The sequence below is a fragment of the Melopsittacus undulatus genome, chromosome 2 (assembly GCF_012275295.1).
Source record: "Melopsittacus undulatus isolate bMelUnd1 chromosome 2, bMelUnd1.mat.Z, whole genome shotgun sequence".
Taxonomy (NCBI): Eukaryota; Metazoa; Chordata; class Aves; order Psittaciformes; family Psittaculidae; genus Melopsittacus; species Melopsittacus undulatus.
Genome location: NC_047528.1, coordinates 21,629,950 through 21,873,742, shown reverse-complemented (window position 1 = coordinate 21,873,742; position 243,793 = coordinate 21,629,950). Strand labels below are relative to the sequence as shown.

At 37.7% G+C, this 243,793-nt stretch overlaps 2 protein-coding genes across 2 annotated transcripts; one reads left to right on the top strand and one right to left on the bottom strand.

Annotated features, from left to right (window-relative positions):
• Positions 1-1,520: 1,520 nt before the first annotated feature.
• On the top strand, positions 1,521-3,393 carry ZAR1L (zygote arrest 1 like). Its single transcript, XM_031047760.2, has 4 exons — positions 1,521-2,099; positions 2,365-2,457; positions 2,597-2,671; positions 3,080-3,393. The coding sequence occupies exons 1-4, from the start codon at positions 1,521-1,523 to the stop codon at positions 3,221-3,223; spliced, it is 891 nt and encodes a 296-aa protein (XP_030903620.2). The 3' UTR covers positions 3,224-3,393.
• Positions 3,394-5,768: 2,375 nt separating this feature from the next.
• On the bottom strand, positions 5,769-168,245 carry FRY (FRY microtubule binding protein). Its single transcript, XM_005147610.3, has 61 exons — positions 168,035-168,245; positions 139,829-140,028; positions 124,728-124,781; positions 116,755-116,894; positions 115,694-115,784; positions 115,231-115,310; positions 115,028-115,108; positions 113,172-113,340; positions 110,513-110,605; positions 110,320-110,418; positions 107,127-107,228; positions 102,843-102,946; positions 102,242-102,350; positions 101,228-101,314; positions 99,317-99,488; positions 97,480-97,612; positions 94,384-94,491; positions 89,888-90,143; positions 88,603-88,785; positions 87,641-87,727; positions 85,652-85,911; positions 85,172-85,361; positions 84,292-84,416; positions 84,054-84,111; positions 79,477-79,568; positions 79,101-79,273; positions 76,128-76,288; positions 75,304-75,414; positions 73,150-73,304; positions 71,802-71,901; positions 71,325-71,496; positions 69,304-69,560; positions 67,686-67,832; positions 63,833-64,001; positions 62,752-62,842; positions 61,505-61,587; positions 58,309-58,459; positions 57,638-57,741; positions 55,426-55,611; positions 53,089-53,287; positions 52,335-52,456; positions 51,282-51,469; positions 50,264-50,358; positions 48,617-49,218; positions 46,825-46,922; positions 46,563-46,733; positions 41,328-41,468; positions 40,423-40,602; positions 39,197-39,358; positions 38,285-38,359; positions 37,077-37,247; positions 31,302-31,502; positions 30,612-30,773; positions 27,564-27,727; positions 26,185-26,374; positions 19,677-19,826; positions 18,752-18,850; positions 18,198-18,281; positions 10,071-10,181; positions 7,813-8,006; positions 5,769-7,235 (listed from the first exon to the last, which is right to left on the bottom strand). Exons 1-61 carry the CDS (start codon positions 168,102-168,104, stop codon positions 6,977-6,979), a joined length of 9,021 nt encoding a protein of 3,006 aa, XP_005147667.2. The 5' UTR covers positions 168,105-168,245; the 3' UTR covers positions 5,769-6,976.
• Between the last annotated feature and the right edge of the window lie 75,548 nt (positions 168,246-243,793).

Genomic DNA, 243,793 nt, shown 5'->3' with positions numbered 1-243,793 from the left:
GGTGGATCAAGCTGCTAAGATTGAAGTGGCTCAGAGGGACTTAGATTGGCAACATAAGGGTGAATTATTTTTAGCCCGATGGGCCCAACACCTCAGGCTATCAAAGCAGAGATGCGACATGGCACCCCAGATAGAATTTGAACTCATTTCTGGAATAACCTTATAGACACTTGGGTCAAAGAGCACAGCACTGAGTGGGTATATGACATCCCCTACCATGCGCCATCCTCTGGGAAAATCAAATTGGTACAGTGGACTGCCAGAAGCTACACTGAGAGCAATGGGTCGTGGGACCTACAAACATTGGGATACACATTTAGTAAAAGCCACCTGGCTAGTCAACACTAGGAAATCCACCAACAGGGCCCGCCCAGCCCAATTAGAAGTTTTACATAGTGTAGAAGGGGATAAAGTTCCTGTGGTGCACACAAAGAATTTACTGGGAAAAACAGTCTGGGTTATTCCTGTTTCAGATAAAGGCAAACCCATTTGTGGAATTGCTTTTGCTCAGGGATCTGGTTGTACATGGTGGGTAATGCAGGAAGATGGGGAAGTCTGGTGTTGTACCTCAAGAGAATTTAAATTTGGGTGAAAACAGCCAATGAACTCAATTATATGCTGTTGTCTGCTACGTAGCACTTCTATAACCGATCAGCTAGATGTCCATCTCTGCCACTCTGGGCTTTTAAAAGAAAATATGTGCTGTCATGATCATCAGCAGAGAATAAAGTCATGGGAAAAGCCGGCAGCAGCAGCAGATTAAGTATCTGCATTTGCTCAGTTGTCAGTGGAGCTTATCTGGGCTTTGTTAGCTTCCCAACCTCCCCTCCCCAACTGCCCCCCTTTCTTTTCTTCTTCTAAGACCATAAAGTGAAGGAGTTGGGAGCAAGCAGATTTTCCCTCCCCATGAAAGCTATGGTTGTCCCAGCTGTGACTGAATTACATCTGTTCATCTTTTCAGGGTCTCCCAGAAATGCACTACTTTTTGAGCACTGAATACTTAATCAGTTCTCTGAAGATCTTCACCAGTGTACAGCTACGTAAACAACCAAGGCTTTACTCAGCCCTGGACTTGTTCTTGCAGTGTTCAATGCAGTCATGTAGCCCCATGGCTGTTTCCCACCTGAAATTGGAGATGAAGGCCTCCATCAGCAACACAAGCCAGCCTGTGTGCGCAGTGCACAGCTGCAGGGCAGCTGGGCACAGCCCTCGGCCTGACAGAGACATTGATGAGGTGATGATGGCACATCCCACCCATGATGGTGGCACAGGGCCCTCCCATCATGGCCTGCATGCCCAGGCTTCCACACTCTGTTCCTGGAGGACCATCAATTCCTATCTGTACCCAGCTCTACTGGGCAGGGATGAGAAAAGGTCTGCAACCCTCCCTTTGTCATCAGCCCTCCACCGGGCTGGGGCCAATTTCCCCATCAATTAGCATCAATTAGCATCAACTCTCAAGATAAGATAAAAGGCAGGGCAGGGGAAGAACAAGGGCTGACTTTTCTGTGGTTATGAGCATGGAGGGCTTTGTCTATTCCCCCTTCAGCCCATTCTCCAGCTTCAGGCACAGCCTCATACCGAACCGCAATGGGGATCCGGCAGTGAAGCAGCCCAGCTGGAAGCAAGGCAAGAGCGGCGGCATCAGCCCTTTCCTTGGAGGGCCCCTCACCCCCGTGCCCTCCGACTACCTGGACAGCTGCCGCCGGGCCCAGCTCCAGGCCCTGCTGTCGCAGATGAGCCCGGGGATGGCGCCGCCGCTGAGCCGGACCAGCACCCGGGAGGCGGGCGTGCAGGTGACCATGCGGGTCGATGCCGCGGTGCAGTGTTCGTTGGGGCCGCGCACGCTGCCCGCCGGCCGCCCGCTGAGCCCCGGGGCCCGCGGCGCCCTGGGGCACCTCGGCCTCTACTCGCCCGTGACGGACAGGCACTTCTTCACGCTGCCGAGGATCGCCGCACCCCAGGAGAAGGAGGCAGCGGCCGAGACGACCCCCGAGGCGCAGGCGGTGGAGCATGACAGCAGGCATCAGGAGGAGGGGCAGACAGAGGCCGCGGTGCCGAGAACGGAGGCGGTGTTCCGCCGACGGGCTGCCTTCCAGGTGCGCAGAGGGGCTTCGAGGCCCGCTCCGGGCAGGAGTCGGGGAGCGAGCCGTGAAGCAGGGTGGAGGGAAACCTACCCCTAGGGAAAAGGCACAGCGGCCCTCAGCTTGGCTTCCCTCTGAGGTCGCGCATCACTGGCAGGGCTGGTACTCCCCAGCAGTCTCTACAGCAGGGAGCCTTCTGGCTGTGAGAAGAGGTGGTGTAGCGAGAGAGCGGGATGGGTGTTCTTGTGGTGTTGGCTGCTCATGAACTTTCCCTCTGCAGTTTTTGGAGCAGAAGTATGGCTATTTCCACTGCAAAGAATGCAACACCAGATGGGAGAGTGCTTATGTGTGGTGCATTTCTGGAAGCAACAAGGTAGGTAACCAGTCATTTCTTGCCCCTGAGACATGTAACAATGTCACCAAATCTGTGACAAATTGGATGCTTTGGCACAAATTTGGGTACTGAAAACCCTGAGTAAGTCTCTGTAGTAATCAAGGATTTTTTTTTTTAGGTGTACTTCAAGCAGCTATGTCGCAAATGCCAAAAGGCCTTCAATCCCTATCGAGTGGAAGCAATCCAGTGCCAGGTGAGTTGCAGATGTCAGTATCCTGGTAAAACTGACAGACTGTCATAAACTCTAATAGTTTACAATTGCTGAGTTAGGTTCTGACTTTCTCTGGAAGAGAGCTTGCTTTTGTCAAAGTACTGGGAAATGGTATTTGGGAAAGGTATAAGGAGGTAGGATTCCCTCTCCTGCAGATGGCTTACATTAATGGTTTTCTGTTCAGACAGTACTATGCCTAGCTACATGAAGGATAGGGTTGTGTGCTTCTAGGTGAGAAGGTTCTTACAGTTTAACTGCGTAGAGTTCTTACCATGAGCTCTTTTAAGTGTATTAGCTCAAATGTGTTGCTATGATTAAGGAAAACAAAATACCACTAACATGAAGTGAGCACTTTTGATCTACTACTAAAAGAATGTCTTGTTTCCTAAGACCTGTTCAAAGACTCATTGTTCCTGCCCTCAGAAGAAAAGACATGTTGATCTCAGGAGACCTCATCGCCAAGAACTCTGTGGCCGCTGCAAAGGCAAGAGGTTGTCCTGTGATAGCACTTACAGCTTCAAATACATTGTCTGATTTTTGTGCTCTCCTTCTGTTTTGTGCTTTGCTCTTTGTCAGTCTCTTACAATGTTTTGTCTTTAGGCTTTTGACCTGGCATTGGATAATGGATAAAGACTTTTGTACTATTTATAAAATATAAAACTTCATTGTATATATGCTGTGAATAAAATTCAGTAGGAGTGTGCTATCCCTTAATTTCATCTTGCTGGGATGAAATAGGAAAGTATATCTGGAAGGAAACAGATTTCCTAAAGCAAGTAAGTATTGTGTATAGTCTGCCTAAAGTGGGACAGAGTTTTTCCTTCAGTCACTCGAACTAATGTGGAAGATGCAAACGTAAATATATCTGTGTCTCTTCCCACTGCCTCTGTATATAAAGGCAATTTTTTCAAAAACTGTATCCTAGAAGGTTATGCCTGTAACATACACTCTTCCCTTGTATATTCCACGTCCTCCAAGTGAGCAGGGAAAATACTTTTTGAGCTGGGCTGTCTGTGACCGTGTAACACATTTTCTAGGCTTAATGTGTTCTAAAAGAGGAAGAACAAGCCTAGTGCCCCCAGTTCAGTACGAGTTTGTTCCTCAGAAGTGTTCTTGTTATTTGATGTACCTTCAGCATAGGTGGCTTGAATGTAATTGGAGGGAGTAGCAACATGCTTTCATGGAGACAAAATGTGTTTGGGAGAATCCTAATTGAAGTCCCAGTGTTATAGAAGCACAGTGGGGTATTACTCCCCCATAGTTCATAATGTCCTAGGGCTTCTGTGAGGCTTTGTTGGGAAGATACGGATTTCTGCTCTGACTGAAGTTTAGGAATGACGCTCAGGCAGGTAAATGGCTACATAACAGCTTTTGTTTTATCTGTGAAGAGCTATAGACTAGGGTAGAAGGAGCCCCTGGAGGTCTTTATACTCAGTGGAGGAAAACTTTAATTAAGTTGCTTAATGGATCATACTCTACCTCCAAGACAGTAATGATGGATGTATACTGGGTAGTCTGTTTTGTTCAACATCTTTACCAGTTTATCTGGAAGAGGTGTGAGTGTAGACCTGTCAAGTTTGTAGGTGATATCAAACTGGGGGGACCAGCTGATACAGCTGAGGGCAATACTGCCCTTTGGAGAGATATCATCAGGGATGGTCCAACAGGAGCCTTGTCTTATTTGGTAGGGACAAGAGGAAATTCCTATCCCAGGTGGGGAGAACCCTTTGCAGTGACACAGACAGGGGACTGTTGGCAGGGGGACTTTCTTGACTATATGTAAAGAGCCATTGGAGCAGCAGAAGCGATTGTCCCACTATTCAGTACTTACTAGATCACGTCTAGATTTATTACTGTATCCAGTTTGGGGCTCTCCAAGTAAGGATTTTGATCAACTGAAAGGAGTTCAGTGGAGGCCACCAAGCTGGTCATCGGGCTGGAGCACTTGCTTTGTGAGATATTGAAAGAAATGCGTGTACTCAGTCTGAAGCAGCAAAGGGGCACCTAACAGTAGCTTGCCCAGTTATAGTAATTGAGGGAAGATGAAGCCAGGCACTTCAGTGTGGCTTGGAATAGCTGCCTGAGAGTCAACACACATAAAACTAGATGGGTGCAGACAGGATAAAGGAAAACCTTTTCCACCATGAGAACACTCAAGTACAACAGGTTGTCTAGGGAGGCTGTGCACTCTCTATCCTTGAATTTTTTCAAGACCCAAATGGATAAAGGCCTAAATAAGCTGGTCTGATCTCATGGTTGACCCTGCTTCAAAGGGAAGACTGGACTGTATGACCTTAGGTACCTTTCTACCTGACTTTTCCTGTGACTGTGAGCTGTAAAATACCATTCTGCTAAGTGGCAGACCAGGTCTCAGCTTTCACCAACCACTAAAACTTTTTGCAGACCACCCCCATTACAGTTCCAAATAGCCTTCAAAAGTGAAATATGCAACGGAATTTTCAAGATGATTTTAACCATTGCAGATTATTTTACTCAGAAAAATAGCTGTATGATTTGCCTTGCGTTTATTTTGACCTGCAACTGTGACTGTGCTGCAGAGCTGTATGGAATGCAAAACTAGGAACCCTGTAAAAAAAGTTGATTCCACCCTTTTGCATCAATACAAGTACTTTTCAAGTTTCACATACAATGGTGGAAGTGTTCTGAAAATGAAGAAGGGGTGCAAGAGAGAGGGCTTTATTGCATTCTCAGAGGTGAGGCTGACGTATCAGGCTGGACAGCTTTTCTTTGCATTTAGTGTAAGAAAAAAACCCACCCAAACCCAGCACTGGAAAGAACAGGACCATTACTGATGTTTTTAACAGAAACAAACCTTCACCTCTATTTTGGATTTTTTTTTTTTTGTTATGAAACTGCTTTAGCCAGTGTCCTCTTCCTGGGTGAGTTGCAACTACAGACTGACAATAAAGCCATAGCATTTCTCACTGGTATGTTTCAGTGTAATGAATGGTTTCACCATAAGTGTTGGAAAAGGTGTCTTGGGGCTGCTGATCATGGATACCATCTGCAGCAGTATAGATTCAGACAAGAACACAATCTTCACAAGAGGCACATACTCTGTTGTGATTATATATGACTTTTATATTTTAGTTAAATGGATGTACTGATCCAAATATCAACCAAAGTTACTTCACAAAAACCTTAAGTGTATTTACAGAGTGAATAAGTTACATAGTTGTCAGAATAAAAGTGTCTCAGATGTGCAACAGATTTACATGCATACATTTAACACTGGACAGCAGTTAAATGTAAGAAAAAAACCCATACAGGTATGACTTTTATATATACATTACAAATAAAATAAGATATCTCTTTAAAGAAACTTAACATGAGAACTTGCATTTCACGTTAATATTTTTATTTTTTATACTAAAAATTTATATTAAATAAAAATATGCATGCATAACAGTTCAAAAGATTTGACTCTGTGATGGGACTTTCTCCTACAAAATGGCAAGTTAAATTAGATCAAACATCCTTTAATAGTATAAATATATTCATAAAAGCAACCCTCTAGTAAAAAGCAGCCAAGGTCCTTTAAAAAAAACAACAAAAACAGAAAATCTACCAAGACCACTCATGATGCTTGGGGGGCCTAAGAACAGACCTTTGCAATATGATCCAGTACCTTCAGAGACAGTAGCCTAGTAACATTAGGAAATGTACTTCATAGCAGCTCGTTGTTTTAAGATACAGTAATCATATTCAAATTACAGTGTACATTAAACTGTAGTCCATTTACAATTTGTTTCATATACATAGGCTCTCAGCTTTTGACCAACAAGCTTGTAAGATTCTGTGGCCAGCTTCATTCTGCCCATCTTTCACTCTACCAAATAAGAGAAAAAAGGAAAACAATGTACAAGTTGTTTTTTTTTAACAAAAAAATATTATTTAGTGAAGGAAACATTGCACTTTTGCCAACCTAAAATTAATTTGCTATAAAGGAAGTATTGTTCAGTGTAGTAGGCTTTGGTATGCAATGGAAGTCACTTCTTCAGTAGTGAGTTGCAGTTGCTCAGTGAAATGCTAACTGATTTTTGTGCAACACAGAACAAAGGATGTTGTCCCAAATGCTCTATGCTACCTTTGTCCTTACAGTATTGCTACACATTTGAAGTTCAGCCCATCTCTTTTTAGAAGAAATCCTAAATGTAACAAGAGTGAGTACAGTTTGACCAAACCTTTGTAAGGCTGAGAAAACATTGAGCCACCTCACTCCAACAGGGCAGCACTCCCAGCTTGAAAGAGGACACAAGAGTCCTGTCAGAGACTTGTGCCGGAAACGCTGGAGTCTGGAAGAAAAGTATTGATGACCCGGTAACTCTGAGCTCTGCGGATCATGTCGCGGATCTCTATATTCAGTTCCATTAATTTGGTACAGATTTCAGTCAGGCTCTGGTTGGAGCCCACCAGTGCATAGGTGCCCGTCTGACCCAAGGTTTGGTGCCTGAAGTAAATGTTCAGTAGTGTCTGGACTTCATCATCAGAGCTACTTCCAAAGATATCATTGGGCCACAAAATCCTGTGATCAAACAGGAAGAGAATGTGTGTATATTAGCATAGCACAGCACAGCTGGATGCTAGGTGATAGAGATCTCTAAAAGGAGAACTGACTCACACATGCTTATAAGCCAAAACCAACTCACTGGTTTATGCTACTCATTTGTTAGTCTGTTATCAAGCACTGAAATCACATAAAAGCACAACTCTTACTATCTAAAACCAAAAAGCTTAAGAAAACTCATTCAAATAAGTGGAACTGGGCTGAATGTTAGCTGATGTCAATGACATTCACCTATAAGGAATTAGTTCTGTAAAAATATTCTTAAGAGCCTCACAGAAGTACTTTTGATCTACTCAGTGTAATTAAACACCTTAATTGTTGCAAGCATACATGTTTGTATTACTGATTTGATACTGTTACTTGTGGCACACTGCTGCAAAAGTTAGTAGTATCAATGCCCCCATGTACCTTCTTGAAACAGTCAATTAATTATGGTGACTCAGCACATTACATTTAGTGTAAAGTTAGGAAGGTAATAAATGCATACTTTTCTAATAACTCGAAAGCCTAATATGAGCCATGTAGCAAAACTTGCCTGCATTCTCTTATTTGTCGCACAGCTTTAACAAGTTCATTGTTTTTCAAGCACTCCAGCATGGACTGAATAGCTGCTTCTGTAGAATTGAATGTGGGCTCAGATTCCATCATCAGAGGTTCAGCTGCAATTGCAGCAGTAGCATCCTTAAGGTTTTTCTTCAACTCACTCAGTTCTCTTGACATATTTAACAGCTGTTGCAAGGAGAGAAATGAGAGATGGGTATTTTAATTCTCCATAGGCACCAAAGACAGTAGCTATTTCAAGCCTGTACTATATTGGATGTATGGAAAAGATCCTCTTTTAACACATGGGCATTTCTTGACCTCTGAGCTCTGTACAATATAGGGAAGACACAAACTACAGATTTTTAAGCTTTGTGCTTCCTTTAACACTATACTGTATTTTTGATTTGCTAAAATGCAAGAGTACATCTAAACAATCTTTTATTTTTCACCCCTGCTACTTTTTCATTCCATAGTGGAATGTTTAAGAAAACATAAGACTTCTCCTAGCAATGATGCTGTGTCATTTATTTACAAACACATGCAGCATCTGACATGATTAACAAATGGACAGGAATTGTATAATCCTCTGTAGACTTCAAAGTTCACATGACACAAGACTCACAAGGAAGTTAACAGTTAATTTCTAAAGTCTACCTTTTCATGCTCATACATCCTAAAAATAAGCTCTCTTACATAAACTAATGATGGAACTTCCTTTCAGTAATAGCTTATGGCTCCAGCAAAATATGTGAATTTCATGGTAAAACAGCTCTTTCCCATATTATTGTTTTGCAGTTTCACAGGCTGCATTATTTGTAAGATTTCTAACTGTGAAATACAGTTACTGAAATCGATTCTCTTATAAGGAACACAAAATATTTCTAAAATTTAAGACTATTTTAAGATGCCTCCTGTCCTGTGTTCTCTTAAAAGTGGACATCCTAGTTACAACGAGCCAGCCTTCAGAACAGTGCCTTAAGATAAAATAAATATCCAAGCTCTTTGTATTGCTACAGCATACCTGATAAACCAATTTTTATTTAGAGAGACTCTCTAAGCTATTGGAATGTCATAAAATATATTTATAGCTTCAAATTTGTTTTACAGCTACAAAGTACAATAACTTCTTCCCCTCATTAGTTTAAAATATATACACTTTAGCAGGAGAAACATACATATGGAATGGCAAGTTAAATCTTTCCTTAGATGATTCTCATTCAGCTTAAAGTAATCACCTCAAATATATTTCAAAGGATTTTATATTTTATGCAATTGCTGAAATAAACTTTACTAACAGTATTGTTCTTGTGATCTGTTTATTTTAGAGAAAGATACATAGATTTATCTAAAAACAAATGGCTACTCGGGTCAAAAGCAATAGTGTGCTGTGTGAAAAATACATAAAGAGGAAAGATTGTAAAAATCACAGTGTGAAAAAGATGACATTAAGGTATTTAGTTAATTATATATTTAAAATAGATTTAATATTCAATGTTTAATGTAAACATTAAACAGATTTCAATGTATTTATCTAGATAATAAGAACAGACAGTATGTTTGCAGTCAAACTATAAAGTAGTTCTATGCTACACATCTTTGCTCAGGTATGAGAGGATGCAAAACTATTTAATAGCTGTTTGTCAAAAACTGCTGCTGATGTTTCTAGTATAATGCACATGCAGTGGAGGCAGTTTATATGGCTGGAAATTACAATACATTATTCCAGCAAAACCATTAATTTTGCACCCAGATTAAGATTATATTTTGTTGTTTCCATGCTAACAAGTGCTCCTGGTTTAAGTGTCTCCACAAAGTTCAGAGAAAATCAGTCATGACGTAGGAAAAGGCTGTTTTCTGTATGTGTAATGAAGGTTCATTTTCCTAAAAATTAAGGCCTCATTTAAAATAAAAATAAAACACTTGAAGATGTTCACACAGAGTAAGTCCCCAGTACATGTAAAGTGTGTGAGTGAGGTCACATTTCACGTATCATACTAGTTTGTTACCATTGACCAAAATGACTTTTGAAGACTGAATGTATAAAAGATCACAGTCTCTGAAAGTACAATTACAAGAAATACAGTCTCTTGACTATATTTTAATGCAGATGCTGCTGTACTGAAGGATTTTGTCTGCAAACTTATATTCAGGGTGAAATGATGTAATCTTTGGTGTAAGTCCATAGAAAGAAATAAGAACATGAAAGTAAAGTGTTTTTTTCACTGTAAGACTTTTTAGTTTGTTACATACCTCTGGCATGGAACTGACTTCATGCACTTGTCCGATAAGTTTACAATAGGACTGAAAAAGCAACAGCAGCTGGAAGTGCAGTTTATATAATCTCTGACACAGTTCCAATTGCTAAGGAAAGATTTGTGGAAGAAAAATCATAAAGATCAGTGAGTTAGGCTAATTTTCAATAACTAATAAAACACATTGAGATAGTCCAGTTCTCAGAAAACATTGTTTTACTGGAGTATAATCAAATACTGTTTCAGAAAACAACATTCTTCTGCAGGTAACTCATATATGACATTGAAAATAAAAATTAGGATGGCTAGCTCTCATGTAACACACATCAGCATCAATCTAAAAGCAGTTTTATATAGGTTAGCTTCACTATCTCAAATTTGCAGCTGGAAAGCAGATGCAGAATATGGGGAAAATTACTTTGCTGCATGAAACAAAACTCTTTAAAATTTCAGAAATGGCCAAAGACTATTTCTTGAGAGGGTGGAAATCCAAGAGAGAAGCAATGAAGTAGTTGGCTAAGAGGTCAAAGTTTCTGCCTGCTTCTTTAAGGGAAGAGGGAGAGAGGCAATAAATCCATCCAGGAGCAGTCAGTAGGAAGTGCCAACTCTGTAACTTAAACCTCAGCTCGTGGATTTTCCATCACTTTAAGGAAACCATACAAATGATGGATGGATTTTAATGTGTAAGAGGACCTCTGGCTTCTACAATGTATTCTCTCAGATTAAGTATATACTGTTCTATGTATATTAAATTGTTTCTTCCAGTGAGATGCACAGTGCCACACAAAAGGTGTTGGGCACATTGAAGTAACATGTGATGGGCACATTGAAGTAACATGTGATGGGCACATCTGCCAGAGGACTCAGTATGTTTATGACCATGGTATTCATGTGCCTTTCAGGAGGGGAAATCTGATAGTTCCACAGCTGGATCATGATGGGGAATGGGAGGCATATTTGATCTTTGGCAAATTACAGAAGAAGTGAAACTTCTGCAAGTACAATTGCATGCCAAACATGACAGAGAAGGAGAAGCAGCAATTAATGTCTTTGCTTCCTTAAAGCACTTCATACATGCTTAGCTATCAGCATGTACTTCAGCTACTTGCTGAACCAAACAGCAAATGCCAGCATAAATACTTTGAAAGTACTTTAGAAACATGATGTTAATTTGAATGAAGTTCTTATTTACATATGGTTCAATATTTAAGTGCCAGGGTTTTTATTAATAAGTCAAAATTAGAACTGTAATGTTATGCATTTCCAGTTTCAAAATTTCTGTACCATCCATACAAGGCTGAGGTCAAGGAGATGTTCTTTGGCAAATTTCAGCTTTGTTTGTCAGGGAGGAGTGGACGCCAATCACCATCTACAAACAGTCATCCAAGGGCACTGATAAAATCAAGTAGAGGTCATTTCCTTCTGAAGGAGGTTTATAGAGGAGAATGGGATCAAGAGGAGAGTGCCAAGCCATGGGGTGTCAGCCTGGCAAGGTTTGTCTTGCTGAAGGCCTGGCAGACAGGGCTGCTTGCATGTCAGCCTTGCTCTGCCACAGCAGTGTAACTCAGCACTGTAAATTTGTCTGGTCTGAGCTCTGTGGTGATAAACTGTTTCTGGTTTCTAAGTTGGTGTGTTTTATGTTTGTTATTGGTGGTCAGGGTTGGAGTGTTCCTCCTGTCCCAAATGGAATCCCACACACCTGATATGACAGCAAAGACCCACAGGAAGTGAAGGAAGGCCCATAGTGGGGAAAAAAGGGAGGGAGTGGCTGTGCAACCTGCTAGGACAGAATAGACTCATGGGCAGGGGCAAAACCTATTGGTGGCCAGGAGAACAAAGAGGTAAGGCATGAAAGATGCTGCCTGTTAAATAAACCTGCCCAGTGGCCATTCTCTGTAACTGAGGCCACAGAGCACCACCACGCTTGCATTTGTGTGGCTGATCATTCTCCTCCCAAAATAAAGAGTGAATGTTTAGATACAACCTCCTGGAAATGGTTCTGGCTTCTGTCTTACTCCAACCATGCTCTCCATGTCAGGGGCTGGCTGGCACCCCAGGCAGGGAAGGTGCTAACTGTTCACCCCTAATACCAGCCTGGGGACATACGCTTGCTCTGTGGTCCTTTTTTAACTGGAACACAGCCCCAGGTTCTCCAACAGAGATTCAATTCACTCTATTCAAATTTTGGAGAACCAGCAACATTATGTAAGAGTTACATACGCATCTACTTGAAGCCGTCAAGGAGTTAAAAGTTAATTGAAAACCAAGACACAGCACAACATAAGATAAAAATCTTAAGATAGCTCGGCATGTAACACATGACTTTTTTTCAGTCCTTACAGAACAATAATTCAGTTTCACCCTTCTGGTTGCTAACCTGAGTGAAAACAAACTAAGGTCAAATCAAGTCAAGTTTGAATCAGTATTTAGTTGCTGTATCAAGCAATTCCATCTTTGTTCTTCCTAAGTATTAGAAACCAATAGTGGTGAAACTATTAAACAACATATAAACAAACCCAATTTAAACCATAACTATATGTCAGCTCTAAATTGTAGATTTTCATTAGGCCAAATTGAGAGTTATGGATTCTAAAATAACAAAAAAGTTATCTTTCACTCCAGCATATGACATACATTTAAATGCTTGACTTTAAAAAAAATTATGTAAATGACCACTTAAAACATATGGAGGTGTCAGAACTTTGGTGCAGTATTTTTAGATTTCACAAAACACACATTAGTAAATTATTTTAGTCACTGTATGTAGAACCACAAGTTCTACAGGAAAATTATAACGAAAAAGGAAAACATGCTTAGAAGTAAAACAGTATAACTGGGGTGTATTAGTCCATCTACAGATGGACAAAGAATATGAAAGAACTTCAACTTACTGCAAGAGATTCCATTTGCTACACAGCAAGCATGGCACAGGAGAAAAGGAAAGGAAAGAAAGTATAGTGTCAGTGAAATGCATGCAATAGGAAGCACAGCCCATCTTTAATAGCATAACTTGTCAGCAGTATTAGCAATGCTTGCCTCAACCTGGTAACTGGTTGGAAATATCACATACAACATGCACAGCATTCTTAATAAAATCAAACTTTAATTCTAATGGTAAATTCCAGTCTAAATACCCTCAGTTAGATCTTCAGATTTATTAGTTCTGATTTATCCCACTCAGTAAATGCTGTAACTAACAAACACAATGACATCTGCCCAGTTATAACCTGATGTCAGCGCATATGCACGTAGTGTTATAAAACATTTGGAATTCTTATTAAAATTATTTACCTTACCATCTGTACAAAGGCAACAAACACAGAAATGTGAAATAATGCTAACTTTGTATAGCCTGACAAAGTGTTCCATTCTGGTTTCTTTCCATGGGCCTTACTATTAAAAAATGTATGAAAAGTATTGTCCCAGTCCTGCCCTACTCTTCTGTAAAACCATGACAAACTATGCTTGAAGCTCTTGTGATATTTAATTTCATGCCTTTTACATTGTTTGAATAGTTCTCTTCTTCTATTTAGTACTCTTGAAAAAGCCCCTTTCTATCTTGGCTTCCATGCAGTTCACATAAATTAAGCTTTGCAAAGCTAAATTCAAGATAAGAGGACATGAGCAGACAGATCACTGTGCTCTAATAAATTCACAGGTGTGCTGGCTTGTGTTTTTCCAATCTTGTTTGTCTCTGTCTCAGCTCTTCTGAAGTTTAGTGTGCCACCAAGTTTCATTTGGACTTTCAAAAAGATTGTAATCCACATATAATTTCTATTTTGTCATGGAATTGACATTAAAGAAGGCGGGGGGATGGTGGGGGGCAGGAGGGGGAAGAGGGGAGAGAAGCAGCAAGTAAGTGAATTCCATGATTTTTTTTTCCAGAAAACACTGTCTTCTCTGTACTGCTTCCAAAACCATGGCAAGCAAAAAAAAAGGGTGGGAAAGGGGTTTCACATTACATGAAAAACCCTTCTTCACAGAAAGAAAAAATACTGGATACAAAATCTCCCTAAACTATACTGATGTTTAACTCCATATTGCTCTATAATTTCATGAGTGTAACTAATTTTCCTCTTTCTTTCAGCATAAAATGAAATATTCCTTTGAAGTTGAAAAGACACTAATTGTTCTTTTAGTCCCAAGCAGCAAGGGCTCAGGTAGAATGATTCTAGCCTTCACTCGTGTTCTCAATGTCTAGCTTAATTCCTATAGTAAATGAAGTACTGGTTTAGATTAGTTGATAGACACTACACCGTTAGTGGTCTGGGCAACTGAAAATACCAAATGTTTAGAGTATTTGGATCACTCACACAGTCCTTTAATCAGCTAGTAAATGCTGCACCTAAGGAGGATGCAGCAACACTCTGATTTAGTTTTTTTATCAAGACAGAGAATTACTATTCTGTACAATTAGCAGACAAGGAAGACAGCAAAGCACTAATTTTTAGATCATGGGTCTTCTTGCTTTTTCAAGGAATCATTTTTACATGCTGGAAAGAGATAAGAGTTACACAATTACTTCTTAAGACATTAACACTGATGACTACACAGTCTTCAGTTATTTACTGGCACAGAAGAGTCCTACTGTAACAAAATAACTGCTGTGTGCAAGGGGCTATTAATTATAAGTGCATTTTATTAAGGCATTCTATTTGATGTGACGTGCCAGAGGACAAAAGCTTTTCCCACAGTCTAGGAAAGTGGGTATATATAAAAATTTGTGTATATATCAGAGAGAAAAAGAGATCCAGCATATGCTGTGCATTCTTAAATATCCGTTGGACTTGAAGGACAGTAGAAACTATTCTGTTTGGGGAAATCTATAACACATATGTGTGCCTCCTTTAGGAAAGCTGCCTGCATGAGCCAATTTTACCTCCCTGTCAATCCATAGGTCTGTCAAATAGCTGTCAGATAATTGTTACTGATTATTAAGAATGTCTAACTTAACAATGAGACTCACTGTGTCTTGAGTTTTACTCTAACTCAACTCAATTCCAGATGACTATGGTCCCAAGAAGTACACCTCCAGTCTTACTGGCAGCCTAGAGTAATTGAACGTTTAGCCACAGGAAAAATCATAGCAACAGCTGCATTCTGACTTTTTAGGGCAAGTTTTTATGGTGTGCAGCATGTTGTAAATATCCATTAAGAGTCTGAGTTTGCAAAGCCCACATCCATTAGCTTGCAGTGGGCTTTGGGACAAGCAAGGTTTAAGGAAGGTGTATACTGACTTTGGACTTGCAGAGTAAACTGAATGGCTCACTGCGAGATAAATACTTACTTGAATTAGCAGTTTTAATTGACAAGGAAAAAAGGGACATCCTATGTATTTCTTTTCCAGAGAAAAAGACCCAAACAAAACTAGACTGACTAGATTCAATAAAAGCCTTGTTTTGTAAGATTGAAGAGTGTATCGATAACTGTACTCATCTGAGACTGTTACCCCTGGACAGACAGCACAATGTCTGTCACAATATGTCCAGTTAATCTTTTTTCTATCAACTGACTCCTATGTCCTTAAGACTCTGCTGTTCAATGTAGCAGCAAAGCTTACAAATCAGAGACACATCCAAATCATGTAATCTATTGCAAGAATAAGAGGATGTGGGAGGGGAAAGACATTCTGGGACATGAAGCTTTCACCCAATTTCAGAAAAGTTGCTAGCTCCAGCAGCTGACCTAGACAACTTCTATTTCAAGCTTCTTCAATGTCAGAACAAGCAACCTCTGCCTTTGCCCATTTTTAGTAACAGTAACAATAGTCAGCAAATCATGTGCAATTATTTTGAAATAAGATCTGATTAGAGAAACTGATGCCAAGTTAGATACCAGCATCAGCAGGCACTTGTGATGCAACCGCTTGTGCTAATGGTGAATTTGGTCTTATGTCTTGTCTGTAGAGGGGACTATTTTTACCTTGAGCTTTTTACCAAGCGGAGAGTTCTGAGAGCAAGGTGTTGCTTTTCTTCTCCTTATGATTATTTATGAACCTTTTCCAGAAGCAGACAGGTTTTGTGCTTAGCTAAGCATTGTTTTTTTTTTTAGGCCAGAAGTCTTCAGCAGGATTTCAGGCCCTAGTCTAACCCTCAATGAGTTTAAGCAGGATCCCTTGTGACTACCATGGTTTTTCCTACCATTATTAGATTCTTTAGCTTTCAGGCTGAAGAGAAAATGAGAGGAAAAATACTACTTGACAGTCTAGGAGTAATTTTTCCTTGTCCCTTCCTAATCAAATTCCTCAGTTTCCCTGGACATTTCCTCCCATTACACTTTTGTTGAATGAACAGACTGTTTCATAGGAAAGTGCTGCTTCAACTGAGAGATAAATGAGAAAGGGAAAAAAGGAAAGATCCCTATTGGTCAAAGACCTACCATCCTGTCAACTTCCAAGGAATAATGCATTTTGGGCTGAAGGAACAATGATGGGGAGAAACCAGGGACTTCTGAAGGAGTGGGAAACTTCTCTTTTCAGTCTGTTTGACAAGTAGTAAAAATACTAAACTTGGCTTCACAAAACACACATTTAATTCTGAAACAGAGAACACCTAGCTGAAGACAACACCACGTAAGTGGAACATGACATTTACTAACTTCTAGATGCATTTAGGCCAGCTATTTGAGCTCAATTCACATTTATTTCTTCTCTTCAGCACTCTTTCTCCTTTACTTTTTCAAAAAAGTATATGTAGATGATCAACATGCATGTTCCAACAGTTACACCTTCCTATGCATACTTTATCTCCCTCTCCAGATGTACTTGCAGGAGAGGTAGTAGCATATATTCCAGGTCTCTTTTTCAGATTTGGGAATAGTTCACTTGTAACTTCCCTGTACACAATTCCTATTACAGAATAGACAGTATCTTATTTAAATGCACTGGAAGCTGCCCATCACTTTTGCTGGTGCCAGTGACAGGTGGGGAAAATTGAACAGTTTCCCCACTGCCTGTGATTGCAGCCACAGGACTTATTAGCAAAATATATTTGCTAATAAGGTAAAGGAAGCCAAAATGCAGGAGTGGCAAGGGCTTGGGATTCTTGGGAAATAGCATAGAAAATAAAAATCAGGGAAGTTCAAAGATGGGAAGACAAATACATAGAAGTGGGAAGAGAGGTTCAGATAAAACTAGAAGAAATAAAGTGAACTGGGGGAGAAGACAAACTAACATAAGAATAAACCAAAGTATTTGACAAAAATGGTTACAATAGTCAGTTGTGTGCTCTGAAATTGTCACCATTATCTTTTATAAGTTAAAATATATGGAAAGAGGAGATGTCACTTTTTTCTGCATGTTGTTGCTGCTTCCTGATTTTGGCTATTTCTTTCCAGCCCCCTCTAGTCCCCATCCCTCCATTCTTTTATCTCCAAAAGGAAAAAAAAACAACTCTACAAAATAACATTTCTCAATTCATTCTACACTACTAAGCTACCATCTGTTTCTTATAGCTTAGTATATTAAATACTAGGAATGCCTGCTGATGGTGCTGATTTCCAAAAAGATTGATTTGTTAACTAGAATCAACACACTGAATATATATACTTAGGTGTATATATATGGGCACATGTACATGTAAAACTTGCTCAGAAGTGATATTTTGCCATAGCTATGAATACTTATCTACAGCATAAATTATCCCACTGGCCATTTTACAGTCTTTATTTCACAACTACTAACCTAAGCGCATTTCCACCAGGCAAATCTTGCTGTTGGGCAAGACTGAGTGTGTAACAGCTGTAGATAAAATGAGTGTAATGTGGAAATGCAGTACTCCAGAGGTGATTTTCACAGACTCTGTGCTGTGGGACACTGCTGCTGCAACATCCTTCTAAAACGGAGAGCATGCACAACCCAGACAGGGTTCTGTCTGCTTCCTGTCAGGTTCTCTGCTTCCTCATCTAGACTAGGAAGGCAGCAGTACTGGCTCTAAAAGCTTCCCATTTCCTGTGGCCAGGGCTGAGGCAACAATACCTTTGAGCCTTAAGTGTGAAAAGTGAATTACAACCAAGCCCAGCAGAGAGACAAGGAGGAAGTAGAGCAGGATCTTGTGGGTCTGAGAACAAGATCTATCAATCACACATGTTACTTTACAGGAGAGAAATATTAGTGCTCATTCATTACCTTCTCTTCTGAGTCCCCTGGCTGGCAGGTAATAACTCCATCTCGTGAGCCCCCAGCGAACGTTGCTTTGCAGTTTGCAAGCCACTGTTTTGAGAGAGAAATTAAAAAGAAGATATAAACACAACCTATGGTTTGATTTGAAGAAAAGTAAGCAAAATCTTAGTTCCACAGCATAGCATGTGAACAAATAAAAATCTGCAGTTGCATTTTTTATTTACACAGACTGTGGCAATTGGCTTTGACTGTAATTAAAGAAGTGTACTTCTGATTTCTGCTGGTATTTGAATTGCATAAACCAAGAAAATGAATTAATTACTGAGTAAGGGAGAGACCTGGAATATTAAAGATACCAACGTTTCTAAAATTAATGGATACAATATTTTTTTTAGTTCTGGTTCGTATGTTCAGGAAGAAACATTTCATGAATCTAGTACTGAAACATTTTTTTTATTGAACATCAGTTTAGCCAGATCTGAGTGTATCTGCAGTCTCCTGACATAGCACACAGACGTACAGAACAAATATACACATGTACAAAACATAATCCATCATACTGAGAGCGTTGCTTCTTTCCTGTTGTTGTATGTGTCCAGGTACTCCTGTAGTTCTAAAACACTGAACTTCAGCTTTTCAAGAAGGCCACAAGAGAGCAGCTGGAGAAATAAAATCAAAAGGTCTAGTAAATATCACTTTAAAAATATTAACAGAGCAGAAAGTATTGTGAAGATCTTGCAAAAGTACACTTAGATTTACAGATACTAATGCTGAAAAACATATTTACGCAAAATTATAAATAAACAGAATACCATACTGAAAACTCAATAGCAAAAGTTGCACCAATGTGGAGCTGAAATTGTGTTTCTGTGTTTAACACCTTTGCAGAGGACAACAAAATACTGCACAAAGCCTAACTAGTCATCTCCACAGAGGAACAGATCTTCCATGGTGACAGCAGTGGGCCCAAGAATACACTTTGCAAGTTCCTACCTCTGTAGTTCTGTGTGAGGCCAGATGTAGTTCTGTGTGTCCTGATGCTGTTGCATAAACATGGGCCAGAATGAAAACAGCAGGAAGGGTCATCTCATTCATTCCCTAATACTTATTTTTATCATCCAGCTCACATCACCGTTGACTAAAATGAAACCATTAAACAAATTACCCTAAAAATAGATTCTCCTTTTTTTTTTTTTGTTTGTGGAGCCAGCAGGGTCAAGCAGGCACCTGTTTTATATTGTTTTCTGGCACAAAGGCTTAACACATCATAACTGTTCTATGATTCCATATTGTGCATCTGCCAGTATCTACCTAATAAAATAATATGGAAAATACGTGGAAATACGGTTAAGAATAAGAGTTAAAATTAGAGATAGGAGGTGAGTATCGTTTTGACATATATACTCAGGAGTTGCTCAAAAGAAAGAGCCAGTAAAAGAACACACTGCAACACAGCACATGCCTTTTGAAAAGAAATATACTCACTGTTTCTGCATCTACAAAAAGGGTGGGACATTCTGAACATGATGTTAACATCTGAGAAGATCTCACAAACTTGGAGCCTATTCCTCGCAGGTTGTCTCCTAAGTAACTAGCTGCATCACAGGTTAGGAAGCAGAATCTTTTCTGAATATTCTGGAAATAGAAATACAACTTATTGTATCCTTCACTCAAGTAAAAGCTTCTTTCCTTTGCAAGCAAATGGCATGATATTTTTCTGTCCGCACAATATCACGGGCAAAAGAGACTGTTTCCCTATGGAAAACTGAACATTTGCTCAAGGATACTGAATAATAGTTATTATGCCAGAGACAGCATACAGCTGGGCAACTGCAAAACTAATTACACAATTCATAATAATCTACTGCTGAAATACATTCTTTCTTGTAAAGACTATTCAATCTTCATATAGCCTTTTATCCACAGGTAGCTTTTCTTTCTTGGCTGTACAGAGTTAATCAGCACATGACTTTTTCTGCCCATTCCGGGCATTGTTTTGTTAGTATTCCATGTCAAGTGGCTAATCAGATAAGATAATGGACATCCTAATGCCAAACAGCAGCATGGAAAAATCAGAAAAACCCTTTTGTTTTCCCCTGCGGGAAAAACCTTCTCACTAAAACTTGCTTGGGAGGACTCCAGGAATACTACATTGCATCCGGGAATTATTCTTCTCAGAAGATTTTTTTGGTGTTTTGAGTTGTAATCCAGTCAAGTCTTTAAGAAACATTCTAGTGCTGATAGTTTCTTTTCAGTGACTAATATATAGATTGACTAATAAATAAAACCAATATGTTAGTCTTGCAGGAACTGGAATAATGATAGTGATAAATACACAGTAGTTTTCACTGCCAAAATGTATCTCATTAAGTTCAACTGCTCAGCAGGTGGGAGTAACATGAAAATATAAAAAAAAATTAAAGTATGCAGCATTTTTGTATGATTCATTCCACATTACCATAGGCATTTTTCTGAGGTTAGGACCTACATTACCATAAGCATGCCTCAGTGAAGAGAAGTGCTTCCCAAATACTAATCTGGATGACAGACATATAAATAGCCTGTTACTGTTCCTACACTGGAGCACTGAAGTTAAGTACCTAAAATCAAGTAATAACTGAATTCAGGCTTTATTGATAATGTAAGCTGTTGGATTGCATGTTTTTTTTTTTTTTTTTAAAGCTACATAAGCCTTCACATTGTAGGTAGGGTAAACACTACCAATTTATAAAATAGTTAAAGAAAAACTTCCTCTACAGACCAATTTCGTAAGTGCTTATTTGTGAATCCCTCTCTAAAGGATCTGAACTGACCATGTGAACATACTTGAAATCAAATAGATTGATACTTTTACTAGATGTTTCTACCATCTTATTTAACAAAGAAACAAAGCACTATACGTGTCACTCAGCACATGGATCAGATTCTCTGCTGCATTGAGTCTGTAGCACAGGTAAGGGGCTTGTACTAATTATCATCAAAACAGGTAAGTTATTATTTTTATGAGCAACTAGCAGAATCATCTGAATCATAGGACTTGGTGACAGTTGGAGATTTATTACTATGATGCCTTCTGAAAAGAAAAATACAGGCCAAGTCTTAGTGAAACTATTGCTGACAACTCTTCTGGCAAAGGAAAGAGAGCTAGATTTGATCTTAACCCACAGAAAAGAACTAGCTGAGAATGTGAAAGTGGAATGAAATTTAGGAAAACAGATTATGGAACAGAGTCTAAGAGATGTTGGTCAAAAGGGACATCTGGAGAACATCTGATCCAACCTTCAACTCAAAGCAGGGCTGTTGGCAACATTAGATCAATTCAGCATGGTTTTGTCTAGCAGAGTCTTGGAAGCTCTATGGTTAGACATTCCTCAGGTTCTCTGGGTAACCTGCTTAGGTGCTGCAATGCCCTCCTGGGGAAGAGTAATTGAGCCCATGAATCTGAGGGAGTGAAGGAGACAGATTACAGAAGTAATACAACTGACTTCAATGACTTCAGAATTTGCAGAAAGGCACCCATAAGAAATAACTTCATGGGGAAAGGAATTAACAAGAGGTAGCCATTCTTTAGGGAAAAAAAAAGAAAAAAGAGGGAAGAAGCACATTCTGTACCACCGCAAGACAGACAATACGTTAAGACATACACCTGCCTACATCACAGACATTTCAGTCAGGCAAATACTCATGCAGAAAAGAAGAACAGAAAGTGAAACTGTGTTAAGTTACTAACTTAAGTTACTAACTGTGCTAAGTGACTACCAAAAATAGCAGAGCAATGTAGGCACGATATGCCAAATAAACCAGCGAAAGAAAGGAAGAATGTCAAGAAGAAAAGTAGAAATAATTAAGAGGAAGGACAAGGAATCACAATGGAGAGAAACACAAACAGATGCTACTGAAAAGACCAATGTGTTTAATGCCTTCTTTTGCCTTATTGTTCCAGAAAGAGCTTCTGTGTACAGGTAACTGAGACATCTATGAAAACTCTGGTGAGAAAATATCTTGCTAGTAAGGGCTTGGATATTTTTACATCTTTGCAGATTAGGAAAACATGTTATGACAGTTACAATACTGGCCACAGAGGTCTAGGAACCATAACAAGTATTTTTGAGAACTCACAGAACCCAAGGTGTTCTTATCTCAAAAAAACCCAAACCCAAACCCAAGAGCAAATGAATTAAAAACAAATTACAGGAAATGAGAGAACATATAAGAGATGAATAATAGGCAGTACAGATTTGGCCAGATAAAATCATATGAAACTTTAATTTTCATGAAGGGCTAGAATTTTCTATTAGGAGGAGAAGCAATTGATATGTTATACATTAATTCATTTACTGTCTTAGAAGTAAGGCAGAGAATCCTGGTCTAGAGGTAATTAGGTGCACAAAACCATATTATGAACTTAATTATCAGCAGCTCACTATCCTATTGCTAAGATAAATGGAGTAGAATTCCAGTTGGGACTTTGTCAGGCACTAACCAAGTCATTAATGAAAATACTGAATAATGGAATATGCTTCATGCTTATTAAGTACATGGATGGTTGAGCTGCAGGGGCTGCAAATTCTTTGGAAGCCTGGATTAGAAATCAGACTGGTCTTGATAAACTGGAGAAGTGGTACACAAAAAGAAAGACAAGGGTGTACACCTAGGATTAAACAGTCCACAGAGAACATTCAGGATGGAGAATAACCAGGGAGGCAAGCTTTTGCAGAACAGTATCGGCACACTAGACTGGGTTACAAGTGAAAAATGTGCAGTAGTCAGTAGAGAGACATTTTTCAACAGGAATATTTCTGTAAAATAGGTAATCCTTTATACTCAGTGCTGGTAAGAATTTAGGCTGAAATACAGAAACTCTCTTGCTTTTCAAGTAAACAGCCTACTAAAGAGAGCCCATGGCAATAGTGAGGTGGCTTATGAGAAGGCTGAAAGAAATGGGGTTAAATAAAAGAAGTTTGGGATAGTTGAAGTAATAGAAATGGTCTTTAAACTGCAAAGAGAGTAAGTACAACTGTGTATAGAGCAAGAAGCAATGGGCATAAAACACAGAAGGAGAAGTTTTCAAGCAATTAAGGAGAGCTTAAGCGTTGGACTACACTGCCTAGGAACATTGTGAAGTTCCACCTGAAGCTAAAGGTTAAGAACAGTCTAGAGAAAAAAAGTTAACAAGCATTTGGTGAGCACGAAAGTTACAGTTGATCCTGTCCTGGGCAAGATAAAGAACATAAACATCAGGTCCCTTCCAGCACACATCTACTCATGTGTTTTAACAGTTCTAGCTTATTTTATGAAAATAACTTCCTCAAAGCATTTCAGTCATGGTTTCATCAAAAGCTGACCAGCCCACTGTTTAGATTCAAGAAAACATACCCTTCCTTTACTGCTTTCCTTTTTAGATATTCATAAAAGCACCAATCAATCTATGGCTAAGAAGATAAGCCTTGAACAGTGTTTTAAAAGCATTAAAATATAAAAAAGCAAGAGATTGCACTTTGGTATGTATGTATATATATTACTTCACTAAATATATCTTGTAATTACATGGATTGTTAGTTCTACAGTAAGTTATCATTTCAGCTATGTCCTTTTGGGTGCAGATTAGAGTGGCTGTGATCTTTCAAGCAAAGTCTAAACACAGTATATATTTTATGAAATGGGACTAAAGCAAATAATAATGCCAACCACAGGCATATTATGAACAGCTGTATGCCTGCATATGGTCACTGTGTCACTGTAAATAATAACATATTATTCAATGTTTTCTTCTTAACCTCAGGTTTCCTCTTCTGGGAAGAGGACCTCTTGTAATGAAACAGCTTGGTTGTGGAAACTACTTGCTAGTTCTCAAATCTACTTGTCTTGGAACTGGCTGGTCTGCTGGCAGACATTTGATTTGATGAAATACAAAGAGGCAGCTGTAAAGATAATCCAGAGATCTCTGAGCTATGACCCGTTTACAGGAAAAGTACTTCAGTAATTTCAGGAATTATAAACAAGTTTAACGTGTTGCAGGCAAACATCCAAGATACCATTAGCTTGATACAGACTGAAATGTAGGTGCCCTGGAAAATGCACTTCTTTCACTTCACCAAGTATTAAGCTGACAAGCTCCTCCAAACAATGGTTTTGTTTCACAGTTAAATATTTTGGCAGTACTTTGTGTTGCAAGCCTAGCACATATTGGGCTTGTTTTGGAAACTTCCTGTTGGTGAGGGTCAAAAGCCTTTTAAGTTAGCGGATGAGTAGCAAAGTTTCATGGTGCAAACACAATATAATTCCAGACAAACTTGGGATCTTATGAGAAAAATCTGGGAAAATAATACTTCTATCTTTTAACCTGGAAGAGGAGAACAAAGAGACTTCTATAAAATAAAAATATGGCTGTGACTCCAGCTAGAAAATTCTCGTTTGCTAATACCATTAACACTTTTTAAAAATTATTTTTATTACTGCTATTCAGGTTTTACTGTTACTGACTTTTTTTTTTGAGAGCAGTATTATACTTTTTTCCTTTAAGTATCAACTGCAGAAAATGAGTAGGCCATCTTCTGAATATAGGACAAGCACAACAGCAAATGTAGTTTGTTCAAGTTAAACCAGGCATTTTACAGGTAATGTTCAGGTCCTGCATTAGAAGGCATTATATATCTGGTCTTCAGAAGTGTGGTACCAGTTCCCTTTCACCTCTTCAAAGGGAACAAAAAGGACAAATAACTCTCAGAACACTTGAACAGGGCTATTAACCTCTAGGACTGCAATAATGGCAGAAAAGTTGAAAATACATCACAAAGAAACACAGAACTAATTTTCAAAACTGAAATGTCATGCACTGAAGTCAACCCTGTTTGTTTTTTTTTTTTACTTCTAAATGGCTATTTACCATTTAAAAGGCACCCAAACATTACAGTGGTGTAATGTTTAAAGGAGGACACGGTGCGCAGCTAAAGATGTCATGAACTCTGGTGGTGCACAGAAGAAACAGGATCTTAGAATCATAGAATCAACTAGGTTGGAAAAGACCTCTAAGATCACCAAGTCCAACCATTATTCCAGTACTGCCAAGACTACCAATAAACCATGTCACTGAGGGCCTCATTTACTCAGTTTTCGAACACTTCCAGGTACAGTGATTGCACCACTTCCCAGGGCAGCCTGTTCCAATCCTTGATGGAGTGTGATGCTTCTTTCTTATAAAGATAGTCTTAAAGATATAAAAAGGTCTTGAGAGTGCATAATTATTAGTAGGGTATCTACTGCTAATAAAAAATGGTGTACTCTGAGATCATGGGTACTTAAACTCTGCATGAAGTTACCTGGCTGGAAGTTCACTGTTACAGCATGCTAAACATCCTGCAGCTGCCTCATATGAGACAGAAGAAGCAATTAAAAAAGGATTTAAAACTAATTACAGATAAGAATAGGCAGTCATTCTTTAGAACAGCTTCTATATTTGACTTTTTTTTCTTTTTGCAAGATTCTTATCTTTGTGAGCATGCAGTTTTAGAAAGGAAAAATGTATTTCTAATCTTCAGACTCAGTCTCTGGAACTTATGTTACATGATGGCAGCTGGATATTTGGAACACAATATTTAATAACGTTGACATTTACATGGGCATGGTCAGATTTCAATGGTTTCAGATGAAAGAACAGATACAATAGTTTGAGATGAAAAGGCTATTTCCTGTCTCTTGCAGTTAGTGTTTCAGGCTATTTGTAAAGTACTAAAGAAAATGCTTTTTAAAGTGGATCCATATTTTATAACATTACTTTCAGACCTGCAAGTATGAGATATGTCCTATTTTTTTATGATGAAACTGGTCCTAGAAAACAGTTCTGAATAAAAATCTAGTATGGCAATTCTTCAGCATGCAAAATTACAATGGTTATATACCTAGTAGTTCTTTCTGGTACTACTATCAAGAACCATCCTAATAGCCAGACATGGTCTAAACATTTTGATTGCGTACCTTAAACTTATTTTCTCACCTTAAACAGGGAAGAGAACACATGAAATGTATAAACTGCACAGGAACCATCAGAGTCGCACATGAGCTGATTGATATGACTACGCCAGGCTTCTTCTGCATCATCACATGCTGCTGGCTGAAATGCAGCAAGGATGGCAGAAAAAAATGGCGAGGGAGGAGGGGAGGCATTTTGATCAACATCTCCAAAACTGAAGGACAAAAAAAAAACAGACTGTGATGAAAGGAGAATACCAGGAAGGTGGCAGATAAAATAGGCTACAACAGAGAGACATAATCACAAATCAATTACAGCACTTTTCTAAAAATATTCATCAGCTTTCAAATGACTTTTGAAGGTTGGCAAAGTGTTGGCTACAGTAATAAAACCCTCCAAATACAAATCCTTATCTTCAAGCCATTATCATCTATCTTTCTCCAACTCAGAATACTTCAATTGTTTTACCGTATCATCATTTGGAAGAAGAAGGCTGAAACTTCACAGGAGAATAAAGCCCATGGAGAAAAATTCCTTTTTTAGGAAAAATTGGCTTAATAATGTACAGAAGTACTGAAAAGAATCTTGGCATGTACAAATATCATATACGCTGACTTGTTTGTCCCTGAGTGTAAAGGATTGGAGAATATCCATCCCTCTTCCATACTGTCCTTAGAACAGAGCATTATTTTGACACTCCATGATCAGTGAGACCGGCTGACCTCCGTTTTTAAAGGATACTAAGATATTTGATCTTGCATTATTACCCTTTGAGATGGAGAAATACTTCCTATAGCTCCCAAGAACAGGAACTGTGACTCTGAAATGTGTGGCACACACACAAAGACCAAGCTTCTTTAGTCATACTCATTCCTTTCCATAACCACCCGCTAATTGCAGTCTAACTCAGCATCCAAACTCTGAAAGATCTCCATGGAAAAATCTTGGGGCCTTGTTGCAACATATACTGGAGTCCAGCCACACTTACCAGCAGCCTCAAGAGTATACAGATGGGATTTTTGACAATATTATGACTTCCTTATGACCCATAAGAAATCAGACGGATGATCTGTTAAACAGCTAACTAAGCAGTATTTCCATTACTGTGAACCTTTAAAAACCCTATATTTTCTTTTGATTAAATATATTACATGTATAATGATTAACTGCATAGGTGTGTGTAAAAACCTTATCTTCTTTATCCTAGAAGGAAAATCTTACTGTTTTTTTTTAATTGTGTGATAATTATGCAGGTAATTAGGGCATTGTCATCTCACTGCTCTAAACTCATAATAATTTTATAACTTCTGTAGCCAAAATAGCCATTCCATTATCTGGCACATTGTTAACACTCTATTGTATAGTGTAAAAGAGCTTTTACAAATAATAGCATATACAAGTACCTAGCAAGAGCAAATTGTTCCAGCCTGTCAACTTTCTCTTCAGTCTCTGTCATATCCAGACTAAGGCTATCACTGCACTCAAATGCTCCAGGGAGTTCATTTGTAGACCCTGAAAGGTCATCCTCATGGACTGCTGTATCATGTTCTTCATGTACAGCTTCAACCTAGGGGAGTGAATGATGACGTCTTAGAAAACAAATTAATAAGTTAATTCCACTAATAAAGAATTTAATGAAAAAACCCCACCTGACAACATGTTAAATGACACAGATATAAACCCACAGATTAGAAATTGCATGAATCAAGTTACACTTCTTCAAAACCACTGTATTTGCTTAATTTGCTGTCTTGGATCAATATTATTTTTCAGGCATTTCTTCAACTTAATTTGTCTAGCAAAGAAGTTCACATTTCAATGCATGTGGCAACATAACAGGGAAGTGTTTTCTTCAGGAAAAACAATAGGGTTCTTGTTACTGTCAGGCTGCCCTTGTCACTTATCCCTTGATAGTGTCCAAGACTGCATTAAAGAGTCTCAAAAATATTGAAAAAATCCTCATTGCCTGGAACACTATATGCATGTTTAGAATTAAAAATTACTTTTAGCATGTAATTTATGTAATAACTTCCATTCAAGAGGAATCCCAAGCATTTTATAGGCCATTTAAAGGATTATGCTTCTATTATTTCCTTCCTTTTTCACCCACTAGCACCTAAAGCTCTTGATTTCTTTTCAAAACTTTCAAATTTCTCTTGCATTTTTAATCTGAACAAATTTTGTTTCAGTTTTAATCTTTTGGCTTTTTGGTAGGATTAGAGTACATTTCCAGAAATGGGTGAAAAATATATAAAATAGCATAATCTAAATATTCGTATCCCTCAAAGCATTACCATCACTGCCTTATAATCCCTTATAAATACTATCTTAATTATTGTGATTACTACCTTTAATAGAAAATAAATTTAACTAGTTTTGTGCTGTTAACAATAATACCTGGCTTTTGGCCCAGAAACACTTGAGAAGAAGACCATATTCTATGATTCTACTTAATCAGTTTGTTGCTTTCATTTACTAAATCTTTTTAAAAGTTGAGGTGATATTTTTGGTTTTGCTTACAATGCAAGAACTAAACTTTTTTCTACAGTGCAAAAGAAGTAACAAAAATTCTCCTCTGCATTGCTAACATACCATCAGCTCTCTAAAAATAACTCAGAGGAAAAGAGAAACAGGAAAGAGCTCAGATTTTGCTTTATCAAATTAAATAAAAATTATTTACGTGCAAGACTCAACTTTTTTTTTACTAAAAATTGGATTACTTCCTCCTTAAAATACATATAAAACCTGTAATTTTAACTTAGTTTATACTGTCTCCAATTAGGTTTGGGTAAAAATGCAGAAGTATGCATACTAGAAGAAAATATCCTTGAGGCAAAAAACAGTAAGAAGGCATTCTCTATAAACTTATAAATTCGAACATCTTTTTAACACTGGCCAATCCTTGTCAACTTGGGTTATGCATTTCACCAATATCAAAACTGATATTGGTGAAAAAAAATCAAAAACCTGAATTTGCCAGTCAATACCACAGGAAATTGCTGTGATTTTACATTCCTCACTGATTTACTTTTTCCAAAGCTTTTCATTTTCTGATGAACACTGGCACATGGGTATTTGAAACTTAAAGAATTTTTCACAGTAAAGATTCTAAAATCTCAGGCACATATGAAGCTCATGAACTACAATTTGCAATTCTTAGTGTGCATTATCAATAGCTACTGCAGCTGCATGCATGAGATTAGCTGCAGTCACCACCTGTTCTGACTGCAGCTTCCTGAACTGAAATTCTGCCAACTTCTGATTATGGTTGTTACATGGTAACTTGTCTAATAACAGTAGTTTTGACAAATGATAATGAGTTTACCTTTTCTGCAATGTCTATTTTGACAGGTTCCCCTTCTTTCCTACCCTTACTCACATTTCCTTTCTGTTCTTTCTTACTCCTCTGGAGGCTTCTGACACAAACAATTTGTTCAATATTCAGCACAGTTCCAATTTCCTTTTCTAGGACTCTTTCACCAGAAGTTTTCATTACTTCTGTTACATGCAGTGCTAGCAATACTGTATAATTTTTGTGTGTGGCTGTATTTGGAATGGACCAAGAGCAGGAACTGGAATGAAAGCTGTTGATTACACAAGACGTATTTTTTCCCCAGCCTCATTCTGCACCATCACTGCCCTTTCTACCAAAGTCACCCAATTCAGACATGACAGAGAAAGTTTTACTGGTAAAACAACAGTGTCATAAAGCCACTAACCCACGTGCACATCCCACCCCAGATTATATTTCTGGAGAGACATTGGGAGGAATAGGTTCACCTGATCTCCCGCAAACAAGGATTATCAAACAGGAAATTAAAGAAGCCATATCCACATTGATAAATCACTTACCAAGCTTACTCTATGTTCATTTTCTGATACAACTGTCTGAAATAAACTGTGCTGAACATGGTTATTGTATCCTTGCAAATCCTACCTCCCCACCCCCTCCCAGGATGGCTTAATTTTGCAGTCATGAATTCAAAATTTCTAAATGTCTGCCAAAAGACAACAACTGAATCCAGTGCACACAACTGCACAATAGGTTCCCACATACAAAAAAATCTCAGAGAATACACGCATACACCCACCACATGAGTTAGCATATCATTCATTTAAATCAGCATGAAGGAACAAAAGTCTATTCCCTTAAGGTTGTAACTTGCAGTCAGTTCATGAATGTGTCTTACAATGAGCTTGTAGTATCTTGGTGCACATGTAGTGCCATATACTTAAGAAACAATACATAAAATATTTTAATGAAGAAAGCATAAGTAGAAAGAGTATGAATGTGCACGAGCATATGAATGTATTGTACTATGCCAAACAGGAAGTCAGACTGTACTTGCTTTCTTAGATCAAACCCTTTATGAAAGTGTAGGTAAAACAAACTTGCAAAAGTGTTATTTAGAATACAGTCTAGTTGGAAAAGAAAGTAAAAACATATTCACCTTAGATCCCTCAGACACTTGGAGATTATTCATGTCAGGCAAAGACACATCAAAGCCGGACGTTCCTATATTAAAATGATGAGGGTCTGCTGACGTTGTGTCACACGATGTAGAAAGTGAGTCAATATGATTTGTATCCTCAGATGGGGAGAGAGTTATAATCTGTTTAAAACACAAAATAAGCACAGAAGAACTGAGTATTAGGTTATCCTACCACACACTGCAAAACAGTTACTGTTTAAAAGGGCAGTGATGGTGGCTCTCTTAGTTCACATGCAGACATATTATAACCCTTTCAGTGTTTCTCATAAAAATTGTATGCAAACGTCTCAGAGGTGAACAATGAAAACCTGACACAGTTTAACAAACTGGAGCTTTGTCCTATTTCTTTAAGTATTAGATAACATCAGAAAGATTTACTACTGGCCAATTGTGCAAAATTGTCACAGAGTAATTTGTGGGGAAAAAAGGACAAATAATCAGATCTGATGTTTCCTGTGTTTTGAATTTTGTATTAAAAGTCCTGTTTGCATTTGCATATAAGGGAAAATAAAGCAAAAACCAAACACGGCATTGAGTGCCACCCCCATTTTGGCTGATTACATTGTACCTGGGGGAGAGGAAACTAAAAGCCCAGGCTATTTAAAACCACAACCCTGTATTTTGTTAAATTGGAAGTTTGCAACTTACTAGGTCTGAGTTCTCCAGGATTTGGCTGGTGGTCAGGTCCTCCTCCTCTGATGACTCATCCGAATCCTCATGGTTCATTTTGTTGAGGCTGGGCGTGCTCCCTGAGAGCTGGCTTTCTTCCAGCAGCTGCATGTCACACTTGTCCAAGCTATCCAGGGACCGTCTGCGTACTCCCCAGTTGAAGTTGTCCATGCTCTCCCCCTGAAATCAGATATAGGGTCATCTTCCTTGATCTGAAGCTCATAATATACAAACCACTAATATCATTAGATCAAAGTTAGCTCAAGAAATATTTTTATGTAAAAATAAAATACAAACTTGATATAAACATTTTTTGTTTGTTCACCTGGAGATAAGAGCAGAAGCATGGAAATGACAAGTTAAATGAAAATTCAGTCTTTTCAGTATTAGATGTTTTTCATGCATTTGCTGATTTAAGAATCTGGTTTTGTAAGTCCACATATACACACACCTCAATACCAGCAGGGCAATGACAGGCAAATGAAAAGTTTAGACGCAATTTTAGAGGATTTTTCCATGATGTTTAAAAGTATTAGGAGTACATATCATAGTAATGGTTCAATAGCAAAACCTATGTTAAATATTTTAGGTTCTCTGCATTATATACATAATCATAATGATGAGTAGATTTGAATTAACCTTTCACAGAAGGGAATAGTTAAAGCAGCACACCTTTTAAAACTTTTATTCTAGGACCATATAGCTTAATTTTGTAACTTGAATTTATTTGAAATATTTGAAACTATACTTTGAGAAAAACCTAATTAGCATTGCCCAAGATTTCATGTTTTAAAAAGGAGACAGTCAAGTGGACCAAACATTTTACATTAACTTTCAGTTTTGATCCCATGCACAGTTACATAAAGCCAAGTGCATTAAGCAACTGGCATAACGTATTGTGAGGCTGGAGAACTGATACAAAGGTCACTTGATTTCTGTCATGTATAAAAATGACAATTAGTTTTCCACCATTTTTCCATTTGTTTATGTATTTTCCAGTGGACTGTATCCCTTTTCCCTAATTGTGCTAACTCTCTTGCTCCCTTCTTCAAGCTTAGTCAGGTTCCTCTCTGGCAAATGCAGGAATGTCTCCACAAATGCTCCTGTCATGGACCTGCAAAGGCCAAAGGGGCCTTACACAGTAAGAAGGGTCTACCCTAAAATATCCAGTTGCAGTTTTGGGTACTTTATCTAGGTGAAAGCCCTCAACTTACACCAATGTGGGAAGGAAAATTATGGAGAAAAATGTTTCTTTTTAGGTTCAGGGCTGACTGTTTTAAACAAGACTGTAGGATGCAACACTCTTACACAAGCAAACCAACTGCTGAAAATTCAAGTTGACAGTTATTTTTTAAATATGAATGTGACAAAAATACAGTCTGCCTAAAAAAATCATAAGCATTACTACCAAATCACTGATTATGCACATCTCCTGGGTTTATGCAGATTGAAATTATGTGCAATCATAGAGAAAAAGGTCTTAGTTCAGTAAAGTCCCTTAAGAAGATTTCTAATTTTAAACACTTGAGTAATCCCCTTTCAGGACCATTCAGATATTTAATGAATAGGGACCAAACTACATAAAGTGCTATTAACTCAATTGCAATCTTACCTTCTTACCCATCAACAAACTTGCAAATAGATTTTATTTTGCATCACTGCCCTTTAATGCAATGGAATGTGGAACATGATTAGATAGAGGAAAAAGTTCAGTTTCATGACACTAAGCTCACTGCTCATGAACAAATATGAGGAAAAAAAATAAGGAAAAAGACAATTCAGAAATGCAAGAACTCTAATCCACAGGAACATTCAGAACTGAGGAATACACTATATTCCAAGAGCAAATAAACATTAAACCGTTACGAAGCCAAACACATTACTGGAAGGACCCTGTTTTTGTCTCAGGACTGAGATCACAGAGTTGTAGTTTTGTGTGGGAAAAGAACAGAAGCCATCTCAGATATAAGAAGTTAGGTCTCTTTAAATAATAAAAATGACTGTTCAGTTCCCAATCATTTAATTTAACAACTTCTTTGCTTGTCCATCTTCCCCCACAGAGGCTGGAGGACACATGAAGCAATAAGACATCCTCCACAAACACTTCAGTTACTGAACTAACAAGTGACAAATTAACATTATAAGCAAGCAAGCAAGCAAAGGTGACTGTCATCGCTCCCTTATCCTCATGATGTCTTGTACAGCTTTTGGTAAACTTTCCAGCCCATGTCTATGGGCATGTTTCTTGTTGCAGTTTTATTCTGCTATGTCTTAAAGAAGGAAGCCAGGTAAAAAAAACAGAAAATTAAATGGGACACTTCCAGGGCATGCAGTTAGAATGGGGAGTGAATTAAAAGTGAGGGAAAATGGTAAAGAGAGATGAAATGCAGTATAATGCAAATACCCATAGTATTTGGATTAGCGTAAGCTTGCTACAGAGGCACCCAAACCATACTGAATTTAAACAAGAGTTTAAACTCCACCACATGTCTATGAAGGTGGAGTCATTGTTATTATAGTCTGTTAAGCAATCTTTCAGAATTAACAAGAAGGGAAGATGTACATGAGTGGTTGTACAAGGAGAGCAAAGCTATCTTCTGTCTGAAAAGCCACCAGTAAGAAACATCAATTCAACAGAAAACTGTCACGTATTTTAAATGTGTCTGGCCAGAAGTGAGCAGCTACCACATAAAACATTCCACAATTACCACCCTCTGGCAAAGGACCAGACGTGCCCTTGCAAGTCGCTTTAAACATTAAGACAACCCAGGGGAGAGATACAGAAAGGGCAGCAAAAAAGGGAGTAACCCTATGTAAGGGAGAGCAGCACTGCTCCTCCATAGAGCTGGTAAGAATCGTGCAAAACTTTGTTCACACAAGTTCTTATTCTTAATGTACTGTCAAAGCATACAAAGTTAATGGAGTCACACAAATATTGTAGGGTATTGGCAGAAGTACCAATACTTATTGGCAGAAGTACCACTAGCTTCATATGGCTGTGTCTTTTACAGCACGGGCATTTTTAGACAAAAAGATTTTTTAGGGGTTATGTTTGCATAATAACTGATGCACAAACTGCCAGAAACAAATATGCAAAATACTGGGTTTTCTGATTTTGGTTTCATTCATACAACTCATTACAGTTGTCTATTATTTCAGTTCTCTTTATACATCGATTAACTGCAAGTTTAGGTCCTGAACTGGCAACATCTGATGCACCTTTTCATTTTTTTTCATAAATGAATCCAACAAAGTTGGTAGGAGTATACAGCTGAAATAAATTAAGCTGCATGAATTAATTCATTTATTTGACTAAATTGCTGCTAGGCAATGATGTAAACTTTCTGAAGAGTTTTTCTGCCAGCTTTAGCAAGATGCTAAAAGGAGCCAATATACCAAAACTGAAAAGCTGGAAATTGTATATAATTTGCCCATGGAAACAAATGGCACAATCTTTACTATATTATAAACAATAATGTTCTTTTATTTCTAAGTATTATTTATGCACAAAGATACTAAAGGGAAAAATGGCTCAATTTGAAAAATGCTGGTACTAGTATTAAGATCTTTTAAAATTTGTGAAGACTGTTGAACACATCAAAACCAAACTCAAAATGAAGCAGAGGTTTTGAAAAAGACCTCAAAAATATTTCTAACACAAGACAAAAAATGAAGCACCTGTCAGAAGTGCAAGCACACGCACACCCATTCATCTATGCACACGTTGAAGAGGGGGAAGGCAACAACAAAACTATGATGTTATTCTATAATACAAATTTGCAAGAAGGCATAACATATGCTGGCACATCTGAATTCAAGTAGCATTCTTACCTGAAGTTCCTGGGTAGCAGATATAACAGATAGAAAAACAAATAGAAAGAATCTATGTAAAATTACTGTATTAAAGACATCATAGAAAAACATTTGCCTACAACTGTAAGTAATATTATTACAGAAACTTCAACCCTTCAGCCTATCTTTCAAGTTTGAAAATAACCATTACTTGCTTTCACATGTTTATGAAATTTCAAACAAGTGTATCTTGTGATCTGGGGATGACACAAGCATCACTGGCCTGTTTGAATCATAACGTATTTTTTGAAAGACTGTTTGTACCCTTGCTAGCTTAAGTTTTATAACACTGTTTTATTCATGTTTATGAATATATCAAATTCTGACCTGATGTAAATGATATAATTTTAACTTGGTCATTAGAGAAGTAAACTCTTACAGTAGGTTTGAATTTGACTGAAGTATCCACTTATTTAAAGCAATAGCAAACTAAACCTTTGGATTACTTATTTAGTTCAATAGTGGACTAAACCTTTGAATACAAGGTCTCAGATCCATGGCAGTTTAAAGCACTGCATAAAGTAAAAGACTACATTTTCCATTTTACTTCACATAAAACTAGAGAAGCTTAGTATGTGTTCCACAACCAACGTAAGACAATTACTACATTAATTTAGGCCTCTGTCTTGAAGTTAGCCACAGGTATAAACCAAATGTTTGCAGGGTCACAGCTCATGAAGGTAAAATCATTTTGACAGGAATTGTTGTACACAATTATAAATTATAAATTTAAAGCTCCTTTGTAATATTTGGTTAATGTGTTTTCAACCATTGATGCCAACTGCCTTTTTCTTAGTAAAGTCATGGGCAGCTGTGAGCCAAAAAATACTGTTTTGATACAGAGAGTCCTAACTTTGGAAAATAAGGGCTCTGTGACATCTCCTTCCATTTCTTCATCCTTTCTCTCCATTGGAAAAAGAATTCAGAGGTGCATGAGTTCATACCTAAGGGGTCTATTTACCTTAAAATTATTTTACTCCTGTAACTGAATGAGGGAGAAAACTGATTATTTCTTCTTGTACACATGCTCTTCTCAGAGCTTAGAGCAATGCCTGAGAGAATTTATGTTAGAATCTAGTCCAGATATGACAAGGAAATTTATTAAAATATTGGTTTGCTGAACATCTGCACCTCAAGTAAGCACCTCAAAATAGCTAACAATTTCTGAACATTTCAATAACAACAAAATTGTTTGGTAATGGATATTGATTTTTGGCTTTTTCCTCTGCAAAAGAAAATAAACTCCAAGTTTGTTATAAGCAAGGTTGAAGGGTGTAACCCCCCAAAATGCTGTTTCTCCAACTTTTTCCTTTTATCAGTTTCAGGTCAAGGTGAGCTTCACCTGTCAAGACTTGATCTGAGCCATCAGGTTTCTGCTTAGCTCCCGCACAAAATGATGAAATCACAGACACCTAAGCAGAGTGGAAGGTACATCTCTCTAAGTGTTAGTGATTTCATCATAAGTTCCAAGAGTAACAACAGCCTGAAGGCTTGAATTCATGTTTTGGAGGCTTACTCATTAACCAACAGGTCTGGAACAATTTAACTCATGGGTTTTTAAACAGCAAACCTTTTTTTGTTAACAATTTAGACCTTTAAAAATTGTATTTAAATAAATCCACTTAAAAGTAAATTCAATGAAAATGTACTAAAACAGAGGCTTTATCTTTCAGTAACAGTTTTGCAGCATTTCCTAAACTAGATTCAGAAAGGAAGGGTGTGGTACCCTCTTAACTGTTATGCTACTGAAATAAACACTAAGTGAACATTATAAGTAATCTGAACTCAAAACTACTTTTATAGTTAAACAGTTCAAATTTTATGTTACAAGAAGAGTATAGCGTTTAGTAGAAAGAATATCTGGTTTAACAAAAAAACTGTTTCAAAGAAAATGTACTGTACCTCTCCATCTTCCAGCTCAACATCAAGGAAATCAAAGTCCCTAAAGACTCTGAATTGTTGTTCACTGTTTGAATCATCCATGTTCTCCTGCTCCCTTGTTCCGTCTTCTGAAGACACCAAACTCGTCTGGTGCTCAATTAGATCCAAGTCACCACAGGAAGAAAAAATTACCTACAATTCAAAGGATTTCTCTTGTAACAAACTGTTCCCTCTGGTTGTTTCTTCCTAAAAGCTGTAATTGGTTATTCAGAAGACTGTATTTCCAGTACACACCTAATTCCTTCACTGAGTATTTTTAGAACACTATTATTTATGTTGGACAGGTGCCTTCAGATTAAACTCGTACAAAGAAACAACTTCATACTGTAGGAACATGTCCAAGAATATTACGGCTACCTCCTAATGGCTGCAGATTGATGTGGCCTGAATGTTTGTGTACATTTATAGGAACAAAATTCAGACAACTTTGCAGGGAAAAAATATTGTCAAGGGGATGAGATAGTAAGTTCATTAAAAAAAACAAAAAAACCCTCTGGTTAAAAATGATGTTCAAAAATATGTCAAGATTAGGAAAAACAACAAGCTGCATTTTTTTCCTTTCCTACTAAAAATCATTGTAGCTGCAATTTAGGTGTTTTCTTGCACAAATGAAGGGTCTGTTTGCCATAATACAAGTGACATGCAACATCTTATAAAACATTCAGAAATTTTCCTTTCTCTGTAGAAAATATTTCATAACTATTTTAAGTGCTTCCTACATTGGATGATCCATTGCTCATTTCCTGGCACTAGATAATATTAATTTTTAAAGAGCAACATCAGACCTACTGTCTAATGCAAAAATGACATATCCTCTCCCCCTTTTATTTCTGTAATTTATTTCTTTACTTTATAAAGGCTCTATATGAGTAATATCAGAGGTCATTACTCTCTACCCACTGAGATGGCAGAAGTAAAGCCTACAGCATCACAGGTCTCTCACAGCAAAACTGTATGTAGTTCTCTAAGTAAATTGTCCCTAAGTGAAAGGGTCATTCACTCATTCGTCTGTATGCTGAGAAATGCAGCGCAAGCCAGTACAAATGACAATGACAGTAATGTGTCATGAAACTAGCAAATTAGGTCAGCAGCTCTGGGAAACAAAGTTCTTCTCTTTTCAAGTATACAACACAGGGAAACAAAGATATGGTCAATATGAGGCTACTTACTGAAGGGTTTTTACTCAGCCCAACTTCCTGACCACAGAGAGAAAGAACATGCACCAGCTTTTCCTTTGTCCTTTTCTAGAAAACAAGATGTTTCTCAAGTGAGCATTTTTCTATCCACCCAGTCTCCCCGTGGCTAGAAACATACATTAACAAATTTTAATTAGGAGGAAGCAACCAAAGAATTAGTTATTAAGTGCTCAAAGCATTGCTTTCAGAGCAGCTATGGGTACAAGGAAACATAAAAATAGCTGTTAATGATTCTGGTGTTTATTGTTTTCAAATTAGCCTATTAATTCTATTGAGTGTAATAAGGAAACATTGGATCCTGTGCACCACTTCAAAAGGACAGTTCAGAAGCTTAAAATTAACCACATGCATAATTATGTTTTTGCAGAATTGGGCCTGAGTCATTGCTACATAATTTGCTTTACTAAAAAAAAAAAGAGCAATAAATACCTTTATTCTGCTAGTTTTATTTTAGCTGACAGATAATCAAAATCAATAAGGTAATTAAACATCACTTTTAGGAAGATTGTTCGAAGAAATTGTTTTTACTTGATTTCCCAAGAAAACAACACTTAGAAAGTTGCACATGCTGTCTACATGCTCTCCTTGCTAGTATCTGAAGTCACTTGTCATTCTTAGTTAAATCTAAGCTAGATTTAGAAGTCTTAAAAACATGTATTTCCTGCAGGTTGAAAGAAAAACCCAGGACAGAAGACAGACATAACTTGGTCCATTTCTGAGTCCAGGAAATACATTCAACACAGAGGGCCAGACCAGATGCTGTGCTGCCACTCCCCCAGACAGCCAGGAGCACTGTGCAGGGCACAGAGGGCACAGGCATTTAAGAACCTAAGTGTGTGTTAATTCAGGTGCTCTGAGTGCTACTGGTTAATGAACAGAGTTTACCTGAGAGTACTGGGGTCTCTTCCAGCTCACAGGAACAAGGACATTGGAGTTAGACCCTGATGAGGTTGAAGAAGTACTTCGGGTGACAGCCATTGCCCTGGGTTTACCATCTCGTCCAGAGGAACTTTGCAGCTCATCATATCGTCTCCCAATAATTGGAGTCTTAAATAGAGAGTAATTATTCACTAGTATTGTGCTCCAGGATGAACTTATAATGAGCCATATTGCTTCAGTTGCAGGAAAAGAAAGATTACTCTGAAGATCATGTACAGGGGTATAACAAGGGCTGCACCACATTTCATGTCACCTGATTATGCATGTTATTTTCCACTGTGAATGTCTGAGTAACAATTTACATAGTTCATACATAGCTAGTGCTTATTATGTTCATTAATAGCTGTCAAACTAGTTTCTCACATAAGAACCAGAAAAAAAACAGAAAGTTTATTAAGTTTATTTCAAATCCACCTTTCTTGCAGGTTTGTTTTAATGGGTTTTTCCTCACAGTGCTGAACACCTTGGCCCTGTTCCAAGGAACATTAAAATGCCTTCTTGGATAGAGAGTAGGATACTCAGCATTTTCTAGAACTATACCTACATGAAACAGCAAGAGGAAACTCTTTACACAGATAGTGCAAGATGCCTTTTTATGTTCCTATGTCCTTTTAACCTCAAAGTCTCACTATTACCTATATGAAATAGTCTATAATTCTGCAAATATTCCTGCAAGTTCATAATAATAAGTGAGTTGCTCATGAAAGTCAGTAGGACCATTCAGTTCTATAAAGTTAAAAGGTGTACAGGGTTTGCAGGACAAAGACTGCTGTCAGAGTTTGGTCAGAAGTAAGGCAATAATCCCTTAACGGACATACTTCTGTGTTTACCAGTTACAGAGAACATTGGCATCCAAGTATAAAATGCTTGGAGGGGGTTTTTATACATATACTATAATTATATATTACAGTTGTCATCATTGCAACACATCTTTTCTCCAGATAATTTTAAATGTAATGAATAATTCCTTCACCAAAAAAAAAAATCTAGTAAAAATCCAGAAAGAGCCCTCCAGCAAGGGTCATTAAATATGTCACTGCGAATTGAAAAGAATTTAAAAGACTTTTAGTTTAGTAATTTTCCTTTCCTAATTTTCCTAATTCTAAACCATATGGTTTCAGATTATCAAATAATAGAATTAGGGTGTTAAGTAGCAGAATTACAAACAGTACCTCTGAAATATCAAAATGAAACTCTAAAGTCTTCCCTGGTAGTTCCTTGGAGGCACTGTTCCACACTCGATGTATTTCCATTTTTGAAAGGTCACTGTGTTGATAGGATGGTAAAACCAAACTGGCAGAACGAGAAACTACCAACTTCAGGATATTCAAGGCTTCTCTCCAGTGAATGCTCTAGAAATAGGTATATTTAATCAGCAAACAGAAAGATTCACATACGTTCAAGATTATTTACATTTTGAAATCCTTTTCTTTGCCATATAATAAAAATGTGGAATTGGAATATTACTATTCTTTTTCTCTCTTGGACAGTGACAAGGTACGTACTTGCAGACTAATTTCAGCAGCAGAGACCAAGACTTGCCTATGGTGTTACTGTTAGGGAACTGGCCTGCAACCTGGGAGACCTAAGTGAAAGGCCAACATCGCAAAGGATTTAAGATCTCCTATCTGAATGTGTTAAAAAGTATGAACAAATGTAAGGGCCATTGCAAAATCGCCATTTAACAAGAAAGCTGACTTGACACAGGCTATTTAGAGGTGTGAATTCCTAGTAGAAATATTTATTTTCCACTCTCCAAGAGTTAGGTGCAGAAGTCTGAAGGAAGTGCTTACGCCACATCTCTCATGACAGTAATGAAAGAGTGGTCAGTTAAGCTTTGCTTGGTATTAAACTTGCTCCCAATGTCATGTAGCTGCAATCTAACCCTTCTCACATAGTGAACACACAGCTGGGCATCTTACCTGGGGACACACTGTCTATAACACATCAGGATGTTTATAAACTAGACACCACACTGGACAGTTACAGTCCTCCCTGCTAGTCTTAAATTCTATCAATTTACGATAGCAAATATTGCTAAGTTCCTATGTTAATATAAAGAAGATAAAGTATTTACCTGTACATATTTTTCAATGGTTTTTAGCACTTCCACGTTAAACTGTTTCACAGGAATAGCTGACAGGTCCATATAACTAAGAAGACTGTAGATCATCTGTAGGAGGGACTGCTGCATACTGGGAAGACCCTTTTCTAGTAGCTGTTCATAAAAAAGTGAAAATAACTAAATTAACTAAAATAACTATTTTTTTTCTCATGTTAAAAGCTACAAGTTTCATGAATACCATTTGTACTGTTCATGTCTCTTCACTCACTGATTTTGCAATGCCATTTTACAATAATTTTGATGATACAAGTGTGAAATAAAGAGCTTTAAGTTGGGAGCCAAATGCTAGCTTGTTTTGATAGCTAAATGTACATTTTATATATGCCTGCCCTAACTTACCCAGAAAACACATTCAGCCATTGAGTAAACTGGCAGCTAAAATGTACACTGTAATTGGCAAAACACATCCAATAAAAACAGGGGAGTATCTTTTTTGTTGCTGAAACTCAGTGAGAAAAAAGAAAACATGCTGAAAGAAACAAAACTACTACTGTTCAGACATCAACATATACTTATCCAAATACACCTCACTGCCAGTGCTTACTGGTTGTAATTGCCAAGGAAATATTTTCTGTTTAGGAGGAGGTGGATTCTCTGGGCTCTCTTAACTGTACAGGCTAATACAAAGAAGGGCTTGATCTAAATCCTGGAATTTTGTAACACCTGAGTGTAGATCCTGGTATACCACAATGAACCCTGGAAATACAACTCTGCTCATATATATACATGACAGTAATTCAGGAGGTGTACAGACAGCCATGCTATGTTTGCGTATGTGTGTGAAATACCTCAGCTGAAAATTTCCTGGAAGGAAGCATGTTCTTTCACTGGTGACAGGTACTGTCTTACCCCACAAATTTCAGAGGCAATCAAATATTATTGCTAAAGATTACTAGAGGCTCAAGTCTAGACTTTATCCTTCCATTCAGGCTGACAAAAAAGTTCCTCTAACACTGGTTACTAGAGATACTAGGATCTAAGAAACAATTACGCTGCCTCATGTCTTCCATCAGAGCAAAACTTCAACTGTTAAACAAAGTGGAGCCTAGAAATTCTTTAGATGCCCTCTCTGGCCTGAATGACAAGGCTCCTCTTTTTATTGAATGAGAATGCTTCATGCCAGCCAAAATGAAATAATCAGGTAGGACACACACCTATCTTGCTCCGCTAAAAATCTTCTGACTTATTTCATCAGTAAAAGTGAGTAATAATTACTGATTCATAAAAGAAAGTAGGCAAATTCCATTAACAGCACAAGAGATAGAACTCACTACACTTCATCTATTCCTCTATGAAAAGACAGCCAGAATTTTTAAATTAAAGGCACTACAATGGTAACCAGTTTCAGCCATGGATACCTTTACTGAGATATAAAACGTGCTTTGCAATCCTTCTTCAAAACAAGGTTATAGACTTTTTTTTGCCTTCCATTAGGATCTTGCAAGGGAAGGTTTGATTCTTTCCTTGCAATTAGTTTCTGTGATCCAGCACATCAGCTGCAATACCATTTCAGTGTAGAAATAAAGGGTTGGAAGAAGCCATCTGAATGAAAGAAATTTTTTTGTTCTCTGGAAGAGGGTACTGCATCAGAGAATTCCTTTTGTGATATGAAAAGGAATTCTTGGGAAATGGGAATTCTGTCTCTATTGCTGGTTAGAAATCTGTTCTAGGAACTTTATCTCTGAGAGTTTCTAATTCCATTCCAGTTTGTATAAATTTGTTTTCAACAGAATCCTTTGCCTAAAACAGCTCTTGGCCCTTAAACTCTAAACATTTGTGGACTGTGCCAATTTTCACTTGTTCAAATGAGTATATGTGGTGGTTGATAGCCCAAGTGTGTGCTTAAATACATCATGACTTTGTAGCAAGAAAGGGTATTTCAGTTTAAAAAAGAACAGCAACTTAAAATGCATTTAGTACACTAAGAATCCTTTTGCTGCCAGAAGTAACAAAAATAGCAGCAAGATGGAGTTGTGGTAACACATCATTTGGATCAGTGAGTTCCAGGACAAAGAGTTTTCACTGTATTTCTAAGAAGAAGCCACAACTGTTCTCAGTATTTCTTTTCTTTCTTTTTTTTTTTTTTTAATGGCTCTGGTCCATGTAAGCTGCTTTGAAGAATTGTGGATTCCTCTCTTGCTAGTGTGTGGTAACTATTTGGGTCTTATCTGGGTTTATGGATCCACATTCCATTAGAAACATTTGTCCCCTTCCTGAAGCAGCAACTAACTTGGGACTAGGTGGAGAAATAAAGAAGGTATATCATAAGCCATGTCTGATAGAGGAGCTCTAAGTGGAATAATGCCTGCTAGGACATGCTTCCTCTTGCAATACAAATGTTTTAATCTCTCATGATTCCTTGGTTTTGAACAGGTTATGAATGGTCATGCTTCCATCACAAGCAATCCTCTATCAAGCAGGAAGGAGGAGGAAACATCTACCATGAGCACATTACTATGCACTATGTGTGTTTTTGTCCCTTCTGCTGTATTAATAGCATTAGCTATTTATGTCCAAGCATGACCCTGGACTAAATGAATCATGAGCTAAACATGTGACCTATGTCAATTCAGATATGCTACTAGAATGCTTGTGCTCTCATGGTACAAGGTTGACTTTTAAAAATTCATATGCAAAAAATCTAACATAAACTGTAACGTGTTTGTATGCTGATTTTGGTAGTGGAGGGTCAAAGTTCTACTGCACTATTAAGCAGTGATTTTTCCTCATCTATAGACTGAGATTCACAAGTATTTTTCCAGAAGAAAAGATAATTTTTCATGATGGAGTTGAATATGTAAAACTGAGTAAGGAGCACAGCTTGTCACTGTAAGGTTTGGATAAGAACACAGTTGAAATGCAAGGATCGTACCCCTAGCTGACAAGCAATTACATGCCATCAAATAAGCTATATGCAATTTTTTCTCTGACTGACAATAACTGAAGATTACTTTCTGCCAAAGCATTTGTTCTCATAGTCTTGTGGTAGATAGTCCACTTCTGAAGGTATACCTGGAGAGGTCATTGTTGCAACACAAATTTCCTTTGTTATTCTTAAACACTGCATGTCTCACAATTTCCCTCAGGCCCAAGCACTGGAGATTTAGCCAGGATTGTTAAAGCCCAAGCTCTGTAACCAATGGCTACAGCATTCAACTGCAGATTGCCCAGTGAAGCTGTTAACCCATTTGGGTTTAACTATTGACAGTGTATCCCACAGCTGATTTATAGGAGGCAGGAGCACATTATTCATCCTAGTCTGCGGATTAACTAAGAAGAAAAGGGGAGACATTCTGAATACTGGAAAATTTTTTTCTATGGCCACAGCTGGCTGAACAAGGCGGTTTCTTGTCTCTTGCTCCTCCTCCAGCCTGGCAGCTACTCTACGCCCATACAAATAGTCCCCAGACATGACTCAACAGAGCTGCAGTCAATGTAAATACAGAGAAAGGAAGTAGTACTCACTACTCTGTCATCCTTCTATGAGGGTGCTATGTGAAGAATGTTCCTTAATGACAGTAAAACACTGCCTGACTTGATGTTAATATAGTAGCATGGTACTGATCTATACATGGGGGAAGTGCAAAGAAAGTCTCCAGATGCATGTCTAAAACCGTTTTGAAGGGAGCAAGATCACATGCAGTGGCCCTTCTGGAGGTGCTGAAGCACTAGTAACTCTAGGTAGACCACTGAAGGGAAGCACTTTCCTAACACTGGAATAGCAAAGGAGTAAGAGTTTAAATCTTACACTTTACAGCATTCATTTATTAGGAGTACAAGTTTCTGTAGTGAAGGAGTCACTTGACACTGGAGGATTCAGGATCATGTTTGAAGAGCTAACAGTTCTTCAGTCTCTGAGTTTGAGAACAGACTGAAAAAACTCAAGGTCCTGTTTTAGTCTCCTACAGAAGCCACGGCTTTCACCATCAGTTAAGATCTGATATGATTGTTTACTTAGAGTCTCCATGTGAAAACAAGGTAAGGAACTGCAGCTTGAGGAAGCAGGGCCAATTTTGCTCTAAAGTCTTAAGTGACTGTGGAGCACAAACTGGCTTCTCAGGCTTTTGAATATATGTGGATAGCCAGTATCAGACATGCCTGCAAAGTTTTTGTAGATCTTTGGCAGAGGGGAGAACGAATCTGTTCCAAACTCCAATGCTGCTAAAGAAGCATTCTAAAGAAGTGAATTTACTAGTGATGTGGGTGTTGGTCTCTTTTCCAAAGTAGCAAGTGATAGGGTGGGAGGAAATGGCTTTAAGTTGAAGTAGGGTATATTTAGGTTGGATATCAGGAAAAATTTCTTCACCAACAGGGTTGTCAAGCATTGGAACAGGCTGCCCAGGTAAGTGGTGGAGTCAGTGTCCCTGGAGGTATCTAAAAGACATGGAGATGTGGTGCATAAGGACATGGTTTAGTGGTGGACATGGCAGTGCTAGGTGGACTTGATGATCTTAAGGGTCTATTCCAACCTTAATGATTCTATGACTGTATGGGTCTATGAACACAGAACTGTCTTCTCCCTGGATGAGAGGGGAGACTGAAGGCATCTCACTACAGCAGGGAAGTGAAGGGATAAATCCGGTAACTCTGCAAGAAAATGGTGTCCTGATACTGACCTGACACACGAAGCAGAAGATAAAGTAGCATTAAGCTAAAGAGTAGAACTGAGCTTTGGATCCTCAGTAATAACATTGCATCAGCTGTATACTCCACACATGAGAAATGTTAGGATTAAGTAATGAGCACAGGGGAAAACCTGGGCAGCAAGATGATCCCATTCAGCTTTAGAAGAATGCATACAAATTTTTAGCAAGAATCAGATCCTTAAGTAGCAGATGATAACTTGTTTATGCTGCTAAATGCCTTTTGGAATTAGTCCATCCCTTATTTTGCTCAGCGGGGTCTAAATAAAAGTTGTCCAGTTTCTCTCTGCTTCACAGTGAAAAATCTGACCAGCTGGTGAGTGAAGCTGCTTTAAGATGTATCAATCCTGCAGACCTTTGCTGCCTTTTGTTTTAGTGATCAATAATGATTTCTTACATAATTCCCTTTCTCTCTGTTAATTTCTGCTTTTTAGTCTTAATTATAATATAAATAACAGTTAAAGAGAGCCCCAGTTATCTGCATGCAGATTTCAGCTCTGCGGGTTGTTAGAAGAGTTAACCAGTAGAGTTTTTGAAAACTTACCTCAGCCAAATATGTAACCATACTCAAAGTAATATCAGCAAATGCTTCATGAAGATAACGGCAAACCACATTTACCCAGGTGGCGCAGTCCCTTGTATAGCTGTGTGTTTTATAAAGGGTCATGACATGTGCAAGATTTGATAGCTTGGGGTTCTTCTCTTCCAAACAAACCTAATTGAATATAAATGTCAAAACACATTAAAAACCAGGCAACTGCATTTATGGGTTTGAGGGTGTACAAAACAGTAAGTAACTTTGATACCTGAGCAATCCTTTCAGCTATATCTTTACAAAACTGGTTTGGGTTGTCAAAATGCTGAATTAAATGGGGCAGAAGACACAAAACATTCAGTGGAAATCCTAGAAGAAAAATACAGAACAAAATGTGTATTTGGACAGCAAGAGTCCCAGTGATCTTGAAATTGGTGTTTTGTGGGAAGTCATTGTTTCAATACTACATTAGCCATAAACCCACACATACTGTCCAGTTGATCATGTCACTGGCCATGCCATATTTGTCTTAAAGGGGCCTTAGTTTGAAAATCCAGTACATCATTTAGGCAACAGTACTATTAGGAAGTATGAATCTATTTATACAAACATTACCACAAAAAGAGGTATTTACAATATATAGTATCGCACAAAAGTATATAATTTATTCCTGTTAGTATGTTTATCTTTTCCACTTAACTATCTTACTGACAGTCTTAACTGGTGGCATTTCTTTTACTGTTGCTAAAACACAAAAAGTAATTCAGTGAATATTGATAAATGAACTGCTTTGGTCAGGCTGCCAGGCACAGCTTTCATTTTTTTATACTGTTCAAGTTAATAATAATAATGAATCAAAATTCTGCTGTAACTGGTAGAATGAGACTACTCAAGTGGGTGTTTTTGAAGGTAGGAGGTGGCTCCTGCACCAAGTGCCAGCTGCTGTCATTAGTATAAGGGCTCTGCCTGGAGCTGGGATTCAGCTTTTCTAAAACAGCTCATAGCTTAAAGCTGATGAAATACAGGCAGCAACTATAACTGGGGGCCATAACAAAAGCTGCTCTAGTTCAAGTAGGGGCTTAGAACTCAGAAGCCAAGAGATAAATGCAGACACGATTTGGTTTTTGAAAAGAAAGAATCTAATCTATGAAAATTACTTTCTAAACATTCATTCCCTTTCGTTCTACGTTATTTAAACAAATTGTCTAAGTTAGGAGCATAATTTCCCTAGGCTTCCTCTATACTCAGGAAAAATAAAAGATACCTGCAGATGGTATTGTCACAACCCGTGTGTGAATTACCCAAAGTCTGCAACACAGGCACCACACAGTTAAGAGATGGGCAGACAGTTCATGGCATTCATTCCCTTACTCTGAATCTAAACTTGTTATGACTTAATTGTAAAGCCTACACAGTTGTCTCAATAAATATCTGACTGAAACAGAAGAGTAAAAAGCTGGAACAACACAGAAAATCTCTTCAAGAAAAATAATTAAGAAGTAGTCAATAACTGGGTTAATAAGGTCTACATAACTGGGATTTTCAAAATGTTACCTTATCTCCCTATAGCCCAGGCCTCTCTCCTCACACACTAATGTGCCATTATAGTTTATCTAAAAAGTGCACAAGAGTTTTTAATATTTATATTTCTAGAGAAAATATAATTAAACACTAATTTCAAATTAAGTAATTTGAAATATTCTGAAAATAATTAAATGGATAAACTGGCCATAATAGGTTCTAGAACATTTGACAGCAACTCCTTATTTGTTTACTTTGTCAGCACTCAAGATATACACTGCTAAGCCCTAGAAATGAAATATTAAATAATACATGACTGCATTCCAAAACCTTGTTGTGCAATAGACTGGCTTTTCAGAATCATCTTATATTGTTATGAAATCTCCAAGAAGCCCACTCAGCTCAAAGCAAAAGTTCAGCATGTTATATTAGAAGACAACAAAAAAGCACCATTTCTGGTTTTGTTTAGATAGCCTAATGAAATCTGTCATCAAATGTCAAAGCAATGGAAACTGAAACAGAGGAAAGTATACTGGTTTTACCTATAGCTTGAGAGGAGTCCACCATGGATATTCGAGACACTGGTGTCAGCAAACTAAAGAGCTGCAGTGTGAGATCAGTGGTAGTAAGGGAGGTGAATCCTTTCAGGAGTAGCTGCTGAAGCCCTGAGAAGTCTGCCCACTTCAGCTGTCCTTGTAGCTTCTCTAATTTCTCCCTGTTTTCAGCTTTATCTAGTGGCAAGTGAGCCAGAAGTTTATTCAGTAACCGCAATGCCATTAGATATTCAAACTCAAAATCTGATTCCATTAAGGCCACAGCAACCCAGAAGATGGTGGCCAGGAGGTTGGTTGGATTGTTAATATGAGATGGGTCAGTGAGACTGTCCTTTAAAGAAGATGAACTTCTTGTTTTAGAGGACAGGCCTTGTTGGGTGCACGCTTGAATTCTGTCTAGTGTGGCACTGCGTGGGGGGTCTGAGGACTTGTCCACATCTCCAAACTTTTTGGGTACAGAGAAGCTTCTCTGGTGCCTGCTTCGTTCAGCAGTGGCTGTGTTACCACTAGCAGGATTTACATTCAGCTGTCCCGTGCTCTTCCGGTTTGCTGTAAGCTTGGTGCTTGATGTTAAATCTGGTGAAGATGAACTGAAACCAAAACATATAACATACACTGCAATGTGTGAATGCACAGCTTGAAACTTGTACATATTCACAGAATCATAGAATAGTTAGGGTTGGGAAGAACCTTAGGATCATCAAGTTCCAACCCCCTGCCATGGCCAGGGACACCTCACACTAAAGCATGTCAGCCAAGGTTCTGTCCAACCTGGCCTTGAATACCACTAGGGATGGAGCATTCACAACCTCCCTGGGCAACCTATACCAGTGCCTCACCACCCTTACAATAAAAGACTTCTTTCTCTTATCTAAACTTCCCCTGTTTAAGTTTTAACCCACTACTCCTTGTCCTGTCACTACAGTCCCTAATGAAGAGTCCATCCCCAGCATCCCTATAGGCCCCCTTCAGATACTGGAAGGCTGCTATGAGGTCTCTATGCAGCCTTCTCTTCTCCAGGCTAAACAGCCCCAGCTTTCTCAGCCTGTCTTCATACGGGAGGTGCTCCAGTCCCCTGATCATCCTTGTGGCCCTCCTCAGGACTTGTTCCAACAGTTCCATGTCCTTTTTATGCTGAGGACACCAGAACTGCACACAATACTCCAAGTGAGGTCTCATGAGAGCAGAGGGGCAAGATCACCTCCTTCAACCTGCTGGTCACGCTTCTTTTGATGCAGCTCAGGATATGGTTGGCTTTCTGGGCTGCAAGCACACACTGCTGGCTCATGTTAAGTTTTTCATTTATCAAACTGCAAATAAATATTTAAATAGGAAAAGGAAAACATCACACTGTCTACTGCAGCCTGTCATTTTTTCTTCTATAAGTCTCACAGACATGACTGAAGTGAGGTTCATGTGGTGCTGCACCAAACCAGAGCAGTACAGCTTACAGTCTAGGCAGGTAAGAACAAAATGGGGATAAGAGACACAGAACTGTGAAATGACTTGTGGCAATGTGCATATAACGAAGCAGTGGTAGAATTAAAAACAATTTTGGCTGTCAGTCTGCAGAACTGTACACTTATTATCACGAAACATTGAAAGAAAAGATACAGTTAGGAGGACAGCTCTTACCGTGATAATACCGTCAAAAGATCACTGTTCTTCAAACACTCAGACAGATTATCCACAGCTGCTTCCAAAGTAAGTAGTGCCTCCATTACATACCCCTATTAATACACGAGAGTAATCATTTCAGCAAAAACATTCAAAACAGTGAACATTTTAAAATCTTCAGCTCATAAAAGGAATAGGCACCTACTGAAAATTTGTAATTTCTCCTGAAAAAGAACAACATTCAGATCAATGCCACTGCCCTGAACATTAAAATGTCACTATAACTGTGCTTTATTTTCTGCCTCTATGATCTATGAGGGCATTCTAGAAGGGCACATATTTCATCAGGGGACTAGTAATGGCACACAGAACCTCTGACTTGTAGGCCACCGATTTAAATTCTGCACAAGAAGTTGTGACAGAATATTACTGTCATCTTGTGGCAGTTTCATTATGTGAGTAACATATGGAGGTGACGTCAGTCTATTTCTTTTTAAGACCTAGTAGTTCTCTTTATTGAGTCTTGAATCTTGCAATAAATAGTCCCTGATTGTAAAATTGCTGTCTGTTTAGCTAAATCAAGTGAATATCATAGTTCACTAATCTAAATCAAGTCAGCATAAGTTTTGTACTGTTATGGATGGTGTGGATTTTTTTATTCCAACAGATGTTAACATTTGAGAAATGAGGTAGTGCCTACTTCACAATGTCAGATTACATCAGCAGAGAGGATGATGGGCTCCTTAAGCACAAATTAATGATGTGAAAATGGAAAAAATGGTCATCACGAAGATTTAATTTTGAGTGACATTTACTAGATATTTTATAGTTGTTCTCTTTAGAGCTATAAGATTGTAATAGCCTGACAAAGGCTTTGATAAGGTACATATGAATTCAGTGAACTCAGAGGTAACCTTTTCGAAGGCCACATTCTACTTTGCATCACTTGACTCCAGAACACCTTATTAAAACAGTAACTTTAAGTTAAGTATACACTAAATCAACAGTACTAAGAAGCTTATGTGCACTTTCCTACCTGAATCTCATCTCCATGTTCTCCAATAACTTCTACCAATCTTGACAGGAGGTCTGACAATGCATGTGCAGAAAGAGGCTGCTTCAGGGCCCTGAATATCTGGAAAGAGCGACCTGCGTAATGTCTTGAAGAGCTTGAAAGAGCTGTTTGCAAAGCAACTTCACTCAGATGCTGCTCCAAATGAAAACCTAAGCAAAGAACAGTGTGCCAATTATTTTTTTTTTTGTTAATGACAGACTTTACTGTGGGTCATAAGCAGCCTGAACCAGCACTGTGGGGAGGATATGCACTGTAATGTATTCTGCAAACCCTGTGAAAAATGGAGAGGCAGAAATGTTTGAGAGAACTTCCCACTGTTTAAGTTTATTTGATACAGAATGTAAGAAAATAAACTGCAAAACCAAAATTCTGGGTCTGTAAACATTTGCCAGCAAAAACCTGAAATTATTAATCTGATTTCATTCTTTTTACAACTCCTGGACAAACTTTCAAGCCATCCACTATTCTTGCTGACAGCAACACGATAACTTCTGAACACTCCCAAACCTATAGCCGAGCTGAAGCAGAATTCTTTCTATTAGTCTCAGAAGGCTTTGGATAAGATCTTAAATACCAATGCTGTATTCTGCTTTGATCTTGGAAGATATTTAATCAGCGACCGTGTTGGTTTTGAACATACAAACCATACATTTCCTAAGCTCATAAACTGTAATAAATTAAAACTAAACATTTATTGCCAGAAAAAAATTAACAAAGTACATTTACTTAGTAACTGTGACATATTTTACCAACAGGAAACAGAGGAGCTTTTATCTGCTAGAATCAATTAAAAGGGTTTCTACCAACAGCTTTGAAGAAGTGTTTGATTTAACATTAAGCCACAGTACGGTCTACCACGATTTTTTTAAAGCAGTTCTTTTATACGTCATATATCCTTGTACTTGATACACGTTGTACTTCTGCATAAGCAGATCTACTGAGTCACAGGATAAACATTCAGTGTGACCTTCAGGGAATGTTTTTATAGTTATGAAAGGAAAAAAAAATTACTACCTGATTTGGAATCTTTAAACACAGATACAACATGACGCAGAAAATTAGTGAGCTGTTCAGCACTCTTGGTGTTCTGATTTTTGGGTGTGATATCTTCATGGCACCAAAGTGGACCAAATGCCCTTAAAGAAATACATAACAAAGTGCAAAATTTCTTTGAGTTATCTGAAATAAACGTAGTCTGTTAAAAAAACTGCAAAGGCAATTAGATATTTCCAGGATCACTGCCTGGAAAAAAATGCAACTGAACAGAACTTTATCAGCAAAATACGAGAAAATAAATATTCTTACACTGTATTTTACAAAACCTGCCTTGTAAAATATAAGTTATACCATTTAGACAGCAGCAGAAACAAATCAATGACTTTTTATTTAACATGCGTAGGATCTGGTAGCTGTAGTCAGGAGTTAATATTGCTTTCACCAAGGCCTTTCACTACATTCTGTACATTTCAGATCTAGTTTTATAATAATAAAACTGTTTTCTTCCATTAGCTCATTGTCAAACATAGCACTATCAATCAATTAAACATTTTATTCCCATCAGACAAGATTTTTTTTCTGCTGTTCCTGACACTGTAGTTCTTTTAAGTACCTATCTACTTCTATAAGTATCAATAAAAGTGGAATAGGAGTCTGTAATTACTATAAAAGTTCAGTAATTTTCTTCTGAGATTTTTAAGTTTCTACAGATAATTGAAGAGAAGACATGAAAGTATAGAGTACAAATGTATCCTCTGCTTATCTGCATTACCTGGTTGTCAGAAACTCAATTAATTTGTTTGCTTTCTCATCTGTTTCAGCAGCAGTATCCATGTCCTCAACCTCCTGTGTAATCTGTGGGAGATTTCCACTGCTGCCTCCCAGACTGATACTGGAGGAGGTAGAGCTGGAGCTCAAGCCTGAGTCTGGCACTGGAGATGACTGGTATTCCCGCAAAAAGTCAAAGCCACCTGCCAGTCAAAAGAGGGGAGATAAAGGCGGAATGCACTGTTAAACCACCATTGCAGATTAAAGTATCTGCAAGCAGCTCTTTTCAGAGTCAGCAGCAGAAACCTTCTACTGGGAAACATAGGGGAGAACATATGTGCAAAACACAAGTGTCAAATGCCAATGGGAATGAAAATGGTACTGTGGTTCTAAACATGCAGAATCCAATATTAAATGAAAAATATCAAAGTCAAGATTTATTTCTTTTTACTGCACAAGGGCCACAGTACTTGAAAAAAAAAGTTGCAGGGTATTTTACATTCAGAAGTATGACTGTCTGTAAAGTGAATTCAGAAGTTGGCTTAAGTGCATGCAAAGTTCAGCTCACTTCTCTGGGCTAGTCTGATGAGGAAAAAGCCTCTGCAGAGTGGAAAGTTTCAGGACAATGATGATCTCCTAATTTTACAAATGTAATGACAATCAAGATACAAATGCTTAAAGCTTCTGTTCAACACCTTTAGTAACTGTAAACATTGGACTACTCACACTAAGTATTTTCAGCATTAAGATTAAACATCTGAGTAAGAGTTCTGCTAGATCAAAAGCTTGCCACACAACTTAAGATCTGAAATTAGAAACTAAGACCAGTTTTCTTAAGATTAGACTGCTTGTCATCTTAGGCTGTATCAACAACAGAAAAATTGGACTTGCAAGAACACTGGGAGCAGGAGTCCCAGGCCTGCTGACAAAATCCACTGCAGGTCAGGAGACCTAATTCAGTTGCCTGACATTCAGGAACAAATCTGAACCAAAGTATTTTCAGTTAGGAATTTTTCCTATGGCTACTCACCCACACTCTCACACTTAATATTAGCTGCTCAAAAAAGAGTACAAATAAAAAGTTTTAGTAACTTCTTCGACTTCAGAGGCCCAGACACAGGGTACCAATTTTGTTGTTCAGACACAAGAGTGAAAAGTGTTTTTCATTTTGGCAGAAAAACAAATAATATAATTTTAATGTAAGAATTTTATACTGTATTTAATAATTCATGGACATGTGTTGGAAAAGAGATCTACACAATTCAAGACAGGAAATTCATGTATGAGGCAATTTTGCACAGACATTATCCAGAATGAAACCATAATTGTTGTGTAAGATTTTAACACAACCCGAATAATTCATAAATTACAAATAGAAAGGAAACAGATATTTGTGAAATATACTGCACTCTGTGGCAGTAATCTCTTTTCAGTTCTCTTTCAAATGGCCAAATTAATTCATTAATCTGAAATAGCTACTCCTTCTCATTAATTATTTTTTCTTTTTGTGGCTCATACAACATAATAATCAGTTACCAAATAATATTCTTCATAAAGCTAAACTATTTATTACTTCTTTTTATATTCCTAAAGAATCACAAAAATATCACTAATTTGATAATGTAATTTCTAACTGTATTGTAAAGGTCCTGACTATTTCCCAAACAACTAATCCTGCCTCCATAAGTCTACATTGGTTCCGTGATTCCTTCAAATCTCAACAGTATTCTTGATTTTAGTAATATTACCTGACAATAGCCAATCTAGATAGCAGCTTTCTACAAACTGTTACCAGCCAACTTCTTAAAAACAGGTAAATTGTTAAAAGAACACCCATCTCAGCTGAAGTCTGAAGTACTGTTCCTAATGTGCAAACAGATCTCAGGACAGAAATGAATTGTATCTCTGATATAAAGCAGGGTGTATATAATGTAAAATCTAACTTAATAATGGAAAATTTGAGCTGCATATTCTTCCTGTGTTGGAGTTATTTGTTCATTTCTTTTGAAGGTTGAGGAGTGATTGCCCTCATTTAAAGTAGTCCTGGCTCCCTGAGGAATAAGTTAGGAAGTTATTAGCTGTATTAATGTTTAAAATTCTACATCATATATTTTACTTTCCATCAGATGGCTTTTTCACTATTATGAAAAGTTATCTAATAATGATTTGGGTGCATCTCTGAGGGAGTTAACATGAAATTAATATTAATGGCACCTTTAATATTTGCCACTTTACTACCTTATCAAACTGTGGTATTTTAGGAAATTAACCTTGATTTCCTACTTTCAAAAACCTCACAGTATAATGCAATGTTTGTTAGTTTCTTCTTTTGCTTTATTACCGGTATAAAGATATTCAGGTAAGTATGCTGGTTGTACTGTCAGAGTCTTGGTCTCGTTCATCTCTCTAGTCTGAAGAAGCACTGATGCAATGGCTTGATAGTTGCTATTGCAAGATAATGCAATCAAAAGGTGAAGCAGTAATTTTTTACTGTGTTCAAAGACCTCAGGGCGGTAATGGTCAAGACCTAAAAGAAAAGGTTACAGCAATCACTGAATATGAAATAATAATAAACAAATTCACATTCCAGAAATAGCAAAAATTCCAAGGCAGATCATGGCAACAGTGCAATCAAACAAAAGATGTAGTATTTCCAGACATAGTTACTAGTGTTTTTACTTAAATGTATATGTATATTTAGTTTCCAGACTGAGGTCCCATACAGAAAGTACAAAACAATGTGAGGCAATACAACTTTATGCATTGTCTCACTACAGTGTTAATTTGACAGGGCTGGAAAACCTCTAAAGATGAGAAATTCTTGATGGTGGTTGTAATTACATTGTTTATCTCAGTATCTGGCTTTCTTGCATAGACATCAGTTTTACAACATGTCCAAACAGTCAGAGACAGATACTGATTTATTAAAAGAACTGACAGAAAAAATCCCTTGAACTTCAGCTACAGTGAGTACCATGAAAAATCACCCACTAGCTCAGGATGCAGAATAGAATCAGAAAGCCTAGCACTGAAATACTCTGATATGATTACCATTACTGTTCTTTGTAAGATTTTAACACAACCTGAATAATTCACAAATAACAAATATAAAGGAAAGAGATGTTTGTGAAATACACTGCACTCTGTGGCAGTAATAATTTTCAATTATCTTTCAGCATCTTCCAGGATATTTAAAAACACTTCCTTCTGTTTAGGGGCAGTTTCAGTGCTGAAAAATTGAATTATTTTCTTCTTTAGCTCCTCTCTTCTCAGGATATAGTACTCTTTAAAAAGTAGCTCCTTCATCACTCGAAGTGGCAGCAGCAAACAGGTCTTTCAAGTAAAGTGTTTTCCAATACAGTTCAATCATGCCGGTTTTGTCTGGCCTGCAAAAATGAAGCTGCTAATACTGCCACAGTCTCAGCAATGTGTCTTTGGCTCCTATGGGCAGGTATTTGGAGGTTCTGTGCTTCTTGGTCTTACTTATCTGCTCATAGTCTCCTTCAAAACAACCATGGCCAACTTGCCAACCTCTTTGTGCATAAAGAGTGTGCATTTAAAAAAAAAACAACACCCTATTTCATCAAAAGATTTCAAACAGAATAGTTGGTAAAAGAGTAGCAGAAAATGAGAATAAGGTATCTTATTCCACTGTATACTGAAGTATATCACATATATTCTACCACTGCACTGTAATCTTCTAACTTAATCTTATTTGCCTACTGAACAACTCTCCAGAGTGCTAGTGAATAGACTTACTGGTAACTATGGTGACTGAATGAAAAGTGGACTGTAATCTCTAGTATTCCAACACATTTATTTCACAAGTGTCTAGCTGTGTTTACTTGTGAAAACTTTTCTTTATCAACCATGCAAGTTACAGAATGGCTTTATAATGCTAGATACTTTTGTGTGCTAAAAAATAAGGCCACTTGCTTTTCACAATGCAAAGTCGCAGGATAAGGAATGTATCACTCTCCAGCTGAACTGTGTTATGGTCAAGAACAGACACAGAAATGCTGAAAAAATAGTTTCTGTGCTCAGGTATGTAAGGGAGGACAGTGACAACAAAGTACTCCAATAGCAGTGAAATTAATGAAGCTTGCTTTCCAGTGGTCTATGTCCTTCCTTCACTATCTCTGCAGTACAGTACCTTGGCTCTCTTACACAGTATTTTTTCAAATGTAAGAGGCAGCACTTGTATGTGTAGTCCAGGTCTAAAGCATGTGCTGACTTCCCAGCACAAACCAGACTGTACAGAGGCTAAGGTTCATAGGACTTTCTTGCAGGGGTGGGAGGCAGGTACAGGTTTTTTAGAAATCTTTCAGGAAGACAATCATCTTCAAATTTCTACCCACCTCACATATTTGGGTGAAATTGGTGAAAATACTCAAAAGTTTGAAAGTTCTGGGGTTAACTGCCTCAGGTTTTTTGTTGTTTTTTTTTTTAGGAAATCAAAAATCTTTAAGAAACACAACTCTATAGCTTCAGCAAAACTAAACTAGAAGAACAGGATTACATTTAAACTTTATTTCTTGTTCTATTAGTCTTACCTAAAAAGAGAGCATGTAGTAATAAAGGGAGATGAAGGGCCCAATCTTCTCTCACACTGTGATCCACTACCATCTCAGTCATGAAGATAACAGCAATATTGCACCTGGAAATTAAATATCACAGTATCAGTTTGAAACCTCTTCAAGATAGGAAAACATGATGGCTATTTCTGAAGATTAATTATTAATTAATTAAACAATCTCTGCATTTCCAAATTTGTAGCATTTCTTTTCAATATGATTAATGCTGAAGCACCACAGTTACAGCTTTAAGCAAGTAAGTACTCATTAATGAAAAGAACATTCTAACTGTCAGTGAAAATTGTGTAGAAGAGGAATTTCAGAATATGCATAGCCTAGCTAGAATAAAAGATCAAGGGGGAAAAGTGCTATGAATAACAGCCACAGAGGCTTGGGAAAGAGAAATGTTCCTTTTTTTTCTAGTTGTTTCTTTAGTCTGATTTGTATCAGAAAGTGATTTCCTACATTGTAAATAGGCTTTCTGGTAGAAATCTGGTAGAACTGCAAGCCTTCAGTGCATGTTGATTTTAGCACTGGAAATTAGCAGAAACTGAAGTTATGATGTTCTGAGTGGTGGGACAGTTGGATTGATGTTGGTCTACAGTAACAGGAAGCATCTCACTGAAATGTCAGAATGCGAAACTGCTCACCTATGAAGGGGTCCCCGGGGTGTGATGGTTTCTGGGAGATAGTCCACAAGTGGTGCCCAACATCCTCCATTGTAAGGCATGGGCAGAGGATGTGGTTGCTTGGTTTCAACAATATTCAATAACCAGCTTGTATATGGAGAAACTGGATCATCTGTGTGGAAAAGCATTAAAACAGAGTGCATAAAATACAAGACTGCTTACCCATTTTTGAGAAATAGTAAAACAGAGTTTATGCTAACTCAATAGCTCAGCTGTTTGGATAATGTGATAACATGAAGTTTGCAAATCCTGTGTTCAATAACAAGTGATGCATTTTTAATCCCTCTTTCATGCTGCTGGAAATTAAAGAGATTCCAGGCACACAGCACTGAATGGTAGGAGCGGCAGCTGAATCCCTGCTGTCACTTCGTAGCTTTGGATCCAGATCACAGAGCACCAAGCAACAGACTTTCTCTTCAAAAATGAGAGAAAAGCTCAGCCAACAAAGTTGCTGTCAGAAGCCATCTGCTGCAAGGGGCCGTGTACATTCTTGCAACTCCTCACCAGTGCCCTGCTGAGCGATGCTACAAAGGCAGAAGTTAAATGTCTCAAATTAGGAAGGAGGCATAAGGAAGGTAAAAAACATCTTCAGGGTAATTTTCTTTCAACAGGGATGAATTATCTCTTGAATTTCTTGAAGATTAATTTGACTTCATTTCAGTATGACAGCTGCTGTATATTAGTGAGTAATAGGTTTTTTCTTCCACCTGTTTATCTGCAATAATGTGGGTCAAGTAAGTTATTTCCACCACTTTGTGTCTTCTCTCAGCTTTGATCATTCTCTATTCTGATCTCCCTCATTCTTCCTGATTTTTCCCATTGGCCAGTTTTTATTTCTCGGGTCTGACAGTCTGTGAACACTACCACAGAAAATATCCTTTCCAGGCCTGCTCTTCCCATATATCCAAACATTGCCCTTTGTGAATTTTTAAAGAGAGCATTATTTTTAATTATTATTACAACTCTGCATTTAGGTTGGTTTGAAAATCTTAGCACTTTCCTTTTTTTTAACAGCCTGTATCTGATGCTTTTCGGCTTTGCCACAGGAAACAAAAGTAGTTTGATTCCTACAAAAGTATCAGAGCTAATGTCCTCTAAAGCACATCACTTCTTGGTTTTGTCAAATCATCTTCAGGTTTCTAGATCTTCAGGAGTCCTTCAGTGAAGTAGCTGCTCCTCCAGTTATTATTCAAATGCCACTTTTATCATTCCCATTCTTCAATGTTAGTCTTCCAAGGGGCACTTTAGATCTTTCTGATTTAGACCTCTACTTGTTTCTCCCATGATGATTTATTAGCTACAGATAAAGAATAAACTGACCTAATAATGTAGCAAAGTATAGTATTTTCACATATTTATCTTCTAAGGATTAACCAGATAGTGTTTGACAGATGCTTTTCACATAAAAATATCACTGCATTTAAGTGTTTCACATACAACTGCTTCTTGAAGTCCATACTAAGACCAAGCTACACACTCATGTTTTCATGGGTTTACACGCAGACTGAGAAAAAAAGAAGCATTTTGCATCTTAACATACAATCTTTGCCTGAACAAAAGAGTTTCTGTGCTGCAGAGCTGTGTTCCCTATTTATATCCTCAGCAATTTATGTATGCTCAAGTAGACTGCATAGAAGAGAGAAGCCATACCACCAACTACTTCACAGCTTGGGCTGCCTGCCAGAGGGAATTAGTTGCTCTTTCTTAATTGAAATTGCATTATTTATCTTGTGGAATGACAAATGCTAAAAGAATTAATCTTTCTTTTTAGAGTTCTATTTATTTTATATCTTGGCATCCATATATTTGCATAAGGGCCCCTGTGAAAAACAAACCGTGCACAAATTTCACAGTACTATAAAGCTTGCAGGTATAGACAGGAAAAATGTTTGGGCACTGGCTTGAGGAGACATTCCAAAGAGCAAAGAAAATATCAGTACTTCTTAACCTTTTATTAGTCTAAGCTCTTGTCAAAACCAGCTACTTGTGAAGAATGTTCTGACAATACAAACATTGTTCTGTTTTGAAAGACTGTTCATGCAGATCAGATTAGTGCTGGTGCTCCAGTTAACATCTGCTGAAGAATTTTTAGTAGCTGCAGCACTAGCAAGGCATAAGAAAAACAAGACCAGTGCGCAGAACACCACTGAATTTAATATGTTGCACACTTTTTTGTATATTTAAGTACTGCAGTATGTACATAGACAATATATTGTAAATATTGTTCTTTGTAATTATGAAAAATAGTGTCTAAATACTTTAAATTATCCTGTTGGATTGTACAGTGTTTTCTTATTTTGCAGGAAAGTATTGCCAAAAATCTACTTGGATTAAAGAATATGTAAGATCTTTACTTTTTATGTCAAAATACTGGCCCAAAATGTGTCTGTAGCACCAGGACAAGACATTATGGCCTCTGTATTATTTGTCCAGGCTTTATTAAGCTAGAGATGAAAGTCAATAAATAGGTCTTGCCTTTTTTACATTTGATTAGGGCCTAACCAAAATCTGTAGATTGGCTTCTATAGAATTCACTCCAGAAACAAAGTCCAACCACCAAACTCTGAAAATTTACACTGTCATTCAACAGTTGAGAGAAATACCTTGGTCTTCTTTGGAATTTATGCTGAGCATCAAGTGTCCACTCATAGTCAATTTAGTAGAAATACATAAAGAACAATAAGCATGCTCAGGAACCCTATTTCACTCTCCCCTCAAACACAGGTTTGCACAGTGCAGGCAGAAACTGGTTGCAGGAAGCAGAAAAAAGCTAAAGAGAAGACTTCATTTTTGGAAACTCCTTAATCTCTTCTTCAGGCTCATATAACAGCACTTGATTTGGAGGGAAATACTAGTGATGGGCACAATTCAAAGTACTCGCTGGTGTGGTTTTGGAAGTTTTTCACCTTGCCATATATGAAAGGTTCAAGGTGTTACTGTCTGGAAGATTCTCTTGGCATTTAAACATGTTTGACTGAGCTCACACTAAATAAAGGAAATTAACTAAATGAGGTATGAAGGTAAAATAAGGACACTCTCCATATGGTGATGCTACATTACTGTTTATACAGAACTTAAACAGAAAGCCTCCACCAGTCATGTTTTCTTCTCATACCAAAACACTGGAAATTTCATGAAGTTGAATAATAGAACTTACTTTTGTCATCATCGTAAGATCCTCCAGAGCTATTACTGTATCTTGATTCTAGTCGGGTATGTGCTCTGATTACATTACTGAACCTTCAAATGCAAGAAAAATCTTAATGAAAAACACAAGCTGACATTGAACATCTGACTGCTTACACTACACAAAAAGCATTTCCTCAAGCATGTACTTTTATACTGGAGTAGACAGTAATGTGAATGTAAGGGTCTTTCTTTCACAAAAGAAGATTTTTGCAGCCAGTTTCTGAGATGTTCTAATGGTGTGCTCCTGCGTTACAAGCTTTTAAAATTTAGCAGATGGAAAATTCCCTTGTTACAAAGGTGTGATTTTCTTGAAGTAAGAAACTGTGCTAAGACTGAACTGAGATATAAACTGTTCACAGCTAGTATTTTGTCACAGCCCCTGTACATGGGTAAAATCCTGGCAACTTGCTACTGCAGTAACTGACTGAATAGTCCAAAGTTAAGCCTGTACAGGTATCAAACAGCAAAAGCTGCTGCAGATCACCCTTTGGTAGGAAAATCCAGCAACTGCCAGAGCAAATCTAGCAGATAAGGGATACAAGAGACAGAACGAACTGTTCATAGCTGTCCCCAGGTCTGCCAGAGACCCACAATAAGCTAACTTTTCCTGGTGATCTCCTTTGTTGGGTTTGAGTGAGAGAAGATATATATATCTGTCTGTGCTCAGGGATCTGACAGCCATTAAGCTTTGCATTTACTCATTCATGATTTGTCAGTATGTACCATAAGTAGCAAAGGTTCTAACTGTATGTATGATTTCTCAGCAAAATATTTGACACATCTTTTTTCTGTAAGGCTTAATTTTAACATTACATTTTATTCAGTGTCCATAAATCAAAAGGTGTGTTCAAACATGATTTTTCATAAAGATTTTAGTAGTCATTACTTGATACACATTCTTGATTTTCTTTCTTTGTGGATAGTTCCTACAAAACCACAATGTACTTAGCACAGCTCATTCAATGTATTTAACAAATGTTCCTCTGCAATTTATTATTAAGCCACATCAGGAATGAGAATCACACAAAAATACTTTTAAAAAACTTTTATATATGCTTATTTTAAGATGGTTTTACTGGGATAACGCTGCTTAGCATCAGTCTGAGCATTAGAGTTCCTCGCAAAACAATAAAGAACTTTGCCCAACATCTCATCCTTACCCTATAAAAATATGTACATTTTGGGAAAAAAAGACAAATCAAACAAACCACAAACCTTTCATCAGTCTCTTTCACCATTCTGTTCTCCTCTACATCAGGAAAACTATCCTGGCCAGCTACAACAGTGTTGCTGCTAGAAGTGGTTCCTATATATGAGATATCAGTAAGAATATTTGTTACATGCAGCAGGCAGTATTTACAAAGCAATAAAAGCCCGTAACTTAGATTTTCTTAGTAGCCACTGTCAAAGTGATCATCCTGCAAGTATCTGCACATATGAATGAACACTGTTACCTCTACAAATGAGGACTAATGATGTAAAGTTTACATGTTTTGAGGGGTTTAGATTGGATATAAAGAAGAAATTCTTTACTGTTAGAGTGGTGAGGTACTGGAATAGGTTGCCCAGGGAGGTTGTGAATGCTCCATCCCTGGCAGTATTCAAGGCCAGGTTGGACGAAGCCTTGGGTGATATGGTTTAGTGTGAGGTGTCCCTGCCCATGGCAGGGGGTTGGAACTAGATGATCTTGAGGTCCTTTCCAACCCTAACTATTCTATGATTCTATGATAATGATGCGCTTCTGCTCCTTAAAGGAAGCTCATTCTCAGGTGACATACACTACTGTTTTTCAAGAATTTGACAAAACATTGACAAGGTTAAATTTGGGGTTGGTCTTTTAGAGTGTCTTTGACTGCTGCAGCTTGGAAGCATCATTAGGATCTAGAAACAGAATTGTCACACAGTTGAGGCTCTCAGTTTTCAGGAAACTGCTGGTTTGGTGTATCTGCTGTGATGGCAGCCTTGATGATGACTTTTTGTTCTGTGAAACTAGTGGTAAAAGAACCACCTCATGTGAGTTCACCAAGCACTGGTAATGTCCTATTAAAATTGTTGAAAGAACAAAGCAGATGTTTACAAAGTATATATATACAACATTAGGAACCAAAAAGGACTATAATTTGCACTATATATTGCACCTATAATTGCAGGGCCTGCAATTTGCACTTTATATATACACAGATGTGAATGAGTACAAAAGCAAGAGTTTTTTTGTGTTCTTTCTTTTTTTTTTTTTTAAGAGATAAAGACTCAAAAGAGCAGGAAAGCATGAATGAAAAGTATATTTAGGTCATACCAGAAGCTGCAGCTGAGGCTTTGTTACTGGCAGCAAAACGGTAAAATGGAGGATTATCACAATGCTGAACTATTGGGTTCACTGGGTCTGTTTGCTGCAGCTCAAAAAGAAGCTCTTCCATTGTCTGAATAGTGTTGTTGCGACATAGATATATTGCAACCTTTTTTATCTAGAGAAGAAAATAACAGTTAAGTTCAAAGTACATTTCTGAAGAAACCAATACATGTTACACTGCACCACTGAAAAGAGCCATAAGGCAAATGTTACTCTGGGTCAACGCAACCACACAACTGTATCCATTTTGTTCATATCAAAATAAAACTGCTCATCTTGATATCAAGATATTTTCTAAAGTAATGTGAATCTGTGATCTAATTATGCCAATGTTTTTGCTTATCACCCACAAATGAGCTGTATATGTGTATAACTATATAACACACACATATAAAACCCACCTAATTTTGTATCTATCATTTAAGGATATCAGCATTAACTCTGAATTACACTCAGGGATTTATAGTTTCAGTATGTGATTTCCACATGATGGATTTTACCCTATTGAATGGTGCAATCTTCTCATCTAGAAAGCTAGATCCACATGTGTTTATTTCCAGATACAGCTGATGTGAAAGAGGTAGCCAGAATAGAATAAGTCAGGCACTGAGTACCTACTTAGAACTGTAATCAAAGTAACAGAACATGGAAAAAAGGCAGAGTGATTAAGTATACAGACTTCATGCATCCTGATTTGAAAAATCTGAGAGTATCATTCACAGAAATTCTGGGAATTTTTATGTATCTTTTAACAAGACCTCAAACTTTATTGTATGCACTGCAGCAATGAAGGCTGAGATACTGAGACTGAATTAGTCTGAATTCTTGCAGAAAAAAAACCTTTTTGATTTTATGAAGGTTATTAAAAGGAGAGACTCAGTATGGCTCAAAACTTTTTGATTCATAAACTGCTGAGGATGGGAAACCATATAGGGAAGGATACATCTGTGGCTGCCTTCTTGTTTTTAAAGATGTCTCTGACATGACAGTTATAGTGGAGCTGACATGACAGTTATAGTGGAGCTGATACACTGGTTTGAACTGCCTGTTGGCCTTACCAAGTACTGCTGTTCTTATACTCTTACATACTTTTGTTAAAATAAACTTCCTGACTGCTTCTCTTTTCCTCTTTTTTTTCCCTTCCTTTTCTTTTGCTTAAAGTAGAGAAAATGTACATATTCAAAATCTCTCTACTGTCCAAAAAACTTCCCAGAGACTTTCCAGATACAAATCCAGCTCCTTTCCAGGGCTCATTTCTAGGTGGGCTCACAGTGCCACTTCAAGCTTCTTTCATTCCAGAAGGGGTCATGTTGCCTCCACTAAGTCTTTGCTGAAGAGGTTTCTGAAGCACAAATATTCCAAGGAATCTTTCAGTATGTATGTGAAAGAAAGGACAGTTCAGCATTTTGCACTGGGGCACTGGGAAAAAAATGCTTAAAGAAAACAAGAGACAAAGCGATGAATTTAGCTGGTTAAAAATAATTAAATAATACACAAATAAAAGAAGTCAGGAATGCATTTAGCTTGAACCCACATGGTCAGAACAGATGGCTGAAGGCATGAAGCAGCTGGTAACTGCCTTGGGGCACAGAGGGCTCCAAAAGGAGACTGGTAAAGTGGCAATCTTGCAACTGCCTGATCTTTTGAGCCCAGGTGAGCTGGAACAGTGCTGCTAAACTGTATGAATTATCTTTATTTCCTAATGTGTATGTGTTATCTACATGATAATGGAAGATACATGTTTATGGTGTCAGTATCATGTGTAGTTAGCAGACTTAGGTATGATTTCTTATCTGCAAACCCCAGGACATTATCCAAACACTGAGCAGATGAGCCTGGTGTATCTTCCTACTGCAAAGTTATCAGTGACTCAGAAGCACAGTCAGGCTTCCTACAGAAAACTATTTCAGATTTTGCAAAATCTGTGAATCAAAATTTCATCTCAGCATTACAGAACAGAGACTAATAGTGAGGCAGAAAACACAGGAACCTTCTCAGCTGTAACCACCAATGAAAACCTGATTGTCTTAACAGCCACTGGAAGCCTGGAAAGATAAGCAGAAAGGTCCCGCAGGAAAAACAGCAGATGCTGAGCAGATGAAGCTGGAGATGCTGAAACAGATTGCTGTCTTTGTGGAGTAAGAGGACTGTATTGTCCTGTAGAAGGACAGGGCTGTGAGAGCCCAGGCACTGAGGCAAGAGGGTCTGGGAAGAATCTGAAGAAGACTGCTATGGGTAAGAAGGGGGTTTGAGGTAGGCTGTTCATAGTTGTGAGATGGCAACAGTTTTGGAAAAAGGATGTGTTGAAAGCTCTGGGTTGGCAAGTATCTGGATGGGAAGAAGTTGCATGTGAGGGGCTCCTGGGCAAGAAGTGACAGAGTTAGCAGGTTTTTCCAATCAGGCTACAGATTTAGGAGTGAGACACATACTCAGCACAGAATTACTCCTTCCTCTTAGAAAACTGCCTCTATTCATTTTGTTAGCTGTGAGAAATACAACAGCACTTATTTTGCCTCTTATCTCTGTGACTTCCCTTTGTTATCTGCCAACACAGCTCCTCCTCATGGAGGTCACCTTTGGGGCTGATCCCAAGTCTGTCATAGATTGTAGGATCAGTCAGGTTGGAAAAACCTGGAAGAGCCTTTGTCACTCTGTCACAATTGATGGAAAGATCTTCATTATCCTCAAGACATATGGGATCAACCCTTTTGTACTCTCATAAAAATCTTGAGCTTGTTCTTACACCAACTCCACTTTCAAATGGCACAACACAAAAAATGTCTATGGTACAATAGACTGATTTTTTTATGAGCTTCTATATTTCCTTTATTCTACTATGCATCACAACCATCCTAAACACTTGAAGTATTATTTCAGCAACTGTAAATGAAGGATGTTTATGAGGCTTTTTATATAAGTTTAATCATATTAATACTAATTTCAAGTTTATTTCAGGGAAATCAGTAGAAAGAGACTAACTAATAAAACAGAATACTGTAATTGTCCTTGAAAATTTACTAAATTTAGATTCTGTTTCACCCAGCAACCAAGCAATAAGGAACATGGGAATGGAACTATCTTGCTTTTCTCAGACAGCCCTGGTTTTATTTTAACTTGAATAATAACAATATCCTGCACAGTTTGATTTGCACATTGCAGGAACAGTTATATAATTCATGACAGCCATGCAAAGGCAAAAGTTGGTATGGTAAGGAGCTTATAATGGTTAGCTATCTTATGTTTTTTATGAACCACACAAGGCCTTAGTCTGCTAAAGGAGGAAAGAATGTAGCTAATTCATAATTGAGAAAAATTATAAGCACTGAATATTTTTACTTCATTTTTCATGCAAGTTCATTTTTCATGCAACCTCTGAACAATCACTCTGTCTTTTAAATAAAATTTTAAGATAAAGAGATTGTGGATTTTTTATGCAATTCTGACATGAAAAAATATTTCTAGTATTTTTTCCTATTTATTCTGGCAATTTATGGCCAGTCCCTGTTACTGGCCCCTTACACAGACATGCAAAGCTGCTCTTTGCTCAAAAGGGTCTATCTCTTGCTTGAAATGAGGAGTGCTCTGCTGGGGGAGATAGATATTCCCACTACTCAGCTCCTTTCCTGAATTTCAGTTTCCTGACTCATTTATTCCCATGATGCAATTTTGTACAGTATGTGAGGGAATGTGTTGGTACTTCTGTTTTTGAAATGCAAATTAATTTTCTGCAGGTGATAGGTGTTTTTTTCATTAAAACCTGTGCAACCAACAATAAATAAAATAGAGTGCAAAAACTTACATAAGGTAAAAGGATGGTATCACTACTAACACCACACAAACTAATGAGAAACTGCAGTGTTATCCTAAGGTTGTTACTCCATTTTTCATTGTTGGCCAAAGCATTCCAGACATTTTCCATCTCTGGTCCGGGAATTTCATCTCCATACTGCAAAGAATCACAGGCATACACTTCTTGAAATATGCAGATCTCCAAACTAAAGCATGCTCTTTGAGAGCATTTTCTCATGCAAAAGCAAGAGTAAAGTGCTGTAAAAAGTGACAAACCAGTATTTTAAAACCTGACAAATGTCAGAGCATACATTCTATTTAAAAGTAATTAGGTTCAGATCCACAGAAAGACTTAAACCACTGTCACTGGTATCTACATCTGCTGGCATCTACACTGGCACTTCAAGATGCCAGTTCCTCTATCACACAGACAGCCTCAATGCTAGGTCAATTGGTATGGTTTGAAGAAAGCACACTTGTTCACTCTGGAGCAAAAACTTCGTGTAGTTTTTGGAAGCAACTTACTCTGACTGCTGCTGGTAGGCATTAAAGGTGAAAGTGCATCACAGCTGTTTTGAACCAATAAAATTCTGCTAGCAATATCCTAGAGATTCCATACCATCAGATAATTCATGAGCTAGTACCATACCCTGGATATACAACAAGTATCAAAAAAACATTCTGGTGGGTTGAAGTACAGCCCCCACGTCACTTCAGACATGACAAAATGCACAGAAAATAATAATGATGTTTTACTTACAGGACCTCTTTATGAGGCAAGATCCAGAATCTACTGCTATGTAGCAAGTTGCACACATTCTGCTTGAGAGAGGACTAACCCTGAGCAAGTTAGGAAATACAAACCATTCTGTCCCATATGACATAGGTGCCAAGCATTGCTTCCTGCAGTTTATGTGTTTAGCAGTTTAGACATATATACTGCATCTGGCAAAAGCAGTGCCAGATCAGGCATGGCACACTAGTGCCTGCAACTCAGCAAAGAGAAGGAAAAGATGGATTCCCAGTACCTTCTCCAACAGATGCTTGGGCATTTTACATGAAAAAGTAATTGGAAAAAAGGAATTCCTGGTCCTTTACCAGGAGCTTCAACCTAAAATATCTTCTCTTTTACAAAAGAATGCTTTAACTAGTACCTTAAAGATTTATACTCCTTTTTCCTTTCCACTTTCTTAAAGAATATTTAAGTGTTTCGTAAAAAGTATACGAATTTCAGTAGGGCAAATTCCAGGTGCTTATTCTCATCCCCAAATAAAACTTTCATCTGCTGCCTTAGACATTAATCCAAGAGGTGATAAAGGAGGGAACTGAACTTAGTTCCTTTACAGATAATCCTTCATGCTCTCACTATTAAGTAGTTTGAGCTTTTTTTTAAAAATAGGGTAAAACACTGTTCATGTTTTGAAAGAGAACAGTTTTAGCACTGTCCTGAAAAAAAAAGTGAAGGAACTTCCTCAAAAACAAGGTTGTGTCTCATTAGTACAGAATTTTCCCATGCAAAATTTCTAGTATCAGAGGGAAGAAACCTAAATACCTTTTGTTTAAGAAATCTAAGTTGGAATATTTCAGAAATTGTTTTACAGGCTCATTTCTTTGTTTTGCTTTTTTACCTTGGCTGTCATATACATGAGATTATTAAGAACCAGTGAGGTGGCCTCAGGAGAGCCCCAGCCATTGCCTTTTAGTCCATTTGTGGCTGTTATTTCCCCATCCTTGTCTTTCAGTTCATCCTCTGGAGTAGTAGGGCTTGAACCAGGGAGCAGCAGCCTGTTGTCTACAAGTTCAATATTATGAAGCCATGGTAGCAGATAGGTAAGCATGATCTGTCTTCCATTTGGATGCGTTGTTGGAAATCGCTGGCTTACCTCTAATATTGTAAAAGTTGAAAAGGCCAACATATTAGTTTATGAAGAAACTTCAAGTACACAATTTAAATCAGATTTCTGACGTGTGTTAGGGTACATGATGGTTTTTACCTTGCAAGCCACAAGCATACAAAAGCATGTACTTGAACTTCCTGAAGAAAAACATTAATTCAACGTTCAATTATAGCAAGTAATTGGTCAGATCTTCTGTCTAAAATAATTAACATACTCTGGGCTTTGAAACAGAACGTCACCCCTTGTTTATTGTGCCCGTATTAGGTATTAAGTGAAACAGATGTCAATAAAGAAAAAAAAGGATAATTCAGTTACTGGCAGTTATTCTAGAATATCAAGAGCTTTTGGAGAATTATAATAAACATACAAAACTGTTCTGCAGAATTACAAGTGCCCCATTAGCCTCCGTGTTTCTAAGCTGTAGTTTAAATCTTAAGGTACTTACTATACTGAGTTTACAAAAACACCTTACATATATTAGGGGTCTTATTTCCTGTGGGGAGGCCTATAAAATGGATAGTTGGCTGCCACTGCAGGAGTGCATGTATAAAGAACTTTATATAGTTTATAAAAATGAACTGGCACTGTAAGTGAAAGAGATTTGTAAAATCTGGGTAAGAAATACAGTGACAGACTTCCTGCCAAGGTGAACCACATTAGCTCTCCTTACTAGAATTCTGTAAAATCAGAACAGTTAACATGCCTTTTCACTCCTTGCAGCCTGGTTTTTAAAAATCTTCAAGACATACACTGTTTTCTCTCCTTATGATTCTAGATACATGAAAAGGGGTCCTGATTTGGACTGTGGATTTGAGTTCTTTTAAGTGAAACAGCCTCTACAACAACATGAATAGATAGTAACAGCAATAATGAACAACATTTGCTTTTTTTTCTGAAGATAAATGAGCCATCAGAATTTCCCTACACCAGTTATTTATAACCTACGGTATCTTGGGCACTGCAAAATGGATGATGTATTGTTCCTTTACCCTTTCTCAGACCCAGTAAAAATAACTGAATGGGATTTTAAGGGCCGGTAAGAATTCCCATGATTGCAGACATTGCATTCTGTTATTTAAGAACTAGAGCAACACATTTAGATGGATTAAAACAGACAGATACATCCCAAAGTGCTCCCAGGAATGGTCTCAGAGTGGGCATATTCTGAATGGTGCTCCTGCAGGTCTGATGCTTTAACATTTTTCTCATTAATCTCAACAAAGATATTTCTGATAAAATGAAAATGATACTAAGACTTGCAGAAGTGTCAACAGAAGGTAGAGATCATGCATTCAGAGTGATTTGAATCATCAGTAAAACTGGACACAGGCAGTCAACCTTGCCAAAGTTGAAGTCATGTTTATACAAAATTAAGAACTTTATCTTCCCAAGTAACATCTCTATAAATGTACATATAAAAAGAATCACTGTGCTTAACACAGGAATCCATTATCATAGTTTGCCAATGTCATTTTAACTCGCTCAGGACCCCTGTAATTTCAAAGTTACCTTGAGATGATGCAAGCGGCATAGAGTCCCCAAACAGGGTTTTAAATAGCTATTCTGTACTTTGTATCAGCACCTCTAGGAAATATACATTGCATTATTAAATCTGATTTGACTTGAACCAGAATAAAACCAAGTCAAGCTAAATTTATAAACAGAATTGCTGTTCACAGTCAAAATGTCCTAGCAGTTTACCATTTGTACAAAAATGTAAAATAGATATAGTTATAGTCAGATATAAGTACCTGAAAAAAGTGGAAGGGTGAGTTCAGGATACATCCTTGCTAGTTCATATGAAAGAAGGGCAAGTGAGACACTGTAAAGAGGTGGCAATGGACCATGTGTACCATACAAGATACTGCCTGGTCTTTGCTCTGCTACCTTTTTTGAATAAACAAAAAGCTTTGATTCAAGGATCTATGAAAGAGAAAAAAATAACGTAATGAGACAAAAATTCATTAACTCAGGAAATGTCAGCATTTCAAGTTTAGATATCAGAGAATGATCTATGTGCTCCAGAGTATACTCTTAGAATTTGAAAGACATGATAACTATTATTTTTCCATTTATTTTTATATAACTGTTCCTGTAAGAATTTATAGCCAAGACAAAACTAATTGTTTACTATCAAAACAAAACTAAAAAGCAAATAAACAGTACTTTATAAGAGGTTCACAAAAAAACCCCAAAGATAGGAGGAAAAAAAAGTTGCTGATACATGCCTGCATAAGTTGCATGGAAATTTCATAAATCTCTCTGTTGGTGTCAGACGCTTTGAACAGCACCAAATTTAAAAGTGTCACTATATCAAAAGGATAGTTCCTAGAAGAACAAACAGTACATTTTTGTGAATGTTGGTGAGTAATGCATGTTATATTCCTCTGATTTTCTTTGTAATATGGTCTAAAGAGAATGTCATCTTTCTTTTCTCTGTTCTACCACCAGAATATGGGAAAGGGAGCTCTTAAGAATACATGCTGCTTGATCAAAGGGCCATCTGGTGAATGGGAAGAAAGAAAGGATTATTTATAATTACATCAGACTAATGCTTAGGAATGCACTGAGTTACCCACGGTGAGAAACGCAATACCTATGTCTATAACTATCAATTCATTTTAACTTATAATATGAACTGCTTAGAGAACAGGCCAACACCCATGAGAGAAGATGGGTAACATGAAAATTTACACGATAAAGTACTTCTTTAGCCAATCTGCAAATAAAACAGTCCCTTTGGTAAAAAGACACTATCTCTGATGTGAACATTCCTGGATGTTAGACAGTTTTATCAAAATGGTTTTCAAAGCATAAACAAGAAATACTGCTTCAAAAAGCCCACAGTCTATAAAGTGGACATTATTTGTTAGGGTAAACGCATTAAAGTGTTAACTTAATTAGAATATTGATAGAAAAGCAATTCACATGTCATAGTATTTGGATTTCCACTAAATAAGTTTCTGTTTTCTCATCATCATTTGTACATGCACCTGATTGAATTTTGAACCATCATCTTCTCATCATGTATGTGAGCTACTGTGCTCCTGGACTGCTATAGAATTCCTGTTTGGACATTTTAGTGTTAAAAAAATGGCAAAGACGTGTGGCCTGGGACATTCTGCACAATTCCAACTGCTAGCTGCAATCTATCCTCTACATCCATCTCTCTGTCCTTCCACTAAGTTCAAAAAATAGTAAGAAAAAGGAAGTTAAGGGAAGCAGCTTCCTGCAGAAAGACAGACATCAGCAGTGAGATACATTACTGCTCATTTTACAAGCAGCTCAAGCAGTGGCCTCACTATACAGGTTGATATACAATAGAGGAAAAACTTAACATCTTTTGGATATTGATAAAAATCACAGCTTGCTAGAAATTAAACTTTCACTTCAAAGCAAATCATGCAGATCATACTTTCAATTTTTACTGTAGGTATGGGAAAGATTAATTTTTAGGACACAGTAGCATTAGTGAAACCATCTGAGTTAAAAAAAAAGACTGGCTGAAAACCAACAACACAAGCTGAACCTCCAGGGGTTTTTTACTTTTGAAAGTGTAGATTAATAGAGTAATACCTGCTTCCACACACAGTTGCAATGGCTTTGAAACATCCAGATGCAAGCTGGTATGATCCAGTATAACATCGATCTATAGCCCAATTGAAGAGATTGATTTGATCAGGATTCAGTTCTAGCAACAGGACTACAACTTCACAGCCAAGCTGATGAACCTGAGCAAACAAATATATGTCAAAATATGAGATCAGGGGAGAGCAGGTATGTTCATTGTCTACAATTGTGAGTGACATAGGCAAAACAAGGTGACAATGAAGTATCCAAAATAAGTAAAAAGAAATCAGAAAATTTTTAATAAATTCTTTTTAGGGATAGCAGAGTTGAAATGAGACTTAGTTTTCAATACCCCTCACTTGAAAGAAAACCACATGTACAAAGACTACATGAATGAAACATATTTTCAGAGAAGGCTTCCAAAATTAAGCATGGAAAAAAGCAGAATCTTTAGAAAATTTGAGATACTTGATACGTGTTCCTGACGGCTTCCATTTGTATTGGTTAACTGATTTGTTAAATGTCTATTTTATACTTCATGTGAGATTCATAAAGTGATGCACTTTCATGTTTATCTTCTTGACTAACACCGATGCAAGGCAGACAAAGAACAATACCTTTTCAAGCTTGAGGTTATGAAAACTTGTATGTTTAATCCAACTACATCAAACAATCTAACAATTCTCCCTATGGACCTTGTATCACTTAATCCTGGTACCACCGCCACTACAAACACAGCACTACTACGGCGTGGAATGTGCCTTTGTGTTCCTTCAGTAGAGGATAGTACTGAACACTAAACACTAATGCCTGCTAATATTCTGTTATCAAGTGTAGGTAACTACTTGTAGGACTGCAAATGATATTTAATGTTAATAGCCAGATAGGATCCCTTTCATCTTAATCTGAACTAGCTGCATAGGCAATGTTGTTTACTTACAGTCCTTTGTGACAATGATTAATCATGAATTACAGTGATTAGCTTGGGTGAAACAAATTTCACCAATCATATCCAAATACTGCATTTAGAGGAAAAAGTTTAAAAAAACATAATTGTTGTCCCCAGCAATGATCAGTTAGACATGGTGATATAATATTTGTTGATGATAATGAAAACATGTCAGGAAAAAAGTGTATCTTTTCCTTTCTCCTGTTCTGTGTGTTTCCTTCCCACATCCATAGGAATTTCAATTATACATATCACTTACACATACCATCATAGCTCCATCCCTATCAACATTCCAAAGTCTTAGCTATTTTCTGAAAGATATTCTCTGGAGGGATCCCTTCTTCTAATTTGTCCAACCTTGTTTTCGTAATTAATTTTTCGTAATTAATTGCCATTTCTACAGCATATATCCTCTAGCTGCTCCACAAGCCTTTAGGTTTTGTTGTCAGCATTTTTTAGCAATTACAATCACCTGTGCTGGTATGAGACATTTAGGGAAAATAGCAGGTCAAAGTGCAAGATGCCACAGAGGGAAAGATCATTGTTCTCTATCTACCTGCTGTAAATCAGCAATCTACTCCTCCTTAATTAAAGAGTTAGTCCAACCAGCTCTAAATACAGAAATATGACTGGGTAGTTACAAAGTCAAAACTTCTTTTCAAATAAATGGAAGAGAAGATCACAACAATTATCTATTACATGTTTTTAAAAACAAACAAACAAACAAAATCTTCCTTTCATGAATCATTTATCCTCTTGACTTCTTTGGAAGATCTGTCCACTCAGCTTGCACCCAGATTTGCTTCACCAGCATCTATGTTACCAAGCAGGAAAGAAATTTTACATTCTTATTCCCCTGAAACTTGAAGCAGGTGGGTGAAAATATGCCAAATAGAAATACAAATATTTTTCATCTTGTGCCATTTTCAACCTTTTTTTATCAGCTGACAAAAAGCCTGAATTTCTGTTGCAAGCAACACTGAGCCATAAGGCATTTTTGTATCTTATTATTTACCTATGTTATATTTTCGGGAACAGTGATTCTTTTACTGTTGAAATGCTTTTAAATTAATTATACGTTTGGATTAGATCCTTTCATAAAGCTATTGTTTCCTGCTAAAAATATACAGTTTGTAGAGTCATACACTCTTCACTCACCTGGTACACAGATTCAAATTATTTATCAGTGTTGCATTTTGGTGAGTACTTACACGTAAATCTTGACAAGCCAGAATGTTATCAAGCCATTTGTAAAGATACCCATCAGGGGAAAGACCAACATTATCAAATACAGGTCCACAGCAGAGCACAGCTGACATGGCCTAAAAACACAAGAAACTTTAGTGACACAAAAAAATAACATGAATTAACCTTTCAGAATTACTTGAGCCCAGATCCAGGCTAAAAAAGTGATAGAATCATAGAAACATATAATCATGGAATAGTTAGGGTTGGAAAGGATCTTAAGATCATCAAGTTCCAATCCCCTAGCCATGGGCAGGGAGGTCTCATACTAGGTCATGTTGCTGATTGGGTTTTCTTTTGAAGGGATCTATGGTGAAAATGCTAACAGCAGATTTTACTAGAATTCAGCAATTATGTTGCTATAGGTGTTACTGGATTCAAGATAATGCTCAGTATAAGTATTTTGGAATGAAGCCCAGTTTCCCCATTCTTCAAGATACATTTTATCATTTTACCCAGACTTCAAAAATCAAGCTACAAAAACATTTAAATTGCACAGATACTGAAACACAGTATCTTTCTGCAAAAATTTAAACTATGTAAGTGATACAGCTTATAACAAGTACATAATCTGTTATTTCCTGGTTTGGAAAATAATTAGCCTTGAAAAGTGTCTACAAAGAAAAAATGCATAACCTCCGTGGCTTATACTGATATATTCTGTGATAGCACTGTAAATATACAATTTTGCGTCAGGTATGCCAATTCAAATTTCTGTTAAATAAAGGAAATAAATCTCACGATTACTGGAAAATTGCTACTACTCTTTTTGACAGTGAAACTTTAATACCTTTAATGCACAATACTGGTATCTGGTAATCTGGTGATTTCTATCACTGTAACGGTCCAGCGGTGTGAACATAATACTGAAAGGTCCTGCCCACTGGCTGAATAAGATGAAGAGGTGATGCCTCAAGCTCTGCTGAGGGAAGAGAAATCTCCTGTGGTGAACTAAGTGAACAGAAATAGAAATAGTTGTGATTTCTTAATGCTAAACAATGAACATCCATGTGGCAGAGATCATAGAATCATAGAATCATAGAATAGTTAGGATTGGAAAGGACCTCAAGATCATCTAGTTCCAACCCCCCTGCCATGGGCAGGGACAACTTACACTAAACCATATCACCCAAGGCTTCATCCAACCTGGTCTTGAACACTGCCAGGGATGGAGCATTCAGTACCTCCCTGGGCAGCCCATTTCAGTACCTCACCACCCATACAGTAAAGAATTTCTTCCTTATATTCAATCTAAACCTCTGCTGTTTAAGTTTCAACCCGTTACCCCTTGTCCTATTACTACAGTCCCTAATCAATAGTCCCTCTCCAGCATCGCTATAGGCCCCCTTCAGATACTGGAAGGCTGCTATGAGGTCTCCATGCAGCCTTCTCTTCTCCAGGCTGAACAGCTCCAACTTTCTCAGCCTGTCTCCATATGGGAGGTGCTCCAGTCCCCTGATCATTCTCGTGGCCTCCTCTGGACTTGTTCTGACAGTTCCATGTCCTTTTTATGTTGAGGACACCAGAACTGCACACAATACTCCAAGTGAGGTCTCACGAGAGCAGAGTAGAGGGGCAGGATCACCTCCTTTGACCTGCTGGTCACGCTCCTTTTGATGCAGCCCAGGATATGGTTGGCTTTCTGGGCTGTGAGTGCACACTGCTGGCTCATGTTCATTTTCTCATTGACTAACACACCCCCAAGTCCTTCTCCGCAGGACTACCATGAATTTCCTTTTTGCTCAACCTGTCGCTGTGCCTGGGATTGCTCCCACCCAGGTATAGGGACCTTGCACTTGGCATGGTTAAACTTCATGAGGTTGGCATCAGCCCACCTCACAAGTGTGTCAAGGTCCCTCTGAATGGCATTCCTTCCCTCTAGCGTATCAACCGAACCACACACCTTGGTGTCAAAATGGTGACATGAATTTCAAATTTCTACAGAAAGAGAGTTTTTCTGAAATACTTAATATACACTTACTCCAAAAGTATCTAAGCTCCTTTAAAAAATGTAACAAATTGAATTAAGATGTATCTTATTTTGAAGAACCTTCAGATCTGAATTAATCTGTAGTTCTACAAACATGTATGTCTGATTTTTCCATGCAGGAAAGTAATTATAGGATCAGGTTTTTCACTGCCTCTTGAATTCCTTTATTGGCAAATATTTACTTGTTTTTATAATCCTTTAAATGCAAGCTCAAAAAATACATGTCTTATTCTAATGCAATTACAGGTAGGGACAAGAAATAAAAAAACTTGGTGCATGTTGTTTATGACAGAGATGTGGTATATTTTCTGAATGGCTAAATTAAGTGAGCAAATGAAAAACATCTATGAATTCTTCACCATGTGGAGTAAAAAAAGAGAAGTCTTTTAAACATCGTTTTATTCCCCTAAGCAAAACATGATGGCAGAGGTGGTAGTACATTTATTAAAGAGACTGGCAAACTGCTACTGGCCAATTATTTTTCACCTAGGAACTGTGCTGAAAGTCTAACTGCAATACTAATTCAAATCAATATGAGTAGTGGCTAAGGATGATAGATGTTGACACGATAAATGTTTGCTAGGAGTTAAATGTTATGGCTTTGGTAGCTATTGATATATTTTAAAGCTGTCTTGTTAGCAAAAAATACATCTGTGAATTATGGAAATGAATAATTTATTATTGTATTCTCTCAAAACATGGCTGTTTCATTGCAGAAAATGCATACAACATGCATTCATTTGGTCATATGCCTGGTATAACATGAAAATGATTGCAAAGAGGAAGGCCTTTGCAAATACGGCAAAGTAATTACTAGAAAAACTCTGTATGTTAATGTTCATCATTTAGAAGAGAAATAAAGTAAAGAAATTCAGTATTTTGTTTGATATCGGCAACTAAGAACTTAATGCTGACTTAGTTCAAAGGAATTTTTTTTTACTCTCTTAAATGAGAATAGCATTCCCTGTTTTCCTTATTTTGTTTAAATGTTATATAATTTTTATGCACCTTATAGCAGAAAACAACTTTGACAAAATTTGCACATTGGAAACCTATATGAAAACATTTTTAAATTATTTACTCCCTTACTTTTCCCCTTTTGAATTCCTCTGTATTTGTTGTTGCAAATGCTGCTATGTCCTGTCACAAATGATCTGGAGATAGTAGATTTACATAGACTGAGTAAGCTCCAGAACTTACCTCCCAGCACTTACATGGAGGCCTTTAAAGCAGACTTTATTTTTTATTTTTTGCTAATGGAATTATGTTACATTTCTGAAGTGACCTTGCAATAAATAGAAAGCATGAAATGAATTGGAGAAATCTTTGCTATACAACTGGAGTGAGATAACATGGGATATAGTCACAACGCCTTGGGCAAGTTTTTCACTATACTGAATACTGTACATTTTCTGCACCTACCTACATTCTTCAAGGCCTGAGTTTATGAAGAGTCTGGCATTAAAGTCAAAGGGAAGAAAATAAGGCCTTGCATCAAAGAAATCTGGAGACCCTAGAGGTCACAGAAAATTTCTTTGCTCATGTTCTAAAGAGGTGATTCTCGTATATGAACATTATGAACTTCATCAAGCTTTACTGGTTTTAATATGACTCTTATTACACTTTTGAACACATTTTTGTCCACATTCCCCTTTACATTTGTCATATGACAATTCACAAGCAGTGAAAAAAGCACAGGGAAAAAAAGAAAGAAACCATTACTTATATATTAAATACAATTTTATAGTAAGTTGAGATAATTTAGCAGCATACCTGGAACACACTGAATCAAGTTGGCAATCATTGCACTGAAATGTGCTCTCATATCCTTAAGGATTTCAACTTCTTTATCATTTTCTGCTTCCAAAAGCATGCGAGTCAGATCAACATACTCTAAGAACAAGGCTCCAAGGGCTAATGTATCTCTTTCTAAGGCTCCATTTGTGCTAGCATAAAGGAAAGTTGTACATTAATATAAAGCATCAATATAGTTCACTACAGCTTTTTAAAGAAATGCATAAAAAGCTCTCCAAATTTGATACCTTGATTACACAATTCTACAAAGAACATACTGACATAAACCCAGTGTTGCAAACACTGAAAATTATTTCACATAAAGGTCACTATTTATGATGAGTAATAGTCCTACCTGTCACTTATAACACCGGCATCAGCAAGCAGTTCAAAAATTCTTAGTAACTGTAGTCTTAGTAGATCTCGGCGTTCTCGACGTTTCTTGTTCTTGGAATTTAAAAGAACAACCATTTTTTCATATGTGGAAGTGCATACATAAAAAAAAACAGTAACCTCAAAAATGTCAGTCCAGTAGTGAGATTTAAGAATTCCCATTCAATTATTCCCTTCATGGAGGCACTTGACTGCTTTTGGATTTTCATCATAACACTGTGCTTATAAATAGAATCATAGAATAGTTAGGGTTGGGAAGGACCTTAAGATCATCTAGTTCCAACCCCCTGCCATGGGCAGGGACACCTCACACTAAAGCATGCCATGCAAGGCTTCATCCAACCTGGCCTTGAACACTGCCAGGGATGGAGCATTCAGTACCTCCCTGGGAAACTAATTCCAGTGCCTCACCACCCTTACAGTGAAGAATTTCTTCCTTATATCCAATCTAAACTTCCCCTGTTTAAGTTTTAACCCGTTATCCCTTGTCCTGTCACTACAGTCCCTAATGAAGAGTCCATCTCCAGCATCCCTATAGGCCCCCTTCAGATACTGGAAGGCTGCTATGAGGTCTCTATGCAGCCTTCTCTTCTCCAGGCTGAACAGCTCCAACTTTCTCAGCCTGTCTCCATATGGGAGGTGCTCCAGTCCCCTGATCATCCTCATGGCCCTCCTCTGGACTTGTTCTAACAGTTCCATGTCCTTCTTATGTTGAGGACACCAGAACTGCACACAATACTCCAAGTGAGGTCTCACAAGAGCAGAGTAGAGGGGCAGGATCACCCCCTTCACCTTGCTGGTCACACTTCTTTTGATGCAGCCCAGGATACGGTTGGCTTTCTGGGCTGTGAGTGCACACGGAAGCTGGCTCATGTTCATTTTCTCATCAACCAACACCCCCAAGGCCTTCTCCACAGGGCTGCTCTGAATTTCCTCTCTGCCCAACCTGTCGCTGTGCCTGGGATTGCTCCCACCCAGGTGTAAGACCTTGTACTTGGCATGTTTAAACTTCATGAGGTTGGCATCAGCCCACCTCACAAGTGTGTCAAGGTCCCTCTGGATGGCATTCCTTCCCTCTAGCGTATCAACCGAACCACACAGCTTGGTGTCATCACCAAACTTGCTGAGGGCACACTCAATCCCATTGTCCATGTCAGCGGCAAAAATGTTAAACAAGACCGGTCCCAACACCGATCCCTGCGGGTCACTACTTATTACTGATCTCCAGCCGGACACTGAGCCATTGACCACAACTCTTTGCATGTGGCCATCCAGCCAGTTCTTTACCCACTGAGTGGTCCACCTATCAAATTGATGTCTCTGAAATTTAGAGACAAGGATGTCATGTGGGACAGTGTTGAACGCTTTGCACAAGTCCAGGTAGATGACATCAACTGCTCTACCCTTGTCCATCAGTTCCATAGCCCTGTCATAGAAGGTCACCAAATTGGTCAGGCAGGATTTCCCCTTAGGGAAGCCATACTGGCTGTCACCAAGTCTTTGTAACTATTTTTGAACAGCTACCTTAGTCCTCATTGAAAATGTGGAAATGAAATAATGAAATATTGGATATAAAATAATTAATATTACAGGTTCCTCTGCTAAAAACCCATGCTATCATCAAGTAGCAGAGATATCCATGTTAGCTTAACATCATCTAGTTTGGGTGCCAGAAGCACTGTAAAGCACAGAACAATTATTCAGACCCCAGGAAAATATTTTAGATTAGCCATTCTTGAACTTGGTGATACTGCAGGTACATTCAAGTTATCTCCTAGCAGACACCGCTCTAGTACACTCTTGGAAGTGTTGACTGCAGTGGTTGTACACACAGTTACCATACTCCTCCCGTAGAATAGCACTGCACTGTCAACCATTTCATTGTATCTTACTGTCTTCTAGAAATCTGTCCTTTCTGTTCTCTATTTTGCTGTGGATACAACAAGGCTTGTTCTTTGCTGAATGGCTAAACTGACTTGTTTGTCCCCTGCATCTCCACTAAGTCAAAACAAACGTGAGAAGGTCAAAAAGCTGTCATTGCACTTAATTTGCTGCCAGAACAAGAAAAGCTCAGAGAAATCTCAGATTTTCCTTTTCAGAAAGTAAGAATGGCAATACTGAGTCAGATCAAAGGCTTATCTCATCTAGTACTCTGGCTGTGCCTATGGCTGGTAGATGTCTGTGAGAAGAAAATTATACTTTCCCTGGTATTCTGACCCAGAACTGGCAGCCTGCAGCATCCTAGCCAAAGCTTTTATTCAAACCATGATGCCATTTGATTTGTCCTATTCAGAGCCCTGTTTTTCTCCCTTTACACCTTAAAAATTCCATGAAGCACATGTAGAGAAAAAGGCATTTTTATTGTAACACAGTATTCAACAGGCAGAGCTGCCTCCTGGAATGGTGTCAGAGGCCATCTGGCAAGCTCTGTGTCAGTGCCCACATGGCGGACCTTGCGTAATGTCCATTTTGGTTTACCCCTGCAGTTCTTGGCTTTGCTAGCAAGCCTCTTTCTAGTCACAGCGTACGTCAGTTCAAGGATGTTATTTCTGATGCGTTGGATAGCTGCCTGCTGATATGGAGGCCTGCCATGCTCTCTAGAGCTACATGACCCATACAGTCACTCCTGGGTTTACTGATGGTGCTGCTTGCAGGCAGGTGGCCCAGTTTCTTCTTATCAGGAGGAATACAGAAATTAAAATTGCAGTCTCTTGTTCCCGTATCGCTACACTAACATTTCCATGTGCTAAATTTGCTCGTACAGCATACTGTAAACCTCTACATTCTCTTGATTATTTTCCTAAGGGTAGAATGGAAACGTGTATCTCCAGAAAAGGCCTTTCAAATCTAAGTTGTCTTCAGTGGTGCAAAGGGAGAAATGCAGAGCCGAGAGGCTGTGCTAATGTGTCTTAATTCACTTCTGCCCAGTATCAAAACAAGTGACCTTCATTCAAATCAATGACTTTCACAGGGATGGAAGGCACACAAGTGAACTGGGGTGTTACACAGAATGTAAGCAACACAAAGTGGAAATGGTAGTGGATGTTTGCCAGAACTATTAAGAATTGTCCACATAAAACTTGAGTGAAGCACCCACCAAGTGACTTAATTTTTGTTTAGCTGAAAGTCTATGTCCACCTATTTAAGATTTAACTTCTTGACCACCATTCTCTGCATGTCTTCTGTATCAAAGACTTGGCAGATGGGGACAGCACACCAGGTTAATGATGATACCTTACTGAAACTGCTGTGGAGGACAGAATAGTGAACACACAGTGTGAAACTGCTTGAAAACCAGGTAAACAAGCCTGGGTAGAGGACAGTATTAAATCAACAACATCGCTTTCTGTATGCAACTGTGCAGACTTCTTGGCTGCATGGACACAATGCCTGTGTCTACATTAGTAACAGTGACTGTCTTTGGCCCTAAAGGCAAGTAATGCAGGCTGCCTCATATTCACACTGCTCCAGAAGATCTTAAGAAGGCTGTCTTTGTCCATGCTGCCTAGCAGGATTTATGCAACGCTTCCCTGGCCCAAGGCATTGTGACTGCCTGTTTTCTTACCACAAACTGCCTGCTCCAACCTGAGGGTTGTGCTGCAGCAACTTAGCCCATAGGCTGGCTGCACACAGGGAGATATGTAGAAGATGAGGGGAATCATACCCGAACAAAAGCAGCTGAGGTAGTTTGGAAGACTGTCTGGTGGCTTGGTGCCTTCTGGGCTTGCTCCTGGGAGTGAGCTACTTCCAGAGCTATCTCAGATTTCTCTCTTGGAGCCAGCTGGAATGGTCCAAAACTGAGCCAGGGAGGGAAAACTGAGCAGAATGGCAACTTGGGTCCAAACACTCTCTGTGGCTTTCCCAATGAACCGCATAGACACGTCCTGTAACTAAACTGTTTACTGGAGGCTACAGATCCTATCACCAAGGTGTTTAAGACAAGCTCTATCAGAAATGACAGAAGACTAGTTTATCCTCCCTTGGAACAATTGGATGATCTGCTGAGATCCCATCTAGCACCACTTTTTATTATGACAAAAGAAAGTACTACAATGAGGGTGAAAACACTGATGAATTTGTCAGTTAATCTATTGTATTTAGGATGATAATATTTAGTCAGCTGAAGTTGAAATAGATGACTTTGTTCACCCTGCAGATAAAAAGCACATCTGAACACCAGTGTGAAATGTGCCTGCAGCCCTGCTGTGCTGCAAGGTAATTTTTCTAGATATTGAAAGTGGATTTCCAATAGATCCAAATTCCATACGAGGAGGTTCCATATTTAACTGTATTTTTTTTCCTCACAATGGATTTTTATACTGCACATTTTGTATCACTGATAGACTTTAAATTACACTAGGTTTTAATGCAATTATTTTATATTCTTATACACAATTAATAAAATTATTATTGCACACAGAGCTTAACTTGTTACTTAGTACAAAAGAGTATCTTTGTATTCTAAAGAGACAGAATTACTACTTTTAAATCAATTTTTTCAGTTTAAACAAGCTATTACATTTAATTTCTCCAACTAACCTCTGGTCTTCTTTCTAGGGCTTCCTTCATTAGTGGGTGAAGTTCTTCTACTAATTCCCTAAATAAAAAAAAAAATATCTTTGTAGACAAAATCTAGTGTCCTCTGGAAAGCATCAATATTTTATTCAATACATAAACCCATATGTCTAAAGTAGAAATAAAAAATAAAGCATGTTTAAATTACATACAAAGTAACACATTTGGATTAGAGGCAAGTAACTGAGAATATGGGAAGTACCTGAAAACAAGGGAATTTGTTCTTCCAAATCCTAATACAAGTGATTCTGTTATTTCTATGCTTTCAAGTCTCATCAAAGGCACTAGCTGCTTTAGTAAGACTCCAACAGATGGAGTTCCAATAGCCTAAAATATATTAAGAAAGTATTCACATTTAATTGTCAGAATGATCAATATTAATTAAATACATCTTTTTTAAACAAAAAACCCCACAACCCATTGTCCAAGAATCAATATCTATTTCAAAATTGTGCTGAAATTATTTTACTATTATGGATATCAATATACCAGTCTAGCTACATCACAATCATCTCAATAAAGCATAACAAATAAATAAATCTGGGAAATCTCTTTGTTTTTGATCAGATGACTGTAATTTACTTAACTTGTTTCATTAAAATATTCCAGTCACTGCATATGTGGAACTATTGCTCCTCTCAGGTTGCTAGTACTTGAAACTGTATTTCATATAATTATTCCCTCATGTCTGACAGGCATAAAATGTTTATTCAGAAATCTGCCTTATTACTCAATAATGTTATGAATTTACAGATTGGAGAGTTCTACAAGGAAAGAAAGTGGATGATCAACAAGAGTTAACTTCAACACATATGTCCAGGACTTCTGTATTTTGAATATACATCAGCCAGAATGCAAAAAACAGTAGTATTTTGAAAATGCCATGGCTTTTGCCGGTATTTGTTGGCACATAATAAGAATACAGATTGTCAGATATTTTAGTGGCTAATTATGTGCCTTAAGCAGCTTGTGTATACCAAAAAATTCCCTAACTGAAATACTTCAACAGGGTAGGATTTTGCATGCAGATGCAGTTTAGAACCCTCCTAAAAGAGTAATTTGTTTGAAACAGGATGCATTACCTTATTATCATAGTTCACTGTTCCATCAGGAGTGGTAGCCATGATCTCTGGTGTTGAAGCACGCAAGTGTCCTGGACTCATAATACTGGGCTTTGCTACTCCAAAACAGAGAATAAGGTAGTTTCTCCACAATGTAACATAGTTGTCTCCACTGGTTGCTGTACTTGTTTTCTTTGCATTAACAGGAATACTAGAATTTAAAAATAAATTAAAATTATTAAAATCATTCCCCAGTCTTAATTAGACTGTATTTTAAAATACTTTAAAAGGGAATAAAACATGCTACATATCCACCAGCTGCAATGCAACATGGGAAAAATCAGTGCAGGCAGAAAACTAGAGTTGCAAATATGAAACTTAAAACTGAATATCTGGGTGTACCTTGCAGGATTTATGGACTGATACTGAAATATGAGATTAAAAATATATTAAAACCACCCAAGCCATCAAAATGAAAATTCAATGCAGATTACCACTTACTTTGGATCCACAAGAGGCATTATCAACTGTAGCCTTGTGAAAGCGTACGGCCACGCATAACTGAGAGCTGTAGGACAATGTTTTGGTAAATTCTCCTGCCTAAGAAAACTGAAGAGGCAGAGAACCCATGGGTCTTTTACAGACTGTGCAAATATCCAGACATGGGAAGGACTTTTCACATCATAATGGCTATTTACTAGGACAGCATTCCACTCCACGAGCCACTGCAAATCCACACTGTGTGTTAATGGGATTGTTGTCTATGGAGAGAGAAGACAAAAAACCAAAGTTACAGTCATTTATATCCTGCCATGTTCCCCCAGTCCTTGCCTATGTTTTCAAGCTCTGTGGCCAACTTCTACTGGATTTTTTAGACCAACACTTTTATGCTTCCCATCACATTGCACTTTCACTCAGGAGAAGCTTTTTACAAATAGTGATAAGAGCTACCACATTATTTCCCCTCTGGTTCTTCCTTGTAACTCCTATTTATTGTGATAGGCACAATAACTTTCTACAGTAACTAATGATTATGATGACCAATAGACCAATGTAGTTGTTACTTTCTATTCTACTTGCTGCCATCACTGAGCCACTGTCTCTTGCATGATGCTGCAGCATGTAATAGGTATAGACTGTCCTTATGCTCATTGTCTGAACAGCCAGATGGAGCCTTAGTCTATGATTAAAACACCTGCATGCTATGACAGTATGAGAAATGCCAATGCTATTAAATAACTATTTTTCAGAATTCATCAGGGTGTTTGAATATGTTTATAAGGAATTAAGAGGTGAAAGCAGGCACTTAAGCAGTTTTAATCCACTTAAAATCCTGCTACCTTCAGTGACAAGTAGGGTTCTCTTGTCAACAAACCATTTCTCTACTGTAATTTAAATTTTGTCCTAAGCAAACAACTGTGAAATGAAAACTTAAACCACATGTATTTTTGCATCCTTATGATTCGCTTATGAGACCTCAAATAGAAAGTAATAGTTGTCTGCATACTGCATCCACTGTTATGAAGTAATCATTAAGTTACCACTACCTGCTGTATTTATCAGAAAACAGGTACACAGACAACACATTTGCTTTGCTATATTATTAATGCATAGAATTAAAGCACAAAATCCAAACCTTCACCTACAGAAATTGTAACAAACCCAGGTTTTGCTATTTCAGATGAATTTCCTAATTCCTGGGTTGCAGAGTGAGATCTTCTCTTAGTTGCTCAGTTTCTGATCCCTCAACTTTATTGTTTTCAGCTGTACAGCGGCCTGACTTCACCAACAGTTCGATGTGTCCTTCCTACTCCTGGAAAGAGCACTCATGTGGCAAGGACTGATTGTTGCTTTAAATTTAATCAGGCTGAAAACTGCCCCAAACTGATAGTTTCTCCTCTCTGGACAATTAAAAAAAGTTCGCTAAAATAGTAAGCAAAAGAAGTTGCCCTATGTATCAGTTCCTCTGCTGATACTTCTTTATGCAAAATGCTTACTGCCTCTCTGCTTCAAGAGGTCCATGCAAGAGTGAAAGCAGAGATTCATCCCAGATGTGACTTACTCTAGAGCTTAGGCTCAGGTTTGCAGACAGGGCCACTTCTGAGCATGCGAGGGAACTAAAGCTTATTCCCTTCTGGAACAAATGACAGCAGTGAGTGACTTCCAAGCACCCCAAGTTTTAAATAGTGGTGGCAGTAAGAATTTTTTAGTGGTTCTTTTGGATGCAGTTCACAAGCCCACACTCAAAGTAGCTTTGATTATAAAATCAGTTATAATATTTTTTTTTATATGTAGTACAGTATGATTATTTTCATCAAGCAGATTGTCTGGGACATTGTGGAGCCTTGGAGCTCTCAGGTAGATGGCTAGAGTCTTAAAGTTGTATGATTTCTTAGATTTCTAGAAGCTTTAGTTTTAGTCTTTCATGCCTGATATTTGTTATGTCCACATGCTATGTAAACACTACAGTAATAGTAAAGTAATACTTACTGAATCTGAAACAGCCACATGAATAAAACTTTCAAGAATAGAAGAACTCAACTGATCCATGACATCAATCATGGGCCTGTCATCATCCTGCGTAACACAGATAACACAAGTTAACCTCTCTCCTGACCAAATTATTTCCCTTCTTATTTTTCTGATACATGAAACAGAATAATAATTATGACATTAATTTAAAATGGCTGAAAAAAATCATTGGTAATGATGGGTACATTTTGTCTTTGTCATATGAATCTCAGAACCAAATCCACGCTGTGGTTTGAAATGAAGTTAATTTGTGGCTATAGCTCACTGCTTACCAAACAAAAGCACATATCAGAAAATCCCAAATGACTTTGGATAGCTGGTATCAAAAGACTAAAAAATTAGCTTACTGTTTATTAAAGCATTCTTTTGCCATGAAGACGCATATTTGTGTTCTTAGGCATTTAGATGGCTCACTGAACTGTGACCGCCAACACACAACATGACTCTGTATTTCTATATCCATAAAGAAGACTTAGAGGTCTTTACTATACAAGAAAATGTGAATAATCTTAAACGTGTCTGATGCTGTGGTTTTTTTACAAAACGGTATGCTACAGGAATGAGTTTCATTTCCAATACAAGTTTATCATCCTGACAATACAAAAAAAATCCATGCAGTAGAAAACAGGTTTTACAATGTCTTTTACATTCACATCATGCCAAGAGGAAATATTAAGTTCCTGTACATGTTTCCCTTTAAATTCTTGTACAGGGAACATGTTATTAATGTGACATTGTTCAGTATCCAGAAAGGTTTGCAGTGTTAAGGCAAACAGAAAAGGCTCAGACCAAATGTTTTTTATAAGCTAAGTGCATACTTGCTGCACTGCAACTATTATGTTAAAAGCAACTGTAACAGCAGTTTTGAGCTTTATCTTTAGAGAATTTTAATTCAAAGTTCCAGAAAAGGAAAACCATACCTCTGCCTGGCCAAGGGCCAGGAATAAAGCACGGATCTCTCTGAGGATTAAAACAGCTAGTTTACGTGTAGCGACCTGGAAGCTACACAGCAGAACCAGTGCAAATCCTTCAACTGCATGTAGCACATTAGAATAGGGACTTCTTTCAGATTGTATCCTGTGGCTGGATCCATTTGGTATCAACTGCAGAACAGTGCAAGGGGAAAAAATGGAGTGATGATGTTTGAAAACCAGGTCTCCAAGAAATAGTCTATTTAACTAGGACAATATAAAGAAACAAAATGCAGAAGCCATGTAAATGCTAACGTAGGGGATTTACAGCATTCCCTCAAATAATCAAATTTTGTTGCTTAAGTTACCTTGTTCTACAAAACCAATACATGAGTATAGCCCTTTTGCCCTCCCTTTACTTTGCAATTCAGTTACCTGCTTTGTTCCATCCTCCACTGTAAAAGTGAATAGCTAAATCAGACAGTGAAGAGTTCACACTTTTTCTATTCCAGATAACAGGTCCATAGGTCTTTCTTTGATCCTGTAGCAGTCAACACCTTTAGAAGGTTGCCTCTATAATCTGACCCTCACCAGTAAAGTGTACAATATTTACTGAAAAGCACATGAGTATTTATCTTTTCTACAGTTTTGTAATATTATTATTACATATTAATTAATGGTACTCTGTGATATAAAACAGACTTCATGCTTGCCCAAAGCAAAACATTTCCAACGTGACTGGGTTAGGAGATTAAGAAGCCTGAAAATCATCTCTCGTAATGAAAATATCTGTGGGACAGTGCAGATGGGAGGAGCAGGAGCAAAGCTGTTCAGTTCCCAGGAATGTTTGTAACACATGGAGACAGCAGGCTGCAGAAACAATCAGATTCTTTGATGTTTTTGAATCAAACAAATGAAATGGCTACAGGAAGGGAAGATCCACTTCACTCTTCTCAGCATTCCCACTAGCATTATTAATCAGTTTCAGTCCTGGGAACATGTCCTTCTGCCACATCTACATACACATATTTCATTTTATCTGCTTTTGTTGAAGTGCATATTTCAGTTTGACATGCATTCTTTCATGTTGCTCAACAACAGTAACATCTGTTGTGTTACACAAGAACGTGGCTGTCCTCAAAAGACATCTGAAGTGTGTACCTTAGAAGATTAGACATAATGAATTCTTCTCAGGTGAGTAAATACAAATACATAAACCACAGCAATATCAAGGAACATAATTTCTGCCTTCAATTAGTGTAAATGTTAGGACACAGATCTCTTGATTTCATACCTCCGCTGATCTGGCTTTCGCCTGTTCGGAAGTTTTTCCTGGAGTATGTATTACAAGCTTCCATTGTGTAAGCAACTGTAGCAGCAACTTCAGTGAAGTATCAAGAAGGGTATGATGCATATCATTCACTTCACGTAGCAGAAAATTAGTAAAACCAAAGAGTACATCCTCCCGCCAGTCAACAAAGTCAACAAGTAGACCCTGAAGAGAATTCTGTGCAATGTGTCGGAGTTCATCATCCATATGGATAGACAGCCTGTAAGTAAAGTAAATGTCAGGTAATAAAAATATAAGGAGTGCTTATTGTGGAAAGGAGCGTATGTTTCTCAGTAACTTAATAGCAATGGAAAATTCCCAATGACAATGTAAATTTCAGTGACACTACCATGGTTTCATTATTTCTGACCAAAATTAACATCCTTAACCTGGTTTTATACTGCAATTCTTGATACAACACTGCCTGAACATATTCATGGGTCCAAAAGAAGTCTCTATTCCCTTCCTAAAAGACGGTATCTTTGAAGTACATAAATTTGGCAGCTCTCCTGTCTCCCCCAACCAAGTATACTTTTGATTTCCTTATTTATTAAATAGCTTCTATGTAGATATAACAGCAAAAGGCTTGCAGGTTAATATATAATTTCATAATTTATGTATTTATTTGCTTACTTTCAATATAAAAATAAAACAATCAGAACACTTCAGCTGCCTGAGTTAAAATTTATCTTTAGCTGAGAAGCAAATCACAATTATTGAAATAAAATATTCAAAAGAAATAAAAATAAGAATTTGAATTTAAAAACTGCTTTATGTTTTAAACAGCTAAGGATAAGGAAATGGTAAAAACAGCCTCAGGACTTTCCATACATTTAAAAACACATTAGACACCCTCAAAGTCCTTCTGAAAGATGGTGCGATTTTAGATCTCATTTTCAAATTATGTTTCCTTCTGTATTTGCATCATGTTGAAGTTTTCAACACAAAAATGCATTATACTTTCTTTTGACACAAAGATTATGAAACCACTTCTGTGTTGGTAGCTTGGCAGAATAAAGAAAATTCAGATCCATGTGTTCGGCAATTTTTGGTTCATTTCATTTACGATGCATTTTGTTTTAATCACCCATGAGACTGTAATTTTCTGTAGTGTGTTAGAACTCATTTTCAAAGTATTTTATCTACATTTAATCTACAGAGTTGAAAATGAGGACACATTATAAAGGAATTGAGAGAAAGCTAGGAGAAAAAAATCTCAAAACAGCCAGATGGAGTGGAACCAAATTCCATTCTGTTGGAAGTATACGATGAGATGCAGCTTATAAGAAATTTGGTTCATTGTAGCTGCCTAATTGGGACTCAGAGGGCATTTCATTCAAGTCCAAGGAAAGCAACTGCCATGAAACTTCACCCTGGGTGAATATGACTCCAAAAACAACTGTTACACTTTAATAACCATATGACTTTCTATATAAATTTGGAAACTCAGTACTTTGTTGTGCTAAGAAAACACCATTTTGGCCTCTATTTGGAATGCCAAAATCAGAAAAACAAGCAAAACCCCTGAGACTATGATTAAGTCATCCATTAAATGACTGCCACAATGACACAAAGTAATAACACAAAAGAGGAAACAAACGAGATATGGCTCCAAGTCCAAATTACTGTGCAATGGCATTATCAAACGAGATGAAATTCAAATTGAGCATAAGAATGCATCTATGTATTACTACTGCATGACAGGCAGCTTGAGGAAGCAAGTAAATGTTAGTTTGCACTTTAAGTCAGTTAAATTTAAGACCTACTTGGGAATTTGTAATGAATGATTTCAGTGGGCAGTGAAAGGGTAAAAAGTACAGTATACACTTGACATTTGCTTTAGAGCTTATAATTGGAATACAGCTGTCCTGGACGAGGGTCTAGCTGCTGAGTTAGAGTCCTGGAAACCACCAAGAGATACATCTGTTGTTAGGATGAAAAATTCAAACCAAACTGTGAATAAAAGAACCCATTTACACAAAGATGTTATTTTATCCTTAGTGAAAAGAAAATATTTAATCCAACAACACAGCCCCCCCCTCCCCAAATCCCTGTCCAAATAGCTTTTCAGGTTCTTTTCAGAACCTGGGAGGAGCTGACACTTCACCTCTTCAGTTTTTTATCCTTGTATTGATTCTAGTCTCTGACCCAGAAAACACCTAGTATTGCAAGGTAGTGTTTTCTAGAACAGCAAAAACTTACCTCCTGGTACTACTTTTTCATTACTGAGGGTAGTAATCAATCTGGACCCAAATAAACATGGGATAGTATAGAGAATGTAGAAGCAGCTCTGGTGCTGGGGTAGTGTGGAGACTTACGTTAGGATTAGGTCAGGTATAAATTCCTTGAACACTTTATTACTTTCTTCCCTGAAGCTATATTTTTGTAGAGTGTCTTCAGTCCACACTGTCCCAGACTAAACATACCTAACTCTTTCAAGCCATCAATCTTCCTTTTACTTGTTCACTGGCCAGTCTTTTCAAGCACAATGCACCAGCTTGGACACTGCTCTCCAAATCAGGCATCCTTGATACTGATTTGACCAGAAGAACTTTTTCAAAAGTATTTTAGACTTATTCCTATGTAAACATGTGAATAAGGTTTGCCTTAGGAACATCATTGGTTTGTGTGTGTTCAGTTTGTGATCCTGCTCTGCAGTACTGAGACCCTACCCAGTATTTCAACACCTTCCTGTAAGTCTCCTGAACCATTAACTGTTCACTGTTTTCCAACCTACTATGCATTTACTTTTACCTAAATTGTGTTTCCCTTGCTTATATTTGAGAATCTGATTTACAACAGTATTCATGTGTCAAAGATGTTGTATCACAAGTATGTGGGAAATGAAAACAGCTTCCCAAAGGTCCCCTTGTTGGAGAAAGGCTGAGTATGTAATTGCTTCCAAAGTTGCGCTAGAGATGCTGTCCTCAGCTCCTCTTGACGTCTCACTTCTCACAGCCAGAACCAGATAAGTCAGCAGACCCACTGCTTGCATTGTCCCAGCATGGAAATTACCCAAGAAATGCTTGCAAACTGACTGTGGCTGAGGAATCACAATTGACCTTTTCTGCATGGAGTTTGATGACAGAATATAGACAAGTGATTATATTGACAGTTGTGAGATTTAAGGAGGGAAGCACCAATTCATGAGGAAGTCCATGTTGGTCTCCAAACATTTTTCTGAGTAGTGACAGGTCTGACCTGGATGATCTTCTGTGTTTGAAAAGCAGTGACCAGAATGGATATGTGCTTTCTGACAGAGCAGTTAAAGCCATTACTAAGGACAGAAAGCTAGTTAAAATAGTGGATTAAAGGTAAACACGTCCTTTTTACTTTCCCTCAAGCAGAACTGATGTAACTATTTAATAATGGTATCTTTATAATTTGATAATGTAATGATTTAAAACAATCCACAAGTGATTTATAGCAGAGGATGAAAACACAAGGAAATCAAGATGGTTACACATCCCACCTCACCTACTGCTGACTGCAGTTATGGCTTGTTTGGCTGTTTGTACTTTTTACTACTAGCAGAATAAATTGTTTCACTGTTTTAGCACATCACTAAAGAACTAGTGATAGAGCAGCAAAAAATTGCTTTTGAATGTAACCCTCTGGCTCTCATATCTGTAATTCCTCACAGATATTTCAGAGGCAAGAATGGAGTTGCAAAGATTGTTTTGTCACAGCTACCTCTGAGCAATATGCTGCAAGGGCCTCCTGGCTCAATTTACTACCATAATCCACTGACATACATAAGACATGCTGTAATCTTTGACTTGGATACAACTGAAATGTAACAGACTCTTCTCTACTGACCAGTACCTGTTGTCATAATTATCTGCAGTAAGTCAATAATTTTATGTCCTGAAAACTAACTGGTTTAGCAGTCGTGTTGTAGACTATCTTGTTCTGTGAAATAGTCTATCTAGATAAATTCGGTGGATCCCAAGCAGGGAGGGTCATACACTTAAACTTATCTTTTATGTATAATAATATTAAAAATAAAATTTAAATTATTATACATTAAAAACTTTTTTGTTTGAAAGATACAACATGTAGCATATTCTATTTTACCAAGCAGATACATGAGAATCATAAATCAAAAGTAAGCGACTATCTCAATGTTTTTTTCACTAAACAGAAAAGATGTTCTCTCCTGTTAATCAGAATGCTGTGATGGTTAAAAAAAGGTAATAAATGGTGAATATCATGAGCAATGGTGAATATCATGTAATTTACATACTGATGGAAAAGATGATGTATCTACTCTCTTATAAAATGAAGAGCTTATAATATAAATACAAGGACTGTAAAAAGATGTGAGGACTTTTATGTCTTATTCATTAACAGCATATTACTTTTTATAAGCATATGATTCTCTAAAAAACAGTTATACATTCTGCAGCTCAGTTTTTCTTTCTGTTCCCACTGAGCAGTCTAATGTTTCAACAGTTTACCTTGCCAGCAAGTCAATCAACTCAAGTTTTGACATTCCATCAGGAAGCAGTCGAGGAATAGCAGCAACACATGTTCTGAAGAGATCAATTTTGGGCTTTCTTTCACCTCTGAAAAAATAAACCAGAATTTTCATTGAGCTTAATAAGTAATTGTGTTAAATGATCCACGCATGGTATTTCAGAAAAGGACTGGACATACTGGAAAGCCAAAGGCCTACTAAGAACATCAGAACAGAAATCTAGACACAGTAAATGGAATAAGGAAACATGAATAAATGTTTCCATTGAATGAATGGTTTTGATGTTGACATCTATTACTGAGTGATTTACTTCTTTCAGAGAGAAACTGGCCAGTATATCAAGATGGAGTTATAATGTAGGAGGATTCCTTCATCAAGCTCAGCATTTGCATGATGCAAGCTTCTGATGAGGCAATGTGTTTGGGTGTTCCTCAACGCAATGCAGCTACATCACACTAGTTGTATAAAGCAAATAGTAGATATGTAAGAAGCCTAAATAACAAAGCCCTCAAAAGGACAAAGATCTGTGGGAATCACACACCACACATTATTAGACTGAAAAAAAAGCATAATTTACAGGTAGGTATGGCAAGAGAGCTTCTGTCTGTCCCTACCTGAGATAGCAGCACTTTAGCAAACATTATCAGCTCAAGCACGTTTTAGTAGTCCCAGGGCAGCTCTAACCTGTGGAAGGGCTCAATTGCTCTCTAACAGCCTGGGAAAGTAGTTGAATCTAAAGTTCAGCATGAACCAAAAATCTAAGTTGGGAGTCCTTAAGTCTTCTAAAAGTAGTTCAAATTTCAGCTGCTGATTATTTTCACAACAAATGCAGTTCTCTTCTGACTTCTTTCCAGTTTTGTTTGTTTAGGGTTTTTTGAGGTTTTTTTAGTATTTTTTTCTTTTTTTTTTTTTTGGTAAGAGTGCAGACTAAAAAGTTCTTTAGACAGACCTCAAAATGTTTGGGGTTTTTCTATGTGCTCATTTTTAACTCAATGATCTATTATTTGATGATTGAATATAGAGGAAATAACCAAAGCATAACAGCATTTTAGATTGTACAGTCTTTCCCACTATATCATTAATTATTAGCCTGTGATACGCTATGAAGGGATCAAAACAGCAAGGTCCTATTTAGGGACCCTACTATAAACATGCAGAAAAAGGCTGTTCCTGCTTTAATATGACTCTGACCAAACCAGGGAAGAATGAGGAGGAAGAGACACACTGATAAGCATTGTAAACTACTTAATACCATGTGAATTTCAGTGACAAAACAAGAAATTAACCTAGTTTTCCTGCACTATGGTGCAATGCCCTGCTTACTACATTACTCTGCCTCTCCACTTGACAGAGGACATTGCATTTGGATACCTTACTTCTGTATTCAGTCACAGAGAAATATGAATGCAATACCATCTCACAAGTCTAAAATAAGATCCATGGAGTAACACTGAAAATTCACTGAAATAGTGGGTGTAGAAAAGGCATAAACTGACATTAAGCTTACTTAAAAGATTAAAGTAAATTTTGTGGTGAATATCATTCTTTCTCTTAACACTCTATTTCACCTTGGATATGTATTACATTAATAAAATGATGATATGATTTTAATCTACTGACTTAAATTGTGCAATGAGAGGAAACTATTTTCATAATCAATTATCTCTGTCTCACTGTATCTGTATCCTAACAGACAGGATTTGAAAGAAAGCCAGCAACTGACTTGAAAAAAAGAGTAAAATACAACATTTAATCCAAGAAATTGGTTATAAACAAATCTCTTTGAACTATTATTGCTATTACAAAAAACTAGTCCAATTAATAATTAGTGCAAAAATACTATATTTTTATAGTTGTAAATAGTAAAGTGGCATTGACAATTTTATTGGTAGGCAAAATAATGTGTCTCCCTTGCTGACTTGAAATGGGAAGTGAGCTTTGCAGAGCTTCCTTATTATCAGTCCACATTGAGGGTCAGTTTTGTCCTTAAAATGGAGACATGCAAAATAATAGTCTAAGAGGAAACTCTTCTGAAGGAAAATGAAGTAATTATTTATAAATATAAAATCTGTGGGTGTTCTGTGGGTTATCAGCTGCTCAGAAGACTAGCAGAAGATCCAAATCTGAGGCTCAATTTCCCAATTTATCTGAGCTACCAGTGTCAGCATGTGAAGTGCCTGGCAACAGGGGTCCTCACAGGGTTATGCAGTCATCTCTGGCCTGCAATCTATCTACTACTCACAGTATTTTTAGCAAGGTGTCATTTTTCACACTATATGAAAAAAAAAACCATTATCAAAGAGACCGATTTCCTTTCCATCATACTTTGAACTATACCTTGAACTTTTCTGCCAGTTTTTTTTTTCTCTTCTGGCATAACTACCATGTCCATCCCTCTATAACACGAAAGATATCCAAGGTCTCCTTATAGCTGGGCTTTCTACTATCTGTGCTGTGCATGTGTAAGATGACGTCTCTGTGTCTCTAAGGTCTACTAGATGTCCATCTCACTAGAACTCTCTCCAGAAAATTTCCTTTATTAATAATTTTGGATGTGAGTGTAAAATGCTACAGTTCAACACTACTTGAGGTGTACTGGCTTTATTCTCTCTGGTGGGGTATTGCTTAAATCCAAGACTCTTAACACAACATGACTTGTTTTTTCAATTAAGATTTGATTTTGATTACAGGTACAAATGTAAATTTTGACAAATTATTATTAATAGTGATTTACAGAATTTGTTGACTTTATTTTGAAGTTCAGTAATGCAAATATACCCTGAAACAGTGTTTTGAGCATAGGCTGACAGGTTTTCCACTTTGGGCTTTCAACTTCTACCTTCTAAACATTAATGTTTAGACACACATGACTTTGGACACACCAAGAGCATCAGTTCAATTCCAAACACTGCAAGTACAATCAGCTTGTAATAAACAGTTATTCAAAGTATACACTAAGCTAAATCTTCCCCTTTCTTGTCTATTGTTCTGATGACTCATGATAGTCACAAATATATAAAAAGTTCTGAAATTACATCTCAATATTTAATGGGATTTACTGTTCTTAAGCACTCACGTAATCATGTCTTCAGGTTCTTTGTTAAGCATCTGTATGTTGGTTAGCATCATGCAGCGACCGACTTCTTTGTCAAGGTGTCTGAGTATGTTGTCCACTGCTTTTCTTACTTGAGAATAATATAATGACATACCTGCAATAATATACATTTTTGTATAATTTGGACTATTTATAGATATGCATATTTTGAAAAAGCTGTTTACTCATGCTGTGCTGCATAAATTAAGAAAAAATGTTTTCCTCATGAGATAGCATATTCCATTAGTAATGATAACTTCATTCAGAGACAGAATATATTGCCCTCTCCAGAAATAATGCTATTGTATGCAAAAATCGCCCAAGTGATATACAGATACACATATTTTTCCTGGAAAAGAAGTTAAAAAATACTTAGCCAAAATATGTCCCTATATAGTCAAAGGAAGTCACACAGTTGGTGAAGTTATACAATGTGTTTTGCAACTTTGCATGGCAGAAGTAAAAGTTGTGATCCAGTAGCAGGGTTTAAAAACTACAGGCAAAGAGAAAAAAGGAATCTGAATGAGCTCTCCTAAAACTAATTTGGTATGGAAATTATTGGCATGATGTTTTATGTGAAAAATTATATTAGCCATGCAGCTTTAGAGCAGCTGATGAACATCAAATCCTTTAAAAAATAAAACTTGAGTTAACTCTTTCTCTATATTCATGAAAGGCTAAAATTTTAATTTTCATAATGAAAATTTATGTATTAACTCTGAGCAATATGTTTTCAGTCATCTATTCTCTAGTCAATCATTTTCCTGTTTGATAAAAGACAATGTAAGCTTACATCAATTTCCAGATCTATTATGATCAAAAGTTGAATGACAGTGTAGAAGGCAAAAGAAAACACAGGAATTAGCTATCTTAATCTTACATGTTATATATGGAAACTAGAATGTCATATCATAAGATAGTGAAGAAATAGCTAATAAAATGCAAGAATTCAATAATTCAAACCCTTATTATCAAATTCATGAGGAACAATCAAAATGAACTAAATTAGTGACAGCACTAAATACTATGTCTTTGAACATTTCAACAGCAATGGGTCTTATGTTAATTATTTTTTTATATATTTTGATATTACTACAACGTCATAGCAACAGAATGACATAGCAGCAGTACAACTCAGGTGTTTGTCACTGGTGTAGAGATATGCAGGCTTTGTTTCTTTCATGGAAGTTTGAGGACCTAAGGAAGTGCTAAAATGAGTAGCCAAATCTTCCTTTCTGCCAGCAAAAGCTGGCACCTTCAGGGCATGATAAAGGAGCTTTTCTCTTGCAATCCAGGATTCTCTCCCTACATTGACTATGAAGGAAGCCCAATGTAATGGACTTTAAACTTAGGCCCTTCAGTTCAGCTCTATTTCACATTTAAAAGTTTCTGCCACGTTAGGAGTTTCAGTATGTATGAGATAGACAGTGCAATTAAAATGAGGATATCACAGAAATCTTTGCGATTTTCAAGGGTGGTACATTATCTGAGCACAGGCACTGTTTCTAATAAGACAAATATGCATGAATAAACAGTTATTCAGCACTGAAAGAAGCTAATTCTTTATCTGTGTACTTAACCCTCCTCTAGAACAAAGGGTTGCTACCATTTGCAGAGCACAACTTTTCCTGAAACAATTAAAAAAAGCAGTATTTGTCAAACTAAACCATACATTCCATTACAGTGCACAATAAAGTAAATGTTTACAATAAATATATCAATTGAATACTAAACAATAGTAAATAATTCTGCTCAGGTACTGAAGACTTTTCATATCCATTCTTATCCAAGTTTCTATATTGTCCATTCTCTTACTGACCTATCATTTTAGCTTCCTCCTCTGTAAGAGTTTTGCTCAAATACGTCTTTTTCACTCTGAGAGTGTTTCCAGAGGGAAGGACAGCTCCAGTCACTGGCATTGGAGGTTCACCGTCTTTTTGCTGCAAGCTATCAGCAATTACCAAGAAAGCTCTCAGACCAATATTCATTCTCTGGAAAGTTCAGAAGATGAATGAGTATCATAATAAAATAATCATATTCTACTTGTATTCTTCAATCATTTTGAAATTCTGAGTTACACACCTGCCAGCATTTTTCTCCTGTATCTCCACTACATTGACTAGATTGATATATTTCACAAAAAAAAAGTCTATGAAATAGAGTGAATTCATATCTGCACTATGAGTTCATATGCTCTCCCCTCTCAAGTACTTGCAAGTACCCGAAGTACAGGATAAAACACATGAATATGATCTGGAGTTTAGTAATGCATCTTAACTGGACCTTCAGTTAAACACAAATGTCCTACATGGTCTATTATCAAGAAAGAGCAGTAACTGCCTCAAAAGGCGCCAGGATTGACTATACTGAGTGAAAAGTCTAGCATAATGCTCAGTGCCAAAACTGCGATGTGAAAACATTAGGAAGATGAGGCTAAGTGACCTGAATGCCTTTTGGGAATTCATCAGAGGAAAACTTGCAGGCTTTGCATTACAATGAATAAAAGATCGGAATGTCTTCAATTTCCCAGGAATGTATTCAGAGCCTGTCCTACTGACAATCTCCAAGAGGTGCATTTACATAGATTATAGGGTTTTTTTAATAGAATGGTAAAGCCTCCATACATCAAAAAGTGACCCCATTATTTCATTGTTGTCAGACTTACATTGCTGTTGGGAAACGCTAGCATTTCAGATGTTTTATCAAGAAGCTAAGGCCTATGTCCATTCCCTACGAGCTTGGCTTCATGCAATGCTAATACACAATGTCCTTTGCAGGACATTCCTCAGTCAATACTGCAGGTGACTGACCCAAAACATGGTGGGGCCTGCAAGCTCAAGGATTCTGTTTCATTTTTCTTACTCTGATGAAGACAGATGAAAGCTGTGCTCAAGGTAAAGCTTGCCTTTCACTTCTGCTGCTTTTAATAGTAAAATGCTTAATCTACTTTTCCAAATATTGTTTGTATCAAATACAATTTTTGTAAGGTAGCTCATTCTATTTTAACAATTTAGTGAATAGATATGGCTGTTTAATACTGCAAGATTTATACAGACATATACTATGAGATTATTATGTTTTTTATTTTTCAAATGTTTATTCCTGATTTTCAAATGAAAATGTTTTCAAAATTATAAGCAAATGCATTATTTTCAAGATAATTTTTCATTATTTTATTATTTATTTTTATTTCTGAAAACATTTTTCAAATATCTGATAAGGAAAGCACTAGGAAGCTGACTCATTACACTAATGCTAGTGGAGCTTTACTGGTCAGAGTGGTAAAACTTTCTTAGAGACTTGGGTTTTTTTGTCATATTCAATTCTCCTTGAATCATATAATCTTTTTCAGAAAAAGTTTTAAAAAATATTGAAAATTTTACATAAAATTCATTTTTATATTAAAATACTTTAAGGCATTGCATACAACTGCAGAATGATAAGGAGATACTGTGATCAATAGTTTACTTTTTCTTTCATACATTTGCACTACTTCACATTTAATAATACTCACTGAGGAAACAGAAGATAGGCATAAGCAGTGTGACATTTTACAGATCAAAGTTCACAAATGTATTTTACCAATAAATCAGTTTAAGATTTGGCCTGAAAACTGGTGAAGGTAGAATGTAACCAGAAAGGAAATGTAGCACAATACAATACATACTAATATATATATTATACATAATATATACTAATATATACTAAAAAATACAGATGCATATCATACCTCAGGGTTGAGACTGAAAGCTTTTGCTGGTTTTCCAACACAAAGGAAGTCAAAGATTATTTCTTTCATTGCAAAATCTAACCGTTCCTAAAATAGTAAAAACATTGAACATTATTAAGCTGCTCACTTCTGCTACTTTTTTCAGGTAATAAAATGGTAAAACAGTGAAAACCAGTTTAATCAGGATTTATTAATCTATTGAAAAACAGATTTTCAGAAGTATGCAGAACATATCAGATCTAAGCTTCCAGCACTGCTGTATGTTGACAAATTCAAGGATTTATGGCATTGAAATAGAAAATGATCCATTTTGGAAATAAAGCTTTTAATTATTTCATTTAAACTGTGGTAATTATGGTACTAACATAGTGTTTTACATAAAAGGATCTTGTTCACAGATGGCACAGTTCAGGGAAGATTTTAAGCATCTGTTTAATTCATTCCTATTCAGAGACTTTAAGTATGTGCTTAAGTGTTTTGCTCAATGGGAATGTTTTCAGAATTTAAGCAATAAAAGAGATGAAACTGCAAGCACTGAAGGTTAGTTTATTTTAGCAAATCGCATTTGAACTGATCAAAACTGAATGAGCTAACTACGTGCTGCACTTGGTTTTCCTCTGCTTTTAAGAGCAGTACAATTAATTTTCTGTATAGTAGGAATGATTCAGTACCAGGACAAAATATAGCTTATTATTTTGAACTTTATTGACAGTCAGAGACTATCAACAAATGCATTTTCTGACTTGATGATAATTAAAAAAACTCAAAAAATACATTTGGGTTGAAGTGAAAGCATTTTTAATCCATTTTCAGTGGAATGAAGTTAATCAAAATCAGCTGTTCAAAAGAAGTCTGCCCCAGCACATTCGATAATTTTCTCATTCCCAAGTTGAAAGATACTGACAATGGGGTGGAGAAAAAATCAGACAATAGAAGTCTACTTATTTGTTAATTTGTTATTTGCAAAACAAGTTATTAATGAATTGCAAAGACATATGCATGGGTCTCCCATACCTGTGCAATAAACTGTATTATCTTCACAAAGATGTTCAGAGGCATATCTCTTGGCACAACACCACGGGACCCTTTTGGGAAAAGCGTTGTGACAATAGTAATAAGTCGACTGTAAAACAAGGAAAAAAAGCATCAGACATTTCTGGACCTTGCAGACCTTCCCTACACATGAAACATATGTTGGATATCCTACTCCATTTAGAAAGACCAGAATGTACTTTCTTTGAAATGAAAATGTAATGGGGTATCTTGCTCTGACCCTTAGCTACAAATTCAATGTAATTATTTTATTTCATGACTAAATTACAAAAAGCAATAGACGAGTCAGTGACATGGCACTTCAAAAGTATTTCTAACTTTAAAAAGGCAGAGTGATTTTTAGTTCTTACAAAAGAAGAAAAGCTTTATACAGTAATTTTAATAGGTGAGAGAATAACTGACAGTAAAACAGAAGTGAATAATTTCTTGTATACAGTTCAGTTTTTTTATTTCACAAAAGGAATAGGTGCAAGTCAAAGGAATTCAGGAGAACCATACAACTTCTTCATTGGCAACTTCCACTCTACAAGGCCTCATTATCATTACAAATACAGCATCTTACCTTTGGGTAGCTGTGTTGCTTTCACATTTAATTCTGATCATGTAAACCCACAGTAGTCTGTACAGAGATTCCAGTGCAACTCGAGCCATTTTTGGGTCCTTATTCTAGAGAAATATATAACATAAGAATAAACTTCATGTACAAATGAGAAAGGAAGTTGTGCACTTAATGGATGTCAACATTCAGGGTTTTCACAATGACACTACAAAAAGATACAGCCTCACAGCTGCTCAGGATGCTATTCTTGTAGCTGCAGGAATGCTTATGCATCTGACTTACCTCTCCTGCTATTACTTAACTTTTCAGTAACCCCAACTACCAAATTAGTTAAATTTGATACAGGCTACAGTTTAAAATCTTTATTTGAAAACCACTTCAATTTGACTCTAAAACCAAAACCGCATCCTCGGTTGATTCTGTCAATTCAGAAAGCTATTTCTCTGTGGTGGAGACCTGGCATGAAGAAAACAGCAGATAAATAAATAGGCTGCCTTAATTAACATGGCATCCAGGATCAGCTGTAATGAACTGAATTATCTGTCTGGATTACTGTTTATTTTTGGAAACTTCTGAACAAGTACAAGGTTGTCTTTGGGTCTGTTTGGTCATATGCAGTTTTCTGTGGCAGTTTTAAGGGCTTTCTGGCTAGGGTGCAAGTACATGCAGTCCATTCAGATGGTCTCCTGCGTGTTGGGCCATTCACTGGGTTAAACTTTGAAGAAGTCCAGTACACTTTGACCTGACATAAGATTTGGCTGGCCCACAGTGCAGATCTTCATGACAAAGAGCTGAATTTTCATCTCCAGACAAATATTGAGCCACAGATCAAAGACCATGGTTTGACCAAAGAAACTGCAACCAAGAGCATCAATAATTCTTGAATGTGTTTTGGTCTAGGTCCTGCAAAATGGAAGGAAGAAAATCTGCTAATGATACAGGATATGGCTCCAACTTCCAACATGCCATCTGTCACAAGCTTATGAATAGAAACACTGTTCTTGAGTTCCAGTTTCCATTTAATTCCTTGACAATATATTTTATTTCACTATTATAATTATAATTATTTTATACAATAAATATTTATATTTTATACAATATTATAATTGTTTTATACAATAAAGCTTTATAAGAAACAGAAAATTTAAAATATTTTTTGTTTATTAAAGCAGCATATAATGGTTGTAGCACATGATTATAACAAGTAGTAAAAGGAATGCCAAAGTTTACATGACCTATTAATCTTTGCAGGATTTTAAAATAACATTTGTTACAATAAATTACCTGTTTACTTTCAATCTATTTTTCATCAGGCATCATCATGTTGAAGGAGGTGATCCTGCCCCTCTACTCTGTTCTCGTGACACCTCGCTTGGAGTATTGTGTACAGTTCTGGTGTCCTCAACATAAAAAGGACATGGAACTATTGGAACAAGTCCAGAGGAGGGCCACAAGGGGATCCAGTCCATCAGGGGACTGGAGCACCTCCTGTATGAAGACAGGCTGAGAAAGTTGGGGCTGTTCAGCCTGGAGAAGAGAAGGCTGCGTAGAGACCTCATAGCAGCCTTCCAGTATCTGAAGGGGGCCTATAGGGATGCTGGGGATGGACTCTTCATTAGGGACTGTAATGACACTACAAAAGGTAATGAGTTCAAACTTAAAATGGGAAGTTTAGTTTGGATATAAGGAGGAAGTTCTTTACTGTGAAGGTAGTGAAGCACTGGAATGGGTTGCACAGGGAAGTTGTGAATGCTCCATCCCTGGTGGTGTTCAAGGCCAGGTTGGACAGAGCCTTGGGTGACATGGTTTAGTGTGAGGTGTTCCTGCTTATGGTAGGGGAGTTGGAACTAGATGATCTTAAGGTCCTTTCCAACCCTAACTATTCTATGATTCTATGTTTCTATGTAAGCCTTTCTAAATTTCAGTCCTAAGAGTTTCATTTCTTCAGCAGGTTTATCAAAGTTTATTCTTATCCCAAAGCTATCAAGGAAACAGCAGACACTGGCTAATTGGGTCAAGGTTAAAGAGAGCTTGTGTGGCAGAGAAGGAAGTCATCTCTATAAGCAAAAGTCCAAATATTCCAGCAATACAGATAGTTCAGCTGCAAGGGCAGTTGAGAAGAGATGGAGGAGAAAAGGGCTGAGACTGCTATTGTTGGAGATTTCTAAAAATAGCAGGCCAGTTTTCAATCAGAAACAGCAAGCTGCAGAGCAGAAGCAGGATTTAGAGGATGATGATAAAAAAGTCTGAGAAACACTCAGGGAAATTATGTGCATGTCTGTGTGCAAGATCTGTGCAAGTGCACAGTGACTGTGTGACCAGCAGTTTGGAAAGCACAGAGCATGTTTCCCTTTGGAAAACTCTGAGAAGTCCACAAACAATGGAACCTATTGAGTATTTTAAGGATTTTTGTGTACAAGAAAAACTCATCCAGTAATCCTATTAGGACAAGGAGTATTTGGCCTAATATATCCAACATTCTCACTTTCCCAACAGGAGGTATTGGCACTGGATGTGATTCCTTTACCACTCCAGGCAGTGCCCAACTCACTGTTGGTGCCGAACAATTTGTCAAAGTTGATGTGAGCCTTTTGAACACAGGAGTAGCTGGCAACAGAGCTCTGCCAGGATCTGCTCTGTTTCTTGATTGGTAAGTGCTTCTGTCTTTGTTGTTGTTGCTCTTCTAGAAATGTCTTTTTCAACGCATCCACCTCCTCTTTGACTGGCACAGGAACAACTGGACTGCCAGGAGTGAGGCTCATTTTCTTCAATTTCTCCATTTCTGTTTTCCGATAACATGGTGCTAGGTCTGGCCTATTTAGGCTGAAAGGATATTGTGTTGGTACCCATGCCATCTAGGCATACGTTCATGCCCAAGACATTGTTTGACCCATCCTTAGTATAGTAAGTTCTGCACCCCAGGGTCAAATTGTACTGAAGCTTTCTCCTTGTCCTATGTGGTTTGGAGACAAAGGACTATTGCTGAAAAAAACTGCCTCTAAATGAAACATGGTGCTTTGACTCTTTCCTATACAGAATTCCTGGCTGGAATAGTTTTTTGTAAAGTTGAGTTAATGATAAATGATCAATTTCAAAACTTGGATAATTACTAACTTTTACATTGCTTTCAACAGGAAAGTATTAAATTACTTTGGGACAGGATTTGGTCAAGGTCAAATATTTCCCTGTCTTAGCAGGAGTTTTCTTTATTAATTCAAGAGAAAAGTTTGTTTCCATAAGATCAGAGATTTGCCACTTTATATTAAAATCAGAAATATGATTCTTGAGAAGCCTGATTCATTACGGGGTTCATGGGAGCCCAAACAATATCATGGAGTCACATGCACTGTCCTGGTGTGGACAACTATTCTTCTAATGGAAGAATTTTTCTTCCTCTGTATTGAGAAGGTGTAACTAACCACATTCCTAATTTAGCCACATATTCAGTTACCTTACCTTCTCCCCAAAATAAGATTGAATGGGCCACTATAAGTCCTATTAATAGAAGTATAAATCAACGAATTATAAGTGGCAAGGTGAATTTGATTTTCAATTGGTAAGGCAGAAGAAACAACGTTTTCTCTAATGGTTTCAGATAATTTGTTGGGATCTCCCTAATTCTCAGAAAGAAACTATATTCTCGGCTGGATCCTCAGAGACCTTACAACTGTAGCCACCCTTGCTAAAGCTTGTGCAACCTCTTAAACCCCCCAAAAATTAGTTGCAATGTGAATGTTTATTTTCTGAATTTCTTTGCAAAAAAGGTTCTAAACATCTTCAGAAAAAGTAATTCAGGTACAGCTAGGAAGAAAACTTCGGACAGACTATATTCTAACAGTAGGCTAGATATGAAGAGAAGCAATACAAATTCTTCCATTAAGACAGAGGAAATGTAATCAGTGTCCTGCAACTAGTTCCAGTCTGATAAAGCAATAACAAGTGCTTTGTTTGCAAATGCCCTTATGAAAAAAAGCAAGTTAATATTGGGTTAGTATTGGTATGCCACTCAAGCCAGTAACTTTTATCAACAATCCTTCCTGTTTCACAGGTGTTTGACTCAGGCTTGGTTTGAGTTAAAGAAACAGCAGAAATTCAAACCAGGCATAAGAATACATTTTTGTTATTGAAAAAATCTGCATACCTAAAACAAATGTACTGTTGAGAATAAAATTATGTATGGAATCAGGTAATAACAATAATCCAGCACATTTACCTAAAATAGATTTTCAACAGATCAATAGTGCATACTGAATTTTTAATACAATTTTAAAACCAGAAGATACTAACCTTGAGATTTGATAGACAGTTGTTGAGGAAAATATGCCATCTGTTTAAAAAGAACTGCTTCTGACTGACACAAAGCAGGCATGTTACCAAAGGGTACAAAGCCTAAACAGAAAATGGATGTTGATACCATATTATTTTGCATGTCTACACAACATAAAAGTCAATTAATAGAGCTACTGTAAATTTAATACACTAACTCCTCTATTTTGTGGAATACATGTTAGCCAACACAAACACATTGTTAAGTAGTACAATCTGAAAAATAACTTTCTCTAATGTCTTTACAGATATGTTTTATGGATGAACTAAAAACAACCAAATGCCTTCTCATATCAATATAATAATCCAAAGATGGGCCACAATTTTTTAGACTCACAGGGCTAAGTTCTGTCAGTTAACTGAAAAATGTTAGCATGGAAATAACTAAACTTTATCATAATAACAGGACCCACAGAGACTGGACTTGTGAATGCTCAGATGCCTATTACTCTTCAAAATATGCAGTCACACTATTTAATGAGAGACCTGTCAAACATCTGAAAGAATTGTCTTAAACTACAGGCAGTTCTTGGATCTGCTGGTAGTTACATCTTGCAAAATGAAAAAGAAAGGTAGATCATGTAAGTTCAAATACTGGAACCTTGTCTCTTTGTTAATGTTCACTTTGACACATCTTGGAAATGTCACACTAAAAGGAAAAGCTAAAATGCACCTATTAATTTTGAAACTGACTGCTATTGCAGCAAGACTTTTTGGTTTCAATTGTCAAGTTAACATACCCAATCAGGGATTCAAAGTTATTAGTAAAAAATAAGGTAACTTTATCTTAAAGACCAACGCTTCTCAAAATTAACTCTAAAATTCTAACTTCAGTCACAGCTCAAAAGTTTAAATACACCATAAACCACAACTCCTGTTCTAGTAATATACAACATAAATTTGCTATAGCTAGGTTAGACTGAGGTTCTTGAGCAAATGGCAAATGTAAATTAATTTTTTTATTTTTGTAATCTGCTTGTCCAAAATACAGATGGGAGAAGATAACTGAAGCCTTCTCATGGAAGACTTACCATATTAACATTATGACCATAATAGTTGAGTACTTGACAGGATCACAGAGTTTAGTTTAGTAACAGCCCAGGAGTGTTACAACACACCCTAAAAAACAGCCCTAGGAAGACACAAACCACCTCCTGGAGTTTCTTAATTATCACCATTTACTACAAAGAGAACCTCGAGGAGTTCTAGGTAGAAAATGAGGTACAATGAATGCCCCCATCCTGTCTGTACAGCGAGTGCACCAATCCATACATCACTAATCTTGGAAAGGAAGGTCTTCCTCGAACTCTAGAGTGTGCTTTCATCTGAATCTGGATCTGAAACCAGTCATGATTCTCCACATCTTCTCTCCTCTTCATCTTTTAAGTGATTTATTGGTCACATATACGCATGACTTCCTTTCTGCAATTTAGGGCTTTGATTCAGTTGCCTAAATATAGGCCCTCAGTAACATCTGAGATGCTCTGGACTATCTGTGACGTTTCTGCTGGTCCAGTGGGCCTGTTTTGGACCAAGTCCTAGACTGACAGCTGAGTGCCAGGACAGACAGACACTGCTGAACTTCTCACCCAGCAGTAGCCTTTTATGCTCATATAGCTGCACGAAGTTCTGTCTCTGAGTTGGGGCTGTTTATATTCAGGGGTCATTATTTTTGGATACATAACAAGACTGAATCTTACTCCCTAGAACTGGCCCAACAAGCAAAACTTGATGATTGTTTACAAAATTGAGCTTGTGCAATCAATAACCATTGCTGTTGTGTTTTGTGAATGCTCCATCCCTGGAGGTGTTCAAGGCCAGGTTGGACAGAGCCTTGGATGGCATGGTTTAGTGTGTGGTGTCCCTGCACATGGCAGGGGGGTTGGGACTTGATGATCTTAAGGTCCTTTCCAACCCTAACTATTCTATGATTCTATGATTCCTGGAAGCCCGGAAATATGCACTGCAGTTATTTCTGTCAACTGTTTGCCTTTCCCCTCCTCCTCCTCCTCATAATGTTTGTATTTCTAATCACACCCTCACAAGAATCTATTCTATTTTGTCACTTTTAACTATGTAGCCTCCAGTGTGGTATGTGTAGACAAGCAATCAAATGCAAACCCACAGCTGTGCAATCCTTTCTCAAGCATGTAGTATTGACTTTGGCAAGTACAGCCACCAGTTTGGGGAAGTTCTATTTAGTATAAAAACTACAGCAAAGCTCTTACCCTGCTGCAATTTCAACAATGTTTTATTAACTAGGGAGAGGGACAGAGCCACACAGATGCAAGCAGACTGTGGAAACCAAAAATCCACCTCAAGACTCCCACTAGCTCAAACTGGATCAGGATGCTCTGACTCTCCCCTGGGACTGGTGTAACAGTGGCAGAGAGCTCAAGCACACTCCTGCAGTCCTCCCAGCAGATTCACTAGCACTAGTGACCAGCATTTGCTGGGTGCACTGGGAACAGGGAATTGTTTTTGCCTTTCCCATAGAATGAGAAAGGACAAATGACAACTTTCTCTACTTAAAAGGTCCAAGACTTCAAAACGAATTATCTAACACCACACTGCTGATGTGTGCTGACCCAGTTGGAGAGACAGACTGCTTAAGGGGGCCAGCATCAAACTGACTCAGATCCTCATTTAATTCAGATAAACTCATGCTTCCAAAAATACACTGCGGAGCCACTGTTCACCTCACAAGAAAAAAATGAAATAGGGAGCTGCACAGTAGCCAAGTTACAGATTAAAAAGGGCATGTGTTATACATTTTTTGTTCCTCCAATGTATTATTTAAGCCCCGTGAAAGAGCTGTTCCCACATGCCTCATTTGTTCTCGCTTGACAAGAAATGAACTCTATTCTTTTTCCTCGCGTCCTAATGTTTACACATAACAAGTATGAGAAAACCTAACCATTTAATAATCACAGAACCAGAAGCTGAAAACATCTGTTTGAGTCAGACTAATTTAGATCATATTCTGAATAAAGTAAATACGGTTATTTTCTGCAAACACAATAATTTTCTCTGCAAATAGCAACATATTGGTTATAAAGCTGAATGCAGAAAAAAGTTTCGCAATCTCCCAAGGGTCTTGCTGAGAGATATTTCTGACACAGAATTTTAGCCTCTGCTTTTTGGGGTTACTAACCAAGGAGTGCTTCTTTCGCGAGGAAAGTTCAAGTGTTGTATCATACAGGCTTTCAACAAAGTTCCTCAGGCAGGGGACATTCACTTCATTTTTAACAGCCTGAAAGAAAAGTTCATGTTAGTAAAACACTATTTCACAAGCTGCTTTACCTAATTTAAAGGAATTATGCAAACAACCTGAGAAATAAACTCACAGCAGCTACGGGGACAAGAATTTCAACAAACAGTCCTGCCAGTGCATGCTTGATATCTTTGTCTTTAACTTCAAGGAAATAATGTGCACATTCCTAAAACAAAACAAAACAAGAAACATGTCATCTGGCATAAAGACCCCTAAATGTTTGCTGAATGCACATCAAGCATCACTGACTTTTTATCATGCAAATTCCACAGAAAGCATTTGTCTATTAACTTCTAAATCTGCATTTTGCAGCAAGCACAAAGCTGGACATAAGTAAAGATCAAGAATATGTTATTCTAACCAGGATAATCCAGAAACTCTCCAGTGACTCCAGCTGTGCTCAGTGGTGTTTTGGGGATGGCAAGGGAGTAGGACTCCACGCTGATCTAATTTGTTCCCTGTGCATACCTCCAGGAGCAGGAGCAATAGCCCACATGGGCTGCTTTACACAATGCTCTAAGAGGCCAGAAAAGGAATGTACTTCTCTGGTGAGATACTCAAGGTAGGTAACAATTTTACTATAAATATTATGGGATAAATTTCACTGCTAAGATCTGTTTCAAATTAAGGATCTGTATAGAACTGTGCTATGTGAGGGAAGAGACCTGTGGTGCAAACCTGCACCACCTACAACTGGGGACTGAGAGATAAAGTAAGAATGTACTATTGCTCTAAACATGCAGCAAACTACTATCCACACAGCTGTGCTGCGCAGGAAGTGAAGGAGGGCAGATAAGCATCCACCCACTTGTGTGTTTCTGAGCAACTCTAAGGATGACAAATCATGTTGCTCCAGTTATTTCTTCCTCTCTGTGTCCAGGGCTCAAACAGCCACTGACTTTACAAGGAAGATCCCCACTGACCTTTTTTCCTCCACATGTATGCAGAACAGTTTACACTTTAGATCATGCACGATTTTTCCTTGCTGCAATTAGGATTCTGTATCACATGTCTTCAGTTACTCCAGCCATTTAGGCTTTACAGCTCAGACCACTGTGCAAAGGCATAGCATAGCTGCTTCTGCACTCTGTGGTGGAAGATACAGTTTTCTGGAGCTGGCTCCGAAATTAGTTCACCCTTTGGAGTGTCTCTCTCTACTAGAGCAGAGTTCATGTGACAGAGCTTATAGCTGAAGCACTGTGTACAGATACAGCTGAATCACACAAAGAATCATACTGCATTTCACCAAACTGAGCAAACCTGGTTTTCCTACATACACAGTTGCACCTTATGATGCATTGTTGCATTTGTAAGAATTAATTTTGTGAAGAGATACTCTAGTCAGGGAAGATGACTAGTGTGAGGTGTCCCTGGCCATGGCAGGGGGGTTGAAACTTGATGATCTTAAGGTCCTTGCCAACCCCAACTATTCTATAATTCTAAGATAGAAATCATCTGCATCCCAAATTTTGCGTACTATTTATGGGAATTTTACCACTGATTTCAACAGCAGTGAACACTGGATCTCAGCAGTGCTGTGCCATAAAGCTGTGCCAGAAAGTCACTCACTCGTACTAGTTGTGCACTGAACTCATATTACTTTGATATCTTGCCAGCTCTAAATAACATATTATTGTCAACACATACTAAGATATGTTCATATAATGAAGTGTAAATTAAGAAGAAAAGCTAGCTGTTTCAGTGTTGTTAAACATATTCTAAGTATGCTGCTAAATATGGTTTAAAATACACTGCAAAAATGAAATAGATTGTGCTTCCTATTCAGGGCTTAGAGAAATGGCTTTGTGTGTCTGTACGCCTGTGTATTTGTGTTCTAATTTCAAATCCTTACTTGTGGGCATCTAACATTGATTTTTTTACTCCATTGATACCATCAATAAGCTGATCTTTACATGGACGTGTATGCAAACCATGTATTTTACTGGATGAATGGCTACAAACCATGTAGTCATGAGAGTAATCCCAAGAAAAAACAATAGAATAAAAATGGTTAAACAAAATAGTCCGACTGACAGGAATAGAAGCCATTGTACATTATCAGCATGAATGTGGACTTTTAAATGTTGAAACATGAAATATTTTCTTTCCTTTTACAAAATTATATAACCTATTAATTTAAGGCATTCATGGTAGCCAATATGATGTGTACTAGTGGCTCTCAAACTGAGTGGGTACAGAATGTACCCTGCAGGAAGTGGGGTGAAGGTATGGTGGAAGGCAACAATACATCCAAGGGAAATTCTGTCCAGCTTTTGCTTCAGTTCTTTGACTCTTCTGTGTTTTTCTCCATCAAAAGTTCCTCTCCTCTCTGACATCTGTGTCAATGGTGGAAGCTTCACTTTGGAGGCATGAGCAGCTAGGGAGAGATGGCTAAACAGGGACACAGAGCAAGGAACTGCTGTGGACTGGCAGGGTGGAAGTTCTGGGGTCTACAGAACAAAAATGCTTCTTATTGGAGGACAGGATGTAGGGACTATACAACTGATACTATACAACTGTAAGGTATACAACTGATGAAATGTTGTTATGCAATGATACACTCCAGAGATTGGAGACTGGGATGCAGAGCTTCAGAACAAGCAGAAAGTAACTTTGCATACATTTATGTGGGAATGATACATGGAAAATCTCCTGAAGTATTACAGGAAAGATGAAGTGCAAGCCCTTTCTAAAAGGTCTGGGAATCACCGTTATATTCGTAAGAATTTTACCTGCATAAACTGAAGAGAAGCTTCAAATTCCTCCACAGGATACATCTTAATGCGAAAGAATTTCATTCCCATTATAAGACTAATAATGCTTTGAACTACATATGGGCTTTGTTCTTTATGCCGTAACTCTTTTAACTCTGCCATAAATTTCTTCTTTACTGCAGGAAATCTATGAATTCACATTGTTTAGTTAGAAAAAAAGTACACATTAGTGTTTGAAATGCATTGTAAAGTATACAAATGGGGATAAACCTACAGAAGGTTCAATTTTGGTTGTAAAATATCATTTCAGTCAGTATGTGAACAGATTTATTTTTGTTTATCTTTCTTTCATGTCTCATAAACTCAGAAAAGAACAATATCCAGCCTGATCTTAGTCCGTTTAGGAAACTGTACATTTCAAGTTGTTTTTTTACCACACCCCTCTTTTACATTAAGAGCTAACAATATCATCAGAACAACTCCCTCCCATTTTTTTAAAAAAAATCCAAGACGAAAGATAGTTTTCTTGTAAGTACATGCAATGTTTTCTAAAGAAAATGTGTGAATGAAAATATTCTTTTTCATGAAAAGGCTGCTCCTCCCTTCACTTCTTTTTTTTTCCTAATAGCCATTAAAGTAACACTTAAGCATTAACTGCAGATTGGGATAGAAGGGTCTGTGACCATTTTTGATCTGCCCAAAAATCTACTGGAGGTGTCTTTTGAGACTGTCCATAAAAATAACATAAAGGAAGATCACCCATCCTTCTTGAAATGAAATGAAAAGAGTGTCATTTTCATGGGCAGGTGTAGTATGTAACAATCTTTTGTTATTGCTTCTGACAGAAAACACAAGAGAGTTGAAAGAAACCAAGTTGGCAGGAAGAAGCTCTTTAGGGGTAGTTAACATTTTAGCAAGGCTCTTCAGAACTGAAGAAAAAAAGCAGTATTTATGGATAAGTTATTTTTTGCCTTTGACAGTCCACTTGATCCAGATGTCACTTCCCCTCTTCCCTTTAACCCAGCCAATTTAGAAGCCCAAGTAAGGCCTTAGCTGAAGTCTGTGAAAGTTATATGATTTCAGGAACAAAAAATGTTTTGGCTACACCAAGCTAAACTGATTGGTTTTATAGGCAGACTTACTCTCAACAACACTAAGAAGTCAGGAGACAGAGATCACCGTGTTGAGGCAGTAAATTTCACCCTCTGCTTAGTTTGTGGTGTATGTGTATTATAAGATGTTATACTGGGTACATGAGCTTCTGAATCTGCTTCCAGATTCAAAACTATGACCCGAACCACAAACAAGGCCATGTAGGATGGGGCTTTGAGGAGGCTGGTCTAGTGGAAGGCAGGGGGTTGGAACTAGATGAGCTTTAAGTTCCCTTCCAACTATTCTGTGATTCTATGAACTGTTTTATGTCATCTGCTCTAGAAGTGTGGGATGAAGGATTCAAAAGCAGATGCATTAAGTACTTAACTGAAATAACTGCAGGGAGACCTAAAAACGTTGTGTTGGAGGAGAGCCATTTTTAAATTTCCCCAGCTAGAGAAAAAATAGCTTATGGAAAAAAATAATTAAAATAGCTCTATTCAGCCCATTGGGATTTCCACAGACGTCATTGCTGAGATAAGAAAAATAATGATGCTGTAGTCAAGTTTAATTTATTCGGTATTACCAAACTAGATACAGAAAGCCCATGGTTCCCTAGAGTTCTATGCTCTAGAACCCCTAGAGGAATAGAGGACCAATGAACTGAAATTATCTATTCCTACACTATCTTTTAAGAAAGTAAGAAAATACAAATATTCACGTACTAAGCAAGTAGAACTTCTCATATTTATAGGGGAAATATGACATTCAATTTTGCTTACTTTGCTTGTGCTAGAACACCTATTACTTCTGCATACAAATCCGCAACAATATGCATATTTCCAGTGTTAGGACCAAGGTACCTAGTGAGAAACAAGAAAGAATTCTTGGTTGAGAAAGCATGCTGTTTAAACAACTGCTATTACAAAATTAAGAAAGTAATTTTTTTCATAGATTTTTTTTTTTGTATGAGAAAGAGCCTTACCCTTCTTTGTATTTAAAGTGCTTGAAAGCCAAGTTAATAACATCATTTACCAAACTGTCTATTACAGGATGAAGTGGAATCTGAAAACACAAAATAAAATATAATGAGTACACATATATTACACTTCTACCTGCATACCTTAGTGCTAGTAGTACTCAGGGGTACTTTCCATACAGAAATACGGTGACAGCAGAAACAGCATATAGCTCACAAAATGGTTCAGATAAGCCAGCCATTTAAAAAGAAATACTTTAGCTCCATAGACTTGGCAGAGTGAAGTCTGTATGGACACAGAATACTATGTATCACACACATGCAAGAAAGACAGCAATGAACAAGCATGCAGGATGCATCTCATGTTTTTATTAGACTTCTAAGGATGGAAATAGAAAGAAGAATCCTAAAATCCAGTTTTATTGGTAATTTCCATTATTTGTTAATGCACAGTTTAAGAACTCCATACCTGTTTCAAAACTTCTATTAATACTAAAGAAAAAATAAAATCAATAGCCAGATCTCTTCTCTCCATTAAATAGTCCCTCTGCTGTTCATCACTGCAAAATTAAACAAAGAAACACAATATTTAGGAGATATGCAATAATTCATATTATATGCTTTCTTCAATGAAAGGAGATTGTGTTCTACTTTTTAAACTGCAGACCTATATTTCAGAAATTATGTGCTCTTAAAATCGGAGATAAACAGACTAATCCTAAACGTGTTACTTTCACCTTCCTTTAGGTGTTTAAATATCACTCTCCATTTCCTCCCTCTTTTTTCTGGTTTATGATCAACACAAAACTTTTTCAAGAAAATAAACAAAACAAGGAAAATGTTGGATTCTGTATTTTAAAAAGAGGATTTCATGTCATTTTTCTTGCTGATGCCACCAGTCAGACAGTTCTCAGTTACACTTTGGAGACAAACTTAATAGATTATTTTGTGCCATCAAATACATATTTAGACTTGTGATGGATTTTGAGAAATGCTTTAAAGCCCTGATGGAAAATTCACAACCAAACTACATACTCTTATAAAAACTGTTCCAGTATTTTTTTAATATAACTTTAGCATCACTTGTCAAACATTCTAATGCATTCCTTGTGCAGAACACCACAGAGGCATAAATATCTGAGGTGCGTAGCTTTAGCAAACACAAAAAAATATTCATTTGGATTACCAGATTACAGTTTCAAAGTGTACTGAGAAGATAACATGAAATATACTACACTTTTTTGTAAAATCAAATGTTAAAGGGACAGTTCTGCAGCCTGCTTGAAGCAGTCAACACTGATTTCAGTGAGATTTTTGCTTGTGTAAATTCAGTACAATTCTTATAAACATTAAGACCTTTAGTGATTTCACTTGGTCCATCTAGAAGCTGAGAGAAGAGTTCCAGGAACAAGCAATGAAACATGACAATTTTCAAGCAACTGTAACCTCAACAAAAGCTGATGGGTTAAATATAATACATTTTATGTTAGAATGTGTCAACAATGTGTGCATGCACAGTCAAAATTGTACCTTTTAGATTTAGCGCTTGTTCTTGGTCTGTACTCATGAGATTCATCTTCTATGCCATTCTGTCTTTTATACCAATCAAACAAAGTGCGCAGGATAGAGGGCAGACAATATTCTGAAAGTGAGCTCATTGAGCTTATAACCTATGGGAAAAATAAAACAAATCAACAGATCAGCTGATGTTCATGTCTCCCCTCCTCCTCCTCCTTAAAACATGTACTAACTCAATGGTTAGACATGTTCTTTCCTGTTTTCATCTTATTTTTGAGACCCATGGTTTAAGCAGTGACTTAATATTCTGCATTTCCCATATTTAAAACACATGCAGACTTGGCGCTTAGGGACACTGTTTAGTGGTGGACTTGGCAGTGTTGGGTTTCTGGTTGGACTCAATGATCTTAGTATTTTCCAACTTAAAAGATTCTATCATTCTACGATTACATGAAACATGAACAGAAATACAGTAATGGGCTGTATGTCAATGGTGTCTTCCTATTGATGGTGCTAAAATGCATTGAAATTGTGTATCACATCTTACATGACATCAGAAAACTCTCTAGTTTTTCAAGGGGTTTATTTTTACCTGCTACACAATGTTGATTTGAGTTTGAGCATATTATAAGGAAAGAAAAAGTGATGAATCAGGGATACTGTCTTGCGAGTTGTATCTGACTGCTACATGCCCCTCCAGAAACTCTGCAGTAATCATACCCAACTGAATGTGCAGATGCGCTCACCTTATTATTAGGTTCACACATCTGATAACTTAGATTTTTTCTTTTATATATAGGAAAATATTTACAGTTTCCCAAGTCTTTATGTGCACAAATAAGTAAAACATAGTTTACAATAATTCCTTAAAAGTTCCTGATTAAACAGCTCTAGTGGAATAATGGAAGAGAAAATTACTGCTCATTCAGTATGAACGGTGTCACCGATTACTGTAATGTTACTGAACATATAATGACCGAACTATGACTTTAACTTCCTATTACAGGAAACCATAAAGCTGCAAAACATGAAAAGATCAAAAGCTAGGGTGAAAAAAAACACCCCAGTATTATAAAAGAGGATTATATATGTATTGCAACTGAATGTTCACAGCTTCAGCATTTATGTACATTCATACAGCTATTTTTAATAGGAATAAATTCCTGATCTGAAGATTTGTGACCACCTCAAGATCACTCAGGGCTTGATCCTGCAAAGTGCTCAGTAGAAGGAGTGAACTCCTGAAGTATTTACTTCATCTTAAGCACGGTGATTATGGCATTAACTTTGTCAGGTTTATCCACCTGCTTAGATTTAAACCAGCTCATTTCAGTGCTTCTGGAACAACAGCTGGGTTTAATGTCTCATGTAAGAGCAAACTTGTGTGAACTCTGTGATTAAGATGAGCAGAACTGGGAGATCTAGCACCTTACATACAATTCTCAAGTGGTATTAAAAGCCTTAAAAGAGAACTTTAGTGGATGGCAGTTAGTTTAGATCAATAGCTCTGATCTCTTGCAGTTTTTCAGCTTCAGAATCTAATTCATAGTGATGTTGTGGTCTGGAGTTAATGAGACACTCTGAGGAAAAAGTGTTATTGTTCAGGTACTATGGCCTATAATTAAACATGGAGCATTAGAAAGCTTTAACAACTGGCTCTGTAAAAATAAAAGTTTCTATAAAAGTACTATTTTAGGAAAGCTTTCAATCCTGTGTTTCCAATATAATTTATTACCTGAAATATGAAACAAGTTGCTGTGGAAGGTGGCATATAGGTCCTGCTTGCAGCAGTGACAGGAGGCTTTCCTGAAGAATTACTACACCAGCCCTGGCTCAATTATACCAAACATATGACTTCAGATAGATACTTAAAACATATGAATCACCTAGTGTCAGTGCAAACTATTCTCTACCAGCTCAGGATGCTTAGACATTTCAATGACTTCTCTATTGTTTTTCAAGTTTTCCTGAAGCTGGCATAATGCCAGTTGTTAATGATGAGATGCAGTGAAAAAGGGTTTGCTGGGAAGACTATAATAGAATCACAGAATCATAGAATAATAGAACGCTTTGGGTTGTAAGGGGCCGTTACAGATCATTCAGTTCCAACCCCCCTGAAATGAGCAGGGATGTCTTCCACTACATCAGGTTGCTCAAAGCCTCACCCAGCCTGACCTTGAATGTTTCCAGGGATGAGACATCCACAACTTCTTAGTCAACCAGCTCCAGTGCCTCACAATAAAAAATTTCTTCCTTATACCCAGTCTGATTCTGCCCTCTTCTAATTTAAAACTATTACCCTTGAATTACCACAAAAGGCCCTATGAAGAAGTATGTCCCCAAATACACCTAACTACCTTGTAAGACTAACTATATTTAACTGTAAAGAAAAAGTTTCAATCAGGCCTTCCTGCACGTTCACAGACATATTTATCAATGCTGTTCTCTAAATCCCAGCTACACAATTTCATTAACCACAAAAAGTCAAAGTGACTCCTGTTAAATCTCCTCAAACCATAGTTTCTGCTGAATTTACAGCATGTATCTTTAGTAGGGATAAAAGGTCAATATAACTTTCCTTTCAAAATCTTTCTGTCATTGCACTTTTAAGACAGGAAGGAAGGGCGGACTGGGCAAAGACCTGACTCTCAGGGAACAGGAAGGGAGGGAAGTCTAGCCAGCGTGTTGGTTACTCAACCCTTTCATTTACTGGAAGTAAGTCCAGGAGTGAGATGAATTCTAGCACTGTGCTGCTCCTGAAAGGGAGTGCACAGATGTACAAATATGTCCTTGTTGGACAAATGATCATGTTCTTCCATCATAAATGAACTACCTACTGTATAGCTTAAGGATAAGAAAGCTGCACAAGTAGGGAGCTGTTTAAAACTTGTGTTCACAGAGCATTAAATACACTTTATGTAGATGCTTAATATTTATTTTGGACTAATATGTAAATTTTAAATTCTTACCAGGTATTTTGCTACAATTTATATATTTTCATAAAAGTTTTGTTACATTGTCAAAACACAAACACAAGAAATGTATCATAAATGCTCATTACTTTTTTATTCCACATATTAATTTATAGGTGCTTTAACAGCAAATATATTAAAAACTGCATTCAATTTCCAGCAGTATCAGTAATTCCTTAGCTCTGCATTTTCTTCACATACCATATATATCAGTATGTGTGTTAAATGTGAATTTTATTGCCATTTTCATAGTGCAGAATTGCAGTACTTCATTTTGTAGTGTTGGTTTATTTTTTGTAACTGTTATTTGCACAGTGACTGCATATTCTGTCCTCAAATTGTTGTACAGATTCCAAATAATGGACTTTAGGAGTGAGATCTTACACTTTCTATCAATGCTACTGAAAGAAGAATTTGATAAACATTGTTTTAGCTGCATTTAGGATACACATAGCCCACACAAAGTCTTCCTTTCATTCAGTGGTTTTTTTTTCCACTTCATGCATGTCTATAACAAAGCCCTGTAACTACAAACACCACAGATTCAAGGAAAATAACAGCTGCAATGAAATCCTTGGTCCTTGGTATCAACAGCAAAACTCTCATAGACCACACTAAGGCTGAGATTTCATATGCAATACATGAATTTAAGGAAATAAAGTTAACAATTCAAAATACTCTAGACTGTGGCAGGGGGAAGATTTTTTTGGACAACAGGATGAAGTTAAATCTCCTGAATATTTATAACCGGTAACTATTAGTTGGGCTCACTAGTTCTCATTTATGGTCTTGGTTTTGTGAGTAAAACAAACCAGAATTTTTTTATATCATAATTTTGTAGATATGTAATTTCACCTAGCTGGCTTATACATTAGCAGTGTTTTTAGCTATTTTACTGCCAGGATAACAGTTTACATAAAATACCATTTATTTCTGGTATGCAGCAAATTCAATTCTGAATGTGTTAACTTTTAATTTTGCCTTCAGATTTACTTCTTTGCACACTGCTTGAACCCAAATCTCTAATCAGGATTCAAGTGTTGTTTGATGATCCCATCACCATCATTTATTAGACTTCCTCTACATTTTGCCCTTCTGCTGGTGAAGAAGGATAATGCATGAAAGAGGGAAAGGGAACACACAACAAAAGCCAGCTGCAATACTACTGCAATGATGATGGTACCATGATTCACTTACTGCATATAACAAATATAATACTGGATGGGAAAAATTGTCAGTAGATCATTGACCACATTCAGACTGTTATGAAAAAAGAACACTTATTTTTTAGTATATTACTTAGTGTCTTATTTATATTTGTATTTTCCACATTTCTATAATTAACATTTTTCTTTTTTTGCTTAACCTATTTTTTATTTCTATCTCCTAAAAGTATATAAAACATTAAATATTTTTGTTTTCCAATCTATATTACCCAAACTAGTGGACTTCTAAGAAGAGAGTGGTATAATTAAAATGGGCACAAAGTTTTGTGCAGTTTATGCTGAAACTCTTGCAACAGGCACCTTGTACTTACTTCCATGGCCCAAACATTACATTCATTTTGTATTTTCATATGGAAAAATGTCTGCTGCTTGATCCAAGGTTACACAGTGCCCTTTTTCTGCCTCCAGTGTTAGTTCTTGGAACATTTATATACTGTGGTAAGAACAGAAGATATTTCAGTAGGGGCTGAGAAAAGACTAATAAAAATATTTCCTTGGGTGAGGATAAACTTCTTGGATAATTATAGGTTTTTTCACCCTAGCTTTTGATCTTTTCATGTACTGCAATTTTATGATTTCCTGTAATAGGAAGCTTAAGTCATAGTTCAGTAGTACAATGTTTAACATTTCTGTAGGTGGGGACAAAGAGCATGCTAATGTTGGAGCAGTAATGCTCACTGCCAACAGGCAACTAGAGTTGTCTAATCAAGAACTTTTAAAATATGATTTTAGATAATACTACAGAGATACTAAAAATCATATGAAGAAGCTCTTCATAATTTCCTGTATTTATTTTCTTTATATCTATGCACACCTAAAAAGGAAAATACAGTGTAAGGAATCCAATTTGTCAGGCTAATGGTGAGACATCTGCAAGCGAGAAGTAAGATTACTTCATACATTGCTCAAGATACTATTATGAGTTTGAGGAGGGTGATGCAATTGGCAGCCACACAGAGCCCACAGACAATACTGTATACCTAACAGGAAGCACTGATACTACATCCATACAGAGAGAAACAGCTCTGCCTGAGCACAGTCAGGTCCCTAGACAATGGATCCATTGCCACCATCACAACTAGCATTCCTAAAACGGTGTTTGAGAATGGGCAGGAAAAAATGCTGGTTCTCAGAGAGCTAGGGATAAAGCTGCTTAGCGGAAGCAAGCAATACTTTCGTAATAATTTTGAATGGTTCAGGGGTTTCAATGTTAAACTTTATGCTGATTACTCTGGGTAGCTAAAGTTTCTTTCTGCTCATTGAAAGCTACTGCAAAGGGCTTTCTGGGGGCTGTTTTTTCCACCTCTGAAGTTGATTTGCAAAATGCAAATTTTAAATCAAGTCACAAGTTGCTTTTGCTGCTTTTTAATTTAGAGTTATAAGATGCATCAGATATTTTAAATGAGTAGCGACTTGGTCACTTCAGCACCACTTACCAATTTCATTCAAATTGAACAGGGATAATTCTGACAAAGTCAAAGAAAGAAAATTAGATTCCTCTGAGAGCGTGTCACTTTTGATTCCTTAAAATTGGAATTCAAAATTACTAGACACTGTGAGAACATTTGTTCATGGGGACTCTCCTTCTTTTCCTCCTTCATTTCTGTAGTAAAAATGTTAGGAATGGCATGTGTGGCCTTTTCTGGCTTTGCTAGATGACTTCATCTGGTCCAGGACACATAAAGTGTCCATGAACCAAAGCTTTCCACACCTTACTTGGAAGGTAGAAGCAAGGGATTATCAACCTGGTCTTCCTTCATCCCATAGACTCTTTAAATATTTGAGCTACTTAACTTAAAAAATAAAACTTAAATGGTTTGACTTAAAAGCACATGTCCTCTTACTTGGTTTTTTAGAAACATGTGGAATCACGATTTTCACAGTTTTCCAGGTAGACCACATTTTCAATACTTATTTATTTATTTTTTTAATTTTTAAGACCTTAATTTTTACTAAGATCAAAATTACTCATGAGATATTTATCATATTGACATGTTACCATTCGCAAAACAGCTTTATAAAACTGAATGCTACTAACCTAATCTACTGAGTGAAACATCAAATAAGGACTTTTTGTTCTATCTTCCTGTTTCTACTTCAGCTGAATTTTATAAAAACTCTACCGTGTATTGCAAGTTTTTGAATGAAAATGTAACTACAATTTAGCTAAACTGAAATTATTTGGTAAGTATTAACCATGTTCTTGAAAACAAGCTCATTAGACAGGTTCAGGTTCCATCTCACAATCACAGGTGTCCATCAGTCCCACGAGCACTGTAACATCTCAAAATGTTCATGCTGTTCAAGCAGAAACCAATGTGAAACCTGAAAAGGGAAACATTCCCAACAACTCAGGCTGAGGCAGGAAGGCAGCCTGATAATTTCAGTCTGAACACCTTGTTTAAAATTTCATGGAACTGAAAACAAGGTTTCCTGCCAAGAAGTCTAAGGCAATCTCAGCTCCCTACTTTTCTACCAACTCTACACATAGATAGGACTCTAGATAGACATTAGAAATGTATACAAAAGTTGTGTATAACAAAATTTGCCTTTGTCTTTTGCCTGCATTGTACAACCCCAGAATTCAAAGTAAATTACTACAGTAGTAATAGCCTAATACACAGTTGTTTCACTCCAGGAAGCATTTGCTGTTCTTAATTGATCTTAATTGTTCCATTTTCTATCTACTTACTGATAACTAGGAGAAGCATAACTCTTTTAATTCTTCCCTTTAAAGGACCACAATTTGCTTAACCATGAATATTTAATCAAACCATGGCCACCCATTATGTGTTTGTTTAATGCACTAAAAGAACAGTATCACAAGGTTTGCATATGGGTGGCTTAATTTGTTTTTCTTTCCTATTTGTGTGTAACTCTCTTCCCACAGGAAGGAAAAAAAATATATAAAGTTAATGTCAGAATACCACAAAAAAAATCATTAGGCAGGTAGGGAGTACTCACAAAGCAGCCTCCTTTAGCCTACAGTGGCTGTCTCCCCTGTGGGGTCCCTCTGTGGTCAGTGAGATTGGCAGGGAGCTCCCCAGTACAATACAGAAGTCCTATCATTTGCCTCCTGCTCTGAACAGCCCTTTGAGTAGGCTACCTCTCCCCAGAAAGCAGCTGCAGAATAACCTAGAGAGTCTCACTTGGTCAAGCTGAAATTATGAAGTGAGCCTTTGTGCAGGCCAGTGGCATCTCACAAGGCACCTTTGCTTCTGGTGCAGTGTCCCAGAAAATTCAAAAAATGTGTCAAATTCATTTGAGGATCTGAAGTCCTACTTGCACCTATCTGCTCTCCCAAAGTTAAGTTAATCAAGGTGGTACCATATGTAGGTTACTTATATGGGATTTTTTTCTAGATTTTTTTTTTCTAAGAAGGACTGCTGAGATATTAATTCTTTTACACCATAATTAAAATGTGTGTATATTGCTGTTGGTTTTATTTTTATACTTGTCCCATTTAATTTGTTTCAAAAAACACATATTCTGAAAAGGCACAAAGTTTGCTTTGAAACATCCATCAGGTGAAACAGCCAGGAAATAATACATGTGCTTAATACACTGTAAAAAGCAGGAAAGTCTATGGCAAAAAAATATTGACAACAGTGGAAAAATCCTCCTAATTTAAAACCAAGAATGATTAGGCAAAGCAGTCATCATTCTACTAAAGTACATTGAGAGATATTGCTTTTGTAGTGTGCAACAACAGTATAAGGCACTAGACTGCCATCCAAGTATTAGTTTTATAGTTTGAGGAAAGGAAATGATATTTCAAATGTCTTACTTGATCAAACTGGGGGTCTTCTCCCCGTTGTAGAGATTTGGTGAGTGGCTTCTCCTAAAAGAAAACATATTAAAATGTATTTCTTAGGATCAAGATAACTATATATTCTATCAACTCTATTATTATTTTTTTCTGTTAGATTTTTACTAACATAATTTGCTTCCCAATCGATTTCATGCTGGAGATACTACTTGTTTCATAAGCAAAGGTAGACCTGTGCATACATATGATGTAATACTGAAAAGGATTAACCATTTATTACACCTGAGTTATTTCATATTCACACTGATGATAATTTTTTCAAAACTCTGAAAAGTACCTGGTATTTCCTCTAACACATAACCAAGCAGCTCTATTTAGCTACATGGTGTTCCTGCTTGTTATAATACTACCATGCAATACAAACACATGCATAGATATAGTGCACCAAGCAGTGCATACCAAAAGAAAGATGGTTTTAGAAGAACCAAATACCATAGAGTTCATTTTTAAGGAAGATAATTGTGGAAAAACTCTTATTCAAAAAGAAAAAATTGAGTGGAAACAAATTTACGGGACGCCTTCTCTGAGTATCCAGGAAAGCCAACTCAGAGAGTCCCCATGTCTGAACATCCATTCCACCTATACGGCTTTTTCTGCCAAGCAGGTTCAGTTACTGAGTCATGCAGAAGCACACAGTCCAGTATTCCAGATATACACAACAGCCTAAAAAAACCTCCTAAACCACAATGAAAATAAACAATGCACGAAGGCAGATGACAGTCTGAAAAACATGTCACCATCACAATCACAATTCTGCATTGAATTGTACTACTGTTGCTGGTGTCTGAAATGTGCCAGTGCCTTATTCTTCTGTAAATCATGCATCTTTCTTCTCCTACAGCTGCAAGATCAGGGCTCTCCCACCAGCTCAGCATTAGATTTTCTGTTCAGCTTTCAGCAAATTATTAAACTCATTATCATCTGTTAATGTATCAGGCAAAATATCATCACTGCCAGGGGATGTGAGATGCAAAACAAAGAAATCTGTAAAGCTGCTAAAATAATGGAATGGAGAGACTTGTGGCTGTCTGAAGATTTCTATTATTCAATGCTTTTCTCTGGAGAAAATGTTGCCCAGTACAATCTGCTGACTGATTTTGAAATTAATTATGCTGATCCACTCGTAATGCCAGCTGGCAAGGAGGCTGGCTGCAGGGTGACTGCAGTATCCCCTGACTACCTACCAAATAGAAAAATCAACAAAATGCTTTCTACCGAGTCTCTGATTTATCCAGGAAAGTCATCAATACTTTTCATTGTTATCTGTAATGTCTAAAGTGACTCCTCTAGGTTAAATTAAGGGCATGTCAACTATTAATTAGAACTTTATGACAGATGATTGGTAATGAACAGACACAGTAAAAACCCGCAGCCCAGAAACACACACATGACGCTACCCCACCCAGTCTCCCTCAACCAGTAACTCCGTGCTACCCTACCTAGCTGTGTCTCGTGGGAGGACAATGCTTCTTTTGTCTATTGCTGCACACTGGAAAAGACAGCAGATACTCTTTCAAAAGTAGTGTTCCACTTATTTACAAGGGAAAAGATTTTTAAGTTTTCATGGGTCCTGGACAAATAAATGTACTGAGAATTAGTGCAATTAAAAAAATAACAAAAACAAACCCAAAGCATAGGCTTTTTTTTTTTCAATTAAACTTCTGATTCTGTTACAGATGACTTGTGTTACCACAGAGAAATTTCTTAACGTCTGTTTCAATAAAAAAGGCTTTGGCATGCAGTAGCTTTGTGTTCCAACACTGCAATGCTTGGCTTTTAGAATAGTATCTAAAATCCTGCAGAAGTGCATTCAGTGTTTGAGGCAGAAATGAGGTGTGGGATTCCTTGTCATAGGATTATCTATTAAGGTGGACACAATTAAGCAAGACAAAACATGCTGTGGGAACCCAAGTTTGGAACTGCAATTCTAAAAGAGTCCTCATCATCTGTTACCTATCTCTGGAAGCACAGACACCTTACAAATACTTCAGTTCCTAATGATGATGCTCCCCAGAGGCTGTGCTTCTGAGTAAGTGAAGATCCCTCCCTTTTCACAAGGCAACACAAATATCTCTTGCCCTCTTCTAGGTGACTAGACCAGGACCTCCAAAACCATGGTAGATTACCCTAAAGAAACTGTTCACAGGTCACACAACAGACTGGGCTGCAGCAGAAGGCAGACCTGGGATGGAGACCTGCCAAGGACACCTACCAAAAGCCAGGAAGGGTTCTGCTGACACAACTTCTCAATGCCTCCAATCTAGGGCTTTAACTAAGTCCTTTTAATTCCCTTAATCCCATCCCGCATCTACTGCTGTTCTTGCCATTTCCCCTCTCCTCATGCTCTTGCCAAGCAGCAGCTGCTGCTGCAGCTGTCTCTGCCTCCTCTTTGTCCCCCTCTTTGGGTTGCTGCTGTTGCTACTTTTGCCTTGCTTCTTTCCAAGGTGGTGGCCACTGACTCTGCCTGCAACTGCTCAGCCCAGCTGGACCCCATGAAGCCAAGTGTCTCTGCACACACATCCCTTCCAGAAGCAGGGTGCCCATCACTGCACCCCTGCAGTGAATGGCAATAGCCACAGAAAATTCTGTTTGGGGCATGGAGATCTGAGAAGACTCAAGGTAGAAGTGACTGCTGTTTACTTTATTATTAATGAGTACTGAATAGATAACGAACTGATACAAATACACTTTTTGGTGTCTAAGAGCTCCTACAATATAAAAGGATGATTGTTTGCATGATGAGGTAAACCAGTGACCATGTCAGGAAGACACTACTGAGTAAATTCAAAGACAGCTCAGATACATGCAGGTGCATGTAATAATAGATAATTTAACCTCATCTGCTGTAAGCAACCTGCCACTATACCACTTCGTTCTAATATACTTACAAATCTTGCTATTTAAATTTATGGAGCATTTTCAACACTATTGCTATGGCAGCTACCATACAAAATACATTTATACTCATAGAAGACATTTTCGAAAGGTTCAGAACTGGCAAAGGCAAGGTTAAAAATTATAATAAAGTGAATTGCCTCTGGGTAATAGATTCCATAGCAGCCTATTTACCCTGGAGATACACTTAAAAGTTAAACAAAAAAAAATCTTCAAAATGTTTTCCAGCCTCAAGGCACTATTTTATTTTTATTTATTTTCCTGCCCACCCAATTCAGAAATGGCAAAGAGGCCCTTGTATATTATGACTTGACTCTATTTGAGCCTCTGAGACACTCTACAGAAATGTCTTCCAGATCTTGGATGAATAGGTAGGTTGAATTTGAAGCCAAAGCCTACAAGCACGAAATATGAATAAAGAAGTTTTGATTAATCTGAAAGAGCCCATAGCTTTCTGGGCTATAAAAAACATCAGAACATTTCAGAATAAAGGACTCTCAATAATAACATTTCCATTTTTAATCACTAAGTTAAACATCCTTATTTCTTGTTTGAAGTGATGCCTTCAATTGTATTTGTTCAAAACTCTGTATTTGTTCATGCTGGCAACTCCCTCGATATGAATATGTTAGAGATAAGCAGTAAAGATCAGCAAAGACAATTTTGCATTTAATATTTGAAGGTATTGTTTTTCAATAAAACGACCTTAACTTTTTGCATTGCCAATGCTTACAAAACAAAATGATCTCTTAGAAATTAATTTTCTTTCTTTACCTCATTGCTGCAGTGAAAATATTAATATAATAAAATACAGCATCTTGAATATGCAATGGTAAATATGTATTTTACCACATTTGAATATACCAACTACATATGATATTTATAATTTATCTAAAAAATAACATATCAGTCAAACCCTCTATTCACATAGGCACACTAAAACATTTCTCCAAGGACTGTCAGTCGGCCACTTTTAACGGTTAATATATTAATGCTTTTCCAGGGCTGCTACACAAATATAACTGGGTAAATTTACACAGGAATAGCTTTTCTCGACCACCTGTCACAGAACTGAGTGTTCAGAGAAACAAGAAAACAAAAGGATTTTGTAGTGCCTATTTAACTTCAGTATGTCACCAGGATATAAAATACCCCTTAAAGTTATTTCTAACCTCAGCAACCATTATGCATGTTATTCCTACTGAACTATGACAGGGTACTGTGTTACTTACTAAGAGAAAACCCATCTTTTTATAAAAACATGGAGGATGAAAGGGTATTTTGGAACAAAATGTAACTTTTGCACTGCATGCTAAAAAGCTGCTACACATACTTGACTGAGTAGTCTTCTGGGATGGAAGAGTGACGGAAAAGAAACAGCAGAAGAATAGACCTTTTCACAATAATGAACAGTACAGCTACAATATATGTAAAATGCATGTAAGCCCAATCTTAAGAACCACAAAATCACTATGTGTGATTCTTTCCTGCTTACAATGAATCAAGTCAGCCTTCCTCTCTGGCCCCCAAACTGATCATCTTCGTCTTATATTCTTTTCACCAGGAAAGAAAAGTGGTGTTTTATAGGAAAAGGTCTGCTCCAAAAAAAGATGGATCAAACATGCTGAATTTTTAATTTTGCCATTGGTTATTTTGTACATACAAAGACTGGACAACATACTACTGTCAACCTTGTGCCCGTGTGCTGTGTAAATTTTTTTCTGTGTCACCCAGGAGAAAATGCCATGATGCCAGTTTGCTTCTGAAGGCTGGACATGCGAAACTTTCTTCCACAGAGGAGCATCTCCCCTTCATATGCAGCTGACCTACATGCCAGTTGCCTCTGCATGGGACAGTTTGTCTGTCTGGTCCTGGCTGCTACTTCGACTGTGGAGTGTCTTGACTGTGTGCTCCTGCCTTCTCCCTCCCAGAATGGATCTATACTGATCCTGCACTAAACAGGTTTATGCAGAGCAACTTACAAGTATTTACTTCTGGTTTGCTTTCTCAAAAATAGATACAACAGTCCTCAGTCCCATTAAAAAAACTGTTGTACTGAAAATAGGTCTGAACTTCTTGACAAATAATTTTCATCTCTTACTTACCCTTTGTACCATTTAGGAATTCCCACCACGACCCTGGGAAGCCTAGTTAAATCTATACCTAAGCAATTAAGAGAGACAAGCTTCTTGACTCAAAAGCATGATCTGTTGACTCAGACAGTCTCCCAAATGTCTTCCACCTACAATTTCTATGAAACAGGCAATTAGTGTCCTGTTTTCACAACTTTTCTTTGCAACTCATCAGGTCCGCATGCCAGTTCCCCAGATGACAAGAGAATCTTTGATTTCTCTTGTTACTCTGCTCAGCATCAATTACCTGCTACATACCTCTCTTAAGAGACTGCATCAGTGACCATGGTACACAGATAGTAAAATAAACAGAAAAGGGTATTTATTTCATTAACCTTTGAAATTCTAAGCATACACCAAAAGGAAATTCTAAAAGCAAACATAATAAAAAGATATGATAATACAGCTTCACAAAAGCACAACTCTGCATAAGACAAAATTATAGACTAAAAATGTTAAAGAAAACTCTGATGAGCTTCATATAACTTTTGAAAATTAAGTAAAAAATGCAATGCTAACTGTACATGATGCAAACAAGAAAGTTTTCTTTCTTTTACTCTCTTTGAGCAAACAACTCAACAACTGTGACATTCTTACCTGAGAGGTAAAAAAATTCCCAGATATGTTTTCAGCTCAGCGTTGATATTAAACAGTCACAAACTTTAAACAAAGGTTAAGTGCTCTTACAGGTATGCGGATAACTGCAACCCCCCCAAAAAAAAAACAAAACCAAAACAACTTTATAAGGCACTTTAAGCCCAAATAAGCTGATCGTTACCAGTGGACCAGTTCCAAAAGAAGTATTTTATATACATGCTTTTGTAAAATCTGGAAAGTTTAAAAGAGTTCTAAGGATGACTTTACTGAAAGTAGGCTCTAGCACAAGTGCGAAAGGAAATTTCATTGGCTGTTTATTTCCAGAGTTTTGTGGTTTTAAAATTGTAATTTAATGAACATATCAAAATCCTCTGTCTGAACACATGCAGATTGTAAGACAGGCTAAGATCATAATGATTTACCTTGGTTTCCCCTGATGGTAATTACATCAGTACTACAGTGTACGAAAAAGAGGTGAATTTTATAATCAATTTTAAAAAGAGCATCTAGAAATAAACTGTGGAGATTTAATGTTGACACCATAATTCAGTCATAGACCTGTATTAGTAACCCAACAGATTATGACTTAAAAAATTCCCATGTAAGAAGATAATACAGATAATAAATTTTTACAGGTTCAGTGATTTAAACTCCTAAAAGACTTATTGACTAAAAAGGCATTTGATTGTAAATTTGAATATTCAAAAAAGCCATAAACCATTTTAAGTCAGTCATTGTTAAACCTGTCATAAGAAGCAGCAGTAATAACTGTTGTGGAGCTGGAGAACAACATGTCTATTACATCGCAAAGTCTGACTGCAAGACACAAAAAACCAGCAGGGTTTGTGGTTGTTTTGCTTCTGTGCATTTTCTTCAAGGTGAGCAAGATATATAGGATTTAATTCTCAAAACTTATTGAAGTAAATACAGATTTCTTCCTCTGTTGTTTGTACTGAGATCCATTACAACACATTTTCATAAACATGTCTCTATAATAGAAACAAGAACATGCTCAAAATACAGACACCCAGATCAAGCTATACTCCATAGAAAGCTCTCATCATGAAGCCAGGAAGAAGGATTTATGGAGTCATACTCTAATAATTAACGATACTTTGTACAAGACTTTAGTTAACAGCGCTGTCATGAAACGTAGCTTGAGAGCCCATGATCTCTCATCTATGAACCCATGGGACTGGAGTAAACATGATGCTCTTAAAAAGCATTTGATCCAGTGATTTGTATGTAACTTATTTTTAGCATTCTAAAAACAATAGACTGTGGAGATCTAGATTTCCACAGCTATGTTAAGACCTTTGCACGAAACTGCTATCCTGTTTTAGCTGTTTAACAAGGCGGGTCAGCTAGGAACTGTTCAACAGCCAATATATGCCTTAAATTAAAAAAAAAAAAATCATGGGTATCCATATACATAATCACTTCTATGAAGAGAAGGTTTTTTGATGCATATCACTTCTGTGAAGAGGTTTTTTTGACAGCAGACTTCTGTGAAATAATCAATGGTGAATTAAATAGATTAAGGGGACAAAGTCACTACAATCAAAAGTGTGTAACTTGAGAAGTACTGCTCCCCCCTTTCCGCATCTGATATTACTTTTGAAAGCTGGTGGAGAGGGTGACAGGATGCTCCCCTCTGCCCTTGATGTATCCTGGTCATTTGGTACATCTTTGTTTCCTAAACAGAGAAGTTAACTGACACTTCAATCCTGCATGCAAAGAGTTTTTCACCAACTGATTTATGATGAGCAGTTATTCCTCCTGTTCAAGAAGGACACGGTAGAAAAATGCAGAAAGCTTTTTTTTGATCCTGCAGGGAATGGGAGATGCACAGCTTCCTTCTTGAGTGCACCACATTCTTTGAGTTACTACAGGAGCACTGCCCTCACCTTCAGTCACACCTCCTGACCGTGGTAGAGCTACAAGGATTTAGGGGACCTCAGTGTTCCAAGCAGTGGATGAGGTTCCTTCTTTTAGTACATTTATGCCTAACTGGTAAAAATGCTATAGAAGTAGGCAGGTCAAGGTGGGCAAGTTTCCCACATTTTCAAGCCTTGGGAATAAACATATAGGGCTGGCAACATACTTCTGCTAAATGTACAGGAGAGTAAAACAGAGAACACTTTTCTGGATGTGGACATCCAGAACACCCTACGGCCAGGCAGGACAGATATGTTACCAGCTACCGAGTAGTGTGACATGGCCGAATAAGTGCAACTCACAGTTGTTTCTGATACAGAACTGCCCATGATCCCACTCTTTTTCCAGTATCTTAATCTCCAAGGGAAGCAGGACTTGATTCAGTTATGGTGAGGACTGTTGCTGGAGTGCTGATGTAGTTTTGCTGGGACTGGCTTAGCAGGGCCCATGGCTGTGGAGAACTGGAGACCAGCCCTTCTGAGGTGTTGCTGCAGCAGGGCTTGAGGGCTCAGCACCTGGAATGGGGTCTTGGGCTGTGGGCAGGGGTGGGCAAGATTCAAGAGGATGCCACTAAGGTTTATTAGTGCAGTGCCCTCAGGGCCCTGACCTCAGGTTACCCATTCAGAGTAATGTGACCTAATTTAATCAAAGCTATAGGAAGCCCTTATCAGTTGATTTGAATAAATGTAGAGTTGTAATTGCCGGGCTGCTTCAGGCACAGACAAGAGCTCTGTAAACAGGAACCATATTTCTCCTAATCCTCACACAGCCAGGGTAATAAAGGACAGCTACTGATATGGGTAATGGTCAGCTATCTTGAAGCCATTGCTGCTTTAACATCAGGTAGCTACTTATTGTCATCAACTATGCATCTGTTTTCATACAACAGACCAAGAGATGTGGCAAGGTATATTTTTAAAGTGAACTCAAGAAATTCTGATGACTGTCAGTAGTTCACTTTAAACTTCCTTTATTTTGGGCTTTCCTGTATTTAACTCAAAAGCTGTAACTGTACCATAGCAGACATATCTCCAGGTAATGATCTGAAGCCTTCTCCTGGTTACTGGTGCTGATCTGACAGCCTTTCAAGGAGGATGCCAGAGGGCCCTTGCAGAACTAATGTCAGCCTTGACTGTTCTGCCACAAGCATGATGGCCATGAAAGCCACAACTTCCATGTATAGTACATGCCCAGCTAAAGCAACAGGACCTTATTGGGTGGATTTCCAAATTGGGAAAATAGCATTGTGAAGTACTTAAGTTTTTCTCATATTTGTCATGCCACCAGATACGTAGGGTCAAATACGGTGTAATTCAAGCTGTCTGATGTGTAAACTGCACCACACCAGACTCAGGCTAGTAAAGAGCACGTAAATCTAAACTTAAAAATGTGCAGCAATCCTGATGAAGTAGCACCTCATTGACTTCAAACACGACTCTGAAAGCATGCAAAGGATGAAGCTGTTACAAAAATATGGGAAGATATCTCTTTAATGAATTGCTATTTATCTAGCAAGAATGCTACCAAATGATATATTTTCTTTCTGTCCCTTGTGATGCCAGACCAGCGATAACACTGGCCTGTGATGACTGCAGTATGACTTTCATTTTCTGGACAATGATAAGAAACAATATCCTTAAATGACACTAAAATGTGTCTAGGGTCATGTGGTAGGTTCTCTGTTATATTTGCAAGTATCAGTCAGCACGTGATACACAAGTACAAGCCTTGGTGACCTTGGATTGAATCTGTCTTCCAATGTTAAATCCTCTTAGCGATTTGAACCATCATATGCACCATGAATTATCCTCCCACTGTATCTATGCAGTAGTGAAGCCCAGGGACAGTGAACATCCTGGAGAGTTTTGCTATTGGAATGAGATCTGAAGCCACAAACAGCATTCTGCCCACACACTCAGCTATGGAAACCCTGAGATCACTGAGAAAGCTCCTGTTGACACTGCCTGGCTCTGAAATGTGTGAGTGGACTTGTATCTATCTGTGAATGCCTATGTCAATGGCTATGCAAAAAAAATGTGTCCTTTTCCTTCCTGGTTGCTAAAATGGCATGAGCTTTTTCCCTCACTTGCATATGGATGCTGGAATCTGAGCATCCTGCATCTTGCCTTCATCCTCTTGCACTCCCCACTATTACTTCTGAAACCCTAACATTTGCCTCTTCCTCTTTTTCCCAACTGTGTCATTCATACTCTTCCCTCAGCTCCTGGGTTTCAATCCTGTGATAGGTACCCCTGACAACACAGAAGACTATCTCATCTGTGGCCACTGCTTCAATCATACAAACCTTTCTATGTCTTTCAGGAAGGTAACTGGCCTGAGATTCAATATTAGACACCTAGAAGGACTACTGCTCCATACTTTTCAATGCTTGGCTTCTGCTACAGGACTTAGCTTGAGATAGGTACTGAGATAATTAGAGGAGGATATTATTTCTAAGGCAATGAGTGGAAGGGGAAGTGAAAGCTTTTTATGCCATTTGAGTTAGTTTTGCTATATTTGATGCTCTCCATCTTCACTATAGAAGCTTGATTTTTTCCCGTTTTTTTTTTTCAGTCTTCATATCCTTTGACTACGTGAGTAGAGATTGCTTATTTCATGGGCAATATTTATTTATAATATTTATATCATTTAAATACTAAATAATACAGTAGAAATAAAGAGTTAAGGTAGATTACATATTAGAAACTACGAGCTCCTTATGCTGGGATGGACTGCCTACATGCTTTACAGAATTCTGACTACCAAAACCACTAATGGACTCAAAGAATTACACTAATTGCACATAATTCTTGATTGACAGAGGTGGATAAGAACAGATGACAATGGGAATCTGACATCTTTGTAGCATTTATAGAGGCAGATCCTAGGGAGGATACTTTTTTTATGGGAAAAAAAAGAACAGCATTTTCAATATATACTTGCATGAAGTTACTCAAATAAAGTTGTCTTCAGTTTATCTGGACATAAACATACTGAGCAGGCAGTTAGAACAGAGCAAGGCAATTTGCTGTTCTCTTCCATGAAATTACTTGTTCCTTATAGTAACTTGTCTGTGCACTGTGAATAAACAGGGGTCTGAAGCTCCATCCCTGGCAGTGTTCAAGACCAGGTTGGATGAAGCCTTGGGTGATATGGTTTAGTGTGAGGTGTCCCTGCCCATGGCAGGGGGGTTGGAACTAGATGATCTTGAGGTCCTTTCCAATCCTAACTATTCTATGATTCTATGAAGTTCCTGAATATGACAAACTATTTATATAAGGACTTCAAAAGTAAAAAAATGTATAATGCTAATGTGTCTCATTATTGATGACAACAAAGGAGTCATCCCTCATGTGATGCAGCTGGAATTTTAGTCCATGTAAACCAGAAAATTTTACATTACAGCTGTGGGATAAAACTGCTTGGTATTATTATAGCCTATATAAATCTTACTAGTTATCACAGCCCAGACCTCAGAAAATGAAAAACCCTCAAATTCCTTTTCTTCCAAGTCTGTCCTTAACATATTTCTTCTCTTGCATAGAGAAAGTGAAGCCTACATTAAAGCTAATCAGACAGCAGTGTTACTATACATGTTGGTTGGTCAGGCTTTACAAAAACAAACTTGCATTATTCTTTCCCTTTTAGAATTTTCCTAACCACCTGCTTCACTACTGTCACCAACCCTGTTTTGAAATAGGTATGTATTTTAATGTCATTGAGCTTCTAATTACATGGAATTAATAAATACACTACTATCAACCACATCACTGCTTTCAGGCTTTTTCCAACAGTGAGATAAAACCTACCTAAGAAAAGGAGAAAGTTATAGGCAGAATACATGAATATGGTTATAGTCCTACTCCTGTAATAAGTAAATTTTGTTCTTGAGTTTAGTATTCTACGATTCTATGATTCAGAGAGATCCTGAATTTAGACAAACTCAGTAAAAGAAGATGCTTGCAGGAGAAAAGCATAATGAAAGTTTACCCACAGCTAAATTAACCATTAACCACAGTCAAAGCCTGTAGTACACCATGTTTTATCAATGTCTACAGCTGTGTGTAAGTACTGCTGAAAGCTGTATTTAAAGATTAGCCTGATCAGTATGCACAGGATGAATTATTACCCTAAGTGATAATCAACAGTCCCAAAAAGGAAAATATTTTCTGCATTTTTCTTCCTTACAGTGCTAAGATACATAAACATATTTTATCATTTCAACTGGCAAATATATTTCCCTGGCTTTCTCATTCTAGCTTCATTTTAAGCTCACCACTTCTTAAAAAATAAATCAGTGGTAATAAAATATCAAATTGTGTTTATAAGTGAAGCAATGCAGAGAAGATTTACAACATAAATTGATAAAAATTAAATGTGAATGCAATCAGCTGTGAAAAAACATCTGCAGGAAATATTCTTAACATTCCTTATAAAGGAGAACAATTATTTACAGAAAAGAAGCAAGAAATTAAAGGTTATCAGGAAGAAATTATTTACGTTTCATTTATGTGAATTTAATTTTATAAACTGGAATATCCTTTCTAATTAAATCTGCCATCAAACACCTTTAATTTGGATTAATATAATTTGACAATCTTGGTACAGTAGTTTAATCACTAAAAATTAGCCACATAATTGTGAACTTACTTAATGTAATTATTGAAATGTTTGTTATATTCCAGAAACACCAAAAATGTATTATTTGACATGTTGGTTACTGAATCTGGCAGCAATCAACATAAAAAATTCACTGCCATTAACTGTTGATCGCTTATTTTTATGTTGATCGCTGCCATATTCAGTAACCTGCATGTTGACAGCCAAGGCAGCAGGAGTAGGTGACACTGCCCTCTGCTTTCTGTACTGCTGACATCTTGGTATCCCAGCTGTGATTTCATGGGGCTGCAGGAGGGGGTGGGTGCTCTACTCTACACTTCTGCCTGAGAATATAGCAAGTTTTTTGTGCCTTGCTAGCATCTGCTACTCATGGCAGGACACAAACCTGATTTTCCACCACAGCTGCCAGAACACTGTAATTTACAGTTGGGCTTTGTGTACATCACAAGAGACTGATATATCAAAAAGGCATATGCAACCCAAAGAAACTGAGAGAAAAAATCATAAAAACAGCAGTAATGTTAATCAGAAAGAATAAGCAGACAAAAGGTGTGCATGAAAAGAAATATCCAGGTCAAACATGTATCAGTAAGTCTTTAAATTAATTCCATAGTAACTTCAAGAGTTTGAATATGAGCTAGACTTTGTGATAAAAAAGAGGAAAAAGCCATTATGTTATAAACACATCATTTTAGCTTCTCTAAAAGATATCTTAAGTATTCATCACTCATTATAAAATTTAACTGTCATATCTTGCAATGAGTTAGAGAATTCAAACTAGAAACATCTCAGTGCTAGAATGCTTTGCAAGTTTCATTTTCTTTGAAGTATGAGTTTAATTAGACCAGAATCTTCAAAGAGCTCACTATTTGACTACCTATTGTGAAAAAAGGCCAAACAGTGTCTCTGCACCGTCAATTTATAATCTTTGTCTAGCAAATCCCTGGGACTCCCTGGTCACAATTCTACTTAGTAGAATAAAAATGTGGGAACAAAGCTGCTAAACCTCCAACAGCTTCCCCACAAAAAGGGTGGACTTAAATTCTTAGGCATTATTCCAGAATAATTTTTGCCATTTTTCCTTGTAATTTCTTTCATTACAACCTAACTATTTCAAGAAATTATTTTGACTGAATATCTTCATAATTCTGCTTACACTTTTGTCACAGTCGCCATCAAATAGCAGCATGCCATGACTTGTATGTCCTATTAGTAAGATGTATGTAATTGAATTATCGTTACTGTTTCATGGTTAGACCGCTGTAAGAAATATGTTCTGAAAATGTTGACAAAAAGAAGGTGACATTCCAGTCTCTTGTCATATTTTTACATTCTATGTTGAATTTACCAAATAAAATTTCACTGCACAATGTCTGGAATATGATAAGATCAACATTCAGTTATTCATAGCTTCACAAAGTGACAAAAATAATGTATCAACACACAGCAATTCAAAATTATCTTAACACAGGGTGAAATGGGAATAAATCAGGGTCACTGGTTCATATCTATGCGTGAAATACAACATGAAAATGCAGAGGTTAGGGTTTAAGAGTAAGAGAGGTGCTGCAAGGAAATTCTATTCTCAGTACTGGTCTTTCTGTTGTTTCCCTGACCTTGTTAAGTAATTTTACCTTTTGTCTTAAAATTTTGAAGATGTTCAACATGCATCACATGATGAATGAATGGTAACAAATAATTGCTGACATTGGTTTTTTAAAGGACCTGCTCTATGACTGTCAGTTTATTCCAGTTTTTGTGATTTGGAGGGGACTCATGAAAGAAGAAAAAAAAATGGATTCTTGTCAAAATATTCCTTCCTGTTAGTTTTTTTTTGCGTTATTTTCAAATTATGTAAGATATTTCTGTCATCTTGCATCTACCTAATATTTCAGTGGGAAGTCTGGAGAAATTTTCCAAGCATCAGATGCTTCTGAATCTAAATCAAGACATAAAGCTAAACAGATGCCATAATCTCAATTTTACTGTTCAGAATACCCAGACCTAAAAACAAGGAACTAAACTAAGTATTCCATCCTGTGCTTTATAAGAGAAATATTGCAAAGTTTTATTAAAATTCCCTTACCGCTCAGAAATACAGGTTCCTGGTTTTTTTTTTTATTTTTACCTTGTCAGAACTAAAATATAGCTTACAGACCTATTATTCTGTATTCAAAATAACAAGAATGTACTTCAAGTTAAAATAGCAGACTCACGGAAGTGCAGTTACAGAAGACAATTTGCAACAGATGTACTTGTATGTTAAATTTGCCTAAAATATGAATAATGATGGGTCTGCCACTGACTGTGCAAGACCTTGCAATGTAGCTCTTTTTTCAAATGCTGCATGCTTTCCAAGTGTGGAAAATAGTTGCTACAACACTTTGTTAGATTGTGAAATCTACTACTGTCAGAACTAAAACAGGAACCAGCATTGCTATTCATTTTCACCTTTCAGCTGAAAACTGATAATGTTCAGAAATACTGTTTTAATAATTTTTCAGCATTTTCTAATCTATTTAGACTGAAGTAACTGCTCTCCCAGCTGTGAAATCTATGTTGGCTGATATTTCTTTTGCCTCTCAATCACATTAACACATGCCCATATTGCAAACAGAAATAAAATAGTCATTCATATGACATTCATGGTGTCCTGAACCCAGGACATCATGTCACCCCTTTAGCATATCCTGCATTCCTCTGTCCTCTCCCACAACCTTCTAACTGCCATAGTAGCATATCTTACAGTTTGGAAAACACCATCAAACTCCAATGCAGATTACAAGCAAAACATCCTTCAATTCACAGTAAGCAGCCTGATTTAAAAAAAAATTCAAAGCAAAGTACATATATACTTAAGAGTTTCTTTTTACTCACAAGAGGTTCTGCCATGATAATGCGAATCTTGCGTTCAGCCAGAGTAGTAAAGTTAACAAATAAGCTCTTGAGGACATATTCGCCTGGTTTACTGTCTGGGTCAACGTTAATAGGTAACATGGCTGGAGGTCCTTTTTCTCTCTGTGTACCAGAAACAGGCGGGACAGGTGGCTTGATATATCCGTTACCAACTGGAGAAGCTGAAATGTAGAAAACGCACATTTACTTATGGGTGATTCAACATATCTTTTCCAGAGCATCCCAATGGCCTACTATACTGTCAAAGCAAAACTGGCGACTAGCTGGTAATCAAAGAAATACACAACACATAAATATCATTTCCTTGGTATAGTTATAGGTAAAAGCTAGACTGGAAGAAGAAATCGAAGATGAAATCTTAGGCATCCAAATTAAGTAGTGTTTACATGCAGTGCACATTAAATACTCTTTTTTTTGCATGGTAAGACTTACTGACACCTAACTCTGAATCACATTGTTATTTCTTATCCTTTGTCTTACAGGTCAGATCTGCAGCTCAACTGTCAAATAACAAACTTATTCTTTATTGCTATTCAAGCTGACCTGTCCTTGCAACAGTCCGTAGTCTGGTCTTTTGTCTAAGCTGAGATGTAAAAGGCCTGATTTTCCTTTCATTTATACTGAGGTCAGACAAGAATTACTCCTTTAAAAACAATGACATTTCACCAGTCTAAATCTTACACGAAGAGTCAGCCACAAAATGGTTTCCATGGCCAAAAAGTGTTCATTCTGTATTAGTTTTCCTGGAAGTACCAAACCCTATAGTCCCATTTGGCACTTGTGCAATCACAATTGGTGTACTAAGCCCAGTTTTGGGCTCTCCCTTCCAACAATGACAATCCTGTTTTGGAGCAAGTTCAAAGGAGGATGACGAAGATGGTCAGGAGCTCGCATGCATGCTACATGAGTACAGGCAGAGAGTGTTGGACTAGTTCAACCTTAAGAGAAGGCTAAGGGAAGATCTTACTGCAGTCTTCAGCTACTTGAGAGTATAGCAAAGATGCAGCCAGACTTTTCTTTGAGCACGGTGACAGGACAATAGACAACAGACACTAGTTAGAATGCAGGAAATTCCAATTAGGTATATTGAAAAAAATTCCACTATGAGTGGGTGATCGAACACTGGTACAGGTTGTCCACAGACAGAGTAGAAATGCCACTCTTGAAGACACTCAAAGCCTGACTGCACAAAGCCCTGAGAAACCTCCTCCAGTTCTCTAATCCTCCAGAGGTCCCTTCCAATCTGTTATCCCATCATGCCGTGGATTCCCCATAACCAGTATCAAAATATTCTGCACTAGGCTTAGCTCTACTTAGTGTTCTTCCTGGGAAACTGAAGTAAAAATAAACTTAAGTACTGTGAAACAAAACCTCATTAATTCAAATATTACTATTATATGCATAACATTTCCAAAAGAAAATCCTCAGGCTTAGCTCTTACTGGCAATAAAACTCAACATCTGGCCTTCAGGAAGGTACTGGTAGCACTCTCTGTTGGCTTTGCCAAAGACTTAAAAAGTAGCAAATTAAGTAACACTGCAAAGACCATCCATTAAATGACCTGAATGCAATGAAAATGTTGTAACACCCATAAGAACTGTTGGTGATTGGGTCAGAGGAGCTTTAATGCAACACGAACTGTGGAAAATATTGTGAACTAATACCTTTATAGCATTTCCCCACAGTATTGCAATTGAGTATTACTGAAAAATAGAAAAGATGTACTAGAGGAAAGAGAACATGCTTTCCGCTAGAAAAATCAAAATTTATAAGTCCCATTTATGACTATAATGCAAGATAGAAATTATTTTGTTCATGTAGCTATTACTCTTCAAGTGCAACACATCCATGCTTTGAAAATAGTTATCCTGATTGACAAGGTATGCCATCAGTCTTTAGCACAGCAGCACAACCTCCTCTGCTCCAATAGATGTTTCATGCTAGAGTTGTTTCCTGCAAAGTTGCACTTGATTTTTGAGGGCAAAAGCATAATCAGAGTCTTGTTGGCATTATGAGTCTTTGGATAAAACAGAGCCTACAGAATAGTTTTACATTTCTACATCAGTGTTTCCAAAAATACACTGCTGTTCTGAATAAAAATCTACTTCAAAGTAATGAAAAAAGAGTAACAAGAGAAGAGTGTGTCATCACCTAGGCTCTCCTACAGTTTAAGCATGAAGACAGTGGGATGCAAAGGATCAGATGCAAATTTACATGAGCTATCAAATAAACTAGGTAATGGAAATTTCTCCACAAATAGCTTTAGGAAGGAGTCAGACAATATTTTTACAATCACTAATATATTTGTCAAATGTGTTGTTTTGATTGGCTCACATATACTCATGAAATCAGTTTAATCGACAAGTGCAGAGTTCGGAAAAACCTTTTTGTGTGAGCTGTGATCCCGATTTTCTCACGGATTTGTGTCCTTTGTGCGGTGAAAGCCTTGTCCTTCTCCCTGTCATCACCACCAGCTCCTTCCATCGTTCCCAAGCTCTGACCCCAGTCCTGCACCCAGGGCTGGGCAGGCCAGCTGCCCGCCAACCAGTCTCTGCCAAGCAAAACACACCCAGGCTGGGCTGCCTGCCTTTCTGGCTAGTGCAGCCATTCCAAGCTCTCTCCTGAGGGAATCTGCAGCAACCTAATCAAATTCAAACTTGCCTTCTGTTCCTTGGGCAATTTTGGTTTAAACTGTCTGCTAAATTCATGATCTAGTACAAAGGGACATGCAGGAGTGGAAGGAAGGCAATGTGTGAGATCATGCATGTTTCACATCCTTACAGAATTATGTTTAAGAAGACCTGCTCAAACTATCAAGGAGCTGCCACTCTTCACCTCAATTATTGTGGCATTCGGTCAAGATTTCGAGACTGGAATTTAAATCCATAGTCATTGTCAGTAGGAAGCTTTTTAACAATGATGCTGTTAGGTTGTGATGTAGGCTGATCTAATTCTTTTTTTCTTCAGACATCTAACTGAAAAATCAATTATTTGCACACTGTAATGGAGAAATGCAATTATTTGTGAGATTTGTCAGTGCACCCAAAATTTTTATTCTTGCCCTTCTTTGAAATATGGAATTGTACAGCCTTTCCCTCAGATAAAGAAAAATAATACCCTTGGGGTTAATATCTATCATTGCTACAGCAATCATACCAGTTATAGAAATGACTGACATATAACATAGATTTATTTCAGATTTTCAAAAGATCATTTTATAGCTGCTAACTCCACTTAAGCATCTTCAGTGTGGAAGTTAATACTACCAACAGTGTGAGGGTTCTGAGGGGATCATGAGTTGGTCATGAACTACTATATGCTTTCTAATGCACCTTTTCAGTTCCATTATCTCAAGCATTTGCATATGCTTGGTATTTGCATTGCAAAAATCTGGCCCAGTGACTAGACTATCACTGACATCTATACTGACTATATATGAGCTTTAAAAGCGTATAGCTCTTTTTCCTAGACTGAAAGAGATAAAACCCAGTTTGCCTCTGGGACATAAAACTGGAAATCAAGGACTCAAAATTTAAGAAACAGCATTAAAGTCATCCACAATTGGTCCCTCTATGTTGACACATTATGATGTGCGCCTTAAAAAGGATGTGTCCATTTCTGTCAGTTACACCAGTGAAACTCTGTCCCATTAAATAAAAGGCATAATTTTTATGTGAGAAATCACCACACACAGTTTGTATGGGTTTATGTTGGAGATAAGTGGGGACTGTGGGGTTGGAGGAGGGGTTTATACTAAATTCTAAGTATTGATTTAATTGGCAAATTAGATTTTTACTGCCCGATTTCAAAATAATGTTCAAAAATGTTCTACAAAGAGAAGTACTGGAATGGACCACTGCAACAATTAGACTGAACTCCTAACACATTGTGGGGTACCAGTCACCACACAAGTACTGAATTAAACGAAACCCTTCACTTAGAGAAAAGTAGCTCCTTCCCAGGGACAATGAATGGTGATGCACATGCAGGAGACCATGGTAACCCTGATGCCCAAGGGCCCTGCAATAGCAAGGAATCTATAGGTCAGGTTTAGAAAGTTGCATAAATATTTAAAGCTCCTACCCTAGGAAGATCTGTACAAAAGGATTAACTACACTGGAGCAACTATGAGATGTCTGCACCATTTTCAGGTGAAATTTTGTTTGAGGCCTACTTCTCTCAAACAACCCATTTTCTTGTTTCCAGTACATGTACCCTAACGTATCTGCAATAATCTGTATTTAAACAATACTCTTTTCCTACAGAATATTTTAATTTAGTTCAAGCTATAACCATAGGATTTTCCCAATGTATTTAAAAAAATACAGTTATCAACACAACCATAAACTACTACTGTAGAAATGATTACTGAACTAAAATCACTGCAGAAATGTTTCCTGTACCGATCCTTTCCCCAGTCAGAGAAATAGTTGTTAAAAAGAACAGTAGTTTTAACACACAAACACACCCAGTCACTGAGCTGATAATGGGGATGAGTACAAAATGCAATTAACGTAAGAGAGTCTCTGCTATGATTTATACTTCAGGTAATTTTCTTAAAGGTCTAAGATGAAGCAAAACGACAGAACAATCACAGTGCACCAGCCAAGGTTCTGGCTACACTGGACACAACCTCACCCAAACACAGTTACTGGATTTTCAGTATCCTTAAGCAGAAGAAATAGAGATTACTGGGTTTTAGTTAACTGTGTCAAATATACATTTTAGCAAAAACAAACAATCTAATAACACAACCCAAACATGTATTTGCATTATTTTCGTACCTACCAAGCCCCTTTATAAAGCCGATCACACTGGATTTTCTCCAACATGCTACTGTAATATCCATGAGCTTGTGAATACCTGAAATATTCCACTCCTTCAGTTAGGAAAGTTAGAATCCTTTTCTAACTAAAATAAAAAAGGAAATGAGTTGCTTCATAATCCTGTTTCATACTTCACTATAAATTTTTCAGCACTGAGGCAGACATTTCTTTCAGTTTTCAGGTTTTGTTTTTTAAACAGACATGTGCTGAAGACCTACAATGTGTGAGTTAGAGCAGGCCTCCGGATCAGATCAGCCTTTCCATAACCGAAGGGGTAATTTTTAGCTTCAGCATATGATGATGACCACTCACAGAGTGGCTGCATGTCTATATTTATCCACAAGTACATACTATGCTGACAGATTAGTGAAACTACTTCAGGCACGCCAAGAACATGAGACAGTATAATGGAGTTCATCATTAAAAACCCATGTATATCAAACACACATGCTATCATACAATCCAGAGTGAAAACAGTAAGTATGGAAATGCAAAGCACAGAGACAACATAGGATGGGTTTTCCTTTGCAATTAAGGTCTTTTGGCCAGAAGTACATACAGTACAAATTCCTTGTGATAAAACTAATGCAGTATCTCTTCTCTTCCCAAGCCAAAAGTTAGTGAGAAACCACATATCTTTCAGGATAATTATACAGCTGCTGAAATAACTCTTAAGAAAATCTGCTTTGCTTTAAAACTGCAATTATAATAGTAGAAAGAAAATACATTATTAAACAAAGCATGAAGAATTTAATTTACAAGGATGTGATACATGTGCCAATGTTACCAAAAGGTGGCTTTTTCACCCTTGAAGGAAAACATTCCCCATTAGTTTGAGCTTGACAGAAAAAGAGAAAAAATTCAAAGGAAACTTTTGCTGAAAGAAACAAACTAAAAGTCTAGCAGACTCATTTTTATCTTGATGAAAGAAACTGTAAGATTTCCAAGGAAAATGTTACTCCAGCCTACTAGTTAAGATGCAGTAGCAGAACTACCTTAATGTAAGCATTACTTTCATAGTTCATTTGCATGCTTTGACAAAAAATAACCATAAAAGCATAAAGTTATCCAATAAAATTTCATATTAATGACACACAATATATATGATAGGAAATTTATTTAAAGTACAGGACTTTAAGGTGAGCAATCGATGCTATCAATATCTGATCTTTTAGTGTTTCTGATCCTCTCTTAGAAGGATTTACAGTCAAGAATGAAAAATCAGGAAGAACTGAGTGCACATCTGACTCCCACATTCAGGTCATTTGGAAAGCAAATGGCTAAGGCATAGTGGTGCAGGTGTTGGCCTTACTCTTCACAAGAAATACTCTTCACAGGAATGAATATTCACCTACATGTTTTGCTTACTCTTTATTTTCCATTTTTTATTAAAAGAGTTGATAAAACAGGAAGTAAATATATCATTTTTAAGATACCCCTCCCCTCTTCTCAACGGCATGCTTACCTAAATATAATTTAAAATCAATGCAAGAAAAAAAATTTAATTAAATACAATATATATAATTATATAAATATAATTAAAATAAAAGTAAGAGAAACTGATTGTATGGTTTATAGTTATTTCTAAGCTCCATATTAAACCTGCTGTATTAATCTGCCATAAGCAACAGCACTGCAGACACAGATTACCTTCTCTAGTGCTGGAAACCATTTACACTTCCAACTGTACTGAAGTTGGCATGCATTATCCTAAGGATGGAAAGATCTGTAACTACCCTTTGGATATGTATGTCCCAGGCAGAGAGTATCAACCGTGGAGCTTTGATAATATACTTAACTAAATGTACTGCTGCAAAGCTTCCTCTATTTTGATAAGGCTCATTAACAGGTGAGGGAATTCTTCGTAGTGAAAAACTCACTTGCTGACAGCAGCATGTGGACATAGACTGTAGATACAGGCACATACAGACATTAAGAAAGATGAGTCTCTACGGCAAAAAGCTTCCCCCTTAGTAGAACAAAGTTGTCTCTAAAACTATACATATCAGAAATCATAGAATCACAGAATAGTCAGGGTTGGAATGGACCTTAACATCATCAAGTTCCAACCCCCCTGTCGTGGTCAGGGACACCTCACACCAAACCATGTCACCCAAAGCTCTGTCCAGCCTGGCCTTGAACACCACCAGGGATAGAGCATTCACAGTTTCCCAGGGCAATCAATTCCAGTGCCTCAGCACCTTTACAGTAAAGAACTTCTTCCTATATCCAATCTTAACTTCCCCTGTTTAAGTTTTAACCCATTACCCCTTGTCCTATCACTACAGTCCCTAGTGAAGAGTCCCTCCCCAGCACCCTTATAGGCCCCCTTCAGATACTGGAAGGCTGCTACGAAATCTCTGATGACTTTGTCTAAAACTGCTCAAGCAGCTACTAGGTCACTCTGTGCAGCTGTCTTGACACAGGAACTTGACATAAAACTAACCCAACTCATCCTGTCTTTCAAAAGCCTATTTAATCCAAATACAGTATTCTTCAGGAAGAGTAACCTTGGGTTACCAATTAGGTAGATGGTCTGCAATGCCACAAAGATAAACCCCAGTAATTCTATGCAAAACCAAAGTCTGGGCATAGCATGTAAATCCCTATGCCAGAGGAAATACTACCTACTCTAGCAGATAAAATCGAAGAGGCCTTTAAGTTACCAGGGAAAAGTATAGTAGTTCAAGATGCCGAAGCAAAACAGCTCATTCTGAACATGAGGGGATAACAGATTTCAGAGAATTTCTTAAAAAGGTGATGAGAAATAACCTAAGGTCTTCCAAGTGGAAATCTTCAAACCTCTTGATTATGCTGAAACTGTAAGGGAGAAAAGGCTAATTTATAAATTTTAGATTCCTCCATCTCTTTAAAGAGACATGCTTCAGGAGAGTCATTTGTGTAAAAGGGCACAGGGAAGAGAAAGGAAAGAGATATCTTCAGTGCTAAAGGCATTCCAGCATTTGGTTACAGATTTAACTGAGATGAGACCAATATTTTAAATTATTTCTGTCTGAAGACTTAGTGAAAAAATGCTGTTGCCAGGTTTGGATATATTTATTCCACTGTTATCAGACTACTTGAACTACAGAAGACAGTTCCAGCCCCTGTAGACTTGGTTGGGCAATCCTTCAAAATTTCTATTCCTTTTACCACAAGAAGAGACTGTAAATTCTAGGTGAACACATGGAACAGAATGGGGCCTCAGAACAAGTCCCAGATCCAGTCCTCTGCAGGCTAGAAACAAAATGCAGCATCCATGAAGGTATATGGCCACTCTGTAGGGCTGATGGATGCTGAAATACCACTTGTGGGGAATGTTCTCTGCACGTGTACAAAGAGCTCAATTGTTTATTCCACTCAGAGATGCTTATGAAACAGACACCTTTAGAGGTGAACTGCACTAGGAAATTAACAGTTTAATACAGATATCTTTGCTTGATCTCAGGGAAACATTAGAACAGGAAAATGGTCCTTACACTGTCAGGTTTTATTTGAGATGGATGTGGTTAAGTGCCTAGTGGCTTTGAAGCTAAGAATCTTGCTCAGCCTAGTACCTCCAAAAGGTTAAAACTGCTGGCTTGGCTTTATTAGCCACTAGCAACCTTCTGGTCCTCAAATCCTAGCTGCTGGCAGGTAGGTGTTAAGCTTCATAACCCTTAGATATGCACTGCAATTCTGTGCAAGAGAAGGGTAATTGATATGAGACCTCATAGAGGAAAGCCATGGGTAGAACACATTTTCTCCTCTTGTGAGAGATGGTTTCTCCAGATGCAGGGGGATTCAAGAATGATGACTGCTAAAACAAACAAACAGGAAATATATAAGTCCATCATATAAGTCCATCCGCTTTCTAAAGATCTTTTCACTGACTTGGCAAAGCTCCTAGTAACTATGATCCCATAAGATGTAGACTTTCCCTCTCTCTCCTAAGTTGCAGGGCAAGGGTTGAGCAGCCTAACAATGTTTGCTGGCTTCTTATCTCAGGTCCTTACAAGACATCTGAGGCAGAAAAGCAAGTCTCCTCCCTGTCCATTTTCTTTTCTCATCATTTTTCTACTCCCTCTCCTGTAGATCATTACTTCTTGTTTAATTATGATGCCATTCTAAAGGTATGTGGGAATCTAGACATGTAACAAAGACTTTCAGCTCTGCGGATTTTGGAATTTGCTTGGTTTATTACGAAAGTAAAAACAGGAAAAAAAGCTAATTAACCTTGTGGACAATCCCAAAACAGTTGTCAACTGCCATTTAAGTGCTCCGTTTGGGGGTGACTTCTCACTAAAGGAAATCTCTGTGTTGCTTCTGATATCATTCAAATAAAACATAAATACTTCTCTGTTTCTGTGTTTTATATGGTAATGACATGCCGCTTCTTTGAAGGCTGACTTGAGATTAACAATATACTTTCAAAATCTTGGTATCTTTCTTATATAACTTCAAAAGTTTCGTTATCTTTTCCAGTTATTTCAAAAGTAAAAAACTCCAAATAAATGTGAAAAGTTACATTCAGATCATCTTTTTCAGATGAGTAGATTAACTGCTGGCTTGGATTTTTTTTAATTACAACATTGAAAAGTTTTATTTCTGAAACAGAATTTCTTTGAGCTCAAATAACACTTAAAAAGTATTTTATTTTAAGCAAAGATGTTCATACTCTTCTTTTACACCTTTTTATGTACTAAGGAAAAAGCTACCCTGCACTTTGGTTTCATTCGATCAGAAAATAGCTTCCTATAAGATTTTTAGACAGATGTTTTCTTGGGTTTGCTTTCCTCTACACAGACAGTGAGATGAAGATATTCCTGTCATTTTGTGGTTGATGGGTGTTAGCAGAAGAATTATTTTTAGGGAACTTGGGAAAGTGCCCAGGAACTACAAGGCTAAAAGGGTCCCAAAAGAGAAGTAATAGTTACTTCCAAAAGAGGACCAAAAAACAGGGAGGATGTGATCCACATCTTCCTTCCCTACTATGGTGGTTTTGGCTGAGTGGAGTTAATTTACTTCATAGTAGCATGTATGGGGCTATGTTTTGGATTCGCGCTGGAAACACTGCTGATAATTCAGGGATGTTTTAGTTGCTGAGCAGTGCTTACACACAGGCAAGGCCTCTTCTGCTCCTTACATCACCTCACGAGTGAGTGAGCTGGGGGTGCACAAGAAGTTGGGACACATCCAGGACAGGTGATCCCAACTGACCAAAGGTGTCATGCTCAGCATGTAAAGCTGAGGAAGAAGAAGGAAAGGGGGGACATTTGAAATGTCAGCAGTTGTCTTCCCAAGTAAGCATTATGTATGATGGAACCCTGCTGTCCTGGAGATGGCTGAACACCCAGTGATGAGAAGTAGTGACTGAATTCCTTGGTTTGCTTTGCTTATGTTTGCTTACATCTGGATGTGATGATCTTAAAAGCCTTTTCAAACCTAGCTGATTCTGTGATTCAAAGCGCAGCACTATATTGAAGAACAATCTTCAAAACTGTAGCTGCTTTCTTGACCTCATCTTATGATGCACCTGTTCTACTCGATGGCTGCCTTTTAGGAGAAGGTTCAAAATTAGACACCTACAGGCCAAATATCGAATTTAATGTATCGAATTTAATCTAGATTGGACATTCCTACGCGATTCATCATACCCTTCTTAGATTCTTATCTTAAAACAGAATAAATCACTTTCTGGAGGTACATATCAGTTGTCAGAGATTACCAAAGGAGAACTAACAACAAAGAGATGCAACCAAGGTTATAAGAGATGACTTTCCTAAGTTTGTAGACTCTCAAAGCATTTTGTAGAGATTGAACAGCGTTGTGGTGCATTTCAGCACGTACTGGCTAGGATACATACCCTTGCTCGCGTGAGTGGAAAATGGAACAATATGAGGAGCAAACCAAGCCACAAGCCGGCACTGTGAACTGGCAAGTTTAACCTTCACAGACCAAGAAGACTTACTAAATTTTGTGAAGCTTTCTATGATGAAACCATGGGAGAGATTTCTGTGGATAAAAACTAACATGAGGATAAGTTAGACATTCATTCATGTTTCCCTCTACATTGAAGCATAGAAAGTAACATCTATACAAAGAAAAACTAGAGAAAAAATTTTGCAGCTAAGATCTGGATTAATAATTATCATTATCAATCCCCTACTCTATGTCTGATTGAATCATTATTATTTATTAATGGCTGCAGCCGCACACCCACAACATTGTCTGTCTTCTAGACTCAATTAAACACTATTTGTCCTCTTTGCTTGAAGACAACCCAACACACGCTGTTTCATCTTTTATTAGCCACCAGCCATTATAAGACTGTAGGATCTAATAACCCTTTATTAACATTACACTAACAACTCTTTCTTTGAAAGTGGAGTTCACTTGTTTCTTAGCCACAAACCTAAATGCAAATGTAAATGCTTGTAGCTTTGCTAGACTCAGACTCCAGGACATAAGTATTTCTCATGGTGACTCTGAAATACAAAACCAGCAGGGACAAGATAATGAGGTTTGCTATCCACATGAGCTCAGTGAAGGTTTTTGAAAGTTTGGCTTGAGTACAGCTGCCTACCAAAAAATTTTCACGTGAACAGATGAGTGAAGCCTATGTAATTTAGCTGCTGTCCAAGGGACATTCTGCATGACCAGACAGTTGCAAATACCAAACACAACATGGACAGGACATTGCTTTCATGCTGGTCAGTGGGCCATGACAAAAAATTCCTTCTATATATTGACATGTCTATATATTTTGGAGTAAATGACTGCCAGAAATATGTTATTAAATCTCGAGAGGAACATGTACCTAGAGTTAAAACTCTGCATCATTTAATTATAAAAATAAAGACAGATTCCTAAGGTTAACATAGGATTTTCCAAATAAACAGTTTAAACATGGAGAAAACAAAATAATTTCTTAGAAAAACTGGAAAGCCTAATTACATCTGAAAACAATAAAAAAAATTTCTTTATCAGGTATTCAAAGGAAAATTCAGTATTCCTGACAAAACTAGTATTATATCATGTTAAAGTGATCTTATCTTGAAGTGTGAGCAAGGACAATCCAGGCAACCACAACACAGCTGGCCTGATACTCACCCCGGAATGGCTGCATTTGATTAATAAAGAACCAAAGTATAACTGGTATAATGCCGTAAGCATAGATTTACGGAACGTAGATTTTATTAAATTAACTGTATCTTTTTACAAGACTATAAATTTGGTTAATAAGGTTAGAAGTGTAGTCTTATGTTCCTGTTTGGCAGCTGGACTGGTATCTTACCAAACTGTAAAATGAGAACCAAAAAAATAACATTCACAACAAAAATAGATTAAAAGCTAGCTGACAGATACTTCATAAAACAGGTTAAGGGAGATTTATCCTCTAATGAATGTATTTCTAGTGGAGGTACAGAGACCCGTTCTTGGTCCTGTACTGTTTACCCTTACTATTAATGACATAAAATAAAAATATTTCTGTAAGTTTTACAGGCAAAACATATATTGAGAGCAGTTGACAGAAAAAAAAATAGCAAAAAGGTCCCTCTACTTTGAACAGCATTTTGAAAACTAAATGCAAGCAAGGAATATGTGAGATATTAATTCTAACCTATGAACAAGTGCTTAGCCAGAGACAAAGAGCACTCACCACACAAACAGAATCATGCTTTCTATTCCTGTGAAGCACTGGTGGTGAAAAAAGGCCTGAGACCAGGATGACTAATATACTGAAAACAGGCTGCTATTCTTGTGACCTGAAGAGCTATGGAGAGCCTTTTCAAGCAGGATAAACAAAAGCAAAAGCAGGCAAGATCTAATGCATCACTGCCAGTGTCTCTGCAACCATTGCTGGGTGCTCAGTCCTGTTCTGGTGTCTGCAACTTGAGAAAGATGCTGATGAACTAGAGAACATTCAGCAAAGGCAACCATATAATGACTGGAAAACTTGCCTTAAAACTTAGTTTAGTTTGACCATGAGAAAGTTAGAGTCTTTTAATCATATCCTCTAATGCCAGGAATTTGCACCTATTGCACCTACAATGCCTACTTGCAAAACGTGCAGCCACTCAACCCAAATTGCCTTTTAAGACAACACAAGTATTAAGGCAATTCCAAGGTGTTACCACCTAATAAACATGTCTACAGCAGCTCATCTGAACTGTACCCTAAAGTGCATATTTGTCTCCACTGGCTATCAGGAAAGCCAGGCTTGACTATGTCAGATGTAATACCTTAAAGTTAGGAGAAATGAATTCCATGCCTGCTCAGCATGTACATGAGAAACAGAAATTTGCTAACAGACAGCTCTTCATTCAGAAACAATGTCTGGAATTTTAAACTAGACAAATGCATTAAAGAAGTTAAACACAAAAGGAAGGAAATTTACTGCCAGAATGCTATTAAGGCTGGTGCTGATTCTTCCATTAGTGGTAAGTTTAAATTGAGATTTTTTAAGACATGCTTTGGTTCAAACAGAAATTAATTCAGAGAAGGCATAAAGCCTGCTCTATGAGAAGCACAGATTGGATGACACAATGTTTTTTTCTGGTTGTGTAATTTATGACTTGCTGAATACATTAGTAGAAAACATTGCTGAGAACAATCTTTCATTGGTAAAGTGCAATACGGACATTCTAAGAAATATTCTTCTATCTCTAAACTTGACAGTACCAAGAAGCAGAAGTCTGAATGCCTATCAGTACTTTATTTCTCTTTGTACACCCAGGTACAAACATAATTTGTGTGACCAGAGTATCTTTGTGATTTATGTAATAATTCCCTGCCATGATGGTTTGTTTGTCAAATATGGTTTGCTTGTCAAACATGCTTTGCTAAAACAGAACCTGATTTTAAGGGTTGTTTGGTAGAACACAACTCGGGAGGTCATGGAAGTGGAGGCAACTTACTGGGATGATTCAATTTTCAGTAAATATTTTAAAGAAAAAAATACACTGCCAGAATAATTTATAAATATGCCTTATAAAGTATAAGTGATAATCATACAAACCAATGTTTTGCCTTCAGAGAATGTTTGCAGAGAAAAATGAAGCTCTCTGGAGGTGCAAAGATACGCCCCTAGGAAGCTATGTTCCACTGCCTGAGGAGTGTGTAAAAACCATGGCTGAAATGCTAGTACTGGAAGTATGTTCACATGCATAGGAACATGAACTCTCCTGAGAATCTGGAAAGACTAAAACCAGACCTTAGTGCATGTTACAGATCTCCAACAAATGCCTGATTTGCTAAAGAACAAAGTTGAATCAACACAAAGATTCAAGACCTGCTCCTTCTACAGCATCACAGTCTGAAATAAAATTCAGTTTCATACTTGGGTGTATAAGAAAGTTTGTGGTAATGCTGTATGCATTACAGAATTATTTATTCCAACTATTAGACATAATCGTCTTCCTTCTTCTCTTGCGGTATATGAAAAATTCACCAAACTGAGTAAATTGTCCTGCCTCTGTCCCAAAGAGAACTTTATAACACAATGTTGAGGCTCCATGGGGGCAGGGGAGCTCAGAAGAAAAACATATGTTTCTAGCAGTATGCAAATAGGCCAGAATTGTTCTGTTAAAAGTCCCTGATTCTCACTGTAGAAAGAAATTAAAACAGAACTATACTGACCTAAAAATGTATAAATTATCTTGTAAATATATATAGAATCAAAAATGTAATTAAAATAAAAGACAGAAGGCAGTGTGTGGCCACACTGTTCCATAAACTGTGATCTTACCATAAATTGTATTACTTACAAGCATCAGCTGTTGTTATGGGACATCACTTCACATCAAACACAATGACAAGCTATATTAGCATAATGGGTTATTATTCCCAGGTCCATGTGATCAGTACTCCATGGCAACTCAATGATAATGAATGGCTTTGTCAGTAGGGAAGCATGTAAAAAACTATATGGAGCACAAACTTCAAGTACTTTAAATGGTACATAAGGCTGTTAATAAATTAGGAATTTAAACACCAGGATTGACATTTCTTTCCATATATACACAGCGTTGAAATTTGCAGTAAGTTCTCAACTGACCATTGCCATTGTGGGGTCTTGGCATTTCCAAGACACTTTCACACAGGGCTGAACTTGGTTGAGAAGCTGGGTTCTTAAACGTGGCCTGTGGAACAGAAATCAGAAAACTGACACAAATGATCAGGTGAGTCACGCAGCAGTTCAGAATACTATCCACAACAGCCAGTTGGGCCCAACACCACCTTAGATACATCCCCACATGTATTTCACATTGTTGGGCCACTTCACATGTACAAAACAGAGCAAAGAAGCAGCTCCCCTCCTTTTTACAACTTGAGGGCTACCGAACTCACCTGGAATGCTTACTTAAACCTCAGGATTTTGAACTCTCATCTCCCACCTTCTTGGAGAGCAACTCATTTTTCCGGCTACTGGCCAGAATAGTAAGGAGGTAAGGATTACGCATGTCCTGCTTGTTCAAGGTTTGACAAATCTGGATAAATAATCTCTAATTGAAAGCACAGTGACTTTAATACAAGCGTGGCTCTAGCTCAGTAGTTGCCACTTAGTTAATCAGTTAGTAAAGGCACTGCTGGTTTGGCAAAGTGTATCCTTGTGATAATAATGCTGCTAAGAAACAGCAGGAACTTTAAAATGCTATAAATTGCAAGTTATGCTGTTTATGTACCAAGTCCAGACCAAACCATTAATCCAAAATAAATCAGTCTTTCACATGAGATAAAAAAGATGCCAGGATAATGACCAATAAAATAAATGCCCACTTCCACCAATTTACTCCTTCTACATCATTCTAACCAACAGCAAATGCTGCATTTTGAACAGTAATATTTGTTGCATATAATTTTCTTAACATCTTTAAATATGACAAATGAAAAGGTGAAAGGATTACAGTTAATCAGATTATTTTAAAGACCCTGGGTATGTTAAATATGACCTTCACATATACTAGGCACTTAACCAAAACCACAGGGATAGATGCTCTCCTGCAGCTAGACCCAGGCTAATTGCCCCCTACCCTCTCTTTAGATGAAAGCACAGTGAAAACTCGAGGACTCGGTACTTTGTGCACAGGTCCACTTCAGTAGATTTTACCTGCTGGGCAGATGAGAACTTGAGCATCAGATGTGACATATGAGAGAGAGTGAAACATAGCTGAGGAAGTGGAAGGACTGATGAGAAATGTCACTCTTTAAAGAAACATGATTACCTGGCTCATGTGTTTAGGCAGATCTCAGGCATACCTGTGAGATGCACACACTGGCTCATAATGTTTGACTTAGGTACAAAAACCTGTATGCCCTTGGCCATCTTAGCTACTCAGTAGACACAAACTCATCTGAGTTACTCTGACCTGACTGACAGGAAAGCATAGACAGAACCAACCAAATGAGGTATTCTGTGGCAGCTGTCTAACTCTACCATAAATGCAATGTAATTCATTAGTTTAAAATATATCCTTAAAGGTGGATAAGAATCCTGAAATGCCGAAAGCTATACAGTAATACTGTATTATTTCAGAAAAGATGAGGCCATAGCAGTGAGTTACAATACATGAAATTACAAACATCAGGCATAAGGACTGATGAAAATTGTATTATGTGCTGTATTTTTTTTTATTTGCATCGTATACAGAACTGTATTACATTGTAATACATTGCATTTTGATGAGTCTGAAAAAGATAATTTTCTTTTCTTGAAAAAAGTATAGTCTAAAACTTCATGTGGAATACCTTAATAGAGTAATTTTAAAATATAGTTTGTGAGTTTTTCAAAAACACACATGAAATCATTCTAACTCCAATTCCACTGATGTGAACAGTTAAATACTCCCATGTCTTCAGTGAAAAGGCCTCAAGACAATGCTCACCCTTCTGAAAATGCTGCTCAGTATACCTTTCTTAAATTATTAGTGCAGATATTTATCAGAATTTCATGACACCACGCCAGTTCTTGTATAGTTTATGGAAAACCATAGCTATAATTTGAGTCTGCAAAGCATATGATGTGTATGATTCAAAACAGAAAAAAAGAGACTGAAAAAGATTTCCATTTGTGGCAACACTGACCATTTGTGTTATCAGAAGTTTAATGATTGAAGATAATATTCAGTATAATGTATAGATTCTAACCTTCCAGCCAAACATTTCAAACTCTAATTCTGTAAAGTAGGTAAACATGTCCAACATAATAAATGTGAACTGAATCAACTTGAAATGTCAGTTCTGGATTTAAATTATAAAAAAAATAAAACTTTATAAGAAGAAGTCATGCCCTGAGGATACTGTCATAATATAAAGGTAATCCTTAAAATGTATGATGTCCTAGCCAGGCAGGCTTACAAGAATCTACCAATAAGGTTGAAATCAGGTATGTAAGTATCTGGGATATGTGCTAGCTGTGCAAGAAGATCTGACTAATATTATACAGCCTTTTGGTCTTAATTGAGAAAAGTGCTTCATTAAGATCCGTGGCGGCAACTTTGCAGAAACTTAAGATCCATAATGAAGATCCGTGGCAGCACCTTTACAGAAACTATCTCACTACTTTGCGGGAATAGACTTCTTTTTGTAACAGGAAAATGACTGCATAAATACTAGACTTTATGGTGAATTAGAAAGAATGGTATTAATATTAGGCAGACAGCCATTCTAAGTATCTATTAATATCATAAGCACATGATAAATTTAAACAGATCTCGAACTTGCCAGTAGGGTGATGCTTCCATGTTACTCCTTGACGAAATACTGCTTGTCCTCAAATGAATAAAGGCCCCTTATTCTAACTACTGTTCTCAGAGCTCTTTGGGATTTCTACTTGGGCAAAATAATGCTGGGAATTAGCCAAGGTGCAGCTATGTATGTGCATGGACCTTCTCCCACTGCAGGTCCAGAAGACACTCAACCCTATGCCTCTCCTTCATTCCAGTGAAGAGCTGGCCCTTACACTACAGTTTAAAAATTATCCTGTCTTGTTTTTCATGTTTCAAAAATAAATTCTGTCTCGAAAGACATTTACAGATTCCCATGGCAGATACATTTTCAGATTTTTACTCTAAATAACCCCTTATTTTTATTTTTTTCCCTTCTTTTCCTTTTCTGGTATTTATATACTCTAATGTAAGGATGATAACAAATGTCATCAACTTGCTCTTTACCTCCTTCCAAATACCTAATGAAGACATAAAATAAAATAAAGCCTAGAGTCCATACCTGCAGTGCCCAACTGTTAAGCTCAGTCTGATATGACAACAAACCTTTGGAAAGTATATTCTCTTTACAGTGCTTCATGTCAGTTTTTAACACACTGCTCTTAAATCTATTATGTTTGAAAGTATGCTGAGTGACACTCAAATATTCACTAATACCCAAATACATGGTCTGTTTCTTCCTTCAGCTGAGAACTCTGACAAAAGCCCCAGGATCTGTTTGACATACTCCCTTGAGAGATCCTGGGACAGACTTGCTTTTATTATTGGCTAATATACTATCTACTGTGTTGGAGGAGAAATGCATGAGGAAGTTATCTGCTACTGCATCACAAGAAATAATAAAAAGAATAATAATCTGGTAAGAGTATGTCTGTGTGCTTTCCACTGTGTGCTGCATTACTCCACTGGACCCAGGCATACAGAAGCAAGGTAATATAGTGGACGTATGATTCACTTGATGCCAAATGAGCCATTGACCCAGTTATCCTAACAGCACACAGAAGTCACTTGCTGCTCTCCTCACCTGGTAACATTTAACATTTTCTGTCACCTAACCCAGGCACTAAGCAAAGGAAGGCATACGCCCTTTGATGGAGATGTTTGGTATAAAGCAAGGATGTAGGATGGAAATAAAGATTCCTGCACTGCATTCCATTGCTGGGAGGGTACTTCTCTGTCTCTCACCTCCCCCATCTCCCCATCTGCTCTCCTCTTACGCCATATCTGCAATCTGGTGTCTCCTCATGACTGTGTTCTCCCCACTTCAGACTCCTCATTCCAGTCCCAGACTTCCATGCACTGTTCCCCTTGCCCACCAACAATTGATTATCTTATCCTTCCAGCCATCTCAGCCATGTCCCATTCCTCCTCCCATCCCTATCCCTTCATCCACCCATTTCAAGATGCCTTTGGCCCCAAGGAAAAATTACTAGCAACAGAAAAGAGAGGGTTCACATAAAAGAGTAGGCACAGCAATACATACATATCATCATTAACAGTCATGCTCCTTTTTTCTATCTTTTTATAAAATTCCCACCCGTACATATCAACAATTTAGTTTTAAAAGTTCATTAAAATAGTAATTCCAATGATTCCAGTTATTTCACTTGCCACAGAAGTCTGCAGCTCCCTGTAAAGTGCACTTTTACCTGTCCTGTCCCTTAATGCTTGAATACATGACAGACAAAACAGTAAAAACAATCAAAATTTTAAATTTCACTTTCCCTTCAAATTTTTTTCCATCTTCAATTTGATGACACAAATGTCACTATGGACAAGCTGAGACTTTGCTTAATTTACTACATTTCCCAATGACTTTTGTATTTCAAAAGCAATCCTTTCCAAATTCTGTTCCCAGAGAATTATTGTTTTTGATCAAGCACTCATCCCATCAAAGAATACATACATTGCTCTGCCACATTCTCCTGTCTGTGAGTAACAGAACAAAAATCAAACTAACCACCTAGCTTTGGTTCAGATGGCACACAGGTAAAGGGTGTGGTGAGATTATTTGTTTCTAACATCTGCCTTCAAAGAGAAAGAATTATAGCTAAGTAATTTTCTCCTCATTTAAAGCATCACTGGCAACATGGGATTTAAAATAATCCAAGGACATTTCCATTTTAAAATTACTACTTGCCACCAATTAAAAGTCTCATTATAACTGGTTGAGTCATGATTCATGATGTATCATCTGGCTACCAAGGATGTGAAGGAAGAAAGGTTCTTCCAATAAAGAAATAGAAGATATGACTTAATTTCCAGCTCTAACACAGGTTTCATGTGTAATCTTGTGCTTCTCAGTTAATTTCTGTTTTAAGTTGCCTAGGAATAGCAATACGGAATTAATACTTCCATCTTTCATACTCATGTAAATAATGGTAAAAGAATTTGAGTCTGTAAACCTCCCAGATGGGAAGACCTGTAAGAATATTGTTATAATGTAGGCCATTGCAAGCAAGGTATTTGCAGCAGTTTTCTTGCATCTGAATCTGCATCTCATGAATATATTTCAAAATAAGCAACACTATGAGCTTTATGTGCAACCCTCTCAAAGGTGTGATTGAAGCTTGTTTCACAGCTGGGGTATTTACAAAGGCTGTCACAGCAAGTATTTCCTTAGGTCTAAGAAGACAGCAATTTTTTCAACGGACGGACTTTCCTCTTCAGTACCTAAAGATATAATTTTGCAAATTCTGTAGTAACTTTGGTGTCTCTAAGAATTCTGCACTTCTCTGAATTGTTCTTAATTTGGTCAATATGTTCAAAAAAGGCATACAGACTGTATAAACTTTGCTTCCATTGGATAGCAGACTAAATATAATTCCAGTTACATGGGAATTAATTGCAAAACCTGATATCAGGTTGCTTAGGCTACTTTCAACATCTGACAACTCTGTAATATGCACAGAATAAATCTTGTTCTGATAACATGCAACAGTATATTACCGTGAGTATATGCAGAAACCTACTCTGCACACTTCTCAAGGAAGAACTTTGGCTAGAACTCTGTCCAGGTGTCCTTCTGACTAAAAAGCCAAATTGATCCAGGTATTTAAAGACATTAATAAATGACAATCAGAAATGAAGTAAAAAAAGAAAATAGTGTATATTCTGTTCAACAAAAGTTATTCAAGGGAATCTGTATCAAAACAAATTGATAAATAGACATCCTTCGAAGATTAATTTACTCCCCATACAAGTTCAGTCTCTTCAAAGTTACACATAGAGGAGAGCTAGAAAGCTAGAGATTAGGAAAAAATGTTAGTATAAAGATCACCTAATTATAGAATTCCTGCAAAACAATACCTTTGGCAGACTTCTGTGAGGAGCCAGGTACTACTGATTACTTAAGGATTCAAAGGAATGTAGATGAGTCTTTCAAAATAAAACTAAACCCATCTTTTATAACCATTATAAACCCATCATTTTATAATTAAAATCAAGAACTATAATAGTCAAGATCTGTTACGTAAATTCTTTTGATTGGTCTTTTTCTAACGCCAAACCTTCTAACATCTTTACATTCTGGTTGTACGCAAGTCACGATTTCTGGCCTCCTCACTGAGTAGTGAAAGCACAACAGCCTCTCTACTAGTAGGGATTAGTACTACATTTGATGACAGCAGATTTCTGAAAGCATAGAAAATATTCAGGATAAAGATTGTATAGCATGTCTTTCAAAGGGTCCCATTTTTTGTGTGTGTGAAACTTCTCTAAGGCTACAGTCACCTAATCAAGCAACACATTCCCTTGGAAACATGTGATACCTGTCACTACAGTGATCCCACAGTATTTACAAAACAACACTCAGACTTCTCTTCAAACCAGTGGCCTAAAAACCTCCCTCAAATCTCGTTCCTGGAACATGATAGAGCTGACTCTCTCTGGCAGCTCTGTAATACCAGTTGCATCCGTGACCTTGATAGGCACAAACATCAATATTGTTGGTCTTTGTATTGGTGATCCCTGTATTTCATGCAGAGGAAAAAGCAAGCAGCATTTGACAAGTCAGTGAAACCACTGCTACTTGACTGAGAGCAAACTAGGAAGCCAGCGTTTCTCAGATGTGCTTCAGTTAGCCACTTGTTTTAGCAAGCTCTGCTGTCGGCTAGAAATAGAAAAATTTCACCATCCTGCTAGGAACAGAAAAACTTCACTATCACTCAGTTTTGAATGTGACTATAATTTGCAATACATAAAAGATCATAAATATGTATGGAATTGTCAGGCTTCTCAACAGTTTCTGCAAGGAAGAGAGTCTGTGCTCCTGCACTGTGGACTTGCTACCTTACCTCTGCCATATAAAGGGGCACTCCAGCACCTGTCAGACAGGCCAGAGGTACCTTGCTGGTGAAGACTGAGGCAAAGGCAGCACTCAGTACCTCAGGGTTCAACACCCACAGGAATTCAGTCTCTAGGGCTAACATAGTAAGTGTTGGAGCACTTATATTGGTAAGTGCTTAGAAGCTCAGGAATGAATACAGAAAATAAAGCTGGTCAAAAACATGCAATCATAATTCTGGAGGTGTGGAGCCTGCTTCCTACCATCCACAAGTCCATATAGAGAAGATGGTTTCAATTATTAATGAGTCCATAAAAAATGAATAAAATACAAAAGGCATGTTAGGTAGCAGTTTTGGTTATAACCTCCATTACTACGCTTTGGATATTTTTGCACATTTTATACACCTAAGGTAACCTATATATTATCACTTCCTTTATACTTACATGTATTCCCTTTTATATATTTACAATTTATATATATATACACACATAAAAATAAGATACTACAGCTTATTCAGCAGTGTATCATATGCATAGAAGAAACTGCAAGAACTGTTAATTCTTTCTCTGATCATTTTGAACAGTAGCTAGCTATACTGGAAAAATAACCAAACTGCTAGTAATTTGATAAAATCAAGGATATCACAAATTAATCACTCAGAGTGGATACTAATAGTGTAACAGAAGAGTTTTGGTTTTACCATATGTAAAATTATTGGAACCTTATGGAACATCTACCAGTGATTATCTACGTCTAGTTTATGCCCAATTTACAGACTATCTTAGAGATTAGGACTGAAGTTTTGTCACAAAAATTTATGTACTAAGATTGCATTCAAACTATTTGTAGACTTTTATTATGATAGTTCAAACATCTTAATGACAAGCAAACTCATTCTGTAAATAAACTGAATTTCGCAATAGACCATTTCTGATCCTTCTATTCTTGTTTTCCTCCTAATATGGTAGAAATTATTCTGGAAGGTCCTAAACAGACTATCAAACACCAGAATTAATAAAAAAAATTTTTTAAGAGTTCTTGGGTCATAAAACTTCCACTTTCCCTTACTTCTACAAGGAACCATGTCAAAATGCAAGTTCTAAAATGGGTACCACCAGAACACAAGCAGCCCAAACACTGCTCTGTGTTTCCTACACAGCTTTGTGGATCAGAGGATCAGATCTGCAGACAAATATAAAGAAAACTGTCCTGGGAGATAACAGTCACCACTATCAAAAAAGTCACTTTTCTGCTGACAATCAGAGACTATTTAGAGCTGAAGAATACACTAAGCACCCTAATTTCAGGCTCCATAGATAGAGCAATCAATTCCCTTCATGCAGCAAGACAGCTCAAATTAACAGCATCCTTTGTTCAAGGCAGAGTTGTATGCCAAAGCCTGAGCAGATGCTAACCTCTGTCCCATGGCTCCCCAAAGGCAGAGGTTCTGAAGTGACCTGCTTTCTGCAAGTGTGTTAGCAGGCAAGAGGAATAGGTCCAAGCATGGCACCAGCCCAGGCTGCTGCTTCGCTGTCAGTGCCAGCCTGCTCTCACGCTTACCTCAGACATATGCCACATCCCTTCCCCAACTGCAGGCCACCCATTTGCCTCAGAAAAGAACTGATCCTTTCCCTGCTGAGTGAGTTTGCAGCACATCCACTTCTTGAATCATCCCACTTTGGGCCTGCAAGAGTAGGAATGACAGATGTGGCAGGGAAGAGCAAGTTCTTCTTGTTCAGGGAATGTGTTAAATGTTTAAGTGGGCACTCAGAAACATGAAGGAGGCTCTTTCTTTCATTGCTATCTTGCTACAATCACGAAGTCTGATAGCTTGGTGTGCTTAGTGTGTTCAGCTTTAAACAGGTCTATGCTTGCCTGCTGATAAGTGACCCTCTGCAAAACAGCTGTTAACATCTTCCTGCACAAAAAAAAAAATCTTATCAGAGTATCAAACCAGTGCACCACAGAACTTGGACATAATGTAGACTTTTACCTAAGAAACTGCCCCCAGCCTTCCCTTTTTACTGGTTATGGACACGGGACTTCATGAACATTCTCTGTAAGAAGGCTGACTTCTATTGCTAACTGTATTACTTTCATTTAATGAAAGACTAAATGTCCTTCACTGTTTCTGTTCCTGACAGTAGAAACATGTCTTCAAGAGCAGAACAGAATATGGCTGACATCTTGGCAGCCAGCAATCCCTCAGGCTTCATATGGGCCATTGATAAGTTTCTCTGATGTCTGATGATGTTCTTCTGACAACACAACTTGTTTTTGTGCTCAGCTCTGTATGTGACCAGCAAGCCACAGAGAAGCCAGAGGTCCTCCTGGGACCAATGTGGGATGCTGCTGTGTTTGAGCAACATGAGCAATAGCTGATGTGGGTGCCTGTGTACCCCCAGGATTAAGCTGTCTCTAATGGTACCACCACTAGTAAACAGCAAGTGGTCAGCCACTGCTACAGGGACTGAGCATGCAGGAGCACAGAAAAGAGACCAGAGGATTGCACAATGGCCTTTGGACAGCACAAAGTTGAAGAGGAGGATGATATGAGGATTTTGATGTGGAGGGTGGCTACTGTGTAAGACAACAGGGAAGTATAGGTAGGGCAAAAGTGTTTAAAAGTCCTAATACCAAAGAAAACTTTATTCTGAGTCTGAATTAAATACAAGTCCATGGAAAAAGAAACCCCACAACTTCCCATTCTAAAGTAGATAAACAAGTGTAATCCTTAAGAAAAGGCCCTGAAGATAAGTCCATTCTATGAGAAGTAGCAAATAAAATTAAAATGTTCACTATCTAAAATGTGCACTCTCAATTATACAAAGACACCTGAAAAATCTATCTCTAGTAACTGGGAGATGATGAAATGCAGTTCCTACCAGCCCTTGTAAGAGCTGATTTGTGAGAGCACAAGTGAGCCATCTACCTGAGCTGCCTGGATTCTTCTACAGAATCCTATCCTCCAATAAGCTTAATTGCTGATCTGATCTAGAAACCACAAAGAAAGAAAAAAAAAGGAATTTATTACAGAATCCCCTGCAGTTTATACTGATGATACTCCAGCTTCTTGTAGCTTGGTTTTTAACCTTCTATACAGATTACTTTTTAAACTGTAAATTTAAAAATGCATTAAAAAAATCAGAATAAATCTAAATATCTGATTCATTCAAAAAGTAAAAACAGTCTAGGGAAAGAGCAGATTAAAATCATTAACATTTGTATTCATATGTTAGTCTTGGAATTAATTACAAATATTCATTTGCAAAAAGTATTTTGCAATACTTCCATAACAAATCTGAGGAAAAGACTTTTACTTGTCCTACTTTTGGTGAGCCCTATTTTATTCTTACAATCTAATTGACCTTAGTGAGCCAGGTGAGCACTACTCACCATGATCATTTTAGCAGTAATTTTAAAAAGAAAGAATGCGAAAGATTAATACAGTTCTTGACTAATGCAGAATTTGCAGTTGTTGACTAATGCAGCTCTGATCAAAAATACTAGTGAATCCCAATTCTGATGCCATCTCCGACACATTACAGGATTATTTTCCACAGCTGCATGACTTGCACGGTATCTTATAGACATGTGCAGAGCAAAAGTCTTTTTTGGGAGCTGCACAAAAGAGTATTTTGAGGTTTCTCAGTTTGGAGTGATGACGCAAAGGCCAGACTGTGACTTGGCTTTTTTGTTCCCTAGGAATGCATGCTCATTGAGAATACTCCACTGACTGCATCATCCTGACTACAATACTTAACAGGTACCTAAAATGAACTGACTCCAGCACCTACAAATTGCCTGCCTCCTTAGCTGGTTGTCTACCCTAAAAACCTAAGCAACATGCTAAGTGAATACCTCTGCAAGTGCTCTGTGACAGCATGTCAAGAATGCCAATTTTTTAAACAATTTTTTTAAACAATTTTTAGCAAAATCAGAGAAAATTGTCATCCCAAATAGAGTAACTGGGTATGTTTCCTGGTATGATATAGGCAATGGGTGCTGTTGGCAATCTATTAATAATGGTTAATGTCCTGTGTAAGCCAAAACATAGATCAATAGAAAGGCCCTGGTTTGCTGGGACTATAAAGCACAGGAAGGATAAATGTTATTTACAGCTACTGTTTTAAAGTGACAATTTACAGATACATACAAGGACAGCACCTCTATACTACTACTATTTAAACAAAATATATACTGTAGGACCCAATGTTATTTTTCTTTTAAAACAGTTATTTTAAGACTCTCTCTACAAGGTAAATGCCCCAGTATAATTTATAGCTTACTTTTGCTCTTGGGCATGCAGACACAGCACCTATTTTCTGAAAAACATGCTCCTGTGCATGCATGTGCAAGCTTCCCAGCAGTTTCTCAAGCAAGGGAAGTGTTTTCCTCTGCTCCACCCATCACATAGCAGAGCTGAAGAAAGCCCCTAGGTCTTTTGAACTCCCTAGTCTTCTTATCAAGCTGGAGTTTTTTCAGCCAGAAAAGATAAGTACAGATTTATAAACATAGCCTTCTAGACTGGAAGAAAAAGAATAAAATTATTGGCAACAAGTTGAAGTCAACCTGGATCAATTTATTTTATTTCCTCTTACTGTTTATTCAAATACAGTAGAAAGTTGGTTTATCAGCTAAAATCATGTCAGAAATAGCAATTATCACATACTATTTCCATTTCCCTAAAATAAAGTTTCACTTAAGTACTTCTAATTTCAGACTAGAAATATCTTAGCTATTTTGAAGTACTTTCAATATACTTCAATGTAGAGGAAAAAGAAAAGATTAAAATGTTACATTTAATTCCATAATGTAGTTATTTTTATATTCTAAAGTGCTAGTTTTACTTATTCTTAAAGTTACAGTAGTCTATTACAAAAATCTTGCCAGAACTGATTTGATTTCTGCACCATGAAGTGACTTGTTTTTCTTCTGTCATAAACTGTGGCTAGGTTGTAATAAATATGGGTTGTCACAATCCACACTTCTCAGTATTTGATTAGCATTAGTCCAAAAAGGTAACTAAATTATAAAATTATCTTCCAGTTCTTGTGGGATCACTGATTTGAATGAATATGCACTAAATATTCTGGAAGGATGGCAGATAAGCAATAATGTTTAGGTAACAGTATTATTCCCTGGTGGCTTCACACTTGTAGAAAAACAGATTCAACCAAGCACTAGAGTGTTACTGAGGTTACAGATGACCTGGAAAAATACAGTTTCTACGGATATAATTTAATAACGGTAAGTCTTGCACGTCACACATCTAATACAGTGTTATTTTCATTTATTTGCAGGTATTCAGACACATGTTTTGTATTAAGCAGATTTTGGGATTTTTTTCTACCATGGAATTTAAAAAAACTAGCCTCTTATGTAGAAGTTACTAAGTTATAGATAGTGGGATAATCAGAACCTTACTGCATTCGTAGCCAAGTTGGATTTTTCCAGAGACATTGTGTTCTATCTTTTAAAACCAGTTAATTTTAAAGATTTAGCACACTTAATACAAGCTTCTATAGGAAAGGAATATACTGTTCATGTATTTTAAATTAAAATGCATATTTCTGCCAGAGTTAACCCATGGCCTTACCTAATTTGAATATATTTGCAAGCACTAATACTATTCAGAAATATTCATTACATAATAATGCTAAAAATCTGAAGAGTGATTGATCTGATAGATTTAAACAGCAATGGAAATCAGGAACAGCAATACCAAAAAGACCAAGGAAGACTAAAATGCTATTTGTTTACATTCTGCAAAACCCAGCCTGGATTAGATAAATAGATGGATTCGTACCGGATGGAAATATTGCATAAGATTCTGAAATAAAGCATAGGGTGGGAAGTGCAGCTATAAGCAACTGATGTTTTGCTTTTCATCACATTAAAATAACAACTTTCAGACCTGAAGTACAATCAATATTTCTGTCCTCAGTGCACAATTAATTAAAAAAATCAACTTCTGAGCAATGCCACACCCTGGTGATTAAACAGCATTTTCAAAAATATTTAGATAGAGCCTGGACAAATCAAATAAACATGTAGGCAGGAAACGCTGTTTGGAATGCACTCCCTCAATGTACTGTTAGAGCCAGAAAACAGCCTAACTTCAGGATTCAATCAAGCAAAATCTAGTATAATCCCATTACAGCCTTTACAGTTAATGAAACCTATTTAAATCTCTGACATTATGATTTTTAGAGCTGACAAAAGCAAAAAAATATTTTGTTTCTATAACACAAACATATAGAAAGATAAGATTTTATCCTTTAGGTTATCCTAGCTATTTACCAAGCAATGTGTAATATGAAAAGATTATTCTTCTGCTACTCACTATTGCTCCAGGATTTCAGTAAATATTTGATACTGATTTCAAAGAAGCCTGAATCCTGCTGGCTAGCCATGTCTGCTGCATACAAAGAGGCTTCTATAATTCTGAGCAGCTGAAGTAGCAGGTACTATGTATGTAGATGTGACTGTCACCAGTTAGTGATGTAAACGAGGGGTCAGAGGAGGAAATGAAGTCTCCGCAGATCCACTTCTTCCGTTCATGGTAGGTAAGCTCATAGAAAAAAAAGCAGCTCAACAACAACAAAAACACACCATGAGATTTTTGTCCTTTGCTCTTCCTCCGGAGCTTGTACTTAATTCTATTTGCAGAGTATTTTATTCCCTCACCCTCTCAGTATGTATTTTCAATTATTCCATTCCACAAGCAGGCAAATTTCTTCTGGTCGGTTAAGGCATATGCAGCACCACAGCACTTGTTCCATGAAGCACAGTTAGAGTATCTTCCCGAAGGGTGTCTGAGCTGTGCTTTTAATAACATGCAGTCTGCCTGTCTGAAGGCTTTTTTCCACCAGAAGCTGACAGCCGGAGCTTATGCACTGCCTCTTGCGAGCCGAGTACCAACTTGAAGCCCCACTGAAACCGTTTCTTCTGCAGCTGGAGGAATTTCACACGTACTCTTTAGCTTTAGGAAAAAAACACCCTCTAACTAACATCCTCTTCATGCTCTGGTCAGCTGCTCTCCTTCCGCCTGTTTCCAAGAGCACGCTGAACTGTAGACAACTGCATCATGCTGCGGTAAAGCAGAACTGCACCCATAGATCTGATTGCAGTGACGCTGGGAAAAAAAGAAGGCTCTCCCTCAGCCCAGTTGCACAAGAGAAGCACTTCAGAGCACTGAAAACACGGCATTCACACTGGCTGCTTCTGCTTTTCTTTCACTGCTACTGAAAAATGTGTTGTCATGTTTTTCTTGACTTTCTCCCCCCTGCCCCCCACAAAGATGAGAGACAGCAAGCTGAATTCATAATGGCAAATAAACCAGAGAGTGCACTGCTTGGTATTCACCTCCAAGGGAGTCACAGAAAATTTGCAGTGTGATGTTGGTTTTATCTTGAATAATGTGTTTTTAAAAAGGAGCTGAATTCACATAAGGAATCCACATACAAAAAATCAGGCAGAAGCAATTCACTGCTTGTAATTTCTGTATTTTCTACAAAATAATTAATAGCTTAATTTTCTATATTCCTAAGGTTTTATTTCATATCACAGTACATCACTATGCATATTTATGGTAATGAAGAAAACTAAGATGATTCAGTTTCCCAAATATTTTATGTTTCATACATTCTTGGCATCATCGTTCCAGATATTATTGCCTGGGAATAACAGTACTTCTTTTCTCACTTAGTGGAATAAATTTCCTGCAGCATCTCATAATTACAGTATCTGAGCCAAAATAGCTTGTCTGCTGCTGATTCTTCTAAAAACTTTGTCAGCAATTAAATTTGCACATTATTTTTAGTTTCAGTATGCAGAGAATTTGATGTTTGTATTGGAAACTGAGGAACACAAAGGTCATTAAGACCAAACTCTTGTGGTTCTCACTGAAAATATGCTAAATGTCTTCTGTAAACATACCTCATCTACAGATAACGTTTTGTGTCCTCACTAATAGAAGGCTGTTGTAGAAACTCACTTTATAAACCTTTTTTCAGTTCTTAAAAGTTGGCTCAAAAACAGTTTACACCCTTTCATGAACATGGGCTGCCAGAAATGTTCAGAGTATCTTGGGTTTGATCTCACCAGCCATCAAAGAGGTCTGATCAGATCTTTCTCCCTCTACTGTTAAATATCACCCCATTGCTGTCACTCCAGGCCCCCAAATTCTTTTCTGAGACAGCCCCCTCCACCATCTTTGCCTCCCACACCTGCCAATGCCTCCTCATCGTACAATCCTATTTCAACCAGCACACTCCAACTTTTTATAATTAAAGATAAATTTCATATAAAATTTGGCAAGCCCCAAGACTGATGACTTCCTACCATTCCACTAATTGCTTTTTCAGCAGAGACAATGCCAGGTAGGTTTGGAAGTCCTTATTCATCCTCACAGAGGCTGCATTAATTCCTGTGTTAAAGGATTTAAGCAAGAATTATCCCTGTGGTGCTACATCAGATGCTTTTCTAAAGATGATTGATATATCAATTTGATCACAATTCTCTTGTTAAAAATATAAATTAATTTGCAAATAGTTGTCTTTCCTAAATCTGTATTGGATTTTATCCAATTTCCAATTAAATCCACACCCTTAAACATAATCTCCCACCAAATTTTGCTTCAAAGCCTTGAGTGTGGCTGAGGTCAACAAGCGTCTCTGTTGATAGATTATTTTTTCCCCCATAAATTATGTGGTTTATATTTACAAGGCCAAATCTCACAATTTATCTTTGTTTCATTTACATTATTCTTCCTACCTCTGTTCCAGTGAGCGGCTGCATGGTTCTGAGTCACCGGCTGGGCTTAAACCATGACACCAAATCACTTTGTACAAAGATGATCCAGTAATGTTCCTGGTGCTTGTCCTTCTTGATCTTTACCAGTTATTGAGTCTAACCAGCACAATCTCTTCTTGGCTTTGTGATCATTTGGTGAAGAAATAAATGGGCTGTCACATCCAAAGCTGTCTGGATTTGACTACTGTAAGTAGAGTTTGCGTCTGGGATGTTAAAGTATCACCCAATGCCTATTTGCACTTCCCATGGCTTAACATTAAGGCAGCTATAGCTACATTCAGCCTTCTGTCTAGAAGTGGCAGATCCCCTAGCACCGTTTAACTTTCTCTAAAGGGATTTGGAGCAAAAATAATTCCATTTTATGTAGTCTTTTTTAACATTTCATCACGACATCAGTATACAATGCACAATCTCACTGCTTGCACCTTATAGCATTCTTTCTGAAGAACACTTTTTTATATTGTGCACTTCCACTGCCTATTGTACTAAAACATTGAACCATTTAACGGATGTCTTAAGACAAAGCATACTAAAGAAAAATGCCAACACTCATAGTTTCTATGTTTTTGGCATCATATGAAAGACCTCATACAGAATACAACTTTGATATTGTGCTTACTGATCTCACAATTGTACTAAGGAGAGGTACAAACTAAGGAACTGCTTTCAGTCCACAGAGCAGTCTCTTAAGCTACAAGAGGAAAAACTGCCCCACTACTTAAACACAAGTGTTCACAGCACAGTATTCAATACCATCAATAAAATTTATGTCAGTGCTGGCATTCCTCCATTATCAGTTCTGCTTTACAAAGTACCACCTAGAACAAACATACCTCTGAATTTAACTTTTGCTCTAACAGCTTCTTCAAAATTAATAGCATTATCAATTAAAATCTCACTAATTCCTATGATTAAGTAATAATAAAATAGTAAAAGACTTCTAAATGCTAAGCTTAATTTAAATATTTGCCAAACTGAATTTGCTCAAATAGGACATATTATGGTTTTGCTCACATTTTGGAAACACTCCTAGAACAGGTATAACACACTGAAATGGCAGAAACAGCAGCATTCTGATCTAGTGCTCTGAACTTGAGGCTGACAAGACTAAGAAGTTACACAGCTTCCACTTCAATTCTTGTTGACTTTATGATATTTAGAATTGAATTACATATTTCAGACTATAAAACAGGCATAAGCATACAAAATCTGTCAGCTTCAGTAAGCATGCCATTGATAGATATTTCAGTCTTACATATTTACAAATACAGTGGGTTTCTTTTAACAATATTCTTATATGGGAGTTTATGATAAATTAATGATAATTTAACAAGTTTTTCAGTATGGAAATCAGATCTGTAACATAAGGCTTTTCATAGGCCTACCATGCTGAAGCACCTACTGATTACCATGATTACAGAAGCATTGTTTCAATTATAAACATTTGTATGTAAATCAAACTCCATATTCGTGACATGCAGTGCACCTTCTGTTCTTTCATCTGCTTTCTGAGATCATAACAGCAGATATCCAGGAGCCTTGGGTACTTGGCTTATAGCCTTCAGTGGCCAAATAGTCTGTGGAGTTTCCATTCCTCAAATTTGGAAAAAACAGGTTGGGAGAAGTTGCTCAGCAGCACATTCAGAAATATTCTCATGAGCAAAAGACTGCCTGAACAGCTATTTTCATTGCAAACCATGAAAAATAGACTTCCAAAACTTTCACTCAGTGAAAGAATAACAAAAATACATACAGCTTAAGGTATTCACAGTATCTATCTTAAGGCATCCAGCTTAGATGCCTATGCTGGAAGGTGAGTGCCTTCAGCATGACTCGAAGAGTTCCCAAGAGTTCCAGTATACAGCACAATTACTTTCCAAAGCAGCATTTTTCTCTTCACTGTCTACACAATACTTAGGGTAACTATTTCTGTAGATCAGATACTGTATTTAAAGTACCAAATATGTAATACCTAGTAGCATAGGCACCCATTTTATTTACATTTTTAGTCACTACTATTTATAACAGTCATACAGGCAGTTCAGTCCTCTGCATTTTGAGCAATGCTTGCAGGAACCCTTAAAAAAGCACAGGGAGATGTGAACATAGCGCTGTCCTTGCACAATATTTCAGGGCTCATTTTAGTCTGGTATGAAAGAACTTATTTGGATTTTGCAGTCTGAACTCTTCAGAATCTGAGGCTAAATGCAAGGAGTAGCTGAAGGGATGACATCCTCCATGGGATGACATCCTCCAAGGGCTGACAATAGCAACAAAGCAAGAATAAAGTATAGATTCAAATTTTGTACACAATTTCCTTTCTAGTGCTCACACACTGATTGCCTTCTAGTTGCAGAAACTAGAACAGTGTTCCGTATTTGTTGCTATCAGAGTGAGTTTTTAAACTTGCGTAGCAGGTGATTACATTCTTTACCTCTAAGTACTTTTATTCAAATTCCATCAGGAAACCACAGTGTTATATTTATAAGCACACAAATACCTGCTAACACTACAAAGCCTCTCCTAGGCCAGCAGTGAAACTTGTTTATAAACCAGTTTCTCCTACAGTGTCTTCCTTCAAGATGGGAGGACTTCAACCCTAATCTAGCAAAAAAAAACTACACAAAGCACAACTTTTTGTTTGCTCAGCTTGCACTTAATACCTTGCTTCTACCTTTGCTAGGTGTCAATCATTATTCTACTGCCCAGATCACCACAGCTTCCAGGCAGTGATGTGGACAGATCCCAAAGAAAAAACTCAAGTTTTTTTAACTGCTGGAAGTTGTAACTTTGTTTTTGATTATCTATCACTTCACCAAGTTATACAGCTTTTCCTCCTTAATTTGGGTCAAATGCTATGTCCTTTTAGCTAGATAGTGCTGTATACTGAATTATTCCTGTCTCTGACTTTCATAGAATCATCATGGATTTACACTGGTACAGTTTATATAAATGTTTAACTGTCTGGAGTTTTTCACCCCAAGGAACAAATAAGGGCTGCTTATTAGGATCTCTGTTGTTTTGATACAATTTTGTCCTTTTGGGCCAAAATAAGGCAATCCTACAGTGATTTATTTTATTCACAGATAAATTGATTCCAGTACAGAACACACCTAACATTTGAAAATAAAAAGGATCTATTATGTTATCACATCATGGGATATATTGCAATGCATTCATGACTTCACATCCCCTTATTTAATAAAACTACCTGAAACCTCTTTGTGATGTACTCTTGAAAGACTGTGTTAGCTTTCAGATGGATACTGGTTGTAGTCAAACAGTATTCAGGTGCCTAAATGTAAGTGCCTAGTATAATTATACAAACCTGAAGGCATGCAAGCAATTCAGAGACAGGCAGATAGAAGACATACATGAGAGCCACAACCTTCTGAAGCAGTTGAGGGCATTCTCTTAAATACCTGTGCTTAGGTATTGGATTTGATCCCTTTGGTTTCAGGAGGAAAAAAAGAAATATTTTAAAAAATGATGTGTCTATTTTTGTGAAGTGAAAAGTCCACGTGGAAGCTAGCAATAAAGAAGGAGTATTATTTTTACATTTAATCAGGAACCCCACAGTATTTAAATGTAGGCAGTTCATGTTCTTCAACTTGGCATTTGTTGAGTTTGTGTACTTATGTTAAAATAGTTATAAGGTTTTTTTGCTTTCCTTATTACAGCTTGCATAACCCAAAACAATTCAAGGCAAACATTAACAAAGCAGCTTGTACCACGCTTTACTAATGCCCTCTGTTAAAATGAAAATCAAAATTGTTATCTAAATCAACTCAGCTCTATGTACCTATAATGTCCCATAATTTAACAAGGTAAAATAAACATCTTGCTAGGGTTCCAAATCAAAAGTACCAAGTGACAAAAAGCACTTCACAAAATAAAATTTCATTAAGCAAACATAATTTAATATGGTAAACTGTAAAAAAAGCAATAGAAATCCTTCTTAGTTTATGTCTCTAGTTTTGCTATACCATTTTGTTTGCCGTGTGTTTGCAACTGACTGTTAAGATATTGCCACCTAGTGATAAAAAGCAAAAGAAACAGAAGTGGCAGAACAGTAAATAATGCATAGGGAATACATGTTTTCATTATAAACCATGTCAGAATAGAAGACAGAAGCATAGAAATATAATAACAGGCAATTTGGGTCCAATTATATAAAAATTCTAACAGAAGCCTATTAAGTAGCATATAATAGAATAAAATGAAAATGTTGCAATAGCTATATGATAGATTCGTACCATATGGCTTAGGACAGGCAGAACACAGGGGTTCTGGCTGTCCTACTTGTCCTCAGCTTATGAAATTTCACCACACAGTGCACGACTGAACCCCTAAATAGTCAAAAATTTAGGGCCAGAATTAGGTCAAAATCAGGGCCTCTTCCATTTCCCTTCCACCTCACTGTGATTCAGTTATTATCTCTTTTACCCTCCTCACAGCAAACGCTGAGTGAGGGCAGAGAAGTAGGAGCCAGGAAGGAGAAGGGTTGGAACATGCCCACCACTAGATATTCATAGAATCATAGAATGGTTTGGGTTGGAAGGGACCTTTAAAGATCACCTAGTCTAAGTTCCTGCGATGGGCAAGGACACCTTCCACTAGACCAGGTTGCTCAAAGCAACCTAATTGCTTCCACGGGGTCTCTATGAATGGTAAACAGTTACTGCATGTTACCATAGCTGAGATTGTAAGAGTCTTCATCTTCTCCTCATTCTTGTGCTTGCCATTAGCAGGCACACCCTAAAGTTCAGGCACAGATCTCTTCTCCCAGGGCCTCTCCAGAAGGCCCTTCTCTCCAGGAGCTGGTGAAAAGCCCTCTCTCCTCTCCCTCCCCAGGCGTGCAAGAGGCAGCCAGCTGGGAACCTGCCTGGGGAAAGGAAAAGCTCCTGACTCCTTGGAGAGGTGCCTGAGATGGAAAGCAGAGGGAGGCAGACAGAGATGGTTATACCCACTTGGAGCAGCAAGCTGATGCCAAAATTGTCTCTGATTCAAACACAAACCACATCACACACTTTAGTTTTCCTGACTTTGTCTCTGTTGTAGAAGGACATGTTCAAACTACTCATTTCCACCACAATATGCTCCACATGTATAATGCTTTCATTGGTTACCTAATGATGAGGAGGAATTTTCAGTGCCATACTTCCAATTTGCTCTCAAATACTAATGCAGTTTTTATCTCAAGGTATGCACTTCCTGCAGGGTGATTTTGAAAACAAATGTATTCCTGAATCTCAAATACATTTACAGATATATTTTTATTCTCTTAATTCTGCCATAGCAGCTCTTAAAGTTTTTCCTGGCTTTAAATAAGATGCTCTTCTGATAAGCTACTTGCTTACTTGTTCTTTTTTTAACTTTCCTTTCCATTATCTAGTTTTATCTTTAATTATTAACACTTCTTCCTTTCTGGCTGACCTATTTGGATACTCACACTTCAATGTTTTCATTACTCTGTAGAAAGGTATTCTTCTGCTTGCATCCCTTTGTTCCGCTAGTAATGTCAACCTTAGAAGAGAAGCTGATTTTTTATTTCTCATAAAATGAGAATAAACAAGCTGGAAGGGTTTCAACCAACTTTCATCTACTAAAGATCAAGATGAGATGGACATGGGATCAGACTGTACTACATTTGCTGCCTCTTACACCTCCCTATCAGGTATCGTGCTCTGACCGCTATCAGAAAGAGGCCATCAGACCAGCCAGGTATCAGGTCTGAGATGGCAACACGTGCCCATGTAACGGAAACACCCTCAGAGTTCCCTCAGATGGGTCTTATGCATACAGTGTTCACCCTGAATTAATCCAAAAAAGTGCTACCTCTTGCAACACTTGCATAACAGTTACCTGGCTGAAACAGGGAAACTAAGAACTGCCAGGATTAGCTGGTCTCAGACAGCTAACAACAGTTTTTACCACTGTCAAGTGATGAAGAGGTATCAAATGGTATGTGTCACTGCATCAACTTTCCCTACATGCCTGACACATATTGCCACATGCTATCTCAAACAAGACTGTACATCCTTCAGAGGAGGACTCAGGCCCTTGCTGTGAGTGAGGTGCTTGGCATAGCTGAAGCCCTGCCTCATTACAGTAAAAAGAACTTTTTTTTCCTCATTTTACTCAGAAATGCCAACAGAAAAATCCAACATTCAGGTAGCTCAGACTACTGCTACCTCCAGTTAGACCACGGACCTAATGACCCAGCTGGATAACACCTTCAACTTCTAAAAGTTCTTTTTTTTTTCCAAAGTGGGAAGAAATAATGCCTCAAAACTCAGGATTACCTAAGAAGTCAATGCCAGGTGGTAGACCATAAGAAATATTTTTCTTTCCCTGACTGCAGTTTATAAACAGGGCATGCACATGAACATAACACTTCTTAGCTCACTTGATACCTTTAATAGCTAGGCTGTCAATCACCATGTCCTTCATCTTTGAAAATATTTCTGTTTACCCAAAGAAAACACAAATAGCTATCAGCAAAAATCTTCCTGACTCAAACCAATGGCTGCTTTTCAGCAATTTTACATAAATGACTGCAGTGAGGTAGTGTCAGGAAAATCAGGTCAAATTTATGTTTCTTGTGGTTCTTCTTCCCTTGGGTTCCTCTTCATTATGTACAGATGACCCTTTTGGACATGGTTTCTGCCGTAGTGATCTCCTGTTACTAATAATCAAAATTATTTTCTCCATTCTATGAAGAACTGATGCCAGTAAACATCTCAATCCTAATCTGTTGTTGAAAGTGAAATGTGTTGTGCTTTACGTAAATCCTTTTCCAAACAAACTTCCTAGGCAAGTATGGGTAAGATACAGCATATGGGGTTTACAGTGCACAACTTACTAGCACAACGGCATTGTTAGATGCTGGCTAGATAGGAGGTAACACTTAAATAGAGTAACTCATTGTTTTTATACGAGAATACTTGTTCTGACTTGCAAAATCTTTTCTGAAGCAAAACTTTTAAATTTTAATTAAAATTTACCTATAAGGATGTATTGTTTCACCTTTTGAAGTAACCTGTGGCAGGAAATCTCAATTTCAGAGAGAGAGGTTTTCTTTGCTGGTTCTTCCCCATCCTCCAGCATGGGTTGGATGGGGCTTTGAGCAACCTGGTTTAGTGGAAGGTATGCCTGCATATTGCAGGGGGTGTGGAACCAGTTTTCCTTAAGGTCCTTTCCAATCCAGACCATTCTGTGACTGTGATTAATACAGCTCCAGCACCCTCCAAGTTGCTGGCTCTCTATAGAAGCACCAGTGTCCTCACAGAAGCCAAGTTAAATATACATGCAGTCCTTGTAACTGGGCTTTCTGTATTGTTTAGAGTCTGCATCTTCCTGTTAATCTAAAGAGAGCTATGAGGTCTAACACAGTTCCCTGCTTAAACTGGAAAAAGGCAAATTATCATCTTGCTTAAGAGGGTAATGTTACTCAAGGTTTCTCTCATACTTCATTTGAGTGAAAACTGCAATTTAGTGAATAAATGTACAAAATCCCCTTAAAATCTGCTTTTTATTAACAAAAAAAAAAAATAATACTATTTTGGGCTTAGCACCCAAGGGAAAAAGCACAGAAGTCACTTTTAAAATTTAATTATTTCCTAGTGAAGACAATACTTATTATAGTTACTTTAACTGCACTTAAAATGATTAATGATTTTGAGTCTCCACAGGCTAGACTTTCAAAGGTATTTAGTGCCTGAAATATCTAACAGTTGCTTTGTAGATTATTAAGTGTCTAATCTGGTTCAGTGTCAGACTCCTAGTACTTGTTTGTCCACCTCATCATTAAAAGCTTTGAAAATTTAAACTTTTTTTTTATTATTAAAATTAGTAGATTTCATCCTCTCACGTTTTCTCTTTCACAAATCAGAAGAGGAAAAGAGGTTCTTTCTTTTTCATGGCTTCTCAGCCATGAAATTAAATCTAAAATACAGGACTTATACCTGAAAATAATCCCTGGAAACAGAATACTTGAATAAAAGTATTTGAATATGATGTTCAGATCTGGAGAAAACCCAGTTAAACTTTATAACAACCTAATGCAAAAAGGAATGGTGATCATAAAAATAAAAACTGGGATTCACCTGATTTAAAATCTTGCCATGGAGCTGCAAGTGCTGCTGGGCTGTGGTTCTGCGTGTGGAACTTGAGCTCATGCTCAGTCGGGTGCTGGTGCTCAGTGATACTGTATCCTCCTGATTCAGACAGGGCACTAATGCACAAACCTTGCCTGAACTCTTCTGCAGATCAAGGAAGGTCACCACCAGCTACTGACTAATTCAGTGAATTAAAAACAGCTTCAGCACAGATAGAAACCTTTGTAAGATGGAAACTTGTTCAAGAATATACTTCTTCATCTTCTGATAACACAGCAGATTTGACCCAGGGTATGTTTTTATATTTGTTTTCAGCTAATATAAGACTGTGCTACAGTTAAAAACCCAGTGAAGTTCTTCCATCCTCTCCCTTTGTCCCATCTGGTCTCCTTATGGTGGCACTGGTTAGGAGGAGAAATTGATTTGGGTGCTGTGTGCCTATTTTGGGGGATATGGTTGGGGCTACAGCACTACATTCAGTTGATGAACAGGGCTTTGAACAACCTGGTCTAGTGGAAGGTGCAGGGGGGATAGAACTAGGTGATTGTTAATGTCCCTTCCAAACCAAACCATTTGATGGTTCTTGATTCTATGAATGAGATTGTATGTCTCCCTGAAGGAGCACCTGATCACCATGGTCAACACAAAAGATGCTGCAGGGGAGTTTAGGTGGGGAAAAGGAACAAGAGAAAACAATGTTTTTAAATTGGAAAAAAAAAAAGAAAAATGAAAGAAAAATGAATGTTTAAAATAGAAAGAGATACTTTTCACAGGTATCAACTGGTTAAATAACTTCCCCAACTGCTCATATACACTTACAAACATCTGCAACAGTTACTGCAATTTAAAGTAAGAACATTCTTCCAAGCCACTTTTCTGGCTGCATCATTAGTAAACTTTGGCTGTTGCAGGAATTTCTGCGTTCTAGGTTTAATTGCATGAAGCACCACCAAACAGTGAGCTTGAAGATTTTAAAAGCCAGAATGGACAGTGATAACCAGTCTGATCTCCTGTATTGGTCAGGCCAAAGAATGTTTTTATTTCTGGTCCATATACAGTAATTCAGTTTAGCCAGGCTAGACAGAAAACCCTTCTGGCTGAGCTAATGTGAGTAATGCTAGATCCATGTTAAACTATTTGCATATGTCAAAACAGGTACTTATGGAGCCAGGTCTGGTCTACAAGACACAAATATAACATTTCACATATACTTATATAGACAACATTATTAATTCTCAGTAATATACAATGAGATCAAAATAATCTAAGATCTCAATCTGTGTGGACAATAGGCTGTACACTATTATTAAAAAGCAACAACTGCAAGTTGTATTTGTTTCTGTAGTTTCATCAGCACATCACAATACTAATCTGATATTGAATCCTACATTACTTACTCCATATATGACACAAAGAGAACCAGACTGAAAATAGCATGAAGAAAAAAAATATATACAGAATCTTAAAACTAAATCCACTGATTACAGTTTTGAGGTTTTATTTTATCATTTTGTCTATGAGGATGCTGCAGAAGGTACAATGTCAGAAGTCTTTCTAAAGCTGAGATAAACAGCATCCTTTGCTCTCCCAGCATCCACCAAGCTGGTTATCTTGTTTTAGAAAGCTACTGAGTTGCTAAAGCATGATTTCCCTTTTAGACAAACATACTGACTACTGCATGTACCCAGCCATCTATTTCTCCTATGTTTGCAAATGGATTACGGGATTATTTATTATTTGCTCCATCACTTTCCCAGGCATTATGGTGACGGTGACCAGCCCATAGTTCTGCGGATCGTCTTTCTTGCCCTTCTGGAAGAAAGAAGACACATTTGCTTTCTTCGAGTTTTCAAGAACTTCCCTCAGCTGCCATGAGCTTCCAAATACAATCAGGACTGGCCTGACAGTGACATCAGCCAGCTTCCTCAGCACATGTGGTTGCATCCTATCAGGTCTCATGGACTCATGTACATCCTGTTTTTTTAAAATGTTCCCTACGTTGTTATCCCTGTACCAAGAGTAAGTCTGCCTTATTTCAGGCCGTCTTACTGGGGTCTGGGATCCGTGATTTCTGAAACCTCCTGGAGGTAAAGACTGAGGAAAAAGAAGGCATAGACTTGGCCTGTCCCATTTCCATCACCATCATTCTTCCTGCTACTGAGTGAAGTTTCCACAGTCACTAAGACCTCTTTTAGGATGAGCTTTCTAGTCAGAGGAATGAAAATATAACATTAGATTATGCAGAAGTATTCTTAACACTGTGTTGTTGTTTAAGGCCAGTTGGTAACTCAGAACCACACAGCTGCTCACTCACACCTCCCCTTTTCCTCACCCCCAGTCCCAGAGGGATGGGAGGAGAATCAAAAGAATATAACTCACACAGGCTGAGATAAGAACAGTCCAGTAACTAAAGTATAACACAAACCACTACTGCTACCACCAATAATAATAATGATAAGGGAAACAGCAAGGGAAGAGAATATAATTGCAACCAGGCGAAGGCCAAAGTGTAACACTACTCTTACTTAAGAGTCCCATGACATTTAGTATGACATATTATTTCTAACTTCTAAAGAGAGAACTATCGATTTTCTAGTTTCAGAACGGACTTAGAATTGGACTTGTACACATATGCTTTATTTATCTTCAAACCCTGAAATTCCATGTTGTGAGCCAAATTTAGTTTCTGCTATTCTTTCACCCTGGCATCTTTGTGTGATAGTAAAACTTCTGCCACACACTAGATCATTTCACTTTGGAGTAAAGCCTCAGCATCTAGTGGAAATCTAGCACTTGAATGATTCTCCATACAGGACTCTATAACTGTCCATAATGGATTTGAACAAGCCCTCGCAGAAGTACTTTAATATGACTCATAGAGCAAACTTGTACCGAGTTTTATTGACTTTTATAGTTATTAAAGTCATCTCTTGCTGGACTGACTGGTGATTCAACTACATTATCACAAATCATTATCACAAATGCCATGCCTATATTAAAACCTGCGCTGTTCTCCGGCCATGGCAAGATAGCACAAAACAGCCTACAGCTGTTTACAGCTGTTTACAGCTGTACATACAGTACATACATACAGTAAAACATTATCTAAATATGGGTGGCAGTATCCAATTCTCTCTTGATTCCTCAGCTCTTGTCCACTTCAGAGCTGTGCCTAAGAATTGTTAGGGGAGGCTACAGGCTGGTCCAGGCAAAATGGGGAAGTGGAGCAACTTTGGTAGAGAAGGATTTCTCTGACTTGCATACAAGGAACAGGAGAGAGGCTAGCATGAGATTGACTGGTTTAAAGATCCTAAACACAGTTGGAAAGTACAGGACAACTGGGGTTACAATAAGAAATATGATACTTACTGAGTGCCCTTATCATTATGCAGACTAAACATTATGATTAAAAATTATTCTGCCAGCCCCTTATTGTTTGCATCACAAATGACTGTAGAAAGGATTATTAGGAAGAGAAGATAATTCACAACAAAGTGAGCATAGGGATGCACAGTAATGAATTCTACAACTAAAGCATTTTGCCATCAGCCACCATGAAACTGCAGAAACAATAACTCCAAAGACATAGCAAAAACCCACAGAAAGCCACAGGAACACCCTCAGGCAGTTCTAAACCAAACAAATAAACAAATAACCCCACTACACAGCCAGGTCCTTGGAAGAGGAGCAACTACACTGTATCACACAAAATATACTTTGCTTATCTAAGAAAATACTTCATGGAAACAGTAATGTTTTCAAGTAACAGGCATTCATTGAGTGTTCAAAATTACATCTGATTATAAAACTGCATTCTAACATTGTGTAGCAGCTAGACACTCGTACAGCCTGTGCAAGAATTTAAATTGATGTCACCTTGTGATGATAATAATGTCCTGAGCTCCTTTCATCAACTTACTAATTTAAGATCCAAGCCTCAAAATTCATAAAAATCATATTTCAAATGAACCACTTATAATTAGTAGCAATAAATTAATGAGAGATACAGTTGATGAAATTTGTTCTTTATGAAAATTTATATATATTTACTCAGTATCTATCTGCTTACAGCTGATTTACCAGAAGTATTTCAAGGATTTCTTTTCACTACCAGGACATCTTTCATCACAAGAAGCAGTACCAAAAAGTCCTCCAGCTAACTGCAACTGTGTTCAAAGAGAGTCTTTTGTAATTATGATGAATTTTATTATCTATACCCATCTTCACACAAAATAGTCTCTGAAACTAAACAGATTAATAAAATACTGATTTTTAAAATTCTCATTGAACTAAGCATTTTAGGAATTCTTAAACTTCTTGTTATTGTTTAAATTCAGGTATAGCAAAGAAACGAAAATGAAGAAAACATTCAGAATATTTATTTCAGAAATTCCAAGACTATCAGGTGATTTATCTAGGATACAGTATGCTACCATCAAGGGCTAGGGAAAGTATAAATAGCTGAAAGGAAAACAGTTATCCATTGAATGCACCCAACAGGTATTCAAAAGTATCTACAAGTAAACAAGCACCATAGCAGAACTATATTTTAGAGTGATTTTTATGTAGCCCATAGACTCATATGACTTTCAAGAGAACATATTTTAATGTCATTAACTACATCAGCTTATGTGAAGATTGCACTTCAGAAGAGGAGCAAAATATACATCAGGAAGAAGGTTAAATCAAAGCCATTATAATAACCTTTAAATCTGCTTTTTAAAAAACATTTTACTTGGCTGATAAGCTTTTGGTTGCAGCAGATGCACTACTGTAAGACTTTAAAAGTAATATTTGTCTAACATGTAATGAAAGGATATGTATTTCTCTATGAAAAAAAATTATTATGGACAATGTTTCCAAGCCATTACCAAAGAATGATTCTTTATGGGACAAAGATGGGCATACTTTTATGGTGAGTCTGCTCTTTACGGTGCATGCTAAATCAGCTAAAGAGAATAAAACATTCTATTGTCTCATGACAACCAAAGAAAGATTCACATAATGTCACCAAACCCTTACGGATTTACTGCACATGAAATGTAATTAAGGCTAGTACCATTTGATGTAAAGAGTGACTGGCTTGTTCTTAAATCTTTTAAAACATTTTTATATGTTTCTTATTTTGCTAACATTTCCTAGGGCTCTGATTTTCTATTTTAAAATTCAATATATTTTAGTTAACATACTTCTTTTTTGAGATACAACCAGCATTGAATATTAATTCAGTGCTCCTTGAAAATTACATAACCATGCAAAAGAAAGAGCCTGTCATGTTTCCCAGGAGGCAAGCACTCAGCACAAGTTTTGAGAGTTCAATCTACACTTTAAACATTATCCTCTAGATAGGACATAGCAGAGAGCCAAAGGGTCAAAATGGCAAACCATGTTACTAAAACAGATTCTTTTTCATGTGCTATTATTATGGCAGCACACAGAAAAACTTGTGCTGAAATCAGGAAGCAAGTGCTGCAATTGCTTCACAATGTCCTTCAGTACAATGAAAATACTATAAACCCTTAGACATCATAAGATTTGAAGTATATTACTGTGTGTACAATGGATTTTGTTCACTTGAACACTGCAGGCTGCTTTAAAGCAGAGTTTTAACATAACTGATGATGGCCATCTAAATCTAGGAGACAACTAAAGAGTTTTCAAAACAAACAAGAAGTCAGAAAACAAAAATCCAAGCCAAAATAGCAGATGGAGCCTTCCCTACCTTAACCCCACCTTTCCCCCTATATCCCTCCTCATCTCATTCAAGTCACTCTCCAATAGACACAGAGAGCTTCCTTTATTTCCCAAATACAGCTTAAAGGTGAGGTAGCATCCTGCCTACAGAAGCATGAGGAAATCAATCTTTACAGTCCATAAAATACCAGTGAACCCAAGAAGAAAACAAGTTTGGCAGCATGCATATATTACATCAGACTTCCAAATGTATAATCCATAACTTTCCTCTGAATCATTGACCCATCCTTTCTGAAGAAAATGACACTTAAAAAAACCATTCAAGAACTAAAATGGCAAGAGTATATTAAGTAATATATGTAGAAACATGTAAGCATAACAATACAGAAGGAAGGCCAACAGAAAAGCCTTCCTTTAAGACATTATCAATTTGATAATTCCTATTAATAAAACAGTGGTCACTAACCCAGATCAATGGATGGACACACAGTCAACCACCAATTTTATAGCATGTTGGCATATCTTAATGTAAGTCTCAATAAACCATACAGAACTAATGCCAGTTTCCAATATAAACAGCAAACAAAAAAAATACAACACTCCCCTCCCCATGCATTTTCAAAGAGCAGAAGGTCTTGCTAGCAGTATTAAGGGGAAACCAAGCCAATTTTTTCAAGTCAGGAAGGGAAAAGAAGAATTTTGGAACAAGACAGTTTTGCCTTCCCTTCTGCTCTCAGTGAATGATACCGGTAAAATACAGCACCAATACAAGCAATTCTACCACACTTCAGTGTACAGGGTGACACTAGCAGTACCGTAAGTGAACAGCAATTATCCTATGCAGATTACAAGCATAGGTTATTATCATGCAGTACACTTTATTCAGAGGTAGAATATTCAAATCTTTACCAAATTAAAATACTGAATGCAGATCATTATAACTCATTTGAATCGAGACACATTCTGCACCCATAATTTTAAGCATCCTTATTAAAAGTAATTAAATATGGCAAGTCTTTCCCAATTAATGTAGCCAGTCAAAAGAAAAAAAAATCATACATATTGGATGTTTTATTCCCATGTCTCATGAAAAATTAAATCATTTATTCATATCACTGCTGAAGAACTTTTAAATATTTTCCTTATCTATAAACCCCCTCTTTCTTTTATAAGTTTCAGTATTTTAATTTACATGCCAACATGATGTCAAATCAACTTACTTATTTTAGAAAGTGACTTTGCTAGACTGTATGCTGGTCTGAACTCCAGAAATGCTTTGAGTGAGTACCTCAAGACTTCTAACTGCGACAGTATTTTCACTGAAAAAAAAAAATAAAGGCAGTGAATTTGATACAGAATACTAGCTCTTCTGTTGTAAAATCAGACTGACAACCTACATTCTTACTTTAAGTAGCTATATCAAGTACTGTTAACCACACTGATGTTCATTAAATTAACTCACAGCAACACGAGAATACTTTTACAATGCCAGAGGTAACTTGCTGTCCCACACAACACATAGAGCTTATTCTGGCCATAGGCATACAGCCATGAAATGGGGGTGTGCCTGATCCTGGGAGGCAGAAAATCCACAGTATTTTTCTCAGCCCTCTGTTCTTCAAAACTGAGAGCAGTCCACAAGCATTATTCAATTATAATACAGGCTACCTCCATATGAAAATGAAGGAGGAAAAAAAAAATAATAAAATCACACAAGATACTAATGACAATAGTAGAAATGGATTTTCAGTGGTACTTAAACTAACATCCCCAGCTCACAAATGGCTTCCAAGTAGAACTACACTATTACAATATATTTTAGTATTTTGATCTTTGTAATTTCTGTATTAGTTATTTAATTGATACAGATTTTCTTCAGCCTGTTGCACTTCTGAACGTGAGTCAGCATAGACATTTAATAATGTTTAGCTAATCCATTTTAATTTCCAGTTCAATTTACCTTTCCAAGGTACCTCTGTAAAGACATGACCTCCTAAGGCCCCTTGGTTGCCCACTCTGACTTTTTACACTTCTTTCTTTCCTCATTGAAAGTTATTGGTTTATTTTCAGGTTAAGACAAGTCACCATTCATTTTTGTATAGTCTTGCCAAGGTAAGGTTCAGACATGGCTACGATGGTGTGCTGAGCCTAGGGGAAGTCAGCAGATGTCTACAAACTCAACTAATGAAGGTGGTTAACCCCTCTCTGTAACTGACAATAAATGGCTCTCTAGTGTTGATTATGATCAGTTGTGCCTGTGTGGTTGTTAAAAAAAAAAAAAAGTACAAAGGTGTCACTATGAAGTAGTAAACCTGAAAATTTAGGTATCAACAGAGGATATTAACCAGGCCCTGAAGTATACAAGAGCTCTGAACATTCTGAATTTAAAGACCAAGAAGAAATGGAGTGCTTTATTGAAAGAAGGTGTCTCTCTGCAGGGTATCCCTTTGGCAATGCCACGGTTTCTCCTCACATAAGTTTCTGTCCTCCGCTTTCCATGTGGGAATGAACACAATAACCCAGTGATACCATTGTTTGGATTGTCCTGGCTAGGCATATGTGAATGACTCACTTCATGATGACAAGACAGACAGCCATGTCACACTTCTCTCAGTCTGTAGCTTTCATTTTCAAAGAGTGAGTTTCTAGCTATCACAGTTATGAGGAAATTGCAAAACAAGCCTATCGCATGCAAGATGCTTCCCTCAGTCTGCACCACTTGAAACAAGAGTCCCCATGTGTGAACCAACCTACATCCTTGCACCTAGATACCTTGATGTGTCACTATTCATTACTTTGTTCGTTAAGCTCTTTAAGATAGAATAAAAGGAAAGAAAACAAGATGTACATGACTTCAGACTAAATTGCAAGTATGTCCTTGATAAACTAAGATAGGGTCATGGCAATGATATAAAAGGCTAAGCAGAGATAAGAGGATTAGAAGAAGGTGGAGGAGTCAAAATGATAGAGATGTAAAATATTTATATTAGTAGATGACTATGCTGAAATAAGGAAGTTTGAATTACCACATTGTTAAGAGGGCTTGAGCAGTGATCTGAAAGACTGCAGAGCAAGTATATATATGTATATTGTATATTTATAGTATATATAAATATATATATTTAATATCTATCTGTTTCAAGTGTTCAAGGTCAAGTTGAATGGGGCTTTAAGCAACTTCACCTTGTGGAAGATGTCCCTGCCCACAGTAGCAAAGTTGGGACTATATGATCTTTAGAGGTCCCTTCCAACCCAAACCATTCCACAATTTTATGACACAGTTGTTTCCATTCTAACCTACATGTACAGCACAAAGACAATGGTCTAGTGGACTTCAAGCTTAATTTGTTAACCTGTTTTCAAAAGCAAATCTAGTAAAGCTTCTCCCATGTATACTGCTGACCTACCAAATGAAAGTATACACCCATCTTTCCATCATGCTCCATCAATTGCTTATAGCAAGCAATTTGCATTACCTTTGAGTTAAGTGCCCTTCAGTGTACAGTAACACAGCTGCAGTGGATTTCATAAGCGTAATGGCAGCATTCCAGACACACAAACTACATTAAAGTGCTCATATCTGACGCAGCACAAACTAGCATTATTGCTAGTGTAGTAATTTGGGAGGTTGGAAAGAGAAGAGAGAAAGAATAGTATGATAAATAAATAAATAAATAAATAAATAAATAAATGGAATTATTACAAAATAAAGGAGAAATCTGTATGTGCACAACAGAGTAATGGTGCTGGAGACCAAACACAAGGCTTGGGTTTTTTTTTTAACAAAAATGTTGATGTATAGGGAAGTGAAAAGTTACAGGAGGAAAAAACCACCATGCACAGGAGTAATTAAGGAGCAGAAAAGGTAGCTAAAAGACAAAAAGCAGCAATTGAAAAATAATAGGGTACAGAGGGTCTATCCTGCTCAAAATAATGTGCTTTGACAGTCACCAACAGACCACATCACCTCAGGAAGAGCCTGTTCAGGCACTGAGAAGCACAGGAGCCTTGGGCATGTCTAAGCCACACAACTTCAGATCTGATAAGGCTTTTTGCATTCTCTCAAGTTGGGGAAGTAGAACAGGAAGAAGGAAAAAAAACAACTTTATATCCTAAGGTGTTTAAATATTTCAAATAATTCAATAATTCAAATTCAAAACAAAGGTACAATGGAGGCACTAAATCCCACACAAGAAGTGCTGCCCTGTGTCATCTTTTAACACTGTACTCCCACTCCTTCAACACTATTTCAGCTCGTGAGAAGGTACCCACGTAAGTTTAGCTGTCATTAAGGAATACAACATTAATATTTAAATAACACTTTTGAATATACTTCATAGCTTTTCAAAGATCTATTTGACTATTCTATTTTCCCCCTGAAATTTAAAAATCCTAATTTTTATCTGTAAATGGAGACACATAAAAGGATTAAATTCCTCTGATTGCCTCACAAAAACACATCTCCACTTTCAGTAGGGATGAGCTGGTATTGATCCTCCCCCCCCCCCCCCATAAAACCTTTTAAGTCCTCTTAGCAAAGATGACATGATTGTTTTGCAACAAATCCTTTGTCCTCATGCTAATCTGTTGCCTATTTTTAGGTATATTTCAAATAATAGTAATAAAAAAAAATACCCAGACTTGTTATTAGCTTGACTGAAATCCACTCTTACACCTTGTTCCCACTTCTCAACAACTAGAGAGTTAAACTGAATTATTAACTCCAGGCATTACAGGCTCCAGTGCAAGCCAGGAATTCAAAGCATGCATTTAACTATTTAATGATGTTAGTTTCTGGCTACACACACAAAAAAATCAGCTATACTGAAGAAGTCTGTGTACCCCCAAACCACTCTCTCCCCAAAAAGCAATGAGAGACAGTATTAGAGAAGCAAGAGAGATACACTGCAGCTATTGACTGCACTGCTTATAAGCAGGGTTAAGCAAAATACAGCTTAAAGCTGTAGAGAAAAAAATGTTTTTCTTTAAATCCTAAATAGTAAAGATAAAAAAAATTCCCACAAGCAAGGAACATGAAATCAGAACTATGAATAAAGTCTCTTGTTTCTATCACTTTAGCTCTAATGGCTGACATAATTTAACGTAAATGTACTTAATTAAATATATCTGTGAAGACTGCCTTAGGTTTTAAAACAGAATGAATTCTGACTGGAATCAGCTACTGAATCCTTCAAATATTAACATGTTAAAAGATATTGCACCAACATACTGTTAACATAGCATTTCCTACCTGAAAATATAGAAGGTCTTTTCTTAGAGCGCCTTGGATGTATAGGCTCTATGTTCCTAATATTTCTTTGAAACTTTCCTTTCAAATCATTTTCTAGCAGGATGTCTGGTGGTAGGCTTCTTCGTCTTGTTGATTTATAATGAGTCTTACAGGAATTCAGTTTACTCTTAGTCCTAGAGTACAAGTTGCTGTCATCCACTGCCATTATTAAGCACTAGCTGTTAAAGCCACCCCAGCTCAAATCCAACCTGAACAGCCAGAAGCATCTGGACTAATGGTTACAGATCCAAGTAATCTCGGATGTTTTCATGCTCAACTCGGCACTCATTGGGGAAGTTGAGCAAGTTGATAGGCGTGTGCTGGACAGGTGTAGAGTTACTGCATGGCCCCTCCTTGAACCAGTGAAACAGCACAGGGAAGAGGCATGCTGAACTCATTCCCTTGAATCTTTTCAGGTAAGTAGCAAGTTCAACAAATCTGAGCTCAGCAGTACAATCTGCGCAAAGGGGAAAACACAGTTTAATATGAGGCACTGTCTAGGGCTAGTGTGGTTTACATTATACCAACAGCACTTCTCCGATCAGTTCATCAATAGTTCATTAACTTGGCAAGCTAAACAAGTGTTGCTAAACCTTAAAAAGAGAAAACAAAGTGATGTGAAAAACCCCTAACCCAACAAACAAAATAAAACCCAACAAAAATCCAAACCAGTCCCCAGCCTAGGTACCTGTCTGGGGAAAGGTACAACCTGAATGGTATATGCTTAGGATTTTTGTCCTGTCCTTTGGCAATCTCACATTTCAAAGACTGATAAATAGTCCAAAACATCCAAAGCACAAAGGTTTTTATGGCCACAGTATCACTTTGGGGTTTCTTTCCTCAAGAAGCAGTAATGTTCTTTCCTACTAGGGTGAGAATCAAAGATCTGCCAGTTTGACTGTCTCTTTAGGGAACTGCTGACTAACAAAAATAGGTCATTTAAATATGCATATGCCAAAGACAGTCTGTAAATTTTCAACTTAACTAAAAGCCAAGGTACTGTTCTTGTTTTGTTCCAGTTATCCTAATGACATATTTTGGGCCTTCCAAGGATATGATCTTACTTTCTCAAATGTTCAGAAAGAAGGACAAATCCTAATATTTTCTATGAAGCTGCTAATTTTCTTTCTTGAATCCTACCATAAACAAGATAAAAAAATGAATTAGTAAATTAAAGAAGTAAAAAACCTTCTAATTACATAGACTTTGCTGTTAAATAACAGTAACTTTTTAATGGAAAAGTGAATAAGTAGGATGGTAATTTAAAGTGAGAGTAACTAATGTTTAAACCATGGATACCTAGAGCAAACGGATTTTAACACTTGAAGATAAAACTTGATTTCTCCGAATCATTTAAAACACTTAAACCATGAATTGTTTAATTAATTTCCTAAAGATAGGGTACACTATATGGCTGGTGTAATGACCAAGAGGCTGGGTGCTTCAAATACAGTTTTTGCATGAAATTGAGTACAAATTTTATTATTGTTGACAAGAAATAAAAGGTTCACCTACATGCTTTTGGAAGGGAAGAGGGGAAATTATGTAACTTAATATATATCTATACAGCTTTTAAAGTATTTTATTGTGTTAGAAATGCAGAAGGATGCAAATAGTTTGTTCGATATTTTTCTTCTTCCTCTGGAAATTTGATTGCATTTGGCTGGGAGTTGAAATTATGAATGTAAGAATCCAATCTTAAATACATTGGACCAAGAAATCATACCCCACATTCAGAACAAACTGATGATTTAAAGTGTTTTAAACCAACACTAACTGTAGATAGCAAACTGATTATTTCTGGTCTTGCTGATTATTTAAAGATTATGAACTCTGTTTATATGCTGAAATAATCTTTTGAAAATCTGGACTCCAAAAGAGGTTAGGTGGTGGGAATTAGGCTATAACCAAAGGGAATTTCATGTGTAAATTACTCAGGTACTTTTTAGAAATGCCTCTAGGCCCTGGTCTTCACCATTAGCAGCCAAAATGCATCTTTCAAATCTGTAGAATTTGTGAATATCATCCTTACCCCCCCCCCCCAAGTTAATAATAAAACCCCCAAACAGGTCTGAGAAGCTTCCCTTGCTTCTCCTTCTTTTCCAACTGCATTTGCTTTCCAGCTTTGACGGAATCAACAAAAAAATACTCAGTCCATTCCAGACAGACCAACTAAACCAAAGCAAATTAATCAAAAGCTTTTCAAAACAACAGAAAGTGCTTAAATCTGAGCAAATACAAATATACTTGAACCATGTGTGAAGGTGATTAAATAAATACCAAATGCAGGAATTGACATTTGAGGAGCTTTAAACTGAAATTTGACAGAGATTTAAATAAAACTCCAACATCTTCAGTAATATTCCTAACCATCAAGCTACAGAATATTCTGGAAACAGCTCTTAACTTTTCCTGCTGAAACTACTCCAACACACATAAATACTTAAATATTCATTAGAAGAGTCGACTTGAAAGTGGCTGTCCCATATTCTAGCTGAGTGATACAATTGCTGCACTATACAATCTTACCTTCTCTAGCCCAATGAATATTCATGCCAAGTGGAACATTTCCAACAGGAGAAATCGCCGCCGGGATACTCAAAGGTGTGATAGTGATCACACTTTCAGATGTGGGGAGACCTGCCAAGGGCACATGTCCCTGATCCAGCAGCAGTACACAGGAATCTAAGAACAGTTTACCCATAAGAGGCCTTCAGGTGGAAATACAGAAGACAGATGAAAAATATCTGTCACAATATCTCATCACTAAATTGCCTTTTGTAGGATCTGCTCTAGAGCACATAGTGAAAATTCTGTCAGAGCTAAAAATGATGACAGGGAAATACTTGTTCTGAAAACTGAAAATCTTAAGCTGTTAAAGTAAAGGAATATGCAGCAGTAGAACAGAAGCTGAGGGTCCTGGTAGTGTCTGAAAGTTGTTGGAGTGGGGTGCCTAAGTGCCATTTTAGTAGCGTGACTCTTCTAGTGATTTAGTTTATGTATCTCCTGTTGGTCATTTTCCCATCTTTGAGACATACGTGTAAAAAATTCTAAGCCTACTCCCAAGTGGGATGACTACAGAATAAGTTGTAGGACAATGCAAAGAACAAAACTGGAAATGATGGAGCAATAGGGACTTAGAAGAGATGATTATTAAATCTAAGACCAAAGAAATAAAGCAGATGTGATATGATTCAGAAAAGATTTTATGATTCAGCACAGGAAGAAAGAGCACTCAGTAAAAATTAAGATTATTCTCTACTGAATCTGCAGCAACAACATCCCCCTCAGACCTTCTCTTTTCTAATTAGAGCAGAAGCTTTGCACCTTTATAGATGGAAATAAAACAAGGGGGAAAAAAAGGAGGCATGATGGGTGGAAATAAACTTTTTAACTTAAATGCAATTATTCACAAGGTTCCTATTTATATTCACAATATTCACAATATTCACATGGTTCCAGGAATACAGAAGGAAATCTAGTATCAAATGGCTGGAGTACTATAGAAAAGTAAGTGCATCACTGAAAATTACAATAGAGACTGAAGAATTAAATATTTTCTTCTTTTTTTCTTTTAAGAAGGATATAGCATAGTTTAAGGAATTAAACTTTATTATCAATCCTTTTATCCAAAAGTGTGATTAAAATGATGATTAAGAATTGAGTAAAACACCAAGACTACGACACAATAGGACTAATCAACATGGTTGCTAAAAATAAGTGTCATTACTCCATCACAGCAGCTTGAGCATAGAAGATAAAAGAGTAATTATTCATGGCAATGGTGTGCACAAGAGCCTTCAGAAGAGATTACTACAAGAAAGTAATCGTCTTACATTCAGAAGTGAATCATGAAAGCACTCAAATGATGAAAAACAAAGCATGGGAATTATAATTTCGCTACATTTTCAGGCTGGCAAAGGTTTATAAGGCTTCAGGCTTCTCATGTAGGCTCTGTGTAGTTCAGTACTTTCTTACCATTTGGAAAGGTCAGCATCAAGATTATGCATTATGGTCAAAGGCTAAATCAGAACACCATACCCATTTCCTCCAGCAGACTATCCAGTTATAGTGTCTGCAGTTTCTATTACTATTTCTTTTTATTAAAGTTTGGCCAATAAAAGCCAAAGGAAATTGATGTCTGATAACTGCTTTGTGTTTGGATGGTACTGTTTACTGCAGAAATACAGATTTGAGGCTACAAAATTTGTATGGTCCAGGTCACAGAAAATGAAGTTTTCTCACAAGAGGAATTATCATTAGCTTTTTGTTTAATACAGCAGTGAATCTTGTTAAATTTCATGTGCAGTAAGCCATGTGTTATTATGACTGCATTAGAGCTCTCAATCTCATTTTAGCTGAGGAAATATTTGTGCTTATCAACAGTAGAAATAAGAAAAGTTTTCCTAAAAACTGTTCTCAATGTCAGCCAGTGCAGGCTGGCTCAGGAAATCTGCATTATGGAAGAAAAAAAAAACAATACCATGATGAATTCCCGTCTGGTTTGGTAATTTCTATATCAGTGTATATTGATTCATGGACCTTCCTACCACACTGTATGTACCAGAGAAGAATGGTATGTACTACCTCCAAGGGAGAATGAAGCTTTTTAGCCATGTGTGTTGGAGGAACTGCAATAGCAGCAAAGTTTGAGCTTCACTAACATTTTTAAAACCAATCTAAATCAGTCAAGCCTTATGCTACTTGCCTGTGGTCCATGTATTCTCCTTCCTTGTTGCATTAGCCCCCATTTTGGGAGGCTGCACAGCAAACCATGGCAAAAGCCTAGGTGATCTTTACAGGTGTCGAATGTACTAAAAGAAATCAAGTTGATAACAACCAAGTTGAGTATTCCCAGGTACCTGCTTGCTCAGAGGAGGCTGTTTAACAGCACATACCCATTTAGAAAATATTTTCTTCTTTCTTATCCTGTAAGAATTCATTACCTGGGTCTCATCCCCTACACGTAGCTGAACAGTCACAAATCTGCAAACTATGCGTTTGAAGTGCTATGAAGTTTATTCTGTGCTATGAAGTTTCTAACCTCTTCTGATTTGTATTTCAAATAAGAAAGTTAAACAATGCAAGAGAAAATAGGGAATCAAAATCTGAGGAAAATAAACAATTCAACCATTACTCTAAAATTATTTGTTTGATTTCTGGGATAACCTGGTTGTCTTAATCCATAGGATGTGAACATCTGACATGTTCTCTGCTTGAATTAACCCATTTCTTCCAGTCTAATGCTATTATAAGAAAAGAGCCTGGACTTGATACAGCCTTAGGATCAAAATATGTATCTTTAGTCAAGCACCATTTTTCAGAAGTGTGTATAAGAGGAAAATGTCAACAAATAACCACTCATAGTCATACTCCCAAAGACAGCAAAGAGAGAATTTTAGAGAGAATTAATTCACATTAATTTCTACCCTTGTAGCAAACACTTGACTCATCCAACAGTGCAATTAGGACTTAGCTGTGAGCCTACACCTGACCTTAAGGCAAGCTAAATCAGAGTATTAGATAACAGTCATATCCTGCACTACATTTACAGTTTTAATTTGTGATAGATAACATTGAATTACAGTCACAGAAAGGAGAAATAAGCTTTCAGCCCAGACAAGTCCTCGCCTCCCGCAAACACAGATGAATCATGAAGAAGAGAATACAGCTTTTCCACTGTTGCTTTCTATGCTGGTATGCTGATTTTAGTAGATGAATATTGACAAGAGATTTGTCTGAGTGTTTCAACTGCACTGTCTTTCAGCTGAAAGAAGAAAAGCACCTTTAATTTGTAGGCATGTTCTTGTTTGCTAACAACAAAGAAAATACATGGTTAAAGCTGTAATCTGCTTTTAAGATAATATTAGTCCCTTACTGTTTGATGCATAATGCACACTTCCCATATTAAGAGAGGAAGGTGACTTATGTCACAGCATTTCATAAGCACAATAATTCATATGCTAATGTACATTTGTAGTAATTTCCCTTCATGCTGATGTTCTTATTACATGATAGCTGTCAGAGCCTTATCTTCACAAGGACATGAAAGCCAATCCTTCTCCAACAGAAAAGCAGTGCAAACCCTGGAAAAAGGCATTTTCTGGCCAGGTACAGTGTAGAGGCACAGCCAGGCAACAGGGCTCTTTGCATACAGCCTTAGAACCGTCAGAACATGCAGCTTTGCCCGAGTGGCAGCCCAGAGGCTGAGCATCCTCCAGAGATCAAAGGCTGAGGGTGGAACTTGACAGAATGTGCAGAACAGTAACAAATGCAATTACAAAATCATGCTTGCTATTATTACTGCAATTTGGCAGTAGGCCTATGCTCTAGGTACAGTGGTAAAAGAAAGACCTAGAGGCTATGCAAGGATTTTATTTAATAGGGTGTCATATTAGTCTTGAATAAAACATGGACGATGTCCCCATTTTTCCTACTGCATTCTGTGTAGAAAGTGAATACAGCAAGCAAGCTATGTATGAAGGCTTCAGATTTTAGAGACACTTTCCTATTTAAAACCACTACTAAGTGTTGATTATTTTAAATAAATTAGATTTTGTTAGCACATATCTGTGAGATAATAATAAAGCATTTCAGCTTCTGTGGGAAAGAAAAAAGTGTTACATATATAGAAAAGAAATCGAAAACTTTTGGAGCTTGAGAGTGCTTTTTAGAGAGGTTTGTTTTAATGAAGGTTTCCATCAGTTACAAAGAGCTTATTCTATACTTGCTGTTAAGAGAAGCCACTGTCCAAAGTGATCATGGAGATTTAGGAAATCCAATCATCTTCCTTCCCTTTTTATGAAAACAAAAGGATTATGAAAATTCTGCTTTTCATGGAGGGGCAAATATGTACGTGGCCTTTCAATAACAGTGATTTCTAAAAATTCCAACATATGAAAGTTGCATTGATTCAGTGCTGGATGAGATGCCACATAGACAGAATGGGCTGCTCTCTGGCAGAAATAGTCTCTTGCCCAACACTCTGTATTGCTGGCAATACACAAAATTCTGTTAATGAAGAGGAAACAAGAAAGGCAGTCAAAACTTATCCTTCAGTAAATCTGTCCTATGCAGTGTAATGGAATAGACCTAAATTAGGTTTCATGTGTCTTTCCTACATTGCAAAAAAAAAACATTAAAAAAATAATAAATCAAACCTGAAGAAAAATGAACAGAAAACACTTTGAAATAAGTGGCAGACTGAAAAAAAAGCAGGAGAGAAAATTCAGCTCCGCAGTCCTCTTGAATCCTTTCGAAGATTTAATTTCTCATATTTTCCCACTCTCCATATTCTAATATAATGTCACACTCTGCTTAATGCACGATTACTTAACTTCCATCACATTCCCCCTCAATATTCATGCCTTAGGTCTTAACAGGCTGTGTGTTACAACTTGGTGCAAGGATGTGATTTTGAAATCCCAGGGTAGTACCTGGTGAGTGCTGTCATGGAATCATAGAATACCAGGTTAGAAGGAACCTCAAGGATAATCTGCTCCAACCTTTTTAGGCAAAGCATGACCTAATTGGTGATGGCAAGATGTCCCAGCACCCTGTCAAGCAAATCCTAAAAGTGTCCCACTGCTGGGGAGTCCACCACTTCCCTGGGAATATTATTCCAATGGCTGATTGTTCTCAAACGTTACCCACATAAACAAAAAGAAAGTAACAACATTACCAGTTTTTGAATCTAGTAAGGATATTTAACTTTTTATAGGTGTTTCCTGCTTTGACTCTAGATGCTACTTCCACATTTTATATCATCTATTACTAAATAAGGGCAAGATTCAAATCATTCAGCTTTCACTTCAGTTTGAATACAAATGAAATCTTTGTGCCCAAATATTAGGAATCAAGACTGCCTTCTCTCTAGCATATGTTCTGATCAAGGCTGTCACAATCCTACATGCAATCCAAGGAGCTCTAACTTGCCCATAGTTTTGGAATTAAAAAACTATAATGTTTTGAGCCTCCCAAGAACATGATTTTCCTTTCTCAAATGGAGAATCCTACTGCCTCTAGTGGGACTGAGCTCCAGAAGAGCAGAAAGCACTACTGACTACCCTCCTACTAGCCTAAGGTTCAACTCTACCCTTATGCTGGAGCAAACTGTTCCTTAGATCCTCAGCACTGATACCTGCTCATTTTCTGAAGTATAGCAATCCAGACAACCAGGAATAGCTTGAATCTTAGTTTTTCATTTAAGATGAACAGGTAAAGTGCCTATGTTTTGCTGGAGTCTCCAGACAGATGAATTGGAATTTTGCCACACCTGAATTCACATATACAAATCAAACTGCTTTCAGAAATACGTGTACTTGTAACCACTATTAAAAGAATTGGAGCATAGAAATTTTTACTGTTCAGTATCAGCTCAGAGTATGCTTGATTATATGCCTGTAGCTTTCCAGCTTGTTCATGCTCTCCCCGGAAGCCCACTTCATTTTCAAGCATGGCATATCGCACTGAATAGGAAAGCCACGTTTATCTAGGACAATTCTAGAGTTCTTGTGACAATACAACAAATGTAGATGGATCCCTATGAGTGAGAGAACATAACCTAGATTTATTCAACTGTTTTTTTAAAGTTGTGCTCTCAGTTTCATCTAACGATAATAAAGTTATCTATTAAAGCAACAGTATTGGCCAAAGGAGCACACAAAAGGCAAGGTGTGAGCTTATCCTTCAATTTTGCCCAGAGCCAAAGATAGTCTTTACAAAAGCATCTTAAATTTTCATCTAAGATGGTAAATGCATTCCATCTCCATCAGTCAGCAAACCATCCTCCTTCGTAGCTGTCACACTAGCATGGGAGTCAGAACAATGTGCATATTATAGAATCATAGAATAGTTAGGATTGGAAAGGACCTCAAGATCATCTAGTTCCAACCCCCTGCCATGGGCAGGGACACCTCAAACTAAACCATATCATCCAAGGCTTCATCCAACCTGGCCTTGAACACTGCCAGGGATGGAGCATTCACAACCTCCCTAGGTAACCCATTCCAGTACCTCACCACCCTAACAGGAAAGAATTTCTTCCTTATATCCAATCTAAACTTCCCCTGTTTAAGTTTCAACCTGTTATCCCTTGTCCTGTCACTACAGTCTCTAATGAAGAGTCCCTTACCAGCATCCGTGTAGGCCCCCTTCAGATACTGGAAGGCTGCTATGAGGTCTCCACACAGCCTTCTCTTCCCCAGGCTGAACGGCCCCAACTTTCTCTGCCTGTTTTCATATGGGAGGTGCTCCAGTCCCCTGATCATCCTCGTGGCCCTCCTCTGGACTTGTTCCAACAATTCCATGTCCTTTTTATGTTGAGGACACCAGAACTGCACACAATACTCCAAGTGAGGTCTCACGAGAACAGAGTAGAGGGGTAGGATCACCCCCTTCGACCTGCTGGTCACACTTCTTTTGATGCAGCCCAGGATACGGTTGGCTTTCTGGGCTGCAAGAGCACACTGAATCTGGCTCATGCTCATTTTCTCATCGACCAACACCCCCAAGGCCTTCTCTGTAGGGCTGCTCTGAATTTCCTTTTTGCCCAACCTGTCGCTGTGCCTGGGATTGCTCCCACCCAGGTGTAGGACCTTGCACTTGGCATGGTTAAACTTCATGATTTTGGCATCAGCCCACCTCACAAGCATGTCAAGGTCCCTCTGGATGGCATTCTTTCCCTCCAGCGTATCAATGGAACCACACAGCTTGGTGTCATCGCCAAACTTGCTGAGGGCACACTCAATCCCATCGTCCATGTCAGCGACAAAGATGTTAAACAAGACCGGTCCCAACACCGATCCCTGAGGTACACCACTCGTTACTGGTCTCCAGCCGTTCATTATTTGCCTGGCATGCTTTCAGTGCATCATCTTTTGTGGGAAGTGTAACATACAGATTTATGTACCCTTTGACTTAATTTATTCTCTCTCTCGTATTAGGAAAATACTTGATTTGATCTCTATACCTTGTCTGTACTTCAGCTTTCTCGGAAGCACTTACAAAAGAGTGAGACCAAACAATATGAAAATTATGATTTTCCAACTGAGGCCAGAGCTCTAGAAACACCAGAACACATAGTTACCAGCTACTTCGAATGTCTGACTGAGGCACAACCCTGATGACATGAGTTTTAGCTTCTGCTACAGAAGTCAATGATACACAAGAATACAAGCATGACACTGCTATAAAGTCATAAAGCATGGATGTGTAAATTATTTTTAAAACCGTCAGATATAGACACAAGTACAACACACCTGCTTTATACATGTTTAATTGCACAGTGTTAAACTTCTGTAGTTTTACCATAAATACTTATTCTGCATTTGAACAGTAATGATAAGGTCCACTTACTGGATCTAACACTGCCATGCAGTAGGATACTTCCCATAAAATAAGCATTTTTCTATGTATAAGCTTACCAAAGTGTTCTGCAACCACTCTTATCAAATGCATCTTAATTAATCAGAGTGATTACTCATGCTTTGCTAGCGCTCCTGAATTTGAGCTCCCAAAATTGCAAATAGAATCTCTCTCTTTCTGTGTACCGCCCCCTCTCCTTTCCCCATCTGCAGCAAGAAAAGTACTGCCTGGGTAAAATTAAAGCAGCTGAGAGAAAGTTTCTCTACACAAGTTTCAGAAGCAGTGTGGAGGTCCTCATACATGGAAATAAAGACAGAAAGCAAGGAAAGGAGGAGCTACCTGAATACTAAATATAAATTTTATTTTTCCCTACACACAGAGATAAAAGATGACAGCCAGTACACATATAAAAATATAGGGAAAAGTAAAGGATGTAAGAAAACTCAGGGTCTCCAAACCACAGGAAGCAGTGCCCAACTGCAAGTCACCGACACAAAGCGCTGCCTTGAGAAACAGCAAGCACTGCTTGGCAAGCACAGGCACAGGCTGAACCCTAAAGCAAGCTTTAAGGTAACTGAAAAATTCCTGGTGCTTAGAGACTGAGAAAGGAGAAAAACCCCACGAAACATGAAAAGAAGAATTAGATTCCCTGTACAGACTTACTTAAAGCCAGAGATATTTTGGGGTTCTCTTTACCTCATTTCCTGAAGATGTGTGAGAACCTAACTAGTTAAGAACCACCACCTTTTAAAACAATGATACTAAAAGCTTAAATTTAACTGATTATTTTCCCCTAACATTTTAAAGCATCAGCTGCATGACAAGATGGCATCTAACTCATGTCTGAAACATTGTTCTTGGACAAGACTGGAAAAAAAACATGCTGTATTACACTGCTATAGACCTGACATAATTTATACAGCCTGCATACCAATGTTAGATTTAAGGGAATGTGCCTGTGCATTTTATATCTATATTTATTGATCTTCTTTTTAATGTGGCTAATAAAACTATACAAATGTATACTGATTATTCAATTTCCCTACAATTATTCAGATTAGGATGCTCAGTGGTCACAGCTGTCATTAATACAACAGAACAAGAACAAATTAGAAAAGCACTTAAAAATTTCCATGAGATTCTTTGTGACCATGTGGCCTGAGTTAACAATTTAGACTAATTTGACAATAGTTACTTTACAAGAATGGTAGTAGATGAATTCAAAACATTATTAGCAGAAGAAAGTAATTTCGTTTCCTTTGCAAGCACCCTAATACAGGGAAAATGATAAAAGACATCACATGTTTAATGGATATTCCCTTTGGGCATTGTGCTACTGAAAGTGTGTCCCTGCACACAGGTGCAAAGGCCCAAGGCTCACAAGATAAACACAAAAAAAATACTATTGTACGCAATGAAAATAAGAAATAAAGATCACTCTTGCAATAAACAGAACAGAAAACTAAGAGTTACTTTTCTGAGTGTCAGCTGTGCAACTGGCAAATGTTGAACCAAGAGGACATAACCTTATTCTGACTAGTAACAAGTATGAAAACAACTGAGAAAATGTAGTGTTAGTGTTAAAAGAAACTATGTGATAACCTAGTTTAAGTCAGCTGCTCACTGTAACAAGTACATTTTTATGACACCTGTTTGCCCACTGACTGTGAACATTAATCAACACATATATTCACTCTCAAGAAAAAGAAACACCCTTTCACTCCTTACTGTCTTCTACTGTCATCTCTATACAGGGCTTCAAAACTGGGGAATTTATTTCATGCAAAGGCAATTAAGAGCTTAGTTAGAGAGAAAAAAGCTTGCCAAATGAGGCAAGTCCTGCAACTCTCCCAAAACACAGTGAGAAACTCCCACTGATTCATTCCACAGTCCATGGAGGTGCACGAACACCATTGTCCTCCTGCTTCTGTCAGGTTGTTTCAGACTTTATACCCGCAAATTAAGATGAGTGGCAAAATATTGAGGAGCAATAAATTATTCAGCTGGATTGTAAGGCATTTAGGTCTTTTAAGACTCAGGATGATAATCCTGAAATTAATCAAGATTTAAAGATACTCAAAGACCGTGCAGCCCTCATGCAGCTCAAATAAACTATAATTTCCTGACATTTCAGATTAGTTTCAAAAGGAATTCGAAGAACTAATGCCTGTGATAGCATAGAATGCCATGATCTGGCTTATCTCTGGGAAGTCAAGTTGTTACCAGTCTCTAGGCCGGGCAAGGATGAAAAATACATTCCTGGACACTTCTGTAATGACGCAAACATCCAAGAAAAATGCTATATACAAACCAATTATTTTCAGGAAGACATGTATTGGTATGATAAGTCCTTCAATCAATTTGTGTTAGGAGTCATTACCCTTACATTTTCTGTAGTTAAGTACTATTGTCATGTTAGCACTATAAATTTAGCTGATAAAGCAACTGTATCTGAGAACAATTTTCAGCTAAAAAGTGAAAAAGTGTAATAGCAAGGTTCAGACCTACTCATGGTGTTTTTACACTGCTGGTCATATAATTTCTATCTTTCTTAGGTGGAGAAAATTATTTGGGGCTATCCTTCAAAGTGCTGACTCCAAACAGCAGACTATGAGGGCAACAGCTTTTTCAGCATGGTGTGCTAGTGTAATAAATACTTTGGGGAAGGTGAAAACTAATAGGGGATCCCAATGGGAACTAAATAATCTGAGATCCCATTGGCTCTTACATAGATTGGAACAGACAGAGAAATGGGTTAAGTTCGGATCACATTTCAGCAGAAATAAAATTTCCAAATATGTTTCTCAACTATGACAATCAGGACACAGTTGCTTCTTATGGGAAAGTGAATAGGAACATCTCCCCAACTGAGGATAGAGGAAACTCTTTTTCCCTTAATGGCAGACTTTTACCGAGACTTACAGACACTTAACCTTTCTAAGCTCTTACAGGTTAGATGAGAGGAATGCCACACCAAGACCCCCTGCACTTTGGTCATCATGAGTGAAGCACAATAAATTAAAAAGGATTTCCTTCCACCAGCAGAGCTGCTCTGCTGGGGAGGAGCCTGCATGTGAGCACAGGGCTATCAGGACTGATGGGTTTTTTTCTGCTCTAAGCAGAGGGCAGGAGTAGGTCTTCATCTCTCAGTATTTGTTCTCTCCTAATTTGTTCATGCAATTCCCAAGCTCTATGTATCATTATTTTAATTAGAAATGGCAAATTAATGGGCTGAACATTCTTTGATGGTCAGAGTGCTGAATAGGAAGTCAAAATAAATTATTCAAAGAGGGTTTATCTTCCAGTCTCTAAGACAATGCTGAAGAAACTGAAAAAAAAATGTAATAAAGAGATTCTTACAGGAATTTTTGATGATTCTACTTAGGTATAGAATTTATTAAAAATTGGGAACATGAAGCCTTCTCTCCCATCATGTAGCTCTAGATAATGTCACCACTAGACTGGAAATATCTTCCTGTCAAATCCTCTAAAGGCAGGTGTCTGGCAGCAGGTCTCTGCTGCTGTTATTGTTTGAAATTGTAGCAAAACTGGCAAACTTGATTTGCTACCATATACATCAATCCCCACACTAGCCAACATGTGTGTGTACATATTTGTGTGAAATGGTGTACAAAAATCCACTGGAAAATAAATCCAAATCTTTCTGCAACCTGAGCTAAGATTTTTCATGTCACTTTCTGGAAACATAGAAAGTAGGTCAGCCCATATTCCAAAATAGCACAACAGCACTGAGAAAAAAAGTAGTATAACTGTATCTTTGGACTTTTTAGCTCAGTTCTCTATAGGGGTGGAATGCAGAATAAAAGCTTTTCCCTTATTGTACTATGTGGAGAAACACATACAAGGAAAAATTGCTTATACCTTTAAAAAGCCCCCAAATCAGCCACCTATATGGGAAAAATGTTATCTGTTTTAATCAAAGCAAATACCACAGAGTGAAACCATTTCAGCTTTATCTAAATGTAAGCAAAGAAAAAGCCAGGAAGTTTAAAATGTGTTTAAAATGTTGTACTGGGTATGTATCACATCCTGTTCCTTGTACATCTTGTTCCTTGTATCAAAATTCTATTTGGTAAAATATTTACTTTGGAAATAGCAGCATACTTTCTGTGATGTGATTGTTCATCTTGTGATTTTTTTTAAAGGGTTTGCTGTTCTAGTAAGAATTGCTGCCTGTTTTGTGATATCTTATGTGCTATGCACTCCTACACAAAAAATATTTTCCTTAATACCAATGCAGGTCTCCTGCATTTTATTCCCTGCTCCCCCCTCCCCTTTTTTTTTTTGAGGAAGTAAAAATGTACAAGCAAAACCCGAATTATCAAAACACACATCAATATAAAGATTCTGAAGAACTCTTCTGGTATTAATATTGAAAAACTCCTTTCATGAACTATTACAGTACCTTAACCTGAAAAGAAAACCAAAATCCACTCTTAGGCAATATTAAATGCTGCTTATCAGCCCTGAAAAAGTTATTACCTTCCTCAAATCAATATCAACAGTCTTGGTTACAACATGATGAATGATGCTGATCTGCTTCCCAGAACAGATTTCAAGCTAGAACATTGATACTTCTAATTACAAAAAAAATTATATTGCCTCCCCCAAATTCCAAGTGTCAGCCTTCATTTGGATCTCTGCAGTAGATTAAAATGAATGTTTGAAAGGTACTGAGCATTGTGCATGAAAGGTACAGGATCTTTTAATATCAGTGATTTTTATGCAAGCAGCAGAAATTCCTAAAAATAACAAAAGATATATATTTTTTAGTTCTTCCTACTGGTCTATTCATGCTCCAGTTCAGTTCTTGGACACCCAGCTCTCATTTATTCCCCAGTATCAGTCCAACCTGTTTAAATACCTCATCCACTATCTTGTGAAGCACTATAATCTATGTACATATGCACATAGTTTAGGCAATTATAGAGTTAGACTCTTCCACACAGCCAGGCTTAATTGTCTCCAAAAAGGGAGACTGAAATGGAGAGCAATTTCCTGAATGTGTAGCTGTTGGGATCTGCACTTTTCTTTCACAGTCAATAACTTAATGCTTGCCACCCCAACTTCAGTAAAAATTAGGACCTTCATAAGGCTACACAGGCTTCACAGTTAACTAAGTGAAGAAAAGATGGAGTTACTTACTTTGAAAAATGAAGTCAAAGAACTAAAATAAAATAAAATGGTTGATTTTTCATGTCCTGTGAGATTTCCACCTTTCAGAATTTTTAAATTCTAACCTAATTAATTAAACACATTTAATTGCATTCTTAGATTGCAACTAGATAGCTTGTCACATGCCTTGGTGGGTCTAAATAGAGAGTTTTCATTTTTAATTTCCCAAAACCCACGGCACAGAATTGACTTAGCTCAACCCAGAGCTGGACAAATATACTACTAAAGTATCATCACATCAAATAAATCAAAGAGTATAAATTTATAGCACAGCAGTAGAATAAATAAGAAATAAGGCAGTTATGTTTATGAGTAGAAAATAGATAGCATTGTCTTGCGATTTCATCCTCCAAAACCTAAGAGGTTCTGTGGAAAGATAATAGCTCCCACAGTCATCAGACTTTAGTACAGCTGATTTTTCTGGCACACCACCAGTGTAATTAAAACCCAACACTTTCCTAGTTAGATGGAACTAAATCAAACTGTAAAAGGCAAGAGATTTCATGAGAGCACATCATATCAGTTAGTCTCATCTCCTTTTTTAGAAAATAAAGGTCCATGAATATATTTGCATATTCATGTATATCCTGCTCTGAGTTCAAGGACATTTACAAGACACCTGCTAATATGCCAAATTCATATTCATTGGAGTGGGAAGCCTGCTGCCATGAGATATCATTTTCATTCAGAAGCCGTTAGTTTAAATGTTGAGAGATTGGATTTCCTTAAACTGTTTTGTGAAGGAGAAGCATTAATATAATCACTTGTTAGAAGGCACAGTAGAACAGGTGAACTAGTCCAAAGTGGTCAAATCTAGTATTTTCTGAGTTTGCTTAACCAGGACATTGGAGGTCCTAGAATTACAGTCACAAGGTAGTCTAGGAAACAGCTCTCATTTCCCAGCTTAGAGCTTCTAATTACATATAGTTGTACTTTTCCACACCAGTGACATCATGCATTCCCTCCTGGCTCATGTGGCACAATGATACGTGTTCAATCTTGTGTCTAGAGCACTAGTGACCGTGCTCTAGACTCCAGTGGCTGCATTATTGCATATGGGTTAGATGTCTCCCTTGCACCCTCCAGTGACTGACAGGAATTTCAGCATGTTCCAATGATACACCAAGTTGAAATGTCACATGCTGCTGCAGAGGTGTGTCCTAGAGCCCTACCACAAGTCAAACTGAACTTACAGACTCAGCCCTATGGAGCCCTTTACATGTCAGCATGCACATACACAGCTCTGCTGCACAGAACTCTAGGCAATCACCATCTCCATAATAGTTCAAGAATACATACTACACATTTACAGATCTCTGTGAGCTACAGCATAAATGCATCCTTCTACTTGTTTTGATCTGCACTGTCATGGACTAAAAAAAAACAACAAATCATCAAAATAAAATAGGCACTGAATAATAAATAGTAGTATAATAATTGTTCCCATGTACTGAAAAACATAATTCAGAAATCTAGAGAAGCTGAAACAGAAATATCTGTACTGAATGAAACAGGAAAGAGCATAAAAATCACTACTCAAATTGAAAATTCTATAGCCCTATCAAGAAGCTGCATATACTGCTCTTTAAAAGCAAAAGAAATACTTAATTCTTCAGTGAAGTAGAAGTGGAAGCACTATGGAAGCCAGTACTCTAGCAGAAATACTGCTAACAATATAATCTGGTGTGATTTACAGCCAGTTATAGGGCAAAATTAATTGACTGTAAGAAATCTTATTTTTATAAGACATAAGGACAAACTACAGCTTAACAATAATAGGTTAAAAATCCATTCAACCTTTTTAGTAGGGAAACAAGATTTGGTTTTGTTCAAGAGAGGGACACCACTGAATTTCTACTTACGTTGCTCTCTATTTTTTCCCCTGGTTCCCTGAGATATAGATGCACGGTAGCTATTGCAGCTCTTTCAGATACTTACTTAGTAAACATGTGAAATGCTTATTCATCTTTTTTCAAATACGTTTCAGCTTTTACAAAACCAAATATAGCCAACAGCTTCTGTAAGGAATTTCCGTCCCTGGATGGCTTTAGTTAAACACTTGCACTGTATCAGATTTGTTTAAACCCACAATTTTCTTCAGGTTCTGGTATTGGTTTCCCAGCTTTAACTAACAAAGAGTCCATAAATACTAGCAGTAAAGTATGTGCATAATCTCATGTCACATGTGGTAGTCTTAATATAGCTTTGTAAGTCATATTTAAACTGAAGCAACAAGAAGCCAAAACCCGTCACTGCCAAATTTTTAGATTCATGGACACAATCCTCTTCAGTAAGAGCTACCTAAACATGAGCTTCCAAATCCCAGTATGCTTGTTTTATATTTCTCACCTATGCAAAAGACTCTTTATGAAGAAAAGGATAACAGTTGCCACATTTATTCAATAAAGAAATGCATTCATACATAAAATTCACCATTATTCTAACAGAAAAACCTCACATAACTCAGTAATAATTGGGTAATTAATGCAAAATCTTACCTTTCCTTAAGTAACAGTTTCCAGCAGTGATCTCTCTTAATGCTTTAATTTTACAATATCATCTTCATAAATATTTTTCTAGTTCAGGCAGAGATGGGTTAATTGCAAGCAGTCTGGACGCTATCTTGCTTACTTCCTGGAAATCACTGTTTTGCATTGAGAGCCATCACAGCTACCTAGGGAAAATAACAGTCATCTTAACCTTTGGTCACCTGGACAACATTATATATTGCTGCTCTCAGATTAAACAAAAGATTAAGCAAAAACCCCAAGTCTTAAAACATGACCTTAAAAATTGTATTTATCTACCAAAAAGTTCATAATAGAAACTTTTAAAAGAATTACTGCATACTTTCTTACCAGGAATTTGTGCTCTTTGATAGACACATTAAACAAGTGGGAAAATTATATATGCAAGTGTTGTAAATTTTTTAAATGGCAACTTGTCTTGATATTGACAATATATACTAGAACTTTTTTTTTTAATTTTTGGTAGATTTCTGGTTAGAAACTACAAGTCACAGTAAAAATTGAATTATACTGCAATTCCTTAAGCAGCAGTAAACAGTGGTGCCTCTGGAAAACAAAAATGCTGAGAGTATGAATCTACTTTTACTATTTGGATATAACTGCAAGGTGCCTGCTAGAATAGAACACATTATTTTTTAATTCAGTCTAATAACAGCTGCAGGCTCAAAACCAGAAGTTACTCAGCCATAACCATTCTTTGAGACAGGCTATATACACTTGCTCTTATGCTATATTTAAGTGGCACAAAGCTAGCACTGCAACATTTCCTCACCTAGACTGGCTGAAATCTTCTGAGCCCCTCAAAATGCCAACAGACAGCTTTTGGACTGCAGGACCAAAAGCCTGGTTCTTGTTGTGTATCAGGTTTATATCTGGTATTCCCTGGTCATGGTACCTACCATGAGCATGAAGTTGTCCCTCATGCCATTCCTCTGAGCAACATGCTCATATGACACCATGTTAGCGTGTCCTAGGTTTTAATGCTGTTTCAAAAGACAGTGATGGAAAAGAAGCCCAGGGTTTCAAGTAGACCTCAACATACAAAAAGGTTTTGAAGCCGATACTGCCACTAGCACCATGTCTGCATTCAAATCATGTCTGTGTTCAAAACCACTGGCAGCAGAAGTGAGTACTGCACTTTGGAGGGAGAGCACCATTTCATGATGGATAACGCCCACAGGCTCATAATGCTGGATTATAAAATCCAGCTTGAATTTTGTTACCATGAGACAGTTTAAATGTCCTCTGTGAGCTCAGGAAATGATGATGCTACACAGACCTATGACATCAGTTATACACCTTGTTTGCTAATGTGAGTACAAGATGTAATTGCTCAGGGCATTGTCCAACCAAAGCATTGAATACCTCCAAAGACAGAGTCCCAAATCTGTTCAGACAGCCACAGTGCTGTTAGAGCAGTCTAGTGAACAGCATGCATGAATCCGAATACTTCAGACACACAGTAGCAAACAGGACATTCCAAGTCCAACATTACTTGACCTTTTCAGCCCCATGAAATGTGTGACTAAATTAAAAGATCAATTGAGTTGATATTAGCAAATGATACTCCATTTTCTGCTATCTCTTAAGGTATTTTTTTCAACCCTGATTTCTCTCCCCACCCGTCTCTTAACAACAGGGACCACATTCACCACTTCACCATGTATTATTAAAGGCTGATATATTTTTGTTTCTCTCTCTTCAGTACCTTTTTCCCTCTGGATAGCCATTTGCAGCTGTTTTACATAAAAGCACAATAGCAGTTCTATCCACACTTTAAGAAGTGCTTCTGTAAGTCTGGACAATTCTCCTTTTGCTTGTTTAAGCAAGAGTTCAGGTCTCCTGAACATTAATGGAACTATCAAACTGTGGCATCTGAGTCAAAAGTCACTGAGATAGAGCAGTCACAGCCCAGATCTGCTCCTTTACACTTTCTGTAACCATGGGTGGTTTTCTATTATGCCAGGCTCCACATTTTGAAGTTAAGGTCCCCTTTTGTTTTAGATGCTTTTGGGCTTAGGAAAATGAGAAGTGGCAGACAGTAGATCTGAAGGGTTTATGAACTACTCCAGTTCCTCATCTTATGCCGAGAAGCCCATTCTAGTCTGCAAGATGATGTCAGAGATGTACAAGATTTCTGGACAAAAAAAAATGGGTTATCAAGTTTTAGACTCATCAAAGCAAATCCCAGTAACATAGAATACTTTATTTTATCATCATCAATACAATCAAGTGGATTTAGTGTGTCATACATGTGTGCAGTAAGGAGAACTTTAAAAGCAATTGCCTGGTTCTGCATATTCATGTGATAAATTGCACTCTCCAATCTCTGGTAGCCTGAAGTCACTACCCTTTGCTTTCAGGGAGGAGGAGGGTCAGGAGGAGAGTAAGGGAGTGCTTTCCATAACAGACTCTCAGGCAACACTGTAAATACTGACTTTCATGGACATACTTTAAAGAACAGGAGCAAGCTGAATCAAGCAGTCTCCAGCCAAACATTACAACCATGTGTAGACACACCACCCTTTCAGTTGTGTATATAAAGGGCAGTCTCCTCTACAAACAGAGCATAAACCAGACCCTCAACAAAGATAAAAGTAAGTAACCTGAATTAAAGTACAGTATGAATATCATTAAATTGTGGAATCATAGAAACATAGAATAGTTAGGACTGGAAAGGACCTCAAGATCATCTAGTTCCAACCCCCCTGCCATGGGCAGGGACAACTCACAGTAAACCATATCACCCAAGGCTTCATCCAACCTGGTCTTGAACACTGCCAATGATTTATTATATGCTATCTAAGTTTTTAACAATCCTCCCTGAGACATTTCTTGGCAAGTACGTTATTTCTACACAGGTATTTACACCAAACCACGACTTTCACACATCAGTGCTTTGTTACATCGGTCTTACAATATGTGCAATGCAACATGTGTAAGTCACAGAGATCAGTGGTACTTCCACCGTGCCCAACTTTTTCTTCTGAAAAATCAGGATTTTCATTTGTATCTCTTTTTAGAAGTAATCAAAAATTAACAAATGGCCTAAGTAGGTACACCTTGTTCTCTTACATGTTATCACTGAACAGGCATGTCTGAAATAATCTTTATAACACAAAATAATATTTAAAGGTATGATAATTATACCATTAAAAACACAAACAATGCGCTAACTTCACAGCTGTAGAGTACGACATCCCCAAGCAAGGAGGTTTGTTAAAATTGTTCTCCAGAAAACGAGAAAGGCTAATGAATGTAAAAGCTGCATCACTCCAGCACCCTCTGTTGGCCTTCCTGCAGTATGTCACTTTGCATACTCAAGAACTTCATTTGTTTCATAGAATGGTTAGGGTTCCTCAAACTATGACAAATATTCCTTTATACAAAACAAAACAACCACCCCACCCCACAACCCAGTTTTACTGAGAGAAACTTGAGATATATACTGCAATATAATATCAGAATACTCACTACTGCTGGACCTGTCATGCACTAGCCCATATATTCAGATGGTCAGAACTGATCTAAGTACAAGGGCAAAAATGTTCTTTACGAGCCCTCTCTGTTGTTTAATATTTCTAATAGGCACAAGTAATGAAAGGCATCTCACATGCAGCCAACAGAAACAGCAGCTCTACAGAAAGATTATTTTTATGGAACATCTTTTGCTGTGACAACTGAGAACATCACATAGAGTATCACCCACAAAAGAAAGTGCTCAAACCACATCTCATCAAGCACACAGATAAATAAGGTCCAGATGCCAGATACATGGTGATCTAAATATAAACCCTATATACTGCACTCTGGAATATGGCCAGATGGTGTAACTTCCAAAAGCAGAGGCCCTTAGCGCAGCAAGCCTGGCAGCTGGTTTGCAAAGCACTGCAACAGCAGATGTGAAGTTGCAGTGGGGACTGGAGAGGAAGAAGGAGGGGGAAGCAGTAAGGCTGAGATGCGGAAGCAGGCATGCTCTCGTGGTGTTGGGGGATATAAGGGTGTTTCTGAGAAAAGCCACCCAGGGCTGCCTGGTCCTTTCTGGCCCCTCAGTGGGTGAGAACAACAGAAAGCAGCCTATGCCCAGCTGTGCAGCAGGAGGCAAAGACCTGCTGCCTGGTCATTTTGCAGTCCTTGAACCCACTGCTCAGGAAAAGCATGACAAAAGCAGGTCCTTACTGAGCTGTCTACTGCTTCCACCACCCAAATGGTGGAGTAACTGACTACTTTATCTACCTAAAGCTAAACCCTAAAGCTAACACTGACCAGAATCCAAAGAACCAGCAAAAGAGCTTTTCTTAACTGACCTTAAGTTTAACATCAGGGCAAAATTTAGTCTCAGAAATGTCACCAGCTATTGCAAATCTACTTCTGTCTCTTAACTTTGCGCCTTTAAGCTCTGTATAGTTTTGCACCTGCTTAGGTGTTTTTTCCACAGCAACCTGTCTGCTCACCTGAAATTCATAGACTACTTCAATAGCCATTCAGGCCCTGCTTTCTTCTTCTCTTCCTTCACTCATGCAGCTTCACAGTTCTCTCCTATTTTTTTTTCTGTGTTTATTAACTTTAAGACACTGCTAATAAAAACTGATGGTCAGATAATAATCTCCAGAACATGCTGAAATGCACAAAAGCTTTTGCCAACCAAATCTGTAGTACTATTTGTCAGAACGCATTACAAACCCTATTTCAGGTATTTACACAGATGCTTCTACTTTGGGTAAGTTATACTTTACTGCTTAACAGGGATGAAGAAATCAGTTTGATTTGGAATGTCACAATCTGAATTGTTACAGTCAAATATTTATTGCACAGAAGAAAACCGAAACTATCTCATGAAACCTGTGCAGTTCATTTGAGGTCACTCAGTAACCAGTCCATATGACAAAGGTGGACCCAACTAAATCCACATCCCTAAACCTCAAAACTGAAAAGAAGCCCCAACCCAAAACAAAACAACCAACCAAAAAAGCAGTCAAGCATTTGCAGTGCATGATATTGTCTTTCATTTTCAGGAGTTACTATTTTGACAGTTTATTTCAGATTGATATTCGTGCTTTAAACTAGTTCCTGCTAGCAAAGATTTCTTTCTCTGTAGCTGTTATGTTAAAGCAAAATTACTGCTTGTTTTTTTTTTCCATGTTTAAAAGGTCTCGTTCCAAATAGTAAATGGTAGAAGTTATTTCCTCTGAGTCTTGGCTGCTCATTAGATCGCTGTTGAGGGCTGCAGTAGCCTGTTCAGTAACAGGTTACTTACGCAATGAAGTTTCTCTGCCTAGCAACCCTAAGGGCGGGGTTCAAAACAGCAACTGCACCAGTCACATTTTGCAACTAAAAGTGAGGGAAAAAACTAAAAGAGATGCAGGAAAGGGGCGTGCAAGGGAAAATACTGCTTTTTTTTCATGAGAAAAGTAACTTCGTGAGAAAAGAAGGTAACAAACAACATAGAAAAATGAATCAAAGGCAGCTAAAATATTTCCTAAAGTTGTAATTAGTTCTGAGATCATAATACGATAGTGATTATTAAGAGAAATAATTCATGCAGAGAACACGTTCATCCCTGCAGAGGATCATGTAAATACTTTGCTATTCTGGCAGTAATCTTCCCTTTCCACTGAATACTGAGAGAATCTTCACTTACCAAAAGTGTCTTGTTAAAAAAAGTTACTGGCAAAATAGCTGAATATTTTGAATACTTACAAAGAAAGGTTCAATATTAGTATCTTTAAGTTGAGTTGTTAAAAAAAAAAAGCAAGCAAACATTTACATTACTTTTAACTGAGTTCTAGGAATAAAATTAACTTTCTTAATTTCATTTACAAAGATTGCGCTGGTTAAAGGTAGGCACAATTACAAGATAAAATACATTATTTTGGAGATTTTTAGTTAAGTATTCTGTGAAGGAATCAAGGAAACCAGTACTTCAGACACTAGTAAATGAGAAAAAAAAAAAAAAACACCAAAAAACAAAAGTATTTGGGCATGTATCACTCTATTGTCCATATAAGTTATTCTATTTCATGATTTCCCCACCTTCCCCAATGTGAAAGTCTTTCCCATCCTATGTTTGCCCAGAAACTGAGTAACTACATAATGAGAATACGTTTCACCCAGGAAGTTATCCATTTACATTCATATAGAACTTGTGGTTTTCATATTTTAAAGTAGAGGAATGTGGAGAGGAGAATCTACTTTCCAAGCAGCAGGGATGCTCTCAGGCAGTCCACGGAGTGCAAGGCCACACCAAACATCCACGTTTGCTTCAGACCTGCTACTGCTGTGCAGCACAATGTTTGAGTGCTGCAAGGAGCAAAGCTGTACCAGTTCCTTGCATCTACCCTACTAACTGTGCTTCTCATCTGGTTTGTCCTGGCCAGGCCCCAGCAGTCTGCAGCTCTGAATTGCTGTAAACAGCTCAGAAAAGCAGCATGTGGTCTTAAAGACAACTAGTATTAGTCTTCATTTATACTCCAATACTTAACCCAACATACCAGTTTCTTATACAGGAGCCTTTTCTGAGAAGTATGTTGCTTTACACAGTAAGTAAATGCATTTTACTAAACCAAAGAGTCTGAACTGCATCTCTCATGCTCTAAAGCAGACTGATAAACATACCAATGCTGGGAAGGCACTATTCTCTGATTTGTTATCATATAATCCCTAGAGTTCAACTTGGCAGATTGTTTCACACCAAATGTACAGAAAGTCACGTGTTTCTTTTACATTTACCTGATTTGAGATAAAAGGTTCACCGTATCAACTGACTGTATAGCCGCACAACCTGATTACTATTAGCAAAGGCCGTTAGCTAATAAACATCCTGTGGTCCTAAAAATATTTACTTTATCTTCTTTTCTACTAGTAAAGTAAGTGATAAAAAATAAATACCTCAATTAGTAAAAATTAGTGAATGAAGGCAAGGATCAACCTTGTTTGCAGGCAGGGTGGCAGTACATGGATTATTGCCTCCCACCGTGGTCACCAATAGCTCTATTCTGGCTTTCTGGAGAGCTCTATATTGATTAAAACTTTGAAAATTAATATAAATAAATGCCATCTCATTCTAGTTTTAAGCTCTCATGTCTCTATTTTATATGAGAACTTTTCAAAACACAACAGTTCTACATAAAACTGCCCACCAGTGTTGAATAACTTGTATTTGTCAAGGATATCAAAAGTGAAAAAGAAAGAATGAGATGGCATTTTAAAAAACCCTAACATCTGAGACAGAGGATTAAAAAAACCCAAACCAAACAAACCACAAACAAAAAAACCCAACCCTCCTTCTACTTCACATTAACTATTGTTGGAAAGACTTGAGCGCAGCAAACAAGAGAACTGGTGGGACAAAAGGACGTTAGATGAGTGGGTCTCTTTTCCAGTATCAGCACTGATTTCCTCCTGGTGAAAGTGATCACGTAAGTGTGCCCTGGTTGGGAGTCAAAGTAATAAAGGGAAAGCTCTTAATTGCTTAAAGAGCAAGTAGGTTTCTATACATGGCTACAAAGGAAGGTAAATGGTGGTGGGGTATTGCACTTGCCACCAGTAGGACAGTGTCACATTCTCTAAAGAATTCTGTGGCTTGCTATCCTGCTACAAACATCTCTACTGGTGCATCAAGTATTGATCTGGTGCAAGAGTGGAGGCTCACTTGAACAAAAACATGGAAATTAATCCTCTTATTAAAGAAAACTCAGATTCTTAATTGAGGTAAAAAATCTGATGTAGGCTTGTATGATGTGGCTGGCTGCAACAGTTCTCAGATAGGAAACACTTTTTTGTTTTGCTAGTTTTAATTAAGTTTGATCTCTAAACTGGCATTTCATTAAATAGTTTTCCTTTTTCTGGTCTTCCTCCCCACTCTGTTTTGATTAATCAGATATGCAAGCAACTTCACTGACCCAGACACTGCAACTTTCAATAAATAAACTCTGTATGAAACATTTAAGCAGTCTGTACAAACATCCCAAACAAGCTTTAGACCTGAACTTTTCCAGCTTTTCTTGTGAGCATGAACAGGAAGAACAAGTTGAAAGACAGGTATCAAAATCGGTAGAACAGAAATCTCTTTTCCAGAGACCTTTTTTCTACTATGATCTGCAAAATTTTTCTCTCCCACCAAGTAGCCCAAGGATAAAAAAAAAAACCAACAAAAAATGCATCCACTGCAAACAGTACCTTCCCTTCATATTATAAAACCAGACATCTTTTTAATTAAGTTTAAATTGGCTTTGTCTAATTAATAGGCATATTCTGTTGTACAGCATTATTCTTTGTTTCCCATCTGAAGTAATTATTATTTTAGATAAGAAAATTGAATAATAAATCTAAATAACAACCAAGGAAGGCCTCTCCTTCACTTACAGTTGACTTACCCATCTGTTACACCCTTATACATAAAGGTATTCAGAGTGAAGACTAACAGAAGTAGCATGTAAGTAACTTTTTTAGCTTGGAATACCAATCAGTTTGCTGCCCACATACTTATTAAAATATTTAGTGCCAAAATAAGGACAAAAAAAGAAACACCAATCCTAATAGAAAATGAAACATTTGAATTCTGAGAGCAAAAGTTTCTGAATACGAGTAATCTGATAAAAAAAAACACCCCAAACCAAAATCAAACTCCAGGTGCCCAAACTCGATAATGGTGTTCTGAATAACCTTTAGCAATTGCACTTTCTAGCTGTCATGTATATGACAGTGTCAAAAATGAAATAATGAAGACTTCCAAAACAATAAATTTAAAAAAAAAAGAACTTCAGTTGCAAACTTTCTTTTAAAGATTACTTCATTTAGGAAAACTAAACCATTCAGAAAGCATTTGTAAGGATGCCTTTATATTTGCAATCAGTTTTGCTTTCTTCAGTTATACAATAAACCACTGTTAATCATGCTGCCAGCGAACGGCTTCAGAATTGAGCAGAGAACACTTAAAGCAAAGAACACTTTACTCAAAATTTATGCTAACAATACATGATGAACATTTATCTTGACTAAATAACATTTTCTCAAAAGTATTAATAGTGTGCAGAGTTCTTGATACATTCTTCTCCACCCTGATCAGAGGAAGATCCAGATCTGTTCATCTCTGACACTGAAGCTTCTGACAAATGTCTATCACTCTATTAAAACAACAGGTGGAAAAACTATATCATCCAGTTTCAAGTTCTGAGAGAAAAATTTGAGAGTATCTGTGCTTTGCAATACTCAGCACTATCTGCTTTTCTGCAAGAAACCACTTATAAAGAAGTAATGTAAACAAACATTAACCAATGCATGCAACTTCAATGTTAATGTTCTCCTGTATGCAAATAATAGACAGTCACATATGCGAAACTCATTTACTGATGCTTAGCAACGTATATGGGAAATAAAGCATAGAAAAAGAAATCTACATTCCATGCTAAGATAACAGAAAACCAGCAAATACCAGGTAGCTGAAACACAGGCTTCACCCTTCACTAATCAATTAAAAAGAAGATACCCCCTTTGCCTTTCTGGGGATGCGTACAGATACACAGACAGGCTTTGATGCTGCCATTTTTCCCACAATGTCACTTCAAAATTTCTTTAAAACTGATTAAGGAAAATAACTGTCTGTAGTGTTCATGCAACAACACAGTTTTCCTTCGCAGTGATTATAACACAGTTTTAACTGACCAGTACACCTCAAAACCCAGCCTATGTCAGCTTCACTCAGCAGAGCTTCTCAACACAGTGTAGGACCAGTTACAGGAAGCGCACCTCTGCTACCAACACCGCGACCAATATCCAGATGGGAACCTTCACCATCCTCTAGCTTTCATTTCAAATGGATGAATAGGAAGGCAAAGACCAGACCACAGCTGCCATTCACTGAAGAGTCTCCCATTAATGAGAGGGCCATGCTAAAAGATCAAGTGCTTTTCAATTTTGAGGTTAATTACAGTTATCAGTTTTTGATCTTTATCATTTTAACATCTATTTTAACTGCCCAGCTAGAACCCCCCCCTCTCAAAAATAAACATCACAACTCCTTTCTCAACGATACATTTATAAAGTTCACATTCCCCAATGACATTTATATCTGAGAACTTTAATGTACTGAAAAACTTTACTGCAACTAATAAAGCTGTTTTCTAATATCTAATGTTACATCCACTAAAAAATGCAGGAAGAAACACCACTACTCTAACAAGCAACTACATACAGATCTTTTTGAAGAGGACACCACAAAGTATTGCTATTACATACACATGGACTGTTGCTTCAGACACAACACAAAACCTCACTCCTGCTTGGTACAAACCCACTGGTTAAAGCACTGTGCATGTAATACAAGTATGAAAAACATATAGGTTTTGAATGTAGTTTCTTATACACAGACCATGGTTGGTCTGTATAAAACCATCAATTTAAAAACACCAATGCAAGCTTTACATTTGATTCAGTTTTTGGACAGACAACAAAAGTAAGTCTGAAACCACAATCTTTAAATATGTCTATCTATGGAAACAGGAGTATTTAGGGATACTACAAACTAGCTGACAAAAATGCTGATTGTTTTTATATGTATCTAGCACCTCTATGATCCTATAGCCCTGCTATGCTTAACAAAGATAACCCCTCTCCTTTTCCTTTCAGCTTGCACGTCTTGACCCATTTATAATCGTTAGTGGCTGATTGCCTATTTTGATGCAGAAAAATGCACAGGACGCCTGTTCAGCTTTATGAGTTAATGAAGGAAATCAAGTGCCTCATCATGTAATACAAATCTGAACTTTTTGTTATGCGCTGTATACTGCTCCCTACTTACCCAAGGCAGTAAATTAACTAAAACTGATCCTGATGCTGATATTTGCCATCCTACTTTACAGCATCTCTCAATTCTGACCCTTGATTATTTGCCAACACTATTTCACAGTAACTATTGAATTGGTTTTGATCTGCTTTGACCTTTTAAAAGTTCTAACATAGTCATAACTTGGTTATAACTTAACTTACCCTAGAGAACATGAAGACATGTTTGCTTTAATGGGGCATTTATACAAGATGATTTGCACATTTGAAGCATTAAAAGAGGGATTTCTTTTTTTTTTTCCACAAAAATTAAGCCCACAATATTTATACAGAGATTATTTCATATCAGTCTTTTTCCCCCCTAAATAATTTTATTCAGCTTGCAAGCAGAAAAAACAATACGGCAACCTCAGGATTGTTGTATGCAAGCCAACTGCATCTATTTGATTTTAATAGGGCTAATTAACAATGAAAAATAGCTCTTGCTACTGGGATTGCTAAAAAGGAATTTATGACAAGTAAAGTTCGCTACAGGGCAGCTGGACTGTATTTATAACTACTGTGTATGGTCACTGATTTCCATTATTCATTTATAAAAATGACACATTTATTAAGCAAAACTGTTTATAAAGGCATAATGCCTGCAGTTCTTTGCTGCAGCAAATCTACAATGTTTATCCCAGAAAATAGCTTTCCACACTTTACTCAGAGATACCTTTGCAACAACAGTCAGATTTTTATCTGTTTTAAAAAAGCCTGCCTTTAAGCTTATCAGGACACTTGCAAGTATTATTCCTTAATTCCAGATACCCTAGGACATTTAGAATTGTTTGTGGGTTCTTGCACACATAAGCCATCAGTACTTTGCTTAAAAGTTTATTCAAAAAACCTGTCTCAGTCTATGCTAATGTGATCCTCTGAGGTTTTTTTAAAGTAAAAATCATGCATGAATATCAAAGAGCACACTGTAAATGATCGTTTCTAATCTTAGACATGTATCAATTATTCACTAGCTCATTCTTCTTGTGTTTTATCATATAGACTTCACCATGGCAACACTATTCTTCACTTCCTAGCCTTAATCAGTGAATCTGTAAACTAATATTAGATTTGCTGTTGGATTACTTGATATTCTACTTATTACACCATGAACATACATGCCTCTCTTTTTACACCATGAATCATAGACAATTTCCACCAGATCAATAAACTTTCACTTGCTTAGCAATATTGAGATGGTAACTTTTCTAAGAATTAGCTAGTTCCTCTTTTATTGCTAAGTATAAATATATAGCTTTGAATTACCGCCAGCAAAATGAGAATGGAATTTAATGTCTGAATGCAATACCTCTCTTATACAACTGGGAAATGGTCCACTTTCCAAACCCCATCAATTTTAAAATTACTATTAAGCTTTAGAACTAAATCACTTAATTAAATACAAATATTAACAAGTATCTTAATTAAAAATGTCCTTATATCTGATAGTCTTCTTGATACTATGCAATTTACAGAAGATTCTATTTATATTTCAAAGTTTTCTTTCCCCTTTGTTTTCCAGCATTGTTAAATGGTTTTTCATCTTCCTAATATAAATGCATTTCTTTTTTACAGAAAAAGACTCAAGTCTTTGTCCTCTCCAGTGAGTTTCTTCTTTCAGATTTCTCTCTTCTGTCTAATTAATTTTTTCTTCACCCCTTTTTCCTGTGTTTCTCCAATACTCTTGATCCCATTAATTCTTGCCTTCCCTTTGCTGTTCCAACACACAGTATTTCCTTTCCCCTCCGGTTTGTGAGAATTGTCTATGTATCTCATTCGTCCAAAAGTGTAACACTTGTGGTATCTCTGCTGGGGTCTCCAGGGAGCATTGATCCAAGTTGTGCTTTTGAGCATATCATTATTATCCTGGCAGCAATTTCTTAACGTTAAAATCTGACCATAGTATTACCAGCACCAAAGCAGCAATATACACAGAGAGCTCATGGTGCTTCCCAGTAAGTCTTTAATATTGTTCTCTCTTTGTTCTTTGTTAAAATGATCAACTTCGTGATACTTCCCTTTAACTTTCATCACCAGAGTTAGAATGAAAAACAAGGCAGAAATCACTTTTCTGAAGGAGCTATCATACCACAAAACATTTCAGAGTCTTGCAGTAGGATGGATATTACCTAGAGAGAAACACTGTTAGTGGTTTATGTTTGACTGATACCCTACTGTCCTTCATAGATCTGCAAGCCTTGGTGAGAGTTCCTTTCAGGTCTGGTATAAGTGTAAGTGGACTCCTCCTGCCTCTTTAAAGGTGAAATTATCAGCCTTGTACTGAGCAGGTGTCAGTCACCTTGTGACAGAGCTAAGGAGATCACAGTGGTTTCCTCGTACTGCTATTTCCTCCAAACTGGAAGAAGAAGGATCCATCTTCTTCCCACCCAGCTCGATATACATAAATATAATAGGGTAAACTGCAAAGCAAGTTGGATCAGAAATTTCTTCATATTTTCACAGCCTCACAGTTGTCAACAAATATTCCAAGATCACAAGAGAAGAAAGCACAGCTGACTGAAGCTACCTCCTCCAGGCAAAGAGATGATACTCAAGGCTCAGCATCAAGGCCTTGTGCACTACCTCTTCACCTCTTCCTAGGGGATCAGCTGGCTGTGCTTAAGGCTGGCTCCACTACAGCTCTGCCAGAGAGCTGTGAGACAAGTTGTGTGGGAAAGAGCTATGAAATGCCTTGTTCAGGGTTTCTCTCTTTCGTTTGGGAGCTACACTGAAGCTCAGTCTTGCCCTTGGTCCCTGCCACGGAGCCATGCTTCAGCTATGCCTGTAGCTGGCCACAGGCCCTCATCAGCTGACTTGTCCTCAGACTAGCTTCATGACTACAGATCTGTTTGGCAAATGGGGCTGTTGGCTGTCCCTGGATACTGTCACCACACTGCTCTACTCTTCCTGTTCAGGTGGTGTGGGAGACCCACTTTGTGTCCTCCCCAGTAAGGGATGATGTTAATGTCCTGCCTAAAAACAATGCAGCCTCAAATAACATGGAAAAATGCATGTAATTGCACTTTTCAAAATACTTTTTCCCACCCATCAGCAACAAGGTCACCACACCTCTGTAGTGTATCTTTATCAGTCCCAGGGATGCACACACTCACAATACACACAGCTAACCATAATTCTCCACACATAGATATGAAACTACCAGCCTTCAGTGTATCTGCACTTCTTTCAGACAGCAGAAGCTGCGTCACCAGCAACAGAGGGCACTATGATTACACTTAGAATTCAGCTCACCTGAACCCACTGCAACTCCTCCTGCTTCAGCTTCTTTGCTCCTGCTCAGGCTCTGGCCAAGTTACTAATTTTCAGCAGTCTCCTCGGAGCTTGCAGAGGAGCATACTATCTGCATTAATATGCTAGATAGAACATACACCAAATGACCTCAGGAGCTAATTCTTACACCTCATGTATAAACCAGACAATTTGTGCTATGCAGAAACATAGATTACAACAGCAGTGAAGTGCAGTACTCTTAGATCGCGGTACAATTTGAAATTATTTCAGCAAGGACAAAAAAAACCAAACCTATGGTCCTTCTCTGTGACTACGATGGTTTGAAGAGATGGTCTCAGAGCAAACCAAGCTCACCTTGCAAACATTGCATACAGGTAACCTGGGAAGACCTTAGAGCAGCCTTCAAATACCTAAAGAGGACCTAGAAGAAAGCTGGAGAGGGACTTTTTACAAAGGAATGTAGTGACAGGACAAGGAGTTACGGTTTTAAACAGAAAGAGGACAGATTCAGATTAGAAACTAGGAAGAAATTCTTTACTGTGAGGGTGGTGAGACACTGGAACAGGCTGCCCAGAGAAGGTTTAGATGCCTAATTCCTGAAGGTCAGTGCCCTAGCCCCTGAAAACCAGGTTGGGTGGGGCTTTGAGGAACCAGGTCTAGTGGGAGGTGTCCCTGCTCATGGCAGGAGGTTTGAACAAGATGATCTTTAAGGTACCTTCCAACCCAAACCAGTCTGTGATTCTATGATTCTTCTTCAGACTTCAGTCACTTTCCTAAATACAAGCTATAAACAACTCCACAAATAGGGCATGACTAAAATACATTTTGCATTAATTGACTTTTTATGGCATAAAATTAAGACAATAAGATTTCAAAGCTTGAACTTGCAATTGTCTAGACTCCTGTTCTAGCTTTGATCCAAAAACAGAACAGTATAAACCTACCTACACAAATTATACTTCCTAATTAAATTATAATGGTAATTATTCAAGCAAATAAGCAGAATTTTTTTATTAAAGCATAACCACAGGAACTGATAATACTAACAAATTTCTGCTGGAAATACTGAAAACTATCAGCATCCTAAAATGAGATCTTATTTTTAAGTTTTTTCATAAAACTTAAGTTAATTAAAAATATGGAAAATATTTCTTTAGAGAAGAAAATGTTTATTTAAAATAACAGCAGATAAAATTAGCTGTTACTTGAAATTTTTTCACAGAATAACAGAATCCCAAGGATTGGAAGGCACCTCGAAAGATCATCTAGTCCAACCCCCCTGCAAGAGCAGGGTAACCTACAGTACATCACACAGGAACTTTTCCAGGCGGGCCTTGAATATCTCCAATGTAGGAGACTCCACAACCCCCTGGGCAACCTGTTCCAGTGCTCTGTCACTCTTACAGTAAAGAAGTTCTTCCTGATGTTAACGTGGCACCTCCTATGCTCCAGTTTACACCCATTGTCCCTTGCCCTATCACTGGATATCACTGAAAAAATCCTAGCGCCATCATCCTGACACCCACCCTTTACCATGAACAAACTTGAAATTGTTATGTAAAAAATGTCATGATTGTTATCGTTCACCACCAGCTAAGTCTCAACAATCTCTTTGCTTAAGTGGTCAAACTCTTATGATGAAAAAAGACTATCCTGGAAAGGGTTATTTTCCCATCTAATGCATTTTTCCATCTGACCAGCAACAAAATCCATAGGGCTTTCGGAATCCTATGTAGCATGATGAAGACTCACTATTGGCATTCTTTTGCTGAAATTGCAGTGCAATATTTCACAGCTGATGTTCAAGAAGTGTGAGGTCAAATAAAGCAAGTAACAGTGGATTTATTTTCCATCTTTATAAAAAAAAGTTTAGATTAACAATGCACCCACCTTTCTGTCACACCACAATCTGCACTATATACATTAAACATACAAACAGGGTTTGAGTTTTTTTACATTGAAAACCTAAAAGAAAAGGCCAGATGGTTCCTGCCTGCAGTACCTTCTGGTTCTGACTGCTAAGATTAAATGGAAGTTAAATAAAAATAAAATAGTTCAAACAATTAAAAATAGCAATGCTATCTATTCAAAGACAGATATGTCTACATTCCAAATTTTAAGATATTTTTAAGCTAAAAGATTACTTGTAATGGTAGACTGAATCCAGCCCAAATTGCTACTAAAGCTTAATGCACTCAGTGATGTTGAGTGGGATTGCTCCATTTGCCAGCAGTGAGGATACCAATTTACAAGAGACAGTATAGCAGCCTGTATTTTAAAAGTTCATTTAATGATGTTCCTAGTCTCATTAAAAGCATCTAATGCCATAAAATTTCTGACATTAATAGTTTTTTCCTCACGATATTTCTGAGGACTTATTTCAGAAATTAATATACCTTTGTAGCTCTGAGATGCGGAGACAGTCTTACAGCATCTCATATGGTAGTCGGGGCTTAATTTCATCGCCCACACAAGCATCTTGTGCTGCTTGAGATGCTGCAGTAAATCCTGGTCCCCAGGTGTCAGCTGAGGTAGATACAGGTTTCACATGGGTGAAACTAGAGTTACCCATTACATGCTCCTGCTTGGGACAGAAAGCCTACTCAAGACCATCCTCACAAATACTGATGGAATTTGGACACACTTCAGGAAACTCCGATAGTTTTAAAGCATCTAAGCTGGTAAACAGGAAGGCAGAGAGAGAGAAAAAGAAAGAAAAGGTAAATTTGTCCAGCTCACTCTTAGATTATTTGGTTATATTTTGTGTAAAAATCAAGGTAACTCCCTGCAGAATTGCATTATACAACATTACACACCAGTTAGTCACCAGAGTGCCCATGATTATCAACTTTAGTTTCTGTGTTTAATTGACATCCCCAGCGGTGAAAGAATAAAAGTATTTAGTACAAAAATATCAGAGCCTTTTCAGTTACAAAATGGAGATCATAAACCAGTAACATGAAGTACAGGAAGTCCCCAAAACTACTTTTAACATCCATGTGCTTAACCACAGCTCTGGGAGATGAGCCCTTTCTGAGAGCCATGTAAACTAAGTTGGTCAGTTTATTTAAAGCAGGCACACTGAAAACGTGAAGTGACTCAAGTTATGGCATAATAGAAAACATGGACTGAAATAGGTCCATCTATCAGTAACACCCAAGCTCTTTTTTTGGTTCGTGTGCTATCTACATACAAGTTACTGCATTAGAAAAGTTCATTAAATGCATCAAAGACAACAGGCTGAATATCAGATTGTGCAAAAAACTAATTAGCTCCAAAGTTTTGTTGTTAATGCAATGCACGTAGGCAATAATGCACAGACTCTTCCAGTATAATGATGGACTGACTATCATTTCCTATAGGAAAGAAAATGTAATTTAGCAAAAAAGACTACAGCAAGAAGTCTTTATGGACAAACACAGATTCAGTCCAACTGCCTATGACACCAGTATAGCAGGCAAAACCATAGCTATTGTATTGCAGAAGGAGTGCCTTTTGCATCACTGCTCTTCTGTCTTTGGAACAGCCCACCAGTGTTCAGTGACATGCTTTTGCTCTGATACTGAGCACATCTAGAGACTGGAAAGCCACCAGCAGTGCTTACAACTCTGATGGTAACACACTGGGACACACCAGTCACATCCACCCTACTGTCATTGATACTGGACCTCTGATACTTATAAGCAACTCCTTTCTTCAACAGGAATCACAGGAATCACTGAACAGTGACCAATTTGCATTGTTAACCTTTTTTATTCCTGACAAATGCAATAATAATTAAGCCACAAAGCAAAATTGGATCCCTCACAAATACTCATAGGTATACTTAAGAATACTTCAAAGCGGCATATATTGATACAATTGCATCAGCACAACTTTACACACAACATCTGCATTTGCCACTGGCAAAAAACAGTATTCGTGTGGTATCATGGCCAGAGTCACAATAAGAAGAAACTCTAAGAAGTGATGGTAGTGCCTCCTCAGAAAGAGATCTCAGGTACATCCCAAAATGAAGCCAGTAATTTTTCTAGCAAGGCAGTGGCTCCAGCACCAATACCTGCTTTGTACTACAGTATGATGTATGATGTCTGGAATTATGCAGATCCCTCCAGCACAAAACAGGCACAGTTCTGCACTCCCCTCAATTCAGTCATTACTTCCTACGGGCACATGACAGAGGTTATTGAAAGGTTCTTCTGCTAAATGAAGGTTTGTAAGAAAACACTGAAGCATGATTCCAAGAGAGCGATGTGGGTTCGTCACCCCTCTGTCAACAGCATCCTGCAGCGTGGAAGCTCACAGCAAGAACACCTCACATGCCCCCACCCTCAAAAATTTAACTAAGCTTCATTAATCATAGAGTTCCCACTGAAAGAAACATGGGAACTATCAAAATAGCTCATACAAGTGCTTCATCTAATCCAGCATGCTGTCTGTTTATTAGCCTGCAGCAGATGGTTTGACAGAAGGTGCAAGAAACTCGTCAGTGGACAATTCTAGAAAGGGAAAGTGTCTTTTTAGTCATTCCATCTAATTTTCTTATGTTTTTAAGCACAGGATTTAAAGCAGCAAGGACTTTAAAATACTGAAGTAATTTATATAGTGCATGCATCTATTACATTTAAGTATCTAATCTTTTGTTGCAGAAATATCAGCATCTTCTCACTGCTCAGATATTTTTTCTGTTAATTACATAAGCTAACAATAAAACACCTGAAAAGAACTCTGCCTACTTGAGGTTTTTTACTTTATTACACAGCCTTTACTCTTCTGTCAAAAAGGGTAGTTCCCTTTCCTCATGAAGACCAGTATTCCACATATAGTTCTAAGTGGAAAAAGTTGAAAAGTGCCAATCTTCTCAATCTTGCTTTATATGGAAGGTTTTCCAAAGCCTATTTATCACTGTTGCCAATCTCCAACTTCTATTTCTGCTCTCTTTCTGGACAGCAAATGGCTGTATATAAACAGAGATCCTCATGTCTGTGCTGACTACTAATTCATTATAATAGGGTGAGGAAAAAAAACCTTCGAGGCCTATATTATCTATTAAGTGATCAACACAGAGAAATATTTACTTTGATGTCTCAATGGTGTACATGTATTTTATTAGTTTTATTGAAGAAAATCTTAACATATGTCAACACTGAATTTCACACGACACAAATTTATTCAGAATCTTCTGTAATTTACTGTAGGCAAAGTAATCTGCAAGCATAGTGTGCTAACTTTTCATCCAGAATGGTGTCACAGTACTCTATCACAGGCAGCAGTTTAAATACTGCCTTTTGCACTCTTTTTCAAACAGTTTTTATAAGATAATGCTTAAATATAATTTAACCTACTATAACTGCTACTGTAATAATTCCACAGCTAATTTTATTTGTTTATATACCAACTGTATATAAAGAACTACATGCCACTGCAATGGTTCAATTTGGCTTACATGGCATATTAAGGATATGTCTATTCTTCCCCATTTCTCAGTGGAAAACAAAACAAAACACAAACCACCTATGTAACATATTTAAGGCTTTGAAAACAACAGAAAAACAGCTCAGCCGTTTCCTCCTTTCCTTTATCTTTTAATAGGAGCAGAAATGAGAAGCAGAGTCATAACATTACAAATTGCTTCAGACATCATTTGAATACTGCTGTTTCTCAGATGGATTCAGGGAACTATGTACCATCAGACTTCCATCACTCACAAAAATTCTAGAGTCCTGGAGGCAGCCTGTAGATTCTCCCAGTGGATGGGGAGCATCATCAGACCGCTCAAAGAACGGAGACTCATTTGTGAATAGTACAACCCTACATACTGCTACCATATACCTCAAAACTAGGTATTGGCATGTGAATTAGGAAAAAAAAAAACAACAACCAAACTCCCATAGCAATGCTTACAAGGCAGAAGAAAAGTAGTCATAGGAAGAAGTCAGCCCAGGAATTACGTTTACAATTTTTACAATTAAAAATGGCAGCTACAGCAACCTTTCCTTCCCACCATCCCTTTCCCTCCACTAATAACTTTGACCATAGTAACTAAGGGAATCTTAGTATTTTCTATTTTTATAATTAACAACACAATTTTAATAAACCAAAACCACACACACAAAAAAAACACCAAACCCACAAACCCAAACTCTTTACATATGTTTATAAAGTTAAATTGTAAATTCTCTCAAAAATTCAGTGGAAAGCTGACAAAAGCCAATGGCATCATATTAAATATGTGTACTTACACATAACTTCTCACACTGTTCAATCTGTCAGAGGTCACATGTTCTTGACTGTTCCTCTTGGCCTCATATTTGTGTAAATTACATTAGCATTGCAGCAGAAACCAAATGCAGACTTCAGACAGACCAGTTATGTTTCCCTTTTTATGTGTGACCATTAAAAAGAAATTATCAAAAAAAGAGTGAGAGAAGAAGAGGAAAAGAACCTCCACAAACTACAGCTTTTGGTCTCTGAAGTTGTACTTTATTAAAATACAAAAATAGGAAACTTAAGCAATGTAACTGTGCTCAAGAAGAGTCCAAGCTGGTTTGCTGCCAGTTTACACTATTTAAAAAGCTCAAAACCAAATCTAACCCATAACTATGTCAATGTAGGAACTGTTCTTTCCTCTGAATGTCATTTCCAACCCACCAATCTCCAGCTGCTTCCTAGGGAGAAAAATACTCTTCCAAGGTCATATACATAATTTAGAACAACTTCTTCTAAATGTCACTGACAAACTGGTATTTCTATAGGCTTGTGCAGCTTTAGCTCCCTAAAAACCAACCTTTTATTTCCCTATTACTCTGAGCCATGTCCACACTGGGAAACAAAAGGATGGACAAGATGTGAGCTCAAGCACCAAACCCTAACTGTCATACTGCTCAGTAGTCAGTTTGCTCTTGGGTCTGATGTCATTTTCTCTGTGATAGAGCTGTTCCACTGAGGTCAGCTTAGCATCATCTCCAGATCCTGTACTGTAGTGGTAGAGAAGTCTTCACTGAGGACTGACTTCCTGGAGCCAGACCCATGCTTCTCCATCTCCCAGCATTTACCTTCACTGCAGTTTCTGGCTCTCTTCCCATCTCCTCTTTGTTACACTTCAGAAGCTGCTCCAGCTGGATCATATCTTCCTTGAGGGTAATTACCATTCCCTTCTCCTTTCAGAAACATTCAATCTGACCCCAAAAACAGCAGGCAGGACTAAATATATAGGTAGCTGTCCTCCCTTCCTTTTACTATAGCAGTGGTTCTTATCTAGTATACAAGATACCATCTATATAAAAGAAGAGAAAACAAATTATGCATGTTTACCTTCCAGGATGACATTAGTAAGTATCTTATGAACTGCAAGAACAACATAAACAAAATATTTTTATTCTGAAGTGAACCTGCTAGTATTCTCATGGACTACTGTAAATGGCTGTAGCCCATTTGCTTGCCATGGTTAGAGTGGGCAAGAAATAATACCGCACAGTTTACACAGTAAGGCTAAACTGTTGAGAACACACAACATGTCAATTACCAACAGCATACTTCTGAGCACTGTAAGGTTTAATTGTGATTAATTATTACTGACAGAAAACAGTTTTCTATTCTTCTTTCTGCAATTAAAAAAAAAGAAAAACAAACAGGATATTGATTTCCATTTGTTATGGGACAATTTCCTATTCACATGGTATGGACTAATTTCAAGATGACTTCTGTAAGACTTCTGGACAAATGACACTGCAACAGGCCAGAACTGAAACAACATATAAAAACCATCCCTACTTAAACTGAGTCAAACACTGTGTTTGAGTATGTGACTCCACAAGTATTTTTAATAGGAGAAGCAGGAACTTTATCGTTGCAGTATACATTAAAGCTGTTCTTTCAAACAGGTGCCCCAACCCCACTTGTGACTCTGCACTCCTTGTGCAAACTCTTGCAAAGACATTCATGATATTAAGCACTAAGATACACACTCATAGAGATGTCTTGCCTGAGTAAATTGTAGCTAATACTGATTTCAAATTTTCCATGAAAACTTTGAATTTATTATAAACAAACTTTAAAATGTGGGTCTAATATTTCATTTAAAAAAAAAACAAATAAAAAAAAAACCCTATCAGTATTTTTACAAGCCTCCTGTTGACACTAGGCAGTCCAAGAAATAGTATCTGGTTTCAGCACGTTTTACACTTTTTATATGCACACAATTTTCTTTTCTGAGATATATCTCTTTAAGCAGAGCATCAGAATCCCAACTGCTGCAAAATAATTAAAATACAGATTTCAGGTCTGCTTTGCTAAAGCTAAGAAGCTTATGTGATCACAAGGTCTGGGAACATCTCTCCTTTCCCCTCCCAACAGTTTTCAACCACTTGGCAGATACTACTGATTTTTGACAGGATAGCGACCTCAAAGGTAGTTAAATTGCTACATGCTTTAGGGAAACAGATGGCCAAGTGAAGAACAAGCTTCTGACAAACAGCTCCAATAAACACCCTGAATGAGATAAAGGCTGGAGTATGGATTCACATTATATTGCACATTAGCAGAACACACACACAGAGAAACTATACCATGCCTTCAATGTACTAAAACCACTGATCATAATAATGAGATGAAGCATAAGATAAAAATTTGCAAGAAAATGAGCTTTATCAGCACCAGACTTCACAGGACAGGCTTGCCGTAAATGATGATCACATTTAATCAGGAGACAGAAGCAATAGGCAAATATAATATGAAAGATGAAGATTGTGCTATTTTGTTTTTAAATCTTCTGACAAAGATTATCTAATATAACTTGGAATAGCCAAAACATATCTCTCAGAATATGCATTGCTAAAAATATCTCAAATGAGCATGGCATACAAGTTTCTATGTATATAAAATGTATAATTTTAAGGTACTGAAAATGTTAATTTAATAATAACAAAGCTGAAAGTGTATCAATAGACCAACCAGGATCCATTAATCAATTATAGAACAAATTATGATTAAGGTAATGCAGACAGATTTCCTTCTAACCTATTTCAAAACTTACCAAAACCCGCCGGGGGGGGGGAGGGGTGGGGGGGGGTGGGGGAGAGGAGACAAACAAAAAAACGAAACCAAACCCCAACAATATTGATGAATTTCGTGAAGTCTGTTAAAATGGTTTGTTAAACAGCAGTGTATGGAATTATGCACTGAAAAACAGTCTACACTGCTATAGTACAAATTCAAACAATTGTATGTTATTTCTTGTCTGTCATTTCACCCTCACTGTCAACAGTAACTGCAAGATCATTCATGGTATTTCATCACATGCATAGAGGTTAAAGTCACGCTTTTGCCCAAAAGCAGTAAAGTTGCCATTCTCAACAAGTAATCCTGCTTGTACCATTAGAGAAAACTGGCTTGCTTTCTGGATGTATCAGTTCATATTTTCTTTATAATAAGTACAAAAGTACAATTTTTTCCCAAAGAACAATAGCATTTATTCAAATTTTGTTTTGCTTTTACACAGAATTATATTTTTAGTAAGGATATATGATAAGTAATAAAAATAATGTAGAACCTGATTTCATCTTCTAGAAAAATAAATTCCACTGTATTGGTTTTATACAGCTTGTCAGGTATACGTATGAAGATCACTGTGAAAGTCCTGCATTGAATGAATATAGGTGTTCTGATCCCAAATAAAGGCTTCCACAAGCTGAGATAGATTCTTTTTCAGTGACCTATTGTACAAAGAGCCTATCTTTGGAAATCAATTCCTACCTAAATAAGAATTCTACCTAAATCCATGGCAGTGTTCAAGACAAGGCTGAACAGAGCCTTGGGTGACACAGACTTGTGTGAGGTGTCCCTGCCCTTGGCAGTGGGTTTGGAACTAGATGATCTTAAGGTTCTTTCCAACCCTAACCATTCTATGATTCTATAAGACAGATATCTAAGAGATATATAAGATCTAGGGCGCACTCAGCAAGTTTGCCAATGACACCAAGCTGTGTGGTTCCATTGATACGCTGGAGGGAAGGAATGCCATCCAGAGGGACCTTGACACGCTTGTGAGGTGGGCTGATCAACCTCATGAAGTTTAACCATGATCCGTGCTAGGTCCTACACCTGGGTTGGAGCGATCGCAGGCAGCGCTACAGGTTGGGCAAAAAGGAAATTCAGAGCAGCCCTACACAGAAGGACTTGAGGGTACTGGTCTATGAGAAAATGAACATGAACCAGATTCAGTGTGCTCTTGCAGCCAAGAAAGCCAACCGTATTCTGGGCTGCATCAAAAGAAGCGTGACCAGCAGGTCAAAGGAGGTGATCCTGCCCTTCTACTCTGCTCTCATGAGACCTCACTTGGAGTATTGTGTGCAGTTCTGGTGTCCTCAACATAAAAAGGACACAGAACTGTTCGAACAAGTCCAGAGGAGGCCACAAGGATGATCAGGGGCCTGGAGCACCTCCCATATGAAGACAGGCTGAGAAAGTTGGGGCTGTTCAGCCTGGAGAAGAGAAGGCTGCGTGGAGACCTCATAGCAGCCTTCCAGTATCTGAAGGGGGCCTACACGGATGCTGGTGAGGGACTCTTCATTAGGGACTGTAGTGATAGGACAAGGGGTAACGGGTTGAAACTTAAACAGGGAAAGTTTAGATTGGATATAAGGAAGAGATTCTTTACTGTTAGGGTGGTGAGGCACTGGAATGGGTTGCCCAGGGAGGTTGTGAATGCTCCATCCCTGGCAGCATTCAACGCCAGGCTGAATGAAGCCTTGGGTGATATGGCTTAGCGTGAGGTGTCCCTGGCTATGGCAGGGGGGTTGGAACTAGATGATCGTAAGGTCCTTCCCAATCCTAACTATTCTATGATTCTATATATATAAGATACATAAGACAGACAATATCCGATAGCACTGGTAAATGTCTTGCCTTCTCTCCATGCACAGTATACAGAAAAGTTCCAATCTCACTCCAGAGATGTGCTTTGGCATGAAATCCTATTCCAGGTTTGTACACCCTGTCAAAGCCTGATCTGGGGGCCTTGCAATTTCTGCTCCAAAAATGCAAAGAATAAAATAAATCCACATCCTAACAATCACTCACTTACAATGATGACTGACACTTGTATTAAATTCCTTTCAAAGTACTCTAATTATCTGTGCTCTTACATAACTGCAATAAAAACAAAATGCTCTACATTAAGCATGGGCTAATAATTTATAGGCCTCAGTAACCTTATTTGTATTATTACATTCTTTCTTCCTGCTCATTTAAAAATATGATGAGGCATTTCAGAGAATGTGGGGGAGAAGGGGAGTGTTAAGTACAAATGTTCAAGAACTGAGTCTTAAATATGACAGCAAATGTGTACTACATTTTCACCACTATGCTTTTAGACATTTGCCTAAAATATCTAAGGAGATTTCTTGGTTAACATGGATAGTACAACAGAAAGTCAATAAATGCCATGATTTTTACTAACGCTATACTGGGAAAGAAAACTTCAATTGGCAGGGACAAAAATTGAAGTTTTAAATTTAGTTCTCACCTCCTGTGACTGCAGTAACCAAAAATTCCCCCACCATTTCTCCAGCCTGACACTGCCATCTATAGCAGTCTCCTGCCATGGATGCTTGCAGCAAAGATGCTGCTAGCAGAAAACAGAACAAGTGGTTGTGTTACAAACATAAAGTGTTCTGTAGAAAGCAGGTTTGGATGCTACATCAGTACAAGCATTAGCAACCAACCACTTAAACTGGTGCAGCTGCCGTGGAATTAGCACGGTGGCTGACTGATTTCTAGCCTAGGAGGAGGTATTCCTCGAGCAAGAGCCACGGTATTCCTTTTGATGCCAGTTTGGTGTATATATGCAAGCCATGAACTTCTTTCTAGAAAAAAGGCACGTAAAGCAATCCACCTCACGAAAGTTGAAGGAACACTGATTTGGAACAGCACTCTCTGCAATTTCAATCAAAGTTCAAACACGTAAATCTGCAAATGTAGCATGAAGTCTGTCAGGAGCTCATGGAAACTACTGCAGAATTTCACCAGCAAACTGTAAACCTTTCAAACCCCACTCCAGAACACCATGCAAAGACTATAAAGCTCAGAAAAAAACAGCAGAAATTCCTAAGCAATACCATAATGAAATCTATGCTTAAGTTCACAGGTATTCATTGAATAATACTGACTAGTACCATTCTACCAGGTGTTATTTTCAAATTCTCATAAATACATATTCACAGTACTTATTTTTACCAGAAACCATCAACATCAGGAATCTAATAGTATTCAGGAAGAAACTCTGAGAATAAATGTGAGGTGATAAGCATCCCACATTCAAGATGAGACTGATACTGGAATTGAGCAATATTCAGAAATAGGCTGTACTGTAACAACCCCTTTTTTTCCCTTCCTCTTCTACGTCAAGCCCACAGCTCAGGAGACTCATGTATCAGCCTAAAGGGTCACTTCAGACTTCTCTGTTGTTTGTTGATGCTGTTTATATATAAAATTCTTAAATACTCACTAGGACAGCCCTTAGAGCATAAACTTCACATTTCCCAAGTTCAAAATAAAAGACCTAACTAGCAAGCATGGGCACGCATAGGCACAGTCTCCACAGGAGAACCTGAGAGATACACACCCCAGACCATCCTACAAACCGGTGATAATGGGATTCTCTGAGAAGCAAGTTTCTGCTTCAGACCTTGCTCCAACATAAATAGAACAGGAATCTGCAACTGGGCAGGTTTCACACACAGATGACTGTTGTCACCACTGCAGTTCAAAGTATAAACACGTTGGCAGGAGCACCTCTATTTCTCCAAATATCACGTCTGCCCTAATTGTTGAATCTGGTGGAAAACACTCAGTCAATTTGGCCTAAGTGTGTAAACAGTCTGGCATCAAGCAAGCAAACAAACCCCCTGCATAAACTAGCTGTCCCCCATATTAGCCACAAATCTAGACTGAGTACTTGTATCAGAGACAAATATGTCCAAAATTATCATAAGTACACATAATAACATCTAAAGAAGCTATTAAACATTACTTGGGTTTTAAGCCAATTTCAAACTACAAAGCATTGGATTCACCTTGAACGTGGGATGCAAATTAGCTCACATTTGTTCTTACAATTCCCTCTGAAGCACCTGGCATTAGTCATTGTCACAGACCCCAGGTTTAATTTAGCACAGTCGTGCCAACATTCAGTCTCCAGGCCATAAAACTGAAAGCGAATGAGCTGCATTATGAAATTCTGTCCTATAACAATACCATTAAAGCTAGTGACAGCATTTCTATACACACTACAATAAGCAAACCATTCATGAGTCTAACAAGTGCATTCCCAGCTTCATGTTCTTGTCCAAATTCAGACTGAAATTTATTATATGAATCACTACTATAATGGTCTGGTTGCAGACTTATGATGATCTCCCCTTCCAAGATTTTGATTTTAACAGTCCAAAATAAACTGTTTTAGCAACTGTGCAAATCAGTCTCAAATGCTGTCAAATCAAATAAAGCTCTATACCCCCCCAAAAAAAAAAACAAGTTTTGTCATATGACAATGTAATATAATGTATCGTTAATTTATTTATTTTACCACTATTTTATTTATTTTACCATAATGACATGCTAATAGAACATTAATACAGACTGAGAAAAACAAACCCATTTCTGAAACAGAAAATATCATTTTAAAATCCCTGGAATATTAGTGGTGGCAAAATTAAAAATCTCAGATATATAATCTAGGGTTCATTGAACCTGCAGAAGAGGTTCATACATGTCAAGAATATCCAAGACTCACATAGGCATTACAGGACTAAATAATATAATAAATCCAACAACAACCCCCTCATTCGATTTCTTCCTGAGTGGAAGTTCACTACAATTAATACAAGCATAACTGTAAGGTGTTCCCATCATTATACAATGGCAGATGCTATCTGGAGAAGTAAGATAAATTATTTATCAAATGATTGTAAATATCATCAAATTCAGTGCAGCCAGCCATTCAAAAGGCTTCTAATAAATTATTTGATATAGCTGTAATGGAAAGCATGAGCTATTCAGAAGCATTTGCTATCAAGCAGCATCATACTAATGTTTTGAAATTCTACCCAGACATGTCCAAAAGTGACATCTTATGAATCACGTTATGAAGATCTGCTTTTGAAATATCAGCACCATTCAAGAATTTACATAAATTAAGAAATAAGTGTTTTTGGCAGTCATGTATTATGGTGGAGAACATGCAGATTTTTATTCTGCACAACCTAAACCCCCTTTTTTTTCCCCTCCCGAACAAAAAAAAAAAGATGCCCACATCATTTACTACATCAACTGCATCATAAATATCAGCCAAGGCTTCTCCAGCCAAGGCTTCTCCAGAGCATTAAACAATGCCTGTACAGTACAAAGTCAACTTCCCAGTAATAACAGGTTGCACTGTATTGTTCGAGGCACATCCCTTCCCAAGAAAAATCTATTTCAAGATTAAAGCCAAAAAGCTTTCCGTCTATTAAAATGAGTAGACTCTTTGTCATTCTAAGAGTCTATATGATACTGTTAATGGAGAAAGGACTCTAGGGAAAGCTGGGAGCAAACTCTCAAATTTAGGATAAAAAACACAAGGTCAGTGGACAAACATTGATGGGTAAATTATCTGGTATTTATTTGATTTAAAAAATAAAACAACAAATAGTGTTCATAAGGAGTTTATGGATTTTAAATTAATATGCTAATCTGCTATTAACCACATCCCAGTAAATAGGAAATGTTAAGCAAATGTTTGGAAAGAATGGTTATCCAATTTATGAGAATATGATCTAGCAATCATGCTTAGAACAGTGTCACGACACAATCAGCCCTTTGGTCCAAAACACTAGCATAGCTTTTACTAGCTTCTAGAACTACAGATGCTCATTACTACAGTCACCCATGGATGGATGTGAGATGAACAGTGGCAGGACATAAAGAAATACAAATTGCAACACAGGAAATTGCCAGTAGATTAAGAAAATAAAGACACCACAAAGGCAGGCAGACACTGGCATCACCACAACCACAGGGGCTGCGGCATCTCCACCCTCAGAGATGTTCAGAACTCACCTGGACAAGATCTGAGCAACCTTATCCAACTGGACTTGTGCTGGGATGTGGGGGCAGGACAAGATGACATCCAGAGGACCTTTCCAATTTCAAATACTCTGTGATTTGGTGTTTTTTTTCTTAAAATTCCTTTCCCTATTGGAGATACACTTTTCCTTTTTCATTTACACAAGTCTCCCGTACATTAGTGGGTTTATAATGAAAATCAAAATTCTCCTTCATGAGCAATCATGACAAGACAATTCATACAAACTACACAATATAAACATGATATACTGTATCAGCCAGTACAGTAGCTAAAAAACCAAAAGATTCATTTACAAAATAATAACCAGTACTGACCCTTACACCTTGTTGTCACTCCTTCAACCTGCATCACCCACATTTTGCAGGTGTTCCAGAGAGAAGCGACAAGACAGAAAAGGAAGGAAACACCAGATCAAAAAAGCTCAAGTCACCCTGTAAGAAGTATGGCATGAATCAGGTGTGCCAGCACATTAGACCTTGCGCCTCATGCTGAAGGCACACTGCGGAGGACAAAGCCATGAGTATCGTTGTTCACGTGCTTAAGAGGTGACCTTAAGGAAGATACATCAAAAGCATCCTGTGTGCACCTGTGGCTACTAACTGCCTCACAGTTGCCTATACCACTGAAACTATTTTTTTTTCCTGGAAAAACATTTTTAAACCCCCACAAACACCACGAGGCCTCCAGAACCACTTTCCCATTCCTTAAATAAGAACTGTGCTAATTTTAAAACGCATTGTGATGGGAGGCACATGTAAAAATAAGTTTGCCGCCTCTCAGCGGGCCCCGTCTCGCCCCAGGCCCGTCTCTGGCAGCGCAGCAGTCACAGTGCCCCTCGGCGGCCCCGCAGTGGGGCCAGGGCGGCAGGTGGGGCGGCGGCTTTGTCTGCGACCGGGCGCTGAGTGAAGGCGGCGGCGGCAGCGCGGATACCGCCGGCTGGCGACCGGTCTCTGCGGCAGAGGGACGGGGCAGCGCCCACCTGACCGGCATCCCCCAAACTTTCTTCCGGGCCGCAAGGGAACAGACGCCGCCGCAAGCCCCCGGAGCGGAGCCGGGGATCGCCCGGTATCTCCGCCTCTCCTCGTTACCGGGGCGCGGCCGAGCGCCACCTCCCCTCTCCAGCCGCCCGCCATCCGCCGGGGACGCGCCGCGCTTCAGCCATCCGCTCCCCTCCCCACGCCACCCGCCCGCTCCCTCCCTCCCTCACTCACTCACCCGCGCCCGGCGAGCGCAGCCACCGGCGCGTCCTTCCCTCGCTCCCTCCCTCCTGTCAAGTTGAGCCCGGCCTCCCTCCGCCAGACCCCTCCCTCACTGTCGGGAGCGGCCGCAGCCGGCCGAGCCCTCCCTCAGCGGCGCCTGGCACCGCCCCGCTCTCACCTGGGTCCTGCCGCCGCCGCCGCGGGGGAAGCGGGGCGGAGGAGGCGGCTCCGGGCAGTCCCGCTCGGCGGTGAAATCTCTCTGCTCCGCCCGGAGCTCCCTGCGTGGGGCGGAGCTCGGCGGGCGGCTCCTCCCCGCCGGGACGTCCCGGGAGGCGAAGGGTGCGGTGGGCCGGGTCGGGCGTGACTGCCTTCTGTCCATCAGGGAGACACGGAGGGACCAGGACGTCGTAGTTGGAGAGCGGAGCAGCCCCGGCAGGGCCGGCTGGGAGCACGCCGATCCGCGGGGAAGGGGTGGCAGGAGGCCTCAGCGCTGCGGGGAGAGGGTGCGGCCGGCGGGACAGGGCCCGGCTGTGGGGCTACTGGGACCCGGCTGCCAGTGCCGGCAGCTGCCGCGGGCAGGGCGAGCCGGCCTGGGACGCGTCCCTGGCAAGGAAGAGTTCTCCGAAACGGCCTCGGCGCTGTGTTACAAGATTCCAGCGCCGCTCCCTGCGAGCAGCAAGTGTCCCCGCTAAGATAACCCTGCTCGGAACTGAGATGCTCGCTGTGTGGAACAGGGGAATGAGCATTATCCAAAGGTGTAAACCGGGAGATTTTCATTGAAACGTGCAGTGCCGGTAGCACCTGAGAGCAGCGAGGTTTTAAACGGAAATTCTAGTTGGGGTGTGGGTGTAAAATGAGTCAGAAGGGCTAAATGAAATCAGAAATCAGAGGAAGCTGCAGTGAGCTCTGCTCGGTGTTCAGGAGCAGGAATAGAGTTCTAGGTGGGACAGCATGCCACTTGCTGCACACTGGGAATGGTGAGGAAGTGACACAAGATTCGAAGACTGCCTTGTCAGGCAACTTGCAAGGTGACAGTATGTGTGGAAGGAGTCAACCAGGAAAGACTTGAACCCATTCCCTCACTTTCATGAAGTGCATACACCAATGCCCTATAGTCCTGCATCACTACACACTACTTCAACATAGTGTTTCTGTTCATGCATTCGGGTTGGCCTAGAAATCCAAACGTATCCTGGGCTGCATCAAAAGGAGCGTGACCAGCAGGTCAAAGGAGGTGATCCTGCCCTTCTACTCTGCTCTCATGAGACCTCACTTGGAGTATTGTGTGCAGTTCTGGTGTCCTCAACATAAAAAGGACACAGAACTGTTAGAACAAGTCCAGAGGAGGGCCACGAGGATGATCAGGGGACTGGAGCACCTCCCATATGAAGACAGGCTGAGAAAGTTGGGGCTGTTCAGCCTGGAGAAGGCTGAGTGGAGACCTCATTAGCAGCCTTCCAGTATCTGAAGGGGGCCTACACGGATGCTGGTGAGGGACTCTTCATTAGGGACTGTAGTGATAGGACAAGGGGTAACGGGTTGAAACTTAAACAGGGGAAGTTTAGATTGGATATAAGGAAGAGATTCTTTACTGTTAGGGTGGTGAGGCACTGGAATGGGTTGCCCAGGGAGGTTGTGAATGCTCCATCCCTGGCAGCGTTCAACGCCAGGCTGAATGAAGCCTTGGGTGATATGGTTTAGCGCGAGGTGTCCCTGCCCATGGCAGGGGGTTGGAACTAGATGATCTTAAGGTCCCTTCCAACCCTAACTGTTCTATGATTCTATGATTCATAGAGTCATGGAATGATTTGGGTTGGAGAGGATGTTAAAGCTCATCCAGTTCTAACTTCTCTCCACACACAAGGACACCTTCCACTAGACCAGGTTGATCAAAGCTGCATCCAACCTGGCCTTGAACAATGCCAATGATGGGACAGCTACAACTTCTTTGGGATCCTCTTATTGCTTGCCAGTGATGCTTTAGGGTTTTTTTTTTAAATGCTGAGGACTACTGCTAGGAATACAGACAAGTTGCATTAAGGCTGTTTTGAGGGTGAATGTGTTGGCTTGGAAATTAAAAATTTTGTCAGCTGTAAGATACTAAGACATGTAATAACTTCTCTTCAGCTTTGGGAAAACAGGCTTGTAAGAGCAGCTTGGTGTCTTCTTCCTATGAGTAACATACTGTTTCTTAAAGACAATGGTGGAGGAGGCTTTGTTGCCTAGGGAGGGATGTTGTTTCTCCCTGCATCCTTCCACTGAGCCTTCTGCATCTCTCTGTCCTGCCAAAGTCACCTGTAGTTTTTTCCTCCTGCACGTATACTGGGCTGGCTTCCATGTGCAGAGCTGCCAGTCGGAGATGTATCATTAGTCTTTCCAAATTAGTAAGAGACTCAAATAAAACTGGAATTAGTGGCAACGTTAATTAGTGGAGAGACTAATTGGGGTGTCTCTTCTACTTCTTTCTGAATTATCATGAAATGTCAAAGAATATAGTATCTTTGAGGCTTATATCCCAGTTTTCCAGTCAACTTGTCAAACTGGCAAAGCCTTCAAAATTTGTTAGAGGCATGTGCTGATGGACAGAAGGACAGAATGACAAAATAATCACATAAGCCCCCCATCATTTCTGATTGATTCCAGATCATATATGACTCGTGTTAGTTTGTGATCCATTATGAACCAGATGGCATATTGCAGTTAAACACCTCTGTGGCAACTAAATTATAGTGTGACGTAAAACATATATTCATATAACTCATAGCAATTAGTTTTGAAATTAAAACTCCTGACTCTCAGAGAGTAATTATGAATGGGAATTCTTTGTCCAGCAAAGACGTATCTAACAGGGTGTCACAGGGTGATGAAATCGAGGAGCTATTGTTGTCTATGCATCATCCATACACCATCTGTGCAGTGCATTACTGCCAGGCAGCACAGACCCATTAGGGGAAATGGGGTAATAGACCTCTGCCTGCCTTTTAGTGCTGCTCATCAGTCTGCAAGGCAAGCTCTTAAATATTTTGGGTGGATGTCAGAGCATTGAGAGTGAAGAGGTAAGAGACAGTGCTTATACACTGTCAGCTAATTCAGTGCTTCAGCCTTCCCTAAAGTCTCACCTTTGATGTTCTGTAGGAAAACTGTGTGGTAAATACTTGCACCTGAGAACCACCATTCCCCTTAGTTTGTATCTTCTGTTTCCTTTTCCTGATTAAACAGCTTCCTGATGTTCCCTATTGCATTCACTTATTCTGCATGAAAAGTCAATAGTTTTGGTCTGGAGCCATTTTGTACCCCTTGACCTGTATCTTGGGGATAATTTTATGAGAAAACTCAGCATCTTCATTGTAGACTTTGACCTTTATAACAATTAATTAACGAAGATAAGGTATAATTAGCACAAATGGAAGGGTATTCTGATGGGAGTATAGGAAAAAGCAGTGTGATTACCTCAAGCACCTAAGATGTCTTTGCAAGCTGTGCCATCTTGTAGGCTGAGATTAAGCTCTTGAAAGCATCTTGGAATTTCGAAGAGGTGTAAGGTTGTGTGAGAACACCAATTAAATCTCTACACATACAACTTACAAGCACAGCTGCGATCCAAGATTTTAAAGGTTATACACACAATATTCATCTCTGAGAGTGAGTAGTGTGGGCAAGAAATTAAATCTTGGCTGATTCCCTGGAGGGCACTAACCAATGCAGCTGAGCCACTGCAGGACTGATTGATTGTGCATGCTGTGACAAAATTTCTACCCTTTGTTTGGCAAAAAAAGAGGAGCAGAGGGGAAATTGTGACTTAGAAAGGATTGGGTGAGACCCCTTGTCCTCAGGGCAGCTAGATTTGTAATTACATTAACTAGGATTGCTCTTAAAGCCAGAGTCTGGTTTTCTAATGGGTGTTGAAATCCATTTTGAGAACCAGTGGTTCACTTAAAAGGCAGCTCTATCCCAATCATCCTTTGGGTGTGGAAAGTTTGGGCTGTGCTAACATAACACTTTATTTATCTAATACTCTTTGAAATATTTGACTTTATTAAAAAGAGACTGAAACCCATTATGTCCTTTGTCCCACATTTGACAGATGCTAGAAGTAGACACAGAGACTTGAGATGTGTTAGTGACTGGAAAAAGGCCAACATTAACTGTGTGTCACTCAGTTTCCCCTCTCTCCACCTCCTTGAGATTTTTCACACCAAGAATGTTTTAAAAGGTGTTGGAGGGATATAGCTGGAGTTTTGTTCATGAGTTTAGCTCTGTTTTGTGTGTTAGAATCATTTCAGTTGGGGTTAGGATGGTCTTATTTTAGATATTATTTTTGTTGTTCACTCATTCCTCAAATGCACATGGGCATCATCCAGTTGTTTGGGGTTTTTTGCTATCCTGCCCATAAAACATGATCAGGTCTTTTTATGAATACAGAAAATATGTTATAGTTAAAGAGAAAGAGGTGATTATTCTAGCATTTCAGCTATCAAGTAATTATTCAGTAATCTGTTATACTGTGGGTCAAAACTTTACAAGAACAGGCAGCTAGGAGTCAAGAGCAATCTAGGCTGAAGGATAAAAAGTAAATTAGATATAGGGAAGAAGCTCTTCTCTATGAGGGTGCTGAGACACTGGAGCAGGTTTCCCAGAGAAGTTGTAGTTGCCTCATTCTTGGCAGCATGCAAGGCAGAGCTTGACAGGGCTTGGAGCAGCCTGGTTTAGTGGAAGTTGTACCTGCCCATGGCAGGTGGGTCAGGACTAGATGATCTTTAAGGTGCCTTCTAACCCAAACCATTCTATGATTCTATGAATGAATTAACAGGAACAGGATGTTGGAGGATTATGTAGTGATGAAGGACTATAGGGTGTTGGTGTGTGTACTTCAAGAAAGAGAGTGAAATTAAGGGAAAGACTGTTGGGGATCTATTAGAAGTGAGGAAACAGTGCACTGAAACAAAGTGAGGGAGGCAGGAGGCTGGTTTGCATAAAGATTGGAATGGTAGGGAGGATGTGAAGGGAGACAGATGGGCTGAGATAAAGAATGTGCAGAGGAAGAAAAGGAATAAAACTGATACTGAAAGAGAAGGGAGGAAAGTAAAGAAGGTGTTATGGGAGGACACGGGGAAAAGTACTCTGTGGGGTATGTAGTGGAAAGTTGAAGATTGTTGTAAAGGAGACAAGCTTATATGGGGGAAATACTGAATGGGAATCTGCAAGAAAGGTCACTGTGTGGAAGAGGAAGGGAGTGGAGTGTCTGAATTCTTTTGGCCTCATTTTCTATTATTTATGTAATAATAGTGACAGTTCTTCATAGTAGTAAGTAATGGTACTTAAGTCCCTTGCAAGTAAATTAGAATACCTGTGTTCTTACAAGGATAGTGAAGGTTGAATTTCCAGCCTGAAATGATTACTCACAAGGTGTTCATGCTGGCTGAAGGGCTGGAAGCTGGGCTGTCATTTAATAAATTGGCCAGCACACTTTTAAAGATCACACAGGTTGTCTGGAAGCTCTCCATGAAACTCAGTATTTTTAAAGTAGAAATTTGGGGGGGTTTAACATTTTATCTCTGCATCTTTTGTCTTTAAAAATGCCTATTTTGATGACTTAACAGATATTCAGAATCCACAGATAACAAATTTTATAGCACAACTTTTAATGAGAAGGAATTTTGTACAATAACAAAGAGAGAGTGATGCACTATGATAGTTTG

Coding starts and splice junctions, on each gene's coding strand:
- ZAR1L (XM_031047760.2), top strand. CDS start 1,521: ATGGAGGGCTTTGTCTATTCCCCCTTCAGCCCATTCTCCAGCTTCAGG. Junction 2,100..2,364: donor GCCGACGGGCTGCCTTCCAG/GTGCGCAGAGGG, acceptor TTCCCTCTGCAG/TTTTTGGAGCAGAAGTATGG. Junction 2,458..2,596: donor GCATTTCTGGAAGCAACAAG/GTAGGTAACCAG, acceptor TTTTTTTTTTAG/GTGTACTTCAAGCAGCTATG.
- FRY (XM_005147610.3), bottom strand. CDS start 168,104: ATGGCTAGCCAGCAGGATTCAGGCTTCTTTGAAATCAGTATCAAATAT. Junction 102,351..102,842: donor AGCAACACAGCTACCCAAAG/GTAAGATGCTGT, acceptor CTTGTTTTACAG/TCGACTTATTACTATTGTCA. Junction 87,728..88,602: donor TGGCCCTTGGCCAGGCAGAG/GTATGGTTTTCC, acceptor TGTGTTACGCAG/GATGATGACAGGCCCATGAT.